This window comes from Ursus americanus, chromosome 9 (genome assembly GCF_024610735.1).
Source record: "Ursus americanus isolate L20-20 chromosome 9, mUrsAme1.1.p, whole genome shotgun sequence".
NCBI lineage: Eukaryota > Metazoa > Chordata > Mammalia > Carnivora > Ursidae > Ursus > Ursus americanus.
In genome coordinates this window covers 11,291,358-11,579,715 of record NC_142135.1, presented here as the reverse complement: position 1 = coordinate 11,579,715, position 288,358 = coordinate 11,291,358, and the positions used below count along the sequence as shown (strand labels likewise).

General features: G+C 44.9%; 2 protein-coding genes, 1 non-coding gene and 3 pseudogenes across 14 annotated transcripts; 3 read left to right on the top strand and 3 right to left on the bottom strand.

Moving 5' to 3' along the window:
• Nucleotides 1–82,173: 82,173 nt before the first annotated feature.
• LOC148109413 (small ribosomal subunit protein uS10 pseudogene) lies at nucleotides 82,174–84,347 on the bottom strand (annotated as a pseudogene).
• An 11,098-nt stretch (nucleotides 84,348–95,445) lies between these two features.
• On the top strand, nucleotides 95,446–114,783 carry GSDMC (gasdermin C). Its single transcript, XM_045812236.2, has 11 exons — nucleotides 95,446–95,877; nucleotides 96,948–97,131; nucleotides 99,098–99,266; nucleotides 108,346–108,457; nucleotides 109,710–109,775; nucleotides 110,408–110,449; nucleotides 110,996–111,022; nucleotides 112,075–112,214; nucleotides 112,559–112,688; nucleotides 113,166–113,239; nucleotides 113,931–114,783. The coding sequence occupies exons 1-11, from the start codon at nucleotides 95,664–95,666 to the stop codon at nucleotides 114,264–114,266; spliced, it is 1,494 nt and encodes a 497-aa protein (XP_045668192.2). The 5' UTR covers nucleotides 95,446–95,663; the 3' UTR covers nucleotides 114,267–114,783.
• Nucleotides 114,428–115,969, top strand: LOC123801919 (zinc finger and BTB domain-containing protein 1 pseudogene; annotated as a pseudogene).
• Nucleotides 115,970–119,246: 3,277 nt separating this feature from the next.
• Nucleotides 119,247–128,757, top strand: LOC148109412 (gasdermin-D-like; annotated as a pseudogene).
• A 6,087-nt stretch (nucleotides 128,758–134,844) lies between these two features.
• Nucleotides 134,845–277,464, bottom strand: CYRIB (CYFIP related Rac1 interactor B). Of its 12 annotated transcripts, none has more exons than XR_015725683.1 (14): nucleotides 270,123–270,270; nucleotides 237,780–237,832; nucleotides 190,040–190,078; nucleotides 189,804–189,822; nucleotides 161,622–161,743; nucleotides 156,824–156,929; nucleotides 151,227–151,363; nucleotides 149,792–149,869; nucleotides 147,527–147,643; nucleotides 146,517–146,596; nucleotides 145,116–145,242; nucleotides 143,325–143,395; nucleotides 137,214–137,370; nucleotides 134,845–136,378 (listed from the first exon to the last, which is right to left on the bottom strand). XR_015725683.1 is itself a non-coding variant. In XM_045812219.2 (14 exons), exons 5-14 carry the CDS (start codon nucleotides 168,396–168,398, stop codon nucleotides 137,307–137,309), a joined length of 975 nt encoding a protein of 324 aa, XP_045668175.1. In that variant the 5' UTR covers nucleotides 168,399–168,408; nucleotides 189,804–189,822; nucleotides 190,040–190,078; nucleotides 237,780–237,832; nucleotides 277,176–277,373; the 3' UTR covers nucleotides 136,626–137,306. The 12 variants fall into 12 exon arrangements, 11 of the variants coding, with proteins under 11 accessions (XP_045668175.1, XP_045668180.1, XP_087720747.1 ...); XM_045812219.2 differs by lacking the exons at nucleotides 134,845–136,378; nucleotides 270,123–270,270 and adding exons at nucleotides 168,326–168,408; nucleotides 277,176–277,373 and having other exon boundaries at nucleotides 136,626–137,370; XM_045812224.2 differs by lacking the exons at nucleotides 134,845–136,378; nucleotides 189,804–189,822; nucleotides 270,123–270,270 and adding exons at nucleotides 168,326–168,408; nucleotides 169,320–169,402; nucleotides 277,176–277,373 and having other exon boundaries at nucleotides 136,626–137,370.
• LOC123801930 (small nucleolar RNA SNORA73 family) lies at nucleotides 209,031–209,218 on the bottom strand. The gene has a single exon (XR_006782370.2). It is a non-coding gene; the product is annotated as a small nucleolar RNA SNORA73 family (small nucleolar RNA).
• Nucleotides 277,465–288,358: the final 10,894 nt, after the last annotated feature.

Sequence of the window (288,358 nt, the reverse complement as noted above, 5' to 3'; positions counted from 1 at the left end):
TCTACGGCTCACAGAGATTAAGACCCAAGGTAGCAGAGCCAGTGAATGGCATATCGGCGGGCCAAAGTTAGGCTGGCCTGACGCCAAATCTCTCTCCCTGCTCACCACATGGCTGTTCCTATGGGACTTTAAGGCCCTTAAAGCATGTGGGAAACATTTTTCACGAAGAGAAAAGAAGCAAAGAGATTACTTTCAAAAAATCTAAATTCAATTAAAGAAAAATATAGGTCTCCCTTTCCTAGCAACCGTAGAATCAAAAACTCCTCATGTAAGAAGTCTATGCCCAAGTGAAACTGAGCAACTATCTAGAAAGCCCCAATGTTCTTCTGGTCATCGACCACGTATTTGCTCAGGCAACCGCAGGTGTATTTGACACCATCTGGTTTTGCTGCTGTTTGTGGAGTCCTAGGAGTGGAGGATAGGATGACCTCAACAAGTAAAAGAAATATAGCAGTCACAAACAGGGTGAGGACTTGTGACTCGTTGAGGACATTTAGACCAGGAAAGTAGGTAGGAAATAGAAATTGACTAGCAACACACACACACACACACACACACACACACACACACACAACACAATGGTTTGGAGTTGAAGGAAGTAGCTGTTTTTAAATACTTATTTCTAATTTTACCAAAAAAAATCCTTTATGACTATTAATTATTTATGTGCCCGTCTCTCACCTTGTTTTGAACTCCTTGCGTTTAGTATGCTGTTTATCCTTGGACCTTAGGATCTTGCACAGTGACTGGTACATGGCAGATATTTAATATATATTTTCCAATGGGATGGATGGATGGATCGACAAAAGAGTGAAGAGTAAAAAGATATTAGAATAAATAAAGGAATGAATATGAACTGTTGCACTTACAAATACATTTGCATTAACAGTATTTCTCCGAATAGTAGGTGCTTTAAAGTCAAGATTGTTATCAAAACCATGCCCTGTTGGAAAGAATTGGGCCTAGATTTGGGGACAGCAGCCACGCAGTGATAGTGATTGGGTTTCACAGGGTCAGGCATTTGGTGGAGGGGACTCCTCAAATACAAAGGAAGGCAATTGGTCAAAGTATTATTTTAATACATTGCTGACACTCGAATATCAAGGAGAGCAAGAATAAATCTCACAATGGACACTGCTTGGCTATCTCTTTGCCATCCACCACCCTCTTTGCTAATGGCCTGACTTCCACCTACTCTCCTGGTGCAGAGCTCATATGTTAGGCCATGCCACTCAGCCCGGTCCACCCCCTAGCCAGAAAGTTGATTTGGGGCAGTTCTATAACCTTAGCCAATTCAAAATGAATCTCCAGACTTACGCTGAGAAATCTCAGGGAAAGAAGTTTTCACATCTGCTGGATGAGGCAAGAAGACATGTTACTCCAGGAGCTGTTGGTATGCATCTTGGGAATAAAGAAAGAACCAGACTTAGTGTGAAGTCAGGAGGAAAGGTGGGAAGAAAAATCAAGTCTTTAATGAGAGCATTCTCTGACCCTGAAGCTTTGTCTCTGAACTTTTCAGCCAGTTGTTTTCCTAATGTTTATAATGTAATGCTTCCTAACTGACACCATCATCGCTTATCAAACAAAATCACATCTGGAGCAATAAGTGGGAGACTGGTCCTGAGGGATCACCTCAACTTCAGCCAGTGATCACACTTGCCTTTGGGGGTCAGTAGACATACAACACACAACAGTAGTCAACAACATAAACGATCCTGAAGGTCAAATGGAAGTAAAGCAACTGTAGGGACTCTGCTCACTTGTTTGTTCTTGTGCCTCTTTGAAGAGTCTGGCTGGACCAAACACAGGCACCCCTACAACTAGATTTTAGGGTTACCGGAGACACTAATTCCTCTCATTGAGAGGCATCTCTAGAGGACTCCCTTACTCCCCAGCTCTTTCCTAATCATGACCCTGTTGCTAAGACAGGCAATGCAACTGGGTATCCCTCTCCCTAATCGCAGTGGCACCAAAAACAACTATGACAGAATGGACTGATAATGTGGAATTTAGGAATTGGGGAAATGAGAAAAGCTCTTAAGTGGCTATCATTTAAAAAAGAAAGGAAAAGAAAAAAGAAAAGGAAAGAAGAAAAGAAAAAAGAAAATCCCAGAGGGTATCAGGGGATGGGGATAGGAGAAGACTGAGGAACAGCTGTCAGCTGGAAATTAGATACAGGGCAACGTAATCATGGATGGATTTGCAAAAAGCTCAGCTGGTTTACAACAAGGGATGGAACTTTCCAAGCCCACATCACCCAAGTTCAGGACTATGTCGCCTTCTGGATGGGAACTGAGGTTGCCAGCCACAACCACTTCATTCACTGAGCTGGAACATGTATCTGATTATTCAGGGAGTTTCACTGGCAGCCCACCCCCTGAAGTAGAGGCTAAGCCCCTTGCTAGGAAAGTACAGGGTGATGCAATGAATTCCAACAGGATGGGGCAGGAATAAGAAAGAAAAACACACAAAAACCCCCAAATCTTTTCTAAGTCAGCACAGCAACTGCAGGATTTAAAATGAAATTCCAATCCATGGGATGATGGCCAAGCCAGGAGACACCATAATTACAGGAGATAAGACTTGAAACAGGATAAATTAGAAACATTTCCCCAAAGTTACAGATTTGAGAGGAAATAAAGATGACACACACAGTGAAATTTCTGTGATCAGGAGAATACATTGGGATTAAAGAATGTATATATTTGTAAGGAGCTATATTCACATAAATTTAAATTTATATAACTACAGAAGTATGAATGCGTATTCTCAGTAGTTCTCTTTAATTCAACAAACCAACTAACCATGGCACTGAGTTAGGCCCTAGAAATAGAACAGGGTTTCTCGACCTCGGCACCACTGACATTTGGGACTGGGTAATTCCTTCTTGCAGGGAGAGGAGTTGGTGTGGAGGCCATCCTGTGTGTTGTAGGATTTTTAGCAGCATATTTGACCTCTACCCGCTAAATGCAGTAGCAATCCCTCCACTCCGGTTGAGACAACCAAAACTGTCTACAGAAATTGCTAAATGTCTCCCCTAAGTGAGGTACACAGAATCCTCCCTGGCTGAAAACCACGGAATAGAGCAATAATTAAGACAGAATCATCCCACAGTTCAAGGCATGTGCTCCAGGGTTAAACTCTCTGTATTTGAATCCTGACTCTGCAACTTACTGGCTGTGTAACACTGGGAAAGTGATTTAATATATTTCTAACTTCAGGATCCTCACCCAGATAATGAAAATAACTCTGTGGAATTGTTATGAGGATTAATCAGAAGTTCTATGTAAAATATTTGACACAGTACCTGGCCCAGATTAGGAATGCAAATCTTTTTCCAAAGACCTCACAATGTAATGCAAAGCAATAAGTATACTATTAATTTTCATAGATTTCCCTTGAGTCATATTCAGTAGTTCTCTCCTATCACCAAAATCTCATTCCATCTCTGATTCACTTACATGACTTCCACCACCACCATGAATTAAGACTAGAGACTTCGCACCAAGCCCCATCTTCCATCCTTCTCCAAGCATCCTCCATCTTGCTGCCAAAGTTTATTTCCTGAAGATCAACTCTAAAAATCATTTTCCTTACGTCATTGACTCCACATGGCTCTGTCTGGCATTCAAAGTCTTCCATGATTTGGATTCACCATGGGTTTCCCAGCCCACCTGTTCCTCAAGAATTAGTGCAACTCCAACCTCCTTCAGAACGTTTTTCCAGATCCTCCCACATAGAAGTTCTGTCTTCCTCTGCCACATACTCCTTGTGCTTTCAGGCACCTATAAATGAACTCCTAACAATCTGCCTCGTTTAAGAGTTCTTCATGCCGATCTATTTCCTGTGTTAGCGTGACGGCTACTGAGAACTGAGACTGATCTTTCCATCATGTCCGTATCCTCAATGCCCTCAATTCTGTATCTGCCACTGTGGAGTTATTATATACTACACGTAAAAGTAAATAAACGACATAAGGGAAAACAGAATCCAAACAAAACTGGCCAGAATCGACACTATTTGGTCAGCCAGTGGTTCTTGGCCCAGTTGATCAGACCCTCTAGAACAGGACCTCAAACATCAATATTTTTTTTTAATTCTTCAGGTGATTTCAATTGCTGAAAACTAGGATTAGATGATGAAATGGAATATATGAGAAGAGTTCCCTCTCCCCAGGATAGGCAAGTTTCATTTTGGGGGCCAAATCCAATTAATCAACTGTGGCTGCCTGGAGCAATGCCTTGAGAGGGGTTTTGAGGCTACCCAGATACTCAGAAGAAGAGAGAATGGTGATTGAATAGCAATGTCTGCAAGAGCAAGTAATCAGGGAGCTGAAACAATCCCATACCTTTCTGTGATTGATGCATTAGGAGGAGGAAGGGGATGGACCTAATGATGTAAGCGTCATTTAAATATGTGTGTATTTATATATATGTGTATATATGTGTGTGTATATATGTGTGTATATATACACATATGTATATATGTAAACATGTGCATATATGTGTGTATATATGTGTATATATACACAAATGTATATATGTAAACATACACATAGACACAGATATAGCTGTTACATAGAGTAATAACTACCATTTTTAGCTACAGGTTAAAAACGGAATTAAACACTGACACCACACTGATGTGGGCTCTGGCCTCATAGTGTGGACAATCTAGGGGAAGGCAGGTACTTACAAAATAATCCCACAAGTAGATAATTTAAAAGTGAGAAAGAAAACTAAGGGATGCTCTACAGATCTCCCAAAGGGGACACTGAATTCATTTGGAGGGTCAGAGAAGCCACCCCAAGAGAGTGGGATTTGATCTGAGATATGAAAAGAATTTAGTGAGGAGGAGAGAAGAGTTTTTCAGGCTACACGCCAACCATGAGACGAGCCCCGGAATGTGCTGGTGGCAGTTACTTCAACCCCATTCAGATCCCCTGTAGGTGGGGGACTAGCGAATCACCGTGCACAGGACCGTAGCACCAGCTCCTACGTGTTACACATGCCGTGCCACGTGTGGAGCCACAAAGCAGGGAGGAACTGTTCTCCTATAAAAAGTGTGAACACTGTGGAGCCAGAGAGATTGGGATCAGGTTTTGGCTCTGGCATTTACTAGCTGTGTGGCTTGGTCAAATAATTTCACTGCTGAGCCTCAGTTTCCACATCTGTCAACTTAAGATAGTAATTAATTGGATGGAGAAGACCACAGTGGTGAAGAAGAGCCTGCACTCTGGAGTCAGATTGCCCACAGCCAAATGCTGGCTCCAGGACTTTCTAGCCGTGTGGATTGAGCAAAGTAACCTCCCTGTGCCTCAGTTTCTTCCTTTTCTTCGTCTGTAAAATGAGGATAATAATTGGGTGATTTGTGAATATTAAATGAGACAAGGTAAGTAAAAGTTTAAACACAGAGCCTCTCACACAGAATACACTTGGCAGAACTGACTCTCTTGGTAAATTCTGACTTAGTGGAATTTTCTCTGCATTACGATTCAATTGGAACATTATCTACTCATAGGGAGTTAATTCTGCTTATTGCCAAATGAAAGCTAAAAAGGCCTTGGGTTTTCAGTACTTTCAAGCCAAGAGACCCACAGCAGAGCTTGTCTGGTGCTGACACGGATGATGCTGTGGGTTAACGTGGCAAGTTGCTCCTTGGTCCCAGATGCACCCCTGAAAGCTTTGAGTTTCACACTCCACAAAGCCAGGTACCCGCCCAGCACCGAAACACTCTAGGCATGAAGCTAGCCTGCCTTCCCAGTGGCCAGCATGAAGGCAGAGAAGTCCTGGAATCGCGTCATCATTTATGAAAACAGAATGGGAAAAAAGCTATAGGACGTGTGACTTGAGTTTTCCCAAGTCTGTAAGGCCTCAGCACAGCTCCGAGCAGAAAGAAAAGGAAGACGCTCAGAGTATTCCCATCCAGCAGGAGTTGTGCACTTTCGCACTCAATAAGCATGTAATTACTGAATTTCTGAATAAATGAAGAGGATGAAGGAACAGAAATGGGACGATACTGTGTTGGCCCTTTCCATAGATTCTCTTACTGGATCCTCAAAGCAATATCCTAGATAGTGACTATTAGCCTCACCTAGCAGACGGGAACACTAAGTTTCACAAATTACGTGGCAGAACCATCTGACCTCAACTTTGCTTTGAAAAACAAGACCCGTATTTCTCCCCACAAGCTTCATGGATATTAATAGATGTTAGTCAATAAAGGGATAAAGAGTCAAATCTCAATGCTGTAAATGACCACTAAACAACCTTAGACAAATGTCTCTCCTGCACTACTTCTCAGGATCTTTAATATCAAAGTGAACACTGTGAACCTGCAAATAGGGGTGTGATACACTGTACGACCTCAGAGGCCATTCTTCACAGAGGTCTGTGGGACTAGGATTCAGTAGCACACATATTGGGCAATTCCATACCATGTTATACTACCTTTCTGACTGAAAATGAGAGTATGAATGAACGAGGAGCGCCTGTGTGGCTTAGCTGGTGAAGCATCTGCCTTTGGCTTAGGTCATGATCCCAGGGTCCTGGGACTGAGCCCCACATCAGGCTCCCTGCTTAGTGGGGAGCCTGCTTGTCCCTCCCCCGCCCCCTGTACTCTCTCTCTCACTATGTTGTTGTCAAATAAATAAATAAATAAAATCTTTACAAAACACAATAAAAAAGTATGAATGAAGGAATGAACTGAATGATGTCTAACAGCAAACCCAGGGATCAGATCCGGAATATGAGGCATGACCAATACATGAGTTTGCTGGGGCTACCAGAACAAAATGCCAGACTCAGGGGCTTAAACAGCAGAAGTTAATTGTCTCACAGTTCTGGAAACTGGAAGACCAATATCAAGGTGTCAGTAGGGTTGACTTCTTCCAGGCCTCTCTCTTTGGCTTGCAAATGGCCATCTTCTTGCTGTGTCCTCACGCAGCCTTTCCTCTCTGTGCGTGCATCTGTGGTGTCACTTTCTTATGAGGACATCAATTATACCGGATTAGGGCCCCCACGCTTATGACTGCACTAACCTTAGTTACCTCTGCAAAGGCCCTATCTGCATATACAGTCACCCTGGGGGGTCAGGGCTTCACTATATGAGCATGAATTAGACTGAATCCATGAGCCCACAAGTCCATGACTGAACCTATTCAGTCAGAAGGGGTAGATGGGGAGATACCTGGCATCAGTCCCCAGACGCTGGGCAGCGAGAGCAGCCTTAGCACAGAGGTGAACAGTGGAGGCTCCATCAGGAAGGAGAGGACGTGCGTCAGAGGGTAGGCCACTCTGTCCGTGTAACCAGCAATAGTGAGAAGGCAGTAAGATACACGGAGGGGGGGAGAAGGTACTGCATTATAACAGGATGTTTTTTCCTTGAAAAAACAGTAGGTAGAAATAACAGGGGCAGTGATGTTTTCTGCCCAAGGTCCATTCTCCAAAGTAGCACTTTTTTTCTTTTTTTGAGAGAGCGTGCGGGGGTAGGGGCAGAGAGAGAGAGAATCTTTCAAGCCGACTCCACACTGCGTGTGGAGCCCAACATGGGGCTCAATCCCACAACCCATGAGATCATGACTGAGCTGAAACCAAGAGTCAGATGCTTAACCGAACAGAACCACCAAGGCACCCCCAAAAGTAGCACTTTTTAAAATTAAAAGACATTCAAGCAAGTGTTGTGGGTAAACAGACTATGAGACACAAGAGAAAGTAGTAGAAGGGCAGCATTTTTTGGTGACCAGCCCAACTCCCAGCTCCTCTCCCTGGGATGTTGAATGGGGTTAAGCTTCTGAGAAGAGGGAGTCTCAGGAAATGGGGAGTTCAGAGGGTTGAAAGCAAAATCCTAGGAAGGGATTGGGGAACTAGACAGATTACTGAGATGTCGTATTTTATAGGTGACAATGCTTTTGGCTGCAAGTTATGGGGGAAAAAAATCCAAGTGGCTTGAACACTAAGGGAATGCTTGAAAGAGGGATGTTAACAGGGTTGGTTGATTCCGTGGGGCCTTCATGAAGGATTCAGCTTACTCTGACCTTCCATGCTGCCATGCTCAGTGTGTTCTCAGGCTCAGACTGTTTGTGGTCCCTAAAACAGTGGCTGCAGTTCCAGCCATCATAGGTAGGCACACCAACATCCAGAAGCAGCAACACAGTACCCGAAGTTCCCTTCTGAATATGAGGAAAACCTTTTCCATGAGGCCCTGAGCCAGCATTTGCTCAGGTCTCATTAGCCAAAATGAGTTACAAGCCCATGCCTAACCCAGTCACTGTGAAGTGGATTGGTCCCATGATAACTGGCTTAGACCAAGGAGGAGTCAGCTACTCTGAGTCTGGAGCCATCCCTCCTTGATGGCCATAGATGGTGGACACCGGAGGAAAATCAGAGTTCTGTTAGCAAGGAAGAAAGCGTAACAGCCTTTGGGTAATGTCGGCCAACAATGACTGGAGCAAAGCTGAACCTCGATGATAGGAACGGGACACAGCAAGAACCAAAACCCCAGGAATTCGGAGCAAAGAAAAATTTCCATGATGGTAGCTAAATTAGGGGGATATCAGGTTCACAAAGGGATACAGGAGGGGAATGTGTAGGTCACAATGTGTAGACATACCTGCCCTGTGTTGAATGAGAGAGGAGTGGCAGAACGGGGGCCAGGCTGCTTGCACAAGAGAACAATCAGTCAGCTGCCACCTGAGTTATCACCTAGAAGCACAGGGTGAACTCTACTCTCCTAACCCCCAAAGCAGCAAGCAGCGGGTGGACCGACTCCATGCTCGAGCGTTCTTGAGGTGAATTCAGAGACTGCTTCACATCTCAGACTTATGTCCAGTGTCCACCATAGTACTTCCTGGGCTAATGACACCTGGCAAGTCACCTTTGAGTCGTTATTTCTTCATCTGAAAAATACAACTGATAAAAATACCTCTCTCTTCAAATCTTCACAAGATTTACAGATCATGCAAGGGCTAGGCATTGTCAATTTTATTAATGGCTATATTAATATATATTACTTAATAGTCATATCAATAGTCATCTAAACTCTAGAAAAGTCTCTCATGACCTCCAACTGAGCAAAGTTTCTGACTCATCATACAAAATGGAAGACACCCCCCCAAAATCCAACCAGTCAAGAATTCAATTAAAGAAAACCTATCAGATTCATTTCTTTTTTTTTTTTAAGATTTTATTTATTTATTTGACAGAGAGAGAGGCAGTGAGAGAGGGAACACAAGCAGGGGGAGTAGGAGAGGGAGAAGCAGGCTTCCTGCTGAGCCGGGAGCCCAATGCGGGGCTCAATCCCAGAACGCTGGGATCATGACCCGAGCCGAAGGCAGATGCTTAACGACTGAGCCACCCAGGCACCCCTATCAGATTCATTTGTAATCAAAATGGAGATCCTTGACTTTGGTGGCCTCGGACTCCAAGAACAGAGAGCTCCTTTCTAGCTCTCATTCAAGCCTTCTTCCCATTCCAATTAATTCTTTCCAGAAACAGAGCTTGTCTCTATACCACTCCATGCTGAAGCAGTAATAACCACCCAGCATATCAGCTCTTGGGTTAGAAATTATGGTTTTTCATTTCTGCTCCACAGAAAACACCAGAAATATGATCACAATATTCCAAATGGAACATGCAGTCATTTTTTTCATCTCTCAGGCACGTGTGATAGATAACCATCTCCCAGTTTGTGCACACCACAAACCCGGCTGTTATAATAAAGATGGACTTTGCTTACAGAGCTCCTCTGATGGTGCTCTGATCGAGTGGCCAGAGCAAAGGGTTTTAATTTGAGCCCTGTTCTAAACTTGCTGTGCAACCTTACCCGAGTTACTTCCCTTCTCTGTGACTCGCTTTCTTCACCCAAGAAAATGAGGGCTACCTGATTACGTAGCCACCATTTGGTAAGAACCTACACTTTGCCAGCAATGTTTAGCTCCCATTCTCACTACAAACTGAGACCCGAGTCTCTGCTGGATGCAGTCTGGATTCAAACCCCAGTCTGTGTGACAGTATATTGCCCCCTAAAACGTTACTCTACTATCTGGAAACAACTGTTCTTTTCTAGCTTATCATTTTTTGAAATTTTTTTTAATAAGTCACTTATTTCTGATTCCTGCTAGACCTGGATTGTGACATTCGGGCCAGGTTATAGGCTTGGGAATCTAGGTGTCGGTTCCCATGGCTCCTACAAAGGACCAGGGTGGGGGCCTGGGGGTGCCCCAAAGGGGAGGGGAGTACGGGCAAAAACTGAAACATCTGGAATCCTGCAGCCTCTCCTGGCACCCCATTTTTGTGGCAGACAGCAGCTTTCCAGCTAGGTGTGTCCTCTCCCCACCCACTCATTAGAAGCAACCCAAGCCCCTCTGAGAACCGTGAGTAAGAGGGGCAAGTCCCCTCCCATGCCCACCTCCTTTCAACGGCTTCACAAAGACTCTCCAACACAGGCCATTACAGAGGATTAGGCCTCAGAGTTCAGGAGACCCCAAGGCTGGGTCACCTCCTGCCAAGCCTTCCTTTTTGGCCTTTCCCAAGCTTGGTGGGCCAGTGCCTTCTCCCCTCCTGGCCTGATCACCTACAACAAAGAGTTTGATGAGGGGGAGAGGGATGGGGGGATGATATTTAAAGAGGGGGAAATGCCCAGTCTCCATGCAGACAAAAGATGAGATTAAATGGTCCAGAGGAGGGGCCCTCCGAGTTGCTGGGGGAAAGGGGATGGGGGCTCTGTGAAATTAATATATTTCCCCAGGCCTGCTGAGAAAGCTGCTTCCCTCCTAAGTCCATATGCAGGAGAATGTCAGCCCAGGAACCTGGTTTAAGATATGCTTAATGTCAGAAAGAGAAAGGGCTGCAGGCAAGAACTGATCTAAAACCTTTGTCTTTCTCAAGTCACCCGTGGGGCTTCGCAGGGGGTGCAGGTACTCCTCAAAGACACCAATTTCACCATTCTTAACAACCTGGGGAATGAGGGCAAAGCTCTGGGAATCTGGATTCTAACTTTGTGAGTTGCCATGCGAACAGAGACTCTACTCCTTGGTGGCTGTGTGGCCTTCAACATGTTACTGGACCTCAGAGCTTCCTACCCCTACAACGTAGGAAGGAATAAGTATGAGATAAGGTATGGAAAGTGACTCATTGGTAATGAGGGTGCTTGCTTCCTCCCTGCCTGCCTGCCTTCCCTTCGCTTCCTCCCTATCTTACTTTCTTCTTTCCTCCCTCCCTTCCTTTCTTCTTGTTTTCAATAGAATACACACTCCAGGACCTGCTGTGAGCACGTACATTTGCCAAAAGCTTAGGTTGCCAAGGAAAGTATTATTCCCTTCTGCTCTCTTGTCCAATGAAGAGGCAGTTCAGTTGTGTGAGAAAACCTGGGCACACGATGAAATTATGCACAGAACAGGGATCCATAAATATTAAGTGCCTTTACCCTAAGTGTTTTAGATGATGCCTCTGGGGCTCTCCTAAGCAGTCCGAGTCTATAATTCACTGTTCTTACTGAGATGACCCCAAGCCACCAGGGCAGAGCTGGGACCAGACTCATGTCTGGCAACTCCGGGTCTAGGCTCTTGCAATACGCGCCTGATGACAGAGAATTAGGTCATGAGCCACGATTTAAGAAGATGTTATTTAATTCATGTTCAAACAGGAACTATCCTCCTTTTTGTTTTTATTTTTCTGTCTCAAAAGAAAAACAAAAGAGATAACGATTATTTTTAAAGTAAGATCATTTTGGTGATAACATGAGTCTACAGAGCCACAAAATTCAGCTTTCAAAAATAGCTACCTGGAAACGTAGACCCAAAAAAAAAGGTCACTGGGGGAGGGGGGGTTCACCTTTACCCATCCTTTCTGAAACCACACCACACAGCACCCTGAGTGGGCTGCTCAAATTGCAGCTGAAACTGTAGGCTGAGACAAATGCTTAAAAACAAAAAACAAAACAAAACAAAACAAAAAAAAAACTCAAGCCCAGCTGACCTTTGTAGTGGTGTTGATTATGTCTAGAGGGGCAGTACGGAAAGATTGGAGGACATGACGTCAAGAAGGGGTCTCTGCCACGGCTAGCCAGGACACCTTCATCTTGCCAAAAGGTACGTTTCCTCACACATACAATGCTGTGAAGATCCCACAAGCCAGCATGAAAGAAAGGGTTTCAAAAACTGACAGCTGTGTTGTCCAATATGGTAGCCACTAGCTACATGAGCCTACCAAACCTTAAATTAATTAAAATTTAATAAAATTTAAAATTCAGTTATTTAGTCACGCCGGCCACATTTCAACTGCTCAGTATTAAAGTGTACTTAATTCCTACTGTGTTCAACAGTGCTGAAACAGAACGCGTCATCATTGCAGAAAGTTCCATTGGAGAGCACCAACCCAGGAGAGTACATACCCCCTCCCCCCTGGTTAGTAACAGATACCCTTGGGGTATCTGTTCCATATTGTTCGCTAATTTTGCCATGAGTCTGTATCTTATTTATAACTTTAAAAATAAAGAACAACAAGGAAGTGATTACCACTAAACACAGGATAATGGTTACTTGGGGTGGGGGGAAAGAGAGGATCTGGAAGGGACTCAGGGAAGACTAGGACAATAATGGAATGTTTGGGCACAGATCCTCAGCAAAAGAAACTGATTTTCCCATTCCCAACAACCGTAAGCATGGACGGAGATATATGTATGTCCACTTATAATAGTTCAATTTGTTCTATACACTTTTTTCAAATGTTTGTTTTACCTTGCAATATTATACGTATTTTAATAAAATGTTTTTAAATAGCAAAATAAATTGTGTGGCTGTCCTCATTAAGGAGGTGCCATCCTTAGCATTAATAAATGATTTCGAGCTTGGTAAATGAGGAACAGAATTCAGCCCTCATCTTCACCTCTTCTCTTTCAAGCTGCCCCTGAATAATGGCAACCCTGTCCACATTTGCTCATCACATTCTCCCTGCCTAGCTCCCACCAGGGATGCCTGTGAGAAACCAGCAGAAACCAGGCAGAGGTAATTGTCAGGAGGCAATCTACACCTGCAAATTTTTAAACATGCATATGCTTTGATACATCTATTTTATTCAAATTTTTACCTTGAAATAAATAAACGTACAAAGATTTAGCTAGGAGGGTCTTAATCATAATGATTTTCATAATATCCAGGAAAAATAACTGGAAACAATTTAAATGTCCAAACTAATAAATGGGTTAAATTCTGATATATCCAGACAGCTAAATACTGAATAGCTATAAAAAATCACATTATAAAAGAATATTTGATGTGGAAATCCATTCATGCTATATCATTGAGAGGAAAACAGAAGATAACAGAAAAGCATGTGCACTATAATTCTTTTTTGGTCAAAAAAATTTATATTAGGGGCGCCTGGATGGCACAGTCGTTAAGCGTCTGCCTTCGGCTCAGGGCGTGATCCCAGCGTTCTGGGATCGAGCCCCACAACAGGCTCCTCCGCTAGGAGCCTGCTTCTTCCTCTCCCACTCCCCCTGCTTCTGTTCCCTCTCTCGGTGGCTGTCTCTCTCTGTCAAATAAATAAATAAAATCTTTAAAAAAATTTATATTAAAAACTACCTTTGTTAATATACATAGTCACACACCCCCCCAGGAGAAGGAGCTTAACTGCCCTCTCCTTGAGTGTGAGCTGGGCTTCGTGGTTCACTTCCAAAGAACAGCATATGGAAAGACAGATATTTTTCATTTATTTGAGAGAAAGAGAGCATGAGCAGGGTGAGGGGCAGGGTGAGGGGCAGAAGGAGAAGTAGGCTCCCCACGGAGCAGAGAGCCTGATGCAGGGCTCAATTCCGGATCCTGGGATCACAACCTGAGCCGAAGGCAGACGCTTCACCGACTGAGTCACCCAGGCGCCCCTAGAAAGAGAGATTTAGTTTCCAGGGGAGAACTTTTCAATCGAGAATAAATCATGTGGATTGCATGTACCCCTGAAATACTGCGATGAGAAGGGCATTTCGGCTTTGTGGTATTCTTTCCCAAAACCTGTAACCCCAATCTCCTCATGAGAAAAACATCAGACAAATCCAAACTGAGGGACATTCATCAAAAGACCTTACTCTCACTCCTCACATCTGTCATGGTCATGAAAAACAAGGAAAGATGGAGAAGCTGTCACACATCAAGGGAGATGAAGGAGACATGACGACTGTATGTAATGTATCCCGAGCTAAACCCCGAGACAGAGAAAGGACATCAGTGGGAAAACTGTTGAAATCTAAATAAAGTCTTGAGTTAGTTAAGAGTAGGGTACTATTTTAATTTCTTAGTTTGACAAATGCACCATGATTATGCAAGATGTTAACCTTAGAGGAAGTTGGGTGAAATGTATATGGAAATGTTCCATATTATCTTCGCAACTTTTCTGTAAATCTAAAATTATTCCAAAATTAAAAGTTTTTTTTTAACTTTGCAGCTGTTTCTGGACGGTGTGCTTCTTTGTGCTTTTAAAACTTTTTTCTCTAAATTTTCTAGAGTCAATATGCATTGTTTTTTAAATCAGAGAAGCGGTTCATTACATAATCAGAAGTTAATTGGGAGCCTCCTCTTTCCCACATTTCAGGGTCCTGTGTGAGTGCCAGCAGGAGTCTATAAGATAACTGTAAAAGCAAGTCAATTCAGCCATCTGATGAACTGGACGGCTGGCTGCAGATGACCTAAGCTGTGACAATCAGAGCCTTTTCCTGGTATCCGATGACCAGAGAGACTTAAGAGACAAAGCCTCAAGTGCTCTCCAGTGATGGGAAGTGGGATTCCAACGCTGTGTTCCTTTACCAGGTGGAAGAGCCAGACTAGGGAGGAGAGGATGAGGCCAGAATGCAGAGAGGAGAGAGAACACAGAAGGAGAGAAAATCCTGGTGACATTCCACTTATCCTTGGCCTGCATACATGCTGCCCTCCCCTCAGTTACATAAGTCTTGCCTAAAACTCCCCTTTTGGCCTAAAATTGTTGGGAGTTGGGCTTCTGTCTCTTGTAATCCAAGAAGGAGACTCCCCTACCTGATTCAAGTCCCTGGGAAGGCCCCGGACGCACATTCACCTGGCCTCTAACTGGACCACTCTCTGAGTGGATCAGGTTAGGTTAGTGATCAATAGTGAGTTGAACCAAACTGAAATCAGTTGAACTGGATCGAACTGAATTAAAAAATTACCTATGAGTTCGACACAGGAGGTATTAAATGAACATCTTTTTTCTTACCCACCAACATAAACTAGACTTCTCTGTCACCTTCAGAGCAGGAGACATAACACATCTCATTACTACATGATCCTCAGTGCCTTCCGCAGGCCTCCTGCACACAGGTGCAAACTGGTGAACGAATACATTTTCTCTCCTCTGTCCATAGCTTGCTAGAAATATATTGTACTCAATTGCATAGGATATAAAAAACCAGCGTGTCTTCCTGTGACTTTAATAAACTATGACTGAAGCTAACATACTTTACGGTTACTCTCTGTTGCATACAAAGCGAATACAGTATGCTTCCTGCAACCCCTCCCCATCTAAAGAATATTAATGCTTCAAATGACTCTGTTAACGGAAATTGAATGACACAGTGACCGCTCAACATTTGAAATAGCTGCTGCCATCTCAGTGTCGTAGATGTGTGCCATGAGGCAAAATCAGGAATCTGCTGGACTCGTTAGACTCCCTGAGAAATCCAGGCAGAGAGAGAAATAAAGAAACAAAGCACAAGGACAATGAGGGAACGGATGTTACAAAGAATCGATCCAAGACAGAAGAGGCAAGCATCATTCTCAAAGGAACAGCTCAAGGGAAGTTTTTAGGAAAGATCCTTTCTGAAAAAGGGCGAACCCGCCTTTGTGCACCCCATCCGCTACATTCTATTCCTTGAGCTCCATATGACTCCTGCCATGATCAGTACCGAGTACCAAGCACGGTTTTCTCATGCAAACCACTTAAACAAGACTATGAGTTAGAATTATTACTATCTCCACGTTACAGATGAAGAAACAGATGTAGTGAAAGATTAAATAACTGGTCAATGGTCAGACTGTCAGGGGTGAACCCAGGAACTACCATATACTGACGTTCAATCATAAAACCTCAGTCAGAGAACTTCAAAAACTACAGCGATGGACTATTCCCCAATTAATGTCCCTCAAAATGCTAAGTTCCCAGAGGGCAGGGACCCTGTTTGATTGTTTCTCCAACACCTTGTGTCTCACGCAAAGTTTGTGCTCAATGAGTGGGTGAGAGATAAGAACTGCTCAGCTTTCTTGGTTTTCTTCATTTTTCATTTACAAGGAAGGTAGACAGCATGTAATGAGCTTAGAACTGAAAGAGTTTTAAAATACTGACTGTTCATCTCTGTATCTTCAGGTCCTGGCACTATGCCTACAAGCTATTTGACATGTTCTCAAAAGAAAGGCACTGAATAAAGAGTTTTCTTGAGAAGTGTCCACGTCCAAGATCATACCAGTACTTCAGTTAATACATAAAACCCAAAGTGAAAGACACAGACAGAGATGTGCCTGCCTAACTGAGCCACGTGTAACTAACCCAGCTAACACCGAAAGCCAACTCCACAGATTTCTTCCTGTATAAGAAAAACAGTTGGTGTGCTACCCGTAATCACATTTGCCTATCTTGCCCTCAAGCTACAATAAGATTAGGCTTTTGTATTATTACTCTTTAATGTACTCTATATGGCTCACCTATTTAGGAATAAAACAAGATTAGAGATATCAGAATAACTGAGAAATAAATAGAAGCCCTTTCAAAATAAAATGAGAGGGGATTGGAGATACTATTTAAAATAAACAAACAAAAAAGGCTTACAAGACTGTAGGTCTTTCTATTCGAACCTAAAAATAAACTTGATGTGGTCCTATCTCCTTCGTTCGATCTTTGGTGCCTGCATGTCTCTTGTGGTTCTTAACAACCTTCCATTGCTAAGGTGTAGCAGGTGAGCTGCTCTGATCTCTTCTGTAACCTCGGAAGGCCTGCATGGGTGGGACCATGTCTTGTTTGTCTCTGCATGCCCCAGCATGTCGCACTCAACTCTGTGCACAGGAGGGACCCCGGAATTGGAGAGCTGGTAAGCTCTCTCCTTGGATAGCTTCCACACTCCTGGAACGTACCATAGTGCCTGGAGGGCAGTAGGCACTCACTGAATGTCTCACTGGGTCAGCTCACTGAACTGAACCGCATCGCCAGAATGGCGGGGTCTGTGCTTGGGGCTCCGCACCACCGCATTTCTTGCAACGATGGCAAGAAAGCTAAGCACGGTCTGCTAAGCACTCCACAGCCTTCACAGAACCAGGAAAAGTAGGTATCACTTTCCCTTTTTATATGAAGAGACTGAAGCATAAGAGGTTGAGGGTTTTTTCCAGGGTCATACAGATACCCAGTGACAGGACCGGATCTGGAATGCCGCTCTGAGGGGACGCAAAAGCTGCATGATGTCCTTTTTGCCTCACTGTCTTCTCCCTCCCAGACAGAGCAATACGCCTGTGCGCATAAACACAGATGTGGCCCGTACTAGTTCTCTTTTATCTGCGAGGGCTCAAAAGATAGACACACTCAGAGTCAAAAACGCACAATGTCCTATGTTCCCACACTCATTACATTCACGGAGCACCGTCACATGCAGAGAACCACCGGGAAATCGGCAGTGAACGAGACAGCAGGTAGTGGAGAAAGTGAGAGCAGGGGTCTGCAAACATTTTCTGTGAAGGGCCAGAAAGTACGTATTTTAGGCTTTGCAGGCCAAACTGTCTCTGTCACAACTAGTCAGCTGCGCACTTACAGAGCCAAAGTGGCCACTGGGAATACGTAAACAAATGGGCATGGCTGCGTTCCAATCAAAGTTTATCTACAAGAATAGGCAGGCTTGATTTGACCCATGGTCGTTTGCCGACCCCTGAGACAAACGATAAACATGGACAGAAGTGGAGTAGACAAAAGGCAGAAAGGTGAGGTCACTGAAGAAAATAAAGCAGTGTGATGAGAGAGAGAATGAGAGGCACCTTTAGATTGGCTGGAGGGAGGAGATGACAGTGGCTGGTGCACCAGCCACGTGAGGATCCTGAGAAAGAGCGTTCCAAGTAGTAGGAAGAGCTAGAACAAAGAGCCTCAGACAGAGTGTGCCTGCGGAACAGAAAGAAGGCCAGCATGTCTGAACACGAGCAGGAGATAGGGGTGGCTCAGTCGGTGAAGCATCTGCCTTCGGCTCAGGTTATGATCCCAGGGTCCTGGGATCGAGTCCCGCATCGGGCTCCCTGCTCAGCAGGAAGCCTGCTTCTCCCTCTGCCTGCTGCTCCCCCTGCTTGTGCTCTTTCTCTCTCTCTCTCTCTCCCTCTCTCTCTCTCTCTCTCGGACAAATAAACAAATAAATCTTAAAAAAAAAAAAAAAAAGGAACAGTAGGAGAGAAATTCAAAGACTGGACAGAACCGGATCACGCGGCATCTTCTAAGTGCAACAGGAAAGCATTTGGAGGGTTTTGGCAGCAATGTGGCATGCTTTAATTTACAAGTTTGAAAATATTAATTCCGGCTGCTGCACTAGAGATGGCAAAGTGAAAGGATGGAAAAGCAGGGACGGGGCTTCCATGTGGGGGTAGAAGGAGAAAAGAGATTTTAGAGGAGGTCAAGCCAGCAGAAGGTGCTGGAGGATTGCCTGCAGGGGTAGAGACAATGGAGAATTCCAGCATGTATTTACTTGGCTGGATGTGCGGACGCAGAACAGTTGCCGGGCATTGAGCCGAATGTGTGTAGGTCACAAGCGAGAGGCACAAACAGAAAGCACCCGTGGTTTGGGTGCTCTGAAGACTGATCCTCACTGACCCGCAAGGCGGCTCAACTCAGGACAGTCCGCGAAGAGGCCACCACAGAGCCTGCCAGGTAAGTAATGCCTATTGTCTCACACCGCGTTTTGAAACATGCAAAACAGACAAGTGGGAACTATTCAAGACTGTTCTAAGTTCTTATCACCACAACACTAAACGGTGAGGAAGCAAAAATACGTGGTCCCGCTCCAGGAGGGCCCATTTGACCTAATGACAAAAACTCCAATAATCCAGCACATTCTCCACCAGAAATCCCTCGTTGGGCTCGAAGGACCACGGAGTTGGAAGATATTAAAAGTGTTTGTGAGGAATGTGAATATAAGACCCTTCCTGGGGGGCAGGGTGTGCAGAGACACAGGACATAGGACGGGAGAGACAGCCCGAGCCCGCTGAGGAAATCGGTCACCGCTCTAACGCTCTAAACGGCTGAAGACCAGGCCAATTCCCCTGCAAGAAGTCTGAAGTCTTTCACTTGGAGAGTGGCATGCTTTCTGTTCTCCCATTATCAGAAACGCTGTCAGGCACACAGTGAGAGTTATGTAATAGGAAGCAATACTTTCCGGCCATTTCTCCATCCCCCTGTTATATAATAATCATGCCAAGATGAAGTGGCCAACGTCTGAGCCGCAGAGATGCAACCCTGTCAAGTAAATTTATAGTTTACACTTCCTTTTCTTTTTTTTAGCAAGTACTCCTTACCCCCGCCACTCCCCCTCCCTCGTGCCTTGCCAAAGTGCCAGTTTCCAAGCCGACTTTTTTTTTCTCATTAGGTGGACCTGTTCCATTCATGAAAAAAGGGGGAAAGGTTACTTTCACTCATTCACTCATTTACTCCTTCAGCCAATCAGTTGACAAATAATTATTTAATAGCCTATCACTTAAAAGATTCTGCAACAGGTGGAAAGAGAAGGCACTCCAAATCACAGATTTGTGCCTACCAGCGAGGTGGCCTGAGACAGAGGATTTCAACTCTCTGACCCTCATCTCTAAAATGGGCTAAGAAGGCCAACTTAGGTTCTAGGGGAGAAAGAAAAGTCATAGGGGCAAAACACCTGTTCCTAGCTAGTCTTCTTTTTTTCAACTTATCGTGTATGTGGCACCAGGATTATCAAAATAAAAGGACAAAGTCTCAGCTCTTGGAAAGTTCAAATCTAGTTGGGGGAGACACTAAGGTAAAACAAGGAAAGTAACAGTTGTCATTTGGTGTAAAACATACATTGCTAAAAGCAAGAACAGGGTGCTGCGGGGAAAATGAGGAGTACCTTACTCCAGCTGGTCTCTTTCATACTAGTGGTAGCATTTCATGTCATGTGTGCAATTGCAGGTTCCAAAAAATAAACAACCCTATAGCTGAATTAAAAACATGCTGGGACCTCAGCTTGGTAAGCATTTAACACAGGATATACAAACTGCAATCCTAGGAATTTACAACCCCTTTAAAATTCAAAATTAATCAATTCAACTCATCATGTCAACAGAAAAAAGGACAACAGACATATGACCAAATCAGTAGGTGCAGGAAAGACATGTGACAAAAGCTGAAACATACCCATGATAAAAAAAACTCTCGACAAAACAGGAATAGAAGTAAATTCTCAAGGAGACAAGAGCGCATCCGTGAAAAACCTATTCCAACATCATACGTAAAAATGAAAGACTGAATGTTTACCTCTACATTTGGGAACAAGGCAAAGATGTTTGCTCTCACCATTTTTAATCAACATTTTATGGAAGGTCACAGGCATTGTGATAAGTTAAGGAAAGAAAGAAAAGACAAGCATATTAAGAAGGGAGAAGTAAATTTGTCATTCTTTGCGGATGACCTGATCATACGTGAAGAAAATCTTAAGGAATCTACAAAAATAACTAATTATTGGAACCCATGAAGGAGTTTAGAAAGGTTACAAGGTAGGAGGTCAGCATTATAAAAAATAAGAGTAATAAACTGCACTCTACACACCAACAGTCAACGACTGCAGGTGGAGTTGTACAAATACCATGTATGTTAGTATCACAAACACAAAATATGTAGGGATAAACTTAAACTATATGCAAGACCCGTACACTGAAAACTCTAATTTGAAGAAGACCCTAATAAATGGAAAGCTGTACTAATGTTCACAGACTGAAAGGTTCAACATTGGTAAGACTATTCCTCCCAAAATTGATCAACAGATTCACACAATTCCAATCATACTCCTAGCAGACTTTTTTGTTTGTAAAAACTGGCAGACTGATTCTAAAACTTGTATGAAAAGTAAAAGCACCTGGAAGAGTCGGCACAATCTTGAGAGAAAGAACACAGTTGGAGATTGGCAGTACTTGAGTCTGAGAAATTTAAAGTTACAGTGAAGACAACAGTGTGGTACTAGCTTGCGGAGAGATACAGAAGTCAAAGGAAAAGAATAGGGAGTCAAAAAAAGAATCCTTGGGGCACCTGGGTGGCTGGGTTGGTTGGGCATCTGCCTTCAGCTCATGTCACGATCCCGGTGTGATCTAGCCCCGCGTCGGGCTCCCTGCTCAGTGGGGAGTCTGCTTCTCCCTCTCCCTCTGCCCTTTCCCCCTGCTCATGCACTCTCTCTCACTCTGCTCTCTCTCTCTCAAATGAATAAAATTTTTATTTAAAAAAAAAAATTCCTTAAACTGGCTTATAGTGTTTGACCAAGAAGTCATGGCATTTCAATGGTAAAAGAATATTCTTTTCAACAAATGGTGCTAGAACAATTGAATATTCACATAGGAAAAATTACCCTCAACATTTCCCAAACACCATTCACAAAAATTAATTTAAAATGGATTATAGACCTAAATTTAACCACTAAAACTATAAAAACTTCTGGAACAACACGTAAGAGAAAATCTTTGCAGCACCGGGTTAGGCAAAGATCTTTTAGGAAAAAAGAATCACGAAGCATAAAGAAAAAAAATGATCAATTAGACTCCATCAAAATTTAAAACTTCTGCTTTTCAAAGATACCACTGAAAAAATGTAAAGTCAAGCCTGGAAAAAATATTTACAACACAGGTATCTGATGATAGATTTGCATTCAGAAATATATAAGGAACTTTGCAACTCAATAATAAGCAAAATAGAGAAATTGAAAAATACAGGAAGGAGGGGGCAAAACGTTTGAGCAGACAAACTTCACAAAAGAAAATATACAAATGGTCAATAAGTACATAAAAAAATGCTCAAAAGTATTAGTTCTCATGGAAATGCAAATTAAGATCACAATGAGACACTACTACACATCCATCAGAATGTCTAAAATTAACAAGTCAGACAATGCCAAGTGCTGACAAGGGAGTAATGGGTACTCTCACACACTGCTGGCAACAGTGCAGAATGATAAGAATCAGTCTGAAGAACTATCTGGCACTTTCCTATAAAGTTAAATATGCACTTACCATACAACTCTAACAGTTACATTCTTAGATATTTACCCAAGAGAAATGAAAACATGTTCAGGCAAAAACCTACACACGAGTTCATAACAGCTTTACTTACAAGAGACAAAAACCAGAAAGAACCCAAATGGCCACCAATGGGTAGATGAAACAACACATAGCAATAACAAAGAAAACCAGGACTGATACATGCCACAGAACGGAATAATCTCCAAAATGTTATCCTAAGTAAGGGAAGCCAAACACAAAAGACAAAGTGCTGTACGATTTTTATTAATACGAATCACTAGCAAAGAATATCTTATCTATGGTGAGAGATGGCAGATCAGCAGTTGCCTAGGGCCAGGACTGAGTAGAAAGGGGCACAGAGAAATCTCGCAGTGATGGCAATGCTCATATCTTGAACGTCATGATGGTTATACGGGCATATACATTTTTCAAAACTCATCAAACTGTCCACTTTTTTTGTTTAGTATTTTTTTAATTTTAGTAAAATACACATAATATAAAATTCGCTGTCTTAACCATTTTTTAATTTTTTTTATAATTTTTATTTTGTTATATTAGTCACCATGCAGTACATCCCCAGTTTTTGATGCAATGCTCCATGATTCATTATTTGCATATAACACCCAGTGCACAATGCAATACGTGCCCTCCTTAATACCCATCCCTGGGCTAGCCCATTCCCCCAACCCCCCCCCCCCCGAAGCCCTCAGTTTGAGACTGTGGACTCTGGGAAACAAACTGTCCATTTAAAATAGATGCATTTTCTTGCATGGACATTATACCTCAATAAAGTTTTTTTTTAAATAATGTTTAAGAAGAGAAGGATACTTGTTTGGTAGGGCTTTTAGAATAGACTATACACATTTCCAATAAAATGGACATAGGGAGAACTGGAAGATGAGTACAGAAGCCCCAACCTGGTTGAAACTGGTTGAAAGTTCAACCACAAAAGAAGCCTTTTTAATAGTTCCTATGAATTTGAACTGAGATATTAGACAAGGTCCTATAACATCTGCATGGATTAGAGTCCATATCACAAGACAGAAGACATACTCATAAGAGAAATGGAAGACCGTTTCATGAAGGGACTGTTTTCAAAGGTGTGAGCAGAGTTAGAACCAGAAAAAAATGGTGGAAGGCTCAGAGTCTAACAATAGTGGGGAGCTACTGGCACACTGAGGCTTGACGAGGATGGGTTTCCAAAATCCAGTGAGAGTTAAATCATGGGACGGGGCCGCCCAACAAGAGCTGCAGACTTCCGTGGTGGAACAGAGCTCCTGACAAACCATGGCAAGATACCCTAGCTTCTCTCCTTCTCTTGCCCTCTGGCCTCCTGCTAGTTCCTTCCCTTGGCAAAACCCAACCAGAAGGTGGAAAGCAAGGGAGCCCAGGAGATACAGTTCCTTGAATTCAGTATCCTGGAACAGAGCAAATGAAGGACGGAAAGTGGTTGTAGATGGCAGACCAAGATTATCCAACATAAGATCCAAGTAGCATTTCAGAACTCGGTGAGTCAAGTTTGTTTATCACACTATTTTATGCCCGGCTCAGGACTTGGCATTGCAAAAGATATTTTTTACAGGGGGGAAAGGGGGGGGAAGAGAACTTTGTTTTATGAAGCACTTTTCCATCCCTTGTTTATTTGATCCTCACAAAAGTCATATGAGAAAGGAAGGGCAAGAATTATGGTACCCATATTAGATATCAAAAAAGGATGGTTCAGGAAGAGAAATGTCTTATCCAAGGTAACAGGACCCACAATGGATGGAGCTCCATGTCATGATGCCTACATGGGTATCCAAACTCACCCAAGTACTGATCAGACCACAAGTGAAGAAATGGGTATCTCTCAAGTCACTCTATCCAGGAACAAAGGAGCCATTCTGGAGAATGGACAGAATGGTCAAATGTCTAGTACACTCAGGCCACACTCCCTCCTGTGATGGTCAACATGATTATTCTTAAATATATATCTGTCTACTCGACTCCCCTTGCTAACACCCTGCACTGTGTCCCCTTGCCATATGGAGCCCGCCATGACTTGACCTCTGGTGTTATCTCCAAACTATTGTCCCTCTGTGATCCCTAGAAAACTCTATGAGCCATAATTCACCCTTTTCTCATGCCCCATAGACTCCCTACACACAGACGACTTCTCCTTTGCCTCTCAACAGTAGCTGCCTTTTTTTTTTTTTTAAGATTTATTTATTTATTTATTTAAGACAGAGACTGAGAGAGTGAGTGAGAGAGAACAGGAGCAGGGTGAGGGGCAGAGGATTCTGACCCGAGCCAAAGGCAGACACTTACCCGACTGAGCCACCCAGGCGCCAAACAGTAGGCACCCAACTAGTATTTCGTTAACCTAGTTTTACTAAGAAAGAGGAATTTCAAATAAATGCTTTTTCCAAGTTTAAAAAAAAAAAAAAACTTTGTAAGTATAAATTAAATATCTTAGCTATTTGAAAAGAAAGGTGTCTCACCTCTCTGGGCTGTGTAAACTAAGGACACTAAATATAATTTTAGTCCTGTTCAGTGACCAAGGGTCATCACGCATTGCACCTTACAGCCACGGGGAATCAGTGACCTATAGCTCGTTGTAGTCCTTGCATGAAATGCCAGAGAATGGCCCCTTGCTGAGTTTTCTCTGCTTTTTCCCAGTAGTTCTCTGCCAGGGCCTCTGGATTTGATGCAGCTTGCCTGAGCTGAACCCTGCACCCCCTTCCTCTTCCCACTTTTGATTTTCTGTATCTAATCTGCTATGTCTTGGGAAACCAGATTGCCAAGTTAGAACTGTTTCTTAAGTAAGAAAAAATAAGTTCTGCACCAAAGCCAGGAAGCATTTTTGCTTTAGTCCACAGGCTTTTCGACATTAGCTTTGACATCTCTGAGTCTTTTTGCGCCCATTTCCTGGTTCTCAGATGTTTGTCACATAGCCATGTGGCCAGAGAAGTGACCTCTGAATGAGGAAGGTCTTATCAATGTCCTTGTAAATTACTGGGTGTGATCCCCTAGCACAGGCTCATTAAACCGTTCAGACTCATGTTCACATCTGCTCCCACATCTCAGGGGCACTCTCCAGAAAGTTATTCTCTTCCTTTCTGCCTTCTTAGCAAAACTGAATTATTACAGGACAAAAATATGTTGGGCAAGGAGCAATCCTGTCATCCTGCAAGAAGGAGCCATCCATAATTAGTGTCATCCCAGCCTCTGAGCTTTGCCCGGTTACTCTCATTGACCAACCCAAAAAAAAAAAAAAAAAAAAAAAAAGGCAGCTATTGGTCTGCATTTCCCCTCGGGCCAGGGTGTTAAAATGAGGACAAATATATGAAAGTGTCCTCCCTGGAAACAGCATAATCGGGCCTTCAGGAAAAACGCTGAGGGGAGTTGGTTCTCGGTAGTGCCGAAAGAGGCAAGAAAATCACCTTTCTTCAGCAATCTCTGTTCACCTTTCCGCTTTCCAGTCTCCCCTCCAGCTTCACTCCGCCTTTCCCGAACCTCCTCTTCTCTCACCTGCAATGAACTGTGCCTCCCACCTGCCCTTGCCGTCATCTGTCAACCCAACAAAACAGTCATGATACTTTATTAAACACATGCGCTTACCCCTCGGACACCCCCGCTCGTCTCTTAGCCTCTTTAAGGTAACAGTTGGGTCTTGCTCATCATTCCATTCCCAAAGCCAGCACACTGCCAACACACAGAAGGTGCTTACTTAATGTTTAAAAGTCAGAATGGAACATGCTTTCATAAAACTTGAGCTGCTGTTCCCTTGTTTCATTATTTCTCCTTGGTCCACATCAGTCTGGATGGGTTGCTCCCATACCTGCCTCACATCAGAGTTTGGGACCACACCGAGCCTGTGGCTTTCAGGACTCAAGTAACTTCGGTTCAAAGACAGGGACACTGGGGCGCCTGGGTTGCGCAGTCCATTAAGTGTCCGACTCTTGGTTTCCACTCAGGTCCTGATCTCACGATTGTGAGATGGAGCCCCCTGTCAGGCTCCGCGCTTAGCACAGAGTCTGCTGAAGATTCTCTCCCTCTGCACCTTCCCCCCTCCTCCGGGGTTGCTCACTCTCTCTCTAAAATAAATAAATCTTTAAAATAAATAAATACATTTTTTAAATAAATAAAACAAAAAAGATAGGGATGCCATGCAACAGTTGTGCTTAAATCTTACTTTTTCATTTCTTTTATAAAAGACTGAATACGTTTCTTAAAGTCGCTGGTGTGCAAAAGAAGGTTTGAGTGTCCTCCGGCAGCCACCAAGGGGTCTCTAACTACCATTCATCTCTCTCTGTCCCCTCGAAGGTGGCGCTGGGGCAGACCAAGGCTGTGGGGACTGGGGAAGGCCATCTCAGGCAACGTGTCCTGGACACACAGCCTACACAGGTGTTTGTCTTTGAGTGGGTGATGCACTTGTGGGATTTATCAAAGGATGCAATCGGATATACGCGCACAGATGTTCATCACTGAATTACACACATATACTGGCAAAAAACAGCAAACAGTTCCAAGGGCCAACAGTAATCGAAGAATGTGTGGCTCATTCATAGAGTGGGAAACCAGGCAGCCATTAAGATTTATGTTTTCAAGGAATATTTACTGTCATGAGAAAATGCTCACAATATAATATTATGTGGTCTACTATACATTACAGAATATATGAATATATATATACACTTATGTATACTTGAGAAAATAATACACACGTATTTGGGAAAATACAGTATATGCACACACACGCAGATACACACACAGTATTCTTTCATTCAAGATGGTAGTAATTTAAGACTCACTAGCCAAATTAACATCACATTTGGGTGTTGATACACACTATAATATTAATAATAATAATGTAATATTGGTTGTAAAGTATGTCCCAGTTTAAGAACCATTAAAATGTAGGGGAAAATCCATCTTTGTTAGAAAAGAGAAAATAAAACCACATGACTTCAGATCTAGAAAAATAATGTATTTAAGTATATGTTAGACAATAATATAATGAAAAATTTCAGGTGCCTGGGTGGCTCAGCTGGTTAAGCATCTGCCTTCGGCTCAGGTCATGATCCCAGAGTCCCGGGATAGGGATAGAGCCCCTCATCAGGTCCCCCGCTCAGGGGGGGAATCTGCTTCTCCCTCTCCTTTTACCCCTCCCCCCGCTCCTGCACTCACTCTCTCGCTCACTCGCTCTCTCTCGCTCACTCGCTCACTCTCTCTCGAATAAATAAAATCTTTAAAAAATAATAATATACTGAAAAATTTCAAAATGTTAATGATGCTTGTCCCTGGATTGCTTCTAGGTTCTGAATGGATACTATCTCTTCCATCAAGATACTCAGAGCGAGGAAGACAGATGTATGAGCCAGTGTTAGGAAGGACTACAGTGTGACAATGTCTGCAGAGTTCAGAGTTCACACGGGTCAATTCTGTGAGAAGTGGTGAGGTATCAAGGAAGGTTTCACCCACGGTGATGCTCGAGTTGAATCTTCAAAGGGGAGTAGAGGTAGATGGGCAGCCAGTTGAGGGGAGGACATTACACATGAAGGGAACAGCATGAACAAAGGCATGGCTTTTTCTAGGAACCACAGACCCCCTAGGATGTGGTCACTAGCCACAAGGAATACCCACATGGGGTGATGAACTTTTGCAGGACTTGAAAGGTCTTATTCCCTACCATACAAAGCTATTTCAAGCTTTAGGTGCCATGGGACATAAAATACCTACAGCAGTTCACAGCACAAAGCGGGTGCTCAAAAAACCCTGTAAAATCAATGAATGAAGAAATTTAACAGGATTCACCTTTTTCAGTCAACCATAGTCTTTATGCCCTTCCTTCATCTTCTGTTTTTAAGAAAGTCTTTCCTTGGTAGGGTTGTCACTGGTTACTCAACTTCAATGTCAATGAGTTAGATTTGAATGCCTAAGAGACTCTTAAAAGTTATGAACTAAGAAACGAAGAGCTGAATTTTTATTTCATCTCTATTTACTAGCCTTATGACCTCAGACAAATGGCTTGAATTCTCCAAATCGTGGGGATTTTCTCATCTGTAAAACAGTGATAATTATATCCCCCCAGACGTTACAGAATTGAGAATCTCATATTAGTTAATAAGTATTAGAGCTATTTTGTGACATCTACAATTCTATACAGCTACAAGAGATTATCACTTTATAAATCATGGGAAAACGAAAAAGAATCAATAATTTGCCCAAGGGTGCAGGAAATGGCAAAATGAGACTCTGGATCTAATTTCTCGTCTCTGCCTATATTAACACATCCTCACCTGGAGCCCTCTGTTGGGGTGGAAAGTCAGGGAAAGAGCAGAAAGGTTGCACAGGGGAGGGGTTCCAAATCTCACTGTTTTGCTTGATCTCGTAACTTTGCCCTCATTGGTCCTCCTCTCCTGTTGACTTCTTAGGGAGCCATGCAACCAAGGGGGCACAAATCTATACATAAGGGCTATTTCTTCTGCTGGCTAACAGTTGCCAGGCCCCTGTATGGGGAGAACAGCCAGGCCAGGCTTGGGAGACCAAAACCAACACAGATTTGTAGAGCCCATCCACCCCCTCGCTATGATTCCCACTTCCTTCACAGGCCAGGATGTGAGCATTCATCTTTTTGGGTTCTTCAACAGTTAGTGCCGGGGACTCTTCTCAAGCCATATATCATGGCACTGGAGGCAGGAGGTGCAGACAAAAGTCATCACTTGTGTTGATGTGGTGTGAAGAGGATGATTAATGAAAGTCACACACGGCCGCCCAGCTTCTGACTTACCTAAGCTCACTAAAGTTGCTGACTTAGCTGTTTCTCATGGGCCATCTTTCCCACCCCTTTCCCCACCACTGCTTTCAATAATGGCTTCAGCTCTGGGAGTCTTATTTTGAAAGGAAGGGAGGGAAAACATTCATTGTCGTCACAGAAATCACACCAGGGTCTCTGACAAGTCTATATGCTCGACAGTTGATTCTCTGATCACTGCTGCTTTTCACGAATTTGAAAGTCTTTTGCTCTAGGTGCTTGGGATACTTCGATAAGTAAAACAGACAAAACAGCTCTAGCCCTCGTGAAGTTGACATTCTTGTAACAGAAGCTAGGTATTGATAAGTAAACTGTAAAGTATTTTGGAGGTGGTAAGTGCTATGGGCAGGGGGCAGAGAATGGGAGAAAAGTACTGAGGTAATTTTAGTTTTAATTAGAGCAGTCGAAGTAAGCCTCATGGATAAGATGATGTTTGAGCAAAACTTGAAGGAAATAAGGGTGTTAGCCATTCAGATATCTGAGAAAAGAGTGCATGAAGGAGTAAGAACACCCACTGCGAAAGCCCAAAGGTGGAAATGTGTCTGAATTTCTTGCAGCAGAGCAATGAAGCTAGCGGGGCTGGGGCAGCATGCATGAGGGGTAAAGAGAGTGGGGATGAGATCAGAAAGGAAAGAAGGGCTCGGTCACATAGAGTCTTTAGGACATTATGGGAACATCAGCTTTTTCTTAGTATGAGACAGAAGTCACTGGAAGATTTTCATCTAATTTATGCTGTAAATGAGTCACCCTAGCTTTCGTTTGAGAATAGACAATGGATTGTGCAAGTAGAGGAAGGGAGCCCAATCCAAGTGGGAAATGACAGTGACTTTGACCTGACTATTGTGAAGAGCTCAACAATGACCAAAAATCGATATACCATATCTCGTTGAGCTTAAGATGCCGTTTGTGGGACGCATTCCTAATATGGAGATATTAAAAGGTGATATAATCTGTTCTTGGTATCCAGGAAACACAGAATTTTTACGTTGAACTGGAAGGTTTCTTGCACATTTGAAGTGGGAATGAGGGAGAAAGAGGAGTCAAGGATGTCTCCAAGGTGTGTGGCCTGGACAGCTGGAAGGCTGCCCTCGGCTGAGATGATGATGAAGATGCGCACAGGAGGGGCCGTTGGGAGGGCCGGCTCGGTGCAGATCGGAAGAGTTTGGGACATGTGGAGTTTAGATCTCTACTAAAAATACAAGTGAGAATGCCATGTAGGCAACTGATTACATGACTTCAAAAGAGGTTTAGACCAGAGATACAAATGTGAGAGTCAGAAGATATAAATAATAATTGAAGGGGCACCCAGGTGGCTCAGCCGGTGAACCACCCGACTCTTGATTTTGGCTCAGGTCATGATCTCAGGGTCCTGAGATGGGGCTCCATGCCGGGCTCTGGGGTCAGCAGGGAGACTGCTTGAGATTCTCTCTCCCTCTGCTCCTCCCCCTGCTCACATGTGTGTGCACTCTCTCTCTAAATAATAAACAAATAAAATATTTAAAAATAAGAACAACTGAAGTACGGGGCCCAGAGCCTTCCAATGTAAGAGGTTTCGGTGGAAAAAAGAAACCAGCAGAGAACACTGAGGTGAAGTAAACAAGTGAGAAAAGAAGAAATAACAGAAGTAATTGACAATGGCCACAAGTTCTGGTGTGAAGAGGAGGGAAAACTAATCTCTGTAAGTGCTTCTAAAATAGATACAACAAAAATGGCTCATTCCTGTGCTCAGTTGATGAGAGACAAGTGGCCAGCACGGGAAGGGCCAAAGCCAAGAGAAGCTAATGTGTGAAAAGAAGAGGGGACCACATTGATTTTTACACTTTTCATTCAATGCATTTCTTCTGAAGCCACCTTGTTCTAGCAAAGATTTAGGGTGGTTTGTCAGAAAGTGGCTTGTGTGCATTCAGTATTTTTAGCCCTGTGAAGCATTTGCCTCCCGTCCTAGTGTTCTCCCCGTCACTTACTCTGCACATGCTGTCCCCCATTCGTTCATTGATCCCTTCATGCCACAGTACTTATTGACAGCACTGTGAGCCCACGTTCCGAGCACTGGGTCTAACAGCTGACTTGAAGACACCCGATTCCAACCTCCTTTTCCAGCTTGAACCCAGTCCAGACACAAGACTAAGCACGCCACAAGCTAATTTCTTGGACACTCACAAAACCCTGTATTTCAATTCACAAAATGCAGAGAAGAATCAGAGGACACAGAAGCTGTGGGTAGCCCAACCAGCGAGCACCAACAGCTCCCATGCTAAGTCAGGTCCACACAGTCGTTGAGCTCATTTATCCTTCCCGAGGTAGGCAGGGAAAGGAGGAAGTCACCAACAGTAATGACAGCCAACATGCGCAGTGCCTTTCATGTTTAAAATCAACTTTCCTATCTTGTGTGTAAGTGAAACTCTACGGCAGTGTTGAGAGGGGAGTACAGTTGGCATCTTGCCTTGGAGGAGGAAACAAAGGCTCCAGGAGGTGGTTTCCCCAAGGGGCATAGCTAGGAGGGGGCTCAGCTGGAACTCAAGCCCCCATCTTCGTATGATTTGTAGTCAGCAGTGGGTTGGGCGCGTGGGGGAAGCTACAAACAGATAAACGGTAAAAGGCCTGCCTCAAAACAAGAACAAGTAGGCAAGTGAGGGAGCCAGGAAACAGCTGGGAGGAGACAAGGCTCTGAGTAGGCAAGGGAGCAGGCACTCAGGGACAGATAGGGAGGGGCATGGCATGTCCCTACGTAGGTTTTGAAGGGAAGCCTAAACCACGTACTGCTGTCAAGAAAGCAACCAAAGAAACCTCAGCACCTAGATGGCAGGCCCAGCAGAGGGAAGCCAACGGTCCTGAGTATTAGACCCACCAACTGTCCCAGCCTGCCCAGGACTGAGGTGATTTCTGGGGTGTGGGATCTCAGTCTCGAAACCAGGAAAATCCCGGGCAAACCAGGACAAGCTGGGTACTCTGGTTAGCATTCCAGCTCTCTGAACCTGGGGCACACTCCTTCCCCCCCTTCTGATCTTCCTCTCCACTAAAGTGGGTGTAAGAATGGGGCCCTGGCAGGTTTATTGGGAGATTTTCGTGAAATAAGCGAAAAATCCCTAACATACCATCTGGCACTTGGAAGGCATTCCACGAATGGCCGCTGTTATTATTCCTGTGAAGTTATGAAAATGAGACTTCCGACTGTAGCTTTCTCGCCATTCCTGAAGCTGAAGCCGTCTTCAGAGTCCTCCCAGAAACAGCTCTCCTAGGAGCTGGGTTCCGAGCCAGCTGGTAGGGATCTTCATAAGCACCGGAAACGTTGAGGCCCTGACGCTGCACTGGAGCGGAGCAAGTGAAACCCAGCTGTGGGCTCCTTGGTCCTCCCGCTGCTCCGTGAAAGTTTCGGCAACTCCCAAGATAAGGCATATCCTAGACCAGCTTCACCGCTTGGAAAAGTTTAGCACACCAGGTTGACCCCGGGGATCACAGGGAAGCCAACTGAGTTTCCTGGTGACAGCGTACATACCAGGAGCTCAGGGCTCTTAACCTACCTCTGTTCACCCCAGATTGCGCCCCATCCTCCTGCCCGCCCAGCACATCCCCACAAGGACTAAAAGGGGTCTTTAGCTAATCTGATACCATCACAGTCACTAACCCCTGGCAGACAAGGGCTAAGGGTCCCCTCTACGAATTGCATTTTAATTTCCAGGAGTACTGACCCACAGCTCTGTCACAAACAGAAAACTCAGGCCCCCTACAGAAAACCATTCTCTCTCCCTCTCTAGGTAGAAGTCCTTGCTTCGAAGCTCTGTATTACGTTGTAGGCCATGGGGTCTTTGGGTCATGTTGATTGCATTGTAATGTAATCATCTATCTAAGTGCCAGCACAGCTCTTGGAAGACAGGAGATAACGGAGGCTTCATCCATGGAGAGGGAATACAGCATCTAGCAGTTGAGAACACCACTGCCCAGCTGCTAATGGAAACAGGGCTTCCTATTAGGGTGATGAAAAATGGTCTAAAATGGACTGTGGTGATGTTTTCTCATCTCCGCCAAATATACTAAAAACCACTCAACTGTCCACCTTAAATGGGCGAATTGTAGAGTATGTGAATTATATCTCGATGAGAGTGTTTTTGAAAAGACAGACAGCAAGAACACTACTGACCGCCTCTGCATCCCAGCCTCTCTGCTTACCCTGTGATTTGGAGTAAATTTTATGATTTCCCTGTGTCTCAGTTTCTTCATCTCTAAATTGGGGTAAGGCAATACGTACCTCAAAGGGTTGTTAAATTGACAATTATTGTTATTTCTTATTTTGGGTGATTATTTTTAAAGTAATTAGAATGGCTCCTAGAATGTATAAAGTGATAGGTACGGGTAAGGGTAGTTATCTTTAATTTCTGTATTGCCATAACACAGTTCAGTGCCTAACACACAGTAAGGGAACAATGAAGACTTACCAAATGTATATCCCCCAAGTTCCTACAGGAATACAAATGTGAGACACGTTAGCCCACATGCGTCCATCAACAGAAAGCAGACTGGGCTAAGGAGTCAAATGACTTGAGTTCGAGTTTCTGATCACCTCCTTAGAGCAAGATGCCTTTGAACAAATCCCTTTCCCATTTACCCTGAGATTCAGCTCCCTCACCTGACAAATGAAGCTGAAAATTGTTTCTACCAACTTCAAAGGGTTGCTTCGAAGATGAAATGAGTTCAAATATATGAATGTCCTTTAAAACTATACGGTAGTGTACAAATTTAAGTCCCTCCCAGAAACTGGTTTTGCCTTAAAAATGGCCCAGGTTTCTCTTTTAGCACAAAAGTCCAATTGTGCTCTCCCACACTCCCTTACTCATGCATCACTTTAGCAACAGGGACCCAACATCAGCCCCAGGGGAGGTCTGACGTGACTGGGCTCTGAGCACCAGCTTGGTCCTATTGTGCCGTGCTCTGGCTGGGCTGGGAACGCCAAAGAAATACTATTCCTTTAAATTTTGCCCCTTTGTGGCTCACAAACGGGTACATTCAGACAGCAGCTGTTGAGCTCAGCAGCAGAGAACTGTTCTGGGGCAGCATTCCCAGCATTGCCAGAGTAGGAGGCCTAAATCAGGCGGGCCAGGAGCTCTAAAATCCCAATTCAAAAGTCTCTACTGCCATCTACTGGCCCTTAGGGGATTCCATTGGCAAAAAGCCAAGAAAGGACTTTGGGGTAAGAGGAAGGAAGCCTTAGATGACCCCATACACAATCGAAGGGACCTTACAGACCAATTAGCGCCCCCCACACATCTTCCAAATGGGGAAAGTGTGGCACCAAGAGGTGCGGGGGCTCGTCTATGTCTAGCCCTTATCTCCTAGATCCAGAGCTTAGCTCTGCCCCATGCCACACCACTTCTATCCGAAAATATGATCAGGGAAGCTAGCTTGGGTTAAAGAGTTTCTACAAGGCACCCCCTTCCTCTCCATCTTCTGTTCCAGCTTCTTCCTTTTGCACCAACAGCCCAGACGAGACCTGCGCCAACATTTTCTTCTCCACCTAGAACCCGGATGACTCATCCTGCCCAGCAACCCCTTTCAGGGACAAGATGTTAAACCATTCATTGAAGGTGCTTGCTTGTATTTTTAAGAACACAAAGGCCAGGGCAGATCCTGTATAGCAGACACTCAACACACCCATACTACAGACAAGGAGACTAAGTCTCGGGGACATCGAAGATGTGCTGTGGCAGTCGGTCCCAAGGAGCTTGACATTAGGACCACCTGGGGATCGCTGACAACCTCCAAAGCCCAGGACATACCCCAGACCTATGAAACCAGAATCTCCAGGGGTGTGAGACAGGCGGCAGTAGTTTTGAAGACCTCCCCACCCCTCCCCACCCCCACCTTCTAGGTGATTCCAATATACAGACAGGTTTGAGAGCTGCTGAGTTACATTCACTCAGTTGGTAGGTGAGACAACAGTACCCCAGACCTTTCCATGCCAGGCCCTGAATAATAGTACTGACCACATTTCAATTGTTTGCAATTCACTTTAAAGACTTGCCAATTCCACGCTCAAACTATATTATTAATAACATCATAGTGACCCCTTTTTTATTTAAATCAATATGCTTTTAAGGGAACACTGTTACTTTTGGAGACAGAAAAGCACTATCCACCTGCCACAAAACAAAACTCAACCATAAAATTAAATACACTTAAATACAAAAAATTAAAATAAAAATGTATGATCATGTATGAAATAAAGCTCCTCCGTTTTTCAGTTTGGGAGCTATTCCTTATTGAGAGCAAAGAAAGTACTCCTCTCTGTTCCCGACAAGACGGAGAGAACTGCAGCAAAAATACACCTTCGAGCAGTGACTTGTGTGTCCAACTGGCGCCGCTGTGTGTCTGCCGTTTTTGCCCTCTGGCTTGGGGGGGGAACACTCCGCCAGGATCCTCCGTGTTGTAAGTGCCGGGCCAGGGGACTGTGGGTTCGCAGCCAGACTGCAACAGCATCCTGCCCAGGGTCTTATCCAACAGCTGGGTCACCCTCACGCATTACTAAGAGCAACAGACATTCTTTTTGCATTGCTCTAGCCTGTTCTCCATTGGCTGGCCCACCTGTTGGAGTGGAACTGTCAGCTCTTTGTCCCCCAGCCTGCAGACCAACGCCACGACCCACATTTCCTGCAGGTGAGTGTCATCATGCTGCTTGCTCGGAACACAGCTGTTTGGCAAAGGCGAGCAGCAGATGTGAAGCCCGGGCCCCAACTGCGCTTGGCAGCAGCAGCCTCAATCCCACTGACCCGCGGCAGCTGATAGCGGCTGTCTTAATTGAACAAAAAGAGGGTTAATTAGCAATTACTGTGGATGACACAATTTGTGTCTGTTTTGAAAATATTTGGGAATCAGTCTTATTCAAGAACCACCTGGAAGTACCCTGGTTGTCCAATTTTTCCCCAATCAAATAAAATCATCACCTGTACACCTTTAAAGGCAGAAACTCTTTAAAACTAATTACCACCTTAACATATGGTCAATGTATACACTTAAGGAAAAGCACGAAAGCAAAAAGAATAAGCGCTGGTCATCCCACCATCTATACAAAAACCATTATTAATCCACATGATAATCCTTCTCTCTTCATTGTATGCTTTATTTCACATTTTTATACAAAAATAAGTACACACAAAACACTCCACTTTGTATCAGTTGTTTCCCATAGCAACATATCATAACCACTCTGTCATTCAATGTTCCTATGTGACATAACTGTAATGAACCCCAAAACTTCATTACAAATGAGTAAGATAACATGGAGAGAGCAAGAGAACTAATGTACTAAGTATCCTAAATATTAGATATTGCATCACCCATTTTAAAGATGTAAAAACAAAGGTAAATGAGTGTCCAGTTAATGGTGGAGCAGAGATGCCCACCAACCTCATTTCCAACCGAAACTCCCACATACCCGTTGACTTTGAATGCCTGATTATAAGACTCGCCCTGAAAACCTGAATTGTTTACATTAGCACATCTGATCATAAACTGAACCCCAAAAGAGAACCCAAGAACAGCCACCTGGGGTAGCTGATGACCATTATCCAGGAGAACAAGTTGAGCAGGATTTTGCCTCTGATGGAGACAGCTGGGGTCAGATACGGTTTCTTGCGCTGTCAACAATCGTACGTGTCAAGATGGGAAAGGAATTCTGGACTAGATATCAGGAGATCTGAGTTTTGTTCTCGCCTCCTCCGTTCACCCCCCAAAAAGTCATGGTCAAGCCAAGACACTCAATTTATCTGGACTTCAGTTTCCGCAGCTATGTGCTAGGGTAACACAAGCTGCTCTGCCAAGCTCAGAAGGTTCTAAACAGCAAAGGAAACAATGGAGCACTAACAAACATAAGAGATCCTTACAAACTCCTTTAGGAATCTACCAACAGAGAATTTAACTAACACTAGAAAATACATTAAAGAATTTTAAACAAGGAAGGAAACTCTGAAGCCAACTAATTTTAGAAATAAGGAAACTGACTTCCTGAGAAGTTAGGAGGTCGGCTCAGAGTTTCACAGTGAGTTAGGAGCCCAGCTAGTGCCAGAAGCCAGTGTTGGGATTCCCAGGGCCATCTTCCTTTTATAAGGCCCCCTTGGAGGCGATGAACGTCCCCAACATGCTCACAAAAATGGGTGGAAGGCAATTCAGTTCATTTCCATTTACTTTGGTTCAGTAAAAAATGAACGTTTGCCACATATGGTGATCTCCTCAGTCATCGACGTCCAGCCCTGATTTGTTCTACCTAAACTTAACTTCTTTCAATGTTGAAGGTTGTAGGTTTCTCACTTAAGAAGAGCTGCCTGAAAAGAACGGGGGAAAAAACAAAGAAACTTGGGGAACGGGGAAAAAAACAAAGAAACTCCATCCTTCTGATCACAGTTGTGTTTTGCATGTCCTGGGAGCTCTTGGACCAGAAGCCAGACACAGGCTTCTCCTGAATGGGACCTGAAGTTGTTTGGTCAACTGATCACATCCCAGGCATCTGGAGAGCCGCCAGTGCTGGGAGAATTGGTTACAGAGTCACAGAGCGGTGAGGCCCCATCACATGAAAGTCACTTCCAGCTTGGAACGGATTGCAAATTCCTGCCTTCTGACTGGTGTTTCAGATGACTGGGAGCTGGCCTGTCTGTGGGCAGTCACCAAAGCAGCAGAAGGATGTCAGGGGGAGCAGAGGCATCCAACACCCTGCCCGAGACCCACAATCACAGAAAACGGGACTTGTGGCGCTCCACTAAGCCTTGCCTTAAGGTTTTTGATCAAAAAAATACCAAATTTCAATTTGCCTTCGTTTTGAAACATGGAAAGCATTTGTCATCTAAAATCACAGAGGCTCTTCTGCCCCAACCTGGAGAATTTCCAAACTGTCCGCACGGCACAGATGAGGATGACAGGGTTTCACACGTATATGTCAGAGTCTCTAAATGCTTACTGTGTGCCAAGCAGGGTGCTAAGTGTTTCACATGCCCTGACTCATCTAATCCTCACACTTAAGCTCAGGAGGGAGGCACCAGTATCACTATTACAGCCAAGCAACCTGGGACGGTTAAGTAACTTGTACAAGGTCAACAACGGGTAACTGACAATGGAGGAACTTAACCCTGTCTGCCTGACTGCAGAGCCCAAGCTCTAAACCAGCTGCATAGATAAGAGGCCTCGCAGCCCTCTGCCAGGCGGAGAGACCTCCAAATCAAGAGATGAGCATTAAGGACGTGGCCTCTGTTTTACTGAGTCCAGGACCATCTCAATTCCCAACTATTCCCAAACTACAAGGTTTCACGGCCTGAACTTCTGGCAAGTTTTCCTTATGTCACAATGTTTTGTCACCCTTCATCCCTGCCTCTGCACACCACAGTCCTCCCAGTTCCCAAACTGCCCCCTGAGAAGCCGGCCTCAGGCCCTGTTCCCATGAAACAGATCCCCTGCCATCACAAAGGAATTTCTGTCTGACCTCCATCCTTCTGATCACAGTTTAAGCAGAATGCTTCTTGCTCTCATCAATGTAAAAGAGCACAATTGTCCTCAATTTCATGTTGCCCCCACAGTTACAATATGTGCTTACATCTGGTGGTGTAAAACATGATTAAATTTTTTCCCAAAACCCCAGGGCTGGAAGGGGCTTGGAAATTTTATCTTGTACTTCCTCCTGCCTTCAAAGGACGCTCCCCCCATCCTGACACATACCCCACAAAATCAACATAACAGAAACACCCAGTGAGATCTGCAGGAAGACCTTACATACTTGGAAAGCAAGGCAGAGTGACCGACCTGAAGTCCCTCACGTAGACGGTGGATAAGACAGGCACTGGACCTCCCAGAGCGAGCTCTGGTCCCATACAGCCTTTCCCACAGCGCCTAGGCACTCCCACCCACTACACACTATAGACACGATGAAGGTACGCGGACATGTGAGCGGAGTATCTTCTCACAGGCATTCAGTTTCATTTAGCAAACATTTTCGGCACTGTGCTAGGGATACAGAGACAGACACATCAGACTGCCACCCCCCAGAAGCTCAGGCAGAGGCCTCAGTCAATAACCACCTCCATAACAGACTGACCTTGAGCGCCCTCTGTGGGCAAAGCAGGGCCTTCCGATCTGGGTTGTTAGGGACTGTCCTACATCTATCTGCCTGGTCCCTCCTGACGTTCCACAATGCTCTGTAGTACGGGGAGCATGAAGCACTCCTCAGGCGGTGTCCTGGCCCAGCTCTGCCACCCACCAGTTGAGCATCTATGGACAAATGACCTGCACGGATTGAAGCCCGGTTTTCTCATGTGTAAGAGCAGGTTAATAATATTTTGTGGTGGGTTGAATGCTGGCCACCCCAAAAATATGCCCACATCGTAACCTCCAGAACCTATCAATGTGACCTTACTTGAGAAAGGAGCTTTTGCGGATGTAACGAAGTTAAGGATCTTGAGATCGCCCTGGATTACCCAGGTGGGCCCTAAATCCAGCAACAAGGATCTTCATGAGAGATACCAGGAAGGAAGAAGACACAAGGAAAAGGGAATCAGTCTGTCTGAAGACAAAGACAGAGGTGGGATTATACAGTCACAAGCCAAGAAATGTCTAGAGCCACCAGAACCTGCAGGAGGCAAAGAAGGATTCTCCCCCCAGAGCCTTTGGAGACAGTGTGGCCCTGCTGGGACCTTAATTTCAGATTCCGGCCTCCAGAACTGTGAGAAAAGAAAGTTCCAGAGTTTTTTTCAAACCACTAAATTTGTGATGATTTGTTAAGGCAGCCCTAAGAAACACACCTATTTCATGCGCTGCTAGGCATGGAAACTAACTTATCCCAAAGACAGCCCTTCATTAAATTACTGGTGTTATTCTTGCCCTGACTGTGCTCAGAGCCAACTCAAGTCCCAGACCATTCTGCCCATTCCTCCTGGAGACTGTCACCCTACCAAAGATCCAGAATAAAGGCTTTCATGTTTTTATTTAGGGTTGTTTATTTGTTGCTATTAACCCATTTCCTATGCACACTGTTCCAAATAATAGCCCCAAATTGTTATTCAAATGAATCTGCATGGGACCCAAAGAACGTATTTTAAAATACATTATACAACATAGTACTACTAATAGAACACAACGATATGAATACAATCTTATCCCAAATGTTTTTAAGACAAAAAGTGACTAATATTCAACCAGTATGCTGACCAGCATCATCTCTGCTCCGTTGTGACTGGGTCATAACGGTTAACTACTCCTACCTTCACCCCTGCCCACAGGCACTGCTCTTCTGTCTCCACAGAAGGGGGAGCATCACTGCAGCGACGGGATAGCCTAGACAGACAGCGGACAGTAGATAGTCCAGGGGGTTCTAACTGTGTTTGTGGAGGCCAAGTTTGCACGGAGGAGCTTCGGGGAATACATGTGGGCACAGAAAACGACAGGAAAGAGCCAGGCAGGACCCTGGGAGTCCTACCTCCTTCACATGGAGCTGCTCTTTTTATGTTTTATGAACTTGGAATATGCATATGATTCTTTTTTGGAGAAAAATGTAAAGCACTTTGATGCTTTTTAAAAAACACATGTTTAGGGGCACCTGGGTGGCACAGCGGTTAAGCGTCTGCCTTCGGCTCAGGGCGTGATCCCGGTGTTATGGGATCGAGCCCCACATCAGGCTCCTCTGCTATGAGCCTGCTTCTTCCTCTCCCATTCCCCCTGCTTGTGTTCCCTCTCTCGCTGGCTGTCTCTATCTCTGTCGAATAAATAAATAAAATCTTTAAAAAAAAAAAAAAAAAACATGTTTAAACTACTGGAAAGACACGCTTCCTTTGCAGGCAGAAAACCGAGGTCAACAGCGCTTGAGTGGTATGCTCAGGATCACTCAGGGAGGGACCGAAAGCCAGGACCAGAAGGCTGGACTCAACTTTATCCAGGGACCGTCTGCTCCAGCCACAGCCACAGCCACCCGTCCCCACCGTGAGGCCTTGAGCACGGCCACTGCAGGCCCCACTGTTCCCCTCCAGGGGCAAGAGCCCCTGCGCCTCTCAGGAGGTCTGCGCCTGGGACAGGAGGGGACGCCCGGGCAGTCCAGTCTCCAGGCTGCTGTTGCCCGAGGTGGTGTCCGTGCCTGCGAAATCTTCCTCCCCACTCTACCTTTCTCCTTTCTTAGTGCTGACACCCAGGCCTTATCTCAGGTAAGGAAACGTCCATCATGCAGGACTGTTGAAATGTTTCTTGGAACACAATTGCAAGGCTCGTATTTTCATGGAGAAGAAAACAAAGAGGAGAAGCCACCCACCAATTACCGAGCTGCTTCTGAGAATGAGCCCTTATCTGCTGAGCCCCAAGTCTGGACCCAGGGGCTGATGTCGGCCTCCCACCTGGCCAATGGGACAGCCAGGAAAAGTCCAAGTCAGGGAGAAAGAGCCTAGCACACAAAAATAAAGATGCAAAAAAATAAATAAATAAACATTATCAAGAGAGCTGTGGCCTCAAAGCCCTGGGCCACCCCCCGGCTGCTGTACCAAAGTGAAAAGACCGTGAAGCACCAGCAGACGAAAGCCCCGCACGAGGCTTCTGGCATGGAGGGGATTCGCGATAAACTGCAGTCAAGTTAGAAACGCTTGTGCAGCATCTTACCTCAAGGGACACCCAGTGCAGTGAGCAGGGTACTAGGCATCTTTGCAAGCTGAATGGCAAAAAGAGTCCAATAATAGTTCCAAGCAGAAAAAGAAAAAAAAATGTAAAAGGTGACACAAGGTACTACATGGCCAGTGAGTGACCAGTCAACAGATGAACCAGTAATTACAAAGGAGTTCAGAGGGGATGTCCAGGCAGGCAGTATTCATAAGATTTGGCTTAATAACATCTCGCCTTTCTTAAGTACCTACTACCTGCCAGAGTCTGAGGATTTCACTTGGGACAACTCCACAAGGTCTGCATGAACATCTCCACTACAAGGAGGGAAAGCCGGAAGCCAGAGCGACCTGGTGTCCCGCACCGTAACTCAGTCGTGGACCTGGAGTGGGACTGAGGGCCTGCCTGGGCCGGGCCACTTCCTGAGTGTGCTCAGTCAGGGACCAGAAGGAGAATGTGGGTACAAGCAAAAGGGAGGAGACATCATTCCAGGCAGGTGAAAAGAGCATCTGAAATCAGAGGCAGGAAAGCCAAAAGCACACTCAAAACCATTAACAGAGAGAGTGTGCTAGGATGGAGGTTTCTGGAATGGGTAATATCGAATGAAGACTCACAACACTAGGTGAAATTCTAAGAACTTTGTATGTATCATCTCATTTAACCTCCACAAAAACGCTGTGAGGTATGGCATATAATCATTCCCATGTAGAGATGAGAATATAGAGACACAGAGAAGTTAAGTAACTTGCCCAAGATCACACAGCTGGCAAGTGGCAGAGGTAGGCTTTTTTTTTTTTAAGACTTTATTTATTTGACAGAGAGAGAGAGAGTGCTCAGAAGAACACAAGCAGGGGGAGTGGCAGAGGGAGAGGGAGAAGCAGGCTCCTTGCTGAGCAGGGAGCCAGATGCAGAGCTCGATCCCAGGACTCTGGGATCATGACCTGAGCTGAAGGCAGCCACTTAACCAACTGAGCCACCCAGGTGCCCCCAGAGGTAGGATCTGAACACATTCTGGATTGAAAGTCCATGTTCTTAATCACATGTTATACTTGAAAGTGATCGCTGTGGACAAGCAGAAAAGGCTGGATTCAGGGCAGGCACAGCCTTGAACAGAAGGTGCACTCAATCCTTCTGCAGAAAAAAAAAAATGAAATTACAATGAAATAATTGTCAGTATAAAAACAAAGGGAGAGCAGAGAAGATCTCCTCAAGAATAAAGTCCAGGCAGGATGTGGCAGCAGCCTCCCTGCCCCTGGGAGTCCTCTGCATCTTTCGCCTGCATTGCACTCATGGGACGGAAGCAGAAAAGATCCTCTCGCTGTGGGGAAGAAGGTGGCCGGGAGGGGGAACCAGTGGGAGACCAGAGCCCCAAGCACAGGGGGAACGGGTAAAGGCACAAATTGAGCGGGTGGTCCAGGGAGATGGGACAGTGGAGGTAGACATGACAACAATGGAGAAGGAAAAATAAAACAGAATTAGGGAACGAGGTGAGAACAGTACGTGTTGCCGGTTGTGACGACTTTAACCTGCGACAGACCCACTTCCCAAGCCATGAAACAGCCTCACGGGTCCTCGTGAGAGGAAGGAGGCAGAGTGTCTGCCGCCGCACCAGAGAGGCAAGGACAGTCTGTCGCGGTGTCTGCGCCTGTCACCCTCTGCGTGTGTCTGGGAAGGAGTCACTAAGGCAGGGTGAGGTCTGTGCCGCAACTTACTACAAGGAGAAAGACCAGACATGAGGAGAGGCCCAGGGCCTGGCCTCAAGAGCCTCCAGACTTCCCGTGAGAAACCCCCGTGCAGTTCCCCTGGCGTCCATGAGGGGCCTTTCCTCTTACGTGATGTCATATATATTACTTGCCTCCACTCTGCCAGAGAGATGGGGTGCGGGGCAAAGAAGGAGCATTCGTTCGGGGTCTGTTCTCTGGGCGCACCCCAAGCGGTCCCAGACAGTCCTCGCTCTCCCTGGGCCGTGGGTTTTCTTCCTCCGACGTCACCGATGAAGAAAGGAGCTCCCATGTGATTCAACGAATTCTCAAGGTCGCATGACTAGGAGGGAAGAGGCTCACGACTGGCCAGGATAGGAGGGTGTGCCCAGTCTCGCCACCTCTCAGCTGAGGGAGTCCAGGCCCGGAAACACCGCGGCTAAACGGCAGAGCGCGGCCAGAGTCCCCCACTCCCAAGCCCCGGGTCAATGTTAGTTTTGCCTCCCATTGTTTTGAGTACACTTGTTTTTCCCCCTCGTTAGATGGCAAGTTCCTCACGGAGAAGGGGAGACCTTCCAATCCTAACATCCCCATAGCGCCCAACGCCACGGATGGCGCCTAAAGACGCAAAGCACGGCTCGCTGGCTTGTTGGATGAACTGACTGTTCGACCATCTCTTTAGCACCCACAGGTCGCTTCGTCAATCCACCCTTCCTGCTGCCTCCGGAGTTACAGTGCCAAAGCGTTCGTCTCCTTCAGCAAACGCGATCCTCTTCCTGCTGAAGGCACAGCTAGCCGAAAGGCCATCTTCCCATGGAGGCTTCCCATCCTCACCATGGTAACCTCCCGCTTCACCCCCTCCATGCTGCTCTGCTCTGCACGTGTGCGTGTCTGCTCCATGACGTTACCCATTCCTTTAGGGGCTGTCGTGGCCATCTTCGTATTCTTAATAAATGTTCATGAGCAAACACGTAAAGGACTGCATGGACAGAGGGACAGACAGATGGATGGATGGATGGATGGATGGATGGATGGATGGATGGATGGATGGACTCATCAATGAACAAATAAATGTATAGAAGGATAAGAGGAGGGAAACACAAAGTACTGGGACACAGGGGTTAGGAAGCTGTATAGTAGGAAAAACAGTGGGTTCCTTGGCAGAGGCTCCAAATTCTACAGAGCTTTACCCCTCGCTTGCTGTGTGATCTAGGAAAAGTCACTTATTCTCTCCTGGGCTCTTTGTACTTGAGTTTAAAAAGAAGGGTTTAAAAAGACCAAAATTAAAAAAAAAAAAAAAAAGACCAGAATCGCTACAAGTCTCCATTCTCCGGTTCTGTGAATGGAAAGTTCATCCTTGGACAAACCCATTAACGGATGTTTTGCAACTCCACCCTCGCAAACAGCCATTCTCTCCAACCAGCATCTTATCTGAAGTCACCCTTCTCTGCCTCATCCCCACCAGGAGCTGCTATCTTGTAGGGGACCTCCTGGGGTGTTTGTGAACAAAAGCAGTAGTCTTATCTGGTCGGTCTCTCCGGGGCCATCCTGCCCTTGGAAAACAGGAACGGATTTGCAGAATACCTGGCCTCTGATAGTCTTCCCGTCCCAGGAATTGCTAGCAAGGCAGCCTCGGCTTCTCAGAAAGATGGTGCAATTTCATGCTGCTATCGGGACTGACATGGAGGCAACTCCTAGCCCTGGACCCTTCAGCTAAGTTCAACTTCAGGTCAAGTCAGGGGCCCTCAGCAGCTCAGAGGCACAGGATCCTCAAGGAAGGAATTTCAGAATGTTGCCAGAAGCTAACAACAGTCCCCAGCTGTTCCTGGCCGCCTCCTGCCAGTAAAGTAGTTTGGAGTGGGGGTCTTCACACACACACACACACACACACACACACACACACACACACATACGCACAGCGGAAGGAGGGGTCAAATGAACGGCTGTGCCTCTGGGCCAGGGTGGAGGGCAGGCCGCGGGAAACGGGAGTCTCTATGACTGGAAGGTCCTGCTCACGGCCCCAAGACCCTTGGCAGAGAGCTCCCATCGCAGGAGCCCTGGGGGACCCTGACATCAGTTGTATAGATGCACTACGACGTGAACACCTCTGCTCCCAGCCTGCCTGTGGCCAGGACCTTCACTCTGCAATTCCTTTTGGAACACCGTGAAACTCTCTTAGTAAATGGCTGGTCCAGAACTGATCTCCCTGGAATGAGACTGAAAACACCCACCTTAGAATGAGTTTGCTTCACTCTAAGCAACCCCACTCCCCACCAGCCCCACTCTTTGTCTGCCCTGCTCCCCCTCATCCTCAGGTCTCATCTGTGATGAGACGGGCCCACGCTCCATAGACCAGCTCATGTCCCTCCTCCCAACATACTCATCCATTTCCCCTGGGTATGTTCCTTCTCAGAACTCGACGTGCACTTGTGTGTGTGTGTGTGTGTCCATGTGTGTGTCCTCGGAATGACCATGTCCCTCACCAGTACTTCGATCCCACAGTGATGGAGGCCGCTGCTCGTTTTTGTCATCACTGTCTGTCAAGAACCCACACGCTGCCGGGTACGTGGGAGGAGATCGACAAATAGTTGTTGAATAAAGTGAACAGAATCATGAACGAATTCATTACCAAATACAGAAGAGTATTACTGTCAGAATCGTAAAAGAGCAAACTTTGTACTAAGAGCTATGACACACTTAACACATGGTCTCCTAATTTGTCCTTTTTTTAAAAAGATTTTTCTTTATTTATTTGAAAGAGCACAAGCAGGGGAGGGGTGGGGGGAGGAGGGAGGGAATCTAAGCAGACTCCCCACCGAGTGCAGAGCCCAACACACGGCTCGATCTCAGGACCCCGAGATCATGACCTGAGCTGAAATCAAGAGTCGGAGGCTTAGTGGACTGAGCCACCCAGGTGCCCTATTAACTCTTATTTTTTTTTTTTTTCATGGAAAAGAAAGAGAGAGATGAAGATGACAGTCCTATGCACTCAGGAGTTCACGGGCTGCTGGAGAAGCAGATGTGGCACCTACAAACGACAAATAGCGCATTCTCATTGAATCTTCCTACGTGGGGTAAGCGCTGTGATCCACACTTGACCAAGAGGGCCTCTGAGGCTCAGAGACGTTAAGTTCTTTGCTCAAACCACAGAGCTACTGAGTGTCGGAGCTAGAATCCAGGTCTCCTGAATCCTAGCACAGAAGGTTTTCTACTCTCTGTCCTCCTGCCCTTCTCGACTTGGCCTGGTTTTTTCTTGCACTTGAAAATAGATGAGCCCAGAGCTCTAGCAACCCACACCATCACACCATTTGCTGGGAGTGACTCAGAAGGACCAGAAGGTGGTCTTGCTTCTGAAGCCTGCTGCCCTGCTCCCTATTCCTGGCTGGGTATGGGAACAGTCTGAGAAGGAAGCGTGGACGCCCACTGCACGTGATCACCCTCGCCCTCCCCCCCCCACCCAGAGCCAGCGTTCACACCTTTCCTGGCCCAAGGCATTCTAGAAGGCTTGCGCTGAAGAGGCTTCTTTGGAAGGGCAGCCAGCACGGAGGAGGCACATTGTCAGCAAATGGCCCCTCATCTGACCTGCAGGGTTTTCAGGGTTCTGTGGATGCCCTGAAGGGAAAATGCGTCAGACTCAGAAACGGCTCCCTCCGGAGCAGCATCGGGGAGCCCCCTGCCAGCAAAGCTCCTTCCCTGGAAAGCACGAGGTTTTGGACTCACGCAAAACTGTCTCTGACGACAACTGTATCATTTGGGACAAGTCACCCAAATGCTTTGAACTTCGCCTTCCTAATCTGAAAACTAGATGCTTCTGCTTGTTGGGAAGATAGATCAGACGGACCACACAGCACCACTGGCACATAAGCAGCGTGAGTTCTGTGACAACTCTCCCTGTCCCCACGCCCACCCACGTCTTTAAACCTTTGTTTTACCCCCATTTCCTAGCTGGAGCCTCCTTTGGTCTATATTACCCTGTTATCTTCTGACTGTTTCTCCTATTATCAAGGTCCTTCGGATTCTGATCTCCCCTGGGGTGTAATTCCCACCTCCCAGTGGTCAGCGTGCAGGAGAATGCAAAAGAGCAACTCCACCTTCCCGAGAGCGCTGAGAACAGCTGCGCAGAAGAGGAAATTCTGAACTAAACTGACCACAGAGGGGAAGGCTCCCCAGTGGAAGAACGGGCAGGGGCCCTTGGAACGTCCCAGCTGGTGCCCCGGAGCCGAAGCTCAGAGGTGGGCCGGGGCAGCAGGGGAAGATGGGGCTGCGGAAGCGTCATGGGGCCATTGTGAAAGTCCTGGGTGTCACCAGGAGGCCTCTGGATGCCATCCTGTGGCTCTGGAAGGGTGTGAAATGATATTGCCCGTGTTTTAGCGGCAGTCCAGGCTGGCAACAGAAAGGACGGACAGGAGAGAAGAGAAACCGGAGACTAAGAGACCACTTAGGTTTTCGAGATGACCCAGGCAAGACAGGACAAGGAGGATGGAGAGGAGGCAGTGGGTCAAGGGGTGCACCAAAAACACGACACACAGGGGTTTGCCTGTTGATTTATGAGGGAGGTGGTGGAAACAGCGTGAAAATGCCTCGGGGCGGGGGGGCTAGCTTGGGAGGCCAGGTTTCCAGTGTCACCATTAATGGAGATTTTGGATGCGAGAGACACACCCACAGCAGGAAGAGAAAATGAGCTTGATTTGTGACACGTGGTGTTGTCCAAAAGGGATGCGATCAAATGGGTCTAGAGTGGAGATACAGCCCAGGAGACAGTATGAAGGTGCCTAACAGAATCCGTGAGAGTGGGTAAGATCACCCCTGGGATAGAATTCCTGTTGGAAAAAAAAAAAAAAGGCTTATACACCAGCATTTCAGAGGCAACTGGAGAAGGAGAAGGCTCCTGGGGGGAACAGGAAGGAGCAGGCAGAAAGATAGGAGAACCAGGACAGGCGGGAAGGGCCTGGGGAAGGAAAGGACCAGAGAAAGCAGCCACACATGGTGGTTACACAAATTTATACCAATGCTAAAATTCACAGACCTGTACACCAAAACGAGTCAATTCTGTTATACACTGAGTTTAAAAATAAAATCAATGAAATGCAAAAAAAAAAAAAAAAAAAGTCATCCTAAGATCCTACCTACCAAAAGTGGAAACCACTCCTAACATTTTGGCTTATGTCTTTCTAGTCCTCTTTTATTTTTTTAGGCATTTTTTCAAATAGAATCATATCTGCATTTAACAAGCACGAATGTGATTTTTCCTAATTTATGTTACATTGTTTTAAAATTCTATGCTGTTTAATAAATAAAGTGGTGCCAACACAGGAAGAGAAGAAGGGAGGAAAGAAAGGAGGGAAAGAGAGAGGGAGGCAGGGAGGGCGGTAAGAGGGGAGAGACTGTAGATATTGGTGAACCCAGCAGAGAGAGAAAGACAGTATAGGCCTGAGGAGAGGATATGATTTCTTTCAAATTCGTTTTAAATCCTACCTAAAGCTTAGAAGTATACATCCTTTTAGAAAGTTCTCTCCCCATTTTTCAAAGAAGAAGAGAAAACAAAAAACAAAAACCACACCAGTTTGCTTATTTTCTTCTGGGAAGGGAGGTGGTGGCGGTCCACGCACCCGCCCAAACCCCTCCTGCATGTAGTAACATCGCCATCTGCTGGGCATGATGATATCACCAGGGAGTGCAGGCTTTTAAAGGCGTCCAGACCATTGCAATAGCCTAACCCAGGCGAGCCTTCACCCCCCTCGACCCCTCCCCCTTTAAACACTCCACCACCCCACGGCCACAAAGAATTAAGAATCAAACGCAATGCCAGGGGATACTGGGGTCTGAATGCAAGTGGAACAGGATGCAACTTAAGCCTTTTTGTGGCAAAAAAAAAAAAAAAAAAAGCAAGTTGGTATGTGAGGAGCACCAGTACAGACTCCCAGGTCCCAGGGCAGCGCTGCCACCAGCGCAGCGAGACTCAGGTCCGCCCAACAAGATCATGGGCTTTGCCACCAAGCAGATGAGCATCTGGGGCTGACATCACAGCAGTGTTCTTAACAGTAATTAAGTTTATTCGTTTTGCCTCCAACTGCCTGTCCTCTCTCCAATTCTTTGTAAGTTCTGGACAGAGAGTGGGAAAAAAAGGGTGTGATTAATTAGCATCCTCAAACTTTGTATCTTCCCAGAGAGTATCTGCAGGAGATATGTGTGTGTGTGTGTGTGTGTGTATACATATACGTATATACATATATACATATATATATACATATATACATAAACACACACACACACATATATATGCATGGCAGCCTAGCCAGGCAAAACCTATCACAGAAGAAAGGGACCCCCCCCACCAGGCCCCCTTGGTAGAAGTTGTATGGAGGCGAGAGATTCTTCTGTACCCCTTCTGTGACCCCCACAAACTAGACTCCCCACCTGTTCACACAAAGATCAGGCCCTGCAGCACTGCCACATTTGAGTCTCTGATTATAGTTCCAAGATGGGATGGGTTTGTTCTCTCTCTTCTCCTAGCTCACCTGCTGAGAGCCCCAGAGTATATGAGGCTGAGTGTTCCCAGAGAGAGAGCTCAGGGCCCCAAACTCCCAGGGTTGGTTTCATATTAGCACTGAAACTAATCTGATTCTTAGGCCCGGACTGCAGCCAAGTAAACAGATGTGGGCCTAACAGCTGCTGCCAGCAAGGGAGGAGGGCAGGACAGAAGTGGCATCGCCAAGCAAGCGGTTGGCAAAGGCAAGGGTAAGAGAGAGAAAGATCGGGGACCCTCCCTCCCCATCTGAAGGGCGAGGTCTCCAGTCCGTAGTGCGCACCCATGAGTCATGACCACGACCTCAGCCTCAGGGGGGCTCCATATCAGATCATCTGTGAAGCGCAACGCTCAGATAATAGAAGTTCTGGCATAAAAGAAAAGGTTTGATTTGGTGAGGCAGGCAAAAATGCCAAAAATACCTAATTCTTCTTCTCTCTGCTCTCACTTAATGATTCCATTCACAGAAACTACCAAATCATCGATGCTTGGGGTTTTATGTTTTCATTAATACAGTGTGTTTATTCAGTGCCTACTGTGGTGAGGCACCATACGGACCCCCATGGGGAAGACAACAGCCAGCGAACCGGGCTCAGGCTCGTCCTCCAGGAGCTCACAGCCATGGGAGGCAGCTTCACGGAGCGGGGCGCGGGCTCCGGGACCAGACAGTGGGGTTCCCGTCTGCCACCTCCTAGCTGAGTGACCTGGAGCAGACTGCTTAACCTCTCCATGTCATTATTTTCCTCACCTGAAAAGTGCAGGTAATACTAGTACTGACCTCATAAAGCTGGTATTAAGGGAGCTTAAAACTGTGCCAGATTCATGATAAACATTTAATAACTGTGAGCAGTTACTACTATGTGGCAAGTCCTAAGGGTCTTCATCCTAGCACAGTAACTGTTCTGAACAGCACAGATTATAGGTGTTAGGAGGGGAGGAGATTACCCTGAGAGGGCACTGACTTAAAGGCTTACTTGCATATTGTGGCAGGCGGAATAATGGCCCCAAAGATGCCCATGTCCTCAACCCCGGCACCTGGAACATTATATGGCAAAAGAGACTGTGAAGATGTGACTAAGTTAAGGATTCGGGGGGGGGGCAGGGAGGAGACAATCTGGGATTACCAAGCAGACCCCGTACAATCACACAGTCCATATAAAGGGAGACAGAAGGGTCAGAGTCACAGACAGAAGGTGATATGATGATGGAGGGATGGAGGGAGGGAGGTGATGTGATGTGACCCCTTCGCCCTGAGTCAAGGAATGTGGACAGCTCCAGAAGCTGGAAAAGGCAAGGAAGCTTCCAGAAGCAATGGAAGCCTGGATTTTAGCCAATTAAGACTCATTTTGGACTTCTGCCTCCAGAACTGTGAGAGGATAAATTTATGCTTTTATTGACCACTAAGTTTATGGCAACTTTTCACAGCAACAGTAGAAAACTAATACAGATTTGAATAAAAATAAAAGTATATTTCCTTACAATGAGTCTCTATTGAAAGACAGCATAATAAAGCTGAAAGAGCACCCAGCCTGGGGTTTGAATCCTGCCTTTATACACTACTGTGTGTCTTTGGATACGTTATTTAACCTCTCTGAGCCTCATTGTTCCATCTCTCAAATAAAGATAATGATTTCAAGTGTTGGCTACAAAACTGCTCAACAATCCGATCACTCTTTCCGTGAAAAATACGGTGCCCTTCCCCCCACCTCCAAACAGCTGACAATTTAAAGGCTCTAGCTTTTCCATGCTTTGATTAAAGGTGTTCACTTGTACACAGGCCACCATCCATTTCTAAGTACTTGACTTCTCTGCTGTCAGAGGTTGGGACTGACCTAGCTACCGTGTGCTTGTCAGAGATAATATTTAGGTTTCTGTTGCCATGGCCTGCTGATAACCTGAGCTTCACCCAGCCATGTTCCCCACCCTTGCTCGTGCATCAGAGACCTCCTGGCTGAGAGTCTGTCCTCTGCTCTAGGTTATGTTGTCATCAGCCCACTGATTCACCATCACCTCACCCTTTTCTAGAATGCTAGAGAAAGGTCAGAACGTTCACATGCCCATTGAAAATACCACTGCTACTATCATTTCCACCAATTACAACGATGGCTAGCAGACGCTGACTGCTCACACCGCACTAGAGACGGTAGAAGACTGGGGGGGGGTGGTCTTTCAGCCTCTCTAGTCTTTTCCTGGGAGGGTGTCTCAGTCAAAAGAAAAATGCAGACTCTGTTAAAAAACGACATACCAGAATTCTGCAGAAAAAGGTGGTCAGTGGTCTATATTAGCAAAAGAGAAGGTTTGCCTTGGAGATGCTTCACTCTACAAGAGTGAAGACAAGAGAAAAGCCCCCCACTCCCCACCCCGCTCCATCTCTGCCCCCCACCTCTAGCAACCAAAGGGATTTACGTGAGCTAAAGCATTCATTCCACCCTAAACACGATCAAAGGAGTGCAAGATGGAACTCACGAAACCAGAGTGTGGGTGAGCAGTGAGACAGACAGAGAGGGGTGCACCATAGGGGCGCTGGGAGAAAGAATGAAGGGGGGTATCTGGGACGCAGGGCTCACAGATGTCCATGGCAGGCTGAGAGGCAAGCTCCCTGCAGCCCTTCCTCCAGACTCTGCACACACGGTCACCGAACAGCGTGCCTGTATCGCAGTAATGAACCGCACATTCCCATGGTTCCCAAGGCTGCAGACAGAGCGAAGACACTGCGTGCACACACGTGCTTTCACTTCGTCCTCACAAGAACCAGTTGAGATAGTTCCGTCATTCCCATGATGCAGATGAGGCGCTGATGCCCAAGTGTCAACATGTCCAAGGCAACCGCTAGTCAGACCAGGATCTAAACCCCAGTCCAAGGCCCGTGCTCTTTCCAGGCACTGCCCTACTCCTGCTGCTGGCCCTTGCTTCCCCTCCCCACGACTACGTCCAGAGCCAAAAACATTTCCAGGGCCTCTTCCAACAGGCCTGAAGCCCTGGGTGGTCTAGAAACCTTGAAGCAAGCATCGAGTTTTATCCCAGAACAAATGAAGGGTCCTTCCCAAGCTAAAACAGCTGGGGCCAGCTGAGAGGCAGGCTAAGATCACCCCTTCGTGCAGCACTGTCCTTCAAGAGGAGGCCTATCTACCACGGGGTCTTGGAAGCAGGCCAGGGCTGTCTGCACAGAGCGGGCACTGGCGGTCTGCACAAGCGTGGGGCAGGGGTGGCAACGGACGCCGGACAGCTGCTGAGGGAAGGTGGCCCTGGGCTGGAGGACTGGAGAAATGCCCGGGGCGCTCTGCGCTGCCTGCTTTCCCAGGAGCTACGTGAGACAGTCAGAGAGCCCCTCCGAGTCCAGACTCTCCACCACCAGCCAGCTGCGGGCCCCAAACCTCCTCCACTTACGTCTCCACTTGAGTTCAAGTTCAGTCCTGCCCTGGGCCTTTCTCTCACGGTCCCGAAGAGACCTCTTTGGGGCTGCTCTTCCAAGTTCACTTGGTTCTAAACCTTCAGCATACATAAAGATCACGGATCTCACAGGTCCAGACAGAAGGATGCTCGCATGTTTCACAAGAATCTGCAGGTGATTTTCTAGGAGGATCGTCCCCAGACTACGCTTTGAAAGGCCACTCCTTTTCTAGGCTGCTGCCTCAACGCTTCCATTTTCAGACCAGCCACTAGCATGAGAGCTGGCACCCTGCTCTCAGATCTCCAGGCTTCTGCCCTGACATCCGGGCCAGGCCAACGGTTCAGCCAGCAGGTACTGGTTCACGTTGTGAACCTCACGAGACACCCGATAAAACCTGCCTGTAGGAGGACCTTTCTCTGAAATTGGTCTTGCCTGATGGGTTCTACTTTTTTTGTGTTCTGGACCTCCCTCTGCTTCCAGCTCCCCCTTTTCCCTCACTTGACTCAAGTCTCTCTTCTCTAGGCTGGGTCTTTTCCCAACCTCACCCCAACCCCTCCTTATCCAGCCTTGACCGCAAAGAACTTCATCTGAGTGCACTCCTTCCCCTTCAAGGCTCCATGGTGGAGGAGAGGGCCCCGAAGCCCTCCAGAAGTTCTCAGGCATCACGAAAATACGTGGTCTGGTGGGACGGAGAAACAGAGCAACAAGTGAAGTGAGTGCTTTTCGGAGTTTGCGAAGGAAGCCGGCCGAACGGCAGGAGAACGTGGACAGGTCATCGAGGAATTCTGCCCTGGGAGCCCAAATAAGCCTCCTGGAGGCAGGACATTCCTCTGAAGTGTCCGGTTGCCCTCAAAGTCGTGTATGAATCGTGCACTCTGCTCCACTGGAGACCTGTGTCGGTTCGAACACATCATTCCTGTTTTAAGTCCATTGTGCCCAAGGCAGACGGGCGGGTAGGGGATGAAGAAATCCCTCTCATAACTAATCTGTGTCTGTGTCTACTGGATAACTCGATTACAGAAGTTAGGTTTTAACACTCCAGCATGATGCGGGAGGTCCGATCCATTTCTCAGAAAGGCACAGAAGAATGGGGTGAGATGAATTTGGTTGTCGGGAGGAGGGAGGCAAGGAACCAGAGCAGGACATGAGCCAGTGTCTCCACAGCTCCAGAACAAACTTGGAAGGCAAAGACATAGGAGGTTAAAGGAAGCAAGGAAGGTCTCATGGACAGTGTGACTCGCCATCACCGGTCCCTGGAAGAGACGCGGACAGGTGCGGTGGGACATAAGGGCATTGCTTTCACCACGGATGAGCACAGAAAAAGGGAAGCCCAGGAAACTGGCCACCCCCCACCCCCACCACAGAAAATCATCTTGCTCAGCCCCATTTTACAGGTAGGGAAACAGGGTTCAGAGAGAAGTGATCTGCCCTGAGATGTCGGCCCATGGTCTAAAGCCAAGATGACATCAACCTCGCTCTGGGCCCCAGGCCTGTGCTCTGTCCACAGCGCCACGCCATTCCCACAGGCGTGAGGGCCTCCCCTTTCGCTACCTGGTTTCCAATTCATCATGAGGCTTCAAGGGCTTCTGTGATAGGCACGAAAGTGCCGTGCTCTGACCTGCAATAAATCACCGCAGCTAATGGTCTCTTTGCTCCCCATGACCAACTGCACACAGCCCTGTTCTCACTCACGCATGCAGTAAAACAGCTGAGGCCACTGCCTGCCTTGAGGGAAGTGTGGGAACCAGGAGAAAGGGGAGAGTCACCAGGGATGCTGGGCTGGCATTCCTTTCCCTCTTCCCTTGCCTCCCTTCTTCCCACCTTCCCTCCCTCCCTCCCTTCCTGCCTGCCTTCCTTCCTTCCTCCCTCCCTCCCTCCTTCCCTACCTCCCTTCCTTCCTCTCACCTCCCTTGCCTCTGTCCCTCTTTCCTTCTTTCTTTGCTCCTTCCTTCTGGCATCACACAAACAAGGCACTATAAACAAACAACTTCCATGGTAAGCCACAATTCAGCCACCTCCCTACTTGGGAATGTCCCCCTACTAGGGTCACGTTAAGGTTCTGAAGGTCTTATGCGGTGCGGAGCACTCACACTCATTAGCTTCTGTCCACTCAGGGGATGGCAAAGATGCCCCGTCCCTGTCCCCAGGTGCTCCAGGTTGGACAGCTCTCTGCTGCTTCTGGGCCAGGCTTCCGCCTTGGGAATCCCTTGCCAACTGCCTCGGGTCGCAGCTCGCATGACAACCAGCCGGCTCTCCCTGCCATGGGTCTTGCTGCCTCCCTGGTGTGCCTCTGAATCTTCTCTGCTCTGGAGCCTGCAGACTCCCTCCCCACTGCCCAGCCGGGGAGGATCCCATCCTGGCCTGGCAGCTAAGCCAAGTCCTTTTATTGCTTCTCCCAGACACTTTGCCCATTCTTGAGATGCCTCTTCTCCTAATGACACAGGCCTAAGCTTTTTACCTCTCTGCACTCGGTTTCCTCTCCTGTAACAGTATCTACTCATAGGGTTACTGAAGATGTAATGTATTTAGAACACTGGCTGCCACACAGAACAATCATATGAGCCATGACCGTTATCATCAGTGGTACCCTACCGCTGCCTCCCCACTAAAAGTACGTTTTAACAAGAAGAACATGATCTCAGAATAAGAAAACCCTTTAAATTCACAAACTTCACTTTCTGGGACCCGTCTACCCTTCATCCCAAGATAAAACCTCACCTGGACAGACACAGAAGCAGGACACCCATAAAAAGCCCTAAAAAATGCATGGAGGAAAAAATCAATCAAAACCATGAGGACAGAGAATAGTCTGCACTGGCCTGCTCTGACAGACCTTTGGAAAGCTGCATTCTCTCTAGCACCCACACTGACCTCCCCCATTAATAATAACCCCCCCCCACTGCCATAGTATTCAGATGCTTTTGTGATCGTGTGTTCATTCATCAAGAATTTATGGAGTATCCACTATGTACCAGGCGATGTACTGGGTTCTGGGAAACATAGCAGCAAAGACAAAGTAGGGTGCCTGCTCTGTGCTCCCCTCGCTAAACTGTAAATTCCTAGAAGAGCAGGGACTTGCAGCCCCCACTGATCTATTTTTTTTTAAGATTTTATTTATTTGACAGAAAGACACAGCGAGAGAGGGAACAAAAGCAAGGGGAGTGGGAGAGGGAGAAGCAGGCTTCCCGCCAAGCAGGGAGCCCGATGTGGGGCTCAATCCCAGGACCCTGTGGGGCCTGATCCCAGGACCCTGAGATCGTGACCTGAGCCAAAGGCAGACGCTTAACGGCTGAGCCACCCAGGCACCCCACCCCCATTGATCTGTTTGTCTCTGGATGCCCAGTACCTGGAATGATTTCGCAATCAGAGAATGGTTAAGAGCCGAGGCAAGCTCTGCCGGCTTCTCAGCCCAGGTAAGTCGTGTGGCTGTTCAGGTGACACACTGCAAAAATATTTGATCAAATAAGCCCTGAGTGCAGGGATAGCTACATAACCTGCAGGACCCTGTGCAAAACAGAAATACAGGGCCCCTTCTTCAAAAAAGAGGGAAAAAGTGTCCTTACAGCAACTAAAGTATAAAGCTTTTTCCTCTTTCCTGGCCTCTCTTTCAATTAGTCGTGGTGTTTTCTCATTTGCTATTTAATATCATTCTAAGGGGGAAATTTTGAAACCTTGATTAGCATGAACTGTTCATCTCCATATCATGCAATGCCAATTTTTTTTTTTTAATTTATTTATGTGACAGAGAGACAGCCAGGGAGAGAGGGAACACAGCAGGAGAGTGAGAGAGGAAGAAGCAGGCTCCCAGCGGAGGAGCCCGATGTGGGACTCGATCCCGGAACGCCGGGATCACGCCCTGAGCCGAAGGCAGACGCTTTAACGACTGCGCTACCCAGGCGCCCCTAATTTTAAATGCAAATATAAACACACTGAACTCATGAAGAATCACTGAAATTACACGATTCAAATTTGGTAGCCGGTGTCCCATTCTTGCCAGGATGGTGGGAACAGCACAAAAATAAGTCGACAATTTTTATTTGACTTCTTGATACACACATATTCTACCAACGCTCTGCCTCTGGCTCATGGATGACAAGGAGGGACACAGAGGAAGGGAACTATGGGATGACCTATCTTCACCTTTTGTTCTATGCCATCACTTTCGGCCTAAGTGGCTGATGAACACCAGGAAGTAACACAGCAGTGGCTATGAGGGGGTTGGATTGGATTCGTCTGTGGCTCATGCTTCTAGAACGTCATTGCCTTCTTTGTGTGTTCAACGCAAGTTCTAGCTCAAATAGGAAGCATGGCCTCTTGAGGCCACTGGCAGCTCCACTCCCGTCGGTGTAGATACAACATGCCCACCTTCCTCACTCTGAGTCACGCTGACCTCCCACATGTCACGTCCGCCAGACTTCAGTGCCCACAGGCACCACAAACACTATGTGTGAACATGAGAGCACCAAGGACATCACACTGTGCGTGCTTCATTGTCCCATTAGATCCACTGTCAAAGTACAAGTTCAAGGATAAAACTAGTAAGAATTTTGAGACTGTGACAACACCGCATTAAACGCAGCACAGGGCCTTTCTAAGCATGGATTTTGTGCACCTGCACAGGTCCCATGCCCATAAAGCCAGCCCTGCCTAGATAGGACCAAGGGTTCACAGCCAAGGGAACAGTCCCTAAGGTCTGAGTGGGGCCCCAGCTGGAGCATCAGCGGCTCCTGGAGAGGCCGGGGCACCACAGACCCAGGCGAGGTTAGCCAGTTCAGCCTGAATAAAGAGGGGATAATGGTTCCTTCTAGGAGTCTCCTTAGCAAGGAGAGAAACTCCAGGTCCTACAGAGAGAATGGCAGGGGAGCCTCTGTCTCCCCAGGGAGCTCAGAGATGAGTTTAGGGTGAGAAGCAAGAGAAAGCAATGCAATCCTGCCAAGCCAGCCTCAGAGTAACCGCCTTGGACCTAGAAAGGGAAACATGACCAAGACAGCATTCCCACAGTCACCAGGCCTCAGAGCCCCAGGCAATTCCAGTCCTAGCCAGAGCAGGTGCCGTACACTCAAGCTGGTGACAGAGGCCAGAGGGGCAGCCGTGGGAGGGCCCTGGATGGGAGCAGCCATTTGGCACTGGCCACACAGACAGGTGGGCTGCCGCCATCACATGGCCCACTCCTGGTCCTTATTCAAGCATTGCCAGTCAGAAACGTGGAATGCCATCCTTCACCGACGGCAGACAAAACCGGCCAAAATTCCTCTTCTAACACAAACTCCTCTCCAGCTGTAGAACTCTTGGCTGTCTCTCTGGTAAGCCTCCTAGATGTGAAAGCCCTTCCCACTCCAGGCAAGTGTCTGTGCCACCAACTAGCAGAGTGTCCTTGGCTAATTACTTTTATGGCCTCAGTTTCCCCATCTGAAAATAGAGATAATCATCCCTGCTCTGTAGGGGTGTTAGCGGAGGACAAATGAGGAAACAACGCACAGAGAAGAGAGATGGAGGAAGGATTTTCCTCAAGCTTCACTCTGCTTCTTCTGTCCTCCCTGCCCAGGACATACTCTCCGTTCTCCGAATCAAATCCAAGAAGACCTCACACAAGTCTTACACCATCCATGGGGCTTCTGTCTCCAACTGTCACCCAACTCCCTCTCCAGACGTTCAAGAAGCATGATTTTCTATCCCACGCTCTGGAGCACCTGGTCACATTCGGCTTGCTGATGCTCCCGGAAAGGGAAAAATACCACTGGAAGGGTTTCTAAGCTCACTGTATTTGTTTTAATAGAAGCATCCCAGGCACAAAGCCTGATATGCCAGAGACACACAGTAGATTGAACTAGGATGATGCCCAGCTTCAAACTCTTCAACAGTTCCTCTTTGATCCCGGAAGGAAGGAAGGAAGGAAGGAAGGAAGGAAGGAAGGAAGGAAGGGGACGCAGGCAGGAAGGGAGGAAGGAGGGAAGGAGGAAGGGGGAGGGGGGAGAGAGAAAGAGGGGAGAAAAGCAGGGGAGGGAGGAAGGGGAGGAAGGAAGGGGAGGAGGGGGAGGAAGGAAAGGGAGGAAGGGGAGAAAGGAAGGAAGGAAGGGAGGTAGAGAGGGAAGGCAGGGGAGGAAGGCAGGGAAGGCAGGGGAGGCAGGGAGGGAAAGAAGGGAGGGAGGGAGGGAGGGAGGGAGGGAGGGAGGGAGGGAGGGAGGGAGGGAGGTCCAAACTCCTACACTATCTGGTCCCTTCCTAGCTCTCCAATCTCATCCCCCTTCAACTGTGACTCTCCGATGCTACCCTGTTTTCTAAATGTCTCCTCGAAAATGCCCACCTCTTTTCCACAATAGGGCTTTGCATATGCCATTCCCTGTGTCTGGAAGGCCCTTTCCCCATGCTTGGTACAGCAATCTCTTCCTCGTGTCTGAGACCTCAGCCTACTGGTGGTGTTCCTTCATCAGCTAGTCTAAGGCAGTCTTCCGCATTGCCCTGGTGGTAGAAACACTACCTTTGTTGCTCATCTCTGGGTACCAGAATCTAGCACATTGCGTGACCCACAGCTGGTAATTAATAAGGACGTGTTCGTGCATTAATGTATGAATGATAAATGAAATAAATATTTTTTCTTCTCCCCTGTGCACACAATTCTTTTCTGGGTGTTTTGCAAATGCAAATCGTGTCTCCCATTAGAATGCAGGCGGGTGAGCGTTATAGATTGCTTTTGTCTCCAGCCCAGTGTGCAGCACAGTGCAGCGCTTGTATACAACACTTAAAAAATGTCTGATGGATGAATGAATAAATCACTGAATAAATGAGCAATCGGGCGCTTACCCAAAACTTGCTGGGCTGAACTGAATGAAGGAGACCTGCACGTGTAAAGGAAGTGCCACATCCTCGCGACAGCGAACATGTGTTCTGCATTTGTCAGCGGGGCTTTCTTGCTCTCCGCTCCCTCCCAGGTCCGTCACCCATCAGCCTGCTAATGGGATCATAAAGGAAAGGGAATCTGGGTCCTGGGCTTTCTCAGCGTCATCAGCTCAAAGCCCTTTTAATGTGAGTTTCTGACTCAATTGGGTGTGGAGAGAAGAGAAAAGGTGATGAATGGCCCCAAGACAAGGAAACTCAGATACCTGACTTTGTTCTTATCTCGGCAAGAATGCACAGCCCCAAAGAGTCAGCAGCGGGCACACTGAGTCAGGATGAACTAAGAAACTCAAGAATGTCCCTTGATAAATGTTTGCTGGATAAATGAATGAATGCTTCTGTTGCTTATTACCTTTTAAGTGAATAGGGTCAAAGGTTAGTATTAACCCAAGGCTCATGGGGTAAAATATTCTTTGTGACCTGGCAGGAATTATTACCAAGGGCAGTCTGGGCCAGCCGGTTCACAGGGCTAATGAAGCCAGGGTCACAGGTTTGAGGCTCCCTGGAGACTAGTTATCTGTAGGCAGAGGAAAAATCTGCTTCACAGCCATACTCTGTGCACTAACGTTAACGCTGGGCAACAATCTTGCAAATTCAAGCATCTGTCCGGGACGGGAGGGTAATCGTAGGGATGGCATAGGCGAAACCCTTCAGCAGAGGAAAGCAACTGAGGTCTTGCTTACAGGAGGCCGTAAGCACTGTGATGATAACGGCTAATATCGACCGGGTAGTCACTCTGGGCCAGGCGATGTGCAGAGCCCTCTGCAGGGCACGTATGACCATCCCACTTCCCAGACGAGACAAGTGGAGTGTAAAGAGGTTTACGAGGTGCTTTCACACCTGCTCTGATTCAGGTCATCGAAACAAATCGGATGCAGCCTTGTGAGGTAAATGTCATTCTCTTTCTTCTATGGAGAAGAAAAATGATGGGGAGAGAGATTTGCTGACTTGCCCAAGATCACCCAGCTGGGAAATGGCAGAGACCGATCCCAGATGCAAGTAGTTGCCAAAGCCAATCCCATTCTCTTAACCAAGATCCCAGAGACACTGTTTCTTTCTTGACAAGCAGATTAATAACATGGTCTTTACAGACGAAAAGTGACTAGTTCAAAATCAATGAGAGCAAGGCATCTGACTGTTGCAAAGAGTCGCCACCTAAGGCATCGCCCAGGTAATCCCCCGGATTCCAAGGCTGAGGAATGGGGCAGTGAGAGGCTGAGAAAGAGCCAACCCTTAGGCCAGGGGGCCTTTTTGCAAGTCCCAGCTTTACTACTCACCATGTACTGCTGGACAAGTGACTTGGCATCTCTAGCCTGGTTAGGCATGGTTCTAAATGCTTTAGATGCATAACCACTGTTTAAAGTGGGCAGGACTAGTCCTTCCCCACGGATGAGAAAATTGAGCCATAAAATGGCTAAGCAGCTTATCCCAGGGACTCAACTGGAAAACAGCAGAGTTGGGATTCCAAGCTAGGTGCTCCAGCTAAAGGGCCCCTGCTCCGAATCCAGCAATACTACTACTAATAATACCACCTACCTCACGGGCTTTGGGGATCTGATGCATGTCACATGCACAGCAAAGTGGCCTGTAGTATTTATTCAATACAGGGCACATTTTATCGTTAACTAAATTTCCCACCTCAGGAGATTCATTCTCATTGTTTAGTAGGTGCTTAGGAATACCCTGATTAGCTGCAGCTGGGTGATACAGATGGTCCAGGGGTCCAGGACTTGAAGTCAAACATTTTGTGCATGGGCTGAGCTGCAAGTCCTGGGGAGGCATCCAGTCCCACAGGCTGACTCTGGGGCAGCTTCCCTCATGATGGCTGCTAGCTCAGCGTGACCACCGGCCATTGAAGACAGAACACAGCGACAAGAGACCAGAAGCAGTCTAGGCTCTGAAGCTCTAGGAGCACTGTCTTCAGCCAGCAAGACCTGAATCTTGGGCTGGGGCTCAGAGACGAGGCGACAGGCCCCAGGAAGAAGATCTCACTAGGGCAAGGAAGGGCTCAGAAGTATCTACATCAGGAAAACAAGGACTTGGAACAGAGAATAAAAGAGGGGTAGGAGCCCGGGGTCAGGACAGTTTTGTCCCAGTGACTGGGCAAAAATGGGAGATAAGAGGAGCCCAAGTGGGACCTGAAGTTCAGTTTCATGCACCAGATCATCTAGAGTTTCTTTTTTTTTTTTTAAAGATTTTATTTATTTATTTGACAGAGATAGAGACAGCCAGCGAGAGAGGGAACACAAGCAGGGGGAGTGGGAGAGGAAGAAGCAGGCTCCTAGTGGAAGAGCCCAATGTGGGGCTCGATCCCATAACGCCAGGATCACGCCCTGAGCCGAAGGCAGACGCTTAACCGCTATGCCACCCAGGCGCCCCTCATCTAGAGTTTCTTAAAGCTCTCCTGCCTTGGATGGCAGGAGTCCTGAGAGCTTGGCATAGGGGGTGGGCATGGAGGAGGCTGGGAGGTTCCAGCTGGCAGAAGATGCCCACCAAGGCTGGCGATCAGTTAGGGCCCAACACGCTCAGACTGCAGCTGGATGGGCACTCGTCAGGGATGTCAGGGTTGGGGGCAGGGGGTTCCTGCATTTGGTAAAGTGTTGCACCTTCCACTCTGCCATCCCACGATTCCGATAGGCTCACTCCCTCGTACTCCCCCCATTCCCCCATCATCAACATGAGGCATCTTTGGGCTCAACCAAGACAAACGAGGACTGCGTACACGATTCCACTTCAGGTCCAAATATGGAGACAGCACAATTCTCCAAAATCCGAACCTGGCAGAGATGTCTCCGAGAACAATCTCCCTACAAAGTCAATGCTCATCCCGAGATCTAAGATTCCACAGTGGCACATCTGTTCCTGTAGGTGAAGTGGGGAGGCAGGAGCCCCAAGAGTGGCGCCAAGTCTCTCGAGGAGCAGGGATGGGATGGTCCGAGCCGTCAATGGAGCTTTGTGGCCTCAGTGGAAAGCGAGAAACGCCCTGTCTCAGGAATGCAACCTCAGAGAGCTGAAGACAGCCACTCTTTGCCATTATGAAACCCCAAACACTCTGGGTGTGGTGGGGTTTGTAAAAGCGTATTCTGCTACCACTGAGAAGCCTTGGAAATGTGGACAGCGCACCACCCAAGCCATTAAATGCCCAGACAGCTCGGGACAGAGGCAAGAACAAGGAGCCAATGAGTTTAGGGCAGAGTGTCTCAAAGAAATAAACATGCGGTGAAGGTATTTCCATAGCCCGTAAATACTGTCTTTCAGGGGGCTCAGAAGGAGACCAAACAGCCTGCCCCCACTATCCCCCAATAAAAGAGTGACACTGTGTATCTAAGGAGCGAGCAGCCAGGCCCAGAAGCCAGATTTGCCAGCCACCCTTTAATTTATAGGCCGTAAATGATGGAGCCCATGATCTATTGCCCCTGACTCAGGGGGGATTTATTCTGGCTAAGAGTACACACAGAGGCCACTGATACAAGTGACGGCCTTGGGTGGAAAAAGGTCAGGCTCTCACTAAATGCTAAGTAAAGATGTTTGGAACAGACAGTTGTATTACTAAGAGATGGTTCCAAACACATCACAGGAAGCAGCTGACACAACCCATCCCAGCCGAGGTCAAGCTGGAGCGGAAGACAACCCGGGACGCTGCCATGGGGAAGCAGTCCCCAGCAGCTGGGGGCCGCCTTGATCTCTAACAGTGTCCCCACTCTACATCCTTTCAAGCTGTCCTCCTACCCAGCTCCGGCCCCGTCCAAACCCGCTCTGGGGTCAAGGTTGGCTCCACTCCTTCACATGAGCTGCTAGTATCAGAGCACCACGAGGGCCTAGACCTCGTCTGTTCCGCCATCACTGTGATATGAGACGATTCAGTGCCGTCGTGGACCAGACGCTCCGTAACTCCTGATTCAACGAACAGACAGAAACAGTCTGTTTCTTTCCATCCATCCATCCGTCCATCTCTCACCCATCTATTCATCCAATCAGCCTTTCCCAAAGGGCATGACCAGTACATATTTTGTGCCTGGCCAGAAAGAGAGCATTTAATAACGTTTTATGTCACGCATATATATTTTATCATTGCCATCTGTATACGGTAAGTGACACTGATTTGCTATTTGTGGTAGTGATACAAATATTTTGTGTTCAGATTTCTTCATATAAAAGTAGAGCGTCAACTGAAATAAAAACATTGAATTAAATCATAGCACAGGTTTTATAAGGATATGGCAAAAATCTTAAAGGTGGCTCAGGAATGACTAAACCTTGAGGAGTTCCGCATTCAACAAATATTTATTGATTAGAGACAGTTCTGGAGTTAGTACAGTCCAAGGCGAAAAGCACCCATAAGGAAGTTACATCTTTTCAAAGTTCCTCTTTGTACACAAACTGAAATTTTCTGTCCTTTTCACTCATGTTGTTTGTCACTGGTACAACCCTATTATTTGTTAATTTTCGAAAATCAGTCACTGTAGGGCACTGATGAAGCCCTAACCCCCAGTACCTCAGAACAGAACTAATTTGAAGTTCGGGACTTTAAAGAAGTTAAAATGAGTGTGTAAGTGCGGCCCAAAGCCAATCCGACTGGTGTCCTTATAAGAAGAGATTCGGGAGAGCGCCGGGGTGGCTCAGTTGGTGAAGCATTTGCCTTCGGCTCAGGTCATGATCTCAGGGGAGCCCACTTCTCTCTCTCGTCCCCGCTCGTGCTCAATCTCTCTCTCCCACTATCTCTGTCTCTCTCTCTCTCAAATAAATAAATAAAAATCTTAAAAAAAAAAAAAAGAACCATGAGAAAACCGATTTCTGTTGAAGCCACCCGGTCTGTGGACTTTGCTACGGCAGCCCCAGCAGACTGAGACGGTCACTGTACTCGGCATGTTTTCACGTTGCTCTCGATGCACCGTGTGAACGGGTTTAGATGTGAGTGCGGAGCCGGCGGGCACCTCTCCCGGTGGATGTGGGGCCCGCGTGTGAGCAGAGAGGACCTGAACTGTCCTTGATCAGCATCCCCCGTGAGCAGGCTGGTCTAAAAGTCAGTGCCTGGGGCACATTCACAGGAGTGGAGGTTCTGAAAACACACATCTTCCCATAAAGTCATATTATTTCATAATCTAGTCAGTAGTAGTCATTTGCTAGTCTTAAGTAAAATATCTGACAGTTCTGTTTCCATGGATTCTATGAACGAAACCTCAAATGTTCTCCCTAAAAGTGGCCAAAAATTCATGCATTTTGTGCTGTTTCATCCATACAAACTGCACTTGTGTCCACATGGGGCAATCAAGTGCCCACCTTCTGGTTAGAAAAGGAGTTCCTGATAGCAGGTGAAGGTCTTTGTCCACACCCTTAAACAGAGTTGCCCAGCTCACCGTGTGAAAAGAACACCGCCACATGACCTACAGCCTCTGCCTCCTGAACTTTTTATCTAGCAGAAGAAACAGACAAGTGGCCAGGCACGGTGGAGTAAGCAGAACGCAGCCTATCTCTCCCACAACTTGCAACTAAAAACTCTGCAAAGTCAAAGCTGATTGAACCAAAAAGAGAATTAGAAAAGTCAGCAATTACATTCTAAGATTCTAATACCCATCCCTCAGTAGTTGATAGAACAGGAAGGATACTGGAGATGTGAAAAACGCTATTGACCAACTGGACCCAGCTGACGTTTACAGAACACACGACCCAGTACCAAGATAGCTAAAAAAAAACAAAAACAAACAAACAAAAAAAAACAAAGACAGCAAAGCTAGTAAGTTGGCAGGAGCCAACAGTCAAATCCTGTGCTTCTACCAACACAGAAATCAGACACCCTCATGGGGCTGCGGTGAGAACGAACAGGATCATGCTCATGACCCTGTTTTAAGAGGCTAAAAACCACCAACTCAACGTAACGATTAATCACTATTAGTAATATCAACATCCAAGATTATGAATGTGAGTACTTACAATGTTCCGATACCAGGACATACCACATACGTTTCTTTTTTGGCCTAAATTCTTGTTTAACAGAGAACATTTTAAAAGGCAGTCACTTCATTGTTTCCTGAGTACTGAGATAAACACACACACATTCACACTCCCGTACACATATGGTGCGTATCATACATATATCGTGCATGAAGACACTTAGCATAACTCCTAACGCATAAAACACTAAAGCTACTATATATTTACATATAAATATACACATAATTTATCACATATTAATGAACACATGCACAAACGTTATATACATTTGCAATCATGCCACCTTAACCACACACACACAGCCGATTACAGGCTCATAACAGTAACGTCAGCTTATATTACGTATTAACTTATAATTTACATGGCAATTTCATATTCACCATTTCATTTTAGGTTCTCAATTGTCTCACACTGTAGTAGGGCTAGAAATCATCACAGCAAAGCAGAATGGGACAAGCATAGGTTCTAGAGACAGGAAGATCTGGTTTGAAATCCTAGCTATGTCTGTTGCAGAAGCAAACTCACAGACATAATGATAATACAATGTGGGAGCATGGTGGGAAGCTGAAATAGGTATTAAGAAGCCCAACTTCAGGTGCCTGTGAGGGACAAGCAGTGAAGACTGCCTGGAAGAGGTACCATCTGGGCTGTCTTAAAGAAGTGACTGACGTAAAAGTCATGGATCCCAGGAAATCAGAACCACACACAAAAGCATGGTGACAAGACAGCACCTTTATTCATTCTTCCCCCTGCTCTTGAGTCCCCAACCTGGGACCTCTTCTTGGGTCTGTACATGCTATGGACTGAACTGTGTCCCCCCCCCCCAAAATTCCTACATTGAAGCCCTAACACCCAATATGACTATATTTGGAGATAGGGCTTTTAGGAAGCAATACAGTTAAATGAGGTCATAAGGATGGATTCCTAGTCTGATAGGACAGCACCCTCATAAGAAAAGAAAGATACGTCCCTTCCCTTCTCCCTCCCTCTCTCCCTCTCCCATGCACAGGCACCTAGGGAAAGCAAGAAAACAACTGTCTGCAAACCAGAAACCTCACAGTGCAAACACCCTGCTCTTGAACTTCCAGCTTTCAGAACTGTAAGAAAATAAAGTTCTATTAAGCCACTTCCTCTATGGCATTTTGTTATGTCAGCCCGAGCAGACTTAGACTCCCACCCCCAGGCCCTCCCTTGGTTATTTCACCACTACTTATTTTAATTATTGCCTCCCATTTTAGAAATGGTCTCTCTCTTCCACTTTAGTCCTAAATGTCCAGCTGCCAGATTGGATGGCCAGCCGGCACTCGCAACTCAACACAATCTACGATGGGTTTCCCACCTTTGTCTCACTCCAGATCATCGTCCTGACTTCTTTAGTTAAGAACACCACCATCCTTCTAATCATCGAGAGGCTAAACCTTATTGGCTCTTCCCTCTCTCCATCATCCACCATATTCTTCTATAGTTCTTCTTGCTGTAGCTCTTCTATAGTTCTTTTATATATAGTTCTTATACATAAAAACCTCCCTAATTCCAACGACTTCATTAAAACCTTATTATTGTTCATTGTTCACCTGTATTAAGCATTCTGCTGCATTACCAAGAGCTCTTTTTGCAAAAATGGCAGAAATTCCAGGTTAAGCTACTTTTACCAAAGAAGACAGTTTGTTGACTAACAAAACTGAAATGAAGGCTTCAGGCAAGGCTGAGTCCAGGGCCTCACTGTTACCAAATACCACTCTCCATAGCTCTGCTTTAATTTGCTGAGTTGACCTCACTTTCAGTCAGGCTCCCCTCATGTAAGGGCAAACACAGCTTTGGGCTCACATCCTACCACTTGGCAACACTGATAACAAGGTGCCTTGTCCACTGTTCCAGCAAACGTCCTGCAAGTGATGATTGTGGTTTGAGAATAATGTGCTGTGTGTACCCTCAATAGTCAGACCCAGTCCACTGACCACAGCCACAGGGTGGGGGAGTCCCATCCAAATCATAATGACTATGAGTGGGAGGGATGGTTCCCCAAAGCAACACTGAGGAGCTGATACCCTAAGGTAAGGAGCGTTAACTAGATAGATAGATAGACAGACAGACAGAAAGATAGACAGATAGAAAGATAGATAGACAGAAAGATAGACAGACAGATAGAAAGATAGACAGATAGACAGACAGATGGAATAAAACATCTGTCCTGTATGCCTCTTAATTGTATTTCTTAATTCCAACATCATTCCACTTCAATTCATCTTAAAACTATCTCTGACCATGTCTTTCCTCTGTTTCCAAGCCTCTCATGACTCCCCACTGAAGGCCCTGCAGGGTCCAGCGATGGCAATTCACAAGCACAATGAGAAATTTCAGAGCCCTCCTTGAATAAGAGGAAGAAACTCGGAAAGAGATGAACCTTTCATGACAGCATCGCTGGGAGGGAGAGTGGGAAGGAGGGCATTACGGTTTTGTTTCACTTCCTGTGGTCCCATTGGACACCTTGGGCTGGTAGGGCTCGTAAACAGGTCTGTGACATAAAAATCCACACATCCAAGATGGCAATCCCAGCAAAGCATCCAGAAACTCGGATTCTGGCAGCCCTGGGTTCCCTGTGCACCTGTCAGAACCCTCACCCACCTCCTGGAGTCCTTTTTCCCTCCTCCTTCCTCAGGAGAGCTACACTTTTTCTTTCCTCCTCATTATGTCATGAGCCCCACTAGAATGTAATACTATGAGGACAGGGAATAGATCAATTTTATTTATGTCTCTATTTCCAGAGCCTAGCCGAGTACCTGGCAAGTTGTACCCTTAATAAATATTTATTGATTGAATGAATGAATCAGAGGGTCCAAACATGATTATTCTTTTGCACTTTGACAGCACTTCATCCAGACTCTCGTGTATGGCACGTGCTCAATAGATGTTTACCGGATCTAATTTATTTCAAAATATATAAAAAAGGATCCTAATCAGATTTTCTTGTTTGGGGCCAGTGCAAATTTGGGGAAGCAGCTGGATTTGAGTTATCTCTGTGCCAGCATCCCTAAAATTTACAGCCTCTAATCATAAAACTGTAGAACGTTCACAGATGCGAGGAACTCACTCGCAAACAAGCCATGTTCTATTTTCTGTGTCGTTCCTGCTTCATTGCAAGGGCTGCTGAAGCAAGTGTCAAGGACATCTGAAAACAAATGTTATCCTTTCTTCGATATAAATCATGTCATTTTTCGCCATCTATACAGAGGAATAACAGCCACGTATGCACATCCCTCCCTTCCCCCTGCCCCTCAGGCAAACTCAGCTCCTTCCAGGGTTTTCCCACCTCGATGCCCACCCTCGGCCCTGCCAGGTGGCCATCTGGGTTCAGCATCCAGCAGTTTCTCTTCTGCTTGGGAAACCCAGTGAATTTTAATGCTATTGAGCAGCTCAGCTCAAACACTCCTGGTGTGAACTGAGTAAAGCTCTGGTTGCTAGGCAACCGTTACAAAAGAAGAAGAATTTCCAAAATAAAAAGTGACCCAGAATACATTTGAATCAAGTACAATTGCACACTTAATTTGCAACTGGTTGGAGTGCACCCTCACCTTAGTTAGATGGTCTATTTCTTGGTTAGTCTAGGAAATAGCCTTTTAAATTTTTAATGAAGCTGAAAGTATTTTTGACTCCTCCCAGAGACCCAATAAAGAAACAAAGAAAAATGTTTCAGTGCTGGGATTCCTGGCAAGTAGCGGGTGCTCAATAAATATTTGTTGAATGAATGAATGAACAAATGAATGAATGGATACGTGGCCATAAGGGCCTGCTTTTGCATCCGGAGGAGTCATCACCTCGGAAGATGTATACACACAAAGTTATATATTTATGTGATGGTTTTAAAATAAGTCCACAAATTCTTTGGTCTTCCTCCCCTCAGGAGATGAAGCAGGAGTGGAAGTCGGGTTTAATGACTAATTTCTAACAAATACAATGTGACAGAATTCACAGCATGTGACTCCATCATAGAAAAAACTGAAACTCTCTCCTCTCTCACTCTCCCTCTGTCTCATCACTCACTCTGGGGAAGCTACCTGCCATGTTCTGAGGACACTCAAGCCATCTATGAAGAGGCCCACGTAGCAAGGAGCTGAGGCCTCCTGTCAAGAGCAACGTGAGAGAATCATCTTCAAAACAGATTCTCTGGCCTCAAGCAAGCCTTCAGATGACTGTGGCTTCTGCTAACCTCCCAGCGCAATCACACGAGAGACCCCCCAGCCGGAACCACCCGGGGAGGCCACTCCCGAACTCCTGACCCACGGGAACAGGGAGATATAAATTAAATGTGTCCTATTTTAAGCCACTATGTTTTGGGGTGACTTGTTATGCGGCAATAGATAATCCTCTTTCTCCTTTGTGGACACGACAGCAGATTAAAATAGAAACTCCTTGAGGGCATCTTGTTCACTCTTGTGTCCCCAACACTGGGCAACTTGTGTGCATTCAGTAAACAATGGGGAGCAATTCATTCAATGCACGCTTGTCCCTAATCCTTTACGGAAACCTATACATACAGAGTCACACACCAAAACAGGAGCATGCTTCACCAATAAAAGAGACTTTTAAACAAAGAGCCATTAGAGAGCTTAATTACTTAAAAAGGAACTATTAACTTGAATTTTATAGAAAAAGAAAGACTATTAAAAATTTTTAGTGAAAAGGAACTATTAGAAACTATGGAAACAGTGCTGTTAGAATTTGCATAGTCCTCCTCCCTTACTAGGGTGGCAAGGAGCTGAATCTACAGGGAATATAAGGCATATAAGGAATGTAACGTATCCACGGTAAGAACAATAGCACGGCACGGGACAGAGGGGGAACGGTGGGTCTCAGATCCCACTTGGGGATTTTCTTATCGTTCTCCTGAAGCAATGTCATCAAAGGAGTTCAAGGATACAAAGGCCAGTTGAATAGGATAACCCTCCAGTACTTTTCTGTCTTGACCTGCTATGATGGGAAGTCCTCCTGCCTGTGCTCCAGGCACTCCTAGGAGACAGGTGGGGAGCACACCTGCCCTCTGCTGGCCCCAAGAGAACTAAGGAGGAACACCAACAGGGCCCACATTCAGCCTCACACACTCCCCATTTCCATTATCATAGGACATTATCAGTTTTAGGGCAGGCCATACACCTCTGCAGAAATAAGAGAGGGTGACTAACGGTAGCAAATCACGGCCATATTTCCTCTGTGACAATTAGGGCCATGCAGATTAAAAGCAAGATTTGCCCTAGATGCCAACCTCAGACACTTGAGGACTAACTATTCAAATGCAAAGACCCACTGGTGTTTGCGTTTCTTTTTAACAACTGATACTGTGCACTTCGCCACATGCTGTGAAGCAGGCAAGGAAAGAAGTATCTAGCCTGGAGTTCGAGTAACTTATCACTCCACTCCCACAGGAGGGGACATTTTTAAATAGGGCCAATTGCCCGAGAACACCTAAAAATTAAAATAGTAATTTAAATGTCCCAGACCAGAGAATCCCACTCTTTTTGTCATGCACTGCTTTTGAGTCTTCCCAGGGCCACAATATCAAGTACAAGGCAGGCCTCCCAAACTCAATGTGTTACTGTTGCCCTTAGTTATTTCAAGGAAAGCTTACTGAGTATCGGCTACATGCTAGGCACTGTGGAAGGTTCTTGACATACATCATTTAATTTGGTCCAATCACACTTCAATAAATGAGAAATATGAAGCTCAGAGAAACTGAATTCTCTACCAGAGGTCACAAAGCTAGAGAGGCATCAACCACAAACTCAGATTCTTGCAGCTGTCCCCACTAACCAATCAAAACGCTCTACTAAGTGTCTGAAGACAAGCTTCATCTCCATCATGATAGTGAACCCCACACTGTCGCCCCCTCTCCTTTCACATGTGTTGACCAAGCTTCCAACATTTTCAGAGTTTAATTGCTTGGCTGAATTTATTTAGAAATAATAATATCCCTGCTTATTAAGAGACATTCAACACTCTTAATTTGGGCTTTTGCTCAGCATGAAACAATCAGATTTATCACAGAATCCATAATGATCCCGGCACAAGCTGCTGACATTTTGTATAGCTTTTCTGAAACATTGAACATAGCTCTAAATTCCCCGTAATTCAGATCTTACCTCCCAGAGATCTTTAAGGGAGACATTTATAATACAATCAATACAGTGTTTAAGAGGGAGATTCTATTCTGAGTATATAAAAAGAACCCAGTGTTAACCCCCTCTGACATTGCCCCATTTCTCCCAGCCTATTCCATGTTAACCCAGCAGGGAGGAAGCTGGAAGGGGAAGGAAGGGAGAAGTGGGGGAGGGGAGGCAGCCGACCAGAGCTGGAAGAGAGGAGACTACCTTTCATTCCATAGGTTCCAAAGCAAAGAAAGGCAAGAGTGCCTGGCATCACCAACCCAGCTTCCTGCTGCTTGACAATGCTGCCACCTTCTGGCACAAAGTGAAAATTCATGAGAAAATACTACCATTTACTACCTACCGTTCCATAGATGGACCAACAAAAACGTGATCCCTATAGACCAATAAAGTAAGAAGAAGAAAAAAAATTACCCCCAATGCATTCCTGGGATCTATTTAAACTAGAATTAAGTATCTTCACTTTTCAGGCTCCTATCTTTTCAAATATACCATCTAGTGCCCAATCAGAGAAACTTAATATTCTCCCAACTCCCATTCATGCCCCCCTTCCAATCCATTGCCCCATCCAGCAGTCACAGCCTCCAGTGACTTTTCATTTTACTTGGGGACACACTTGTTGCTCTGGCCCATGAGGGATCCCAAGCTGGCCGCCTGCAAGCCCAATTTCAGCAGCTCCGTGTGTGTGTGTGTGTGTGTGTGTGTGTGTGTGTGTGTGTGTAAACAACAACATTTTCAAGTGCTTTAAGTGGGGCACTCCCTACCTCCTCAGACAGCTGCCAACCTCGATGGATATGCACACATCTTCACACCCTTGAAGTCAGGAAAGCACACTCAGAAATCCACGTCCACCCAGAACCTCAAAATGTGCCCTTATTTAGAAATTGATATACTTGCAGATATTCTCAGTGAAGAAGGGGTTGCACTGGATTAGACTGACCCTAAATCCAATGTGACTGGTGCCCTTATCAGAACAGACATAGTGACGAAGACGCACAAGGGAGAAGTCATGCGAAGACAGAGGCAGAGATTGGAGTGATGCATCTTCAAGCCAACGAATTCAAAAATTGCCAGCAACCATCAGAAGCTAGAAGGGGCAAGGAAGGATCCTCCCCCAAAAGAGCCACAGGAGAGCGCATGGCCCTACGGACACACTTCTAGCCTCTAAAACTATGAGAGAAAAAAACTACTGTTGTCTTAAGCCACCCAGTTTATGGTACTGTTACAGCAGCCTTAGGAAACTCATACAGTATTTGTTTTCTGTATCTTCTACTAAAATAAAGACGCCTGAAATAAACCCTCACAAACGTGGTCAAATTATTTTTGACAAGGGTGCCAAGAGCATTCGGTGGGGGAAAAAATCATCTCTTACACAAAATCAATACACAAAAACCTGTTGTGTTTCTATACACTAATAACAAGCTATCAGAAAGAGAATTAAGAAAATGATCTCATCTATAATTCCATCAAAAAGAATAAAATACCTATGAATAAATTTAATGAAGGAAGTGAAATATCTGTACACTGAAAACTATAAGACATTAATGAAAGAAATTGAAGAAGACACAAAAAATTGGAAAGATATTCCACACTCATGATTGGAAAAATTAATATTGCTAAAATGTCCATGCTATCCAAAGAAATATACTGATTCAATGCAGTCCCTATCAAAATTTCAACAGCATTTTTCATAGAAATAGGACTGACAATCCTAAAATTTCTGTGGAACCACAAAACACCCCAAATAGTCAAAGCCATCTTAAAAAGAACAAAGCTAGTGGCATCATGCTTCCTTAATTTAAACTATATTACAAATCTATAGTAATCAAAATAGTAGGTATTGTCAACAAAACAAAGCAAAACAAAATAAAAATACAGACACATACATCAATGAAACAGACTAGAGAGCCCAGAAATAAAACCAAGCATATATGGTGACTAATTTACAACAAAGGAGCCAAGAATACACATTGGGGAAAAGGCAGTCTACAAAAAGGCTGGGAAGCACATGCAGAGGAATGGAACTGGGCCACATCTTACACCACACACAAAAATTAACTCAAAATGGATTACAGACTTGACTGTAAGACCTGAAACCATAAAAATTGTAGAAGAAAACAAGGCGGGAAGCTCCTTTCCATGAGTCCTGGTGATGACTTTTTAGACTTGACACCAGAAACAAAGGCAACAAAAGTAAAAACAAGTGGAACTACAGCAAACCAAAAATCTTCTGCACAGCCAACGAAACCATCAACAAAATGAAAAGGCAACCTACCAAATGGGAGAAAATATCTGCAAATCATATTTCTGATAAAATGTTACAATCCGGGGCGCCTGGGTGGCGCAGTTGTTAAGTGGCTGCCATCGGCTCAGGGCGTGATCCCGGCGTTCTGGGATTGAGCCCCACATCAGGCTCCTCCGCTAGGAGCCTGCTTCTTCCTCTCCCACTCCCCCTGCTTGTGTTCCCTCTCTTGCTGGCTGTCTCTATCTCTGTCAATAAAAAAATAAAATCTTTAAAAAATAAAAAATAAAAATAAATTTAAAAAAATAAAAAAAGGTTACTATCCAAAATATATGAAGAACTCCTACAACTCAATAGCAAAAAAACAAACCACCCAATGAGAAAATGGGCCGGTGATCTGAAAAGACATTTCTCCAAAGAAGACATCCAGATGGCCAACAGGGAGGTGCGTTAAAAGATGTTCAACATCACTCATCATCAGGGAAATGCAAATCAAAACCACAACGAGATACCACCTCACTCCTGTCAGAACAGCTATTGTCACAAAAAAGACAAAAAAACGAGTACTGGTGGGTTTATGCACTGTTGGGATGGCAAACTGGTATGGCCAGGATGGAGGCTTCTCCAAAAACTAACAGTGGAACTATCATATGATCTAGGAATAGATCTGAGAATTCACCTAAAGGAAACAGAAACACTGTGTCGAAGAGCTATCTGCACCCCTTTGTTCATTGCAGCATTATTTACAATAGTCAAGCCATGGAAACATGAGTGTCCACTGACAGATACATGGGTAAAGAAGTTCAAGAAGTTGTGGGACACACACACGTGTGCACACGTGTGTGTGCACACACACATGCGAATATTACAAAGCCATAAAAAAGAATGAAATCCTGCCATTTGCAACAATATGGATGGACCCGGAGAGCATTATGCTAAGTGAAGTAAGTCAGACAGAGAAAGACAAATGCTGGATGATCTCATTTATATGTGGAATAAAAAAAAAAACTTCACATAAAAAGAGATCATATTTGTGTCAACCAGGGATGGGGTGGGGGGACAGGTAGAATTGGATGAACCAGGTTTCAACTATAGGATAAACAAGTGCTAGAGATGTAATGTACAACGTGACAGCTAGGGTTAACACCGCAGGATGGTATTTTTTAAAGATTTTATTAAGTAATCTCTATGCCTAAAATGGGGCTTGAACCCACAACCCCAAGATGAAGAGTCGCATGTGCCACTACTGAGCCAGCCGGGAGCCCCTGTATATGGTATATTTGAAAGTTGCAAAAAGAGTAAGTTTTAAGGTTTCTCAACACAAGGGGGAAAAATGTGTTTTTCTCTTTTCTTTTGTATCTGTAGGAGATGATGGATGTTAACTAAACTCAGTGTGGTCATCATTTCATAACAGATGTAAGTCACGTCATTATGCTGTATACCTTAAACATATACAGTACTGTATGTCAATTAGATCCCAATAAAACTGTGTGAAAAGAACTGTCAAAATTTAAAATAAGAAAAAAAATTTAATGGACAAAAGATTTAAATAAGTACTTCACCAAAGAAAATCCACAGATGGGGGGGCGGGGAGGCGAGCACAGGAGATGATGTTCGACACCACTAGTCATTAGGGAAAAGCAAACCGTAGCCACAATGAGATACCACGATGCAGCTATGAGAACTGCGAAAATCAAAACACATGACAGGCCAAGTGCTGTCAAGGGTGCAGAGAAAACTAGAACTCTGTTGGGAACGCAAAATACTGCAGCTGCTTTCGAAAAACAATTTGGCAATTTTTCGTGAAGTTAAGAGGACGCGCCATACAACCCAGCGGTCCGACTCTTCAGTGTTTACAAGTGAAATGAGAACCTACGTTCGCAGAAAAACGTGCCCAAATGAGTCTTTATGAGAAGTGCCAGAAACAGGAAACAAGCGAAATGTCCCACATGGGTGAGCAGGTAAGTGCATCCTCAGCAGCAGAGAGGAAGACACGCAAGTGATACACGGAGCAGCACATCACAAGGTGAGACGATGAGACGGGAGACCTGAACGCACGATGCTAAGAAGCCAACCGCCGAGGGGGGCGCATACAGTAGGATCACATTTACCAGCCGAGGCAGAAAACCAAGCAGCGGTTATGAGGCGCCGAGGGTCCGGAGACCAGGTGATTACAAAAAGCCACAAGGATCCTTGGGGAGGGTGATGACACAACTGTATGCATTTGCTGAACCTCATAAAAAGCACAGAAAGGGTGTATTTTAGATTATGTAAATTATATCTCTATGCAATCCAATTCCTGATCATCCCCGCTCTACTACTCAGAGCGCTTCAGTGAGTCGCTACTGTCCTATTAGCAGGGTTTTCAAAGACATGGCCGCAGACAGGTCAGGCCCCTGCCTCTCTTTCCAGCCTCATCCATCATCGGGCCTCTCCGCCTCCACCCACACGGCCTTCCAGTTTGCTGAACACACATTTCCCTTATCTTTGCATTTATCCCCTCGCCCAGATCACCTAACACCTCATCCCTTGATTTTAGCCCCCTTCCCACAGCCCAAGGAAACCTCCTCCCACCTCCAGGTCAGCTCCGCACTGCACTGCGCATGCTCGCGCACCCTCCAGCTTTCTGCTCTTCAGGGCGAGCCACGCGCTTGGTGGTGACAGGTGTCTGATTATTGGAATGCTAATTTTAGAAAACAAGTGATTGTAAGAACTTTCTCGTCTCTTTGAAATACATGATGTGAAAACAGCGTTAGGACTCAGGAATGCTTTCTCAGGACCTGAGAACCATTCCTTGAATGGTAAAAGTGAAGAGGTGTCACCCCTCCCCATTTCTGCGGAAGGGCAGGAGCCCACATTCAGTGGGTACCCTGCTCCAAGTTGCAAATCTACTTCCTCTCGTAAAAATAGGAGAAGCGTGTTTTTCTTCTAGGTAAAGCTAATTAGCTAACACAGGTGGTCACCCCAATTACCAGGTAAAGTCAGGATAAATAATTCTGTGTGATAGATGGTGCTGTCAAGCCTGCTTCTTGGAGGACTAGTTATCATTTATCTTGCCAGTATGTAAGAAATTGGCTCTATCTGTGTGGCTATACTGAAAAGTGAGATTTCTTTGTTTTTGCAGTCTCCGGATGGGTTGTGTGATGTGTACCACACTCCGGTTTAATACTGACTCAGTAATGACGCTCTCTTGACTACCTTAGTGGGCAGGTTTCTTCGCTTGGGAGAAGAATTTCTTTTTCATCACCTTTCCAACAGCTGAATCTCAATAAAGGCATTCTAATTTCCTCCAAAGTCACACAGCAGGAGCTATAGCAACTTATCGAGCTGTTCCGCACATTATTTTCCTTTTTGATCTGCTATGAGGATTAAGTCAGCTCCAGTAAATCCAGTGTTCATTGCACTGGGCCATTGTAAAGGTTCACTCTCTTCACCCTTAGGCCTCAAGCGTGTCCACACGCCCCACTCGCCTCCCAGTGGCCAAGAAGTGACCTGCAAGCACAGCTGTGAGGTTGACCTTTTGTCTCATTTCATTTAGTTCACACCTTCCAACATTTATGAAATGTGATATTCTGGAAAATGGTGCTCCATTTTTCTCCTTCCTAAATTAAAAGCACTTCATTATTCCCACACACACACACCCGTTAACAGCACTACCTGCTCCTTTTGCCCTCAGCAGAGTCTCTGACCTCTGTCTAAAGTGTGAATCCCATCCTCCTCCCTACCCCTCAGTAGAGAGCTGCTTTGGGTAAGACTGGTCTTTCTTCAGAAGCAAAGTCCACTGACAATGTGTGGTTGGAGAGGTTAGCCCCTTCTATCTACTGCCACTGACAGGAGGTAAGTGACACCAGGATGCTCCCCTGACAAAATGTTGCCATAATGATACTATAGGGAGTAGTGCGTGTGTGTGTGTGTGTGTGTGTGTGTGCGCACGCAAGAGAGAGAGTGTGTGTGAGAGAGAGAGAGTGTGTGTGTGTGTGTGAGAGAGTGTGTGTGAGAGAGTGTGTGTGTGTGTGAGAGTGGGGGGGGGGGGGCGAGGGCATCCCTGATCCCTGGGGAGCTGGACCCCAGCTGTATCAGGCTCACCTCTAACTGGGACTTCAATTTGGGAAGGGACAGGCCAGGGACTCCGAGCTGGTTGTGCCCCAGCACTCACCATTCCACCCAGGGATGCAGCTCCTGCTTGCTATACATGGTTCCCTCCGGTGGAGTCAGAGCCCAGAGTGTAAGTGTGCTGGGGGCCCGAGGATAGTGAGGGAGGGCGAGGTGTAGATAAAACCCTGCGTTTTGCTCCTAGGGCATTATGACTGCAGTTTTGTTTGGGATCATGCTGGTATCTCCTGGGCTTTGACTCCAGGTTATGGGTAACCTGGGGGAGCGCCCTGTGGCTTCCCCAAGTGAGCTGCTGAGAGTGGCTTGAGTGAGTCCTTGAATGAATAGAGATGGTGGGATTGGGGGCTGTACTTTGCCCAGTGCTAAGGACACCTCTGTGCTGGGTCCCCCTTCGTCCCTCTCCACGTGGGAGACTGTCTCTGTATCTCCCCCTAGCAGGGTTTCAGGCCGTGGGTGCTGGGATGTGTGTGCCCCCACAGCTGGGAATGTCCTCAGCCGTCTCCATGAATGGGCAGAGCAGGGAGTGGGTGCATGCCAATGCTCCTTCCCCCCTCAAAAGCTGCTCTCTCCTGAGGCATACAAAGGCAGGGCTCATACTTCTGAGGTCAGAGACTCCTGCTGAGGACACCAGGAGACGCTAGTGCTATAAAGCTCATGGTAAATGAAAACGTGCTATATATTTAGGGAAGGGGGAAAAAACAACACTTAATATTTTGTAAATGTTGACAAGTGTGAACTGAAACAAGTTAAAGGCTCTCACACAAGTGCCTGCAAGTCACACCAGGTCCACTAGGGGGCGAGTGGGACTTGCTGTTTACACATTCCAGGCTCACAGGGAAGAGAGGAACCTTTAGCATGGCCCAGGGCAGCAGACCTTGGACTTAAAATGAACTACTGTAATCATCATGACAAATCAGACAGGAATGTAAATGTAGAACAGTTCAATAACTTGTCACAGCACTGGCTGTGCAATTTCAAAGAAAATCAGACCGTCAGCCATCTTGTCTGTAAAATGGAAATAAGCCCTTCTCTCCAGACTGGCTGAGGAGTAGCAATGAGTCTGGTGATGTGACTGACAAAAGTCATCCTCGCCCTCCCCACTTCACCTGGATTCTTCCCTGTGACCTGACAACCAGATCAGGTCCCTGTCATCTCACAAAACCTTTCACCCAAGTGTCCCCTCCAGTTACCCCCTCTTCCCAACCACTGTCCCCTCACAGACCACTTCCTTAAAGAACCGTCTACATGCTGAGCGCTCACTCCTCCCTGGTATTCACACCTCAACCCACCAAAGTCTGTCCCCCAGTGACTTTACTCCACGGATGTCACCAAGAGCACACACTTGACTACTCCGTCCTTGGAGCTCTATACTAGGACACCCTGGTCCTTGGGGTCTCTTTTATGGGATCATTTCTATTCTGCCTCCTTCACAGGCTCTGGTCCCTGGCCCAACACTTAAATCCTACTGTTAGGCAAATCCCAGGTCTCAGCATTTCTCACATGCAGTGTGGAATCACCCAGGAAGAGAGCAGGACTGGGAGCAGAAACAGGTGAGGGAGGACACCTCAGGAGAGTAAGACAAAGGGCACCAGACAGACAATCCTACTCAAAGAAGGAGGGACAAACTGTTTCTATACCTTACAGAGACAGTTCTCCCAATGTCAGAGAGCACAGTGAACCACCAAGGTGCTTGGGCAAAAGACAGGCTCCAGGGTCCTCTTCAGAGTCAGGTCAGGGGTTCTGAGCTTTAGCCAGCATCAGGGGGGACGATGATGGGAGGGGTCCCCAGGCCACACTGAGAAGAGCTGCCACGGCTGGCCTGGAGGAGGAAGTCTGGGGCTGCAGGTGCAGGGATATGAAAGAGTCCAGCAGGAGTAACCTCAGCTGTCCTGGCCTGACTTCTTCCCATCCAGATATTCTCATCACAGATTACAAGGAGAAAACCTTTCCAGAAGGTGAGCTCCAAAGCTGGGCAGGTTCTCTGCCTAGACGCAGGCCCCACTGAGCCCTGACCTTCATTTGGGTTCAAATGGAGAGCCTGTGTGTCTCCCCAGCCCCAACCCAAGGGCACTCTAAAGGCCCACAGAGTGCTCTATACCATCGGCGACAGAAGGGCCTGAAAGAAAGTTCGGTACATGTGAAAAATTCATGTGGTGGGAGAAGTGGTGGCAGCGTTTGCAATTAGCAAGTGAAGGCCTCACTGAGACGTGACATTTGAACAAAGGCTAGAACAGGGTGGGGAGCAGTGAACTACGTGGCTCTCTGGGGAAAGGATTACAGGCAGAGGAATGAGCAAGCACAGAGATCCTACAGGAAGAAATACCTGGCATGAGCCCAGGTACAGGGCCTGAGAGAATTCATCAGAAAGGGGGGCAGGTGGGGGCGGGCCCTTGCTGGTCATTGCGAGGACTTGGTTTTTACTCGAAGGGGGACTGGCAGCTGTTGGAGGGGCTGAGCTCAAGAATGATGGATGGGATGCATCTTTTGAAAAGATGCCTGTGTTTGCTGTGTTGACCACAGACACAGTTGGGCAGGAAGAGCAGAAGTAGGGAATCTAGTTAGGAGGGACTGCAGTGACCCAAGTAAGAGCTGATGGGGGATGGGGCCAGGGTGCTGGCACAGGAAGCCATGAGAAGTGATTGGGTCCTGGTCTGTGTGGAAGGTAGAGCCAACAGCTACAAAAAGAGTGGGGTGGCAAGGTGGCCCCCAGGGCTACTCAGAGCCCTGACACTCAGAGTGAGTCAGGAAAGCGCCATTGTACATCAGCAGAATCATTCTGAATGGGTTGTGTGTGAGAGAGGGAGATGAACAAGGGAGCAAGGCAAGATGGAGGAAACGGGAGTCCTGGCAAATGAAGGGGAGCCGGCTTGGGGATCCAGAGAATCGATTCTGTCTACATGTGTCACTCATTGTGACCTCAGAGAACTTGTAAGGGCAAGGTTATTTTCCATGTCTCTTTATTTTTTGATGTTTAAAATGTGCATTGCCTGTCTCTCCACAACTAAAGGTAGTCTCTGTGCTGGGGACTCTGTCTTACTACCCTCCCTATTCCCAGCACTAACATTGAGACAATGTGCAGCAAACATATACCGGGGACCTAGAAACTGCAGCTGGTACTCAGTAACTGTTTGGGGACTGACTGCCTCAGTGAGAGAGAGCTTTGGGCAGCTTTAATTATTCCTCAGACAGTGGGGAGAGACTGTGGAAGACAGCAGAGAGGAGGAAGAGAAAAGTGGGAGACAGAGAAGCAGAAGTGAGTCAGAGAAGTGGAAGGAGGGGGTAGGAGGGGGAAAGAAGGGTAGAAGGGGGAAGGGGGAGGAGAAGGGAAGGGAGAGGGGGAGAAATGGGAAGGGGGAGGAGAAGTGGGGAAGGAAGAGAAAAGGAAGGGAGGGGGATGCAGGGGGAGGAGGAGGAGAGGAGGGGAGAGGAGGGGAGAGGAGGGGGAGAGAAGAGATTTCGTGTAAACCTGTGAAAAAGGCTAACCTGGAAAGGTAACTAGTGGAAAATTTTGAAGATGGTAACATGTGCTGTGCAGGGGCCACCACCTCAGTCTCCATGTGTCATCTTAAGTAGATCGGCATCACTACTCTTGGCCACTAATGCCTGGGATAAAAGCTTCCTGATGATAACGGGCAAAAATCCAAGAATGCTGTTCTGAGGTGTGGCAGGAGTAAAGCGCAGCCGCTAAAGGGGAGAAAACAAGGGAGTGCTATCTACACACTTAGGATTCCTTTAAGAAGGAATTTGGAGCTTTTTCTCAAGCTTTTTCTCATGCTTTTCCAGACTGCTGTCTCCCCAGCCCCGTGGATCCAGGAGCCTTACCTGCTGCTAGCTGCTCAACTTTCCCTTTCTGCCCTGCCTGGAGAGTGCCGTAGGCTGCTCTGGGAGAAAGAACAGGGAGGCCGGTGAGTAAAGCTATCAGTCACTTAACCACAATGATCTTGGTTCTAGATCACGTCAGTTCGCAGCCTAATCAAAAAACAGAAACAGAAAAACTCAGGGTTCACTGTGATGTGGTTTTGGAATGTAGGTGAGGTGTGGTAGGGTGAGGTCCGGAGCTGAGGACCAAGAAGAATTCTTGAGAAGTCTTTGGTGCAGAAAGGTGGTTTTATTAAAGCACGGGAAAAGGACCCACGGGCAGAAAGAGCTGCCCTGGGGTTGTGAGGCGCGACTGATCATATACTATGGGGTTGAGGGAGGTAAGGAAAAACGAAGGTTTTCAAAAGACTTTTCCTATGCTGAAGAGGACCTACAAGATACCGGAGGCCTCGCCACTGTCAAGTTAAGGTTGTTTTTCCCTCTAATAAGGCATTAACATTAAGAGAGTTGGGAGCTTCCAGGATGAATGTCATACAGATCCCACCCGGGGCGGGGGGGACGGTTTGCAGGGTGTCAGCTTGGGCTTTGTCCTCAGCCAGCCTTCTGCTCCCTCATCAGTAGCACTTCTTCCTAAAGTCCCCTTAAAAAGGCGAATTCCTGATAAGAATATGCCAGTGTGCAGGGCTAAGGGGTCTATCTTTGATACACATTTATCCAGGTCCACTCTCAGAAAATCTTCTTTTGTTCCCATTACTTTCTGTCATCCACTGATCTCTTCCATGACCCACACCAAATGGAAATGAAAGCCCTATCAAGCATTTTATAGGAACTGTTGAAAATTCTGTTTCTATTCAACCAATACATATTTAATAGATATGCAATAAATACTCAAAAGCTGAATTCTATATAGCGGGGAAAGCCTACTCCTATTTCCTATCTGTGGTCTGCAAAATGCACTGAGCATTTTCTCCTATCCAGCTATTAAATATTCATTCATGTCTTCATCTCCAGTACACTGGTTTCAATTTCCACCTCAACACACGTAACACATTACATCTCCAGGGCAGGTCTCAGCTCCAAGCTCCAATCTATGTAACTGTTTGGGGGGGTGGAGGATTCTGTGGGGTTTTTTTTATGAGTCTCTTTTATCCCTTTTTCCGGCTTTACTGAGGTGTAACTGACAAATAACTGTATATGTTTAAGGCGCACAACCTGATATCTTGATATACGTTGTGAAATGATGGCCACAACCAAGCTAATAAGCATATCCATCACGTCACATAATTACCTTTGTGTGTGTGTGGTGAGAACACTTAAGATCTATCCCCTTAGCAAATGTCAAGTATATAATATTGTTAACTATAGTCACCATGCTGTACATTAGATCGCCAGGATTTTTTCATCTTGTATAACCAAAACTTAGACCGACATTACCCCATTTTCTCTTTCCTCTAGCCCCTGGCCACCACTATCCTCCTCTCTGCTTCTATAAATGTGGCTATTTTATTAACAACTGATAATCCCTTTATTAAAAAGATGATTGAAGCATCTGCAGTGGTGACTTCAACCTCAACTCCTGGCTCAATACTGATGGAAATAATCTGCTTAATGATCTCGGACGGACTGTGCAAATCAATGAGTCTCTCGTGGAGCCTCATCTGATAAGGATCCCAAGTCTTAGAACTTTCACCACAAGGGGTTTTTCTTGTATTCATTCTGAGTCTTGGTAAGCATCTGAACTGGTCCTTTCACTCTGAGATTCTCGTCCTTTGCGCCCCTCTGATCAAGTCAGTACATACCTTTTCCAAAGATTTTACGTTGTGGCTGGTGAGAGTAATTCTAATTCGGTAAATCTCCACATCTGGTTCCATAGGTGTTTTCCCTGTGTCTTTAAAAGCCATGGCTGCAGGGAGGCTTCCTGACCAACTTGTTCCTCAGAGACAGCCAACAATGCTGAGTCAGGGGCAGGAGGCTCCATGGTAGCTGAGACTGCGTCTTCCTCAAAGAGCAGTGTGGCTGTTTTAGATTTCACATATGAGTGAGATCTTGCAGTATTTGTCTTTCTGGGTCTGGTTTTTTACTTAACATAATGTCCTCCAGATCATCCATGTTGTTGCAAATAACAGAATTTCATTTTTTTAAGGCTTAAAAAATACTTCAGTTTGTGTGTGTGTGTGTGTGTGTGTGTGCATGTGTGTGTGTGTGTAAATTCTACATCTTCTTCATTCATTCAACCGTCAATGGACATTTAGGTCATTTCCTTATCTTGGCTATTGTGAATAATGCCGCAATGAACTTGGGAATGCAGATAGCTCTTTGAGATACTGTTTCGTTTCCTTTGAATATATGCCCAAAAGTGGGAATGCTGGGTTTTAAGGTAGTTCTATTTTTAATTTTTTGAAGAACTTCTATACTGTCCTCCATAATGGCTATACTAGTTTACATTCCACCAACAGTACGCAAGAATTCCAAGTTCTCCATATCCTCACCAACACTTGTTAATTTTTTGTCTTTCTTTTTTTTTAGAGAGCAAGAGAGAGCACTCAAGCAAGGGGGGGGGGGAGACAGAGGAAGAGGGAGAGAGAAAATCCCAAGAAGTCTCCCTGCACAGAGAGGAGCCAAAAGCGGGGGCTTGATCTCACAACCCTGAGATCATGACCTGAGCTGAAATCAAGAGTCAGACGCTCAACTGACTGAGCCACCCAGGCGCCCCTTAATTTTTGTCTTCTTTTAAAAGATTTTATTTATTTATTTGACAGAGAGAGAAAGAGCACAAACAGGGGGAACAGCAGGCAGAGGTAGAGGGAGAAGCAGGCTCCCCGCTGAGCAGAGACACCCCAATGTGGGGTTTGATTCCAGACCCTGGGATCGTGAACTGAGGCCAAAGGCAGACACTCAACTGATAGGGCCACCCATGCACCCCTTGTTTTTTTGATAATAGCTGTTCAACCAGATGTGAGGTGGCATCTCATTGTGATTTTGATTTGTATATTCCTGCTGATTAGTGATGTTGAGCACTTTTTCATATACTTGTTGGACATCTGTATGTCTTCCTTGAAGAAATGTCTATTCACATCCTTTGCCCATTTTTTAATGGACTTATTTGGTTTTTGCTATTGAGAGTTGTGTGAATTCCTTATATATTTTGGATATTGACCCTTTATCAGATAGGTGATTTGCAAATATTTTCTCATACTCCATAGGTTTCCTTTTCACTCTGTTGATTTGTTTCCTGTGCTAGGCAAAAGCTTTTTATAGTTCAGTGCAATCCCACTTCTCTGTTTTGCTTTTGGTGTCATATCTGTGAAACCAATGCCAAGGCCAATGTCCTGAAGCTTTCCCCCTAGCTTTTCTTCTAGTAACTTTGGAGTTACAGATCTTATGTTTAAGTCTTTAATCCAGTTTGAGTTGACTTTTGTGAATAGTGTAAGATAAGGGTCCAATTTCATTCTCTTGCATAGACAAATCTAGTCTTCCTAGCACCATTTGTTGAACAGACCAGTGATGAAGAGATTATCCCTTCCCCATTGGGTATTCTTGGCACTCTGTTGACAATCAGTTGACCATAAATTTATTATAAAGTGTGGATCTATTCTGTTCCTATTGTCTATATGCCTGTTTTTATTCCACAACCATACTGTCTTGGTTACTGCAACTTTGTAATATATTTGAAATCAGAAGTGTGATACCTCCAGCTTTGTTCTCTCTCGAAATTGCTTTGGCAATTGGTGGGGGGGCGGTGGTTCCATACAAATTTTATAAATTTTTTTAAAATTATGTAAAGACTATCATTGGGATTTTGATAGGGTTTACACTGAATCTGTAGGTCACTTTGGGTTGTATAGACATTTTAACAATATTAAGTCTTCTGATCCATGAACATGGATGTCTTTCCATTCGTTTCTCCTATTTAATTTCTTTAATCGGTATTCTGTAGTTTTCAGTACATAAGTCTTTTACCCCTTAGTTAAGTTTATTCCCAAGTATCTTATTCTTTCTGGTGCAATTGTAAAGGGGATCATTTTCTGACTTTCCATTTTAGATAGTTTGTTGTTGGTGTATAGATATGCAACTAATATCTGTATGTTGATTTTGTATCCTGCAACTTTACTGGATTTGATTATTAGTTCTAACAGATTTTTTTATGGGGTCTTTAGAGTTTTCTGTTTATAAAATCATACCGTCTACAAACAGGGACAATTTTCTCATTTCTGATTTGGGTACTATTCATTTTTTTCTTGCCTAATTGTTCTGGCTAGGACTTCCAGGACTATGATGAATAAAGCAGACACCCTTGTCTCATTCCTGATCTTAGAAGAATAGCTTTCAATTTTTTTACCACTGAATATGATGTTAGGTGTGGACTTGTCAAATATTACCTTTATTATATTGAGGTACATTTCCTTTATAGTTTGTTGAAAGTTTTTATCATGAACAGGTATTGCATTTTGTCAAATACTTCTGCATCTACTGAGATGACTGTGTGATTTTCATTCTTTATTGTTAATATGGTGTTTCACATTAATTGGTTTTTGTATTATTTTGTCAAATTTTGTTGAATCATCCTTGCACCCCAGAGATAAATCCTGCTTGGTCATGATGTTTGATCCTTTTAATATGCTGCTTTATTCAGTTAGCTAGTATTTTGTTGAGGACTTTAAAATCTATACTCATCAGGGATACTGACCTGTTCTTTGCTTTTCTTGTAGTTTCTTTTTCTGGCTTTGGTATCAGGATAATGCAGGCCTTATAAAATTAGTCTGCCAGTGTTCCCTCCTCTTCAAGTTTTTAGAAAAGTTTGAGAAGGACTGGCATTAATTCTTCTTTATTTTTTTAATAATAATATTTTTATTATGTTAGTCACCATACAGTACATCCCTAGTTTTTTATATAAAGTTCCATGATTCATTACTTGTGTATAACACCCAGTGCACCATGCAATACGTGCCCTCCTTAATACCCATCACCAGCCTATCCCATTCCCCCACCCCCCTCCCCTCTGAAGCCTTCAGTTTGTTTCCCAGATTCCACAGTCTCTCATGATTCACTCCCCCTTCTGTTTACCCCCCCCTTCCTTCTTCCCTTCCTTCTCCTACCAATCTACCTACTTCTTATGTTCCATAAATGAGTGAAACCATATGATAATTGTCTTTCTCTGCTTGACTTATTTCGCTTAGCATAATCTCCTCCAGTCCCGTCCATGTTGCTGCAAATGTTGAGAAATAGTTATTTTTGATGGCTGAGTAATATTCCATTGTATATATGAACCACATCTTCTTAATCCAGTCACCTGTTGAAAGGCATCTCGGCTCCTTCCACGATTTAGCTATTGTGGACAATGCTGCTATGAACACTGGGGTGCATGTGGCCCTTCTCTTCACTACATCTGTATCTTTGGGGTAAATACCCAGTAGTGCAATTGCTGGATCATAGGGTAGCTCAATTTTTAACTTTTTAAGGGACCTCCACACTGTTTTCCAGAGTGGCTGTACCAACTTGCATTCCCACCAACAACGTAGGAGGGATCCCCTTTCTCCACATCCTCTCCAACATTTGTTGTTTCTTGCCTTGTCAATTTTTGCCATTCTAACTGGCATAAGGTGGTATCTCAATGTGGTTTTGATTTGAATTTCCCTGATGACTAATGATTTTGAACATTTTTTCATGTGTCTGTTAGCCCTTTGTATGTCTTCATGGAAAAGTGTCTGTTATATCTTCTGCCCATTTTTTGATTTGTTTATTTGTTTCTTGTGTATTGAGTTTGAGAAGTTCTTTGTAGATCTTGGATACCAGTCTTTTATCTGTAGTGTCATTTGCAAATATATTCTCCCATTCCATGGGGATGGACAGGTTTTTTTTGACTGTTAGTTTTTTTTGACTGTTTCCTTGGCTGTGCAGAAGCTTTTTATCTTGATGAAGTCCCACAAGTTCATTTTTTCTTTTGTTTCTCTTGCCTTTGGAGATCTATCATGAAAAAAGTTGCTGTGGTCGATGTCAAAGAGGTTGCTGCCTATGTTCTCCTCTAGGATTTTGATGGATTCCTGTCTCACATCGAGGTCTTTCATCCATTTGGAGTTTATCTTTGTGTATGGTGTGAGAGAGTGGTCAAGTTTCATTCTTTTGCATGTAGCTGTCCAATTTTCCCAGCACCATTTATTGAAGAGACTGTCTTTTTTCCACTGGATTTTTTTCCTGCTTTGTCAAAGATTAGTTGCCCAAAGAGCTGAGGGTCCATTTCTGGGTTTTCTATTTTGTTCCATTGGTCTATGAGTCTGTTTTTGTGCCAGTACCATGCTGTCTTTAATTCTTCTTTAAATGTGTGGTAGACTTTACCAGTGAAGGCTGGGACTTTCTTTGTTGGGAAGGTTTTGATTACTATTTCAATCTTCATACTAGCTATAGGCCTATCCACAAATTTTTATTTATAACATTCCTATATAATTTATTCTTTTACCTGTTAGTTATTCTTTAGTTCCAATAAATTGGGGGTTAATTATATTTTTATTATTTATTTAAATTTAATGGCATTGTACATCACAGAACCATATCTATCTTACTGCTGACAACCTTGTCCTGAACCTACAGGATTAAAGTTTTGCCCTGGACAGTGACAGCCTTATCGCGGGGAAGAAATAAGCCTGGTGCACAGGAACTCCACCCCCAGAGAATTGGATCTGTTTCTCCTCTGGTTTTTGAGGAGCCAGCGTGGGGTCCAGCACACCGCCATCCCACCCACAATATCATGTGATGGTCTCTTCTGTATCTGTCCTCCCAACCCTTCTTGGATGAACAAAACCTGACCAACTTTCAGGGGAATGATTTTACTCCTCCCTGTCTTGGCCAGAGATGTTGGGACAGTGTGATTTCTGAGTGATTGATTTCCTACAGTGTTGGTTCTTCCCTCCAGGATGGGAGGCAATAACCACCTCCCAGGAATTCCCAATAAATTTGTATTAAGTGGAAAAATAAATAAATAAATTTAATGGCATTGGGATAAAAATGTAATATGAATAATCTTGATTCTTCACATTTGGTGGAGACTTGCTTAATGACGTATGTGTGAAAAGAATAAGTAGTCTCTTTGTAAGGAGTATACAGAGTTTTATATATACCCATTCAATCAAGTTTGATAACTGCACTGTTCATATCTTCTATGAATATCTCCTATGATATATTTTTTTAAGATTTTATTTATTTATTTGGCAGAGAGAGAGATAGCCAGCGAGAGAGGGAACACAAGCAGGGGGAGTGGGAGAGGAAGAAGCAGGCTCCTAGCGGAGAAGCCTGATGTGGGGCTCGATCCCAGAACGCCGGGATCACGCCCTGAGCCGAAGGCAGATGCTTAACGACTGAGCCACCCAGGCGCCCCTCCTATGATATTTTTATACCTGATCTACCAATTACTGACCTCTTTGTCTAACAATATTTGTTTATATGTTTTCACACTTTATGATGTTCACTCATGTTTTGAGTTACTACATGTTTTTTTTTTAAGATTTTATTTATTTATTTGTCAGAGAGACAGAGAGAGCCTGCGAGCAAGCACAAGCAAGGGGAGTGGCAGGCAGGGGGAGAAGCAGGCCCCCTGCTGAGCAGCGAACCAAATGCAGGGCTTGATCCCAGGACCCTAGGATCATGACCTGAGACAAAGGCAGATGGTTAACCGACTAAGCCACCCAGGGGTCCCCTACATGTTCTTGTTATTATAAAATGATCCTGTTCTACCTCAATAATGTTTATTAAATTGAATCTATTTTGTCTAAAATGAACATGTACATACAGGTTTTATTTTGGTACTTACCTGATTTGTATTCTTCCATTCTTTTAGTTTTCATTTACTAATACTGTTCTAAATGTGTCTTTTGTATAAAGAGTGTACTTCTAACATTTTGGGTTTTTTTAATCTAATCCAGCAACCTCTGATTCTTAAGTGAGTTAGAGTTAATACATTTATATTTAATCCATTTATTGTATATTTTTATTTTTTTTAAGATTTTACTTAACTACTTGACAGAGAGAGAGAGCACAAGCAGGGGCAGCAGCAGGTAGAGGGAGAGGGAGAAGCAGGCTCCCCGCGGAGCAGGGAGCCCAATGCAGGACTCAATCCCAGGACCCTGGGATCATGACCAGAGCTGAAGGCAGTCGCCCAACCAACTGAGCCACCCAGGGGGCCCCATTTTGATTTATTTGTATCATTTTATTTGAACTTTTTTTTTAAGATTTTATTTGAGAGAGAGAGAATGAATGAGAAGGAGAGGGAAAGAGAATCTGAAGCAGACTCCACACTGAGCACAGCCCAAGGAGGGGCTCAATCCCACAACCATGACATCATGACTTGAGCAAAAACCAAGAGTTGGACGCTTAACCAACTGAGCCACTCAGGCACCCCTTTTCCTGTTTTCTCTGCCTTTTCTTCCTCTTCTTTTTCTTTTATTGGATTAGTTACGTTTTCTTTACTCTCTTCCCCCCGCCCCCCGGTCTAGAAGTTAAATATTCAATTTTTACTTATTTACTGATTTTCCTTAAATTTTGAAATGCATACTGACTGGATTTAACAAAATGTAAAACCGACTTCCTTGTCAAAAAATACAAAAAGATATTTAATATTTTAATCCTGACTTCCTTTCCCATGACTTCTGTGTTATCATAATCTAGAATTTTCGTTTCACCTTGTTTGCTGCTGCCGCCAAGTCAGTATAAACATAATTCTAACGTAATACTTGCTGCGATACTTGTTTAGATTTATGCATGTGTTTACCAATTGCTTGCTCACACTGCCTTCTTGGATTTCACTCCGTTTTATAATTTCAATGTCATTCCACCTTAACAACATCACTGTTGTCAGAGAGAGTCAATTATTGATAGCTCCTTTCACTTTTTTTGTCTGAAAAATGTATTTATTTTGCATTAATTTTGGCCCCGTAGTTTAGCTGAACTAACAATTTTTGGTGGAGAGTTATTTTCTCTTAGCACTTTTAAAATATTATTCTATTTTCTTTTAGCATCTATTGTTGCAATTGAAAATTCTCTTCTCTATATAATAGGCATTCCTTCATAGATGATTCACCTATTATTTGTAGAGATTTTTAAGATCTTCTTGTCTTTACTATTTCACAGTAATGATTAGCTGTGGGTTTGACAAGTCTTGCCTATTGTATCTGGACTATTGCCTTACTCCCATTCTTTCTATTCTCTCATATATATGCACATCTTCTGTGTATGTGTATACATGCATATATACACATACATGTATATACACATACATGTGTGTTTTACTTTATCATTATGTTCTCCATGTATCTTAATATCTCTGTACTATTTTCTATCTCTTTATAGTTCTATGCTGGATTATGGTTAAGTTCCTAAAATCTACCTTTAACTTAACTAATTCTCACTTAAGCTAGGTCTAGTCAACTGCTTGTCTAATTCACTGAGCTAGTATCTACGACTACTTTTCATCATAAAAGTTTCTTTTGAGGGGCGCCAAGGTGGCTCAGTTGGTTAAGTGTCTGCCTTTGGCTCAGGGCATGATCTCAGGGTCATGGGATCTAACCCCACATCAGGCTGTCCACTCAGGGGCGAATCTGCTTCTCCCTCTCCATCTCCCTCTGTGATCTCTCTTGCTCTCGCTCTCTCTCCCTCCCTCAAATAAATAAAATCTTTTTTAAAAAAAGTTCCTTTTGAATCTTTTTTCCAATTTGCCTGGTCACTTTTTTTTAAAAGATTTGTTTATTTATTTATTTATTTATTTATTTGAGAGAGAGAGAGAGAGTGAGTGGGGGGAGGGGCTGAGGGAGAGGGAGAAGGAGAGAAGCAGACTCTGTTGAGTATGGCGCCCAACCTCAAGATCCTGAGATCATGACCTGAGCCCAAATCAAGAGTCAGAGGCTTAACCGACTGACCCACCCCAGGCACCCCTGCCTGGTCACTTTTTTATGTTACCTTGTTCTTTTCTCATGTTTTGTTTCTTTATTTATCCTTTTAATATTCTATATATACTTCTCCTTATAGTCTCTACCAGATTATTCAATTTTATGCCATTCTGTAGGTCTAATCCTGATGTACATTGTGTCTGATGAGCTCCAATATGGGTGATTTGCTTCCACATGTGTTTTCTATTTTTGGACTGTGAGATGATCTTACACACTTATCTGTGTCTTCTGTGGGGCTGTGTTGAGTCTGTTTCACTCCAAAGAGACTTTACTATTGATCTGCCAGAGTTACATCCAACCAGAGGCCCATTTTTACATTAATCACTCCTCTGCTTACAATTCTGTATTTGTTGAATTTTGTTTTTCTCTTAGAAAAATGATCAAATACCAAAATAACCTCCAAAGAACAGCACAGACTGGCTGCCACCTACTTCCTGAGCCTCCTCTCCCACCCTTTCCACCACTCATCCCACTCCAGACATACCAGCCTCTGTCCATTTCTGGAATGGACCAAACTGTCTCCCAACACAAAGCCTCTATACATGGTGTTTATTCTACTGAGGGTCCTCTTTTCTCCCCCTCTTATTTTAGCTAACTTCTACTCATCTAGTATCTTAAATAATCACTCCCTTAAGAAAGACTTCCCTGACGTCCCAACTGCCCTGAACAAAGAGCAAAAAAATGTATCATAGTTCTGGGGGCATCAGATGCCTCTCCTTTATGGGACTAATCATGATTTATACATGTGCATGTATTTATTAGTGAAATCATTTGGTAAATACCTTTCTTATTAGGCTGCAAATCTCAGTGGACCACAGACCATTCCTATTTTTTGTTTACCACGGTATTGCCAATTCCCAGGACAGGGCCTTGCATATAATAGGTACTCATTAAAAATTTGCTGAGTGAATGAGTAAATAAATTAATGAACAAGTCAATTTACAGAGAATCAATTGCCCTAGGAATCATCTCTCTCCTCTTAAGCACTGGCCTTTGTTTCTTATACTATGACTGGTGGGAATCCTGAGTTGCTGACACTGAAAACGTTTAGGAAGCATGACAGCACCATCCAGGATGATGACTACCTATTCAAACTCCTGACACCTAGCAGACGGATTGCCTTTATTATGTTTCTAATGATTCATGGCCCGCCCAGCACAATTCAGGCTTCTGGGTTTATTATTTTACCATTTCAGCCCATCTTCATGCAAGTGATTCTCTTGTCCTATTTCAGTCACAGCCAGATTGTACAAAATCTTCAAAGGCGTGAGTTTTGCAGCCCTAAGCTTAGGCCATTCACAAACATATATAAAGCACTTCCCTAGCTAGTATACACAAATTGTACAACTTAGCTGGCTTCATCTCATCTACAGAGGCATAAGAACATGCATAAGTTTGTCCTTTGGAGGGGAAATTCTTCTCTTTGCCACTTCTAACACCTGAACCAGGTGCTCATTGATCCTCCTGATTCTGTCAAGGTTGCATGGCCTAGATCTTATCTCTGTCCTCTAAAGATCACCTGCCTGGGTGCCTGGGTGGTTCAGTTGGTTAAGCAACTACCTTCAGCTCAGGTCATGATTCTGGAGTCCCAGCATCAACTCCTGCATCGGGCTCCCTGCTCATCAGGGAGTCTACTTTCCCCTCTGACCCTTCCCCCTCTCATGCTCTCTCTCTCTCTCCCATTCTCTCTCTCTCAAATAAATCAATAAAATCTTTTAAAAAATAAAATAATGATCACCGGCTATATACCTACCTAAGTTAGCGTTAAGGCCCATTCCAGCTACAAGTAAGGGCCCCTTTGTGTATGTCTACTACCTCACTGTGCATAGAGACAAAGGCCTGATTCTCTGTGAAGTATTCAAATCATGGTCAACTGTCTCTGAATGACTATTAAGACCCACCGAATCTCTTCTGTAAGAGCGGAAGGATCCCAGGGCTCCTGGGTGGCTCAGTTGGTGAAGCATCTGCCTTCAGCTCAGGTTATGATCCCAGGGTCCTGGGATCAAGCCCCGGGTCAGGCTCCCTGCTCAGAGGGGAATCTGCTTCTCCCTCTACCCCTCCCCGCTCATGATCTCTTACTCTCTCTCAAATAAATGAAATCTTTGAATAAATAAATAAGCAGAAGAAGCCCATAAAAAGCATCCAGTTTGTCCTTACAAGTTCTCTGAGGTCACAATGAGTGACACATGTAGACAGAATCGATTCTCTGGATCCCCAAGCCGGCTCCCCTTCATTTGCCAGGACTCCCGTTTCCTCCATCTTGCCTTGCTCCCTTGTTCATCTTCCTCTCTCACACACAACCCATTCAGAATGATTCTGCTGATGTACAATGGTGCTTTCCTGACTCACTCTGAGTGTCAGGGCTCTGAGTAGCCCTGGGGGCCACCTTGCCACCCCACTCTTTTTGTAGCTGTTGGCTGTACCTTCCACACAGACCAGGACCCAATCACTTCTCATGGCTTCCTGTGCCAGCACCCTGGCCCCATCCCCCATCAGCTCTTACTTGGGTCACTACAGTCCCTCCTAACTAGATTCCCTACTTCTGCTCTTCCTGCCCAACTGTGTCTGTGGTCAACACAGCAAACACAGGCATCTTTTCAAAAGATGCATCCCATCCATCACTCTTGAGCTCAGCCCCCTCCAACAGCTGCCAGTCCCCCTTCGAGTAAAAACCAAGTCCTCGCAATGACCAGCAAGGGCCCGCCCCCACCTGCCCCCCTTTCTGATGAATTCTCTCAGGCCCTGTACCTGGGCTCATGCCAGGTATTTCTTCCTGTAGGATCTCTGTGCTTCCTCATTCCTCTGCCTGTAATCCTTTCCCCAGAGAGCCACGTAGTTCACTGCTCCCCACCCTGTTCCAGTTCCAGCCTTTGTTCAAATGTCACGTCTCAGTGAGGCCTTCACTTGCTAATTGCAAACGCTGCCACCACTTCTACCACCACATGAATTTTTCACATGTACCGAACTTTCTTTCAGGCCCTTCTGTCGCTGATGGTATAGAGCACTCTGTGGGCCTTTAGAGTGCCCTTGGGTTGGGGCTGGGGAGACACACAGGCTTTTCTATTCTAGCCATAGAGAGCAGTGAATTTCACAGTAGTGCTTCCCTCCAAAGCCCAGGCTGTGTCTAGAATACCCAAGTTGAGGAAGTTATGACCTTGTCATATTCTAAGACCTAAGTTAGTCTCATGTATTTGTCCTTTCTTTAGGAAAAATAGCAAGCTCTGTGACAGCTTCCCCCTCTCAACTGAACTTTGGACTGCCCTTCTTCTATCTGTTCCCAGCAACATGTCCTCCCTGTTTGAGTGTATTACCGAGAGCTTGGTCAGAGAGCTTGGAGACAAAGACCTGAGGCCCGTGAGATACCTGCTGAGCACCAACAAATTCCGTCTGCTGTCAGTATTACAGAAGAGGAAGAGCTGCTCACGGTTCTGGGAATCACCCGACGTTCCAGCTGAATACACCCTCATGGACCTCCTGGAGCCAGGTGCTTCAGTCCCAGGTACTGTCAACAAGGGCAAGGGGGCACGGAGTGGAGACCACAGGTGCTCATAGGCAGTGCGGCATGCAGGGATCCCTGAGGCACCCACATAGGTCAGTGTTAGGGTTGGTTTTGCCACAAGGCACTGGGCAAAGCTATGGTTACTGGAGAATCTGGACACAGGCATTTATTAGTTCATCTAATTCTTATAGCAGCCTCTGAAGTCAGGGACATCATCCTCCCTTACAGAAGAGTGAATTGAAACTTATAAAATAATCTGTTCCAGGTTACGTACCTGGGAACGAGTAAAACTAGAATCCAGACTCAGATCCACCTGGCTCCATATGCTTAATGTTTTCTGCCACCAGGGTGCTGCCTCCTGGGGCTGGATGCTGAGCCTCCTGCAGAAGAAAGGTGATGTCGTGGGTCCCCTCTACCGGTGCACACAGGATGTCACCACATCTTAGGGTGTGGGGTGCTATCCCTGTTATCCAACCCCTGGGCTGATTCAGACATTTGTCCTCAGCAGTAATTTACACTTGAAACATTAATTGAGGGGCACCTGGATGGCTCAGTTTGTTGAGTGTCCGGGTCTTGATTTTGGCTCAGGTCATAATCTCAGGGTCATGAGATCAAACCCCCACATCAGGCTCCACATGCAGCAAGGAGTCTGCTTGAGGATTCTCTCCCTCTGCCTCTCCCTCACTCTCTCTAATAAATAAATCTTTTTCTTTTTAAGATTTTATTTATTTATTGGACAGAGAGAGACAGTAAGAGAGGGAACACAAGCAGGGGGGAGCTGGAGAGGGAGAAGCAGGCTCCCCACTGAGCAGGGATCCTGACGCAGGGCTCCATCCCAGGACACTAGGATCATGACCTGAGCTGAAGGCAGGTGCTTAATGACTGAGCCACCTACGTGCCCCTAAATAAATCTTAAAAAAAAAAAAATTAACCATTGATGTGTTAGCTTCTCAACTGAGAGATGTAAATGAATAGGAGATTGGGGCAACACTGGACTCAGCCAATTCGATCTCCCAACCATTCCAGAGTCAATTCTTAGTTAAACCTAAAGCTGCCTTTTCTGTCCCCAGAAACTGCTATCACAGGACCATTTCACTTCAGTAACGCTGTGGTCCAGCAGCAAAAGGCTTCTGCCGACGTGACCGCTGGGCTAGAAATGAATGTGTCAGGGGAAGCTACTGAGTGCCATGGATCCTCTCTCCAGTTTCAGGTCGTTACTATCCTGCCCCATAACTGGAAAGACCTTCAAAAGAGGTGAGGCCATGGGAGAGGAAGGAAGTGGTCAACAGGGCCACTAGGGCCCTCCTTGTGCGCAAAGAGGCCACTAGCAGGCTTTGCTGCTAGGTCAGTGCAGAACATGACATCCCAGACCATGCTGTTCTTCTTGGGTATTTATTCATTCATTCATTCTATTCATTCAACAAACAGTTATTAGTTATCTAATATATATTTATTAAAACAGTAATTACCCATTACTGTGCTGGCATGTGCTGGGGATAGAAAAATGATAAGACTAATAGAAATCTCTACCCTACAGCCACTTACATTCAGTGTGGACAGCCAAAGGGCAGGGAGTGAGAAAGCAGGCAATAAAAAAAGTATTAATTTAGGTGAGATGAAGAATCTGAGACTCTTCTTAATAAATAAAGTATACAGCACTGTCCTGGGATTCCATTCACCTCCATGTATTCGGGCAAAGGCAGGTATCAAATGTTCCTCTAAGAGCTCAATGGAGCACTTCCTAAGTCAACTTAAATAGTATCTTTACAAAGGCAACGAGTTGTTAGGTAAACGAGTTAAAAATCACAGACCTTTTAGAGACTGAAAGTTACTTTCATGGGCTTTGGGCAACTTCTATATTCCTGGGTTCTTACAAGGCCCTTATTAAAAATAACATTTGCAAAGACTATTTATGGTGCAAAAGAGTATCTCAGATTCTTTAGCTGCTCAGAAAGAAACAAAATAATTCTCAGTATTTCAGTAGTAAAAGAGGCAATTTCTAGGGTACATTTTAATTAGCTAGCTCCAAGTGAAATAAGCCTGAAGTCAAACCTTTAATATGAGTGCGGGGGGGGGGGCAGTTGGCTATTTCTAATAAATGGGATGTGGGCGTGTCATGTATTCAGCTGCAAAGGCACTTGCAGATCATGATGGGAGCTCCAGAGATAAGAAATAGGACAAGGGAAAAGAAACACTGCAGGTGGCTGGCATAGGTTTCTCTGGGTGCTAACAGTTGAGCTCAGACTTAAAGAATGACAGAAGCAAGCAAGAGCAGGAGGAAAGGGGTTCAAATTAGGGTTTAGAGGTCCTGGGGCATGGCAAAGCTGGGTGTTTCCAGGACTGGGGGAGGCCGGGGAGGCCAAAGCTTAGTCAACAGGGATAAAAGTGATAGAAAATGAAGCTTAGGAGGTCAGATGACACACCCCTTGGACACATGGTAAGAAGCTGGCCTTTATCTCCAAGGGCAATGGGAAAGCCCACACTGGATGCTCAGTGATCGCCTGCACTGAAAGGTGAATTTAAGGATCTCACAGTATTCCCCATGGAATACCAGGGCGCCAAGCACAGTGGGGCCTGGAGTAGAACCAGAGTTGAGTCTCAGAACTAAAAGGGGATGGACTTTGTCTTCAGCACTGCAGACCTTCCCCATCTCCCCCAGCCTAGATCTTCAAGTCAAGCTCTACCAACACACCTCCTAGGGATAGTCAGCCCATAAAAGCCCACCTGTGGTAGTCATGAAAAATCACCCAGCATCTGCCTGCTTCATCAGCTTTATCCACCTGCACCACATGGGCACATGTGGTGTGTGTAAATGCCTTTGACTACAGGGCTTCCTCTGCACTGTTCTCAAACACCTGAACTCGTCTATGTCCAGACTCCTTCTGCTGAGAGGCCCTAGTACTGGAAATCAACAAACTACCCCAACAGGACCAAAATAATTTTGGAAAATGCAGATGCCTCTCATCATATGGTGTGTATACTGTCACACCCATATCCCGGTCAGAGAATGGGGGCCCCTCCACCGTGCATAGCAGAGAAGATGTTCTGTTGCCCTAAGGCACCCAACCAATAGGCCAGTATCTTCCTGCCTATTGAGAGCTCACCTGTCACGTTCCAAACACTCTGTAGTCCATCGAGATTCTTAGAAGAGTAACCCACTAGAATAACGCAAGAAGGCATCCCTTTCCCACTGTGACCTTTCTCTCCCCACCTACCCCAGGAAAGTGTTGGATCCAGAGCTGTTATTTCTGGTGAAGTGCCGGGACAGAGGGCACAATCTCTATGTGGTGACAGAGACCGTGGAGCTGACCCACAGTACTGTGCTGCATGACATCGGAAGTGTGACTGCTAGGGGAAACTGCTTAATCCCTTGGACTCCTCTGGTCAAGGTACACGGTTGTCCGTGTTGTGGGTTGTGGGTTAGGGACACCAAGAGCACAACCAGCCCAGCCTCACTTCCCAGGGGCTCTGCATCCTATTAGGACCTGTCTTTGGGGGTGGAATGAATGGGGTCATTATTTCCCACTTCTCATGTGCCACGGAATCCTGACTCCTGAACTGAGAGTATATTGTAACATGCTCATTTTAATATTTTTAATATATGACATTATTCAACATTGATAAAATAGAAAATAGACTTAATTATTGGCCATTATATTTTGTTTGGGTAAATGATGGATTCTGGATCCTCTAAAAGTATGGCTGCTCTACCACGTGTATGTGAGGCTCTATGGCTGGAAGAAACAAGGGACCACAGCACAAAACCTCAGCAGTTTAAAATATCCTAAGTACTGGGATACCCTGAGTAGAAAGTACTCTGGATTGAGATTAAATATCTCCAAGCACATGTGATATACATAACTTACAATAACTACAATTTTAAAAATGGTTTAAGCACCTCAATTTACCAAATATTAAGTCAGCATGAACCGTGACTCAGGGACATATACAGTGTGTGTGTGTGTGTGTGTGTGTGTGTGTGTGTGTGTGTGTGTGTGTTACAATGGACATTTACACATAATATATTTTATATGTAATTGGTCCTCATTTAAGAGATGTAGGAACTAAAAAAACAAAACAAAAACTGAGATGTGGGCTAACTTTCCCAAGATCTGTGAATGAACTCAGAAGGCAAGGTGCCACCCAATGGACAAAGAAGTTTGAAGCAAAACTCACTCCAGTTGGGAGGATATTTCCACGTTCAGCTGTTTTCCCACCTGTTCACATGGGTGGACTGGGTTTTGTGAGGACAGAACACCCTGTGGCATTTTGCAGAGGGTGACTGCTCAGCCCTGTGTCCGGCCGCCATCCCAGCTGTTTGCAGCTGGTGCCGTCTGGGCTCCGGGGCTATGATGTGGTTAAACAGTTTGTGTATCACGCCTGGTTCGTGGCTGCCTCAGAGTTTCCATGCTGTTGATTTGCACTTGACTCTCAGGTAATATTTGATTCACTAGGACATTCAAAGAGTAGGGCTGAATTCTGGAGAAGCCGTTTACTCACTAGGCTGCCTGAGGACAGTATTCTTGTTTCTGAGATAGGGCTCCCTCATTCATAAAATTAAGATATAACACCTACGTAAAAGTCTACTAGAATACGTATTAACAGTCAGTCAGGTCTCTAGAATATAGTAATTACTAATTACTACTCAACGTGATGGTTAATTTCATGTTGCGAATGTGACTAGTCCATGAGGTGCCCAGATATTTGGTTCAACGTTACTCCAGGTGTGTCTGTGAAGGGGTTTCTGGATGAGATTTGAGGGGGTAGACTGGTAAAGCAGATTATTTTCCCCAGTGTAAGTGGGCCACATCCAATCCACTGAAGGTGTAAATAAAACAAACGGTGGAGAAAGACTGAGTTTACTCTCTGCCTGAGAATCTTTCAGCTGGGACACTGTTCTTCTGCCATCAGACTCAGATTTGCACTGTGAGCTATACCACTGGCTCTCCTGGTTCTGAGGCCTTTAGATTCGGGTTAGAACCATACCATTAATTCTCTTGGGCCTGCACATCTTGGGACTTTTCAACCTTTATAACTGCATGAGCAGATCCCTTACAATAAAGCCCTTTAGACAGATAAATATATAGGCAGACAGACAGCCTATTGGTGCTGTTTTCTGGAAAACCCAGACTGATATCTCAGTAAAGTTTGTTCAGCTTTTCACTTGATTTGAGGACAGAGTGACAATTTCTAAGCTCTTTACAAGCCAGACCAGAAATCGGAAGTCTAAAGAAAATTTTTTTAAAAAGAAAAGCCAAAAAATAAAATCAAAGAAATTTCCCCCCAAAAAAAGTAAGCAAAAAGACAGGAAAATATTAATTTTAAAATTTAGAGGATTAGTCCAGGAGATCCAACAACTGAATAACAGGAGGTCCAGAAAGAGAGAACAGAGATACAATAAGACAGGCGAAATCATCCAGGAAATAATACAAGAAAGGTGAGACCTGGGGATGTGCTTCCAGATGAAAGGACCAACAGGAGACCAGTTTCATGGGTCCACATACACCACAAAACCTAAGTGTGAATTATCAGGACACTTGCCTCAAAAAAAAAAAAAATCATGAATATTTCTAAAAAGGAAAACAAGATATAGAGAAGAAGCTGCATCTTGTAGGTTAGGAAGGTCAGAAAGGTGGAGGGAGACTACCCCCAGGAGGGCACATGTGGAGAGGGCAGAGAAATGGGCCTTCCCATCAGGAAGCTCACACGGGTAATACTAAACCCTATAACATTTGGCTTTAAAAACCAAAGGGGTTGAAATCCATGACTTTGTAAAAATAGTTGGGACTTGGAGCCTGGCGCTTTAAAAATCTGCTGACTCAGGAGGAAAAAATGGCAGAGGAGTAGGGGACCCCTTTTTCAGCTGGTCCCAAGTCAAGCTGGATATCTACCAGACTATCCTGAACACCCACGGAATCAGCCTGAGATGCAGGAAGATACATCTGGATCTCTACAACCGAACATCTCCAGCGCTGAGTATTGAGGTACAAAGCGGGGAGCCGTCAATCCGTGCACAGATATCAGGAAGATAAACGGAAGGGGGAGGGAGCCGCCGCGAACGGGAACCAGGAAGCGGCAGCCACCTGCACTGGGGAGCGGCACCCGAGAGACAGCAGACTGAGACCGTGAGCCAGGGAACGCGCGCGACGACCGGTCTGAAAACCAGAGCTCCAGAGCGCTCACTGGAACCGGACTAAAACCGGGAGCTCGGGAGCGTGCACGGGAACCGGGGGCGGCGGTGTTAGAAGCACAAAGGACAGAGACGGGCTGGCCCTGGAAGTGAGGGCTGGGAGAGCGGCTGTGGGGCGCACAACCCGGGACGCTGCAGGGGTTTTAGCAGCACTGACAGAAACAGAGTTAAAGAGGCCAAGAATTGCTCAGTGGAGAGCGGACTGCGATCTCTCTGTTCTGAGACAGAGGCTAGGCTACGGCCACTGCTGCTCTGACTCTCAGAAGAGCCACAGAAAACCACCAGGGAAAGCCGCCAGAGAACAAAAGCCCGGAAATACCAGCTCACAGTGTGCCCATCTCCATCCCCCCTCGCAGGGAACAGGGAGACTGTACCCAAACAGGGTTGCCTGAGTATCGGCGCAGCAGGCCCCTCCCCCAGAAAACAGGCTGAAAAATCAAGAAGCCCATATCCCTAAGGTCCCTATAAAACAAGTGCACACTGCCTGGGTCCTGGTCAATAATTTGGGCTCCGGGCAACCCCACAACCTCTCCTCATCAGAATGATGAGGAGGAGAAATCCCCCCAGCAAAGAAAGGAGACAGAGACTGTGGCCTCTGCCACAGAAATGATGGATATGGATATAACCAAATTGTCAGAAATGGAGTTCAGAGTAACAATGGTCAAGATGATGTGTATGTAGGCTCGAAAAAAATATTAACAGGAATATAGAATTTCTAAGGGCAGAAATAAGAGCGAATCTCACCAAAATTAAAAATGCTATGAATCAACTGCAGTCTAAACTAGACGTTCTGACGGCCAGGATAAAGGAGGCAGAAGATCGAATTAGTGAATTGGAGGATGGGATGGTAGAAGAGAAAATTAAAACAGAAACTTGCCTCAAAAAAATCCAATCTAGAGAAAATTAAAACAGAAACTTGCCTCAAAAAAATCCAATCTCAAGAATGTAGATTACAGGAGATTACTGACTCAATGAAACGTTCCAATGTCAGAATCATCAGCATCCCCGAGGGAGTGGAGAAAGAGAGAGGTCTAGAAGAGATATTTGAACAAACTGTAGCTGAGAACTTCCCTAATCTGACAAAGGAAACAAGCATTCGTGTCCAAGAGGCAGAGAGGACCCCTCCCAAGGTCAATGACCACAGACCTACACCACGTCACATCATAGTGCAATTCGCAAATATTAGATACAAGGATACGGTATTGAAAGCAGCCAGGGGGAAGAAAATCCTTACGTACAGAGGTAAAAATATCAGAATAACGTCAGACCTGTCTACAGAGACATGGCAGGCTAGGAAGGGTTGGCAGAGTATTTTCAAAGCTCTATCTGAGAAGAACACGCAGCCAAGAATCCTTTATCCAGCAAGGCAGTCATTCAGAATTGATGGAGAGATAAGGACCTTTCAGGATCAGCAGAAACTGACCGAATTCGTAACCACCAAACCAGCCCTACAGGAGATATTAAGGGGGGTTCTACAAAAGTAAAAAGGCCCCAAGAGTGATACAAAACAGAAATTTACAATCTATAGAAACAAAGACTTCACAGGCAACATGACATCATTAAAATCATATCTCTCAATAATCACTCTCAACGTGAATGGCCTAAATGCTCCCATAAAATGCCACAGGGTTGGCAGATTGAATAAAAAGACATAACCCATCCATTTGCTGTCTACAATAGACTCATCTTGAACCTAAAGATACATCCAGACTGAAAGTAAAGGGACAGAAAACCATTTTTCATGCCAATGGACCTCAAAAGAAAGCTGAGGTCACAATTCTCATATCAGACAGATTAGATTTTAAACTAAAGACTGTAGTTAGAGATACAGAAGACACTATATTATTCTTAAAGGATGTATCCAACAAGTGGATATGACAATTTTAAATATCTATGCCCCCAACAGCGAGCAGCTAGATACACAAGCCAACTCTTAACCAGAATAAAGAAACATATAGATAATAATACATTAATAGTAGGGGACCTCAACACTCCACTATCAGCAATAGACAGATCACCTACACAGAAAATCAACAAAGAAACAAGAGCTTTGAATGACATATTGGACCAGATGGACCTCATAGGTATATACAGAACACTACACCCCAGAACAACAGAATACACATTCTTTTCGAATGCACATGGAACTTTCTCCAGAATAGACCATATACTGGGTCACAAAACAGGTCTCATCTGATACCAAAAGACTGAGATTATTCCCTGCATATTCTCAGACCACATGCTTTGAAATTGGAACTCAATCACAAGGAAAAATTTGGAAGAAACTCAAACACTTGGAAACTAAGAACCATGCTGCTCAAGAACATTTGGGTAAACCAGGAAATTAAAAATCAATTTAAATAATTTATGGAGACCAAAGACAATGAAAACACAACAGTCCAAAACCTATGGGACACTGAAAAGGCAGTCCTAAGGGGAAAATACATAGCCATCCAAGCCTCACTTAAAAGAATAGAAAAATCTAAAATGCAGTTTTTATATTCTCACCTCAAGAAGCTGGAGCTGGAACAGAAGAACAGGCCTAAGCCACGCATGAGAAGGCAGTTGATCAAGATTAGAGCAGGGATCAATGAATTAGAAACCAGGAGCACAGTAGAGCAGATCAACAGAACTATAAGCTGGTTCTTTGAAAGAATAAATAAGATCAATAAGCCACTCGCCAGACTTATTCAAAAGAACAGAAAAGGACCCAAATTAATAAAATTATGAATGAAAGGGGAGAGATCACAACCAACACCAATGAAATAGGAAGGATCATTAGAAACTTTTATCAACAGCATTATGCCGATAAATTAAACAACCTGGAAAAAATGGATGCCTTCCTGGAAACCTATAAACTACCAAGACTGAAACAGGAAGAAACTGATTATTTAAACAGACCGATTAATTATGAAGAGATTGAAGCAGTGATCAAAAACCTCCCCAAAAACAAGAGTCCGGGGCCTGACGGATTCCCCAGGGAATTCTACCAAACATTCAAAGAAGAAATAATACCTATTCTCCTGAAGCTGTTTCAAAAAATAGAAATAGAAGGAAAACTACCAAACTCAGTCTATAAGGCCAGTATTACCTTGATCCCCAAACCAGGCAAAGACCCCGTCAAAAAGGAGAATTACAGACCGATATCCCTGATGAATATGGACGTCAAAATCTCAACAAGATCCTAGCTAATAGGATCCAACAGTACATTAAAAGGATTATCCATCATGACCAGGTGGGATTCATCCCTGGGATGCAGGGGTGGTTCAACATTCGTAAATCAATCAGTGTGATAGATCATATCAACAAGAAAAGAGTCAAGAAACATAAAATCCTCTCAATTGATGCAGAAAAAAGCATTTGACAAAATACAGCATCCTTTCCTAATTAAAACCCTTCAGAGTATAGGGATAGAGGACACATTCCTCAATTTCATAAAAACCATCTATGAAAAGCCTACAACAAATATCATTCTCAACAGGGAAAAGCTGGAAGCCTTTCCCTTAAGATCAGGAACACGACAAGAATGCCCACTCTCGCCATTATTATTCAACATAGTACTAAAAGTCCTTGCAACAGCAATCAGACAACAAAAAGGGATAAAAGGTATCCAAATTGGCAAAGAAGAAGTCAAACTGTCTCTCTTCGCAGATGACATGATACTCTATATGGAAAACCCAAAAGACTCCACCCCCAAACTACTAGAACTTATAGAGCAATTCAGTAATGCGGCAGGATACAAAATCAATGCCTAGAAATCAGTTGCATTTCTATACACGAACAATGAGACTGAAGAAAGAGAAATTAGGGAATCCATTCCATTTACAATAGCACCAAAAATCATACGTTATCTCAGAATTAACTTAACCAGAGACGTAAAGGATCTATATTCTAGAAACTACAAATCACTCTTGAAAGACATTGAAGAAGACACAAAAAGATGGAAAAATATTCCATGCTCATGGATCGGAAGAATAAACATAGTTAAAATGTCTATGCTACCCAGAGCAATTAAAATGTCAATGCTATCCCGATCAAAATACCAATGACATTTTTCAAAGAACTGGAACAAACAGCCCTTAAATTTGTGTGGCACCAGAAAAGGCCCCGAATCACCAAGGAATTGTTGAAAAGGAAAAACAAAGCTGGGGGCATTACGTTGCCGGATTTCAAGCTATACTACAAAGCTGTGATCACAAAGACAGCATGGTACTGGCACAAAAACAGACACATAGACCAATGGAACAGAACAGAGAACCCAGAAATGGACCATCGGCACTTTGGGCAACTAATCTTTGACAAAGCAGGAAAAAACATTCAGTGGAAAAAAGACAAGTCTCTTCAATAAATGGTGCTGGGAAAATTGGACAGCTACATGCAAAAGAATGAAACTTGACCACTCTCTCACACCATACACAAAAATAAACTCCAAATGGATGAAAGACCTCGATGTGAGACAGGAATCCATCAAAATCCTAGAGGAGAACATAGGCAGCAACCTCTTTGACATCGGCCAAAGCAACCTTTTTCATGACACATCTCCAAAGGCAAGAGAAACAAAAGAAAAAATGAACTTGTGGGACTTCATCAAGATAAAAAGCTTCTGCACAGCCAAGGAAACAGTCAAAAAAACTAAGAGGCAGCCCACGGAATGGGAAAAGATATTTGCAAATGACACTACAGATAAAAGATTAGTATCCAAGATCTACAAAGAACTTCTCAAACTCAATACATGGGAATCAAATAATCAAATCAAAAAATGGGCAGAATATATGAACAGACACTTTTCCAATGAAGACATACAAAGGGCTAACAGATACATGAAAAACTGTTCAAAATCATTAGTCATCAGGGAAATTCAAATCAAAACCACATTGAGATACCACCTTACGCCAGTTAGAATGGCAAAAATTGACAAGGCAGGAAACAACAAAGGTTGGAGAGGATGTGGAGAAAGGGGATCCCTCCTACGTTGTTGGTGGGAATGCAAGTTGGTACAGCCACTCTGGAAAACAGTGTGGAGGTCCCTTAAAAAGTTAAAAATTGAGCTACCCTATGATCCAGCAATTGCACTACTGGGTATTTACCCCAAAGATACAGACGTAGTGAAGAGAAGGGCCATATGCACCCCAATGTTCATAGCAGCATTGTCCACAATAGCTAAATTGTGGAAGGAGCCGAGATGCCCTTCAACAGATGACTGGATTAAGAAGATGTGGTCCATATATACAATGGAATATTACTCATCCATCAGAAAGAACGATTACCCAACATTTGCTGCAACGTGTACAGCACTGGAGGAGTTAATGCTAAGCGAAATAAGTCAAGCAGAGAAAGACAATTATCATACGGTTTCACTCATTTATGGAAGATAAGAAATAGGAAGATCGGCAGGAGAAGGAAGGGAAGAATGAAGGCGGGAGTAAACAGAAGGGGGAATGAACCATGAGAGATTGTGGACTGTGGGAAACAAACTGAGGGGTTCGGGGGGGGGGGGTTGAGGGATTGGGATAGGCGGGTGATGGGTAGTAAGGAGGGCATGTATTGCATGGTGCACTGGGTGTTATACGCAAATAATGAATCATGGAACTTTACATCAAAAACTAAGGATATACTATATGGTGACTAACATAACATAATAAAAAATTATTATAAAAATTAAAAATAAAAATAAAAAAGGAAAACAAACGTCATTTTCCAAAGAATTACAGCTTAGAATTCTATGTCCAGTCAAAATAACACTCAAGTGTGAGAGTAAAGGAAGGAAGTCTTCCGATATGCATGATCTCAAAAAATGCATCCCCAAATTCCCTGGAAAGATGAGTAAGAGGCAGAGAGGGCACATGACTAGCACAGTAATAAACTGCTAAGGAAAGATCTAGAGTGAGAAGCAGCAGTCTCCCCAACAGTGAACAATGAATATTAACTTAAATATTGGGATGTGAACATTTTAGGAGGATGGGGGAAGGAGGGGTAGGGGTGGGGAAGGTGGAAGAGTAGGAAGACGAAATCCTCACCATCCAAAGGAGAAAATAACTGGATATACTTAAATCTGAAAAAAAAAAAAAAAAGTAAAGAGCTGCAATATAAACATGAAACTAAGAAATATGAAGGTAAATACTGGACCAAGAAGGAAAAATGAGCAGTACCTGAAAATCAGAATCAAGGGAGGGTGCGAGGGGGGGGCTGCTGGGTTCTTTGATCATGAGCTTCCTAGATCTATCTGAGTTTTAAGATCACATGCATATGGGACCATATTGCCAGCTTTCTCTCCCCAGGGTCAAGGCCAGGGAGAGGGTCACAGAGTGAGACAGAAGATGTTGACTCTGCCACAGGGCACGGTGATGGCCTACAAGAGGAAACAGCTGGTTTTTAAGGAGAATGGCTGGGGTAAGCAGAGGTTGAAAGAGGCAGATGGGGAGAGGGGACTGCTTCTCCTGAGAAAAGAAATGAGAGGGGAAGGAGCATCGGCACGCACCCACTCCCTGCTCTGCCCATTCATGGAGACGGCTGAGGACATTCCCAGCTGTGGGGGCACACATATCCCAGCACCCACGGCCTGAAACCCTGCTAGGGGGAGATACAGAGACAGTCTCCCACGTGGAGAGGGACGAAGGGGGACCCAGCGCAGAGGTGTCCTTAGCACTGGGCAAAGTACAGCCCCCAATCCCACCATCTCTATTCATTCAAGGACTCACTCAAGCCACTCTCAGCAGCTCACTTGGGGGAGCCACAGGGCGCTCCCCCAGGTTACCCATAACCTGGAGTCAAAGCCCAGGAGATACCAGCATGATCCCAAACAAAACTGCAGTCATAATGCCCTAGGAGCAAAACGCAGGGTTTTATCTACACCTCGCCCTCCCTCACTATCCTCGGGCCCCCAGCACACTTACACTCTGGGCTCTGACTCCACCGGAGGGAACCATGTACAGCAAGCAGGAGCTGCATCCCTGGGTGGAATGGTGAGTGCTGGGGCACAACCAGCTCGGAGTCCCTGGCCTGTCCCTTCCCAAATTGAAGTCCCAGTTAGAGGTGAGCCTGATACAGCTGGGGTCCAGCTCCCCAGGGATCAGGGATGCCCTCGCCACACACACACACACACACACACACACACACACACACTCTCTCTCTCTCTCTCTCTCTGTCTCAGGCACTCACACATGCACACACACACACTCACTCACACACTGCTCTCTGTAGTATCCTCACTGCAACATCTTGTTTCAGCACATTTCCCACATATAGTGTGGAATCACCCAGGAAGAGAGCAGGACTGGGCGCAGAAACAAGTGAGGGAGGACACCTCAGGAGAGTAAGACAAAGGGCACCAGACAGACAATCCTACTCAAAGAAGGAGGGACAAACTGTCTCAGAGACAGTTCTTCCAATGTCAGAGAGCACAGTGAACCACCAAGGTGCTTGGGCAAAAGACAGGCTCCAGGGTCCTCTTCAGAGTCAGGTCAGGGGTTCTGAGCTTTAGCCAGCATCTCGGGGGACTATGATGGGAGGGGTCCCCAGGACACACTAAGAAGAGCTGCCACAGCCGGCCTGGAGGAGGAAGTCTGGGGCTGCAGGTGCAGAGATATGATAGAGTCCAGCAGGAATAACCTCAGCTGTCCTGGCCTGACTTCTTCCCATCCAGATATTCTCATCACAGATGATGACAAGGAGAAAACCTTTCCAAGAGATGCCTGGGTGGATAGCCCAAGTAAGTGTCTGCCTTTGGCTCGGGTCATGATCTCGGGGTCCTGGGATCCAGCCCCACATCGGGCTCCCTGCTCAGTGGGGAGTCTCCTCCTCCTTCTCCCTCTGCCCCTCACCCGTTTTTGCTCTCTCAAAGAAATAAAATCTTAAAAAACAACAAAAAACAAACAAACAAACCAAAAAAAAAAAAAACCTTTCCAAAAGGTGAGCTCCAGAGCTGGGCAGATTCTCTGCCTAGACTCAGCCTCTGTTGAGCCCTGACCTCCTTTGGATACTAGCTAGAGCCATGCTTAGGGCTCAAGCCCCCACAGATCCACAGGGAAACCTTTCCAGCCGGACTCCTCCAACGCTTCCTACTCTCCCCTACCTTTGACCCTGGCGCAGGCCCCTGGCCAAAGAGAAAGCCACCTTTCTCCTTCGAACACTGAGATAGGGTTGTGGGGGGGCTGCCTGGGTCTCCATGTGCCTAGGCACCAAGTCAACTGAAGTAGTGGGAAGAGGTAAGAAACCCGGGGCGGGGCGGGGGGGGTGAAGAGAAGAGGAGAAAGCTGGGAAGAGGAGGAAGAGCAGTGGGGAGGAGGAAAGGGAAGAGGAGAATAAGGCTTTGTGAATGAGTACTTCTGTTTCTCTTTCCAGGGGAAAAGGTCCTGAATTTTCTACCATCATCACCACTATTAGGTGAGTGGGTGATTTTCAAGGCAGGAAAGTGGGACTGGATCCCTCCATGAGGCCACTTTGCACAACTCCCGTGATTGCCTCTGCTGTCCTTACCTGAGGCGGGAGGATCTGGCCCCTGGGCAAAGGGCAGGAGTAGATGGAAAGGAGGGGGTCAGGGAAGGCAGGGGCAGAAGGTCAGAGAAACTGAATGTCTTCAGAAGCTCTTGGGTGGGGGATGTACTTTCTCTTTTAGATACCCTCATAAGTGGTCCCATCCCCCCAATAGGTATATGTTTGCTGGAGGTGAGGATGAGGATCCCATCGTGCACACATCTGGTGAGCAGGGCAGACTGCCCTGGCCTTTGCCACCATGGCCCTAGGGCCTGGCGCTAGTTGTTGTGGAATAGGAAAGGTTCAGAAAAGCCATGGGGATGGAGGGATGGACCCAGATTGGGGCAGGAAGAGGTTTGGCAACAGGAAGTGGTAAGAGGACAGAACCCTCCAAAGTGTCTCAAAAGCAAATCTGAGCATGAGAAAAGAGATGATCACTTGTGATTCTCTTTCCAGGAGGAGTATGGAGAGTCCTCCCGAAAGGTGAGTGTCTATTAAGAGGGAATTAAGGGGCCTCCAGGGTAGGAAGCTGCAAAGCGGAGAACCCAAATTGGAGTTTCCATGCACCTCAGAAAACTGAGCTCTGCTTCCAAATATATGCTTTGGTCACCTCCACTTATTCATTCTTTATTCATTTGTGCATGCCTGCGACAAACATTTAAGAACTTAGTGGTCAACAGGCATTGTTCTGAGCCCTGAGGATACAGCAGTGAACCAAACAGAAATGCCTATGCCACTGCAGCTTCCCTTCCAGTGGCCTCACACTCAGCAGATCATCTCGAGGTCACCGGAAGTCGGCTAAGAGAAGCAGAGAGCCCCCGAATCCATTCCTCGGTTAATTCTTTTTTTTTTTTTTAAGATTTAAGATTTTATTTATTTATTCGAGAGACACAGAGAGAGAGAGAGACAGAGAGCATGAACAGGGGGAGGGGCAGAGGGAGAGGAAGAAGCAGGAAGCCAGACCTGGACTCTATCCCCATGACCTGAGCCGAAGGCAGAAGTCCAACAGACTGAGCCACCCAGGTGCCCCAATTCCTTGGTTAATTCTCTGTGGATATAGACAATATAGGTAGAATTACACAATAAGAAGGATAACTCATGTGCACTGGTACTACCCCAAGCATTTTCCATACATAAATTCAATTTAATCCTTTTAACATCCCCACTTAACAGATACAGAAACTGAGCCCAGGGCACTTAAGATCCTCATCTCTAGGAGCCCAACGTTAGAATCCACGTTATGTCAGACATGTCCCAGAAATGAGCACCTGTTCATTTTCTTCCACTCCCCATGGCCCCTTTCCAGAATCTCCATCACTGCTCCCTGCGTTCTACCGCCCTCGTTTCATAGTGCTAGGATTGTCCGTTTGCTACTCTGTTATATCTAGCCTATTCCCAGAGAGCAGACATGCCATCCAGAGACACTTTTGGTTGACAAAACGGCTTCTATTGATGGGGAAGGCCTGGTCATCCCAGGAATGTTCTAATCAAAGCATTGTACCCATTTTCTCGCTGTTGCTGATTCCTGAGGGCAGATTTCGAGCACCTACATGAGGAGATTTTCCAGGAAGTGGAAGCCCTGGCCCAGCTCTCAAAGGACGCTCAGGATGCCATATTCCATAATATCCTGAACATGCTTGGGAACCGAGAGGCTTTGCAGGACCTCGTGGACGAGGTGAGGGGTTCCTACAGCTAGCTACCTAGGGCTGATCAAAAGTGGTAATGGGGGCAGGTTTAGGAGAAAATACTACCAAGGCACACGGGGGAGGAGGAACGGGGCAATGCCAGGAGAAAGAGGAGGATGTGAGAGATGCAGGACACTGGCCCCAGGCACAACAGGGCCAGGGAGTGCAGTCCCAAATACTGACGCTGCTAGGAGTCCCCTGGCACAGGTAAAGCGCCCTGACCTCCCACCTTCGTTAATCACTTACCGACTTAAAAGACACAAGCAAAATTACTTAACAATGCTAGCTGTAGTAGTAGCAGTATCGTATTACCAATAATACCAGTCTCCTACAGCTGGATGGGAACCCCTGGGATTCTCTGGATGGCTTTGGTGGCAAAATCCTAAATGAGATGCAAGAGGACATAAGAGACGTATGGATCCAGGAAAGATTCCACATGATTTATCTCCTTGAAGCCATAATGGGTAAGAGTGATGTGGGGAAATGTAGGAAAGTCTCAAGTTTGGCCTGCAGACCTCATGAAAGCCATGGGTTAGATGCCACCTCTCCAAAACCCTTCAAATATCATGATCTTCATCCTCATACACCAGCTCTCTCCAAAGTCTGGAGGGCTTAGTGAGATAAATTTGCCGTGTGAACAGAGAACCAGCCTGAGGACTAGAAAGTGACCCGCCCAAGTTCATCCAACAGATCATTGTGGGTGGATGACTCCAGATTCCAGCCTCAGGATCCCAACCTCTGAACCATGTCATGTAGCATCCTGAGGACCATCCCAAGAACAGGTGGAAGACTTCCCAGTACAGGGAATTTGACCTTCAAATCCAATGGATTATTCCTCTGCCTCAGAGTTCTCCTCTCATGGGGTCTCCTAGTTCACAGTGGGGAGAGGAAAAGTATGACTCTTCATCACTCTCTTTCCCCAAATGTCTCCCTGTTCCCAGTGCTGAGTAACGCCCAACACGATCTGCTGACGCAGTCCATGAAGAAGAGGACCCTGCTCCAGCAGCGGGAGCTGGTAAGAAATCCCCAGGGGCCAATGTCCAGGGAAGAGGGTGAGAGAACCAGAGTTAAGAATGAGTCTGAGGAAAAAGAGATGATGGAGGTTTCTGCCAGGAAGGGAGACAGGATCCTGCGTTGGCAACTGGGAAATCCCTGGCTGCATCTGCCTCTAGGGAACAGGCCCAGTAGGTATGAGGTTACCTTAGGAGGGTCTCCGTTTCCATGGCAACCCCTGCAGAAGCCCTCCCCCCCCCCCAGTTCTAAAGTAGCCATATAAGAACCCAGGTTTGGGAACTCGGGGCCTCGGAGTCCTATCCCTGCTTTATTAACACAGTTACCACTTGGTGATTGCTCTTTCTCTCTCCTCATACATATATATAAGTATGTATGTGTGTGCGGACATGCATATACATGTACACACATTGCACATGTGTATGTACATGTACACACATCTGACACCCGATGCCACTATTCTACAAGGGAAACGTTAGCATAACCATTTAGCAGCTGAGAAACCAATGATCAGCGTTTTCAGATAATGTGTCCACAATCCCACTGATCACAGGACATGACAAGTACATGACTCCTGGTCCCCTTGACTCCAAAGCTCTTGTCCTTTTCAGCTACCCTGCATGACCCTCTTAGGGACAGATTTTCTCTTTCCAACCTCAGATGCTGACCTGAAACTAGGATACTGTTTATTCTAGGTAAAGAGCATCCTGGAGCCCAATTTCAAATGCTCCGGGAACATCCCCTTCACCCTCAAACCTGAGCTCCTTGCCCCACTCCAGGATGAGGATTTGGCCATCACCTATGGCCTGCTGCAGGAGTGTGGCCTGAATATGGAGCTGAATAGCCCCAGGTCAACCTGGGATCTGGAAGCCAAGCAGCCCCTGTCCGCCCTGTATGGGACCCTCTCTGTGCTGCAGCAGCTGGCAGTCAGTCCAGAGAGTCCTGGCCCCGCCCCAGTCTATGCTGGGAGCGTCCCAGGTGAGCTCAGGGGACCTAAGGTAGCATGGAACCAGGGGACGGACTTAGGGTAGCATGGAGCCAGGGATCAGCACACTTGAGGGAATGTTCTGAAGTGATCAAGGCTCATGCAATTGTCAAAACTCATCAAATAGTATCTAAAAATATGAGCATTTTGCTGTATATTAATGCTACTCCAAAACAATGTAAACAAATACTGAACTCTAGTAACAATATGAATTGTTTGGGGTGAAGTGTACTGATATTTGTAACTTACTGTGAAATCCATCAAAAAAAATAAGGTGATTAATGAAGGGACAGAGAGACAGATACGTAACCAAGAAGAGGTGGTAAAATGTTAAAAACAAGAGGGTCTGGAATTGCTGCAAAAAAAAATTAAGTCCCCCCCCCCAATTATACCTGCATATTGATCATTATGTGTGAGTTTTCCAAACTATGCTTTTTGAACTATTTTAAAAGGAACATTAAGAAAACAAAAAAGGAGGTCTTAGAAATTAAAACTGCAGCTCGTGGGCCCCCTCGCCTCCACCCACCTTTCCCGTGGCCAATTTGCCTTAAACTCCCTAAAGCCTCTGCAGCCCCGGTTCCTGCGGCAGCCGGTCTCTAACAGATGATGGCAAAGCCCAGCTACACAGCTACGTCCTTCAGCTAAACAACCAAAGGGAGTGGGGTTTTCTCTGTGACTGTTGTACTGCAATTGAGGACGTTTACTTTTCAAGCACATAAAGCCGTCCTGGCTGCCTGTAGCTCCTCTTTTAGAATGTTTTTCTTGAACCGTCAGCACAGCACTGCACAACTGAATCTCCGCAACACGGACATTCGTGCTGAGTGTTCTGATCTCATTTTGCAATTTATGTATTTGGGAAAAATTATGACTGCTCCCTCCAGCTTTGAGCAGTGGGAAGTGACAATGAACTACCTGCAGCTGTACAGTGTTCCCGACTGCTTAGAAGACATACAGGACGCAGACTGTTCTAGTTCAAAATGTTCATCTTCTGCTTCTAGCAAACAGAACAGCAAAATGATATTTGGGGTAAGACACAGTGGCTAGAAATAGCAGTGAAGCCAACAGGTGGTGGGCAGAGCCAAGTTCAACAGTAACTACACCACACGATCGAGAGCCTGATGAAGAGTCTTTACAATTTGGCAATTAACCCAAACCACTATTTGATGTATGTAAAAAAAGTTCAGTGTCCAAATGATCTACTCACAAAGAACACATGTTATGCATGCTTTGGATGGAGTTTTACCTGGGATAGATGTGGATCTGGCTTTAGCTGTGAAAAATTACTACATGAGCATTCTCTAACCTGGACGAACGGACATTCATACCAACAAGATCCTATCACAAAATAGTAGATACCAGAGATGGAAAAGACGGTAATATCAAAGCCGGATGTGGTGAAAAGGACTCTTCCAACGCATTTTATACACAGACAGATGAATACAGAGGAGACTCCAGCCAGGCTGCCGCTGATTCGACCTCAACCACTGGAAGCAGAAAGGGTAGCACCGTGGAGTCTGAACTGGCCCGCGAAGAAAAAAGCAGAGCTGCTGAAAAGGAAAGAATCAAGATGCAGCCAGAAGATACTCCTGCAGATGAACTGAAAGGCTATAAACTATTAAAGTTACTGATAAAGACTGTAATGAATCCACTGATAACGATGAATTAGATGAACCTGAAGAGCCATTTCACAGATACCTTGTCGAAGAAGTTAATGGTATTAAGAACAGTGGTAGGGAGGCGCCTGGGTAGCGCAGTCGTTAAGCGTCTGCCTTCGGCTCAGGGCGTGATCCCGGCATTCTGGGATCGAGCCCCGCATCAGGCTTCTCCGCTAGGAGCCTGCTTCTTCCTCTCCCACTCCCCCTGCTTGTGTTCCCTCTCTCGCTGGCTGTCTCTCTCTCTGTCGAATAAATAAATAAAATCTTTAAAAAAAAAAAAAAAGATTCTCTCTTTCCGGGGCGCCTGGGTGGCTCAGTCATTAAGCGCCTGCCTTCGGCTCAGGGCATGATCCCAGAGTCCTGGGATCGAGCCCCACATCGGGCTCCCTGCTGTTGGGAGCCTGCTTCTTCCTCTCCCACTCCCCCTGCTTGTGTTGCCTCTCTCACTGTCTCTCTGTCAAATAAATAAATAAATAAAATCTTTAAAAAAAAAAAAAGACTTTCCCTCTCAGAAAGAAAGAAAGAAAGAAAATAAAGGAAAGAAAGAAAGAGAAAAGAATAACTTTAAATTACAACCACAGAGCAAACTAGAGGCAATGGAACAATGACTTCTTACATTTTGATGGAAAATTATTTCTAACTAGAAGTCTACATCGTTTGAAGGTAGAATAAGGGCATTTTCAGACAAACATTTTAAAAAATTACTATGTTCCATTTTCCAGAAAGCTATGAGAGGATGTGATACAGCAAAATGAGAGAGACCCAGGAGGAAGATACTGGCTACAGGGAAAAGATTTAGTGTAGAATAGAAATGGGAATTCCTAGGATGACAGTGGTGGGGGCGTGGCGAAGAACAAGTAGTCCCCATATGAGCAGACAGGAAGGCTTAGGGCAGATTCTCCAGGAAGAGGAAAGTGATAGAATACCTTGAATCTGAGATATTAAATACAAGAGTTAAGGAACTGGCAGTTTGGATTTAATTAGATACAAACACAGAAAATAGAAGGAAAAATAAACAAAAAATAATGAGAAAACAAAAATCCTACAGGAAAGGAAAAATATTTATGGTTTATTACTAGCTGAGTCGTGTTTACATGGCATAACTGTGATAGGACCTGTGGTGCGGTGTAGTGCCAAGGGTACCCTAAATCCTCATCTTCCCTAGTTTAAATACATGGACAACGCCTACAACTGAGCAAGCTTATTATTAAGAAATGACAGACACAAAAGGCCGCACATTATATTCTCCCGTCCATGTGAAATATGTAGAATAGGCAAATCCAGAGAGACCAGAAAGTACATCGTTAGGGTGGGGAGTAATGAAAATGTTCTAAAACACTGTGGTCTTGGCTGCACAATCCTGTAAATATACTAAAGCCACTGATTTGTACACTTTCAAGGGGTGAACTTATGGCTTGTGAGTTATATCTCAAGAACGCCCTTTAAACAAGAAATAAGGGAGGTAATTACCAAAACAAGCCACGAGCACATTTAAAGTGATCATCTCTGGGGAGAAGCTATGGAAGAAAGGAGGGGCAGGAAAGAGGGGCTGGGATTGGATGGGCTTTGATTAAAGAACACAAAGCGTCAATATTAATGTAAGTCCACACGCCCTTACTGAAAGCCGGAGGATCACCCCACGGGTCAGGGGCAGGAAACCCTGTAGTGCTGGACGCATGTTCTAGACTTCCAATCTAGACTTCCAACGCTGGGCACGGCCTACAGTCCGGAACGGTCACCCGGCCACCACCCTACGGGGCAGCCACCCAGGGCCTCACGTGAGTGTGAAGGGCAGGGGACAACGGGTCCTGGAGGGGTGGCCGGACTGGGGGTAGGCAGGGGGCCCCAGGCAGGAGGGCAGGCCCGCAGCTCCCCCCCCCAACCCCCCCACCCCACACACACACCGGCCGCTCCCGGCCCGTCCTTCTCAGGCGGCCCGTCCTTCTCAGGCGCCCCCTCCTTTAGAGAGCGTCCTACTTCCCCTCCCGGACTCCGAGCTGGCGCTGCCCCCAGGCGGTCCCCGCGGGGGTCCTCTTGGTCACTAGGTCACTATCTGACCCAGCACCATTTCCCATACACCTCGCCGCCGCCCCTCTCCGCGGTCGAGCGGACGCGCCTCTGGCGCCCCCTGCAGGCCTGAGCAGGCCCGCGCTTCCCCAGGCCGCTGTCGCTTTCCGGGGCCCCTTCCTCCATAGAAATAGCAAATACTGTCATTTAAAGTTGTGTTGGCCCCCATTCCCAACAACACGGAAGCCTCTCTTTGGCTTTAAGTTGGACAGAAAAGGAAAAAAAGACTACTGGCATAAAGACGAATATATTAACACTATATATTAAGACACTCTCTCAGACCTAAAAGCTATTTCTTTCTTCTGATTTTAAAGTAAACAAAAACATTTTCATGGACCCTAAAAGTAGTGTGGGCCCTGGGCACCGTGCCTAGTGGAGAAGCTGACCCCTCACCTCCCTCCTTTCCCTGGGGCTGCAGAAAAGGTTGGCCCCCACATCATGCTGGAGCCCTGGGTCACATTCCCCTGGACTGTAGTCATAAGCTCCTGGAATCTCCCCTTTCAAGTGGACTGTCAGTACTCACCCTAAAACACATGCACTGGCTTGCAGTGTCACTGCCCTGCTCACAAGCCTTCGGTGACTGCCAGGGCCCACCTCAGGAGGTGCTCACAGAAACAGCAAACTCCATCAAAGACCCAGGAACAAAATGCTACTGGGGCCCACTGGAGGGGGAAAGAGGCTTACCCCAGATGCCTCTACCCAGAAAACTCCATTATGGGTGCTAAGAGGAGGGAGAAAAGAGAGGAATCCCTGTTCCCTTCTCATGCCACCCCCATCTCCTTTCTCCTCCCACCCACCTGGGCACCCACTACCTCAGAAACGCAAGCAAGGCCAGAACACAAAGGGTAACAGCTTATCAACGTACACCAACATCAACTTGTTATTCCTCCTAACAGCCCAATAGAGGGTGTACTGTTACAGACAGTAATTGTCTATATTTTACATAAATATGAATAAATTTCTACTTTACAGCTGAGGAAACCAAGGAGCAGAGGGATTTAGTAATGTTCCCAAGGGAACACCTGTTCTAAAACAGAGAAGGGAGTTCTTGGCTTTGGAGCTTCTCCAGGTCCCATGCTGGCAGGAGGGGAGTGATCTAAAGGGTATTTCCAGGGTGGTTTTGACCACCTGTCATTTCCACCTACCTGCTGACTTTAGAACCCAGCCTGAGTCAGAAGCACTAGGGAGAAATCTGCTCAGGGCTCCCCACTCCTCACACTTTTGGAAATTCGATTCAGCTGAGAGACCTCACCAAGGTCCCCAAAGCCTTGTAGGACACCTGCCCTCTTTACCCCTCCAGGAACATGTCATCCCTGTTTGCAAGGGATGCCAGGAGTGTGGTCAGAGAACTGAGCAGGAGAGGTGAGCTGGTGCCTGCTGACAGTCTGAACAGCACCCCACACCTGCGCCCCTTCTGCCTGGTGAGGAAGAAGCACAGACACCACCCCTGGCCTTAGGACACCCCCTTCATCCCTACAGACTTCTCTCTCATGGACGCGCTGGAGCCCAGTTCCCCCATCCCAGGCACTTTCAGGTGGGGCCTGTGGGTAGCACAGTGTTGCAAAAAAAGGTAGATTCATGTGGCTGAGAAAGCAAACAGCCTCTGCCCAGACACACAAAACCCCGGTCTGTCTGGCCTGGACCATGCCACTGACACCCCATGGACACCCATCTTCCGTGTAGGGGAAGGATGAACCCATTTTTTTCTTCCTCCTATCCCCAGCTGTGTGATAAGTAATGATAATTTTAAACAACAATAATGGTTGAACATGGGTCAAGTGGTTGCTATGTGCCAGAGATCATGCTGGCAGTTCCTCAGTTAATCCTCACAACCATCCTTGGGGGGAAGACCCTGTCATTCTTCCCTCCCCTTTTTTAGACGGGGCAACTGAGGCTCCAAGAGTTAAGTGGCTTGCTCAGGGTCACACCCAGCCAGTAAATGGTGGAGGCCAAACTGGACCCCAGGGCTGAGGCCTTAGCCACACTCAAACCTGCCTCCTTCGCCGCCTGGCTCCAGCCTGGACCTCTCTTCCCACAGAGTTGAACAGGGGCCAATCCATTCCGATCCAGGAGATGGTGGCAGGAGCTGTGACAGGGGCCATGAGTGTGAGCACCGGGCTGCCAGTGCAGGTGACAGGGAACAGTGGCGTGATCCACAGTTCCACACTGACTGTACACACACTTATGGTTTCCCCTAACACCTGGGAAACTCTGATGAAGAGGTGAGAGTCAGGTGGGCCGACCAGGCCACCTGGGCTCTCCTGGCTGAGGTCTGTCTGTGGACACAGGTCTTCCAGGCTGGAGTAGGGATCAGGCGGCAGGAGAGAAAAGCCCAAGGCTCCGGCCAGCCCCTCTGAAGAGTGGGTAGGGATGGGAGAGTCCACCATTAGCAGAGAGCCCGGGAGCCCAGGGACAAGGGAGTGGGTGGTGAGAAGGGCTTCTTTGAAGTCAGAGATTTCAAACCAGATGAAAAAAGAGAAAGAAAGAAAGAAACATGGTAGCTGCTCAGTGCGAGGCAATAGGGAATGTTGAAGACTATGGCAAACTGTGGACACAAGCCTACCTAGAGCTGAGCAGCAGCTGCTGGGACTGCTGCCAGGCAGGACTATGAGCTCAGTGGCACCATTTCTTCAGAGAAGCTAGAAATTGGGATTTTTATGTGAAACCTACCAATTTTAATATTATCTAAAAAATTGTGAACACCTCGTGGGCCAAATAAACATAAGCCTTCTGTCCAATTCAGCTTGTAGAAAGCCACATGGTGGCCTCTGGTCTGGACATTTTACACCTTGTAGAAGACAGATGTCACACTCCCCTCAGTTTCTCTCCTTTTCCAGCCACCCCCAAGTGACCTTAAACAAGCAGTCCCTAAGTCCAGGTCAGTCACACCATGAGAGGCCTGGTCCCAGGAGGCCTGGTCCCAGGAAACCTGGCAGAGGCCCTCCCCAGCTCTGCCCTACAGGAAACTGAGGACCCCAAAGCCCTTGTTCCTCAGGGAACTGCAACGCCAGAAGGAGAAGGAGAGCCTGTATGTGGTGACAGAGGCCGTGGAGACCATACACGACACCATGCTTCAGAGCCTCAGCAACACAGAGGGAGCAGGACGGCTGGCCTTCCTTGGGCCGGGCCATTTAAAGGTGCAGGGTGTGCCCTAGGGGTGCAAATTCGGGTGTGCTGTAGATGCTTGCAGCCACCAAAGAGCTCCCCCTCCACCCTAACTCCTGCCAAAGGACTGCCCCACTAAAAATCGCCCCATCTAAACAAGAATGGGATTCCTGGGTGCTTGTGTCGTGGTTCTTAACTCCGATGACACGTTAAGAGTCACCTGGAAAGCTGTTTTGTTTTTTATTTGAAAATCCCCAACACTGCCCTGCCCAATTCTGTTTTTGTTGGCCCAAATACCCATTGGCTGGTATTTTTCTAACTCCCTCAGGTAATTCTGTGCGCTGCCAGGGCTGGTATCACTGCGGAGGGGGTTCACATCAGCTTTGGAACCAGGTGCGCCTGGGTACGCTAGTTGTGTGGCCTCAGGCAAGTCACTTGACCCTCTGAGTTTGCCCGTTCTCGCCCCGGAGGTTGGGCTGCAGAACCAGGGGAGATCAGGCAGCAGTGTGGGGAAGGTGCTGAAGACACTGGTGCAGGGACACTCCTCTTCCTTCCACACACCCTTAAGACCCGGATCTGCTCCTCACCAGCTCAGTCCTTAGGTCATTTAGCACGTGTGGGCCTCAGATCCCTGTGGTGATGCAGGAAGTGTGAGCCCCACACTAGTACCCTGGGGCTCTGGGATTCTTGTCTCCCACAAATTAAGTGTGACTCAGCCTCACAGCTGGCCTCACCTCTCACTGGCCACAGGAATGCAGGTGAGTATGGGTCACCTATCAGTCCAATCCCCAGCTGCCATTGCTGACTACTGTTTAGAAGACAGAACACAGGACAAAATGTTCTCTATCAATTTTTCTCATCCATCCCTCCTGACGATTCTATAAGGTGGGCACTATATGTCAGGTTTTCTGGGTGCCGAACCTGGAGCTCAAAGAGGTTAAGGGGCGCTGGGGTGGCTCAGTGGGTTAAGCATCCGACTCCTGATTTTGGCTCAGGTCATGATCTCAGGGTCATGAGATTGAGCCCTGCCTCTGTCTCCGTGCTGAGGGTGGAGCCTGCTCAAGAGTCTCCCTCTCAAAAAAAAAGAAAAAGAGGTCAAGCTCCTTGCTTAGGAGCACGCAGCAGGCACGTGCTGGGGTCAAAACCCAGACTGGGCCTACCTGGTCCTAACACCCATGTGTTTAATCAAACCAGTTACACTACAATGCCACCTCTGAACACAGCAGATGGCTGGCCTTCTAATCCATGGGTGAGATGTTACTGAGATGTTCAAATATGCAGCCTCGCTCCACTTGCCAGTTGTGGGAAAGACAGGACAATACAAGGGGAGGGTGGGAGTAGCTGGGGAGCAGGGAGCCATCTCGGGATTACATATTTGCTGTTGATTTCTTACTATGTGGGACACCGGGTGTGTTATGGGACGAGGGTCAGTGTAGGGTAACCGACCTTCCCAGCCTGCCTGAGCGAGGGCTTTCCCGGGACAGAGGACTTTCAGTGGGAAAAGCAGAACAGTTAGTCACCCTAGTGGTGAGTGACGGAAAACCCTGAAATGACAGTGGCTCTTAACCAGTAAAGCACTTCTCTCTTAGGTAAAAGTCCAGAGGGGAGCCTGAGGTAGTGGCTCTGCAGGGCGGAGCGTAAGGATCAGAGACCTAGCTCTTTCTGTTTTGTCACTCTGCCGCCCTTTGGTCCGAGACGGCTGCTCTAGCTGCATTTATCATGTCCACACTGAAGCCGGCAGAAGCCACCTCCGCCCATTTGCATCCCACTGGCCAGGATCTGGCCACGGGGCCACGTGTAGCTGCAGGGGAGCTGGATTCTCAGTCTTTATTCAGCCAGCCAAGTGCCGGGGAAAGGAGGTGTTCTCTTACTGTTGCTTTTTTTTTTTTTTTGGAGATTTTATTAATTTGAGAGAGAGAGTGTGTGTGCATGCTTGCATGTGCATGGGGGGGGAGGGGCAGAGGGACAAGGAGACTCCCCGCTGAGCACAGAGCCCAACACAGGGCTTGATCCCAGGACCCTGAGATCATGACCTGAGCCAAAGTCAAAACCGACTGAGCCACCCAGGCGCCCACTCTTACTGTTGGTTTTAAACTGCACTTTCCCCATGGGAGGAGGGCGATCGCAGTGACACCACTGGCGCCGCGTCACAAGTCCCAGCTTCCGGTGGGCCCCATGCCACCCAGGGCTTGTGCACCGCGGGCTCCGCCTCCGAATGAGAGGGGATGACTCAGAGACCACTTGGAGGTGATCCAGCTGCAGTGCCTCAGGACTCCAGCTCAGCATTTCCCAAAGCCAGTACCCCAAACTCTGGACAGTGCTTAACAACACTAAGTGAAAACCGTTTCTTTACTGTGGGACTTTTTAGAGCTTTTACCATGCCAATGTGTATTGCTCTGACCCCAGAATGCCTTGGGGTTTTTTTCTGGAAATATCTTGTGTGCAACTATTTTGCTATTCTTGCTGCCTAGGTGTCCCCCCGTCCACTGCTTTTGGATCTTCCCCTCCCCTCCAACCTGTAAAGTCCCTACACTGATCATCAAGAGACACCCATGCAGTCCCTCCTCCTGTGTCTCCCCGCTCCCTGCTCCTGTCTGCCCTGGAGACACCTTCCTGCAGGTCCTTCAATCCTGTGTGGACTTGAGGTCCTGTTCTCCCTGCCTTCTTCCTAGCTCCAGGTTCAGAGCCACATGGCCAAAGAGAAGACAGTGACTATCCCCCGGGGCACTGTCCTGGCCTACAGGGTGCTGCAGCTGGTGATCAAAGAGGATTGCTGGGGTAAGTGGAGGCTGGAGGCGCAGGAGCAGCAGAGACAGGACTCTCCCTCTGGAGGGCTGGCAGAGGGGCAGGGGCTACTTGCAAATGTGGAGCAGGAAGAGGGAGAGGGAGGCTATTTCCCAGCGGCCTGAGCCCTCAGCCAGACAGCTCCACCTTCTGGCAGCTGCTAAAAGGATCTGAGGTGCAGAGAGGGCCCCGAGGTCAGCTGTCCAGGAGAACTTACAACCCAGTCTGCACCCCACTTGGCCCAGGAGCAGGAGGGGGGCCAGGGAGAAGCAGCATTTGATGGGAGGAAGGGCTGTGTCATCTAATTAGCCCAGAGAATCATGCAGACTGGGTGGTCCTGCCCATCCTTAGCCAAGGGGTGACCAGTGGGAGGCAGGGGGTTCGCTCTCCCAACAATGCTGCAGCCTAGAGATGGGCTGGGGACTGAGCCCAGGGTGGGACCACTCTGATGCTCAGATCTGGCCCACTGAGTCTGTAGGGGTGGCCTTCGGTGGGGGAAGGAGGAGAAGGAGGATCCAGCCACCCCTGCCCTTATGCAAAGAGCATGAGCCTGAGTCCAGGGCACTGAGGTTTGAATGGTGGCTTTGCCGTTTGCCCTCTGTGTGGCCCTGGAGATGTCACCAAATGTCTCAAGCTTCAGCATCCTCGTCTGTAAACGGGCTCATGCTGCCTGCCCCCAGAGTGCTGTGCGGCCACAGGAGATCAAGCTGTGAGGCCCGGCTCTCTGGCCAGCGCACCGTAGGAGCGCCGTAACTGCTGACTGTCTGCCTTCCTCTCAGGCACTCTTCTCTTTTGCCCTACCTGTGCTCCCACACAGCTATTCTGTACCTGCCTGAAGGAAAGCTCAGTCGAGACTTGAGTGGAGGTAAGGCGTCCTGCCCAGGGCCTGGACCCCAACCAGAAATCATCCCTTCCCACAGAGAATGCCCTGACACTGTTCTCGGGGTCCCTTCCCTCCCCATGTGGTCACCCCATGTCCAGGGGCAGGGAGGGCCATCTTCCAGCTGAAGCATGGGCCCTGAGCAGGAGGGGGAGAAGGAAGAAGGAGTGTGAGTGCAGGAAATAGGGAAAGGCAAGGATAAGACCCATGACTGCTACCTGGTATTTGGTGGGTACTCAATAAACCCTATGGAAAGAAGGAAGGGAAGGAGGGAGGGAGGAAAGAAGGAAGGAAGAAATGAAAAGTAGGCACACACAAGAGGGCTCTGCATGAGGTGGGAGCTTCAATAGGCCAGGACTGTGACACCAGGACCTCCTGGGTAGGCAGAGGATCCGGGCAGACTGGCCCTGGGCAAAGGGCCTGGGCCCAGGAGCTGGGGGTGCCAATCCTCTCTCCACAGGCTCAGCCTACAGCTGAGCCGTTGGTGAGGAGCCCAACTTCCAGGGCCTGCAGAGGCAGGTGGGTGCCCAGTTGCAGGACCTGGCCACGCTGCCCACACCTGCTGCTAAGTGCCCTCCAAGAGCTGCTCCAAGACCCTCGGGCCCTGCAGAAACTCGAGGACGCAGTAAGGGGCCCATAGGCCAGACCGGGGACTGGGGACTGGGATCCAGGGAAGGGGGAGGAACAGGGAAATGAGAAGCAGGAATGGGATGTGCTCTGAGTCTCGGTAGTTCCCAACCTTGGATGGCACGGTGAGGCCAGCCCCCTGGTGACCAGGCACAAGCCTGTGCCAGCTTGTGTGTCAGCCACTCAGCATTTGCTCACAAAAGCCCAAAGGAGGGACCTGGCTCAGCACTGCTGGCATCAGAACCCAGGCTCATTCCATCATCACTGGCATCAGAGGGAACACAGTGCCAGGGGATGGGGTACAGAAGCTTGGGTGGTTGGGTACAGGGTCAGAGGCCAGAGGAGGAGACCCACAGCCTGTCCTTGCTCCCCTTTGCCCTGCCCTGCAGATGGAACAGGCCCTGGACACTGGGGTGCTGGGACAGCTGGTTGGCCCTGGGGGCTCCATCCTAAGCACCGTCCGGAACCCCTCAGGCAGCCTGTTGACCTTGAAAGGCAGGGCCATCCTCTGCATTCTTAGAGCTCTCGTGGGTAAGACAGTTGCACAAGGGGCTAGGGTGGGGAGGAAGAGAGTCCAGAGGGAAGTCCTCCCAAGGGCCCTGCCCAGCAGCCCTGTGTTCCCTGCCCACCCTCTCTGAGTGAGCCTTCTCCCGTTTGTTCTGTGCTCTGGATGGTCTCAGGCCATTCCCACTCACATGTGATGCTCTGTCCAAGCTCTGTCCAAAGTCAGCATGGAAAAGCACAGCCCCCATTCTCTCATTTTGCTTATGGTTAAGTGAGGGTAAGTGGCACTCACCTTGCAGGACGCTCCAGCCCTTCCTTCAGTGATGATTTACTGAGCACCAACTGTGTGTCCACAAGGCACCAGGAAAAATGGAGACAGCCACTCTCCTCTTTCAGTCTGTAGTGGGGACAAATGTCAAACCAATATAGAGAATTACCAACAGCATGAGAGTGTCTAACAGAGGCCCTGCTCCAACCCAGAATGGAGACGAGGCTCACAGAGGGAGCTAGGAAGGATCCCCACACTGGTGGCCCGTGGCATGGACAGAAGCACTGGGGCAGGCAGGAGGACAGAGGCTTTGAAGACTGGGCCAGTCTGTTCTGCTGTCACTTCAGGACATTGGATCATTTCCCAGAACCCCCTTCCCTGGGTTCTGGGTGAGAACCCCCCAAAAGAGGAATCAATGTGAGATGGGGGCCAGAAGTGAAGCAGCAGCCATTCATCTCTGAAGGCTCCATGATGGCCAGGTTCCCAGTGCCCAGATTCCCAGTGCTTCCTCCCAACTGCAAGTGCTGCTGACAGCAAGGCCTGGGCCCTGTCACCACACACAGAGAGGCCATAGCTCCCCATTGGCCTTTACCAGTAGCACCTTGACAGTCCCCTCCCCACTAGCCTTCACAACTTTCCACCTTGCTTCCTGCACTCCAGCCATGGCACTCCCTGTGCTGTCGTTGCTTGAACTAGTCAGACTTGCTTCTGCCTCGGGAGCTTTGCACTGGATGTTCCCTCTGCCTGGTATACTCTTCCCCCCAGATATTTCCAAGGCTGACGGTGTTTATTGTTTCTCATCAGTCTCCCCCTGCCAGAAGTGTAAATGCCATGAAAGCAAGCATTATGGTTTGTATTACTCACATGCTCCATCTACTGAACACGTCTGTATATCATAGGTGCCCAACATCAGTTAGGTCCCTCCCCACGCATGAAAAGGAGATTGAGGGGCAGAGATGCCCACATGGGGCTAAAGGCATGCTGTTCCCCAAGACTGGAGCTTCATGTTTGGAATCAGGCCAGCCTGGGTTCTCATCGCAGTTTTGCCCCCGACAGGATGAGGAATCACCATTATCCTGGCTAATAACCACCTCGCAAAGCCACTGGGGAGCAGATGAGCTAATATGAAAGCCCTTTATAAAACGAAGCCCACCATCTACCTTTCATGGATTGTGTTTTAGGGAAACTGGGGGGTTGGAAGGGGTGGCAACTTATTCAGCACTTCCAGGGCAGGCGCAGTTCTCACCTTCTTGAACCTTTCTCAGGAAGGATGGCCCAAGAGGTACCCAGTGGAGGTTGTCTCCACTTTAGGGCTCCAGTATCCCAGCCATTCCTGGGTTACTAGGGCCCACAAGGACACACACAGGATGTTTCAGATGCTCAGTGGCCCTCAACCCGTATCTCTCAACAGCGCTCAGTGACACCCAACATTGCTTGCTGACCCAGTCCTTGGAGAGGGGGATCATGCCCCAGCAACTGGAGCTGGTGAGAGCCTCCAGGATGGGGCATGGAGGGATGACATCTAGGGAAATATCCCAGGTGGTTTGTCAGGGCTCTGGTCCCCAGTCCCTTGAGAGCCCTTTATCAGCCCTCACTCACAGAGGGGTACTTCCTGGCTCTGACTTCTGAGCACCCAGGCCTGTGCAGCCTCTGCTGGGTGTGCCACATTCACTCATGTGTGGGTTGATTGATTATGCTGAATCCATACCTTGTACCACCAGGCCCTCTGCTAGGCCTGAGAATACAAAGGTGATGGGGTACCTAGGTGGCGCAGTCATTAAGCGTCTGCCTTTGGCTCAGGGCGTGATCCCGGCATTATGGGATTGAGCCCCGCATCGGGCTCTTCTGCTGGGAGCCTGCTTCTTCCTCTCCCACTCCCCCTGCTAGTGTTCCCTCTCTCTGGCTCTCTCTCTCTCTGTCAAATAAATAAAAATAAAATCTTAAAAAAAAAAAACAACAAAGGTGAAAGACGTTCAACCCCTCACAGTCTGGTTAAGGGACTATGTAAACCAGTGACAAAAGACATTTCCTGCTTTAGCTCAAACAGGAGGCTATGAGGACACCAACTACAGGGCTCAGGGGCATTTCCCAGGGGGGTTGACTCCTCCATGCAGTTCATGAACTCATGGATGAAAAGATGGGGGGGGAGACAGAATTCAGGCAGAACAGTGCAGACAGAGGCTGGGAGCTATCAGGGAGTGTTGGAAACCAATGACTCCAGCCAGTGTGGGAAGGGCGGTGTTGGGAGTACACTATTTTGCCAAGCCTCAACTGTAGTGGGAGATGGGGGAGCACTGGCCCCAGGTCCCACCCTCAGAGTGGATTCCACTAATGCAGGGCCTGGGAGACCTGTTTGTTCATTCTGGGTGGTTCCTTGCAGGTGGTGAGCATCTTGGAGCCAAACTTTAATCAGATGGAGGAAACCACCTTCTCTCTCCCACTGGAAGTCCTCTCATCCGTGCAGAGTGAGGATGCAGTCCTCTCCCTGAGCCTAGTGGAGAGCTGTGGACTGCAGCTGCAGGCGCCCAGCCAGCAACTCATGTGGGACCCTGACGTGGTGCCACAGCTGTCTGCACTCTGTGGGTCCCTCGCAGGGCTGCAGATGCTGGCTGCCCCCAGCCCTGTAGCCCTCTAAGCCAATGCCTGAGAAGGGTGCCACATCCTCCCCTAGGGTTCCAGTTCTGCCTCCAGGGAGCTGCTGGCCTAGGCAGCTGTAGGTGATTATGAGCTCCACCAGGACTGGCCCATCTCCTCCAACCCTTTCAGGACTGGTCTCCAGACATTAGTCACCCATCCAGATGCGAGGGGGCAGGGGCACCCATTAAAGTAGGGTCTCACCTTGGATTAGAATTCTTCCTTGAGAGGCAGTAGAAGCTGGTTCCAGAACAGCTTGGACTCCATCCACTGCCCCACCACGGACAGCTGTGTAGCTCTGGGCAAGTTACTCCCCTCTCTGTGCCTCCTTCTCCTGCAACATTAAGGGCTAAGAATCCCTAGCTCACCGGACCGTAGTGAAGACTTCAAAGTTGTACATAAAGTGCTCAGAACAGTGCTTGGCTGTCAGCTATTATTGCGTGACGTGGCTATTACTGATCGTCTGGCTACTCTGGAAGAAGCTGCGGGACCCTTCCCCAGCTGCACAGAGGACCTGCACAGAGGAGCTGCGTGCCGCTCACCCCGGCCTGCTTTCCCCGCGCAGGATGGAGATGGGGGAAAGTTCCACTCGGCCTGCGCGGGCCTGCGGCCTGGGACTCCTGGGCCGGGCCCTCCCCAGAGCCTTGTCTGGCGGTGGGAACTTGCGGGGTCATGGCCAGCAACGCCGCAGAGCGGCAACCGGACTCATTTCATAGTACGAAGTATCTTTGCTAAGACTTGCAGGAGCCAACACGGCTGAGACGTGTAGGAGCTGTGAAGTTGTGCGCCTGCGTGCGCGTACGTCCGTGCGCGTGCGTGCTCTGCGTGCGCAGGGTGTGGGAAGGGAAGAGCCTGAGGACCCGTGGCGTTGCGGGTCATGGAGCCTCAGCTTAGTTCTGTTGACTTGGCGGAGCCCCTCCACAGCCGGAACAAAGCCCGGGACACATCCCCTTGGTTTTGGCCAGGCCCGGCAGTCACAGTATATGTTCGTTTCCCCTGATAAAACTTACTTAACAGTCAAAACAATGGCCCTTGTAAAAAAAAAAATGAAAGTCTCAGAAATACACGAAGAACATTTGAATCTCCGTAACTCCACTCCCCAGATATAAGCAGTATCGATATTTTGGTAACATTTGCCCTTCAGTATTATTCCCATGCATTCACACAAATCATCTTGCAGGTAGCTGTGTGAACTTAGGCAAGTTTCTTAACCTCTCTGAATTTGTTTCCTCTCCTGTAAAGCAGGGGTAGAAGTATCTCCGTGCTAGAGAATAGCATCAAAAGGACGTGACTGTCAAGTGACTTGTGAGCTGGACCCCGCCACTCCCAGGCTCCTCACCCCCTCCCCTGTCCTTGGAACGAGGGTTCCACTTGCCTTTCCTGCTCTCAGAGGCTGCTCCAAGGACATAGCCTTGAGATGGTGATGTGATGTTGAAAACACCTGCATTGTGTATAAATGAGCACAGTTAGAGCCTCTTTATAAACTTTTAAGATTTGGACGGTACCTGCAGGGGTCCATTCGTCCTGTAGCAGCTCAAGACCAGACCCGTATGTAAGTTCCCTCCACTGGCATTAAAAGTACCCACCTGGAGTGGCCTGCTGCTTTCTTAGGTCTCTCTCCCAGCCCTCTGATGACAGGGGCCAGTTTCAGATCATACCCAGGAAGCCGAAGCTCCCAAGAGCGTTGTGAACCAGCACTCCATGTGTTTGTACCCCTTCAATAACATGCTCACATGCAGTGGCCCCTCAAAATAATCCTCCTCCCTTCGTAGGACCCCCCTGGAGAGTCCCCCCTAACAGGACTCACAGGAAAGCTCTTGTCTAAAACCCCCTTTCAGCAGCTAAGTCGGAGTCTCCAGGAGCTGTGAGCTTGTGGCCAGCAGAGAAGGCAGGATAGATGAGCTGCCTTGCAGCCATGAGGGTCTAAAAGAAGAAGCATCTCTCTGCCTTTGACCACCCCTGTGCAGCTCTCCCCTTTCTTTGGACCTCCCAAAAGCACATAGGGCATAGCCTGCAGGCCAATGTTGCCTGAGCAGCTTTTCCAGGTCTGAGGTGGGATCTTAGAAGTAGGGAGAATGGGTCATAAAGCCACTGACAGGCAGAAGGGGGACCAGAACCCATACAGTGGACTTTCCCCTACCCAGACCGTTTTGGTGTCCACCTTCCACCCCCCTCCCATCTCCCAGCCTCTCACTGCCTTATGCTCTTGGGAGAAATACTCCCCCACCGGGGCTGGAATCTCAGGGCAAAAGCCCTCAACTAGTGAAAGATGCTAGTGCTTACTGAGCCAGAGATAATCTCCCTGCTCCTGCAAAATATGCTCCACTCGCCTCCTTCCCACTTCTTTCCCACCCCATCCCTCCTTCCAGGCATTCAAGCCCCACACTTGGATCCTTCTTGACACCAACCTGCTGGGGATGCTTGTGGCGCTCCCTCAAAATATACAGAATCTGGTTCCTTCTCACTGCAATAATCTGCCATTATTTCTTGCCTCGATTGATTGATTGATTGATTGCCTCTTGCAATTCCTTAACTGGTCTCCTTGCTTCTGTCTTGCCTCATCTCAGTCTGTTCTTGGCAAGGCAATTAGAGAGTTAGAGTTAAACCTTATCAAATATATCAGTTTATATCATTCCTCGCTTAGAGCCCTCTGATGACTCAGAGCAAAAGCCAAAGTCTTCTGGTGGTTGCTATGGCTTTAAGTGATATGATCCCATTACCCCTCTGACCGCGCTTCCCTCCCTGACTCCCTCTGCTCCTCAGGCACTCTCTTGCTTTGAGGTGTCTGCACGTGCTCTCAGCTTTGTCTGTCAGGGACACCTTTCCCGATACCCTCACTGATAACTGCCTTCCCTCCTTCAGTTTTGGCTCACATATTACCTTCCTAATGAGACCTACCTTTGTCCACCCTATTAAATTGCTAACTGATCCACTGCCCAGTACTCCCAATCTACTTAAATTTTCCCATAGCCCTTAGTATCTTCAACTGTACTGTATAGCGACTGAAATCAATCTAGTAATTGACTCCATCTAGACACTGGGAATACAGCAGTGCAGGGAACAGACCTGGTCCTGCTCTCATGGAACCGACCATCTGGGGTATGACACAGACACTAAACAAAAATTCCACGATCATTTTGTTAATTCCTGCCATGGTGAGTGATATGCAGGAGACTACCGACACTGGTTAGGGGAATCCAGGGCCTCCTCAGAGCTGAACGTGACCTAGGATTCCACTTTGGTCAAGCACATTGATCAACAGCATGACTTTCCCAGGTGTCACTGACAAATGTGCTACTTTGGGAGATATGTCTGAGGGCAGAAGAAGAATAAAGAATGGGGTGGCAAGAACAGCAGGGGCCAGGCCTCATATTGTTGTAACCTTTGACGAACTACAGATGGGCTGGTGGATAAATACTCCCCTTGAATGCCTCCAGAAGGACAGATCCAAGGGGCTTTCTACAAAGCTCCCCAGAAGGGCCAGGGACACAGAATCCCAACTTGAGAACCCAGCCTTGTATTGACTTTCCCTGTTTCACTCTGCCCAGCCCCTGGTTCTGCTCCCTGGGACCTCCTCCCAAAATCACCCACAGCACACAGCCCCTACTCGTGCTCTGCTTCCCGTGGACACCCCGGGCTACAACAGCAGGTTCAGGGATAAGTGCAGTGGAGACAAAAACAGAGTAAGAGTAGTGCGAAGTGCCTGGGAGGCTGTCATTTTCAACAGCAGGGATCAAGGTAGGCCTCCCTGGAAGGGAACATCTGCACAAAGACAGAGGGAATGACCCATCCACAATCTCAGTAGGGGGACCTGCCACTGCAAAGGACTTGGGACAGTGGAGTGACCACCCTGTGCTCAAGGAACAGCAAGCTTAGCATGCCCAGGGCTGATGAATGCAGAGTGAAGGAGACACACGATACCTGCACACATGCGTGATGTGTGTACGAGGCTTGTCTTCACACCATTGTTTACAATAGTCTGGAAACAACCAGAGTCCATCAATTAGGGGAATGGTTAAGTAAGTAATGGTACATCCATACAATGGACTACTACACAGCATTCAAAAAGAATGAAAACACTCTTTATATAAAAATATGGAACAATTTCCAATTTGTATTAAGTGAATAAAGCAAAATGTGGAATTATGCATATAAGAAGTTGCATTTGGGTAAGGATGGAAGAATAAATATGAATGACATAGAATTTTAAGTCTATTGCACTTACAAAAGCCATACTATTTCTCCTATAACCACACATTATTGAGGAATTTCTCAAAAAAAATATATTGAAAGAGACTGGTGTTTTGTGTCAACATATTCAGACCACACAGTGGAGAACATACACCCAACATTAGCTTCTACCATGGCTTCTTCTATCTGAACGCCCTCTCCAAACACCCAGAACATGCTGCCCTCCTCCATTCAGGCCCCACCCAGCACCCATCATTACAGAGCTAGGAACAGTCTAAGTGGGCTCTGGAGAGGTACTTACTAAATGTTGACTGACATAAAGATGTGCCTGTGAACACAATAACTGAAGCAATGTATCAGTATACTGGAGCTTGATGTTTAAAATCATTGTGTTGCTAATTTTCATTTCAAATAGGCAGTGAACCGCCTGTCCCCTTAGAAAACTGGAACTATCATGCAGTGTTTATTAGTTATAGGATCTTTAAAGGGTTCAATAAAATTGAGCAGCTTTGCCTAGCACCCTCACTGACTGAGGGAAGTAGAACTGGTACTGTTGACTTCTCTAGAATAAATGGAAAACAATACAAGTTAATGGACAGGACACTTGGAATAGACTGGGCTGTTTTTAGTACAGTTAAATGCCATGATGGACCTAGTAAGACTGACAGCGAGCACTTCTGACATGTACAGGGCATTACGGGCATTATCTAGAATAATCCTCAGGGCCGCTGTAGAGGGGTAGGTATCTCGAGTTTTATGCATTTTGTAAATGAGGACGTGGACTCACTCAAAGTCACACTGAGTTAAACTCCAGTGCACCAACTCCAAAGTCTGTTTTAACTGTTCACATTCCTATTGCCTTTTGCAGATAGTATATACAAGACATGTAGTATATGACGTGGCATTAAACGTGAGAGATTTTGTTTCAATTCTCTCGTTTTACTGATGACGCAGAATTCCAAAGTGATGCGGCTTGAGTTTCCTGATTCTTAATGCACAAATCCTTCTATGCCATCTTCTGTGATCACAGTGTGCTCTACTTTTGAAATATGCTCTGTAAGGGATTATACGAATTTATGGAATGGAGTTAACTGCAATCTCAAATGGAACCAGAATGGCATTTTTAACTCCAAAGACCTAGATTTGAGCACAAATGCTAACTATCTTTATAAGTCTAAAATATTTGGGGCAATCTTAAAATAGTCGAGTGCTTTTTAATCCCAATCTGTAAGGGGGAAAATAGAGGACTGAAACGTCCTGCTCATCCACATGAGGGCTGTAGAAATGGGGCAGTGGTGAAGAGTCATGATGCAATGGGTACTTTGTATGGTGAGGGAAGACGGAAGAGTGCACATGCACTGGCCTGAGAGCAGCAGAGAGATACCGAGCAGGGCTGTGTTTTAGAGGTGAAGAGCGAGTGAAAGGAGGCTGGCTCTGAGTGACCTAATATGCACCAACGCAGAGTAGGGTCCCACCTCCCTTCAGTACGCAGGGAAGACCCCACCAACTCACCCTGGCCCTCTTTCTTGATGAGCCCATGGCCAGTCCCATAATCCTTCACTCTAGGATGGACGTAATGAGTAAGAGATCAGACTTGGTAGGTGGGAAGTTGCCCGTTTGTTCTCTTTGGCCATCTGAACGGCAGCTATTAGACCTGAAATTAAATCCGTGGCAGCAGGGATGGCTCCTTTCATCACACTGCAGCACAGCACTTCCAGCACACCTGGTTCTCGAATAAACCTGCTCTTGTGACTAGCGGAGGGGTCGGCAAACTCTTTCTGTAAAGGGCCAGACAGTAAATATTTTAGCCTCTGAGGGCCATATGGCTTCTGTCACAAGAATTCCATTCTGCTGTTGTAGTGCAAAAATAGCCAAAAATAATACATAAACAAGTGAGTGAGGCTGTGTTCCAATAAAATTTTATTTGTGGACACTGGAATTTGAATTTCGTATACTTTACACATGCCATGAAATAGTCTTTTGATTTTTCTCAACCTTTTAAAAATGTAGAAGGTATTCTTAGTTCACAGGCTGTATAAACATAGGTGGTGGGCGGATCGGCCCGCAGACCAGTTTGCTAGCCCTCAGTCTGGAGTTAGAGATTTTTCTACTTCTTTTCCAATATGCGCAGCATGAGCTGTGCTGACCGCAAAGGCCATAGCAGTATTGCTTTCTCTCTTCCAGCTGCCTCATTATTTTGTACTTGTATTCATTCACTCCATTCGAGCGTTCGCTTGGCCCCTACTCCAGTCTGGGCACTGTGCAAGATCCTTGGTGCACAGAGGGAAAATCAGACACAGCTCTTTTCCGAGTTCTCACAAAGTCAGAAAAGGTACCCACAAGTGCAGTCAAATATCAGAGGTGTTGGCCGAGACACCTGTGTTAGATTCTGAGGGCTGCCATGACAAATTACCACAATTGTGGTAGAAATGTGTCCTCTCATGGTCCTCGAGACCAGAAGTCTGAAGTCAAAGTGGTGGCAGCGTTGGTTCCTTCAGGAGACTCCCTTCTTCTGGAGGGAGCACCTGTCCCATGACTCTCTTCCAGCTTCAGGTGATTGCCAGCCATTCTTAGTTCCATGGCCTCTCGGTGCGCTGCTCCGATCTGCCTCCATCTTCACATGGCCTTTTGCTGTGGTTTTCCCCTTCTTTTCTAATGATTTGTCATTGGATTTAGGGCCTGTTCTAATTCAGGATGATCTCATCTCCAGATCCTTAATTTTATCTGCAAATACCCTTGTTCCAAATAAGGTTGTATTTTCATGTGCCAGGTAGACCTATCTTTAGGCCACTATTTAACCCATTACAATATTCTTAGAAGACTGGGGTTAATGTTATCCTGAAGGCTTCATGAAGGTCTCAAAAAAATGAGAGCTCCTGTTCGTCAGATGGATGTGAGGGAGGAAGGGGAGGGCACGTTCGGGGACCAGCCAGAGTTAGCGAGGTATGACGCCGCATGCAACTTGTAAACTGCAGGCAGCTGAGCCTGGCTGGAGAAGAGCAGGGTATGCGCTGGGAGAGCGTGAGATGAAGGCCAAGGAGGTCAGCAAGCAGTCCACGGTGACGCTGTGGGCATCATGATCCAGCACCATTAAGCCAGAAGGATTTGGTGGGAGCCTCTGGGACTCCTTCCACTTCAAATGCAGCAGAGCTCAGACACTCCAGACACTCATCACACCACCAGCACAGCGGGACTAGACAACTTTTAAGCTGCTTCTCCCAATCAGGACATTTCAATCTCTTGATTAAGGTTTTATGATCTTCAAACAACACACATGCTGGTTTTCTACCATTTGTGTCAAGGTTTGTGGCTTCCAGCCCGTCTTACACGCACACGCCTCCCAGTGTTGAGGGCTGCTCTTCCTGCCACCCTCTTCGCCTCCTGTGACTACCCTCTTACTCCAGGGAACTGTGAGTCAGGCAAGTGCAGTTTTCCTCCAACAACTACAACCATACAAGAGTAAATCAAGAGTAAAATGCAAGTTAACGACAAGATCACTGGTCTTAACTGCATTTAGCAAGATTTTAAAAGCAATTAAAACTACCTACATAGTAATGAAGAAAAATGCTATTACAAAGAAACAGCTCTCCTTTACAAAAAGGGGAAATGATTTGTGTATGCATTCCACTAAAATAACACGGGGAAGGCTTTACAAGCCTAAAAACAAAATACCAGTAAACCAAGCCACACTTAGAAAAATGAAAGCTGATTTTTATTTTATCATCAACAGCCATTCTTTAAACATGAACATGCATACGTAATATTCTACGCACACATCACAGTTTTTAACGTTAGTTAATAAAGGTTAAACACACAACATACATCCTTACAAAAAAAGTCAAATGCAAACTTAAAACTTTAAACAAAAGTCTTACTAATTTAAAAAAAGTTTGTGTTGGGTACCATTTGTACAACACAGTTAATTTAAACATTTTCATTTTGGCTGCACATGAAAAAAGCGGCAGTAGAAAATAAAGTCATTGAGGGTTTTTAAATAGCAGAATAGGCAGTTTTGCCATGCAGGAGAAGCAATATTAAATATTAGTTTTCAAAAAAAAATCCACATTTAAAAATATTTAGTTCAAGTCACAGAATTTTTCTCAGTAGAGATCCCAATGCAATGCATAATTAGCTGCCTTAGCTGGCCCGTCTGAAAGGACAACTTCCCTTCAGAGTATGACTTTACTGATTTTGGCACAGAAAAGAAGTCTTAAGAACGAGAACATGATTAAAAAAGAGGGAAGAGGAACAGAGGCAAGAAATAAAAAGCAAGAGTACATGAGATAGTAATTGCAATCACTAAAAACTGTGCATTCCCAGTCACTGCAGAATACTGTCTTCCGTCCACAGCAGGTGCGCACTCCTCGACTGTTACTGCAGCATGGACTTGATTTGCTTGGAGGTAGTCTCATCATTCAAATGTTTTGTTGTGTACCTAAAGGTAAAAAACAAAACAAAACACAGCAATTTTAGGGAATTTTTAAAAAAACCATTACCTGCACCGGGTTCTAGAATTATTACAAGATGAGCAAATAGGCAAATCTTCTCTCACAGAATTGTGCCTTTGATTTCCAGCTTCAACTGGGTTCAGGTTCTGCCTCGCTTAGCCTCCCTACCAGCTTTTAAACAGAAGATCCACGAGCTGTGTTACTGAGTCCCAACGACCTTGTTGAAATGATCTGGTTAAATTCTAAAGGACCACTCAGCTGCACCTCTCACTCAGAGGAAAAGAGTCCTTGCTCCATCTCAGGGACTGACAAATTACACCCGGTGGCCCAATCTAACCCTCTACCTATTTTTGTATGGGCTGTGAGTGAATTAGATTTTTATAATTTTAAATGAATGGGGAAAGAAATTGAAAGAATAATATTTCATGTTAACATCAAGGTTATATGAAATGTAAATTTCAGTGTTTTACAAAAGTTTTAATGGAAGACAGCTATACTGATTCACTTCAGGATAACCTACGGTTAACTTCTTGCTACAGTGGCAGAGTAGCTGTGACAGAAACCATGTGGCCCCAAACCCTAAAATGTCTGTTGACCCTCTAGCCCTTTACAGAGAAATATGCCGAGTCCCATTCTAGTCCCAAACCATCACATCCCAAAATGTCCCAATACTCTACGTGCCTTGTTTCCAGCTAGACAGGTTTCGCTATAGGCATGAAAACACAAGAATCATAGAGTGACCACTGCTTTATGAGATGATTCACTATGGGAGCCCTTTAATAGCCCAAAGTCAGTGAGTAAGCCTGTTGTGTGTCCAGTACTGTTCCAGGAGCTTAGAGCCTGGCAGGGCAGACAGACGGTAATACACTCATACCAGGGGCAAAGGAGGAAAATACTAGACGAGGCCTTACAAGCCAGAAAAGCCCAGCGCACAAGGATACCGCAGGCCACAGTGAGGAGTTGGGAGGTTATTCTAAGTGCAGTGAGAGCCAGTGGAAGATATTAGGTAGGGCAGTGATGTGGGATTTCATTTAGGTTCTGGAAGGACTGCTCTGGCTGTTGAGGAAGAACCGTAGGGAGCAGAGCAGCAGCACAGGGACCAACTGGGGGCCGCTCCAGGGGCCTCAGTGAGAGACGACCAAGGCCTGGAGCAGATGAGCAGCAGGGAAACAGGTGCTCAATGCTTGAATGTGGGACAATTCAGACAGAACTTAACGCTGGACCAGTTAATTTGGCTTATAAGAATTTCATATATAATCTTTAAGGAATAGATCATTTTAAGCAAGTACACACAGATGGTCTCTGTGTCTTCAAGAAATTTAAACCCAGTTCTTGTTAGTTTCATTTCAAATCAATTTGAAAATTGAACAAAGTACCTGAAGTCAAATCCTTGGAGAGGTAAGGACACAAACATGTACTTATTAAGTACCTGATATATTCTCAACAATTTTACTTAGAAGTCACTTCCAAATTGTTCACATGTTACTGAAGAGACACCAGAGCACCTGGCATGTGATAGCTGCTCCATTAGTACTTGCGGAAGGAAGACAAGAACGCAAGCAGCCAGGCTGGAAAAATAATCCATAAAGGAATATTTGCATTAAGTGGCAGGTGATGTAGCCGAGACTAAAGCCTTCTGTTTTCTTTTCCAAGTGCAGATAAAGTGTATATATAGCTGCACACAAGCCTCCTGATGTCAGGAAATAAAATGTTTAACATCCTTCTCTTCACTTCCGCTTTTTCCCCTTTCCTTTATGGGCCTGAATAGGGGAGAGGGCCAGGCAAGTGGCACACCAACATTTCTACTTCGAGTGGTTGTCAGCACTGCTAGTCAGCAATGTTCTGTGACATTCCAGGAGTTGTGAGTGCTTTCCTCTCTACCAGACACAAGTTCTTGCTGCTTCTGCGGAACGTGACCATGCATTTCCGGCAGTTCTCAGATCCTTCCCCCAAGCGGGACTGATTAGAGGGAGGCCTGTCACATCACCACATTCTTCTCAAGAAATGGCCAGGAACTGGGGCACCTGGGTGGCTCAATGCGCCAAGCTGTTCGACTCTTGACTTCAGCTCAGGTCATGATCTTGGGGTTGTGAGGTGGAGCCCCACGTCAGGCTTTGCACTGGGCCTGGAGCCTGCATGGGATTCTCCCTCACCCTCTGCCCCTTCCTCTCTAAACAAACAAAAAAACCAAACCAAACCAAAAAACCAAACCGAGAAGAGAAAGGAAGAGAAGGGAAGGGGAGGGGAGAGGGGAGTAAAGAAGGAAAGAACGAATGAAAAGGGCAGGAATACCTAACACATGTGAAAATAACGTACAGACACATGTGGCCTTATCTCACTTTGTGCCTAACAACAAAGTTCCTCTCTGAGTACATATGTCTTTTCTAGCAAAGAAAATCAACTATTATCTACCTTTCCTCTAAAATGTAATAAAGAGTGCAGTTATTTAGCACGGAATCTTAACTCCCAGCTCTAGCTTGCTCTCTCATGATCAAGGCACTTGGTTCCATTTTTTCACCTGTAGAATGTAGGCATGCCTTGCTGCTTTTCTGTAACTACATTCTGTAAGTTGGAGGCACTACATAGAGAAGCATTCAAAATAAACAGCATATACATGTGTACACATTAAAATTTAAAGTTTTTTAGGGGCGCCTGGGTGGCACAGTGGTTGCGCGTCTGCCTTCGGCTCAGGGTGTGATCCCGGCGTTATGGGATCGAGCCCCACATCAGGCTCCTCCGCTATGAGCCTGCTTCTTCCTCTCCCACTCCCCCTGCTTGTGTTCCCTCTCTCGCTGGCTGTCTCTATCCTGTTGAATAAATGAATGAAATCTTTAAAAAAAATAAATAAATAAAAAATAAAGTTTTTTAAGTTTTTGGGGCGCCTGGGTGGCTCAGTCGGTTAAGCATCTGCCTTTGGCTCAGGTCATAACCCCAGGGTCCTGAGATCGAGCCCCACGTCAGGCACTCTGCTCAGCAGGAAGCCTGCTGCTTCTCCCTCTCCCTCTGCCTGCTGCTCCCCCCTGCCTGTGTGCTCTCTGTCAAATAAACAAATAAAATCTTTAAAAATTAATCAGTCAAATTTTTTAGTTATTAACTGCTGACTGAGGAACACGATGGAGTGAGTATCTCTAGTAAAGCAGCTACTCAGAAAGTAATTCCACAAAAGTATCTCCCATTTTGTAGAGGTGTCAATAACAATTAACAATTGCACAGCACTTCTGGGATTGCCAAATGCTTTTTAAATAGTATCTCCTTTGCTCTGAGTGAAGCACGTTAAGGGCTGTGGTGATTTAGTTTGAGCAGTGTTTCTCAAAGTGCCAGCGTTATATAAGCTAGGGCGTTTACTTATAAAATGAGGTGCCTGAGCCCCATCCCAGACCTAAGGAGAGAGACTCTCTGGGGGATGGTGACCTGGGGATCTGCATTTTCACCTCCTTCCCAGTTACTTCAAAGCACTCCAGGGTTCAGTCACAAGGAAACCTAAGGCTCAATGATACAGCATCAAGCATATGGGATTTTCAGAATGAAATCCTAAATGTGAAAACAGATTCCAACATTTATTAGCTATACAATCTCTGAGTCTCTCAAGAACTCAAGGTAACTGTTTGTACAATGGAGACAGCCCCAGCACCTCATATCCATCACCTACCTCACAGAGCTGTGGTGTGGATTAAGTAAAGTCATACATGTGAATCTGTATACGAATGTACATTGATATAAAAATGCTACTAACTGTAACCACTACCACACAGCATCAAGGGCACCCATGAACCTTACAAAACTTCCCAGGTGAAAAAGAAAGAACCAGACATGTAACACATTCACTATGTATAAAAACAGTTGGACAGTTATCTCTAACAAAACCTTCATCTGCTACTTTCCACTAGTTATGTGAAATGAAAACTGAGAACTGACAGGTGGCTCTTGCCTCAATGGTGCTTTTCTTCCCCTTTCCCTCAAACACAGACTGCTGTGTGTGAGGCTTCAATTCCACCTCTCACTTAGCCCCGCTGTGGGGTGCTGCCTTAATTCTAGAAAAGGCCCAACTACCTTTAAATTCTGAAAAACAAAAGCAAACTCTGAGTTTTTAATGTGTGGAACACCGTCCCTTCAAGGTAAAGAAATATAACACCAGACCCGGGGAGCCTGGGTGGCTCAGTCAGTTAGGCGTCTGCCTTTGGCTCAGGTCATGATCCCAGGGTCCTGGGATTGAGCCCCGCATCAGGCTCTCTGCTCAGTGGGTAGCCTGCTTCTATCTCTCCCTCTGCTGCTCTCCCTGCTTCTGTTCTTTCTCTCTCTAGTAAGTATAAAAATCTTAAAATAACATAACATAACATAACACCAGGCACTCCTAGACTTTAAGTCCCTCTTCCTTTTCAAAGCAGGTTTCCTGTCGTTGGCTGGCTTCACAGAGTCTCACCAGCAGGAATGAAGGGTCTTGGGAGAAAAAACAGGCTGACTGGGACCCAGGGAGTCTTCAGAAAGGGATCATGTAGTAAGATTCACCATACCATGACATGGATAAAACCAATGAGGTTTATGTTGTAAAAACCTCCAGAGTAAAAAATTCCCACAAGTTGTGGTTTCTGCAGGCTTATGGTTGAAATAGTTTGACATTATGAGGCTTTTTATTGTTATATTATGGTCCTGAATCATTCTGGTATTTGTTTAGAATTGACCTCCTTCACTCAGGTCGTCACTGCTTGCAGAATACTTTTCATAATCCTAATAAAAGCATTTAATGGCTCCATTCAGCTGAAATGACACATACAGCACAGAATTCTGCTTTACGGTGCACCAAGTGTGACTAAGCATTCAAGAGGAATAATGACCTGTTTTTTGCTCATTAAACGTGAGAAACTTAATACTGAACTGGAAATTATTTTTGCGTATCACATGAACTACAGTGCACTACACTGAAAAGCAAAGATGGCCCGTGACCTCAAAAGTCTCTATATAAATACTACTGTGCTCGTGTAATTTTGTGTTTAAACACAAAATAATGGAGCAATAACCAAATTATCTTTTATGTTAGGAAAATTATACTATAAAATAAATCTCTGTAGTCAAGACGTTACAATATGCTGAGATTTGCATTTAAAAATATTCCAGCCTTCAAGACTCTGGCTGGCTCAGTCAGTAGAACATGCAACTCTTGATCTCAGGGTCATGAGTTCAAGCACCATGCTGGGCCTAGAGCTTACTTAAAAAAAAAATAAAAGAAAAAGAATCTTGTCTTAAAAAGAAAGAAAAAATTCCAGCATTCTTTGGAGCTACAGTAAGACATCAAGTAGATTTAAGCTGAGAAAAGATAGCAAATAACTCCTTATTTTCATTATAAGAAATATTATAAGAAATATACAAAAGTAATAAAGGTATCTGTGAAACTAGAAATGTAATTACACTATATTAAGGAAAAAGAGCTCGTTTTTGTAGAAGAGTTGTTATGGTACTGTATTTGTAAAAAGGTAAGTATCACAGAGCTGCGACTATCTGTACGTGTAAAGAAAAAGCTCTACAAGACTATATACCAAAATGTTAATAGCAGTTTATTTCAAAAATAGTGAGATTATGTGATTTCCTTATTTTGCTTTAAATTTTCCTGTGTTTGTGAAATTTTATTTACAATTAGCATGTTGTACATTCATGAAAAAAATTAAAAAATAAACATCCCAAGACAATCAAAAAATGAAAGCCAAAAATCTTTGGCAAAGAAATAAAGCTGCTATTTTCATGTGAGTGCCCCCCCCCCACGCACACTCTCTTTATTGTGAAAATACTGTAACCAATATTTGAAAGCAAGATTGCCAATAAGCAAAATGAGATCTTCCCATTTCTAACACGAACATGTATATTCATATTTTTCGTACTAGTACTATTCACATTTTGAAGCATTTTCTTAGGTATTTTTTCTATAATATGCACATGTACATATACACACCTGAGAGCATTTAGAAGACCTTCTACACTATTGGGAGGTTGGTCCTTTAGAACTTTGATACAACCTTTCATCTAAGGAGAAAAGAAAACAGAAAAGGTAAAAATGTTTGTTTTCTCATATAACATTATCTCAAAACAGTAATACTTAAATTAGCACAACTATGGAACTCATGAGAAATTACATTCTAGAAATGTCAAAATCATTTTTCTTAAAAGAGGGGAAAAAAATCTACCAATTGTTATTTTCGGTTTCTCTGTCAAACAAAACTTTTTAAGAACCGAATCGGTCAAACAGAAGCACCATGCACACGAATGAGAAAACAAAGGATGGGCCAAGGGAGGACTTCCTGGAAAAGGTGTGGAGCAGCCTTTGAGAGGACAGAACAGACACGCTGCCAAGGAACAGATGAGCCTTTCTAGGTAGACAAACATCTTGGCAAAAATAATAAAACTTATCACACACTGAGAACAGAATTTTGCAAGGCTGAAATGACTAGCATAGGGGAGTGTACAGAGGGCCTCACAAGCCAAGGAAGACTCAAGTGTAACTAACGGGGTAGGGACTTGTTACAGGGATAAAAAGGGAGCAACTAAGCAAAGACGGTATGTAAGGAAGACGAGTCTGATGACTGAAAACGCAGAGCATAGTGGAGACAGCACAGGCTTGGAGCGCCAGGGTGGCTCAGTCAGTTGAGCGTCTGTCCTCTTGATTTCGGCTCAGGTCATGGTCTCGGGATCCCAGGATCAAGCCCTGCCTCGGGCTCTGCACTCAGTGTGGAGTCTGGTTGGGATTCTCTCCCTCTACCCCTCCCCCAGCTAGAGTGGGCACTCTAAAATGAATGAATGAATGAAACACAAAGAAAGAAAAGAAAAGAAGAAAAAAAAGAAAAGGTGAGCACAGGCTTTGGAAGCCATGGAGATGGGGGTAAAAATCCCACTCCACGATTCACTAGAGATTATACTATGTAATTTCCCTAAATCTTAGAATCTCTATTAATACAAAGGAGATAACATCTACATCCTAGGAGTATTTCCAGACGTACGTGGCATAAAATTCCTGAGACACAGTAATCACTCAATAAATGTTAACTCATTTCTCTTCACAGAGGATGAACATGAATAAAGTAAGGTAGGGAGGCTGGTTAGCACTCAGTAATCTGGATACGAAACGCCGAGAGCCAGAGCTAGCTATGAAGGGGAACCTGGAAGACAATTCTCAGCAAATACTGGTTATAATTTGATGAACTAGATGTGACAGGGTCAGGAGAGAAATTATAAAACAGAGAACCCAGGAACCTGCTTTATTCCTAATATGAACTTCTGCAGAAACAAGCAAAGTAGGAACCCAGACCAGAGCCACAAATTATTATGATTAGGAGGGAGGAGAAAATCTGTATTACATAGTCTTTTTTCACTGGAGCATCTCTACTGACTTTCTATATATATCTGGAAATAAATCTTTTGTTTGAAATGGACTTTGGTCAAAGAACAAAAGGAAATTTCTTATGTCTGATTATTTATTTATACTGCCAAATATGCAGAAGGACCGCTAAGGAGTAAGAGGGACAAGGAGGCATGCTGAAAGACTGCGGCTGTCCTTTGGTTATTCTACTCCACCATATATGGTGGTAAAAAAAAACAACACAAGACGAGAGGCAACAGACACCCACCATTATCAGAAACTATAAAACTGAGGTTTGTGACCGAGTGCAACCTGCAGCTCTTTTAAATAAACGCCTATGAGTTCTACTTACAGAAATGGTTTGGAATTAAATAAAGCAATATAACTTACATCAATCTTTGAAGTTTTGGCAAATGCTCCCACTGGATGTACATGGTCATAGAGTATTATGACACCCACCATTACCCTCAAGCAGAATGACACCGTCTCTTCATTTGTAAATCTGCTTCTGTATTCCCTGGAGGGTAGAAAAGATATGGATGGATGAGACACATCACTACTTAATGAGCTGGTTCAACATTCAGCTGATGCTGAAGGATGTATCCTGTTGCTTTCTAAAAGGAATGCGAACATTATGCCCCCCTTTCTCCACGGTGATATTCCCAGAGAACTGAGGCGGGTGGAGCAGTTATCACGCACGTATTCCGATCTCGATATGCACCCTCCTTGGTGTAGCACCCCTTCTGCTTGGCAGAGATGAGGCAAATTTAGAGAAATCAAAAGTAGCCCCAAACTAATGGTTTCAGGATAGGTGCTTTGTAAGGTGTTCCCACCAATATGATGGAAAAAGCCACTAGCTTAACAGAGCAATGTGCTTGCTATTTAGAAGCTAACGTAATCTAAGCATTTATATTACTGTATTACTGGATTCTAACTTTACTAGAATTCACTCATATTCTTCTCTCATTTGGGAAAATGGAAACGAGAACTTTCATCTATATATAAGGCAGCATGGCATAGCAGAAAGCGTCCAGAACCAGGATGGGGCCATCCAGGCACAGGTGTGGCCGACCAGACCCTTCACTTCCCAGGGCCTCACTCCCCTAAATGACAATGATAATGATAAATAGTTGCCCTCTTACTCCATAAGGTTTTCCAGTAAGATGATGTGTATAATACTGCTCTGGACAATGAAAAGCTCCAGAAAAACAAAAGTTATTCTAATAAAACCATATGTTATTTAGGAATCCAGGAGGGATTCTTTCTGCCTGCTGATAAGAAAATCCAGCCAGACAACACTGTGGTATATATGATAAATGGCTTGAAAGTAAAGGGAAACCCAGCAGAGAATTCAGATTAGTGTTGGAAAAAATAAATAAATAAATAAATAAAGATTGTGAACTAATTCTGAGAGAAAGGGATAAGCAGAAGAGTAACTCTAGCCCTCTAGCAAAAAGGCAAGGTTCTTACTGAAAAGGAGAGAGAATGCTGATGAGAAGCATAACCAAAACAGCAAAGCTCCTCCCGTATTTCTGAAAAGAGCACCACAAAATTCCCCATTCCGAAGAGTCTAATGAGTGAATCTGACTGGCCTCACGCACCTGAAAACCCACTGTACTTTCTACTTAACCAGAAGTTACATTAAGCTGCAAATTATTTTAATATTGTTCATATATTAACTTTGGATACTTCAGATACACTTATTTTCCGCCTTCCAAATAAGACCTGCTCATATCTAGACAACCGTTTCAAGAGGATTGTTAAAGTGAAAAAGAATCAGCTAATACTCACGGTGTTTCGAGCATGACTCTGCATACACTAGCCATGGTGCTTAGACAATCTGTGGTATTTTCTATTGGTAAATTTTTATTCTGTAAAAGTGTATGGAGGAAAAAAAGTGAAAGTGATAGTTATTACTTAAGTAAAATTTAAAATTTAGCACAATGTGAAAAACTGACAACTTTAAATGTTGGTTCCTACTCCTAATTTTGTAAAAAAAAAAAAAAAAGAAAAGAAAAGAAATGCAATAGATTCTAGATACTTTTCTAAGCTCTAGGGATACGGCTATGGGCAAGAGAACCAAGACCTGCTCTCCTGAGAGTCACTTACATTGTACCTGAGTGGAAACAACCATCACATGCAGACAGGGGCTCACAGGCCATGAGGTATGGGGAGTTTATCCTAAGGACACTTGGGGAGTCACTGGAAACATTTTAAGCAGAGGAAGAAGGGCATGTGGTTTTTAAAAAGAAGATTACTTGGCTGCTCTTTGGAGAAAGGACTATCGTGGGGCAAGAGCAGAAGTAAGACCAGTAGGAACACAAATGCAGTCATCCAGGTATGAGGTGAGAGAGTGGTGGGCCAATCTGGAGAGGCAGAGCAAGAGAGGGGCTAAGTTTTCAGAATCAGAGTCTATTTTGGAGGGAGAGTCAATAACACTGTCTCACAGAGGAGATATAAGAGGTGAGATAAAGAAAGGAATTCAGGATGATAACCTCTAAGTTACCTGCCTTTACAGTGGTATTATTAATGCAGACAGAAAAGACTGGAGAAAGGGCAGGGTTGGGAGAAAACACCCAAGACTTTGGTTTGGCCACGACAGCACTGACGTGTTGACTATGCAACCAGAGGGAAGCTGCCCATGGCAGGTAGATGTGCACATGTGGGCCTCGGGGAAGGGACAGGACTCAGCGCATACGGGCACAGAGATGGCAACATCACAGGGCCTGCAGAGGTCACCATGGCTGCAGACAGGAAGAAGAACAACACAAAGAGTAACTAACTGTCCAGGCAACACTTACCTCTGATACAAACTTTGTCGTGGCATCACTTAAGGTTTTCAGCATTGGGGTTGCCTCAGCATAAAACAAAGACATTCGATTTGCCAATTCATTATTTACTTCATTTTCTCCTTCTGCCTGTGTGGAAAATAAGAGCATGTGATATCAGCTCATAAATTATTAAATATAACATTTACAAAAGAAGAGCCTAGGCAGAGTTCCTGTTCTGCTAATGCTTGTTCAAATACTCTATTAAATACTCCTAAATTATATTTTAGACCCTCATGTGCACTTAATACTTAATATTCTTTAAAAACAGGTTAAAAATGATATTAAGCAATTTTTCAGAAAGAGTAACCTCTTTTAAAATATTGTAAATGATATTAAGTAAATGAGTAAAACCTGGATGGGCTGCCTACTGTAACAAGGGATTGCTCTAAATGCTATGAAGACAGGGAGATGACGAGGATGCTGCCCTGGCCTCTGTTTCGGGAACACACAGGTACCCACAACAACACGCTAAGAGGAGATGACCAAAAAAGGAGGTGAAAGGAAGACTACGTTAGACAGGAAGAAACTAAAACGGACTCTGAAGATCTAGCCTTTGCAGGTGATGATGGGCAGGTACGCACAGCATTCCAACCAGTCAGGGGAAAGAAGCATGTTTTCAAGTGGCTTAGAGTGTAATACGGTATGTTCAGTGTAATAAGGGGCAACAGCCAGCGGACAATAAGGTTGGGAAGGAACGCTGGGGTCAGACTGCAGAGTGTCTTAGCTGCTAGCTTAAGTTCGTATTTTTCTTCTGCATGTAACAGCGGGCCCCTGAACATGTTAGAAGAAAGGAACAACAATTAAGTCAATTTTCTAAAGCAAACTGACTAATGGTGGTGGGCAGAGTGTGCCAAAAAGGAAAGAGACCATGGGTCAAAAAATGAGTTCTCCTGCAGCAGAATGCCTGCCAGAGAGAGTGAGAATGAGGCTCTCAACTGGAACAGAAGAACTGAGATGAAAAGGGGGGTGAGGAAGAGATGTGAAAAAGATTTCACTTGACAACAGTTGAGTGTACCTGTAATTACTGAGGGTGAAAGACAGGACAAAGGTGATTTTACGGTCTTTGGCCTTGAGTTGTAACAGGATGGTTATACCAGCGGACTGAATGGGTGTTATGTGTTTTGATTTGATTTGATATGATTTTACATGGTGGGTATGAAAAGACAAATGATAAGGTCAACCTCACAGCAGGAACTGATCTATGCAAAACCAAACTGATATAAAATAACAGATGCTTCATGGAGGAGAAATCCTTTTCCTACCAAGGCCTGTCTTACAGCAGCCACTTCAGGAAATACTGATTCAATGAAAAAAGAAAAAAAACGGTCACTCCTTTGGCACCTTCTTTAACCTCTTACGCCACTTACCACTCCTTACACACTTATGTAATCTTTCTTTATTAAACTATCTAGTTGAGGCTATAAGGCTAATCCTAAAAATTTCCCCATTTTTCACACCAATTAGCACAATGTAGGTCCTCAAAATCCCTAGAGAAAAAGAGATTTTCTTTCTATTTAAGGTTTTACTTACGGTATTTGACTCCCTGGAGGTAGAAAAGGGTAAAGACAAGGAGAACTCAAGGGAAATCAAGCCTAAGTAAACCAGAAGATCGCCTATGTAGCCAAGGAACAGGCATAGAAGTGCTCACGGCCCATGACCCTGCGCTCCCCCTTTACAACTTCAGTATCCTCCTATTCCAGGTCAACTTCTCTCCAGGATTCTTCTGTGCTAAGACTATGGGGTCAAAAAACTCACAACCACAAATTCACAGTTTTTGTGCAATTTAAATGAGAATACACATAGGGCATCTGACTGGCTTGGTCAGGAGAGAGTGCGACTCTTAATCTCGGTTGTGAGTTCAAGCTCCATGTGAGGTGTACAGATTACTTAAAAATAAAATCTTTTAAAAAAATTAAAAATAAATAAATTTAAAAATAAATGTAAAAATAAATAAGATGAGAATACACAGATAAATTTTTTAAGTATCAACGTTGTATGGACCGATAGCAATTTTACTGAAGGAAGGAGTCATGGGGACTGAAGGGACTCAATGGAAGGGCAGGCCAGCATTGCGTGTGGTCTGCGACATCTGCCCTTTCTTCTCACAGCTACAGACCGTAGTGGGTTACCAACTTTATCACCAGCTTTAACTTCATTTGAATGCACAAGCACATGAACAAGCAACTAAACTAACGGCTATCATTACTATACCCCTGATTCAAAGCATTAACTTACTGGGACGTTATTAATCCTCATACGACTCAATGTTCTTCTATAATAGCTGAAATCGTTCTGTATGGCAGGATTTGTCATCTAAAGAAGACATTTATGAAAGAAAAATGTATTATGCACGCTAAGTGATAGTGTAAAAATGAAGTGAAAAATCTCCTAATTACAGTTTTAACTAGTTAAGTGACACTCCCTAATCTGTTAGTATCATTTTAAGAACTAAAACTGGCATCACCCAAGATAGCTTTTTGTACCTAAATCACATAACATTGTACTTTGTCCTTCTGAACATATATAAACCACGTAGACTGTTTTACAATCATGATCTGTATACTTCCCTTCTTCTTTTCAATAATTTTAGGTAATATACTAAAAGGTTGTTTCCCCAAAACTAGTATTACCAAAAACCAGTATTACCAAGTAAACAAAAACAAGAAGAAATACGTAGGCACTTGTTTTGAATTATTACAATAAAAGTATGTGTATATGGTCAACAGGGCAATCCTCAGACTAAACTTTTATATTCAAATCCTTTGTGCTCAAAGTATTAATAAAAGATAATAGTTTATTAATATATTTATTAATTATATTAATAATATTAATAAAAGAGAATAGTTTCCTATTATCATATTATCATAAAAGGCTGTAATTAGGAATCCACCTCTTCCTTTTATCAGATAAGGTCCCCGAGGTCTTGGAAAGTCGAAGGCCCTGCCTCACACCTGGTTACTGTGACATAGCCTCAAGTGGATCAGGTCTCCTCACATGAAAGTTACTTCTGGTTTCTTTACACTCAGTCCTTCTAACAAAGGGGGGGTGGGTGTGTGTGTGCAGGGAAATAGGAAGATAGACAGATAAGGAAGAAAGGGAGGAGGGGTGGGAGGGAGGGAGGAAAGAAGGAACTATCCTAACATCTTTATATAAAGGGATGTTGAAAATTAGGGATGAGGGGCGCCTGGGTAGCACAGTGGTTAAGCGTCTGCCTTCGGCTCAGGGCGTGATCCCTGCGTTGTGGGATCGAGCCCCACATCAGGCTCCTCTGCTATGAGCCTGCTTCTTCCTCTCCCACTCCCCCTGCTTGTGTTCCCTCTCTCACTGGCTGTCTCTATCTCTGTCGAATAAATAAATAAAATCTTTAAAAAAAAAAAGAAAAAAAAGAAAATTAGCAGAAAAGAAAAAATAATATTAGAAAAGGTCAATATTATTCCAGAGACACTTTAAAATGAAGCTAAATGAAGACTGAGTATTGGGTAATTTGCTATTTGCTACACATGTAATACATCAAAAGACCTGCCATAACTTTTAAATCCAGTTTTCCACGTTTTGCTAAGGACTAACAGACACCATGTAAACACACTGTGACAGGTCTCCAGGCATTTCCTGCCGTGCTCACTGAAAGGCTCACAACATCCATGCACTCAGGGCCAGCATGAACTCCTACCTTGAGCTCGTCGAACCGGAGTGTGAAATGAAGAATCTCTGCAAACTGTTTGGCAAGAGCCTGCTCTCGCTCTAGATGCTGCGTGGGAGAGTATGGGGTACTTGTCAAGGCTCCCAGAAGACCTCTTAGTGCTGCTTCTAAAGAAAGGAAGATTAAAATGTTAAGCCATACCTCCCTGATTTTTATTTAAAAATGAAAAATTTATAAATGCTATGATTTTAATTCCCATAAAAATAAGGTCTCTTCAAAAGCCAGATTATCTAAATATAATCACTGAAACTGAATAGTGTTTAACAGAATAAAAACCTTAAAGGGACCAAATTCAGTTCCATAAACCCAAATTCAAAATAACATAGAATGTGAATCTGAATTAAACACCAGAATCAAACAGCAAATTTTATATTATTTTCACCATTCTACAGTGTTGATTTTTATGAACTGGTAAGGGTTACGTACAGCTGAGTAACTTTTCCAGTGGCATCGTGTCCACACAGTCAAATCTCTACATGGCTGAGAACGAATTACCAACTTCTCACACTTCGAATGTGTTGCTTATTTATAAACACAAATTGCTTTCTTTCAGATATTGTAAAGGAAACAAAGTATTTGGTTTAATAATTAGCTTCCTGAGTGTCTTTAGAGCTTGGCATCTTAGAATCACAATATAAATATTCTAATTCATTACATAAGTAAAACGGTCCCTTCAAAATAAGTGCTCTTTTTGGAATGCTAGACTAATATATAGTGTTTAAAAATGGTAATATAGATATTTCACTTCAAAAAAAACCAAAGCAGTCAAACTAATTCATTCAGATTTCAGAATCAGAAAAAAACGCCCGATTCTATTCAGAGAAAATAAGAGTTTATGGTAGTAGGTAGTGATTTGACATTAATGAAAAAATGTCAGATTAAGTAAATATTTATTAATAATAAATTTATGTCAGATCATCAACCCTTAACTTAAAAAAACACCAGCTCTACGATTTATGAAGACCCCTACCATGAACTAACATCCCTACTATGCATTGTGACTTAGTCTCATATTTAATTTTCACCATCAACTAGGACATGAGCATTACAGATGGGTGCATTGAGTTTCAAAGATTTTAGACCCCCCAAGGGTATAGCTAGTAAATGCCAGATGTTTCTGACCCTAGAGCCCTTTTCTTTCCACAATAATACATAATAAATTGTCTCAAATAAAGCAACATTCTACCTAGCCTTCTGTAACCTTATAAAACATGAATCTATGGATTACTACATGATAGATATGTGCTAGTATGTCTAGTATGTGCTGGTACTGATACTAGCATGTCTAGTATGTGCTGGTACTGAGCTAGACACTACATAGTCATTATTTGTCACCTACACAATAACTCCAAATGATAGTTATTTTTTTATAGCAAGTCAGAAAATGTGCTGATTGTCTACCACGTGCCAGGCACTGGGAGAACAGAGATGAAAGCAGACATGCCCCCTATGCCCACATGGAGCGTGACTACACAGAGAAGAAAGATAAATTATTACAGTTGTGATGTGTGTTAAGGAGTACATGATACAATGAAAAAACATAAAAACAGAACTTCACCTAGTTGAAGGCTCAGGAAAAGATCTCTCTGAGTAAGTGACACTTGGGCTGAGACTGAAGTGTGTACTAAGGATGAGCAAGAGTTTGCAAGCACGGCAGTAAGCCAGATCCTGAGCTGAGAAGAGCATGACATAGCAGAAGAACTGCAAGAAGACCAATACAGGTAGAAAATAGAGTACAAGGAGAAGAGTAACCCCAAACTAGAACAATAAGCATGTGATTTATGTGCCATATCAACTATTCTGGTCTTGTCATCCTACTGTTCCTGGAAAAACTACTTGAGCAGGGTAGTGATATCATCAGATCAACATGTATAAAAACTCCACATCATCTGCTATGTGCAGAATGGATTGCAGGATAGTATGGATGGCTTATAGACGTGCAAGAGTGGATGTGAAGGTCAATTAAGAGGAAAAAACCATTTTAGCTATTTTGAAAAATGGTCTACTCATCTCCCAAGATTTATTCCATCTGTCAGTATTAATATAAGTGGAAAGCAAAGTTTGAGAGAGATGAGAACAGTAAAAACTCTTAAAACACACACACACCCAATACTGTTACAGGCTGTTAAAGAAAAAAAGAAATTTGCATTTTTTAGATTTTATCAAGTCTCAGGGTAAATTTAACATTCAAGGTGATCTACCACTTTGGGGGACGGCAGACACCCTCCCTCAAGGAGTGCAGGCCAGTCACTTGACTGAGTTGGGATGGACAGTATCCATGTTGGATGACTTCTGTCCCTGAATGGCTGAAGTCCTCAAGGGCAAATCTGTGAAAAAAAGGGCATCTCAAGACAATGGCACTGCTTATCTGCCTTTGGGGCACCCAGACCAGCCTCTCATCTTGGGGGCCTCTGTGGATACAAAACAGTCCTACTAGTCTACAATGCCATGTGTCTAGAAAGGAATCAGAGACAGAAGATCCCAGAAGGTGGCTCATGTCTCTGGCTGAGTTGGAAAGAAAGGGAGGTCAAGGAAGAGATGATGTAGGAACTGGTCCTCCTGATGGAGCTCCTAAAACAAAACTCTGTGATTAGGATTCTTAGGAAAGGTGACAAGAGGAAATTAACAGGCTACTAAGCCCTAAATTCTAGAAGAAATTAGCTGGTAGATCAGTGTACAAGGTTACAAGGAAGAGACCAAATGGGAGAAATAATAAAGACAGATTAGTCCACAAAGTAGAACAGTAAGGAAATAACTGGATGCCTAGGAAGAGGAAGCCCCTGTGGAAAGTTGCCCTTTAGAGACAAGAATTTATTCTCACCACTACCATCCACACCTCAACCAAAGACTTATATCGGAACTTAAATCCTCAGAAGAGAACACCAAAGACGTGGACTGTGGGTGACTTAACATAGCCAAGAAACATGACCACACTCATGTGGGCAATCTAGCCGAGTAAAAACGAGCCAACATGTTGGACAGACCTACCCATTATGACCCCAGCGGATGGTCCCTTTTAATAAGCCCCTAGAACAGGAAGAAGACTGAGGAAAGACAAAGGAGTCTGTTGACTGTCTGATCATACAACCTTCACTGAGGTTCCTCAACCAGGAAGGCGTCAGCCTGAAACAAGCAAGTACAGGGTATTTCCCAGGCCAGCAATGTTAATCTTGTCAACAAAGGTCAGTATATCTTCCAAATTAGTCGAGTGATCCCTTCCCTGTCTCTCTGTAAGTATGCAACCTGGCAAGGGATCAGGGCCCCTCTTCTGGAGTACACACCACGGTATATTCGTGGTGTTGAGGCCAAGCACCCTCCCCTTGGAATTTCAAGATTCTGAAGGAACACTTGTATCTTAACAGTTAGGTGGTGCTTTGTAGGCCATTTGTAATGTGTACCCTCACCTGTGGCTCAAGTCGGAACGGAAGAGACAAAAGGTTCAGTGAATATAAACCAAATGGCTCACCAGACTTGAGGTCCAGATAGAGTACTGAAACTCAGAGAATTTAAGTCATGTGGTCAAGACTACACAACTAATACATGGCAAACACCAGATTTCAAATAGGAAGCTATGCCTCCAAAGCCTAAAATCCATTATTATTGCTTCTCCTAAATACCCAACACATATCCAATACATCAGATGTGTATTCTTTTTTTTTTTTTAGAAATTATTTATTTATTTGACACAGAGAGAGAGAGAGAGAGAGAGAGAGAGAGAGAGAGATCACAAGCAGGGGGAGAAGCAGAGTCCCCGGTGAGCAGGGAGCCTGACATGGTACTTGATCCCAGGACCCTAAGATCATGACCTGAGCTGAAGGCAGACAGACGCTTAACCGACTGAGCCATCCAGGCACTCCTATATGTGTGTATTCATTAATTCATCCCTCACTCACTCAAGAAACAGTGAGTTACTATAATATGTAAACAAGGATATGTTTCTGTCAACAAGGAAACTGGAAACATTACTAACCAGGTTACTGGCAAAGAGATGAGGGTTAACTTGTCCTATCTTAAATTTGTACTTTGTTCATAACTTTACAGAAGTCCCTAGAGTAATCAAAGTTCCAGGCTCTCACATGACGGCATGAAACACCACAGCTTTTCGCTATTACCTATGTTCTAATACCACTCGGCTGAAATGGAACACACACCACTAACCTGATTTAACTCCAATAGTTAAAACATAAGAAAACATGTAAGCCTGACTGGTTGGGCCTATTTTACAATGATCCTTTTTTAAGTGGCAAATGCTAAGAGGCCAAGATGAGTCTGAACAGGCGTGAGCACCACCTAAAGCAATGTAACTTCAAATGCAGCTAGGAACTAGCAACTCAAGAAATACTCTCAATACGAAGGAGTCAAGATAACCACAATTAAAAGATTTTAGTTCAATGAGGTTACAAAACCACAGACTAGAGATACTTGATTCAAAGGTCGGCAGCGTGAAAGAACTGACTGTCCTGTTGAGAAAATAAGCTACAATTCCTATTTCTAGTAAGAAAAGGATAATTTATATCAACATTTCTATTTCAACAATCTGTACATTTAACAGTCTACTTCATCTAAGGAAAAACAGCAGTTGTCTTTGTTTTTAAAAAACCTAGGCATTTTTAAAAAAAATGAACTTCAGCTTTCAAGTAGGTTGCAGACCCAAGTGGCCTAGTAGCTAATATGAAAGTATGGAGAGCCGGACAGAAAAACCTAGGAAGTGACAGGGACCTATGAGAAACTGGAAGGCATACACCAATGGACACAGAGATGCTGTGCCACAGAGATCGCTCCAGCCAACTGAGACGTAGACTAACCAACCACTGCCTAAGCCACTGATTTTTCCCAAGGCATCTGGAGACTTAAACAAACAACACAGAACCCAAATAATTACCAATTTTTAAAACCTGGCAACTTGTGTCTTTCAAATTACTCCAACAGCTAACTGCCTAAATCTTACCTGCTCTGTCTCCTTCTTCTTCAAAAGAAAAGGAATTTCAATTTTGCTTACTCATGGTATGGAAGGTACAATTCTGATCTCTGAGTAATTTTTCCCATGCCAGGGAAAAAGCAAATGGTTTCGAATGCTTCTTGTTTGAGTAACTCCCTACATAACTTTGGGCACATAATCAACTTGCTATTTCTCATCTTGTACCATTTTAGATACATGAACTGACCATAATCAGCAATGATTTTTAAGAACACAAAAATCTAAATAACCCAAGGGCCTGAGAATTAGTTCCCACATATGGGACAGGATTCGCTATAGAGCTGGAGAGAAATTCTACCAAGTGGTTTCTCATTCTAGGACTCTTCAGGCTACAAAAAAAAAAAAAAAAAAAAATCAGACATTTCCTTGTGGAAGTTATAATTTGTTGGGGGAAATGGTCTAAATAAATGAAAGACCTGGACTGATAGGGATGGTAAGATTATGCTGTAATCTTACAGTCTTAACAAGATTACTGTACCTATGTACCACACAAATTTAGCCAGGTGAACATAAAATACTCTACATTAATTCCTTAGCAATAAATGTCTTTTTCACTAGGGAAGTCATAATTACAAAACTTTCAACTTACCTAACCTCTGAGAAAATTCATAAAATGTCTTTAATTTGCCTACTAGTGGGACAACTGCACCCCAAGCCTTCTCTTGCAACTTCTCATCTGCTGGATGCTGGATTGCCTTCAAAATCCAAAGAATAAAAATAGTTAGAGTTTTAAAAATCAAAACAGTGTTATTTTTACATTAAAATATAGGTTTCGGCAAACATAGGAAACCCTGGTATACTTGATAAAATATCACCAGTCTCTCAAACCATTAGGCAATCTTTTGTGAATATGGAGGGCACTTCCAAAGAAAGGTATTTTCTTGCTTTCATCTTTCTTTTGCTTTTTTTAATCTTTTATGGAACTTAACACTTTTTTCAACTATCTGGCTTGTTTTCTCTAACATCTTCAAACAAGCTAAACACGCTATCTGAAAGTTGAAACTCATAACCAAGATGGGGGAGTTTATGGGGGTCCTTCTTATAAACATTATCAGGAGGTATCGACATGTTTAGATTTTCCAAAGGCACTAGGTACTCTGACTCCATCCACACTAAACTGAAAAACAAGAAAGCAAAATAAAATTGAAACCAGAAAGATTTAGGGAATGCTCTGAATAAATCAGCTACTAACTAAACAAATGGGCTAGATATTATTTACACAATGTGCCTTATAAGCTGCCACTACATCCAAATTTTCTTGTTTTTTTATATAAAACTTTTTTAAAAAGATTATATTCACTTATTTGACAGAGAGACAGGTAGAGCATGAGCAGGGGGAGGGGCAGAGGGAGAGGGACAAGCAGTCTCCCCACACAGAAGGAAGCCCAACTGTGGGGCTCGATCCCAGGACCCCGAGATCACAACCTGAGCCTAAGTCAGAAGCTCAACCAACTGAGCCACCCAGCCGCCCCTATATAAAACTTTTTAAAATGATATTTAAACACAGCAGGATTCTGAAGTGAATCCCATTTATGTGACTACCTAGAATTTTAATGTTAAAGAAAATGTGTCACTACATATAACAATCCTTCCTCCACATTGATACAAATATTTCAAAGGGACTGTGATACTATCCTGACATATATGAAAAAGTTCTTTTAGCCTCAAGCCCCATCTCAGCAATGTTTCACATCAAGTGGTAAAAATCTGTTTTTTAGGAAATAAGAAACAGATAAAAATTAAAATTTTCTTTTCTTGAGAAGCATATCCAACTTTTCTTGCAAGGATCTAAAAATACTTTCTCTTAATATCAAAAGGGTCTGGCAAACATTATCCACGTTCGCAACTGAGTGAGTTAACAACTGAGTGAGTTAACTACTTCCCTGACCCTGCCTGCCCTGCCTCGATGGAGAACTGGGACACTGGCTGCTCTTTTACAACAACATATTATGGTTCGTCACTATAATTCTGATTCCTTCTCCTTTTGCCTCAGTTTCACTGTGTTAGGTGACATTTTTGGTACAGCACCCAGACAGCCCAACATGCAAATGACATTTAGTACACGTCAGCAGTGAGACTGTCGTGGAGCAGACATGGTAACCCTCAGTTTCAAAAATGTTAAACTGGTATAGATGTATCAAAACAGTACTGGAGAGTTCTTATTTCCCTCACCCGTGGTTTATCCTAGAGAATAAGCTTTGTTTATTTAATAGATCCTGTATTAAATCAAACTTTATTCTATTTCAGTCATGTTTAATAAAATGCTATTTAAACAAAAATGTAAGTAATTCCACATCCTCAGCATGGGTTTTTACATTTACCTTGCTCTTGAATGATACTGTTTCAGGGAATATTGTCTAAAATGTAATCTGGTTCAGAAGTACAAACAATTTTGGGGTGCCTGGGCGGCTCAGTCTGCCTTCACCTTGGGTCATGATCTCAGGGTCCTGGGATCGAGCCCCGTATTGGGCTCCCTGCTCGGCGGGAAATCTACTTCTCCCTCTCTCTCTGCCTGCCACTCCCTCTGATTGTGTTCTCTCTCTCTCTCAAATAAATAAAATCTTAAAAAAAAAAAAAAGTACAAACAATTTTATAGATCTCATTTTAACTGGCCAAACTGACCTCCAGAAAAGGCAACCATTTTATAATAGCACTTGTATTAAACTACCTGTTCTTTCATAAACCAACCAATACTGAGCTTTTAACAATTTATTATCATATACAGTAAAACTGCTTGACAGTGCTATGCATTTATTGGTAAATCTGAACATTTTTTTCTATCGTCTGTGCTTTTTCACAGGTAGAATGGTTGTTCTACCAAGTTTATTTAAGTCTTCCTATTGACAGTTGCTGTAGTTCTATCTGTTCTTTGTATATTTGTATATAACCAGCTGTTATTTATACTTTCTTTTCTTAACCTCAATTGTTTTCCTACTATTCAGAAATATTTTCTGCTTATAGAGTTAAACCCAAACATCAATATGCATTCCTCAGTGAAAATTTCTTCAAATGCTTGAATAGTTACACACTACTTACCTTAATCTACACAAGATTTAAATGCTGTTTTAAGTCTTCTAGCTTACATTTTTTTTTAATCTATTTTATTTACCTATTTCTCTGTTCTTAATTCCTTCAACAAAGAATTAATGAAGGTACCTTTATAATAAGTCTCAAAGCCTGGTAAGGTGAATCTCTTACTATCTCCTGTGATTCTCCCCTTTCCTTTTAGTGTTATTTTTCTATGTAAACTTTAACTTTGTAACATTTATTTACTTTCCCGTGTGACCGACCATGGAATGCCACGAGCGCTCTGAATATGGGTGACCGCAGGGTCCTACGGAGAACTCCAACCTTTGGTCACTGCGTCTAAAGTTCCTGGTTTCACAGCTCCCTCTTTGAAATGGCTCCTAAGTAAGGTTTCTATCATTTTACCGTCTTTTAGAAGAAGACAACTGCATTCAATTAAGTCAATATATGAATTTCATTAAGTCAATATAAAGACTATAGTAGCCTTCCCACACAGAAGCAGAGTAACCCTTCACTTGGTTAAGGTTTTAAAAAAAATCCCAAGGGCTCTAACCTTACATACAGGTAAGTCTATTTCTCTATATTTTTTCTTTATTGTTTATGGGAGACAACTGTAACCAGCTGATCAGAATTCAACTGTAAAACAAACTTTAAAAATTTAATGATATAATACTGAACATTTAAAAATAATTTGTAGCACTGATAATCAACACGAAGACACTAAAACACTTATAGAACAAATTGTGAATTGTTGTGACCTACAGGAAAAGAATTTGTCAATTAGTTAATTAAGATCCTGTTTGTTTAAATTTTCCATTTCCACAAATGTTTGATTTTTCAAAATACGTTTAAATGTTTAGGACTTGAATTTCACAGAAATGGTTACATGCCTTCATTTACTGAAATCTTAAGGTTTCACTTAAGCTAACGATATTGGCAAGATTCGCCGAAGCTCTTCTATTTATTTCTTCAACAGTTATTAAGTGCCTCCTAAGCGCTGTTCTGGTGCTGATGACACACAAATTAGTAAGAAACCAGGTTTACCCTCCTGCTCGAGCTGGAGGTGGTGGTGGAGTTATCAACATTAAATTTCAATATTGTTTTTAAAAAGTGATAGTTACCATAAAAGAAATGTGTGCAAAGCACTGGGGCAACAGAGTAAGGGGGAAGTAATTACTGGGATGTGAAGGAAGGAAAAGTGTGCATGTGCAAGACATTCAAGGAACAAACAGTCCAAGCCAGGAGAGGTAAAAAAACGGGAATTCACGTTATCTATAATTTCCCTCAGCTAATGATATCACCAATGGCTAATCTAAACCAGAAACCCTGGAATCATTTAACTCCCCTTCTCCCTTATATTAAATATCCAGTCAATCACCAAAACCTGTGATCCCTTAGTCCAAAACTAAATTGTCTTGAATCATTTTCTGGTGCCTACACTTAATTCTGCCTTCACTAATACTCCAAATGTCATTAGAGGAATGGAGCTGGATATGGACTATAAACCCAACAGACTGCTCCTTGACAACCTCTGCACTGTTAGTTATACACAAGAATAAATGAAGCAGAAGGGTGGGGAAAAAATGAAGAAACAGGGCAAGGCCCTTAAGAAATGCAGTAATGAGAAAGAGATAGGTCCAGAGGCTAGGGTGTTTCTTTGGGTGGTAGAGGACACCTGAGTATGTGTATACTCTGAGAGGAAGAAGTCAGCAGAAGAAAAACACAGAAGATGTAATTAAGAGAAGGAATAATTAAAAGAATAAAGTTCCAGAGGAGGATGCAGAACAAAGGTAGAGACATTAGTCTTGGTAACAAATAGAGATACAGCTTCTGAAAAACAGAAGAAGTGGAATAAGTGGAATAAGAGATCAAAAGAAACCTGGACGAGTTCAGAGGCTCAGAAGAAGAAAAATCGAGGCGACCACACCAAATATTTGTTCCATGGTGTAAAGTCATCAGACAGAGTTGGGGGAGTCCAGACCGCAAGGATGATAGCAACCTTCTCCCGGGAAGCGCAGGAGGAGTGGAAAAAATAAGGCTAGCAGGACCAAAGGCCACAGAAAGTTTCGTTCTGTCCTCCTCTCCAAAGTATAAATAGTCCCCCCATGCATACTGTAAATTTCTGGTGTGACAGAAACCAAAACATATTTTCTTTAACATACATAAATTACATATTCACAGAACACCGTTTTCCTTTTACCCTTGTATCACTACAACCACTTTTGAAATAATGCAAGTGATCATTCTTAAGTATATATTTAACATGCAAAAGAGAATTCGAAAGTCCGTACAAAAGAGATTAAGAGGAGAAGGGACATAGTAAATTTTAGTCTATCAGAAAATGTTTAAACGTGCTTTACCTCTCGTATTTCATGGCCAGCTCCTCTATATGATTGCAAATCCTCCAAGATACCTTCTGCATCTTTTAATACTACATTCACCTGATTATAAATTTCCTTCTCAGACTCTGTAGGCTGGGCATCTAAATAGCAGGAAAGCACAAAAAAATTTACAGTCACATGATTTTTTTTTTAGTACATTATAACTCTAAACAATGAACAATCTCAATTTCTAAAGATGGCTCATACTTTATTCAATGTTAACTTTGCACTTCTTATAAAAGATTGATAATTTTTCCATACTTCTGTATTTGAATAACTAGCCTCAACTTTGTAAATATCACAAAGGAGCAAGGGACCATCAAACATTACTATTTACCTTAAGTTAGAAATCATGACTTGGTATATTAAATGAACTTGAGAACTGTAATTCAAAATTTAAACTGTGATAGTGTTAATAATCACTTTTTACTACTGTAGTAATCATTATCAGTAATGACTGTAAATGCATGAATAATGATTTATTTTAATGCAACAGAAATGGAAAGCCTACTAATATATCTTATTCCTCTATGGTTTAAGACAAACTGTTTTCCTATAAAGTTCATTTTAATGACTTGAGTTTCAATATAAAATAAATTAAAAACTACTTTAAAAGAATAGTTGTTAGATGTTCCCCTTTTCTAGGGACCACTTTCAATTCTGTGCCAATGAACTTCTCTGCTGATGAGCACAAGGTCAAAACTCCTGTGCAGAGGGGTGCAAATTATGACACTGCTTCAGAATGGCTAGGCTGCTGAAAACCAGTACTTGCAGCTATAATGCGGTCACTGAAATTTTGAAATACTAAAGCAAAAACGGGCGTGAGAGAAAAATGAAGGGAGAATTATAGTCATAAAAAGCATAATCAGGAACACAAACATATGGGCATTTCCACCACCTGTGGTGTTGCCACAGAGCATATGCTAATAGATGACTAAATCTGGATTTCTCGCTCCTAAATTCGAGGCAACAGAAACTCTGTTTTTAATAACTTGGTCATTTGTTTCTCTAAAGATAAATCTTTTTTATTTAATACGATCCTTTTTTTCTCTTGGAGAAAAATGGGCAATCTGTGTGAAATGGAGTTTTTCATAAATCTTTCCAATCAGACCACATTAGATGCTACAGATAAGGCATAAAGCATTAAAAAGGAGAAAAGTTATGATTATCATAATGTCTTAGAGAGGCACCGTGTTGGCTGAATTCCTCCACACAAAAATTTTTCTTACAGGGACAGGGGAAGCAGACCATATTGATAATATGAATTGAGAACATTTCTGATAAATCCCTTTGTCTACCAATCATGTAAAACTAGTACTTAGACTTTTCCGCACCCACTTGACCTTCCCACAAATATACAATATATTTATTTCTTTCCTTAGAAAATTCAAAGAAACTTAGTTCACACATGAAACTACGAGTCCAGATGTCTAAGAACTGTAACTTTATTTTGCACATGGGGCAAGCCATAATTCAATTCCACCTATTAAAGCTGCAAACTAGTCAAAAATATACCGGTTTTTAAAAAATCAACAGAGCACCAAATTTTAACTTCAACATACTTAAACAGTACTACGGTAACAGTTAACAGCTAACATTCATGTGCAAAGCCAACTTAAGAATTTGTGTTCTTGTATCTGTTTCTTTATTTTCCAAATCTCCTTTCAGAAATCATGTTTTTTAATAAAAATACTGTGACAAAATTACACAAGAGGAGCCAAATTAAAAATACTCTGTGTCCAAAGTCGTAAAGGTATTACTAGAAGCAAATATTGATATTGGAGCTAAATGATTTTTTAAAAATCAGGGTTTGTCATTTAGCAGTAATAATTTCTCACATTTAGCCAGACCATATTCTCCAAGCTAATAGACACACACTAAAAAAAAGTACACCTCATAACTTTTATACTTACACCAGATGCAATAGAGAAAAATACTTTTTTTTTTTTAAACATGCAGTTTTATACTTTTTCATATGGAACTGTGAAACTACAGACATAACATCAATAGTAAACACACATCATAGTTTTAGTTCATGAAGTGGGAATTCATGACAAAGGACAATATTATGACTGTTAAATATCAAAAGATACTTGTGAAGTTTGAAAATACTAAACTGTATTTTTGGTGTGGTGACTAGCTGTTAACAGAAAAATGTGACACTGAGACTTACATACAAAAGAAACATTATCAAGTAGATTTACGTAGACCTTGGAAGTGGTTAATAATTAAAAGTTTAGTAAGTACCAAGAAATTTAAAAATAAAGGAGAAGATTCCAGTTCCCCCTCAGGGTGGAAAAAATACCCAGCACCACACTGATTAAACATTTTTTAGACTGTCACAGGAAAGTCACATTTATAATTTTGAAAGCTGCTGAAGACTGCTGTAGAAATGAAGACAAACAGAAAGTAGCAGACAGGTAATAAGCACTACTTTACCGAGAGCAAGTCATGCAAAAGGGTGAAATACTAGGGAAGGAGAAAGACTATAAAATAAAGCATTTTTTCAAAAAATGGTATCATATAATGCAACCAAGACTTGTCACTTTGATTTTTCATGGCAAAGAATGAAAAATTTTATTACTTGAAGAAAAAACTATCACTTAACCAGCTGACAAAAGGACATTCATTTGATTGCAAAATAAAGTATCTACTACTGAGAGTAGGAGTAGTGATTACTCATCAAGCTTACTTTCAGCTGTTCAAGGGAAATTAAAGCACGTTTCAGTTGCTGTTATTATTTGAAGGTAAAATTAAATACTGTAGTAATTTCATACTGGTCTATTAAAGAGTCACTGAAAATAATTGCTAAAATTGAATCTGTTCTGGTACAAAAGGGGACAAAGATCAGCTACAAAAAAAATAACAAAAAGCAAGTCACATAAAAACTCTAATTGTGATAAGGGGTCATTGTGCTTTAGTGTTGCACTCACTCATTTGGTAAATATTTACAATCTATCTCTATAAGTTTCATGAAGGCAGGGACGTCAGTGTATAGCACATACACTGTACAGGATGTCAACTCAGTCCCAAGTAGATTTTCTATAACAAATATTTGGTGAATGAATGAGAAGGTAGAGATACAAATGCGCCTCCAGCATGAGTTAAAGCAAACTATTATGCATTTTTATCTCCATATGAATACAATCCTCCATCATTTTAGAAAAATAAATATAAGAAAATGCCACCAGAATAAAGATATTTCAAAGTACAGGGCAAAAGCAACTGAAAATATGCAAGAAGTAAAATAGGAAAATAAAGTTAGACTAAAAGAGTGGATTTCAATAGTTTTACAAGATTGCAGGGGACAAGTCACACAAAAGACACAAGAATTAGAGGAAATGTATGACTAAATGGAAAGGCACTTTAACAAAGAATCAGAGAAAGTAAGATTCCATTCCTCATTTACAAACCACCACTTTTATTTACTCTCCTATTTTGGTCTACCTGGAGATAAGTAAGTCAAGTTAACTAACAGATACTGAACTTCTATCATTTACAAAGCACTATGTGAAGGTTGGAAAGGGACATAAAAATAAACAGAAGTCCCTCTCCCCTAAGAACCCCAATTTAATGGACTAATAGATACAGTAGTTACTCAGGCTAAAGATGTGTCATTAGAATGAGCTATAAATGTCATTATCAAATAAGAAATTCCAAAAACTGGAAGAGGCTATACTGCCCCCAATTCAGTGCTTTTTATATACTGCCATCAGTATAAATGCTGCCAAATTTTCTGGGGCAACTCTAGGCTTATATCTTAGTTGAACCATTATTCTTAAAATAAAATCTTATCATAACTTAAGAAAAAGGCCCTCTTTCTAGTACACCTCAAGAGTAGATAATATATTTCACTGAAAACAGAATGTCATTTCATGCCTTAAGGCCTTTGTAGATGTTGTTCCTTCTTTCTAAACAATGTCCTTCACTAACCTACCCTGAAACACTCTAACTCACCCTCCACAACCCAACTCAAAGTTTACCATCTGAAAGTCTTCCATGATAACCCATCTACTCACTGCTAGGTATAGTTAATCCCCTGTGATCTACACCTTGAATGGTGAAGGATATAAAGGAAATGATTAGTTTGCGTTTCTACCTTACTAGACTGAGAACTCCTGAAAGGGAGGGGTTGTATCTTCATTATCTCTGAATCCCCAGCTTCTACTGGTTGGCATACAGAAGGCAAGCCGGAAATGTTCGTTGAACTGAACTGAAAACCCATGTATGTGCATGCATATAAACTAAAGGAGTCAAGACTCAAAGACAGGTTCATTCTGTAAACCACAGGATTCCACTGGATCATGTTTTATATGCATAAAAATACTGGATTTTTATACAACTTGATGTAAAATGCCAGTATATCTATCTGTATGAAATTATTTCTCTAGCTGCCCAATCATGGAGATACAGTGAGCTAGATTTAACCACTAAGAATGATGGAATAGTAAAGCTAAATTACTCTGGTAACCTGAATATTAGTGTTCAACCAGAAACAATGTAGTATTAAATATGCTACTTAATAAAATAATGTGGCTTTATTCTCAGTAATCACAAGGAACTGGCAAATCAACTATATTGACAAATCCGAGTCCGCTATATAGCTGTTGAAGACAGGACCCACGCGTTGGGCTGAAGTCACTGAAGGAGTCTAATGATAAGATAAACCTTTACAAACGCATAGTTCCAAAAAGGAGCAAATATGCAAGAGATGAAAGATAAAACTTAAGAGAGAACTTTAATGTTGGAATCAAAAGAAAACATTTAAAAACCTACATAAGTAACAACGGGCAAACTCTGGCCAAGTATACAGTATATCAAGCGTCAAACTAAAAGTTCTACTTTGGGTGATAAGGGCAACAAATATCACTTTTACTTTACATCTGCCTTTAACAAGTTAACATTTCATATACAGTTCTTCATTATTATTATTATTATTATTACTGGTGGTGGTGGTAGTAATTTTAACCTATTCCTGCCACTAAATTACCTATTTGAATTTTAAGGATAATGGTTCAAACCCCGAAAGACTGTAAAACCAAGACCAAATAATATTTAAAATACTATAGTAAATTCATGCTCCTCACTTGACAACATGATGCTAGGTTAACAAAAAGATCAAGTGCCAAGTCTTGAACAAGATCTTGACTGTATCAAAGCCAAGATTCTGCAAATGTAAGGAATTTGAGACAGAATAAAAAGAAGACAGAATAGCAGAAAAATATACAAGACCAGTTTGAAACAGATGCAAATAAACTAAAATACAGCTCTAATGTAAGTTGCCTCATCTGAAAGAAGAATCTTCAAGTCAGCAATCTGCTTAACATCCCCAAGCTGATTAAAATTCATGCTGAACATGCACTGAAAATGGCACTGTTAAATTGTTGAGAAGGGTCAAGAAAACTAATATTCATTTAATAACATCTTCCCCTAAAAACCCAACAATTTAATATGGTCCTGATATTCACATTACTATTCTTTGCTAGCCTGCACACAGGACAAACTGTAACAGAAGATTTCTAGGAATGTAATAAAAAAAAAAAAAATCAGAGACCACAAATTATTCCATAAAATGGTGATAAGCTACAAACTCATTCATATGAACTGTCCTGGTTTAAAGAAAAAATATATAAATTATTCATAAAATAGAATGAATTGTATAGTATCACATAAACTGAAGTTGATGGAAAATGCAATGACTCTCTGGGGATAGATTTTAGGACTTATTTTGTTTTCAAAACCAGAAAAGGCCTTAAATTTTAAGAATTTAAAAATCTGTTCAAATGTTTTAATCTCAGATAAAAATGCACGGGATCACACAACTTATAAACTTCTCTCTCTTCACCCTTTCCTAACAATTTTTTAATAATGATCAGTTAAAACAGCAACATTCACAGTGAAACAACCAATTTAATATCATTGTTCTCAATTTGACAACCAGATAAGCTAAAGCAATACAGACAGCCAAAAAGCAAAAGCTTCCCAACATGCACAGGGGTCAATGACACTTACCTGCCACTCTTAGACCATATTACAATAGGTCATGCAACATAAAACAAACAGAAGGCAAATTACTTAAAGGTCTGTGAACCCATTATTTTTCTTTTTATTTAGAGTTAGAAAAAAAAAAAAAAAAGGATTCCCAAAATACATACATAAGGAGTTTAACTTTTCAAATTATCTGTGAAGATTAAATAATTAAGGTTCACACTTACCTTTTAATATTATGCCCAAATTACTGAGCTTTGAATGGCCTTCATGAACAGATTTGTTTTTAAAATACTTCGATACATAGAGTAATTAAAGTCTAGTCAATTTTTCTCAACTGCAGTAAAATTTTCCCCAAATATTGCTTCTATTAACAAATCTCAAAGTAGCACTTGTCCTTTCCACCAAAATTTTTTCATAAAATTATTTTCATTAGAGTATCTCCAATTATAAAATAATGTCCAACTAGGAGATAAGACTCTGTTATAAAAATTCAAGTAAAAACATTTTATCACAATTTAATCTATAAAATATGACTTCCAGTTCTAGAAGGCACCAGAAATTTTACTCAAACAATTCATAGCTCAGTCATGCAAAGCAGTTAAAAAGATGGCAAAGTGGAAACATTCATTTAGTGCAAGACAAACGCAGTCTACTGCAGGCAAAGAGAAATAGATATAAAATCATCTTCTCACTTTCAAAATCAAGGAAAAAATTTGGCCCCTGCTCAAGGTCTGTGCATGTCAAAACTTTAAGAAGATTCCCCATGTTAAGGTACCTGTCAAGACAAGAATGAGAAAAGAGAAAATATCCCTTTATAAAAAAGAACATCTGAAATTAATTTTTTTAAAAAATAGTAACAGGGAAAATGTTCATTAGGCCATGAATTCGTCCTTCAGGTTACCCAGACTGTGCTCTGGCAGACAGCAAACCGGGTTCTCAAGGTGTTGATATGTAGGACCTAGAGGTGAAATGTGGTTTTCCTGTACACAATGGCACAACTGTTGCTCTAATTCTTCTCAAAATTCTCCCAAGACAAGTTTCATTAATGGCCTTATAATGAAAAATTCTTTAAGTATTCCAATAGTGCTAGTATTCTGGAAAAAAAATTTCTGATCAAGAATTATTCACATGTAATCTTGTTTAATATTGCACTGGAACAAAAATTTATTCCAAAGCCAAATATTAAAGAGTTTTGGCCACAGCTCACCTTTGCATTTCATCTTAACACAGCAGAATATTCAACTTACTTCCTATATGCCATTCAATAAAGCATATATTTCTAACCAAATTTGGATGCAAATAATTTGTGGTAGTTGTCTAAAGTATTGATTATGGATATGCAGCACCATACTGATTTCCTGTAAGATTATCATAGGATTCTGAGCAAACACATTGCTGGGCGTAGTCACCAAGGCATACTATTAGAATGTTCATCATAAGGCTGCTTGCTTCATGGACTAATGAAAGGACAGCACTGGCTACAGACTCAACATGATTTTAGCAAATGAAAAACTAAAGAATTATACATATGATGGTGATGTTTGCCTACGATTAAGAAAAAAATCATGCAAACTTTGTTTGATCCCCATATTTTATTAACAAATATTTGGGCCAGCCTTCACTGTGGTGTGACCATCTTTCACCTTTACCATTATGCACCAGCTGTGAAGGGCTAAAGAGACTTACTTTCAAAGTCCAAGAAAAAATGTGCTGCATTGTGGTCTATGTCCCTGGTTAGCACCTTAATGAGATTACCCATGCCAGCAAACCTAAAAATAAAAATGGCAACATCATTTAGTTCCAGTAAAAAAATTTTATGCAGAGGCCTGGGATTCGGCAAAGGCTGGCTTGCTCATAATTACCAACAGGTGCAGGTTTATATACTTCTGGCATTGAAAATTTGGAACAACAAAAGCACATTTGGCTCTGAGTTTAGAGCCCTTTCCCTCTTTTCCACATATCAAAAAAGTTACATAAAACAAGACTGGAAAAAAGATTATATTTTTACATATAACTTGCAATATTTACATTTGATTAATTTCTATGCTAGTGTTACTCCTTTAAAATGTGTGAGGCATATATATTCTCAATTTAAATTAACATAAAAAATAGCCCTCTCAAATAAGTAAAAACTGAAACTATTATTTTTAAGCCATAGGGACATTTTCCTCCTTGCAGAATCAAACCCCACTGGGAATACTAGGAAGACAGTATTCAAACCACATTTAACCATTAAAAACTGAAGGGAGTTATCAACTGATGACCCATTTAAAAAGTTTTACCACACATAAACCAGTATTTCTTACATCTTCTATACTCCTAAAATTAATCAGATTTTTCATTATTTAACTCATAGACTGATAATTGAACAATATCAACTATATACAAAGTATATAACTTGGAAGTTAACACAGCAAACAAGCAAAAGGGAGCCAGAAATCATCACAATTTAGTAAGTTTACAGAGGAAAAATAGTAAAAATTAAGGCACTGGCATAAATCTTGCCCCAAAATTTGCCATGAGTCAGTGAGGACGAAGGTGGAAGGAGGTGTCAGGAACATCCAGGAAACCAGGCTCAAACTGTGAAGCTGCAGTAACTATAGGGAAGGCAGACTATGATAGCACAGGCACCTCACACCCTCTCCTCTCCCAGTTTCAATTGTTTTTTTCCTCCAAATATGGAACTGCTAGCAAATATAAATGAAACAAAACATAAAAGTAATATTTTTTATCAGCGAAAGAAGACATCTTATTATAACTCACCCTCATTACAGACAATCTGAAAAGAGTTAGGATTTCTGGCCATCTGTGCTGTCCACTCCCCTCCCTTCCTCCACCGACTCCCTGGACAGTGGCATACGTATCTAACTTTGAGCCTCCCAAAGAGGAAGTAATAGTATATGCAAAACAGTTATTTGCCTTATAGGTCAAAGTGTGGTGGACTGACACACACACTTCTTAGAAAATGTTAAAATTTATTGACAAGTGTTAAATTTATTCACAAATGATAAATACTTTAAAGTTCTCTCTCTTTTAAAACAATATTATTCCTCCAATGGGAGAGGTCAGAATCTATCTTATTTTTGACATTAAAATCCTTATTACACAGAATTTCACTGGAAAGACTTTGTACAATGTCTGACACAGATGGATAAACTGAGAGTAAAACCAAGAGGGAAATATTTCATCTTGATTACCTTACACACTGTAAAAAGTTTAATTCTAGGCTTTTTTATACAGGAAAAATATAAGCATTTTTCCAAAATCATCACATCCAAATAAGACCTCAAATTGGTTACCAAATGTATCCAAGAGTTGTTTTTCCCCTTTGGAACCACTTGGAAATAGAGTATTTCACAGCTTTAATTTTTAAAACCTTTCATGTATATATAGAATATCTGTTTCCAAACATATATAAACTGCACTAACAGGAACTGAGACCAAATATACAAAGAATTACCTAATGGTATCAAAATTTCAACCGCAGATGGAAAATAAGCACAAGAAAGGACTGGAACTGTCTTTATGAGGAAAAAGGCAGCACATCATTTGGTGTTAAGAGTATACGTCTATGGAATCAAACCAGAATTCCACCTCCAGCTGACAAGCTATCAGACCTTGAGGATGCTAGTTAACCTTTCTGGGACTCATTTTCTTCATCAGTAAAATATACATATCATAGAAACTATTCTTAAGGGTTATTAGGAGAGTTCGATGAGATTAAGCACTAACTTAGCACAGTGTCTGGCACACAGAAAGCATGCGATAAATGTTGGCTATTTTAACTACGACCCTAAAATTACAAAGTCACTTTTAAAAAATAGTAATAGCTCTACTTCTTTAATACAAACCAGTCTTCAATTTATTAATGAATTTCAATATCATAAATCAGAGTAAATGACAAAGCCAATGTTTCGCCCACTTTTGTCAAGAATATTGCTGAAATGCTATCCTAAAATTAGTCCTATGATATCATCATCAGGTACAGGAGGAAGGGAGATTAAGTTTCCTTACCTTTTTACTTGTATGCATACAGCCGATGCTCAAGGAAAATATTCAAAATTGGCCAAGTCTGTCTGCTCCATTTTCCTACACTCCCCTCTGTAAACTTCTTCCACTATTTGGTCCTCCTTTCAAGGCATCATAGCCTAATGTGACCTTAACCCCCTCAACATGCATCATATTTGGTCTGGACCTATTTATTCCCCACAGGTACTCAAAAATTTAGAATTTCTTACCTCTTCACCCCAAACCCAGACACTTAGTGTGAAAATGGCCCAGCTTGTCTAGTACAGGTTTCTCAACCTCAGTACTATTAACATCTGGGGCTGGATAATTCTTTTGTGGAGAGGTCTGTCTCACACAGTAGGACCTTTAGCAACATCCTGGGCCTATATGTACCAGAGGCCACCAGTAATCCAACACACAAGTTGTGACAACCAAAAATGACTCAAGATACTATCAAATGTCCCCAGGAGGAATCATCCCTGGTTGAAAAACCACTGAATGTAGTATAACTGCAGTCCACTGCAGAAAGTTTCTTTACCATAGAGCACTCACGAAAGATCTATGTAGGCAAACCATACCATGCGTGTCTCTTTGAACAAAAACTCATGGAAGTCGGGGTGCTAGGGTGGCTCAATCGGAGGAGCATGCGACTCTTGACCTCAGGGTTGTGAGTTCAAGCCCCACACTGGGTGTAGAGATTACTTAAGTAAGTAACTCACAGAATTTTTCAAAGATCTGAAAACAGTTTGTTATAATATCAAGTTGTTTCATCTTTTTAATATGGGTAAACAAATAAATCAAAACCACATTCTTGTCTCGTGTAGTTTAACTCTTCAGCCAAAACCACTACAAACAAAACCTCCCCATCCCCTGATTTCAACGAATACAATATGGTAGCTAACTGTCAGGTCTGGTAGGTACCAGACCGCCTGGTTCAAACCCCAGCGCTGTCACTTACTTCTAAGCCCTGCAACTATAGTCAAGTTTCTTAATTTCCCCATGCCTCATCTGTGAATTGTTCATAATATTAATATCCACTGCAGAGGATTCATAAAGTCATTAAACAAGTTAATAGAAGCAAAACATTTAGTAACCATGCTTGGCAACCTATTTGCTGCTATTGCTATGGCTATGCTAGAGGATCTGTTCCCAGTAGCAGAAGCCAAGGAACATGAGGCTTCAGAGTGTATGGCAACCATATTTCCTGCCATAGAGGAAGCCAGTCTGTTACAAAAGGATAAAGCCAGCATGCCTGAGACAAAGTGTCCTAAGGTCACTAATTTCTAATTCCATTTGTTCCTGAATTCTAGTTGCCATTTCCCTCAGTTTAGTTGCTAGATTTTCATCTGACATTAAGATATCCTAGTTGATTTCAACCAATTTCCTTTTTACCTGTTTAGTTGAGTGGGTTTCTGTCATTTACATCTAAAAAAGTTCTGGCTAATAAGATTTCTAAGTTTCAGATTAATAAATGTGATACAAAAGACAATAAGAGATATCAGAGAGTTTTCAGATTATATAAAACTGGGGCCAAAATGTTTCTTATATTTTAGAGGCACTATTTCAAAGTGAGTAATAAATATTATAATTTAGAACAATAAGCTGTCTTACAATCTGAATTTAGAAGGAAAAATCTAAAGACACTCTTTCAAATTATTTTATTGTAACCTTTGGATTAAACTAAATACTATAAATATTTACTAAATAAGCTAAGAAGAAATGTGACACACAGAAACCAGATATAAGTCACTTCTAGTGTTCACAGTATTTCTGGTAAAACTTTGTGACTGTGAGCTCTTATGTTACATGTTTGTTTCAAAGTTGGTGAGTTATCTGGAAAGGAACTTGCTCTTCCTGGCCTGGAGTCTGTGGAATGTATTTTTGAGCTCACAAAAGGCACTTAATAAATACATTGGATGATTTTCCCATAAAAATTTGAAAAGAAGCTTCTTTAATTAGAATAATAGAAGCCAACAGAAACACAACTATACGTTACAGTTAATATACTATTTCTTCCTTTTTTAGAAAATTCCTAAGAGACGCTATTATTTCATTTACCCTTTTGAGCTCAGGGGCTTTATAATGCTGTCTCCTCTGCCTAGAATGCTAGTCCCCAAGATTTTCCCACGGCTGGCCTTTTTTCATTCTTCAGGCTCCACCTCAATGCCCCCTCTTCAGATAGGCTCTGTCTGCCAACCTTATCCATAGTAGTCGCCCCTACCTCATTATCTTCAATCACATCACCCAACTTCCTCCTTCAGCATACTTAACATAATATGAATTACTCTATAAACTTAGTATTTCTGAGTGGGGGATGAAAAAAAAGAAAAACACACACACCAATTAGCTTCCCTATAAACGAGGGTTTCTTAAACTTGGCATTATTAACATTTGAACCATATAATTCTTTGTTGTGGGAGCTGTCCTGGAACTGTAAGATGTTGAGCGGCATTCCAGGCCTCTACCCACTAGATACCTGACTGATATCACCCCAGCACCCAGCTGTAACAACCAACAACACCTCCAGATGTTGTCAAATATCTCCTAGGGCGCAAAACAGCCCCAGTTAAGAACCACTACTTTAAACATATGGCCACTAACATGAAGTGCATCCGCAGTTCTGCCCCACAATCCTACTATGCATCTCCAACCAATCTACTCTCCCACTTCACCAGGTGACCATTCCACAAAGCTTTATCTATTTTTAGTCTCTTCATACCTCTAACAATCTATTCTCCATTCTCACTTGCAAGAAGTGACCTCACTACATTGCTTACAAGAAAGGAAGGAAGGAAGGAAGGAAGGAAGGAAGGAAGGAAGGAAGGAAGGAAAGAAAGAAAGAAAGAAAGAAAGAAAGAAAGAAAGAAAGAAAGAAAGAAAGAAAGAAAGAAAGAGAAAGAAAGAAAAAAGAAAAGAAAGGAAGGGGGGAAGGAGGGAAGGAAGGAAGGAAGGAAGGGAGGAAGGAGGGAGGGAAGAAGGGAGAGGGAAGGGGAGGGGAAGGGGGGAGGGAGGAAGGAAGGATGGATCATCTATTGTTCTTTCTACCCTTTATTCATCAGTGTCCATTCAGTCTGCCCTCTGCACCTGTTCCTGAAACCTGGTTCTCCTACTCAAGGCTTCATGTCTCCCATACACCATCTTGCCTATCCTCTTTACAGCAAGAACTGGTCATATAATAAGTTGCCTGTAGTTATTTCTTTCTATTTTACCTCCCATTCTTTCAATTCGTTTCAATCTGGCTTTTATTCCCACCAATACAATGAAGCTGGTCCCTGTCAAGGTCACCAAAACCTGCATCTGGCTAACTCTAAAGGCCAATTCTCACACTTCATAGCCTCTGACCCAGTTTATCACTCACTCCTTCCTGAAATACTTTCTTCATCTGATATTTACGACAATCCATTCTCCTGAGTTTCTATTCTACTTTATGGCTGTTCTTTTTCCGTACCTTTCTCTTTCACATCCATAGTTACTTCTTCCATCTTAAACAAAATAAAAACTCTCTTTGATTGTATTTCCCTCCCAGTTCCCATCCTATTCCCTGCTTCTCTTTGCAGCAAAATTCCTTATGAAGAGTTGCTTACACTCAATTGTCTTTTACTCCTCTCCAACCAGGCTTTTGTCCAACCACATACCACCAAAACTGTTCTGGCAAGGTCATCAAATAACCTCCATGTTTCTAACTCCAATGGTAAATTCTCAAGTCCTCACCTTACTTCCCCTTTCGGGAGCATCTGACATAACTGACATTTTCTGCTCCTCAATACACTTTTCTCATTAGCTTAAAGGAAACCCCATCTCACCTCCTTCACTGCTATACCAGCCCTGTTCTTGCCACCATCACTTCTTGTCGGGATTAACTGGAAAGCCTCCTAACTGCTTCTCCTTTTGCTTCCTATTACAGTGTCCTTTTATCATAAGAAACAAAGCAAACTCTTAAAAATATAAATCAAGCACATCCTTTCTCTACTCAAAAATATGCAATGGCTTACAGATACATTCAGAATAAAATCCAAACTTCTTACCAGGTCCTATAAAACCCTACATGATCTGTCCCTGACTCACTTTGGCTTCATCTCCCACACTCTCCACAACAGCCCGCTGCAGTTTCTCTAACAAAGCAAGGTTTCTCTCTCCTTGGAGCCTCTGTACCTACTTTTTCCCTAGCCTGGAAAACTGTGTCCGCGGACCTTCAAATGACAAGCTACTGTACTTCACTGAGGTCACAGCTTCAATCAAACCACCTCAGAGAGGGCTTCCTTGACTAATCCATCTGTAATATCTCCTCCTCTTTTCCTTTTCCCAAATTAATGGTTATCACCACCTAACACATATTTGTACCTTTATCTATTTGTGTCTGCTACTGCAAGGTAAACTTTTAAGAAGGCAGGGGCTTTATTTTGTACAGCACTCTATCCCCAGCACCTGAAACAATGCTTTGGGATGTACTAGGTAGTCCTAAGTATTTACTGAATAAACAAATGATTGAAAATACAGAAAACAAAAATTTGTAAAGTTTTAGAAGTGTTCCAAAGAAGGGGCGGGAGGAAAAACCAAAATAAATATTGACAATTGAAAACTGAATAAAAAACATTTAAAAAAAAGAAAAGGCCTGAGAATTTAGAGAGCATGCACATTTTCCCGGTCAGATCAATGAAGAGTCTATCTCTCACTCTCTCAGTAAAAGCCAGTAGTCTTATGAGCAACTAGTTAAGAATTTTTGAAATATCAAATAATTAGAGAAATAAAGTGACAGATAATATGAGTATCAAGAAAGTCTACAGTATGCCCACCTAACTAAGCAAGAACATAATATTCTTCTACAGTCATAAATATGGCTCCAAAGTAAGGATGGAGACTAGCCTACATCATAATTCTGATCTTTGTAAAACTGAACAGCATTCATAACAACAAAAAAGAAAAGCTTGGAAATGTGGGTTTAAGTTTTATTTAGTTTCCTTTAGACCATAAGTCTTCCTCCAAAAGCCCTGTTTGGGAATTCTCCAAATCTGAGAAAGAATTAAAAACACAGTGTTGATCCTGTTCTATCAAAATTTTATATGGAGAACAAACTCCAATACCAAGCCAACATTATCATCTTCAACCAGGATAACCAAAGAACTCAAAGAAATATGAGGAAGTGTTAGAGAAAAGGAGATACTGAAAACCATACTTTGTTCTCTTTAAAAAAAAAAACTTCAGAACAACAGATTTTATAAGAATCCTTTAATACAAAGCCATACCTTTCAATTTACAGTGACTAAAAATGTGTGAGTGTGAAAAAAACTTATCGAAATGGTCACTAAAAACTGCCAACCACTTTTAGTGTTGAAGACAAAGAACTTCTTGTTATTTATCCAAGCTCTGAATCCTAGGCAAAAAAGTCTTCTAGAAAACATATAACCATAAAATGTTGCTAAATTATATTCTGTTGTGCATAAAACAGTATTTTATGTTAAATATGATATTTCTCTGTATTATCAGACATTTAGACCTGTAGAAGCAACAGGAAGCCTTTAAAATGGACAAGATGGTGGGTTAATGTGGGATTCAACCACACTTCTGCTTTACTTGTCTGACAAGAAATTTCTGGTTCTCATATAACATGTATCATGAATCTGAAGAAATATTAACAGAATGGAAAATCAGTAATGAAAAATATGATTCAGTTTTCACTGACAATGGAACACACATGATGAAGGCCAAGAATAGCTGAGGAATCACAAGCTTAAGCTTTGTTCACACTCTTCAGCTGTGTGTTCAGAAACTAATTATGACACAATGTAATATAACAAAACATATGTTGCATAAGCAAAGATGTAGTGAATCACTTTCATAACTCTCCAAAAACAAACCACCAGATATATGAGAGATTCTGGAATTGCTTTCTCACCTACTCAGTCAAGCGGCTAAGTACACGTTAAAAAATCTACTTTAATATAAAAAAAAAATTAATATTGCACTCTCAATAACAATGCCAACAGAAACAAAATTACCAATAAGCAATGGTTTGTTCAGAGAAAGTACTTCACCTACCGGAACCTGTTGAAAAAATAACTAAATTGGCAGGCTCTTAGAGAGTAATTACAAAAATACTGTAAGACATACACTAGAATGATCCTTCTAATCAATCCACTATATAAAAAATGCTGCAATTAGGTGAATGCAAAGTTGAAAGGCAGGTAGAAATTCAGTTTTGCTATTCTGCAAGCCAGTTACAAAACTCTAATGCCATACTTCTAGATCTAAGGTTTATTAAAGATAAACATTTCTCAAGTGATTCCATAAAGCAGCAGGTACAAGCTATAATAGTAGAAACTTCAAAAAAAATTCAAGTAGTATCAACAATCTCACTTAGCACATCTGCTTCTAAAAATATTCAGACACCATCCTCTTCAAACACTGCACAAAGTCTTGTTTATAGAACTACTTCTGTGAAACTACATCATCACCATTTGAAAGCAAATGTTGATTTAATATTGCAAATGAACAGTAGAGTAGACTCCAGGAGTCATTAAGCAGCTGACAACAGTACAAGAACAAAATATTTTCAGTATGTCAAACTTTTAAAATCTGACTGTTCAAACTAATAATATCGTAATAATTACATTTCAATAAATTTCCCAGAAGTGTATTCTATGATTTTTGGCTTTGGCCTTAGCTGAATATTGACTTTATTGGCCAAATATGTATTTGATGCATGTCTGATACAAGCACACAAAGTAAATCTTCAATGTGGTACAGAGTAAATATCCAATAAATACCTACTGAATTCATTTAAGACCTGTAAATAGGTGAGATCCAGTGACATTTCTTTTATTTGAAGAATCAGTCAGGTACACAATAATTTAAAGGAGAGGTATAATCACCATTCCTTCTTAGCTTCTAACATGGCTACAACTTACTTTAGGAACATGGCGGTTGATTATAATGAACGTCCTAACTTTGTGCACGAAGTGGGAAACCTCCAATAGTTAGCTGGGTGCCATTATAATGGAGAGAAATAACCAACTCAAGCTAGCCTACCAATAAAGCATCTACAATAATTATCCTGACACTACCCTATCTGCTCCACTGATTGCACTACAAATGCACATCACACCCTAACCTTCTTGTACCTTTGTCTTCAATTCTTTCTTCCCTCTTTCTTCACACAAGAGAAGCTGCTAAACAGGATCTTTGTTCTAGCACAATGACGACTCTGCAACAAATAGTCGTTCAATAAATGGCTTAACCAAGATTTCCCTTTTCCTCTTGCCCCTTCTGTTTTCTGATCTTTATGTGGTAAACATATTTCAGCAGAATCTAAGCTCCCAGGACTTCAACTCTCTCCCCACTCCTGGTTCCACAGCATTTGGTAAAATAAGTAAGCTGAGCATCCCCTCTGGGATTCTATATTCATAGGGCTTTTTCCCTCTCACCTGTACTCCTAAGACCATCCGAGCATGCGCTATCCAAGTGCTAAAATTCTAAAAGGAAGCATGAAAATGGTGGCACTGTACTTAAAACATAAAAGATAAATGAATACTGTGGGGTCAAAAAGGTAGACGGTGACAGTTATTTACCTGCTAATGCTCACCACCAAGCCCACAGTTCTGTTATCTCCTTTTAATGTTGGGACTAAGAAGCTGAAGAGTATTTCTCCTAGACTACTTTGTCAGCTGGCTTCTCAGGGGACCCCATCAACTACAAGGAAATTGGAAGGTGGGAAGAAAGAAGGTCCCTCTTTGGGGGCTTCTGGCTGACTCAGCTGGGAGAGCATGTGACTCTTGATCTCAGGGTAATGAGTTCAAGCCCCACAATGAGTACAGAGATTACTTAAATAAATAAAACTAGGGGGAAAAAGGTCTTTGTTTTTCGAGTCCTATCAGCATTTCCTGTCATCAACAGCTAGCTATCTGGGGCTGCCTGGGGTTGCTCAGTCGATTGAGCATCAGACTTTAATTTCTGCTCAGGTCATGATCTCGGGGTCGTGGGATTGGGCCCTGCGTCGGACTCTGCGTTCGGTGCAGAAGTTTGCTGGTCTCTCTCCCTCCCTCTGCTTCTCCCCACCCCCACCCCCCCATTCGCACATGCTCTATCTCAGGAAAAAAAATTTTTTTTAATTTATTTGAGAGAGAGAAAGAGCACAAGCAGGGGAGGGGCAGAGGGAGAGGAAGAAGCAGACTCCCCGCTAAGCAGTGAGCCAGATGTGGGGCTCAATCCCAGAATCCTGGGATCATGACCTGAGCCGAAGGCAGACACTTAACCAATTGAGCTACCCAGGCGCCCCTAAAATCTGAAAAAACAAACAAAAGCTCTATGGCTCTAGGCTCCAGCTTCCTGGGGAATGCCTAGCAGCACTGCAGTGCCTGGCCCCTCCAGAGGTCTGAGCTTCCAGTCTCACAGAGTTCCTCCTTCAAGCTCCTAAATTCTGCCTAACCTATCTTTTCCCTTCTTTCCCCCCAGTTCAAGAAGTGACAGTTGCTTCCTGTGGTTACCATTAATATCTTAGTTACCTCATGTGATAGAACAGCGTATGTATTTGGTCTTTATCCCGCCCCCTCCATGCCTAACCCAGAGCTCCTAAATCCCTTGGAATTTCCTGGGTGACAGGAGCATCTTTTATTTTAACGAGTCCCCTAGAGAGCTTCAAGATGAGGGCTGGTTGCCAGAAAGACCAAGGCACACTTAGATTTCAGCCCTACCTCCTGAACTCTGGCGAGGGGAGAGGGACTGGAGATTGATCACCAATGGCCAATGATTTATCATCAGTCACGTCTCTATAATGGGACTTCCATAAAAGCCCCTAAATGATGGAGCCTGAGGAAATTCCAGACTGGTAAATGCATCCACATGCTGGGAAGGGAACACACCCCAACTCCATGGGGACAGAAGCTCCTATGCTCAGGTCATTTCCAGACCTCACCCTATGTACCTCTTCATCTGGCTGTTCATTTGTACCCTTTATAAAATCCTTTATAATAAACTGGTACTAGTGTAAGTAGAGTATTTCTCTGAGTTCTGTGAGCCATTATAGCAGATTATCAAACCTGAGGACGGAGTCATGGGAACAAACCCCCTCCCCCCACCCCTTCACAGCTGGATGGTCAGAAGTACAGCAGGCCTGGGACTTGCGAATGGCATCTGGAGAGGAGGGGAGTCTTGTGGGACTAAGCCCTTAACCTGTGAGGTCTGCACACCAACTCCACATAGTTAGAGTCAGCATCAAAATGAACTGTAGGACACCCAGTTGGTGTCTGGAGAGTTAGAGAATTGATTGGTGTGGGGAAAAAAGCCCCACATATTTGGTATCAGAAGAAGTGTTGGAAAACAGTTCAGAATTAATGTCAGCAGTGTTGTGAGTAAAAGCATGCACACCTCAGCATCCTTTTTTTGCTCAAGCTTCCAACATTTGTGTAAATAAATCCACATGCTAAATCCCTTTTTAAAAATACCAAGCAAGGTTTCCGCTATCTTGGTTGAAATCTGACTGATACAGAGGAAGTTTTAGAGAGTAGCTTAATCCTTAACCTTACCCACAATATCTAATCTATCATCATCAGATACTAGTGTAGCTATTAATAAAGTGATCCTTTGATTCTCCTTCCTTTGCAAAATGTAGAGGAGAAGCAGCAGGGTTCAGGTATTACTGGGTGTCCAGCCATACTACCACCACAGAAGTACTAAAATCTCACCATAAATCTCCAGCAGATGTCAAGAGCAATAAATTAGCCTAGTAATTACATGGAGATCAGTTACTGCTCTTAAAGAAATGTGACATAAATGAACAACAGAATAGAAATTGGGAGACTTGATTTCTAGTGTTGACTCTCTCACAAAATATGTGAATTTACCCAAGTCAGTACTTGTTAGACTGAATCTCTCACATTGCTTCTGGCTATGACTCTACACGTTACACTGCATCTCTCCTAATGCTGACATCTAGTGGATACACTCAGATTTAGTATGTTAAAATGAAAAACCTTATTTACACTATTTAAATAAAAGACTCACTAGGATGCCTGGCCATGTGCAATAAATACAATAAATTAGGAGACCAATACTATTCCTTAAATGGAAGTGAACCATAATAAATTAGTATCACATCAGATCGTCATGGCATCTTTGATTCAGAGATTGCTAGTAACAGTACTTCCGCACCTCCAGCTATTAAAAATTAAACCACCAAGGCAAATTACTGCTTGAGTTGCAAATTTAAAACAAGAAAGCAAAGACAGGCTTCCTGCTACGATGCCCTGTATCAGGTACAGACACAGGGTATTAGAAGGGCTAATATAAAGTTCTGAGGCAAGTAGTTTAAGAACGTACAGAAAGGTGATGGGAATATGAAAAAAACCAAAAACACTGAACCCCCAAATTACCTATTTAACAAGGATTAAGAAGGTTTTTCTTGAAAAAAATATGATCATTAAACAAGAAATAGTACTGTGAACTCACTTTCTTAAAACGTACCACTATTTTAGGGGCACCTGTATGGCTCAGTCAGTTAAGCGTCCGCCTTCAGCTCAGGTCATGATCCCGGGGTCCTGGGATCAGGCCCCACATCAGGCTCCCTGCTCACCGGAGAGTCTGCTTCTTCCTCTCCCACTGCCTTCCCCCTCCCAGCTCGGGCTCGCTCTCTCTCACTCGCTTTCTCTCAAATAAATAAATAAAATCTTAAAAACAACAACAAAAAAGTACAATTTTGAAATCCATAAAAAATTATATCCACATATATAAAAATGTAAAAGAATGATAAACACAAAGTTTAAGATACTGGTTATCTCTGGACAGAGACAGGCCATAGGACCAGGCAACTTCAAAGGTCTGGGTAACAATATGGTTCCTCAGTTATTGGTGGATTCAGGGAGTCTTTTAGGCTTTCAACGTTTACAAATAAAGGTATTCTTCTGTATGTATCCATAATTTTTTTAAAAATTTAAACGTAGAGGGGTGCTTGCATGGCTCAGTTAAGCATCCTACTCTTGATTTCCACTCAGGTCATGACCTCAGGGTCCTTGAGATGGAGCCCCATAAGATGGAGCCCCAAGTCTGGCTCCACACTCAGCAGGGAGTCTGCTCGAGATTATCCTTCCCTCTCCCTCTTTCCTGTCCCTCACTCTTTCGATCTTAAAAACAAAATTTAAATGTAAAGTGACTGATATTCAAAGAACACATATGACTCATTCAAAGATGCCCAACAAAAATAACTGGATTGGAATTCAGGTGTCTGAACACTTTGCAATACACATGCAAAAATACATGGATGAGCCATTAAATAGAACCCCTTGCATAATGTAAAACCTTGAGTACTTCTACAGCTTGAGTGTTTACAGTGCCTGGTGATAGTTGCTGCTGTTTTCAATCAAACCACCTTTCCTTAGCTCCTGTCTGCCGATTACTGTGACGGATACTGAATATTTGGTACCAAGGAAATCACAGACGAGCGGAGGAGACCAGACAAGATGGTGTGGCATGCTTCATACAGAAGCATGCAAACAATACAATGAACATACAGAATAAGGAACACCTAACCAAAGGCTTCCCAGAGGGGCTGATGATTAAGTCCTTCTTGCTTTCTATTTCTTTAAATTAGAAAAGAATTTAACCGTAAAAAAAATATATTCACTGGGGCGCCTGGGTGGCACAGCGGTTAAGCGTCTGCCTTCGGCTCAGGGCGTGATCCTGGCGTTATAGGATCGAGCCGAACATCAGGCTCCTCCGCTATGAGCCTGCTTCTTCCTCTCCCACTCCCCCTGCTTGTGTTCCCTCTCTCACTGGCTGTCTCTATCTCTGTCGAATAAATAAATAAAATCTTTAAAAATATATATATATATATTCACATCCTCTACCACCAGATTAAAGCAATGACATTTTGCCATATGTTGCTTCAGATGCCTCCCTAAATGTTTTTGTGCAGTTAACCTCCCAACCTTCCCCAACTAACTTTCCTCTCCTCCATCTCCTAAAGTAACCTTAAAAGTATGCTTCCTTTCCAAACATATTTTAGAATTTTTACTGTGAAGGTCTGTCTTCATAAACAACACAGCACTGTTCTGCCTTTCAACTTGCATGATTTATTGTCCATACTTCTTTAGAACTCACTTTTCTCACTCAGTGATGTTTTGAGAATTATCCATGTTAACTCAGTACACAGTACTTCATGATTCAAAGAAACTGGTTTATTTACTTATTCACCTACAGAGGGACAATGCCTTTTCAATTTTTCTCTATTAACAAAGTGTGCTTTACACATATCCTTTCACGCACTACATATACTTGTATTCACGTACAAGTTTCTACTGGATGGCAATCTAGAAATTAAAGGGCAACTGTAACTTTACTACATTGTGCCAAACTGCTCTCCACAGTACTTCAATCAATTCACTGTTCCACTAGTAAAAGATCTCCTCTCTCCCATCCTCCAAAACCACAAGAAGCTTCAATGTTTAGATTGTGAAATATCTCGTTGATGCTTTAATTTACATTTTCTTGATTACCAGTAAAAATGTGCCTCTCCATGTTTATAGGCCATCTGTAAAATGTATACTCATATCCTTTGTAACTTGTGCCATTCATTTTTCTACGGTCTCTCCCACACCTAGCTTTCTATACACTGTACTCTGCACTGTGGGGCCCGAATCTGTAAAGGACACCCTTGCCAGCTGTCAGGTTATGGCAGTAAGAGGCACTGGAAGGTGAGAAGGCAGGAAAGAGAGAGAAGCTTTCCGTCTCTGGCCAGGACAGACCAGCAGTTGCTCTAAGAGTAGTCAGATAAGGTGAGGTCAGTACGCACTTCCCTGTCAGAGGCAGAGAAGCAAGTGCAGCCTGTGAGTTGCAGTCTAGTGGTGGGAGCAGCTTATCTCTGGTAGCAGAGCCATCATCCCACCTTTTTTTTGCCACTCTCTGTCTCCTCTTCCCCTTTGCTCATCTATAGTCTAATACCTTCATAACCAATCCTCTATATTAAGTTCCCTGTTTGAAATACCCAGGGTGGTATGCTTTCTTAATTCAACTCCAGCTGATATGCCACTCTCCTATCCCCCATAGTTGGGCTTTAGGAATTCTAGACGGGACTTCTGGGTACCAATCTTTTGATGCTTATACACATAGCAAATATTTTCTCCTCGTCTGTAATATTACAGTAACCTAGTCTTAACGTTGTCTATGGTGCCATCTGTGCCACTTTTCTTTGTGGTCTATGCTTACCATTTAAGTAATGATTCATCTGCAAAAGTGCCTTAGCTATTCTTGGTCCTTTGTTCACCCATGTAACTGTCAAGTTCTACAAAAATCTTAATGGGATTTTCACTTGATTTTGCATTAAATACACACACACAAATACACATACCACTCTAAGGCAGAACTCCCATCTTTAGAATATCAACCATTTTTTCATTTAATCTTTGAATACGAGCTTATAAGAATAGATGATATGACTACACTTTCTACTGCTAACCATCCTTGTATTTAAAAATATGTATTTCTAGATTTGATCTAATATTTCACTTTGGATTATTTCATAAGTAAGACTGACATATAATTTTTTTTCTCTGTTCTTGTCTGGTTTTGCTATCAAGCCTATTTTATGTAACAGCTCTTTCTATTCTACATAAAAGTATAAAAGATAGAACATGAACGTCTGTCTCCCCTCAAAATTCACATGTGAAATCCTAAAACCCAATGTGATTAAACCCTTTGAGAGGTGGTCAGGTCATCAGTGTGGAGCCCTCATGAATGGAATTAATGCCCTTATAGAAGAGACCCCTGAAAGCTCCGTTGCTCTTTCTACCATGTGAGGACACAGCAAGAAGACAGCTGTGTTATGAACTGGGAAGTGGGCCTCACCAGAACTCAACTATGCTGGCACCTTGATCTTGGGACTTCCAGCCTCCAGAAGTGTGAGAAATAAATTTCTGCTATTTATAAGCTACCTAGTTTACTTATTTTGTTATAGCAGCCCAGACTAAATACAATATATGCTGAAATGGAAGACTCACACTTGACCCTCTAGCCTTAGTATGTATCTGTTCTACAACATCCATGCCAAGCAGCCAACTAGCTCCTGCTTAAATATTTCATTCTGTATGACTATGCCCAGGGGGTAACTCATTCTACTCTCAAACGACTTAAATTTTAGACTTCAGGGGAGCATAGGTGGCTCACTCGGTTGAGCGTCTGCCCTCGGCTTGGGTCATAATCTCAGGGTCCTGGGATCGAGCCCTGCATTGGGCTACCTGATCACTGGGGAGTCTGCTTCTCCTTCTCCCTCCGTCCCCACCCCCTGGTCGTGCTCTCTCACCAATAAATAAATAAAATCTTCAAAAAAAAATTTTAGAATTCAGTCAATTTTTAGAAACTTTTTAAGGAACTTCAGCCAATGATTAAATGAAGCACAATTAATCCAACATGAATCTTGCAAAGAATCATACAGGCCTTTATTAAGCTGGTATTTGCCCATTTGTTGATTTCTCCTTGCTGGCCCCAATTCTCACTGGCCTCTGATAACTAAATTAAATAGTCTCTATGCCACCTGTCAACCCATTAAATATCTGACATATCTTAAAACATATTAAACTGAGGTCAAAAGAAAGTTACCCATGAGACTATATATATATATGTATATATATATATATATATACATATATATATATACACACACACTCACAAAAGCAAAAAATTATAAACAAGCTATCTCCTGTCTAGTAAATTATGAGAATTTAGCTTCTGAAACAGAACGAAGTTTAGAAGGGGTTATTTAGGAATATTTATCATAAGGACCTTCTTAAACATTACAGACTGAAGGAACTAAGGGCAACAGAACCATCTTGCCCTGAGTGTGACTATAACTTAACTTTCGTATCCCAAGAACCTTGCAGAGGTCCCTGAACACTGTGAAGACTAAATGAAAGTAAAAACCAGTGACTGAGATCTTTCTGTGTGCCACACACGATGCTAAGTAATATATACACAGTATTATCTTATAAAACCCTCCATCATTTTGGAGGTTGTCTAGCACTACAATCCTCATTTTACTTCTGAGCAACCCGGAGGTCTGAAGGATTAAGTAACTTTCTCGAGGTCAACAAATTAGTAAACGAGGCCGGAATTCTCACTCAGGCAAATCTGGCTCCTAACAGGTCTCTTAACCATTTTGCCATTTGCTTCTTAGTCATAAATGAAAATGCACATAATTCAGCCAAAAAGAGTAAAGAAAACTAAAACTTTCAAGTCTTCCTGAAAGAAATTAATTCAATACTAGCACTAAAATTTCTAAATTTGGGATAAAATTATCACAGAAAAAAAAATTTAAGAAAAAACACATTGACTAGAAAAAGATGACAGATGCTAACTAAGAAATGTCCTTAAATATTTCCCTACCATTTGTCAGGTCTTTCTGTTTGAGCCCAGCATGCTGAAGGAATTCAATACTGTGAAATTATAGTTTCTGAACTTCAACTAAAACCATTCTCTTAAATACAACTCCTCCAGACTCACCATAATCAAACAGAATACAAAAACAAAACATAACTTTCCTCTTCCTGGTAATCACATAATCTTAAAAATATGTACTTGAATAATCTTCCTACAATTAAAAATCAATATCGCTTATAATAAGGCTAAAAAGACTCCAGCAGACCAAAATGCAGAATGTGTATATAATACAAACGTTCTGAACGAAGTACACTAATTTAATAATTACAGCTTTTAAAGTTTTGTATAGCATTTACTAGGGCAATATTTATATAAACCGAAGTTCAAATCACTTAACAACTCTGAGTATTTTTACCACATTTCAAACGTTGCTAGTAGGGAGAAAGAGAAAGGAAGTGAAGGGTCTCAGAAAAGGTAGAAAATCAGACCAGAATACAGCGTTCATGAGAAATGACCTGAAATCATGTAGCTCAGTTCTCTAATTTTATGGGAAGAAACTGAGGATTAGAGAAACTTAGGGACTTGGCAAAAGCAGCAAATTAGTTTTTAAAAAGTGGGGCTTAACCTAACAGACCCTGACAGTGAAGCCTTTGAGAACATCTTTAAAATATGGCATCAGGGCAGATCACATTGACAGGACAAATCAAGTGCCACAACCAAAAAATACCTCAAAATCAGATGCCCTAATGTGTCCCTTCAAAAAAATAGTGTTGTTTTTGCTATCAGCCAAGCTTCAACAGATCTGCCAGTCCCTTTACTCGTAGTCAGCTACAAGGTGCTGAACGACCATTTAATTGTCAAATTTAGTGACACCATTCTAGGCTCTTCCTAGCTTAGGCTGGCACATGATCATTACACAGTTCATACGATTGAAGTAACTGTAAAACATCTGATGACTTTTTGCAAGTCTTGACCTTTTTTTGTAATTCCATAACACAAGCATCAGACCTTATATTTGCAATCTTCCTGAGGAAATTATGACAATTCTCTCATTAAACTTTCAACATCTCAAGGTGGTATTTTATTTTTTACATGTTAATGTTATGTTCCTTGAAACAGAATGTGAATTCTCTGAAGGTGGGCACTCTCCAAGTCTTACCACTTATCTCCAACTCCCTTTTCCACAGAATATGTATGCTGCTGTTTCTGTGATTTTTTTTTTAAAGATTTTATTTATTTATTTGACAGAGAGAGGGGCAGCAAGAGAGGGAACACAAGCAGGGGGAGTGGGAAAGGGAGAAGCAGGCTTCCCGTCGAGCAGAGAGCCCGATGTGAGCAAAGAGCCCAATGCGATGCAGGGCTCGATCCCGGAACGCTGGGATCATGACCTGAGCCGAAAGCAGATGCTTAATGGCTGAGTCGCCCAGGCGCCTGTTCCGTGATTACTGACCAGCAAACCGAAGTTTCTTCAAAGCTATTTCAAGAACTTCTAGCCTACACCATTGGGATGTCTCTTAAGAAATGACGGTCTAGGGGCGCCTGGGTGGCGCAGTCATTAAGCGTCTGCCTTCGGCTCAGGGCGTGATCCCAACGTTCTGGGATCGAGCCCCACATCAGGCTCCTCTGCTGGGAGCCTGCTTCTTCCTCTCCCACTCCCCTTGCTTGTGTTCCCTCTCTCGCTGGCTGTCTCTGTCAAATAAATAAATAAATAAAATCTTTAAAAAAAAGAAAAAGAAATGACTGTGTAACTCTACTTTTTAAAGATTAGTTACACAGAACATAAAAAACTGCACTTATTCAAATATGATGGAGTAAGAAAGGTCTAGCTGACTTTTCATTAACAGGAGTTCTTAATCTGGGGTCCAGAGAAAGAATTCAGTGACCTGTGAACTTGGATGAGAACCTTTTCACTAACTTCTATTTGAAGTTTTGCAATTCCTTCAATCAAGATTATAGGCAACAAAGCATAGTAGTATCAGAAATACCTGTGAATTTATCATCAATAGAAATCACTGGTATTTTCATATTATACTACAGTTACTGCAAACTTATCACTATTTAAAATTACAGTATTTAGCAAAAGTGTTGCTAAAGCTTATTCTCTAATGTGAGAGGCATATATATTACTCTATCAAAAATTTATATTTTTAATATTTGTTAGCTATCTTTCAATATAACTAATTTCCTTTTTAATCTTGTGTGTTTTACTTCATAAAATCATGAATCATTTTTAGAATCATTATTCTGAGAAGGGATTCACAGGCTTCACCAGATTACCAGAGGTCCATGGAACAAAAAAAGTTTGAGAACTCCTGCACTGTAACATACACAGAGTAGGTGAGGTAATTATAACTCCAAAGACCATCATGATAAGTGTCTTATCAGTTCTCATAAAATGACAGGCAAGTTTTGAAATGTAAATATCTGTTTATGACTAGGAAAAGCACAGAAAGAGAATTTAAGCTGATCATTTTCACTTTAAGAACATAAAATATATCCACAGAAAAATTACATTTTCAAATACCTATTAACTTGTTATAATTAAAACAATTACAGGATTATAAATGTTTAAGTACTCAGGACCCCTCTATCAGTAATTTTTGTGGTGGCTATTGTGTTCTTCTAAGACTTTTTCTAGAGGACCAAAATCAGTAACAGCTAGAATTCTTACTGAAGAAATCATGTAAAATTATCTTCCTTTCTAGCATATATAAACCACTAGAAGTAAGGGTTAGACCTTTCCTGATTAACTATACTGGTGATAACTAAAATGACTTAAAAAGGAATACAAAGAAAAACACATACCTCTCCTACTGAAAGAAAGCTGTAAAAAAAAAAGGTCTAATTAATTTACATTTTCCCCACTACCTCCTATTTTAAGAAACTAAACAGTATAGGGTATTTCCTAAAGATATTTTTACCAGTTCAGTATTATATACAGAATATCTTCCTTAAATTATACTGAGCCAATGTAGTTTTTTATTTAAATCATAACTTTTCATTTGTATCTGAATTATCATTTCCCCCAAAGACATATTTACCTTCAGCCAGTGCTGGTGATTCTGTTCTTGTCCTTCTATCTGTTTAAAGAAAGGAAAAAAGGAAGAAAGTCTAAAACATTATTATACTTTAAAACATGTTTCATTTTATTAAAACTAACTTTAATAAGGTTTATGAATGCCATCATATATCACATACATATGCTATACACGTTTATGTGTGTGTATGTATACAAACGGACATACACCTACTCGAATTAAATCAACAACTATTTATAGAGAACCTACTAAGAGTAAGCCATTGTGTTAAGCCCTGGGAAATACCAATAGGCTTAGATAAGACACCCTAATTGCCACCCTCAAGACATGCCAAGACTACAATCTTTATCAAGATAAGTACATAATTCTCATCATATCATGAAGCAGGAGACAGCAAAGGAAGAAAATTTGTAATTCACCTTTATTCTTATAACAGGGGCCTAAGATTACCAAAAGATATATTTCTATACTATTATCATAGTTTACGTTGATTTCCTTTCAATGTATTAAAAATACCAGTTTTGCTAAAGGTACTAAGATCCTTATATTCCATGACAATGACCTATTACTTGCCAGAGGCACATCTAGCAAAACTCAAGTGAACCACGAAGTCCTCTGTAGGACTGGTTTACTAATACTACTATGGTATTTGCAAATCCTAAAACACTTCAGGTAAGATTAAATCTTCAAAATGATTTTATTCTAACTTTACAACTAAGAGCAACTACAGCTGCTACAGCAAACTAGCTGAGTTCACATACAGTGGGGGGACACATTTGGCCAATGTAACTACTCATCTTTACGTAAAAATTTCTTTCCCTAATTGTTTATTCTACAACCACAGTCTTTTTTTTTTTTTTTTTTTTAAGATTTTATTTATTTGACAGAGAGAGACAGCCAGCGAGAGAGGGAACACAGGCAGGGGGAGTGGGAGAGGAAGAAGCAGGCTTCCAGCGGAGGAGCCTGATGCAGGGCTTGATCCTAGAACGCCGGGATCAAGCCCTGAGCAGTAAGACAGACGCTTAAGTACTCCGCCACCCAGGCGCCCCTACGACCAGAGTCTTGGACTTAGCAAACACAGAATTTTTATGTGCTTAGTAACATTTAGAGGGGATGGGGCACTGCCTTCCAAGATGGTAAGTGATCTGATACTTACATTGTCTTCTAAAGGCTGAAATGTGGTGCTGTGTCTCTAACAGAAAAGGACGGGAGGGAGGGAGGAAGAAAAAGGTCCTGGAACCAACAGATGGAAATAGGATTGACAACCTTCAAGTTCACTGGATTAGACATTCTGATAGTGGGGGAGGAGAACAGTGGTTTCTGCCAGAAAACACAGGAAGTATTCTGAAGCAACTATCGCCTGGTTATCTTGGACTCCTTACTGGACCAGCACGCTAAGGAAAGAATTACCATATTGGGGAGTCCTGTAAAGTGACCCTAACAACAACTTATGGCTGCTGCCACACAATGGGGACAGGAGGAAACCTATCCAGAACCTAGAGGATTCGACTGGGGCTGCCATGTTCAGTAATAACTATAAATGAGCAGCTGCAACAATTATGATCCAACAAGGATAAATCAACTACAGGCATTGATCCCTTGGAGAAGAAGGTCTGTGTCACTGAACCAGGACAATGCCTTGACCTGTTCAAGTGCTGGCTGAAGGTTACACAAATCTAGAATGAGTGGTAGACGACTGCAAAAATGAACATTATTCCACTAACCCTCTTATTATAAGTCTAATGTAGAGACTGTGGCCAGCCACCATCTTGAAAACTTTGCAGTAGAATGGACTAAATTGCAGGTGCTTAATGGAGGATACGAGGCTGTATGGGATACCTCTCGCGCGCTGCCTCACAATTTCTACTCCAGCTGAGGCACCTCCCCTTAGATGCCCTATTGGGGCTCACTTTCTGCTCACAGGCTTTGCTCTAAGAGATGCTTACAGGAACTCTTCAGCCATCCTAGGATATATGAACCCCGACCTGGAAGTGTGAAGATGTTAACATCAGCACCCTATGAGCAAACACTGACCACTGGAGAACGGGATCTGGTATATAAATACACCCTCCTTTCCACCCAGAGGCATATTCTTCATATCTTCTCAGAGGACTTCCTCAGGATCAAGCCCCAGGTACTCACAGATGTGACCAGGTCAATAACAGACCCTTGCATTGACTTTCCTTCCTCCCTATTTCATGTGCCCCAGTTCTCCAATTCTGTTTCTTTTTTTTCCTTAAGATTTATTTATTGAGAGAGAGAGTGAGATTGAGAGAGGGAAAGCAGGTTCCCTGCTGAGCAGGGAGCCCAATGCTGGGCTTAATCCCAGGACTCTGGGATCATGACCTGAGCCGAAGGCAGACAATTAACCGGCTGAGCCACCCAGGCCCCCACCAACTTGTTTCTTGTTAACAGGTCCCCAAATAAATTATCTGCCTAAAAAGTCCCTGTCTCAAACTCTGCTTTTGGGATGAAACCAGGTCAGGACGCTTGTCCTTTGAGACACCCTACTTCCTTCCTTTTCGTTCTAACTCACTTGATGCTCTTTCTTAATCTCTGTTGCTGAACTTCTCTCAAATCCCCAAAAGCTGATGTGCCCAGAACTCAGTCCTGGGTCCTCCACTCCCTTTGCGATTTCATTCCATCTCATGGCTTTATGTATCAACTACATATCTCAAATTTACTTATCCAGTCTAGACATTTGTCTCCAACTCCATACTCTCATAGCCACTGCCTACTCAATATCTCCTCTTGGATGTTTTAATAGATACCTCAAGCTTAACATGTCAAAACTAAACTATTCATCTTCCCTCCCCAAACCTGATCTACCTAGTCCCCTTTAACTCAGCTGATGGCATCCCTATCCTTCCAGTTGCTCAGGTAAAAACCTTGGATTCCTCTGCAACTACTTTCTCTCATATCCCAAATTCCACTACAGCTATCTCTACCTAAAATTTTCACACCTACTATTCTAGCTTCTATTAACTCAAAGTGGAGGGTTCAGCTGCATTAACAGTCTTAGGTCTACTATTACTTCTTAATCCAACAGCCTCCAGGGGCTGCAAAGTTAAATGCATCTGGGTTAGGTGGAGCCACATTAGAAGTGCTAACTAGGGCAAGCAAATGTCTATGCTTAATCAAAAGGGTGCCATCGCTATTAACATGCCATGCTAAAAATGCAGGTGATCTAGGGCTGGATATTCAGGTAAAACAATTTTTAGATGTTATCAACTAATTAAGCTTTAGAAATAATCAGTAGGCCAAAAAAAAAAAACAAAAACAGTCTGAGGGTAATATTTGTTTGATGAAACATCAGTTTGCAACTCCTGCTCTAGGATTTGTCTATAATTTATATATTATTAATCCTAATCTTTCCTTTTCTTCTATCAGGTAGGAGAGGAATGGGAGCTATTTATGTTCAAAGCCTAATTATTCTGGTTTTCCTCAAAAGCTCCTCTTGGATCAATGTTACTACAAATGGAATGAATAAACACATTTTTGCTTTTTCTGCCAAAAACAAACTTCCTTCCCTAAGGCAGACCGAAACCACCCAGAAATAAACAAAACAAGTGGCTTGGCTGGCCACTATCATTAACCAGAGGAGCAAAACCAGTGCCACTTGCATAAAACCACGGGGGAAAATTCTATTCATTTTGTCTAATTCTTAATAAATCAAGAAATAAGAAAACACTTGTAATTGTTTTTACCCTTAGAAATCAAATGTCAGGTCATAAATAGTAAATATTAGATAGTATGTAAATTAGATAATCCAGGCATCTAAAATCCGCAAACCTAGAGGTTCTTCAAGTAAGTGTTAAAATTCCTTTGCCTCCAGCAAAACATAAAAGCTATGACTTCAGAGCATTCTGTCAACCACATTTACAGCTTTGCAGCATTTCAAATGATGACACATAAATCTAACTGGTTATGTAACCTACACTGCATTCCTCCTTCATTTGGGTATATGATAAAATCAAATTCAATTCCATTAGTTTAAGCTCCCCTTGACATACACAAAGCAATCTTAAAGCCATCGTAGTTAACAGAAAAAGAGCACTTGAATTAAAGGGCCTATTGACCACGTTCCCAGATCAGACAATATTATGAAAGTGCATTATTATATAATCTCAGCAACTATCTAAGTTGTTTTTTTTTTTTTAAAGATTTTATTTGACAGTGAGAGCGAGAGCAAGCGCGCTGGGGGGGAGGGGTAAAGGGAGAGGGAGAAGCAGGCTTCCCACTGAGCAGGGAGCTGGGATGAGATGTGGGGCTGGATCCCAGAACCCTGGGATCACAACCCGAGCCAAAGGCAGCCACTTAACTGACTGAGCCACCCAGGCGCCCCCTTAGTAAGCTTTAAGAACTTGAAAAGGTTACTTCATATTCATTTGAGAAAAAAAGAAACAGACAAGTCTATAAAAAAGTTTTTAAAAACAGAAGAAAAGAACCAGTCCTACACATTAATAATTAAAACTGAGTGGAACTCATATAGATATATAGGCAGATGAAGAGACAAGAGAAATCACAATAGTCCAATAAACGGAAAAAAAAAAAACAAAACAAAACACCTCACACCAAATATTTACTGGAAAGTCTATTATGTATAATAGTCCCAAAATAAATACCTGAGGAGATGCTAGGATGAAAAAGATTGACTGCACTCTCTAGAAGCAACTACTCTTCCTGTAGCAATTAAAACATTCAAGGTAAAAATGAGGTATCATGAGAAATACCTACATATACAGCTGTGGCAATTAAAAGAAGATAATGCAGCGAGGGTAGAGCATGGAAATAGGGTATTGGAAAGATTTTATGAAGCCCTGGGAGCTGAGATAGATTTGAAGAATGAATAGGATTTGGGCAAGCAGGAAAAGGAGGTAGAAGGCTCAAAGACAATATTCCTGATGAGGAATTTATAAAGTCATCACTATATAGGGCAATGAAGAAAACTTTATTTAATAAGTAGTATTGAAATACTCCCATGAAAAACTGAGACACAAACTTCTCAGCCTATATATTCTTTTTTTTTTTTTAAAGATTTTTTAAATTTATTTATTTGACAGAGATAGAGACAGCCAGCGAGAGAGGGAACACAAGCAGGGGGAGTGGGAGAGAAAGAAGCAGGCTCCTAGCAGAGGAGCCTGATGTGGGGCTCGATCCCATAACGCCGGGATCACGCCCTGAGCCGAAGGCAGACGCTTAACCGCTGTGCCACCCAGGCGCCCCTCAGCCTATATATTCTAAGTGGATTAGAGTGTAGTTTCTTAAAACGAAATCTCAAAAAAAAAAAAAAAAAAATCTCAAAAATAATAACTTACTTATTTTTAGAGGAGTAATTTGAAGCACAGTAAGAAATTTAAAATGGAAAGATGGAGTCAAAGCATATAAAAATTAAAAATGAAGGAAATCCAAAATATTATAATGTTTAATTTTCACATAATGTATTAATTAAATATATTTAAAATCACGTCAAGAGGAAACATGATAATTCGTAAGAGCAAGAAAACAGTAAACATATAAAAACCTTTATATTCCCTACTAATAAAAAGGAAAGAAATATAAGCAAAGTGGTTTAGAGCACTGATTCTGAAATAAGATAAACCTGGGTTGAGTTTCCACTTATTTAATTATTAGGTTCTTTGAGCAGTTTTATTTCTAATTTCAGATTTCCATTTATTTAAGTTATCTAAGCATCAGTTCTCCTTATTTGTAAAAGAGCAAAAATAATCTCAAAGATTGTGTGAAGATTAACAGAAATGCCAGTTTTATTGAACATGGTCACTACTTCTCTTATTAACATTAAAATTATTTTGACATTCTATCTCAAGCACAGTACACGTAAAAATATCCATGTCTGAGACACACTAGAACTCAAACACGTGAATACAAATCTCAGTCTTTTATGTCTTCTTACACCATGATTACCACTGTCTGGGTAGCACTTAAAACAGTCCCTGACACACAATGAACACTCTGTAAATGCAATGCTGTTACAATGATCATCATCATTACTAAATAAACCATACCCATATACTTTCTCTAAAATGTCTAGTCTCGTTAAAATGTAATTAAAGATGAAAATACTGTAAATACAGAATGCTTTATAGTTTTATCACTTTCTCCCATCTTTTACATTCATTATTAATGACCAACCACATCATTTCTTTCAAGTCTATTAGTGATTGTTCACTGAACATCTGTTACTCAGGTCATGCACAGACTGCAATGTGTGTCACTGTGTTACCCCCTTGTCTCCTGGTGACAAACCTGCATGACATTTTAGAAAAATGGATAACCAAACGAGGGAATCTGCCAACAAAGATAAAAGAGCAGCAAAAAACCAGAAGTGGTAACCCTGCAAGTCAAACCCTAAGAGAACATAAATGAAGTTGCACAGAAGGAAGGGCTGACAGCAAGAATATGACAATGCTGCCATCAGAGAAACTAAACATGCCAGTCAGAGGAACTCTGTGAGGTTGAACTTCACCACCATAAATGAAGAAAGTGGTTATGATGAAAAGAATGAAAGGATGAAGATGTCCCAGAGGAAGTAACACAAGCAAAAAAAAAAAAGAAAGAAGAAAATTAAAGGAATTCTGGGGGGTGGCATCTGACTGAGTCAGTGGAACATGTGACTCTTGATTTTGGGGTTGTGAGTTAGAGCCCCACGCTGGGCACAGAGATTACTTTAAGGAAAACAGGAACTCTTGGATATATTTCAAGACATTGAAAATACAACGGATAAAACGTTGGAAGCAAATCCAAACTTAGAAGTATGACAATGTGGCCAAGGCATAAAAATAATGTTCACTCCAAATTATAAGCTATACAACAAAGAAAAAGAAAGCAGGTGATTGCTCACTTTTAATTACATGCAACCTACGTAAAAATATATACAAATATCAATATATCTAATCCACACAAACAAAAGGAAAACAGTCTCTTTTGAAAGCAAAGAATACAATGTCCATCCACTAATGTCCTTTTCTACAATCGTGACACTTTGCAGAATACCTCTGAATTACACCTGATAGTAATAGAACCACAGACAAGTTCAAGGTTGAGAAATACGAAGTCCCAAAGCTAAGTTTTTACATTTTAATTTGCCACAGCCTTTTTTTTTCTATTGGGGAAATACGTAACATAAGTGTTTAGTAGCAATAACTAAAGTACTAAAACAGAGATAATGATCTCACAACATGTTGTAAGTACAACATATTCTCATTTTTTTTTTAAAGAGAAAGAATGCATATACAGCAGGGAGTGTGGGAGACGCAGAGAGAAAATCTTAAGCAGACTCCCTGCTGAGTATGGAGACTTGCTGGGCTCAGACTCAGAGGGATCTCATGACCCTGAACTGAATCAGGAGTTGATGCTTAACCAACTGAGCCATCCAGGTGCCCGAACATTTTCTCGTTCTGTGTCTGAATTGCACACCACAAATTTCAAAATACAGATAGCTGTATCTTGAGTCATCTATACAATTTTTTTAAAGCCTATTCTATATGCTAGAATGAAAAACCAACATATACACAAGAAAACTAGGAACCACAAATAAAAGCAAATACTCGCATCCCACTCTTAAATTTCTTAATTCTTAATGTATCATTAAAAATTAGAGAAGTAATTTGCAAATCTGGCTGGTTTAAAGGCAATCTGTGGGGGTGCCTGGGTGGCACAGTGGTATAAGCGTCTGCCTTCGGCTCAGGGCGTGATCCCAGCATTATGGGATCAAGTCCCACATCAGGCTCCTCCGCTGGGAGCCTGCTTCTTCCTCTCCCACTCCCCCTGCTTGTGTTCCCTCTCTCACTGGCTGTCTCTATCTCTGTCAAATAAATAAATAAATAAATAAAATATCTAAAAATAAATAAATAAATAAATAAATAAATAAAGGCAATCTGTGTTCACAAATAACATAGGCCAGTGCAGCATTTAGTTCAGGATACCACAGCATGATGTCAAGCAGGAGCAGCATTACAGACCTGATCCACATTCGGCCTGTGAGTTTCAGAGAGAAGCTCTGTGCCTGGGTTGTCATGACCAAACAAATATTTAATCACCTTCCTAGCAAAAATATGCATCCACATATAATGTGTTTTGATAGAGAGTCCATCGGTGTGTAAACTCTGAGCAAGAACCTTAAGTTTCTCAAAGCTTCAATTTCTTCATCTGTAGAAAGGAAGATAATTCCTATCCCCCTAAGATTGAGAGACTCAGAGTGAGAGGCACCTATTACACTGTCTGGCTCTTTTCCCAGTTCTTACCCATCACATCAGGCCAAACTTACTCCCTCTCACAGGTGCTGTTCCTATCTTCCCTATAGTTCTAAGGGCCCAACATCAGAATATTACAAAGTTTGTTTGTCAATTCCACAAGTATTATTAAAACTGTTTATATCTCCAGCAGTGCTTATGATACAAAGAAATAAGACAATCTTCACCCTGAAAGAGGTTAATGACTTTCTATGGAAATAATACTTGCACGTATAAAAAGTAAAAAAGTCCATAATAATTCTGTCCACACTACACTATCATTAAGGACTACAATTATAATAGAAATTTAGAGAACAGGACAGTGTGAAAGAAGAGTGTATTCCAAGTTTGGGTTAAGTATCTTCAAATGGGCCCCATGACACATCATTTCACTCATCAAAATGTCTGGCTCTTTCCTAGGACTGAAAGCAGTTATCACAGCCTGTTCATTGTTATTATAGCCCCTGAACTATAAGCACAATGCTTGAAACATTGTAGCCTCCAGTGTGCATATGCTGAATGAGTGGATGAGTGATTTAGTGATGTAAGCAGCCTGGCATAAATACAACTAGTTCAGAGTTATGGTCCCATAAGACTGGCCATCCTGCAAAAAGGATTTGTTTGGGAAAAATGAGCAATAAGGAATGATCGATATACAGGTAGCAAATAACTGACAAAATTTTAGAAAAATGTACAATTCCTCCTATTAAAAATTAAAGTGATAAAGAGACTTTAAATAAAATACACTAATGTGTCCACCACGGTTTTATAGATGATTTTTCCAGGCTGACAAAATAACAGTAACAAATACAGATAACTGATCTCTGGAGATCTAGTATCTTTGGGGCAATACTGTACATCTGATATGTGATATTACTGCACAGGTATCTGTCTTGGTAGCAATCAAATATTTTAAAAGACTATTAAAAATGCTCCGCCACAATCTTAAATGTGAACTGCTTCCTAATGGCAGTTCTATAAAGATTAGAAGACCTCCAACAGGCCAGAGATGTTATGCAATGCAGAGTACAAAATGCCGAGTAAAACAAGACCTGCCCTCCAGAAGCTAAGAGTCTGTAAGAACACATGTTAAAAATTATTACAGTGGGGCACCTGGGTGCCTCAGTCAGTTAAGCCTCCACCTCTTGATTTTGGCTCAGGTCATGATCTCAAGCATTGTGAGACTAAGCCCCACTTAAGATTCTCTCTCCCTCTGCCCGCCCCTCCCCGTGTCCATGCACGAGTTCTCTCTCAATAAACAAACAAATATATAAATACTACGATGCAGTAGGTAAAATACTAAAGAACTGACGTTCTTTGGATAAACTGCAATGGGAAAACAGGGGAGTAATTGAACTGTACCTAGAGGACAGTCTCAGAGAAAGCAACGATATTTGAGTCAGCCTGGTATATTTAAAAAAAAACTACCACCACTAACAACTTTCAAAAACATTTTTTAAATTCAGTAAGCTTTAAATTAAGTAAACTTTTTGGGGGGATAAAATGAGCATATCCACTAACCTGGAAAAGGGGAATATTCTTTCCTCCTAAGAGACATTTTAAGTGCTGACTGTTAACAAGGGGTTCATAATTAACACTGAAGTCCTAAGAAAAAGGCCTTGCTAAACCGAGACTGAGGCAACATCAAGAACTTCACAAACAATGGGTAAGATTTTTCAGTGTGACTAAACACAAAACACACACACACGCGATAATTTTTTAACAACTACTATTCTATCTTCCATGCATGTCTGAACCTTAATCTGTCTGCTCTTCTTTTATTTCTACTTACTCAAGTTTAGATAATTCCAGATTTTGACTACTCAAGTCTGAATTTATAAACCAGATGACAGGAAGACATTTTCAAAAAAGGACATGTACTAGTCTAACTCTTTAATGATCCAAGACTACCTATGTATGTGTTAAAGCTCTATCTTTAAAACAAATAGCTCAACACGCTACAGTTCCTGGAATGAAGGCAGAGGTAGGGGGGTGGAAGGGAGGCTCTCTTCTCTTTTTAAAAACGACCTTACATGTCTTACAGGCTTTCCTCCTAAGAATGAAATGTCCACTGATAGCCACAGGTTACCTAATGGGTTTAACAAATAAAACAATACACACAACTACAAAAGCATCACACCATATAGGTTAACTTTATTTCTCAAAAGAGCTGGTAATCCTTTGTTTTAAAGAAAAATATTTTATTTATTTATTACACACACACACACACACACACACACACACACACGAGAGCACAAGCAGGGGGAGTGGAAGAGTGAAAGGGAAAAGCAGCCCAATGTGGGGCTTGACCCCAGGACCCTGGGATCATGACCTGAGCCGAAGGCAGAAACTTCACTGATTGAGCCACCCAGGCACCCCAAGAGCTGGTAATCCTTTAGTGGAACTGTTTCTCTTAAATTTTAGAGGTTGTACAGAGATAATCAAGTGGAAAACATTCAGTATTTGCAGATTTTGGCATATGTGTATATGTATATTGCTTCATGTTGCCTTCTGGTAATAAGAAGGGACTGTCATTTCCTGAAATCAATGTCAACACGCATACATACAATTTTGTGCTACATGCTCTAAACAGTGTATTTGAATGTTTTATTCTCCAAACAGTATAAACACAAGAATAGAAAGCAAATCAACAAATTAAAACTTCCAAACTAGGAATTGTTTTGGTCATGTTAAATTTGCCAGGCCAAGGCTTCCAAATGAAGATATGAAGGGTCAATGGAGCAAAAGTGTGGAGGTCAGGGAAGGTCAGCCCACAAATACTGCCGCTCTACTCCCACGACTTCCTATCTTGAGAGAATGGCCCAAAGACCTAGGATACTTGAGAAATCATTCACAGGACCAGTGAGTGCCACAGTGTCCTAATGGGACCGTTACTGTAACATAATCTGCTTCTCGCCCTCCTGTGGTTACTGCTCACTTTTTGAACCTGAATTCCTAATCTTTCCACCACCAATTCTGGGAGCTACCTGCCATCATGCCAATAAATTCCCTTTCCATTCAAATTATCTAGTAAATTTCTGCAACTTTTAACCAAAGACCCTTGAATGAATTATAAAGAATATTCTGGACTCATATAGAAAGCTAACTATAACTCCCTTCCTAATTTAAAGTCATTCCTACAAATAAGTAAAACTGTGTTAAGTTCAGAGTATGAACAGTAAAGATACTCTGAAATTAAAGATTAAATAAGTCAGTTTTTTGAGACTTTTAAGAGGTACCTATATTACTAAAATTTTAAGTTTCAAAGTATAAATAAGAACATTAAAAAAAGTGTAAGAGAACATTCAGAAAGAAGACAAAATACTAATAAGATCACTTTAAAATATATCAGTCTAATAAAGAATTTAAAAACTTCCCAGAAAAAGAAAAATGAAACACAATTTGAGGAAAAAAGGACACAAAAATGATACTGATTTTTACAAACTGTTCTCTCTATAAAAAGATGTCTTCCTTTTTGTTTTATATATTCTAAACTGTTCCAAGAACAGTAATGAAAAGATTCTCCACCTGGGCCTACCTTTTCTTTAGACCCCTCACTCATATGTTTCCTCACTAAAAAACAACACATAAGTGAAATTACTTTTCATTCTTTCTGAAAATATTTCACATTTCAAATCAAAAGCAGAATTTTTAGCTATACTAAAAACCAGCATTTTTTATATCCCAGGTAGTATGCTATAGTCATACTCAATCCCCTAATCCATCTGGTTTTTTTAAGGAATATATTTAGAAGAAGCAAATCATATATTAAGGAGAGTAATAACATTTAAAACTTTAGAAAGCATTTGCTATAAGGAAGGAAGAGGGTTATTAATATTTGTGAATACCTACTGTGTACGACACATTTTGCTATAGACCATAATTTTTTCATAAAACACTGCAAAACAGATGATGTTACCCTTTCCGTAAAAAGTAAATGAGGAAAATGAACCTCATAAATTGGTTTACTTACCTCATGTCAGTGTTAATAAGGGCTGATCTGACTGAAGCACAGATCTCACTGGTCCCAAAGATGATGACTATATTTTATCTATAACAAAATGCCTCCATGGGCACCTCCTTGTAAAAATTCTTTTCATTGACAGTTTTCTTATTAGAAAAACAATTGTAACCATGACCCTGAACAAGCAAAATCTGTGGGATGTAACCATAAAGCAATGTTTTATCTACCACTGTCCTTTAAAGTTATTCTGTGGTGACAGTTCAACGTCCCTGAACTTTTATTTAGGCAAGCCTATGACTTTGGTCATTTTCAAGTTATAAAAACTCAGAATTTAGGAACCAGTTTAGTATAATTGTCAAAATTTGTCATCCATCACTACGCTTCTTCCCGCGTCCCAGTTCTGCCTGCAACCCGCTAGCTGTAGCACAGTGCTGTACCGACTCCCCAGCTTACTAACCCTGGGTGTAGCAGTTAAGTGTCATCAGAAGAGGGCATGGGCACTCTCAGCTCAAGAAGTATTTAAAATTGATCTGTCAGGGAATGCTTTCTGGAGTTCCTTGGAAGCTCTCACCCACTCCGGCACTGGGGATCTCTCTCCACAATTTCTTGATGCAAGATAATGCATCTCCTGTGGGAATCCAGCCATTTCTTCCTCCCCCTCTGCCTCATACTACCCTGATCCTATGAGCTTCCTCTCACTAGTGGCCCTCATCCTGTCTATGGGAAACATGTACCCCCTGAGAACTTAGGGAGGATGGGCAGTCCACCCACACAGGCTTTGCTGTGCTGCCAGAGCAGACAGCTTCTCTTACACTCAGGCACACTGAGATAGACACCAATCCACTGTCCCCCTAAACTACACAAGTTACATATTCAGCTCTCCACATCACCACCAGAAAGCTCCTGTACTTGAGGGGGAGCACACCAAGAAGAGAGGGGGGAGGTTAGGAGACGCTCCGAGCACACTAACAACTTGGTTTAAAAACACTTTTCCAATTTCCAACAACTCAGTTCAAAAACTATTCTAATTTCCAGCTCCCTGATTCTTTATACCAACAGATGGGGTAGGTATTTAGAGGTCACAAATTCATTTTCTGGCTCTTTATTTTGCAAGACCTGCATGGTATGCTTATAATTCTCTTTAGAAATGTGCACCTCTCAACTTAGGGCCAAACCCAGAATGAAAGAGTTCCATTTTAACATCTTATTACATGATATATTTAGCACTTCACTAAATTTTCCACAAAAAGTAGCTAGAAACATCCATAATCCCACCACATAGTTAGCCACAGTTAACAATTTAGCATGCTGCTTTCCTTTCTGTAAAGAGTGCATTTGTCATCCGATAATTTCTTAAGTTTTCTTTTTAAAATCTTGTACAAAAACACCTCATTTATATAATTTCATCGAGCAATCCAGTTTCCCACAGAATTTCAGCATGCCTTTTTCAAACACCGAACTTCCACTAACCCAATGTAAAGGTGGCTTTCTGAAACTTGTTGCATTGTCACGCCCCAAACTCAAAACCTTTAATGGCTTCCCACTGCCAGAGATTAAACTTCAATCTTTTAAAATTAAGCAAAATCTATACAGTCTCCTGTACATGTTACATCTCTAAATATAACTTTAAGCCCTGTATTCATCACATAAAAATCATACTGCAAGAAGCATGTTAACTGTCAGGGGAGTTTCTGACCATGGGATCTGACCTACACTCAAGATGAGAAAGTGTTTCAGGGTTTGGTCACAGTTCCACAATGATTACTGAAAGTATCACAGGATGGAACTTTGTCAGGATTACAGACAGGCTGAATCCACAAAATGCAAAAGAGCATATTAATGTGGCAAAAACAAACTTGCGGCAAGGATCAGTCCTCATGTGACTGCAAATAAAACGCTATCACCACGCATTAATATTTACTGTAATCACAACTGCCAAAAAGTTAATCTAATGCTCAAGAGCAGATTTGTGGAAACTTTAAATGTTTAAAACTGGATTTGGGGATTAATTTTGTTAATGTTCCACACATAATCTGCCATCCACTCACAGAGCACACATTAAAAAAATTTGTTTTAAAGTCATCTTTCAGCAAATGAAGTGAGAAATAAATTCCAATTAACATGCTACAAGAAAAAAAGCACTCTGTTCTTAGCCCAAAGAATCTTTGCTCTTCTCAGAAGTATGTGTCAGTAAAAACTCAAAGAATTATAGAAGTGCCTGAAGAAAGGAAAATAATCAGTTCTCTCTTAAAGTTGACAATAAATGTATTCACTCAAAAAGTACACAAGAACAATGAGCGTGGGGTAAATACTGATGTGTCTTTATGTATAAACTCTGGAGGATATGTGTGCATTCACACAACATGCACGTATGTGCGGAGACATCTGGAGAGATGGTCACCAGAACACTGACTACTTCGACGGTGATTTTTGCTTTCTTCTTTTACTTTTTCATTTTGTTTCATTTTTTTAAATAAATGAGCATATACTTTTACAAAAAAAGAATGCTATTTGTGCTATTAAAATACGGCATGACAAGCTATAGTCATTAAGACATGTGGTACTGGCAAAAGGACAGACATGTAGACCAATAAGAGAAAAGAGAGTCCAGAAATAAAACCATATACCTAGGGTCAACTGATTATCAACAAAGATACCACGGCAATTCAGTGGGGGAAAAGAACAGTCTTTTCAACAGATGGCACTGAGACAACTGGTATCTACATAACAAAAAGATGAACTTAAAAAATTCACCTCACGCTATATTTAAAGTTAATTAGGGGTGCCTAGGCGGCTCAGTCAGTTGAGTGTCTGACTCTTCGATTCAGCTAGGGTCACAGGGTCATGAGATCGAGCCCGTGGCAGGCTCTGCGCTTGGCAGAGTCTGCTTAGGATTCTTTCCCCCTCTCCCTCTGCCCCTCCCTCCACTCACATGCTCTCTCTCAATAAATAAATAAAATCTTTTTTTAAAAAAGTTAATTAAAAATGAATCATAGACCCAAACATAAGAACTAAAACGATAAAATATAAAATATTTAGAAAACGCAGGCATAAATCTCATGGCCCTGGGTTGGACTAAGACTTCATGGACACAGCACCAAAAGCATGACTCTTAAAAGAAAAGAAAAAGATAAACTAGACTCTATCAAAGTTCAAAACCCTTGCACCTCAAAAGATACCATTAAGAAAATAACAAGACAAGGCAAAGACTGGGAGAAAATATTTGCAAATCATGTGACTTATAACTGCCTGGGATAAACTGTCTCACAGCACCTGTTTAGCCCTACTTTATGACTTGAAGACAGTTCCCTGTAACACTGTAAGCCAGTTATACTTAAAAAAAAAAAAAAAAAAAAAAAGCTCACTCATCTCTTATTTGTGAGACCCAAACAAGACCCTAGAAAGGATCGGAGAGGGAAAGGATTTCACTAAAGTTTTGCCTGTACACCTCAACTAGGAAAATTTGAAATGTTTAAATATTTTTTAATTATTTAAAATCATAGGCTATCTACCTACCCAAACTAGGTAAACTGAGAATGGCTTAAAAAATTAAATTTGATTTTAATAAAATATACGTGATTTTTAAACGTTGCTGATAAGAACACTGAAAATCAGCTAAAACGAAGTTCTTCAATGAACTTTTAATATGCTAACAGACTACTAAGAAGGGGTCAGTGACACATACCAAAGACAGAACACTGGCCAGTTGTCACCATGACACACACTCTAATGGAACTCTGGCACACCCATTCCAAAGGGTTGCCAACCCCAGGCTACATATTTTGACTATTGCTTCAACATAGTGTTCTATAAATAAAGAGGAAAAGCTTTGGTTTAACTATATTCACATTTTAATATAGGAAGTCCCAATTATCAAAGAGTATTTCCAAAATGCTTTAGCCCTTGATTCTCAGACATCAAGCTTTTATCCACTGGTGACTTAGAAGTGGCGCCACCATAGCTAGAAGATTTCTTTACATTTCTAGCTCTGTACATTCACGTACATTTTAACCCAAATGAACAGAATAAATGAAGCTGACTTTTCTGTACTTTAGAAAACAACTTGGTAAATTTATGTAATACCAGAACATATTAAATATTTAAGTCAAAACAAGTTTAAATGTAACAATTTTCAGCAAATAAAGTTAAATTTTGAAATAATATTTCTTACGTTTGTTTACAGAAAATAACTGGACAGGAGTTAGAAAACGCTGATTGAGAAAATGAAGCCCAACCCCCTTTAAAAAAATGAAAAATTCCAAGTTTAACCTTCCTCCAACTATGCTAGCCCCTCTTTTGTTTTTTTAAAGATTTTATTTATTTGTCAGAGAGAGAGAGAGAGTGCATGTGCACAAGCAGGGGGAGCAGCAGGCAAAGGGAGAGGCAGGATCCCTGCTGAGCAAGGAGAATGATGTGGGACTCGATTCCAGGACGTTGGGATCATGACCTGAACTGAAAGGATGCTTAACTGACTGAGCCACCTAGGCATCCCTATGCTAGCCCCTAAATCTATACTGTCCCAAGATCTAAAGGAAAAGAAACCTCATTAAAAAGGTGCTTATATTGTTTTGTTAGAATTTTCCAGAATTTTAAATAGAGAATCGTTGTATGACATAAACAAAAGCAAAGTAATCTCATACCTTGCAACCCAAGGTGGTTTTCCCATACCTCACTTTAATATAATGTCCCTGAAATTCTTAAAAAACCATGTATGATTTTTTCAAATCAAAAGATGTCTGGACATGTCAGTCATTACTTTTTGAGTAACTGTTATCAGATACCAACTTACCTTGGAGAAAATACATCTCAAATGCTGATGCTCTGGCTACTGCTATTAGTGAGAGTAATACTGTCCTTCATCTCTTACACAGGAGTCTCATGTTTTCTACAAGCATCCATGATAAGGTGGCATGGTAACTTACAAGCTTGCAAGTAGGGTAAGATCTCAGACCATTGTGGTTCTGGACAGTTTTGGCAGTAAGGATGGGATGCTGACAGAGCCATCCATGACTTTCTGGAAGACAGAGGATAAAGGTCCCAAGAGCAGAGGTCTAGGAAATGGGCAGACACCCTAGGATCTGAGAGTGGTCCTGACGGTAGGTGGGGAGGTGGTGAGAATATGGATCCCTACCGCCCTACCTGTTAATGAACAGGAGTTGGATTAATGTTTAGAAACTGAGCAGTGAGGGGGCGCCTGGGTGGCACAGTGGTTAAGCGTCTGCCTTCGGCTCAGGGCGTGATCCCGGCGTTGTGGGATCGAGCCCCACATCAGGCTCCTCTGCTATGAGCCTGCTTCTTCCTCTCCCACTCCCCCTGCTTGTGTTCCCTCTCTCACTGGCTGTCTCTATCTCTGTCGAATAAATAAATAAAATCTTTAAAAAAAAAAAAAAAAGAAACTGAGCAGTGAAGAAATGGAATTGAAATCAGCCACCCAAATGCTGACTTTGTGGTTGTTCATTCTCCTCTGGGCTGGCAGGGGAAGGTATATGCCAAGACAACGGGGCAACAGCCCTGTGTCTCTAGGTGAAAGGCAATGTGGCTGTGACTGCTAAGCCTCGGAATCCCCAAAACTAAAATCGATTATTTAAGTAATGATGGCCTTGCTGCCAAAATGAAGTTTATTTGGACCAAAATTATTAGAAGTTCCTTTGACTGAACTATGAGGAAATGACCAAAAGGGAATACAAAGTTTTGACTGCTAGTACAGGTGCTCTCTCCCTCGGTGCTCCCATCACCACTCTGCTCTACTCCTACCCCCAAAACTCTTCTGCTTTACAGGAAAAAATGATAAAGGATGGGGTTGAGGTCTCTCTGATTCCTAAGAAGGACAAAGGCCATAGGGCCAATAGGCTGCCTAGGGAACTTTAGAGAGGGGCTCAAAGCTTTAAGGTTCTTTTAGATATAGGCACCCATGTCATCACCACCCTACCCAGTCCCATGAAAGGAGGGAACACCCAGATTCAATTAATAGGGTTTGGGCAGGATTTACAGAGGGGAAGAAAAATGAATGCGACTAAAGGACAGTACTCTGGGCCAGTTCGATGTTCTGTTGTTGCCTCTATATCCCAATGTATAGTAGGAGTTGGTATGTTACATGGTTGTACTTCCCCACCCTGTAAGTGCCAGAGGGGAGTCTTCCAATCAGGAAGGGATGCATGTAGAAAAATACTAGTACCTCTGGGGCCCCAAAACCCTAATGACCGTTTTTTGGTTACAAGTCTCTGTGATTTATGATTTTATTGATTAGAGCTTCTGACAGAGGGAAGCAGGCAGTCTCCACCTGCAGGTGCCCCTGAGGGTTCGGAACTCTTTGCCTCCCCGACACAACCAGCAGGCATGCTCCTTATCTAAAGTGATTGTTAGCATGCTACTGGGCTCTGTGGAAACTGAATGCCTGACTCATGGAGGCCTCCTGAGTCCCCAGGCTGATATTCCTATTTTGGTTTTCTAACCTGCTGTCCCCCCTTGATTTACTCTAAAGGGCAGTTTTTAAAAGGGGGTCAAATGTGCCCCAGCTTCCAAACCTCCAGGCTTATCTTACAAAAACAACATTTCCCATTTACTTTACCAATTCTGTCTGCCAAATAAAGGACCCATAAAGTGTCAACTGCCAATGTTAGGCAAGGCTCTTCTCTCCCTAAATCAAATTATTTGGAATCCTGAGCAATCGCTGCAAAAGAAGGCAGGTAAGAGCTTAATCCAGCAGAACAGCAGCTGATAAAAGCAGATTTTTCTTTCATTTCCAATCAACCTAGATCCAGACAGGGGGTGCTTAGAGACCTGTTTCCCGCATGGTTTGTCTCCTCTGTCATTGTCCACAGGACTCCGAGAATCTGTAGGAATACGCAGGCACAGACTCAAGGCGTGATGGAAATGGACTGTACATCAAGCGGCAGAACCCTACACTCCCCTACGCCACCTGGACAGAGCCCAGGGAGAGTGACCTCCCAGGAGTGTCCACGTTTGGTCTGATAGGCCTACTTTAGGATGGGTCAGTCAACTCCATAATTAACAATGAAGAGAGTCAACTGAAAATACATATTTGAGAACACATCTGGCTTTGTCTTAGCCCCAGCAGCGTCTCAACTTTACATGAAAAAGTAGTAACAGGACCTCTGGGGAAAATTTATCCCCTACTCTACCACCAGAAGCAAAATTATAGGCTCTACAGAGCCTGAATCCAGTAAATCATCAAATCTTATGGATTTAATACTATTCCTCCATTGTCAGTATTCAAATACTGATCGCTCTCAATTCTTTCCTGGACTTTAGCAACAATAGCCTCTTAACTTGCCTACTTGTATTGAATCTTACTTCTCCTTCAGTCCATTCTCCAAAAGCTGTCAGAACAAGCTAGTATTTCACTCTCTCCTCCCTTAAAATCCTATAATGGTTTCCCCATAGCCTTCTGTCCAAACTGACCTGAACTTGTTAACAAGACTCATGCAGCCAGGCTTCTGGTTTACTTATTGTGTATCTCTTTCCCACATCTCCTTTACAGAACGAATATTGTTTCTAAAATGTACCTGACCTCTCTGATCTCAAAGCTTTTGCCTCCCCCTCATCTTATGCCCCTGCATTCTCCCTTTTGCCTGATTGACTACTTGTCCACTCCTCAGGTTTTAGTTTAAACGGCATTACAACATGGCCTTTTACCCTGACTCCTAAGATTAGGTACCTATGGAATAGGTAGCACTGAATTCACACTATTTTTCTCTCTCTTCTACTCTAAGAAGGAACCACTAATATTTTATTCACTGTTATTATAAGCCTGCTCATTTGTTCATTAACTATTGGGGGGAATAATAACAATCATATACCAAGTATATGCTAGTTGTCAAAAAATATATTAGCAAAAACAAGTTTTTTATTTTTTTTTTAAAGATTTATTTGAGAGAGACAGCAAGTGGGGGGAAGAAGGAGAGAGAATCTCAAGTTGGTGGGGAGTCTGCTTGAGATTCTCTCTCCCTCTTCCTGTGTCCCCCCTCCCAAAAAAAGAATTGCATTAATTTAAAAAAAATGATATTTTGCCTTCCCTACCACACTGCATTGAAATTAATATAAAAATTTCATAAAAATTGTGAGGCACATAGCAGAGACATTATTTTTTGCATTTCATAGGTAATCTGAGATCTTCACACTATCAGACAAAAGCAAATCAGGGCTTAAGTGCAATGTTCTTGTCCATACATACTAAAATTTTACAATGAATAGAATCTCTCAATAAGAGTACAACAGCAAACTGTAAACGTCCATTTCAAGACCTAGTAAATCACGCATTATTTAAATTAGTGCCTTCAACTCTCTATTACTCTCAAAAAGAACAGAGAAACGGCATAAATAATCCCCAAATAATAATACCTGGGAATATGTCATAACTTTTTTCATAGCAAGTATGTCCTAACATTGTTTGACCTGCATTAGTATTCAGTGTAACTTGAATAATCTGAGAACATGCCAATTTATGATTGGAAGAAATATTCTAAGCACAGTGAAGAGTGTCTGTATCAGTTTAGATTTATAATACAGTACCTGACATATTGCACCAATTAGAATATATCAAGTAGAAATTACTCCCATGGCAGAATATAACTGTACAGGATTGAAAACTTCACAGTGTTGCATACAATAGTACCACTGAACGTCATCTTTTTAAAATAAATAGCTACAAAAATATATCTTTGCATTAGGTCTTCTACCTAAACAAAAATCACCCAACATCTTTGAAAAAAAGCCATTCTCACCAATGGTACCACTATCAGGACACAGGATGTGTCACAAGAAATGTGTGTTTTTAAAGAATCATCATTCTAAGAATGATTTCCTTGTTAAAAAGTTTTACAAATGTCACTCATTTGCATTCCAATATACTTACATGAGTGGGAAAAGGGTGAAGCTACAGCTAGTAAGCAGGAAATTATAATCCTGTATATGCTCACAAGAGAGTAGAGAAGAAGCGAACATTTTCCATCCTGTGTGTCAGCTGAAAAAGTTTTTAGATTGGCTGTTTTAAGTATGCCTTCTAAATATATAATATAAAATACAGGACCTCAAATTAGTACTTTGAAATAGAATTTTAGTAAAGACTACAAATCACAGAAATCTGGGTTTATGCCAACCTTCCTCACCCTACTTAGGAGCATACTTGGACAAGCAACCCAAGCTCTCTGAGCCTGACATTCCTCAAGTTAATTACGAGTTAAACTAGGAATTAACCTATCCCATGCAGAGTTGTCATAAAACTATCTAAATGTATATAAAGAACTTGGCGTACAGGTGTTCACTACCACAGCATAATAATTAAAGAGCCAAGACCAAGTTCTATCACTTAGTAGCTGTGTCACTTCAGTTATTACTTAACTTCAATTTCCTAGTTTGTGACATGGGAATACCGACACCTACCTCTAACAAGGTTGTTGTAAAGACTGAATTTCTTAGAACTCAACCTGGCAAGTAGTAAAACACTAAGTGCTACTTATTATTAACATTATCATTACACCACCACTGAAATATTACATCCACTGAGGTGCCTGGGTGGCTCAGTCAGTGAAGCATATGCCTCAGGTCATGATCCCAGGACCCTGGGATGGAGTCCAGCGTCAGGCTCCCTGCTCTGCAAGAAGTCTGCTTCTCCCTCTGCCCCTCCTCACTCCTTCTCTCAATCTCTCTCTAAAATAAATAAGATCTTTAAAAAATATATTACATAACCACTGTCACATTACTGAGGATACCTTCCATTTCTGACACCTGAAAAAATATCTCTTGAAAAATTAACCGCATTTTAGTGAACTGATCATAATATAGGATAAGCTTACGCTGCTAAGAATTTTTATGGTGACTTTGAGTGCACCTGAATTGACTGTTGCTCATCGATACTGAGAAGACATCAAATATCCATTCTAAGTGAACAAATCCACTCAATGGACTAAATAAAACATAACACAAAATAACAGGTCTATTGTACTTTCTCCCCCCAAATTTCAAAGCAGTTTAAATAATCAAATATAGCAATCCTCAAAATATACTAACTTGAAAAAACTGCTTAGAGCAATCAACATTTTCCCCAAACTTTTGCCACATAATTACAAAATGATGCTATAGTCAAAAACTCTTTGACCTTACTATTCTTTCAATTACTCAAAACATCTGAGTATCCACTGTGCACCAGACTAAATTCTGGTGCTGTAAAAGAAAAGGTGAGACCAAAAATAATGTCAGTAACAATATAATTAAATATTTCCAAATATTATAATTTTGTTTTCCTTCAACAGTGAAAGAGCAAATTATAGGCCCAGTTAAGTGCATCAATACTTAATGATTTAAGTAACCTCATATAAGCGACAGTCCAGAATTTTCCCCAAGGAAACCAGGAGTAAAATGAGATAAGCATCCCTCTATATCCACAATCAATTACTTACTATGGTAAATGACCATTCCAAATATGAGTTCAATAATCTGAAGAGCGACACTATGTAACGCATTTTTAAACCCATTTTTGGGGAAAATTCAGAGAAACGGAAAATTTTAAGTCCGATTATGTAAAATATCACCTGTAATCTATCAGAAATAAACTACATCCACTTAATCTTAGAATCTGAAATTACATTTTTGCTGGGGCAACTAAAATCAATTTACTAATCATGTCTCCCTTTGATGAACCAGTTTCATAGGAGGGAAAAATCTAGCCTCTATTCAATTATCAAATGATCTAGAGTTTATACTATGGATCTAAGAGCTTCCTCTGGAGCAACTATGTAACTGTTAAAAGTTTTAAGGAATTGAAAAATATGTTATCTAACAAAACTGCTCTGCCAAAGAAAGGCAATCCTATCTATGAGTTAAGAAATCTTACTGCTAGAGTGGTTATCCAAAACCTAAAAGAGAAGAAATGGCCAAGTGCCTTTTTAATACCTAGCTCCCCAGAAACGCTATTAGAAAATATTGATATTAACGTTGATAGCAACTACATCATACTGATATCCAAGTAGGTATACTGCAGGACTAAAAACCTTCCTTTGACTTCATTATTACAGACTATGACCCTCACGAGAAAAAAGGGGGGGGCCTATCATTTCATTTTATGAATGCTGAACAGGCAGTTTTAGCCAATTACAACACTTTACAAAGGGGTTATTAAATAAGCCCCAATTATCAAAGTGCTCTAGACACAAAGCTTCTGTTTCTATTCTTAAATACAATTAAAGAATTAAAAGGATCAGGGTGTTTTTCTTGAGGTACATTTGTCTAAAATGATTTGCAATAAGTCCCCCAAAGACCCAAGTGACTGAAATTCCTTCAGCTATATAAAACACTCCTCTGGAATGTCAGTCTGCCAAACTGAAAGACTGTTAAGAACACAAAATTGACTGATACACATTTTCCACATAAAGATTACGGAGTAAAATGATGGCAAACTCAGTAAATTTGCAGGAGGGGGAAAAAAGTGTCAACAAATTCCAAAAATCTTTGTCTTATCCAGAAGGGCACTTTGTGGTACTGCAAGAATTCAGGCATTTCATCAGTATTCCGCACACCAGCGGACACTCGATAACTGTTGTTGACAAATTAGAGGAGAAAAAGTCTCACCAACAAACGGTAGTAACAGGTATGTTGCAAATCAGTCAGGGAACCAAGCGAGGAAGAAGGTGGAGGAGTAGAAAGAGTAACAATCTTCTGCCAAATTTTACATTCTGAGAAAATTAATCCATCATAGATACCCCTCCAGGAAAAAAAAAAAAAGATATTTGGTACAGCCTAGAACAGCCATGAGTTACACACACACACACACACACACACACTGCCACTTCCACAACAGTTTGACAGTCACAGATTTGGGTAATTATAGTAGAAATTGTGTGTTTTGGAAACACCCTAAGACCACACCCTAGGGCTGAGAATCTGGACTTTAAATGCTGGCAATTTAAGAGGTCAACGCGGTGTATAAGTTGGACATCTGGCCGCGCAGGTGGAAGGGCGGAGAGGAGCAATAAAGACGCCAACTTCCATGCGGGTGACCAAGAGGGCTGGCTGCCGCGGCGAGGCGTGGCGGAGTCCGAGGGAAAAGGGGGTGTGGATCTGTGGGTGAGTCCGGGGAGAAAGGGAGGGAGAGAGGAAAGGCGGCCGCGAGGAGGAAAGGGAGGTGGGCGCCAGGGGTGGGGGGCGAGCGCCGACGCGGGAGGGGAAGAGCCGGGGAGCCCGAGATCACGCGCGGCGGCTGGCTCTGGGGGTGGGAGGGCGCGGCGAGCACGCGCGTGGAGATGCGGGTGGGAGGAAGGAGAGGAAGAAAAGAGGTCCGAATGAATGAGCGCCGGCGGGGCCGGAGCCGCGGAGGAAGGGGCCGGGGCGCCGCCGCCCGGCGGGCGGGGGGCGCCCGCAGTGGTGCAGCCGCAGCGCCGGGGCGGGCCCACGCCGCCGGGGGCCGAGGAAGCCCCGCGCCGGCGCGGCCCCCACCGCGCCAGCCTCTCCGCCAAAATGGGGTCGAGGGGGAGGAAAGCAAGGGGCGTGAGGGAAGGGGGAAAATGGTAAAAATAAATCACTCACCCTCCGCTCGAGCCTCCGGGCTCTCTCAGCCCCGCTCCTCCGCCCTCCTCGAGCCGCGGCGGCGGCTCCTCAGCGGCGCTAGAGGGAGCCCCGGGCCCGGAGCGGGGCAGCGGCGGCGGCCGGACCGGGAGCCCCTCCGCACCTGCCCCTGTGGCGGAGCCGCGACGAGCCAGGCGGCGGCAGCAGCAGCGGCGGCGGCTCCGAGCGGGGAGGGCAAGTGACCCGGATGTACAGGGTAACGGCGAGGAGGGGGAGGGGGGAATGCCAGGAAGTGAGGGCGCCGCGGACCTGTCCGGCCGTGCGCATGCGTCGCGCGCCCGCCCCGCAAGGTAAATCCTCGGCCTTCCTTCCCCGCCCCTCTTCCCCCGCCCCTCCTGAAGGGGGCGGGGCGAGGCCGGAGACAGGTGGTCAGGCGCTGGAGGGAGGAGAGGAAGGGGGCGCGGCCACCGCCTCCGCGCCCCCGCCCCCCTTAAAGGGGCAGCACCTCCGCGTGGAGATGGCATCTGGGTGGGTCCGAGTCTTGCAGCCTTCTCATTTTACAGAAGGAAAACTGAGGTTCAGAGGTGGGGGAGAGCTGCCTCAGGTCTGCAAGATCGGAAATAGCAGGAACTGGAACTTGGAACTCGCAGATCAGGACTCTTTGTGCTGAACTCAGCGAAGCTGCCACCTCCCACCACTCTCCACGCCTGGAATGGCTGGGCTGGTGTGCAAGCCTTTCCCTCTCCGCCAGGTACTGAACCTCACTCACGCTCCCCAACAAGGCAGAAGCGCTGACAGGCTCCCCAGAGCTTAGAGGTGCACCGTTATCACCTGTGATGGTATCGTGGAGACGCCCTGGGGAGGTGTTAAATGATCAGTCTGAGAACAGAAATCAGGAGCCACTTGAGACTTGTACCTTGCCACGCATGGCTCTTTCAGATAGATGAGATTTTGTTCTAGGGTTCCTTCCTGGGCAAAAATGTCGGGGGGTGGGGGGAGAACTTGGATGTCGCCCAGGGCACAGCATTTTATTTCCCTAATCCTACTTCACCCTTGAACATAAATGCTCTCCCTTTACATACAAAACCAGAACATCCCATCTAGCTGGTTCATCCAAATCCTGCTATGAAACTCTCAGATTTTTTCATTAACACTAAAGTGTAAATGATTACAATGTTATCTTTCTCTGGAATATTTTCGGTTTGAGCAGATCATTACCATGGAGGTAAATGGTTCTGAATATTTTGAGGTCAAGACCCCTACTGAAAATCTCACAAAAGTGGGGTTTTTTCTCCCCCAGAAAAATGCACACACATTTGCATACACTATCAGGGGATTTACGGTTCCAGGAAGCTTACCTATGAAACCCTGATTATGAACTCCTGTTCTGGTCAAATAGGTTAAGTCCCAGAAACTATCCAGGCCTTACCAGATGAGGCCAAGAAATCACTCCCTGCCCCAATACAGAAGAGCAACCCTTCCTTACCTTATTTAGCCTTTTGTCTTCCTCCTGAGTTACATGGAGACGACATGGTATGAGCCATACTATATAGAAATGTGTTAGAAGAGTCAGAGAGATTAGATGGCTTTTTCAAGGCTCACACTAAAGGCAAGAGTCCTAGGCCTCAGACTTTTGCCCTAATTATCATACTTTAGGATGATTTCGGGGTTCTATACTGTATCTATTATAATCTTCATCAATTTCAATTAAACTGAGGGAGCCAATTTTTTGCCAACATTAATGCTGGCAGGACGGTCTTTACAATCCAAGAACTTGGGTCCATGTTTCTGACACACTAATACCCATCCTTAAATAACCCTGGTCCACAGAAACCCACTATCCTCAATTTGTACCAAAGGCACGGAGTTCATACACCTTCCCCGTCCCTTAAATATGTGCTCTGAGTAACCACACACCTCTACCTCAATATTTGAAAAGCAGAAATCTCTTCCATAGTATTCTCAACCCCATCCACTTTAGCTCAAATATCTCCCATCATGAGGAACTCATTACTGCACTGGTTGGCCTCTTCTCGTTGCGAGGAACCTCTTCTTTTACACTGAGCAAAAATCTGATACCCAACAATTTTCATCCACTGGTCCTAATTTTATCTCTAGAAAGCAACATAAACATGATGCCAGCCTGAGGGAGCTTACAGTCCAGCCAAGAAAAGTCCACTGATGAATCGTAAAATAAGATCAGCCCCTTTTGGAGACACCTTTCTCCTTGTCAGCCCTAGACCCATTCCTGGCCTGTGTCACAACTCACACGTAAGCTCAACCACTACCCCATGTGGGATATCCTGAAAACCGGAATAGAAAACAAGACCTTAAGAGAAGTGCTGAATTTATTCTTCTCCGATCCTTTCTTTGTCATCCTGCACGAATCTAATCCCATTTCAGCTGAGGTCAAAGCTTTCAGAGTTTTATATTGAAAAAACAAGCAGGAGGATGCAAAAAAGAGGTTTACATAACAGCACGAGGCTCTCAATTTAATCACTGTGGCTTGTTAGCATTTTTCTTTGTGAGTCCTTCCTATGTGCCAGGCACTGTACTAAACACTTTACTGGCTTTTCCTCTGCTGCTTTTTACAACCACCCTATATTGTGCTATTATGATGTCCACCTTATAAATGAGGCAACCAAGGCTCAGTATGAGATCCAGGATTCAAACCCAATCTGTCAGCTCCACAGTTTGTCCATTTACAGAACTTGACTCTGCTTATGTAAATTTCAGAAGTTCCTGATGCATTCTTTAAATGCTGTTTCCTTTAAAAATTGCATTACTAAATCAACTTTAAAACGTTACAAAGAATAAATTGTGTCACTTAATCATTGATGCATTCAATCAACACACAATTCTGCTCCTCTACTATGTCCTTGGCACCATGCCAAGGGTTTAAAGTGGAGGTCAGTAGAAACGGCAGGTGCCTAGGTCCTGGAGGGGCTCAGGATTTAGTGAAAGAGCTGTGACCTCACAATTATAGCACAGCATGATTCGTTGTAATCTAGGAGAGTGGAAGAACCAACAATCCCTGGGACAGCTGTGAAGGCTTCAGAGAGGATGGGTTTGGTCTTGAAGAGATCAGGAAAGGGATGAGAAGAGAAGGAGCAAGGAAGGAGAGTTTGTGACATGCTGGAGGGAAGACTGGGTGAGATGGTGAAGGATCTTCTCAACCACCATGCTGTGGAGTTTGAACTTGCCCCCTGAGGGCAATAACAAGTAAATAGAAGCTTCTCAGCAAGGGAGAGACATAAGCAGATGTGTTTTATATCAAGATCACTCTGATGACAGTGTCCAATATGGACTACAGTGGGAACGAGAATGGGAGCCCGCAGACCACTGAATTTGCTGTGCAGTCCAGGCGAGAGGTAATGAGAGCCTGCTTTAGGAAACTGGCAGTGGAGAGCAAGAATGGGCACCAGAATTAAGATACTGATGTCCAGGGGCACCTGGGGGGCTCAGTTGGTTAAACAACTGCCTTTGGCTCAGGTCAGGATCCCAGGGTCCTGGAATCGAGCCCCACGCTGGGTTCCTTGCCTGGCAGGGAGCCTGCTTCTCCCTCTCCCTGTGCTTGCTATTCGGCCTGCTTGTGCTCTCCGTGTCAAATAAATACAATCTTAAAAAAAAAAAAAAAGATACTGATGTTGAGTCTACAGGAGTTCATAACTTTAGTTGAATCTGGGGGAAGAAGCAGCAGGAGCTATGGGACATGACCCTGATATTCCTAGCTTAGCGGACCCACCGGAGGGTGATACCACTCAATCCCAATACCTTCACACAGTTTTCATTCCTGTCCTCTTCCCACTTTTACCCACGTGAATGCACATTGCTTCAACTATTGTCGGATACGTGCAACTATTTCCCAATACCGTTTCATATTTCTACAGTCACATTTATCATTTTAATGGCTGCAGAATATTGCATCATGTTGAAATAACCCCATTTCCTTCAGTTACTAAAGGTTCACACCCTGCGTGCCTGGTTTACCCTAGACTCATTTGGTTCTGAGCATTTTGCAAGGGATGGGTTGAGCGAGGGAAGACAGCCTTTAGGTGAAGGGTGTTGGAAAAGTGTGGCCACAAGGGCCAGCAAAGCTGCAACTCTCATGTGGGAGACAATTGGGCAAATGCACTGCACGGAGAACTGCAGAGCTGTGGAAAAGAACACGTCAGCCTACTATTTATTCACTCATCGGCAATGCGTTCTCATGAAGCCGAGGACAATACAGCAGAGCCCAAAGCCCCTCAAAGCTCTGGATTCAGCCAAGCCAGGGTCTGAGTCCTGTTCTACACCTTATACAAGTTACTCAACCTCTCAGAGCCTGTTTCCCCACAAATCTGTTGTAAAGATGAACCTGGCGAAAATTTACAAAATGCCTGGGATGGAACGAAGCATGCATTAAGTTCAATAATGATTTTCGGTTTTGGTCCCTTCCCTGTGCTTTCTTGACTTCCATCATTTTCTTGAGTTTCTGAGCAAACCCATCAGGCAACAATGCATGTACTAGAGGTCAGAGCCTGAATCTGCCAGAGTGAACCAGGGCCACTCACGTGACCTCACTAACCTTTCATCTCCCGTCTGGGAAACTGGCCTAAGAACCTCATTCACAGGAATGTTGCAAAGTTCTCATAAGTACTATACAGGAAAATATGTTCAAAGCCCCAAAGCACAATGTCATTAATGACTATTACTGCTGTTACAGATATTGCTGTATTCTTGGTTTCTCCCCATTAAAAAAATAAATAAAATAAATATATATATATATATTTGTAAATATATAAAATATTTTATAAATATAAACATATATATCATATATTATATATAAATATATATATATATCCTCCACATAAGTTCCTTGGACTGAAGTTTCTGGGTTAAAGGATCTAAACACTATTAGGGTTCTTGATCTGCATTGCTCAGATTGCTCTTAGAGAGGACTCTGGATGGTGCTACCATAGTTAACTCAAAATCACTGTATAAGTCCTCAACCTAACATTCAGGGACTTCTATCAACTGCTTCCCTCCTCCTCTTGGTGGAAGGAATGAATACCAAATCCTTGAGGAAAGAGGCACCCTCCCAAACATTTCCAGGACGGCCAGGGGTCCGAAGGCTAAGGACTAAGACTCCAATGTCCTGCCTGATGCCTGAGCATCCAGTGGGCGAGTTTCACAAATCCAGAAGAAGGCAGGGGAAGGAGGCCTGGGCATCCCCAGGGCAGCACTCGAGGCCTGTCCAGCATGAAAGATGGCATCAGAGCTCCTACCCAAAAGCAACAAAGTACAAGGCCAACAGTGCAAACCCTAACACAGTCCTGACACTCCTGTGATCTAGCAACACATTATCCAATCTCCCAGGAGTCATAAAGTTGTCCTTAGGGCCATATTTCCCCAGAGGCTCTGTCTATGAGCGTCTGTCACGTTCCCAAATGTACCATTTCTCACAAGTGGGCAGTTCCACAACATCCACTTGCCAGCCCTCTGGGTGACCTGCAGGAAGGTGGCAGGCTCTCACAGCTGGTCCTGTGCCTCCAAACTGCCTTCCAGCCTCTTCAAGTGGCTGTTTCTTGGCCTTCCGGTTCAAGGGTCACTCCTCAAAGTGGTCCTCCCCATCACCCCACCCCCACCCCTTGTCAATCATTCCTGTAGGTCACTGGCTTTTTTTTCCTTCACAGTACTTATTACGACCTGTAAATATTTTTATTTTCTTTCTTTAAAATGTTTTTATTCTTTTTTTAAAAGATTTTATTTATCTGAGAGAAAGAGTGAGAGAGTGAGAGGGAAGGAAGGGCAGAGGCAGAGGGAAAAGCAGACTCCCCACAGATCAGGGAGCTCGATGCAGGGGCTCGATCCCAGGACCCCGGGATCATGATCTGAGCTGAAGGCAGACGCTTAACTGACTGAGCCACCCAGGTGCCCCTTTATTTTTTAAAAGCCTTCCGCAAAAACACCAGCTCTGTGAAGGCAGAGGGAAGGGCTATTTTGCCCACTCCAACACCTGTCCCTGTGCCCACCCAGCTCCTCAGAGACCCTCAATAAGTATGCAGAATGATTGGGTAAAAAAGGGAGGTTCCCAGCCCCCCACGCACACCTTCCTTTCACCCCAACTATGTGAATAACACATGTTGACTGCAGAAAAAATCTGAAAACACAGATGAGCAAAAGGAAGAAAATATAAACACTTATGATCCAACCTCCCACCATGTGGATACCCTTCCAAATGTTTTTTCTATATCTATATAAAGATAATGCATATATTTTTACAAAAATGGTTCATATTCTAAACTAATCTGCTATGTTTCATTTCACGGTATATCTTAATCACCTTTCCTTAATCAAAGTACTTGAGCGGCCCTGCTGTGCAAGGTTCTGTAACACTCAGCCCTGTCGCTATACCATAAAGGATGTAACACATCTCCTAGTGTGGAGCGGAAGGGGAGGTTTCTTCAAAGTCATTAAAGGTAACATGTTTTAATACAGCACTTCCCTCTTGACAAGCTTCCCATTTTTTCCTCTGTGTTTGTATTGCTTTGGAGCTCGTATTTCTACAGAACCCTACTCCCCACCGCCCATTCACCACCTGGAGTTATTAGAGTCCCCGTCAACTGCAGAAGCAAAATTGTTCGCAGCCGGAAAAGCTGACGTCTGATGAAGCCAGGACGATGCCTCGGAGTTCAGTTCGAGAATCTGCTGCTGATACAGGGGACAGAAATAAAGAGAGTGTTTTCTTGCCAAGATTTTAATGTAAAAAGAGGAAGAGACTTTCTGCAAGCCTTGGCTTCGCCTCCCCAGCCCTGCCCTGAGGTAGTTGTTCCCTAGAGGGACAGGCTGGTGGTTCACAGGGTTTACTGATGTCCTAAGCAGTCTGCAGCCCAAAGCGCACTGCCCCATTTGGACACAAAGAGCTGGCTGCAGAAAAACCCAAAAAGGCATGCTCAGGAGGCACGGCCTTTTCCCGCCAGCAGCTCTTTCAGCCCCTGGTGGGGTTCAGGAACCACTTGGCATTTTCAGCTCTGACAGTCACTCCCCTCCAGCAGGAAAGGCCTCCCCAGTGCCACCTGGGGAAGCAGACCAGAGGAGCAGGCCCCACTCCAGCGGGATGGCTCAGAGCCCAAGGGCACTCACTGCCTTGCCCACCTGCCCGCCCCCCACTGTGGCTGGGCCACCTTATCAACACGCACAGGCCCAGGAGGGGGTCACCTGAAGGAGGGGGCCAAGATGTTGTCAAATCAGAAATGGCACCAGACAACGGGAGGGAGAGGAACAGCTGGGTGGGCCTTCTGTTCTTGGACCTCCCCCCACGGTGACCCAGACACCCAAACCGAGCTTCATCTCTGTTGCTCCACCCATCTTATATGGCACCCCATCCGAGTGAGAGGACAACTTTATCTGTAAAGGAAGAGACTCCCCAATGGTGTCAAGGGTCATTAAGTTATCCATGCCGTTTTGAAAAGCTTCTTTCTGTGTTTTACAGAAACACTGTGGTTGGAGAAAAGAGATGGGTTTGCTTTGAAATATCATGGCAGAAGGAATTACCCCCACCGCCCCTGCTCGGATTAATTGCTTTGGTTCTGCCAGTTTTGAGCAAAATGACTTCCACCCATTTTATAAATTCAACCTTTGTAATGACAGTTTTTGCATGAGAAATGAGTACAAGGAATTTAAGAATTTCTCGAGAGGTCACAAAGCCACCAAGACATGGAACCAGGATTTGAGCCAGGTATTAGCAGCTGGTTACTTGGCCTCAGTCACGCTGCTCTCCTTGCCTCCCGTCCCCCCTTTCTCCGATCTCTCTGCAAACATTCATTAAACTACTCAGTGTCCAAGCTCCATCTAAAATACTAGGCGACTCATGCATAAAATAGGCACGATACCACCTAATTCACCGTTATTGTGAGGATTAACTGAAATAACAGACGGAACATTAGAAACTGCTAACATTCACCCACGTTTTATCCTAAAAACAGCAATTACATACAGCTAAGCCTAATATGTCAACATTCTTGGAAAACTCTTAAGTGTTTAAATAGATGTGCATTACTGATTATCTTGCTTTTTGAAATTTGCAGCTTTTGTATCCAAACTTGGAAGGCTGTATATCATGGTGACTAAGTATTCGGACCTGAGTCTGAATCCCTTCGTTTTCTCATCTGTAAAAAACAGGAAAGTAACGGTACTCGCTGTCAGAATTAAGTTATTTCATGGAAAGCACTTAGCACAGTGCCTGGCAAATGTAAGTGCTCCATAAATATTAGCCTCTTCTATTATTTATTATTATTACTGTTATTATTAACTTGCTTTCATGAAGATGGTATCGGTATAAAGCTGCTCATTGTAGCATTATATATAATAAAAACCAGAAACAAATTCAATTTCCCACAATAGGAAGATAACAAAGCAGGGTTCTGAAAGAACTGTCTTCAGAATCAACGAAAATCAATTTAATTGAAATTTAAAAGCCCCCACTTTGCTAGTTAGGGGCTATATGATTTTGACCAAGTCATTTCTTTTCTCTGGACCTGTTTTTCGTCACCTCAAAAATGAAGGATTTGCTCTCAATGATTCATAAGTCCTCTAAGATTTAAAGTTTATAGTCCTAAGGCTCTAAACGCTGTAAATAAAATACAATCCATCCACATCAAGGATAATATACAACCCCTAAGTACACAGGAAGATGGTAGTAACATGAGAAAATATTTTATAAATACTCCTGACCTTCTTTAACCCTCCTGTTTCTTTTTGCAACAGTGGTCGCGTCTTAAGAGAATTTGTATTATGCGTGTTGTCTCTCTCCATGAATCAGGTGGAAGCTTCAAGGAGAGCCGGGATTTATGTCTGGTTTGTTCACTGATGCGTCTACCCTAGCCATTGTAACAATGCCCAGCACACAGTAGGAGCTCAATTAACATTTGCTGGTTGAAAATTTGTGACTATTCTAGAAGAGCAAAGTACAAAACTGTATATAGAATAGAATGCCATTAGTATACAATATGCATCCCCATGGGGAAATGGCAGATAGGCTCAGAGAGGTTAAAAGGAGAGAGCAGGGATGAAGTATTTTTTTTAAACTTTCCTTCAATGTTTTGAACAATTTTATTTATAAAGATGGCCTTCAAAAAGGGAAGTGTGTAGCCAGAAGAAAGATAAAAGAGAAATAGAAGAAGTGGCCAAGGGGGCGGGGAGTGACTCTGAAGGAGGGCATAAGGAAGGGCGGGTGGTGCCGAGGCAAAGAGAACCCTCTCTTAATGGAAATAGAATCACAGGGGCAGAAAGAAAACTAGGTAATAAGATGCAGAAAAGAAAAGCCGATTTATCTTGGACTTTTAATTACAAGCTAGTATCTCTATTCCCAAGTCAATAGGTTTCCCCCACTAATTGCCTCAATCGATGGAAGCTTTAGTGAATTTGAGCACAAAGGGACACTTGGGGCTGTTACCTGTTACTGTTCCCACAGGTCCTGGGCCTTCCTTTGTTCCGCTGCTGTGGATGTAAGAAGGACGAGTCCCACATACTAAGGTTAACTGATGAGCTACAGGTCTTTTCATTAATCACCTGATCAACAATTCCATCCAGGGTTACACACTTTGGGGTGGGAGAGAGACACACCGAGTATAGGAAACAGCCTTCCCTTCCCGGGGATGAAAGACACCCTACCTTACTACAATACAGAACAACACACAACTGCCAAAGAAATGATACAGACATATGCCCTGGAGATTTTAAGAAAATCTTACAGATTTTACAGATTAAAAGAACACTTCCTTTGCCCAAGGAAAGCCTGGTGTACTGAACTTCATCAACTCACAGGGACCCTGGTGCTGGTTGCAGGCTTAATCTTGAACCTTTCCCCTGTTCCCATCTTGCACTTGATCGTACGTGACTCTCAATGCCTCCAGCTTCCCCAACTGTTTTCCTGAGCTCTTCATCATGTCCATGCATTTGAACTTGGAGCAAACTCGGTTAGATGCCCCACTGTGAGAGTGCTCAGGACCCTGTACTTCTTGTATGTAGCACAGACATAATTGTAATCACACGGTGATGTATGTGCTTTCCTTAAACACTGGGAGCCCCATAAGGGCAGAGCCCATGCTGTGTTTTCTTTTTAAGCTTTTATTTATTTATTTGAGAGACTGCGAGCGAGAGCATGAGTGTGGGGAGGGGCAGAGGGAGAGGGAGAGGCAGGCTCCCTGAACTGAGCAAGGAGCCCCATGTGGGGCTCGATCCCAGGACCCTGAGATCATGACCTGAGCCGAAGGCAGACGCTTAACCGAATGAGCTACCCAGGCTCCCCAGAGCCCATGCTGTTTTGTCACCACTGTATCCCCAGTGCTAGCACAAGAGCTGGACGTAGTGCTGGCATAAGGCATGCACTCAAACAGGTGCAGCCGGTCAAGCCTGGTCAAGCTGGTCAAGCACTGGTCCAGCCTGAGTTATCCCAGTCCTAGGGCCATAACCCTTCTCCACACTCCCAACATGGACACAGCCCTAAAACCAGGGAATCAGATGAGCAACGTGAGGAGGTGAGATATAAACCCTCCCCACCAAAGTCACCAAAACGATTAGGCATATAACCAACTAGCTGAAATACAGAACAATGGGGGCGTCAAACACGAGCTTACAGCACGAAAAAGTTTTAAGTTGTGAGACTACAAAAGAAGACATTGCATAAGATTTAAAAAAAAACCAAAAAACAAAAAAACCCCACCACCTTTCTAAGAGAGAACCAATATGGTCCAAGCTAAGAAGCAGCTTACTCTCTAAAATCCTGGTGCTGATTTCATGTTAGACCACGGGTTTAATGAGAAAGCATCCCTCCTTCCATTTTAATGGACAGACTAAGGTAGAGAGGAGAATGCTACCTTGCCCAAGCTCACAGCTTTGGAGAAACCCACAGCTTTGGAGAAAATGTCTACAGTATCCATTTCAGTATTTACCTAGCATTTTTATTTATTTAATAAAAAAATAAAAATTATTTATTTAATAAATAAATAAAAATTATTTATTTTTATTTTTGGAGAACATAAACCCACAGCTTTGGAGAAAATGTCTACAGTATCCATTTCAGTATTTACTTAGCATTTTTATTTATTTAATAAAAAAATAAAAATTATTTATTTAATAAATAAATAAAAATTATTTATTTTTATTTTTTATTTAATGCAAGTGTCCTGTTAAATAACAGTGAATATCTGATGAATTACCTAATTTTAGACACATAAGGGACCTTGGAATTCATCTTCAATCTAACATTTTACACTGAAGAGAACTGAAGGCCCAAGAGGGGCTCAGAGGGGTCTCACGGGAACACAGTCACCAAGGCCTGGACTCGGAGTGAGAGTCAGACAAGTGCTAAGTTCATTTCCAATGGCTAGATGGACCCAAAGGTTGAGGCATCAACAGAGTCCTGTAAAAAAAAAAAAAATCTCTACTAATAAGCATGTGTACAACATTGGGTGCAGTGTCTGGTGTGATCTTTTAGGATAAACGAAATCAATTAAAACATTATGCTTATTTGGCCCTTCATTACACATAAATCTCTCCCAAAGTGGGGGAAAAAAATGTTAGGAGACATGGACCAAATGATAAAGAAACAAGTGGAAATGCAGACTGTATGGGACTTCTCAATCACCCGTAAGAGTGGGGAATGATGTCTTTCTTGGTGCTAATACTGAACTGATTATAGAGTTCCTATAAATACTACTTCCTGTTGTGCTATTCTCTGTGCTATGAACCCCTTCCCAACACTACCACACCTCCCGGCCAAAATCCTAACTACCCGCCAAGACTCGAGTCAGGCATAGCGTTTCATTATCACTTAGCTCTTGTTATTACCCATGGTAACACATGTCCCTTCTGATGCCCGATGGTCCTTCTAGGATGTGTCAAGAAGACAAGCAATGGTATGACATTCCTATAGCACCATGTATCCCATTGAGAAAAGCACTACAAACATACAAGGTAATGTTTTATTAATTTATTTAACCTGATTCCTTGAAACACTGAGTGATTTTGATGGATGAATCAACCAACCCAAGATTAATAGCTTGGTTTACTACACTCATTTCTCTTTCCAAGCCACAAGCCAAAATAAACTCACTCTCAATTTAAAACTTTGCAAAATGTGCTTTTGCATATCGACTCCTGAATCCACTGTGGTTATTAAAAGGATGGTTGCATCCATCAGGATGGGCCAGGTTATGCTATGGTAACAAACAACCCTCGAGTCTCAGCCCCAATGATGACCACAGTGGTCATTCTGGGGTCAACAAGAGCAGCCCAACAACTCCATCTTTCTGGACTATACCTGACAATCTGGACTTAGCAGCTCTGTGGCTGCCATCAGTTTTAAAGATATGACCCCCCTCTTTTCCTTCTCCAACCACCTACAGAGCTGTCTGGCAGGGCTGCAGTATGGATTAGATGTGACAATGTTTAGATGTGACAAGTATCTGCCAGGATACTGCCTGGCAGATAGGCAACAGTCAGTAAATGATAATGATGGCTAGTACCATTGTCATTACCACTATCCCTACTCCTCTTCAGATAATAACAGGGATGTTATTATTATAATTCTCATAGACCAGTGGTTCTTGAACTTGTCTGCAAACTTGAATCACCCAGAGAGCTTAAAATCTATTAGTGCTTGTGGCCCACCCCCAGAGTTGGTGAATTAATTCATCTACACTATGTCCTGGGCTTTGGAATTTTTTAAAAGATCCCCAGGTGATTCTAATGTGCAGACGAGTTTGAGAACCACTGTCATACAGGCATCATATTCATATCTATACTTATATATATTTGCACATGCACACATTCATACAGGTGCATACACAAGCTGGCCAGATCCCAGGAATCCTGCCCCCTCTATGATAGTGGTGATCACATCAGTCAGGATGAGTTAGGTTATGCTATGGTAACAAAAAAACAAAACAAAACAACAACAACAACAAAAAAAAAAAAAACCCTAAATACTAGTCCCAATGACAACCACAGTATTCACCCTCTAGGGTCAACAAGATGAGCCCAATAATCCCTCTTGACACCTAAGCCTACGCATGCACCCTCAGGTCTTTCCTGTTTCCTCTTTTGTACTTCACCCTTTTTCTAAGGTCCAGTTTAATGAGTTTGCCAGGCAAACTCAAATCAAAACCAGAAAAATATCTGGTATGGACAGACTGGGAGGAGATCTGTCCAGAGGAGAACCACTGAAGACTATGGAGGCTATGCTTTGTTCGGCTCTCTATCCCCAGGACCCAAAACATGGTAGACAACTTAATAGAAATTTGGAAAGGTAAATTCATTAGTATCAGTAATAACCTGAAAAAAATGGAAGGCAGACACAAGAACTCCAAAAGCACAGCATCTAACTTGAAAGTCTTACGTGTCAACTTGTCACCGGCCACCATTTTGATTTCCCATTTTTGTTAATTTCTCCCAGGACGCAACCATGTCCAGCGGGGTGGAAGTAAGGGAGGTCAGGATATCTATGAATAAACCAGTGCTCTTTCAACGGGCAGCAAGGCTCAAGACATGCACAATGGGTGCGGGGGCAGTAAGAACACAGACATTTTGCCACCAGCACACTCATGAGTTTTGGTAAATCATCTCCCGCTCTGTTGGATGTTCTATCTTTGTAGAGTCTGGAGAAAACCAGAAAATCCGGCTTGCACGCCCTCGTTTTGGCAGTTTAATTTAGGAATCACACTGGCTTTACATAAACTCTTCACTAAAAAATATATTCTGTATTTTGAACACATGAGTTAACTTGAGGCCAGGGAAAAGAAGCATTGTATATGATTACATAATAGTTACTCTATTACTTTAAAACCAAATGGAAGCCTCAGGCAGCAAAGTCAAAAGGAGCGAGAAATCATTTTTGTAAAATTATGTGAATGCAACCCTCTCTTCTGATGCATTGTGAGTTGACAATGGTTCTGCTTTTCTCAGAAGCTCATTCAATTATAGGTTGCTTATTTGGACCTGGGAGAGGGGTTTGCCTCCCCACTACAGTTAGTTTAAAGAAAAAAAGCAGGCAGAATTCCACTAATAAAAGCCTGAAATGAAAAGCAGTAACTACTCCCAAGGCCCTGCTTGTTGTAGAGGCATCATTAGATGAAACTTTGTAGCGTCTCTGGTAACCATCTATTTTCTCTACAACTATCACAGAAAGGAGAGGAAGGAATGTGGGTTGCACAGCCTCAAAACACCTTGATCTCTTAGGCGTGTGGCTGCTGGCAAGCAACTAAACCTCTCTGAACTTGTTTCCTCATCTGTGAAATGGAAATACCTACTTGACAGGGACATTATAAGAACTAACTAAGGAAACATGTGAAGTGCCTAGTGTTCAATGAATGTAGTAAATGCCCTTCCTCTGATCACTGCCAAAGTCTCAGGAAGCTCATTAGAATGTGAGCTGTTTAAGAGAAAGGCCTTTTTTTTTTTTTAAGTTCAGAGAAGGGACCTTGCTCATCTTCCTACACCCACATCCTACACACTGCCCCCTTAAGGACTATAGCTGCCTCTTCAACATCTATTCTATTCTTCCCACCAAGCAACATCCTTCAGTCATTCGGTCCCCATTGCCAGTTCCAGGGATGATGAGTCCTGACTGGTCTAAGCCAATCAGTATTACCTCATTTCTTCTGCCGCCATGATGGATTGAGATGGAGGCTTCCTGAGATGATCCCATCAAAGGGAAGCTTAGGAATTTTGCTGAGTGGCCCTGGGGAGAGATGATAGCTCTTCAACAAGCATGATCCAACAAGTATGTGGTCTGCGAGGTACCGGCAGCCAGGTCACCACATTGGACAGCTCTCCTCTACACTTCCTGGAGCACAGTGCAGAAGCCCTGCTAGCAGCCCTCTCACTACTATAGAGGAAGTCAACCTGAGAACAAAGCCAACAGACACAAGTGGGTTGCCCAGAGAATCACCAAGAAATGAAGCCGCAGCCCTGATCAAAGTGTGCCTGAAACCTATCCCCTATGTGAATCACACAACTGCTCCTATCAATTATCCAGTTTGAACTAGGTTTTCTGTCCCTTACAACACAAAGCCTCCTAACTGATACGTCCTCCTGCATGGCTCAATGAATCACCAAGCAAGGGAGTATGCAGAAATATCATCGCTCTTCCAATGATTTAACTCAGACTTCAAGTTCCCTGGGAGTAAGAGCGCTCATTGGTCTTGGCCAGCCAGTATCCCAGGCTTAACAGAGTTTCTGAACACAGGCCCTCGATAAATACTTTCTTAATTAGGCGAATGGAATGAAACTAACAGAATCACCTAGAATTTCATAGCCTTTTAAAGTCCTACTCCCCAATGTATCTGGATCAGAGGAACATGAAGAGGGAGCTCACGGGACTGGGAGCCATCAGACAGGCCCGAGCTCAAATCACAGATCCCACTGAGCCTCAGCGTCCTCCCCAGCAAAATGAGGATGTTAATACCTACTTTCCCAGGCAAGGAGAGTCATGCAAAAGTACCTAAGGTTGCATTCAAGAAATATGTATTTCCCTCTCTCTGTTTGGCTAACCCCGCTTCCTATCCTGAGTTGTAGTCTGAGGTCTGGAAAATAGGGTCATCATAGGTACACGATATGGGCCAAACCCCAGATTACCCAGAAGAGCCAGGCCTGGGAGGCCGAGGACAGGTAATGCATACCCTGAGCCTCCCATCCCTCAACATCCACCCATTTCCTTCAGGAGAGGGATCCTGGGGAGAAGGCACATATCAACTAGGCCTCTGGCTGCGGTGCTTCCTCTTTGCTTTGCTGGTTGCTTCCCGACAAAGCCATCAGCAGGCCTAGGGGCTGCTGATCTAACCCATTTACAAGTGAGGTGGAGCTCAGCTAGACAGCTCCAGGAGGGCAGGAGCCTGGCCTCATCCACCACTACACCCCCAGCACCCAGTGAAAGATTTCCTGAGTACATGAATGAAGGAGTGAGGGAATGAACTGGGAGTGATGAAATCAGGATTCTCAGAACAGAACGGTAGTAAAACCCTGTTAGTGCACACACTGCTGGTTATGTAGCAGGCAAACCTAAGCCCAGAAATGAGAGAGGACTTCTGAGGCTGGCTTACGGGGACTGAATTCTGGCCTGAGGATTCCAGTGCCTCGGTCTGAGCCACAGGTTCTTTCTCTGACAAGCACCATTATCAAGACTAAATAATATCTTTTTTTAATGTAACTGCAAACAAGGAGAAAAGGCTGACAGAATATATACTCAGGTATTAATAACAATTAGCCCTCGATGGTAAGATTATGGGAGGGCATTTATTTTTCTCTTTTGTGTGCATTTTTGGATTTTCTATAATGAGCGTAAATGGACGGCATAATAAAAATAAAATGAAAATACAAGCAGGGAGAGGCTGATCCAAGTGCCTAGCCCAGCACCTAAGACATTAAGTTGGAACCCAGCAAAAGCTCCATTTCTACGAATGCCCTTCAGACATTTGGAAACGGCTATCATATGTCTCCTATTTCTTGTTAAATATTTCCGCTAATTTAATGTCATCCTCACAGGACTTGATTTCAAGGCTCTCTTTTATCCTTCCTCTGTGCAAAGGCTCCATCTGTTAAAACCCCACTCTAGGTATTGTATAACCAGCTCACAGAATCAGCAGCACGCTCCCGTTTGCTCATTCATCTGTTAATTCATTCATTGAGTAAACAGTGGTTAAAAACCTACCCTATTGGACATCCTTGGTTTTGCTTACCCACCCCTCCCCCCACGCACAAAGGGTTCCCAGACTTTCCTGGGGAACATCCACCTCCCCTTACCTCAGTCCGTGAGTTCTGGGAGGTGCAGACCCTACCCTAGCTCCTTCAGGGGGCGGGCATTTGATCCAGGATGGCCAATCAGATCATTGCATCTGCCTAGGGCAGGGATTGGTCCAGGGATGGACATGTGACTCAGACAAGCCCAATCAGAAACACGGAGACTCAATTCGGGGACTTTTCTTGAACTGTCGGAAAAGTGGTCTTTCTTTCCTTCTGCGACAAGTGCTGTTGGCCATCTTGCCACCACAGCCCAAAAGGAAATGGTAGGTGATGCTGACGGATGGAGAAAAACTGGGTAAGCCTTCGCAACACCGCGTAAAGCACGCCTGAATTTCCATCCCTGGACTTTTCAGTGGCATAAATCCCCTTTCTGCGGAAGGCTGTTCAAGTTGGGGTTCTGCTTGGAGGTCAAACGAGTCCTGGCTAATGAACTCTGAAGGGCTGTGACACATGCTGCATGCTGGCTATGCACCGAGGAAGCGAGATGATCCAGGCCATCCTTCCTGGCACTCAGCCTGATGTGGAGACGGCTACAAACGACTACAATTATTTAAAGCCACTAAGATAACTGCTTTAATTAAATACTACACGGAACAAGAGGAAAACAGCGTGGGGGGAGCCAGGAAAGGCCTCATACAAGAAACAGCGTTGAAACGTACTCTGCATCGCACTCAGGCAGGGGAGATAGAATTACTATTCGGGGAGTTGGGAGAACACTGCTGATGCACATTCAGCTCCCAGCAAACTAAAACCACTACATCCCACATCACACAAGGGACAGTGATACTTTAAAGTACTTAAGGGCACTCTCTGAATGAGCCCACAACACAGCATCTCGAGAGACAGCCAAGTGCCCATATCAAACAGCCCTCACTGGCAAGAACTTCATCTGAATGTTACAGACGATGTCACACTCTTAAATAATACTCAGGTCAGTTTTTGTGATTTCGATGCTATAAACTTTTCACTCCAGTCCTTTTGCCCATTTGGATTACAGCTGATAAATCATAATATCGTAACAGCAGCCCTCTCAAGATGAATAACCTGTTTACTGCATTTGTTACCAAATGATAAGAGAGAAGAGAGCAAGCGTCTAGTTCCATAAAACGCTCGGTGATGGGTTAGAAATGTGGATCACACGTTCACTGGGCAACTGCTGGGGTCCAGGCTGAGCCTACCAACGGAGAAACTCACAGTATACAGGTGAGAGGACTGAGCCAGAAATGATGGGAAAGTGCCTAGCACTCAGCATATGCTCAATAAACAGTGATCAGCACCACACGGAGATCTGCCAATCTCCTCTAAAAAGGAGAGGGGCTTTCATGTTGAAAACTCCCAAAGTGAAGTTTTTTGTTAACTAGTTTATTTTTAACAGAAAGGATACTATATACTTATGCTTTAAAATTCAAAAAAATATGGAAGATATACAACAAGACATCTTCCATCCACTCTAGACCCCAAGACATCTTCCATCCACTCTAGACCCCAAGACATCTTCCATCCACTCTAGACCCCAATCCCTTAAGCATTTTCCCCAAGAGGTAAACTGTATTCCCCACAATCACCTTCTTTCTTGGTGTCTGCCAGCAACAGTCTATGCATAATTAAGCATGTAATGTGTGTAGGTGGGTATGTAGACATACTTTAACCTCCCACTTTTTCCCCACACATGGGAACGTACCACATACACTTTTCTGCATGCTGTCTTTTTTTTTTTTTAATTTAAGAATGTATCCTTGAGATCACCCCTTCTTAGTATACATGACCTACTATTTTAAACAGTGGCCCAGCATTCCACTGAAAGAATATACCATAATTGATCCAATCAATCCCCTACCAACGATACATTTCAGCTGCTTCCAGGGTCTTACATTACAAACAATGCTGAAATGAATATACATTACATACATCTTCACATAAACCATGTGTGACTATAAGAAAGACAGGATTTATAAGATAAAATCTTTGAAGTAGAATTCAGGGTCATGCAGTTAGAAATAGCAGATAGTACCAAACTGTACTTGGCAGATAGTACAAACTGCCCTTCAAAGATGCTGGACTCAGAGGCGCCTGGGTGGCTCAGTGGCTGGATGTCCAACTCTTGATTTCAGCTCCGGTCATGACCTCAGGATCATGGCACTGAGCCCTGCATGGGGCTCCATGCTCAGCAGGGAGTCTCCTTGGGGATTCTCTCCCTCTCCCCCTGCCCCTACCCCTGCTCGCACATGCTCGCTCTCTAAAATAAATCTTAAAAAAAACCACAAAGATGCTGTACTCATTTTCACAGTCCCCCATAGTGTGATATATATGCCGCTTCCCCACCCACATTCCCAAAATGTTGTTTCGTTTCTTTATTTTTTATTTTTTAAAAGATTTTATTTATTTGAGAGAGAGAGAGAGAGAGAATGAGCAGGGAGAGGGACAGAGGCAGAGGGAGAAGTAGGCTCCCCGCTGAGCAGGGAGCCTGAGGAGGGGCTGATCCCAGGACCCTGGGATCACGACCTGAGTCGAAGGCAGACATTTAACCAACTGAACCACCCAGATGCCCTGTTTCATTTGTCTGTTTGTTTGTTTTTAAATACAAGGGAAGAAAGGGGGCCAGAGCTCCATTCTTGTCCCATTGTCTCTCCCTGCCCCTGTGATATCACACATGACAGTACTACTTCCTGTAAGTTCTACCCCGGATGCACAACCCAGAAATTACAGTTTAAAAACAGAATGCATTGGACTCCTGGGTGGCTCAGTCAGTTAAAGCGCCTGCCTTCAGCTCAGGTCATGGTCCCAGCACCCTGGGATCGAGTCCCACATCAGGCTCCTTGCTCAGTGGGGAGCCTGCTTCTCCCTCTGCCTGCCGCTCCCCCTGTTTGTGCTCTCTCTCTCTGACAAATAAATAAATAAAATATTTAAAAAAAAAAAACAAACAGACCGCACATCAGAGCCATTGGTGTGCTGAAGCCGGCTCACACCAACTCAAGAGAGCTGAGTCAGCACATCTCTTCCCAATTCTGGGTTCAGGGACGTCAGGTGGGTAGCTTGAAACTGGTCATGGGAAGTATTTATACCACAGCAATCAGCAAGCTACAAAGCAAGGCTTCTTTCCCCCCAGAGAGAACTTTGTCAAACATACCAGCACATCAATGCAAACTAAGTGGAAACTGAGCCTCTGCCATACTTCTTTGAATATTTCTGCCCTCAACAGGGCCACAGCTTCTTGTGACTTGGTCACAGATTCTTGGAACTTAAGGACTGGAGGAGATCTGAAAGGACATCAAATCATTGTGACATCTTTTTTTTTTTTAAATTGTGTCTTTGAATACTGCCTCTCCCTGGGCCCGTCTGTTTAGACATAAGCAATCTCCTCTCATTCTCTCTTCTATATCTCTTTACCATTCTTGTGTATTCCCATTTCTTTATTGTTTAGTGCTTATTTTTGAGGACAGTCTACAGTATAATAATTACACACGCAGACTCCAGACTACACGAGGCAGCCTGGGGTCAAATCCCAGCTCCATCCTTACCAGCTGACCTTGGGGAAGCGGCATAAACTACCATGCCTGAGTTTCCTCACCCATAAAATACATGTGATATTGATCATGCCTTCCTTATAACTTCGTTCTGAGGATTAAATGAGTTCATATACTTACACGGCATAGCACCTGGCGCATACTAAGGACTTAACAAATGTAAGCTATTACCACTGTCACTAATTGTTTCTTTGGCTGGGTCTAATGTGTGAGTTAACCCTTTCGTTGGATTTGAATTTGGAGGACTATTTTTCATTTGAATTTGGCCACCTTTCAAATCAACCTATTCTTTTTCATCTTTCTTTACGTTTTTCTTAATATCATCTTTAGTCCTTAATTATTTTAAATATGCTATTGTATAGTCTCTTTTAGATGATTCTATTACTTCCAACTGGAAGGAGTTCATTTCCTGGAGAGCTCGTACTATTTAACTGTGAACTCATCCTCAGAAGGAGTTCTTTATGTGGGAGTCCTGTTAGGTCTGGGTTGTCAAATATCCTTACAGGGTGATTCTTGTTTGCACTGGGAATTTCCATGGCACTAGACAAGCTTTTATGCTCATTTTTCAGCTGGAGGGGACTCATAATCTCATACACAATAAAAATGTCGATTCCACAACTACATATGTTTTTAAATTTCTTGCTGGTGACTTTTTCCACTCAAGGCAAGCTTCCTCTCTATTTTGCCCATGGAGTTTTTCTAACCTCTCTCCATGAAGAAGTGTGATGTTTATGGCTCCCAGTGCTCGATTCCACCTTGGGCCCGAACCTCATTTTAGACCTGCTGTGGCATTAAAATCAGAACACCCAGACTCTGTGGCCTTTTCCTGGGTACAAAAGTCCCACTAGTGGTCATGGCTTCAGCCCACATAACCATGTGGCTTAATTTTCTCTCTTCACTTCTGACACTCATGAACTTCCCTTTCTGCTGAGCTCCCCTAGATGCAAATCTTCTATTTCAGCCCACTCCGTGTTCCTATCAGGAAAGACGCACAAATCAGGGTAGTCCGCCATGTTTGCAGAGCATTCTAGGTCTCCATGTCTAACATAACAACCTACCCATGCCTGGGTTTCTGTCCACATTACAGCGGCAGCTCACTCAAGGTTCAGCTTCCAAAGTGAGCACGAATATGAAAACTGAAAGGAGTCAAAATTCTCCTTCACAATATAATAAGATCTCACCATGGAGACTGACGGGTCCAACACAGGCAGTGTCCCTCTAGCACTGGATATGGTTTCTTAGGCTGAGCACAGAAGAAAGAGCTGGCTTGGATTTCAGAGCTGTGTTGTAGGATAATTAAAATCTATAAATGTAAGAAACACCCTTGATGGCACAAGATGCTCACACTCTAAAAAGCCATCGGAACAAAGAGTGACAGAAGGAACAGCAGAGCTGTCTCTCATTCACACTCACTCCAAGAGAGACGCGGCTGGGTGGAATGACAGGATCACCCACGCTATTTAAAGTGTTATTTTTATCTGTACTTTGTTTTTGTTGACTAAGTATATTCGGATCTAGATAGGTCTGAAGCAGGAATCTATGACAGGATGGATATAGGACTTCTGTAGGTCAGAACAGTGGTTAGCCCTGGGGCAGGACTAACTATGAAGGGGCATGAGAGAATGTTCTGGAAGGATGGAAATACTGAATACCCTGTCTGGGTGGCGACAAGGTGGGGTGGCATATTAAGAATTCATCAAGGGGCACCTGGCTGGCTCAGTTGGTAGAGCATGCGACTCTTGGTCTTGGGTTTGTAAGTCTGAGCCCCATGGTGGGCGTAGAGATTACTTAAAAATAAAATCTTGGAAAAAAAAAAAAAGATCTGTACATTTTACAGTATGTACGTTACACGTCCATAACATAAAAGTTAGAAGCATACACGAGAGACGGATGCACTGGTCCTACCCCTGCTATGCACTGTTTGTGTCCCCGCCAAATTCCTACGTTGGAACCTGAGTTCCAATGGGATCGTGTCAGGAGGTGGGGCTTTCAGGAGTGATTAGGTCCTGAGGGTGCAGCCTCACGAATGGGATTTGCATCCCTGATGAAAGAGACCCCAAAGAGCTCCCTCACCCCTTCAGCCATGTGAGGTGATAGCGAAAAAAATGGCCATCTGTGAATGAGGAAGCAGGCCCCACCAGACACCAAATCTGCCGGCAGCTTGATCTTGGACTTGCCAGCCTCCAGAACTGTGAGAATCAAGTTTCTCTTGTTTAGAGCCCCCAGTCTGTGGTATTCTGCTAATAACAGCCCAGAGGGACTAAGACAACCCCTTACACTTGGAGAGAACTTGGGCAAGTGACTTCTCTTCTTTGAACCTCAACTTTCCCTTGAAATTTAAACAAGATATACAGACAAGCTCTTGACACAGGGTCAGCTCTTCACTAGTGCTCAGTAACTGTCAACTATTATGACTATTACTGATCACAGGAGGCGGACAGTGTCTCCTGCCCTCCAAAGTTCTCATTTAAAGTAATAATTTGACCTGATAACCTGGTAGATTCTCTAAATACTCGTGGAGTGAATGAAAGAAAGCACATGGATTCTAATTTCAACAGAAGCAGAAGGTTCTTATTTCTACTGAACTGAAACCCATGTCCTGGCCTGATGTTACCCATCCACTTTAATTTTTCTTCACAGTGAAGTGGTGAAGAACACAGGCTCTGAAGCAGATGGCCATGGTCAAATCCACCATTACTTACCAACTCAGTAACCTTGAACGAATAACTCAAACTCCAGGCCTCAGTTTCTTCTCCTGTAAAACAGAGGTACGGCAAGGGTTAAGCAAGGGACAACAGACCTGAGCACACGGTAAGCCCCCAGTAAATGCTAGCCACTATTAGTCTTCCCATACCAGAGAGACAGTCTGGGGATGAAACTCCAAATTCTATTCCTTCAGATCATTAAAGTTTACAGAGCATGTTTTGTAAACATCTTTCTCATTTAATGTTCAAAGTAGTTTTATGTATTACAAATAAAGAAATGGAGATTTTAAAAAAATAAAGGAGATTCAGAGAAGTTAAGTAACTTGCTGATGGTTGCACAGCCGCGTGAAGAGCAAAGACCCAAACCGAAATCCTATGACTAAGGGACAGTGTGGCTGGACTGTGTGGTCCTGGGGACAGAGGGTGGGGCCAGGCTGTCCTTCCAAATTCAGAATGCTAAAATAAAGAATGCTGGAACTCTGAGTTACAACAGCATATCTTGGTCCCAGCAAAACGCTCAGCCCAACTTGAGTTTGATCTGGTCTGAATCATTCTATCCCTGAATCACTTCCTGTTTTAGGTTTCTTCTTGGCTGACGAAAGAAAACAAACATGTACAGCACCCTGTCCTTGTCACCCTCAACATCTCTTGCAGCAGCAGAAACTTATGAATCAAAAGGAGTTTTCATAAAACCATAGTTAACCAACGTCCCAGGGAGCAAAGTCACCAGCATGAGCGTGAAGATGGAAGCAACGTCCACGGCGTCTAGACATTCTTGTTATCGTGTGAAAGAGAAACAGAATGCCTTTTTAACGCCTTTATTTTGATTACATCTCAGCTGCCTTAGTGTGTTCTCTGTGCTTTTCATCGGGTGCTGAACCACAGGAAGCCAATCCACCAGCCCCACTTTATTCACAAAAGGTTAGGGGGCTGAGCCTGACTGTGGTGGGAGGACACTGCGGGCTGATCATGTCAACCCTTGTGCCCCTCCTCCCATCTCCCCTTGGGTTTCCAGGCACAGGTTTTCTTGTTGTTCTCATTCCATCATTCCATGAGTATGGTTTAAAATTCCCTTTATTTAAAAAAATTTTTTTTTTTAATTTTTAAGTAATCTCTATATCCAATGTGGGGTTCAAACTCACAACCCTGAGATCAAGAGTCGCACGCTCTACCGACTGAGCCAGCCAGACGCCCCTAAAGTTCCCTTTTAAATCATGATCACAGAACTGCTTGGTGTCCAAAGAGGGGATTTAACTTATGAACCATCTAAGCATTCTTACAAGCTCTGTCCTCGAGCGTGTGCAACACGTGTCCCATGCCCTTGTGTGCACACCACACACACACGCACACACACATACACTCACACACCACTACAGTTCTCTGAACTCCTCTCACTATGTCTTCCAATTACATAAAGGATTTTTTTTTCTTTCTTTCAAATTTGACCGGATTTACAAAATAGAGAATGGAAGAAAGTTGTTCTCTTGGGGCAATGTTAGGGCCTTGGAAAAAGGACCTAGAAATCAGAAAAAGAAACCCCCCCCCTTTTTTTTTTGGTTTGAAGAATACAAAGGATAAGCTGGCCACAGCATCACCTAGAGATAAACCCAGGAGACAGCAAGTAGCTCCCCTAGAAGGAAAGTGGCAAGGGTGACTTGTTTTCACTTCCATGATAGGGACTGTGGCTCTAGAAACCAGATCTGATCTTGTCTACTCTTTAGACGCACACCATGCCTGCTCAGTCTCTCAGAGCTGTGTGACTTTGGGCAAGGCACTGAACCTCTCTGAGCTCCTACAGCCTTTGCTATAAAGTGAGGACTCTCATTCTTCCAAGAACTATCTACGGAGCACCTATGATGCGCCAAGCACATGGCCATGGAGATAATTCCAGGAATGAAACCATCCCAGCCAGCCAGGAGCTCTTGTGGATTAGTGGCCCAATGACAGGCAGACAAGCAATTACAACGGAGTATGAAAAAGTGTCCAACAGTGGTGAGTGCTGAGCAATCACAAAAACAGATATTTAATTAACTAGGCAAGGGATGGCAAGTGGGGGATATAAGAAAGGCTTCCCCGGAAGAGGTGATATGTAAGCTGAAAACGAAAAGACAGGTTAGAATTTGCCCAGCCCAGGCAGGAGAGGATCCAAGCAGAATTGACAGCACATGCAAAGGCCCGCAGGCTAATTTGCCAGTTCACATGGTCAAGCACAAGCAGCCGGAAGAGAGGTGTAGGATACTAGACCTGGATACGTAAGCAGGTAGGCTTACCAGGGTAACTTGCCTGGACTAGGTGACCCCCGAAGTCCCTCCAACCCTAAGGGCTGGTTATGTGGTCTTCTGAAAGCCCGAGTCCTCCTCCTGCCCTGATAGCCCTTTAACCAGCATGCAGAAGCCCCTGGGTCCATTCCAGGGCACCAGGGAAGTCCCAACCATCACACGTGGGCCCTCCTCCTTCCTCTTTCTTTTCCCCTCAGGAGTGGCTGGGCAGAATGACTCAAAGAGGGAGCTGTCTTCTCCTTGTTGTTTGTTTCTAAAAAAAGCCACCCAGAGCTCACACAGACAGTCTGCGTTCCCACTGACCCCCTTCTCCCACCCAGCCCCTGGCCTAGCTGAAAATGCTGGGATTCCCTGTGTCCCTCTCCGTCTCCTCCTGGACATCAGAACCTATCTGAGGGCTAACACTGAGTTTGGCCATCCTGCTGTTCCCAGCACCTGGGATTCTGCCTGATACATAACAGGTCCTTAAAAATGCCTACAGAACTAAATGGATTTCCTCTCTCTGCAAGTGAACACACATCCAGATGCCCCCACTCTCTACCACCCCCAGCAGCTCTGAGCCCAGGGCGGGAGAGCCAAAGACCCGGAGTGGCCACCCTGATGCTTCTCCCCCATTGCTCTACAGACGACGCCAGGGCCCCAGGACAGCCCCACCTGGACAATGACGATCCCCTTGTGACCCCAGTGAAGAACCCCAGGCCCCAAGGAATGACTGAGTTGCCCCAGTTCTCTTAGCAAATGTACCACGATGCTTTTAAAAGGACACAACATTCTTAAGTAGAAGGCTCTACCAGAAAACTGGTTTATTTTCAGGGAAAATGCTTAACAGTGACAGAACTACTGAAAATTTTGTTGTTTCTGTCCACCAGTTACACCACACGGCTCCTGGGGTTTCTAGGCAGGATGAAAAGTTCGCACTGAAGCAAATCGATCTGTGAAGATGACCGTGAATTTTTTTTAGGGACTGGATATATATACATTTTTAAGATTTTATTTATTTATTTGACAGAGAAAGAGACAGCCAGTGAGAGAGGGGACACAAGCAGGGGGAGTGGGAGAGGGAGAATCAGGCTCCCAGCGGAGCAGGGAGCCCGATGCGGGGCTCGATCCCAGGACCCTGGGATCATGCCCTGAGCCAAAGGCAGACGCTTAACGTCTGAGCCACCCAGGCGCCCCTGGATATATGTTTTTGATTATGGAATATTTTTTAGGTTAACTCTCTGTGATGTGATCTCAGGCTAGCACCATTTTTAAAGAAAAGTTGAGCTTCCCAAACCACTTAATTCCTTAATTTTTTTTAATGTTTTGATGTTAAACACTTTACTGTGCCATCAAAGACGATGTTTAAAGAAGCCATTTCGACGTATAATCCCTCCACCAGAAGAATTCTGCATAATTCTCTGTGTCCTCTTAAACTCTTTTTATTCACAGATCCATAGTCCATACATATGTATGTATTTCATTAAAAGGAATTACCTCTACCGTGAAGTTCCCTAGTCTTTTTTTTTTTTTTTCAAACCAAAAACAAAACAAAACCTTAGGCAAGTCACTGGCATGATAAACGCTACAGAGTACGGCTCAGCGATTAAGCACCACTGGACATTCTGGGTCTGAGACATTTAGGGCAACATTTTTCTGGCCTGTGTCATTCAGCCATTATTCTGACACTTCCCACAACCCAGCTCATAGGAAACAGTCCAAGGAAAGCAGGTGTACTTCTTATTCTACCTGGCATAGCCAACGACTCCCAAAGTTTGTGATGAGTGCTGATTGCCGAGGAGTTTAAGTCACTATTTCTCCGCCGGTGAGAAAACATCTCCAAGAGTCCAACACCGAGGTCCTCATCCCTACGACCAACTTAAGCAGAGCCCGTGGGAGAGGAAGGAGAGTTGTTTTTAAAAATCCTGCCGCCAGGTCCCAGCCCTGTCCAATCAAACACTCTCTAAGGACAACACCCCAGCACCACCATGGTTCTCCGCCTCCCCGGGGGACTCACTGTACCAGCAGGACCGGCCAGAATAACTCATTAGTTGAAGGAAGCCCATGGGAAATCTTACGTGGAAGTGAAGAACTCCTCGTAATTAAATAAAATAGCAAATGTAAAAGTACCTAACAGTGCCTGTGACCCAGAGGACACTTAATAAATGTTAATTAAGCACACAAAAATAACTGAAATAATTACTCTTTCTCCTCAGTGAATTCGTCTTGTAATTTGATTGGCTTGTTTATCATTTGCTGTTTTTTTCTTGGCCATGATGCATTCTAGCCCTCTTAATAAAATCATAAACTTATACCCATAATCCTGTTCAATTATAAGAGCTCTGTAATATTTCTAACAACGCTTAATCACTTATTTAATAAAACTTTCCCTCAGAACAGTGGCTAATCTATACCAAGTGCTCTGTGAATATTAGCTATTTGTAAGAATTATTATGATGCGGAATTCATGATAAATCATCTAAAGCAGGCCGAAGCCTTTTACGGTCTTCGGAGGACTTAATGATAATGTAAAAAAAATATTAGGGCAATATTTTACAAACGTATGAAAACAGACTCTTGAGCAAATCAATGCTTTTTATAATTTTGTCAAGGAAAAAACTGTGATCATTGCACAGGTAGCTGGGTTGATCAACCCAGAGAAAGTAGCCCAGAGAAAGCCACACATTAATGCTCAGCCGTTTCCATAGTTACTCGGAAATGCTAACACCGCAAAGAGTTACAAAAGGTCTCTCAATCCAACTTGCCTCCTGAGTGAGGAAGGTAAGATTCTTCCACATGTTCATATTACCCCCCAGTTCTGAGAAACCACAAGTCTCTTTTAAAAAAGAAATGTAGGAGAGGGAGAAGCAGGCTCCCCGCCCAGCAGAGAGCCCGATGCGGGGCCCAACCCTGCTTGTGCTCTCTTGCTCTGTCAAGTAAACGGGTAAAATCTTAAAAAAAAAAAAAAAAATTAATAAAAATTTAAAAAATAATAAAAAAGAGATGTAATTGCTTAATCCAAACAAGGAGCTTTTATGATGAAAACTTCCAAACCTCTGGCTTGCCCGGCTCCGCTGGGATACCAGTCCTCGTCTTCCTCACATTGTGCCCAGCACAGGAGACATGGCTGCTGTACCCAGTCCAGGATTCACATGGGCCAGGATTCCCTCCTACTGCTTGTACCTGACCTTGTGCACTTGGCCCTCCCTGTGCCTTCCACCTCCAAACGTCTGCTATGTCCAGTTTTAAACCAGCTGGACTTAAAACACGTATCCCAAAAGAATCAGGACGGGCACTGCTTTGTATGCACATTATATGTCAGTAACAAGTACTAGGTCTGAATGGGGGTGTTCCCCCCAAATTCACACACTGGAATCCTAACACCCCATGTGACAGCATTAGGAGGTGGGGCCTTGGGGCGCCGGGGTGGCTCAGTCAGTTAGGCGTCTGCCTTCGGCTCAGGTCATGATCCCGGGGTGCTGGGATCGAGCCCCCACGTCAGGCTCCCTGCTCAGCGGGGAGTCTGCTTCTCTCTCTCCCTCTGCTGCTCCCCCTGCTTGTGGGTGCACGCTTTCTCTCTCTCTCTCTCTCAAATAAATAAATAAAACCTTTTTTAAAAAACAAGCCTTTGGGAAGTGCTTAGGTCATGAAGGGGGAACCCTCATGGATGGGGCGACGGGCCTTATGAGAGAGGCCCCGGAGACCTCCCTCACTCCTTCTACCACATGACGATACAGCGAGAAGTCTGTGACCCAGAAGAGGGCCCTCACCCGACTGTGGCGATGCCCTCATCTCAAGCTTCCAGCCTCCAGGCAGTGCGGAATAAACCTGCTGTTTATAAGCCCCCCAGTCTGTGGTATCGCGTTACAGCAGCCCCGGGTAAGACAAGGTCACAGGGATAACACACGGGCCTTTGGCTGGTAACAGCCTGGGTCTCAGAATGGAGCAATGACCTTCACAGGCCAGGCAGCCTCAAAGGGGCAAGACAGCGCCTTCCTCGAAGACCTCACTCTCGGGGGAGCGCGCACCTTGCCTCCTGCAACACCGCGTGACAAGGACTCTGACAGAGGCAGCCGCAGGGTGACAGAGAGACACAAGGACGGGGTCACAGAGGCAGCCCCAGACACCTGGGCTGAACAAGAACCAGAGACAAGAAGGGAACAGTTGGGGACAACAGTGTTAAGGAAGTGCTGCCGTTCACATCACTCATTCTCTCGACTCCACCACCTGCACTTGAGACCCCTTCCTACGCCATTTGCATGACCTCCCAACATTTGGCTCTTTCGGTGAGATCATGAGCACTTTGAGGCTGGTGGCACCTTGTGTTGGTAGAAGCAGCACTAATGTTGGCTTCTCTGCTAGTCAGCGTATAGTGTACTTCAGAGAGTTAGACATTCATATTACCTGAACATTAAAACTTTCGTAACTCACGTTTTCAGTTCCTCCTCTGGTTGGCCGAGCCCTGAATGACTAGCATGAGTTGGTGGCAGGAAGGCCTCATGCCAAGTGATGCCAATTCATCTTGGCTGATTTGTTTTTGTTGTTGGAAAAACTGCAATGTCTGGAACCCCCACTGTCACAGAGGATTCCTAGAGAACACACCCCCAGACTCATGCAACGGTGGGCGCCACCTCCCACGGGACCGTTCCAGGACCGCAAGATATCCAAGATGCAGCCTGGAAATAAAAGCCTCTGGAGGAGCCCTCCGCCATGCTGGAGTTTCTGAAGTGTTCCTTGATCCGTTCAGAATACATCCTTTCCTATTAACCAGGTTCTCCGTGGCTCTGCCAACCGTATCGTTATCATCACTTACCAAGGAGGCAGTCCAGAAAGGCAGCTAACGTACTGGGGAGAAATGTCCCTTGAAACACAGTCCCAGGTGTTTAATTTCCTAATTATAACTAGTGCTAATTGGCTATGGAAATCTTACATGACAGCAGGACCCACTATCTTCAGCAGCATTGCTTTTATTTGCAAAAACAGACCGATGCCTCATCCCCAAGAACGTACTTCAAATGTTAAGGATTATACATGAAGGTTCTGCATGCACGCACACACACGTGCACAAACTTAAATACACACCAACCTTCTACGATCCCAATACGACGGAACATACAAAATACTCCTGACTTCCAACGCATGTTCCCTACTCAGATGCGAACCCCACACATATTTTGGGATTCTTTTGAAAGAGCGTAACGGATTCTAGGGTCCACTACAAGTTTATAAAAATTCTCTGTCTTGGGGAGGGGGTTGCCTGGGTGGCTCAGTTGGTTAAGCTTCCAACTCTTGATCTCAGCTCAGGTCTTGATCTCAGGGTCGTGAGTTCAAGCCCCTTGCTGGGCTCCACGCTGGGTGTAGAGCCTACTTTAAAAAAAAAAAAAACTCTCTGGCTTGGGTCCCCCTCCCCAAAAATAGTAGCTTCATTTCATATATTTAGCCTTACTAGCGTTTGGGGGGAATAAAAGCTCCTAGAGTTTCTTTCACACACTGTCCCCCTGAGGTTGTCACCTTCTTAAGAATGTTGAAGGACCGTGAGAGGCCAGGGGAGCACACTATCCTCCCAGCCCCAGGCCTGGGATCTGTTACACCAGGCAGTTCTCTGTCAAAGATAACAGTCAGCGACAGGACCTACTAATTACCATTTCCCTTTGCATCCCTTCTCCTACAGCTCGGCACTATTTTCAGGATCACATTCTGCAAACAGGAGAGAGGCCAAACATGGTTTCTACACTTTCCCTCCTCACTCTCCCAGATGCATCCATGTCTTACATTTCCCCGTAGTGCCATGATCTACCACTCACATATTTAACAATGTTCTTAATGAAGCTGTAGTACTTGCAACTCTATGTCCAAGGGATGAATCTGGACAAATCCTTAACCTTAAGAAATCTCCAATATTTTAGGGGAAGGGGAGAGACTACACAGGGTGCTCAACACGTTAGTAAATATTCAAAATAAATATATTGGAGGCTTAACCAATCACCTCCTCAATAACCTTAATTATTACTGTATATTGTAACATGAGTGGTCATTCAAGAAATGCCATTCAGCCTGGCATTAATTTAAGAAACAGCATGAAGGCGAGGAGGAGGAGCATAAGGAAGGGAAAGAACGTACCAGATGGCCACAGCGTGCCAGACTTACTAGCATCTCCGTTAAACCTGAACCCCGCAGGCTAGCTCTGGCCCTCCCCTTACCAAAGTAGAGAAAAGGGGAGCTGTTCGCCAACAGAAGAGCAAAATAAAGGTCCTGTGCTTGAAATACAGATTATCAAACACATTCTCTGTGTAAGGACGGGTCACCTTTAAAGACGTATCACTGTTTATTTGAAAAAGTGACACTGGTTAGAGGCATGGAATATTACTCCTGCATATTTGGTCTAACTGCCGGATTCTAGAGGTGCGGGACTGTGACGGCTGGAGGGAAAGGAACGGCCTGGGCTCAGACAGGAAGATCAGAGCAGAGCCACACCGGCCACCAACTTTCCCACTGCTCACCACCCAGGGACGGTCACTTAGCTTCCTCCCACTGCCCAACTCCTTCACCTGCTCAACTGCTTCCCAGGTGTCCGCTCTGGGTTCAGGTGCACCCATTCAGAGAGCCTTCAATCCAGACTGGGGGCCCCTGCTGGGTACACCTTACCCCTGGTTCCCGTTTTTCAGAGCACTCCTCTCACGATCCCTGAATGATGCCATCACTTAGCTAGCTCACTCCTGAGCTTTCAGCGACTCTCTGCTAAACTCTGCGTGTCCTGGATCTGGGCACAGCAGTGACATCCACACGGAAACAGCGTCGTGAACAGAGTGACCAACCCATCCCAGTTTATCAGGGAATTTCCCAGCTTTAGCAAGGAAAGTCCCAGGTCCTGGGAAACCCCTCTGCTCCAAGCAAAGCAGGACGGCTGGTCCCTCTGGTAGTAGACACCAACACGGTCAGAAAGCCTGCTCCCCATTTCCTCCTCCTAACCATCCTCAGCTGTACAGGCTGGGCCCGGACCCCCTTCTGTGCCATGAGGCCGCTCACTACTGTCCAACAGAACTTTCTGCAGTGATGCAGATGCCTGTTTCTGCAATGTCCAGTACCGCGGCTCCTGAGCACCTGTACTCTGGCCAGTGCCCCCGACGAACTGAGTTTTTCAATGTTAATTAATTAGTTTAAACTTAAAGAACCTCATGTGGCTAGTGGCTACTGTATCCAGCTCAGCTCCAGTCTTACGTATGGGGAACTAGGGTCCACTGCCGTGCAAAGGAATGAGCTTCGATGTCAGACAGACCTTGGTCCCAATCCTCACTCCCTCATTTACAGACGGGCCACAAGTTCTTGGGAGAATATGTTTCTTCATCTGTAATCCTTACAACTTTACTAGGGGATAATGTTCAGGGTGCCTGGCCCACTGAACTTCAAGAAATAGGATTTCTTTAGAAGCAGCTAAACCAAATCTAGGTCAAAATGCTAAAAAGAATTTGACTTTGTACCCCAAAAGTGAACAAAAGGGGAATAATTTCAACCAGATTTTCAAAATACCTGTCAGGTTTAAATTCGGATTCTAACCTGCCACAGCTGTCCCACTGGGCTCTCTCTGACTTGATTTCCGTTCCAGGCCTGTCGACGGCTGTCACTGGGTCCCATCAGAAGGTGCCGTAGGGCAGCGGGCACCGGGTTAACTGGGGGACACTGTGCCAGGTCACCAGAGTGTGGCCCTACACAGTGCCCGGTACAGGGATCCAGCCTGGTCACAGAGCAGGGAGGAGGTGGCGCAGACGAAGCGGGCTCTCCCGTGGCCCTACACAGTGCCCGGCTGGGACAGAGAGGCGGGACATGGAGCAGAGCATGCAGGGGACCACCCTGGAGCTCGTCCTTCCCAGCACAGAGTCCCCCACGCACCTGTCCCTGCTCCCTCCCACGGGGATCCGCTCCCTGCCTCCTGACGGAGCCCACTGTGGCAGATCCTCTCTGGAACCTCTCCAGGGCAGGAATGGGTGGAGGGTCCCCAGAGGGGCAAGCTGCAAATCAGCACCACCCCGGGGGCTTTTCAGAAACAGTGTTCCCCAGGACTGGGAACCGGTGTTGCCAAAAGCTCTCAGGTGACTGCTGCACAGCTGGGGACTCTATTTTTCATCTGAATGCTCAGGAAGGGGAGTCTCAGGAGCAGCCAAAATGAGAGGGATTACAGCAGAGAGAAGCACTATCTATGGCTGCTAGAAGTCTCCTTCCTAAGGGTTTCTTCCCTCCGCTGCAGGGCCAGCAGTGAGAAGGCTGTAGGGCTCTGAAGCCAGAGTTGGGGCACAAGCCTCCCCCCTCCCTCCCACCTTCTGGTTCCCCAGGACCAACCCGTCCAAGGACAAACCTGTCTAATGTCTCATGTGCAGCATTAGTGGGGGCATGGTGGGGTGGGGGGTGTCCTCCTTGCCCACTAGCCCCTGAACCCCCCAGGGCAGAAGCGGAGGTCCTTGTACCTCTGTGGTCCTGGTGTCCCAGAGCTGGTGCTGGCACTAAGGAAGCCCGCAATAAATGCTATTATTGTGGTTCTTACCCTCATTTCACTGAAAAGGAAACCAGCTCCTAGAGATGGTATGACTCACCCAAGGCCCCATGACGCTGGGGGCAGGGCCGGGACAGGAACTCTGGGCTCCTGGGTTCTTTCTCTTCCTGATACCCCAGGTTGCTGCCCGTTGCACCCCCGCCCTCACTGCACACACACCATTTTTTCTCCCTCTTTTGGCCAATATGCAGGCTCTGCCCGTCGAGATATATTCTCATTTAGTATTCTAGGGCTTTAAGTTATAGGACCCCACCTAGCTTCAAAACAGTCTGGGGGTTCTTTTAAGAACACCCTTTGGGCACGATACACGGGGCCAGGCTGGGCACAGCTTTGGACTCTGACTCATCTGGGGTCCCACTGAGTTGCTGGGTGATCTTGGACAGGTTTCTTAACCTCTCTGGGCTCAGCTTCCTTAACTATAAACCAGGAATGATAGTATTTACCACTAAAGATTGTGGTGAGGATAGTTCCCTGAGATCAAAGGGACCAGATGGGCACCACAGCCAGCCAACAGGAAGCACTAACAGGAGGCAGGGACTGACCAGATGGCAGGTGTATACCCCTCTCATCACCTGCTCTGGGCTCCAGATTCTGGCCCAGAAGAGCTTCCCAGGGGTGCACCCTCCTGCCTTACTTACCCCCTTCCCTTCCCACAGGCCACCGTGGGCCAGCGGACCCCCCCCCCCCGACGGTCCCTCTCCTGACCCCTCCTCTTGGGTGCCTGGACCACCCTGGGGGCGCAGACAACGGCTGAGGTGGCCGAAGGCACCACAGTCATCCCCACCCCGCCCTGCCAGAGCCCCCAGAAATAAGCGAGAAGTAGCTTTTCTCTATTCCTCATTCCAGACTTCCTTAATTAAAATCCAATATTTGCACACTCTCCAAGGCCTATAAACCTGAACTGCTCACAGGAAAAAAAAAAAAAAAAGGTACAAAGACAGTAGCGTGGGCAGAGGTGGCCCAGTAGACCCTCGGAGGACAGGGCAGGCAATTTGGAACAACCGCACAAGGCCAGCCAAGAGCACGGGGTGAGCAGGGGAAGCCGCCGTCTCCAGAGCAATCACCCCTGCTTGTTTCAATCGACCGCCTCAAGAATCAATGGCGCATTCCCTTTGGGAAAGGCCCCGCAGAAAGTCATCTGAGGGTGGAGTGTGCGCAGGGGCTGGGGAGGGATGGAGGTGAGGAACAGCCTACTCTGGCCCCACCCCGAAGCTCTCGCACTAGCAGGAAGCATGCAGCTGCTTCACCCCAGCCTGGCCGTATCGGTTGTGAAAATAGGAAATACTTGGAAGGGGGTGCGAAAGGGTTGCTGCGCAGAGCCCTTACCCTCAGGGCCCCTCTGTCCCCAGCGCCCCCAGACCTCCTCCAGGACCCAGCCAGGAAAGGATGAACATCAGGCACTGCAGAGGCTTCCAGAAGTTACTCTGGCAGGTCAGGCAGTCTGACACAGGGGAAGGGCATGAAGCATGCACACAAAATGTGGGGGTGACTGAAGACGGACAAGGCTGTAATAAGAGTTTGCTGGAGGCAGAGACAGGGAGGGGAGGAGACTGGTTCGCGTGGCAGTGGCACTAAGGACAGGCCATGGACCCACCGTAACTCCCTCTCTCTACTCACATCCAAGTTCAGGTCATCGCTTCAACAGAAGCCTCCCTAAGCAGGCAAAAGCGAAGTCAATACTGAGCTCCCTGCAATGCGCAGCTGACGTCTTTGCCCAGCCTCTGTGCCCCTTCTGGTAATGGGACCCCATTTTCCAATGAGGCATCCCCAGTCCTCCCCTCCACATGCTCCAGGGGCCAGTATGTTACCTAGGGGAGCGTACTCAAAGCACAGAATCTTCTAGAACCCATGGTTGGCTGCAGAACAGGCATGTGACCCTAAATGGCCGTAAGAATCCTCTTGAGGTTCAAGAATGGGCATGGGACCCTGAGGGGCTAGTAAGAGCCTTTTCTAGCAGTGGGGCTGCAGATACTGCAAAAGGATGCCTTGATTCCCCCATGGGGTGGTGAACATGAGAAGACATGAGCCTGAGTCCATGCTGCTGATAGGCTCTTGCCATCTGGAAAGGAGAGACAGCCTAGCAGGAGGAAGGAAAGCAGGGCCAAGAGACAGAGACAAAATCCGGCCCCTGGATTAGCCAGGCCTGTTTAGCTACTTGACACAAGAAATTATCTTTTTTAAACATAAGCTAGCTTGAGTTTGGTTTCTGTCACTTGCAACCCAGAGCGCTGACGGACACAATCCTCAGTGGTTTGTAAGAAGCTGCTGGTTGCTGCCAGGCCCCGCTTCCTGCCCTGGTTGCCATTTCGGGCCTGACCCAGTGGCTTGCTGATGGCAGGGGGGAGGCTGGCTCCAGGCCCAAGGCCCTTTGCATGGCCACCAAGCATCCTTCTCTCTCACTGTGGACCCCAGACGCTCACCCTCACCCCTGCACCTCCCAGGATGCCTTTCCAAAGGAACCTGCAAATCCTTCACAGGCTACGAATTATGATGCAGATTCCTTTCACAGCCCTTATCCCTTCCACCACCTGGCCGGAGGGTCTGTGTTCTCCTCGACAGGAACCCCCTGTTCATCTGGGGACATTCGCACACTCTGCCTGATAGCAAGTCTTCCAAACAGTAGGTATTGCTACAATCCCAGCTGACACCATAAGCTCTTTGAGGACAAGGTTGACCCCTCCTGTTCTGTAACCTACAGCCCCTCTACTGAGGTCAAAGCCCCCCACTCCCCATAGGGGGGTAGGAAGTGTTTAAAGAACCTCTTAAACACAGCCTCTACCCTTACCCAAAGCTTTCTAACACCCACCTAAGACTCAGATGCTCTGGGATCAATAAGCCTTTGTCATGTAAATTAAAGGGGTTTGTTTGTTTCCACTGAAACCACGGGCCAGCTGTGTAAATTTCATCCAAAGCCACAGGGAAAGTCTCTGGCTAAAACTGTCTCTTGATGCTAAACACCAACTGACAGTGTTTCTAAGACCCAATGAGCAGAGTTAATGTCAAAATAGATTTTAGAGATATTCTGGTGCCACCTTCCCATTTTACAGAAGTGGAAACTGGAAATCCGAGAAGTGACATGACACCCCAGGGTCACACAGTCAGGAGGCAGAGGAGTCAGGGCAAACACCGGGCTCTCAGCTCCACATCATCCCACCCCCACCCCGCCCATCAACCAACATAATCGATCACTTTACCTCCATTTGATTTTCCTACGACACTAATGAGTACACGCTGACTTAAAATTATCTAAGCCACGTGTGTTTTCCGCTCTGCATCGTATCTCATCTGGAAAATGGGGTCTCTGTGTTCACTGGCCCAGCGACTGGAGCCTTCCAGCCTTACTTAGACGTAGCCGGTTTCTCACCCTCTCCACCACCCCTAACACTGTCAACACAGACAGTAACAGCGGCGGTGGCTCTTTGTGAAAATGTCTACCCTCTCCTGGACCCAGCAAGTTGTCAATGTGGACATTTATTCACCGCTCGGGGTTGTGTCCTATACACCCCATTAATCTCTAAAGAAAAAACATCCCACAAGGTCACAATGATTTCAGAAACAGGCTGGAAGGTGAATTTCTGACTGTTCCTTTCACTCACTGTGGACAAGTCACTTGGCCTCTCTGAGTCTCAGTGTCTTATTTTCAAAAATGGCACTAATACCCCCGCTAAATGGGGTTTGAGTCCCTTGAGCTGCTCTAGGGCTCGGCCAGTCTGCTGACCCAGGTCATGATCTTAGATTTTCTGAGTCTTTCCCCTCCTGCGATCCATCAACCCCTCAGCTGCTCAGGCCAGCCGACACTATCCCATCCACACCCCACCCCTTCGGTGCAGGGTCAGAGCCCAGGTGGCTGGCTTCCTGCCTGGGGGCCGACCGACCCTTTGGCCCGGTCAGCTCCGGGTTTCAGCTCTACAGCCGGTCATCCAGGTATGGGTCTAGAAGCCCATGGCAGAGTTTCTCCTCAAACTGAAAACCTCTAATGGTCACCATAAAATTACTCACTGTTTTCCTCATGGGATCCAGTGGAATTTAAAGCCAGGCACCAAAGTCTACATGACCCTTTTCCACATGTAGCAATAAAGAGACTATGGAATACCTGCAAGTCCTTTAGTGATCTCTGTCCAAAACTAAGCTTGTGCTCTGTTTCCTGCAGCCACTGAGGAACAAAGAGGGGCCTCCCTACCCACTGAGCCCAGACGGAATAATCACACTTGATGTCTGGATCTCACCCCACATCACGCCCCCCACGGCAAGGCCAGAGCCCATCACCACCACACCCCTGCTAAGCAGTCATCTATCTATAGGCTGAACCTCTGGGTCGGCTCCCCAAGCCACAACCCCACCCAGCGGAGTCTAGACTTGCTCAGACGAAGGGGAAAGCAGAACTTAGAAGCAGAAGCTGGAACTGGGGGGTGGTGTGCTGATGCCATAGCAGACCAGCTTGGGGTGAAGAAGAGAAGCATGGTGACTTAAGCCATCCACACTCAGGGCGGGAACTTTCTGTCTCTCTGCTTACAGTAAAGGAACCAATATCAGCCCCAGATTTGGGCAAATGCTCAAGACAAACCCAGTGATAAGAGAATGTAGGAAGGATCAAAGATCACAGATCGAGAACCCCAACAGACTATTTATTTATTGAGCTGTAGGGCTTATACTGAGGGCAGGGTGGAAAAGGGATACAGAGAAGCTGCTGGAACTTATTTCTTCAAAGCCCAGAAAAGAGAGCGGCTTTTCTTCTCTTCTTTACCTCCTACAGCCAATTTCAAGTAGCGGAAACAGTCCCTTGAAAACGTTCTGCGGGTGTGGGGCTATGAACATAGGTGTGCCCGTCCGTGCACGTGCACGCACACACGAGTGTGTGTGCTCAGCCCTTTCTGCAACCCACCATCCTTTGAGAATTAAAAGCCAGGTAGAGGGGGCCCTCCTAGATTGCTGGTGGGAATTAAAAATGGTGTAGCCCCTTTAGAAAACAGTGTGGCAGGTCCTCCAAATGTTCAACATAAAGCTCCACACGACCCAGCAAATTCCACCCCTCTATATTTGCTCAGGAGAAAGGAAAACCTATGTTAAGCTACAGATCTGCACACGAATGCTTACAGCAGCATTATCCGTGAGTCCCAAACCAAAACCAACCCAAATGTCTACCCACCTGAATCCCCGTGGAGAGAGAGACCACGCGGTATGTCCACACAATGGATTATTGTCCCACAATAAAAAGGCACAAAGTACTCACGCACTCGACAATGCGGACGAACCTCAAGAACGTTACAGTCAGTACAAAAGCCAGACACAGAAACCACATTTACAGTATTTCACTTCTATGAAATGCCCCAACGGCAAGTTCATAGATGGATTTAGAGAGACAGAAAGTAGATTCGTGGTTACCTGGGGCTGAGGACAGGGAGTAATGTAAATGGACATGAAGCATCTTATCGGGTGATGAAAATATCCTAAAACTGTATTACGGTTACGGTTGCACCAGCGGGTAAAGTGACTAAAAACCACAGAACTGTACACGTGAAATGGGTAGATTTTATGATACATAAAATACACCTTGAATGAGTTTTCTGTTGCTGCTGTTACAGTTACCACAAATGTAGCAGCTTAAAGCAACACAACGTTATTATCTTAGAATCCTGGAGGTCGGAAATCCAGACAGGGCTTCACTGGGTTGAAATCAAGGTGTCAGCAGGCCCCCACTCCCTCCAGAGACTCTGGGGGGAGAATATGTTCTCTGTCTCTGGTGGCTGCCGTGTCCCTTGGCCTGTGCCCCGCCCCCATCTCCAAAGCCAGCAGCGAGGCATCCTCGGATCTCAGATGCGGACCCCGTTTCCATCATTGACCTCCCTCTGACTCTGACCCTCCCCCTTATGAGGCCCACCAGATAATCAAGGGTGATTTTCCCGTCTCAAGATCTTTAACGTAGTCACGTCTGCAGGGCCCTGCTGGCAGGTAAGGGGAGGTACTCACAGGCCTTGGGGATTAGGGCATGGACATCACTGGGAGGCCATTATTCTGTCTACCATATGCCTCAGTAAAACTGTTAGGAAAACAAAAAAAATGCCGGTGTAGGACGTGGCGACATGTAGGGCTCATGCAGGTGCCCTGCCTCAAACCCCCGCCACTGAAGAAGCCCCCGGGAGCCCTGTCCCAGGGCACCACGTGCAGCATAAAGGACCTGAAAAGGACCTCGCTTTGTCTTGAAAACACAGGAGGGAATAGGGCAAGAGAATGATACACCCTGACACGGAGACCCGGACAAATGGTCAAGCTCTAGATGAGGGTATGAAGGGACAGGGGAGAAATGCCTTTAGTTTTCACTGACGTGACTCTCCGTCCCCGCCGCACCCGCCCCCCGCTCCACGGTCAAGTCTAAGAAAAAAAGAGATGTCTGCACAAATCGAAGTCTCTGCATGTTCTAAAATATCCATTTCATTGATTATTTTAAAAGAACCCAAATTAAGTCAGTCCCCAGATGATCTCTGATTTTGGAAGGCACCTGCGTCAATACGGAAGGAGCCCCCTCACCGAACGGTCCCCCCCAGCAGGCGCCACGCCAGACCGTCCTCATCATGGGAACAGGAAAGTGCAAGCAGGACCCGACTCTGCTCCATCACAGGCAGCATTTCGAGCCCCAGCACCCACAGGCCTCATGCCCCTCCCCATCACACCCTACAGTAACCCTGCCCAGGGTCACCTCTCTGCCTTGTCCCCATCAGGTCTAGAGAGTTCCTGGCAGAAGGAAATGGTGCCTTCCTCCCCACCTCCTCTACGGTGCCTAGCGTGGTGCAGGCATAGAGTGGGTCTCGGGAAACACCCGGGTCCATATAAATGTATAGACTGTACGCGTATGTTTTATGTATACAAACAGGTTGTTATTTGTACACAATGGGTATTCAAAAAATGCTCGTTTTCATATACATGTATGCACATATATGTGCATGTTTTATATATACAGACACATTTATATGTATAAAAGCATATTTTATACATAGAACACGGGTGTTCAATAAACGATGGCTTCACAAACACCTATATGCCTACGTATGTACGTGTGTGTGCAATACATGGACGTGAATGAAACAGGTAAAGGACAGACATGGTTTAGAGGCTGAACAGGCTGAGGAGCTAAATGAAAACTCTATGAAGACAGATATTATGTCTCTTCTGTTCTCCACTGTATCCCTAAGTCTTATTTAGCCAGCCTGGCACTTAGTATGTGCTCAATAAATATTGGTTGAATGGATGAATGGTCAGCCTCGTTTCATTCAACAAGCATTTACTGAGCAAGTACTTGCCAAGTGCCAGGGGTGGGGCAAGACTCTGGGCAGCCAGGGTGAACAAACAGAAAGAAGCAGTCTCTACCTTTTGGAGTGGTGGTGGGGAGACCTAATTAACAGGCACACAAGGTACACACACCACATACAAATCGAGAAGAGAGCTTTGAAGGGAAGGAACAGGGTCTTGAGATGAAAGGGAAGCTCTACAAGAAAGTCTGAAACCGAGAAAGGAGGCACCTGTTCTGCAAAGACCCAGGGGCACATTATCAGGCAGAGGGAATAGTATGAGCCAAGGGTGGAAGAAGCCCAGTTCTCCAGGGAACGTAAAGAAGCTGGTGGGTTACAGAGGTGAGGAAGAGCGGAGAGCCAACGGGGAACTCAGGAAGGCAGGGGCTGGGGCCTCAGGACCGTGGGCTCTGTTTAGTGTTTCAGTGACAACAGAAAGCCACTGAGGGTTTTCAGCAGGGACAGTATGGTCTGATTTACGTTCTCAATAGGAGCAATGGGGAGAATGAATTGGGGGGGGGATGTACCCCCAGCATCATGCCAAGTTGTCAAAGAATGAGAAACAACACTATTGGCCACCCCCAAACAACACTCAGAATGCTAACACGTGACTCTGCCATGATTAATTCACTTCCATTTTTCCATTTTTCCAGACATTTAGTAAGCGCCTAGGATATACCAGGCACTGTGATAAATGCTGGCAATCCTGAAGTAAAGGAGACATGGGCCCCTTCCTTCAGGACCCTAAAATCTCTACTGTCCAAGATCAGCCAGCTTGCCACAGATGAAACGAAGTTAACTCAGACCAATATTTATGAAAGGAGGTGGAAATGCAGTCTCCAGATCAACAGTGTCCTGATTTCCTCCTTTCTTTATCACTTATTTGTTTATACCCTGCCTCCTTCCAAAAGAGATTTGGGATAACCTGCAACACAGAAAGGATAGATGAAGAGAATAAACAGAAAGAGGAAATGACAGTGGGAATAAAGCAAATAGACTGAATTAAGGGCCCGTTATGGCTGCTGGTTATTAAGCACAAATTTGGCTCTGAGCACCCTGGCAGCCAAGGCAAAAAGGGATAGAGGGTAAGGGAAGAAGAACAACCTTTCCTCTGTGGTAGCACAGCTTGTCCTGGCTGTCCCTAAATTCTACAAATAAAAGATGGGGTCTACTGTGGGTGGGCATGGAAGTGAAGCCAGGAGAAGTGACCCTGGGTAAAGTTACACCTGCTAGTTCATCTTGTTCACCACGTAACTCCACATCTTCTCTTATACCTGGGCTCCCCATCTAGTTCTCCTGGTTACCAAGCTAGAGACTGGTGTTTCTTAATAACTTTGTCCTTCTCATTTCCTCTCTTCCCATTGCTAACTTCACACGTTAGACACAAGTTCTGTCAATCTCATCCCCAGTATTCAAATCCATTCTCTTCCTTTACTGTCCAGCATCATTGCCCTGCTACTGGCTTCCAGGCTCAGAAACAACCTCCTAACAGTGTCCCTGACTCTAGCCTGGCTCCTTTCCACAATTTCACCAGAGATTTTTCTAGAAATTGTGTCTGGTTGCATTACTCTTCTGCTTATAGTACCTTCATGAGTGGACCCAATCCACCATTGCCCACTGGGCAGCAGCCATGTGGCTTGGGCAGGGCTGACCATGTCCCCCTTACGGGGGGCCTTTGGTTGGACCCTTAGCCTATCAGCACACAGCATTCTCCTAGCCACAGGGATTGGCTCCAGGCTGCACACATAACCTAAGAATTGGAGAAGAAAAGTAGATGTGAAGGCTGGAACTGCTGAAGCTATGTTAGCACCATGAGGGAGGCAGCCTGAGAAAGAAGTTCATACGGGAGGGCAGAGCTGAGAGAACAGAGGAATGAGCCAGGGCCCAGATCCAATATCACCTACAGCCTGCATACCTGGATGTTTCAGTTACATGTCACGTGCTCATCACCTTCCTTTCCTCGCTGAGCCACCATGACTTGAGTTTACTGTTATCAGCAACCAGAAATACCTCTATTCTCCATAATCTCAACAGAAAGTACAAACTCCTTAGCATGGTATGGAACAGAGGTCAGCAAACTACAGCTCATGGGCCAAGTCAGGCAAACCATCTGTTTTTGTCAATAAAGTTTTATTGGAATACAGCCATACCCAGTCATTTATGGATTATCTTTGACGGCTCAGCTGCTACCGTGACAGAGTAAATCAGCTGTGACCATACAGCCCACAAAGCCCAAAAATTTACCATCTGGTTCTTTACAGTAAATGTCTGCTGGCCCCTGGCACACAGGTCACCCGTATTCAGGCTTCTGCCTTCCCTTCCAGGTGGACCAGCCACCATCGTCTTCTGCCCCCCTCCCCCCCACCCACCGCAATACCTGTCACCTCCCTGGTTTGGTTGTGCTGAGCCTTTTTGCGAAATTCCTCCCATCGATCTGTGTGGTCTCGCTAACTGCCTGCATTCTTCCAACCTCAGCTCAGGCACCACCTCTTCTTTGCAGGTCCCCTGGGAGGGTCAGGAGTGCCCTTGTGCAAACAGGACACCTTTGCCTGCATCTATCGTCCCACCTGGCTGAGCAGAATTATCCCACGGTGTACCTGTGTCCACCGCCGGACAACTAGCCCCTTACTGCCCACGATCACAGATGCTTTACCTCTGTGTCCCTGTGCTTGTTCGCCCAGCAGCACAGGACACCCAGCAGGAGGCCCAATGTTTACTGACCCGAACTGCAAGACACTGAGTCTTCAAGGACTGTGAGTGGGCTGGCCGGTGTCTCCACCACAAAAAGGGAGGCGGCCGGAGACAGGAGAGCATCGCCCATCCCACCGTTTCCAAGGTCTGCTGGACGGAAGAGGGCCTCGCTGTGGCCGCAGCTGCGCAGCTCGGTCAGGGTTATGGACTACAGACAACACAAGTCGGTGACAATTATTTTCTGGAGAATGGGAATCTGATGAGAAAATAATGGAAAAGGCCCAGAATCAGCAGGCAGGCTGGAGAGCTCGGCTGGGATAAAAGAGCGAGGGAGACTGGGCAGAGGGGAAATGGGACTGAGGCCACGCCACAGGACGTCGGCTTAGGACACCCGCCATTCTCAACTGGACTCCCGATTCCGAAAGACAGCTCGCTGCCCCTGCTTCAACGTGGCCCTCGGCCGGGACCGATGCCACGTGGCCGAGCAGAGGCAGGAAGAAAGAATGTCTGGTCTGCCTCAGCTTCTGTACAGAGAGGCTAACCTCTGCCCCCTTCCAAGACCTACACACTGGAGGTTCCCCCAGAAAGGAAGGCAGGCAGGATGCTGGGCACCCCAAATTCTAGCAAGTGTCCATGAGACACCCCAATTCAGCAAGCTGTAGAAATTAAGTAACGGTAGATCCATGAGCCCTTTGTCTCTGTAACTGGTCCTGCGGAGTGGACTCAGGAGCTCCCAGGCTGGCAGGAGGGAGGCAGAGGCCCCTGCCCGTATCTACAGAGCGCAGAGCCAAGTGTGAACAAAGGAAGTGTTTCTTCATCTCTCACCACAGAGAGCAAGTGTCAAGCAGAATTTCAAGTATCTGCTATTGCAAAACATCTAAGGCAGTAGCAAAAGGTCGTTTCCAGAAACATCCCTCTCCCTCTACCCCATAAAGACAAGAGGCTGCAGCTACAGTCTGGACAACTTCATTGCCATTATCTGAAATTCATTCATTCACGTGTTCCTCCATGCACGCATCCATTCACCCTGCAACTGGCCCAAGACCCAGATGTGTCAAGTCCTACGCTGGGTATGTGGGTTACAAAGAAGAATAGGCTGCCCTCCTTGACTTCCAGAAGTCCAGTCAACTAAAGGAGAAGACAGAAACAAAGTGACTTTTGCTTTGGGGATGGCAGCCGCAGTGGAGGGTTAGAGGTGATCTGAATATAAGCCGTAGACCTTTCTTAGCATGAACTGGGCATCAGTCCATGTTTACACACACACACACACACACACACACACACACACACACAGTGAGCTACCCCCTTAGTCAGCCACCTAGGATCCTAGGACCCTAGGGCCACGGTCCAGAGGACCAGGGCAGCATGTCCAATCTGGATACTACTGAGCTGGTTAAAAACTGCAAGCCTTGGGGGCGCCTGGGTAGCGCAGTCGTTAAGCATCTGCCTTCGGCTCAGGGCGTGATCCCGGCGTTCCGGGATCGAGTCCCACATCAGGCTCCTCCGCTAGGAGCCTGCTTCTTCCTCTCCCACTCCCCCTCCTGTGTTCCCTCTCTCGCTGGCTATCTGTCACATAAATAAATTTTTAAAATCTTAAAAAAAGAAATTAAAAAAAATTTGCAAGCCTTGTGCAGTCTGCTTCCCTGAATGGGGGGACAAAAGGCAGAGGCGGACACCCGAGGTGTCCTAGGGCACACCCTAGTTCTTGCCAACAGTCAGTCCTCAGAAAACGGGTAAAGTTAGTCTCAGGTGCCCCTGCTCTACCCTCCACAAATCAGGATACCAACACCTGCCGTTTGCATCATTTTCCGGTTCATTAAACCCTTTCACACATTCCCTCATTCATCATTCACTGAACACCTGTTTATATGTGAAGCACTTTCCTTAGAGCTAGGAATGTGAAAAGTAATAAAACACAGCCCCTACCCTTTTGGATACCTCTTCCTCTGGGAAGCCCTCCTTGGTCTCTCAGGCTGAGGTCAATGTCTCCCACCCCATCACGGGTTCACAGTTCCCTGTATCATCAGTGTCTTTCAATCAAAACTCCCTGGCTTAGTGGAAAAAGGGATTCTTGTACCTCATGCATCCCCAGGGCCTACTCCACGGCGGCACACAGTGGGGGTACAATGAACCCCTGGGGGTGGGAGGTAAGAATCTAGCATCATCCTCCCCCCTTTATTTCTAGATCAGGACGTTCATCTCCGAGAGCAGGGATGCTGGGCCTCTAATCCCACTCTCTTGATAGCAAATTCCACACTGACTTGACACCCTGGCCAGCTTCTGGCTCTCCCTCTCCCCCGGAACCATAGAATCCCATCTGCCCTCCTGTGATCAATTTATTGTTGGGGATTCTACACCCTCCCTCTGGGCATATTTTAAGATACAAGGAGACAGAGCCTGTGATTAAAAGAAAAAAAACCAGATGCCTAATGATGGAATGTCGGGCACTCATTTATTCATTAAGCAAATATTTACTGAACACCCACGCTAGGCTCTATCCTAGGGGCAGAGAAGCAGAGTGAACGCAGGCCAAAATCACTGGCTGCCCTCAAAGGTCTGACTGTGAAATGGTGTGGTGCTAAGTGGTGTCCCTCCGGTGAATGAATGAGTGAACAGACTGCAGGTGACATCAAGTGATCACAGCAGATGATGTCAGGAAGTAACCTGAGCTGAATCGGGGCACGTGATCTATTGTAGGGGGGAGACCACAAAGTTCTTCACCCCCAGGTCCCTCTATAACCATCAGGGTACCCCTGCCTCCCTCTGTTCTCCCGTCCACATCCACAGCGCAAGACACATGGATAGAATGAGCCCCTTCTGGCCACTGCTGGCTTCCTAATCAAAGTTGAGGATTTGCGTTTACTCAGGGTCGATAAACACACACCCAAAAAAAGTGTTTAAGAGAAAGCAGATGAAATGTGGAGAAAGACAAGCTAATAAAATCAGGGGAAGATGCTGTGAGTTTTCAACCATGGCCATAATTAAACAAGCCTGGCAGGGAGGAAGCTTGGAGGGCCAAGGCCCACGGATGTGCGCAGTGCCTGCGTTTCCAGGGAACATGTAAACCATCACTTCCTGCAGAATTAATTGGTCCCCGGTGGGAGATCCGTGCTAGGTTCCCCTGGACCATGCAGCGAATGTGGCTTTCCCGCCCCACTCCTGCCACCAGGCTGTCACACAGCTTGTCAAGACCGCTTTAAAAAAATCTGCGGACTGGCAGGTCAGTTGAGGACAACCTTTGGCGGAGGAATCTGTGTTCCTAAGGAAGTGTCAGAAGTTGAGGCTGCCCTCTTCCAGAACATTCACTGTCACCTCACCTCCCAAGGCATCTATCTCATGGGGTCACTGCACCAGATACCTAAGCGACACCTGCCTGCACACCATGTTCTTCCTCGGTCCAGGCAGGAACCTGGCGTGTGGGGAAGCACCTCTCTTCTCAAGTATGGGCGAGAGTCTGGCCTGAATTTGAAAGCAAGGGGCCAAGATGGAGAGCAGCCCAGGAGCCCCAAGGATCCCCCAGGAAGTGGATAACTTCCCAGAGATCAAAGGGGGCAAATGAGGGGGGATGCACAGGGCCAGCCTTAAGGAAACCCTAAAGAACAAATTTCCACAATTAAAGACAATAGCAGGGAGGGGATGAGTGAGGCCCGGAAAACAGTCGATGTCTTTGATTAAGCACTGATGAAACTCCCCATCACCGCTTTAATCTGGCTCCCCCGAGGGTTCTGCCGGCTTCACAATGTTTTCAGAGAAAACGATCTTGAATATACATCATTCCCCAAGCCACCACACAGAGACACAGCCCTGCTGCCTACCCCCCCTCTTCGGAACAGTTTCCCAGATGAGTCTTTAATGTCACATAATGGCAGCCTTGGCTCTTCTCTGTCGAAGATGATCTTTCTCACCAGCTTTTGCACTCTGCAGGGCCAATTCCTTTCGCAGAGTCTCCGTCGACCTGCGGCTTCCCGCACTTGAAGCTGAAGTCAATCTCCTTGACCTGACACCAGCTCCCACCAAGCCGAGGCCCTGATAACACTGAAGCACTCTCAGAAAACTGACTGGGCTCTAATACCAGAGTGAAGTCTATCCTGAGTTGATTCCAAGCATACCTGGATTCTGAGCCATTCTGAGTATGAATGATCACACGGCCGGACTGCTCCAAAGCTGAGCTGATCCACCGTTCACTGACTGCTGGCCTGCCTGCTTTTGCACACACTGTTCCCTTTGTCTGAAATGCTATTCCCAGCACTGGACTTCAAAATTCAGTTCAAACTGTCGCCTTCTCTGTAAAGCTTTCCCCAGCCCCTCCAGCAGAGTTTACTTTAACGCATCTTGAGTGTGTGAGCGTGGCCAGGCACAGGGCTTGGCCAGATGTACAGAGAGGAGAAACTTCTAAATGTGGCCAGAGACCCTCCCAGGCCAGCATCTCCAAATAACCTCTGGCTTGCAATTCTATTATTAAAAGTTTTACTGTGCAATATTTAGGCTGGACAAAAAAATATATAAAGAATAATCAAACCATCTCTTGTACCCATCGCCCAGCTTAAGGAATAAAATATAATGAATACAAAGTCCCCTGGATACCCTGCCCCAATCATATTCATCTCCCCAGTTCCCAGAGGTAAGCACTATCCTGAATTGGGCATTTATTACTGCTGTGCATTTCTTTATACTCTTGCCACATATGATTACAGCCCCCTAAACAACGTGTATCAGCGTTTTCCAAGTTTTAAAGTTTTTATACCCTTAACCTTTTGCATATTAATACAATGATTTGTTTTTATGTCCACCCCTTCCACCGTCCAGGACTCTGTGAGCAGTGCCTGCATCCTGCTAATCTCTGTCTCGGGGCGCCCGCCCCAAATCCTGGCCCACAGTCATGCTGAATGCATGCTTATTGCAAGTGGGAGGGGAAGAAGAGGAAGAAGGAGGAAAAGAAAACAGTGAGGATTGAGTTTTCACTCACTGGACCCAAAAAGGCTTCCCCATGGAGTCTATCTGTGGCACAGCCTTCCGAAAGCCTCCTGCAGTCTGCAGACTCCAAAGGCACAGGGACCCAAGGAAGACAGGGCCCGAGCTGGCTGAGGGGACAGGGCAGCATTTGCTGTGAGGAACAGAGCCCACAGTACTGTACCCAGCACACAGTAGGGGCTCTGGATGCATTTGGTGAATGAAAGACCATTGCTACAGGTAAGACGATGGAAAGCCTGGAACAAGGCAGCATGGCTGGTCTGGAGGAGACCCAACTTGGGGACCACCTCATAGAGAGGATGGTCCTCACTCATGGAGAACCAGTGTTTTCCTTCACTCAGCTCCACAGCAGAAGGCCCAGGGTGACACACTAAGTTGTCGCTCACCGCACAACACAACCCCAGGTGGCTTCCAGGAACTTTGGAGAAATCCGGAGAGGGTCATACAAATGAGAAGATGCTTAAACACGTGGGGGGGGGGGGGGGGACAGAGAGGGGAAGACAGGTTATGTGGCCACCACGAGAACAGGCTAATTCTGAGAGTACAAGAAATTCTAGCCTCCAGAATAAAGGAGGGATGAGGCCTCAGTAAGGCTCCTCCCCTTCGTTACGCTGTGTCTCTGACTTTCCGGTTTCCCTGTCGGCCTGAGGTGCATCTGAGAGGAGACCACCAAGTGGCGTTTAAGAGCAGCCAGGGCTAAGAAATTAAGTCCCAACTCTGGTCCTGACCAGCTGCGCAGCCTGGGACAGATCACCCAACCTCTCTGGGCTTCAATTTTCTGAAAAAAGTATGCAAGCATTCTGCAAACACTCTTGGAGCAAGGCCTGCTGTGAGCCTGACCTGAGGACCTGAACCAGAGAAAGGCCCAGCCTTAGGGCCTTGCGATGGTTAATGGAAAAGGCCACAGCATAAACACAAAGCACTGTACGGATGCGAAGTGTTGTGATTAGACCTTATTTGCTGTCACATAAACCACTTTCTGACTTTTTCCTCTTCCTTTTTTTTTTTTTTTTTTTAAGATTCAAGACATAGTGTTTGGTCAATGCTAAGTAGAACAGAGAGCCAGGAAGCTCATCTTTAATTCAGTGCTGACAATACTCAGCTCAGCTCAAACTTGGCAAAAATGCTTTCTTCCAGCACATCTATTCATAGACGTCTGTTCCTAGAGTTAGCTCTCAATTATTCAGTCTAACAGAGGAATTGTCCCATGCTCTGAGAAAGGCGTGCAGGACGACAGGAGGGAGGGGGAGGAGGGAGAGGGAAGGAAGGGCGAGAGGAGAGCAGGGCAGACCTAAAAAAGACCGCTCTCCCCCCCAGAAAGCAGACACAGCCCCCTGAAGGGTGCAAGGTGATGGTGCCCTCAGGGTAGGGTCATTAGGACAGGGACGTGGGGAGGTGACAGACATATTACCCAACTCACTCCTGAGTAAGGAGTGCTTCGTGATGGTCTCTCCATAGGTGAAGAGGGGGAGGCTCGGGGGAGCAAAGTGGCAGCTAGAGGCAGTGGCACAGCTGGCCTGTGCGCCCAGTAGAGCCCCCTCAGGAGCCCCCGAAACGGAGACCCCAGGGAAGTGCAACCGTGGAGGGCCAGAGGCTTCACCCTTTCCCAAGGGCTCCACCTTGCACTGAACCTCCTACTTGCTGAGCGGAAAGCCATCTCTCCACCAGGTGCTGATGGGGATTTGGGGGTGGGGGTGCCGGGCACCCTGCTGTCGCCAGCTTTTCACACTGTGCTCTGGTCCTTCCCTTTCTTCCTCTGACCCTGGACACTGCAGCACGAGGAACAGGTGTGACTCAGCTGGGGACGCCCAGGGCCAGCCCAGCAAGTGGCGAGAGCTTCAGCTCCTCCTTCGCTCACCCACAGCCCCGCACCTGCCTGATCTCCTCCACACCCCTTCCCCCCCGCAGGTGCTAGGGACGCAGCCAGTGCCCGGCAGGACAGAGGGCCACAGGAATGGGGAAAACAAGGGATGTTCGGGACCCTCATAAATGTCTGTGTGAGATGCTAAACCGTGTCCCCATTTGTATCTAAACACACCCACATAAAGATTATGAACCTCGGGGTTTTAAATGAACGCTTAAAAAAACACCCCAATTTCAATTTGCCACCCAAAGCAGAAAATGAATTCATACCCTTATCCATCAAACATCCACTGGGCACCTGCGCACCAGGTACCTTTTGATGCTCGGTGCCTTCGTGAAAAAAATGGCTAAGGAGTTTTTAACTAGAACCTCTCCAAAACGCAGGCAGAGATGACAAGTGGGCTGCATGACAGACATAGAACTTGAGAGAAAACAGCATTTTAAATACCATGGAGACTGTCTGGAAATTTGCAATCCCGGCAACGACAGTGCAGCCCCCCGCTGAGGTGCCTGGGGCTGCTCCCTCCGGGTTTCTCAGAAGGCTGCCCGTCCTTTCCGTGCCTCCTGCATCCCGCCACAGCGCCCGGGCAGCAGGTTCTCCTCCCCAGAGGTCCAGCGCAGCCCCCTCTCTCTGCATGAGCAGGAGGAGGGGGACCCACGTGCTCGTGCACAGAAGCTGGTCTATCTCCCACTGAGGACGCGCTGGACTGTGGCTCCCTCCACCGGAACCAGAAGCTCACTTTGGCCCTTAAAGACACCGCGTCACCCCAACCGTCACCCCAACCGAAAACACTTTGCTATTCTTCATGGCAGCTGTCATTCACCCCACCTTTCCCCGAAAGTAACTTCCATCGGACTCGATGAGAGTCGCTGCCATTGTGGTGTCCCCAGATGCCCTTCACCCCATCAGCTGCTAACCAGGAGGGCGGGGGGGGGGGGGTGGTGAGTCTTGAAAAGTCACAGGACCTCTGACCCCGGGTTACCTCCTTTATCAAAGGGCAGCAGTGGCTCCTTCCCCCCGGGTCTAGGACGCTCTGCACATTCAAGGACTACTGGCTGTGTCTTTCTCCAACTGTCTTCCAGTCTACCATCAGGCCTGTCAGTATCTCAATCTCGGGCGTGCCTGGGCCTCGGTTTTAGTGATTGTTCCATTCTGTTGTTTACTATTTATAAAGTGATCTAAATATTGGTTTTTCTTTCTTTCCCTGCAAACAGTAGAGCTCTAGGTTTCTTCGAAGAGATAAGAAAGGCACACAGAAGAGGGGAGGGAAGAAGGTTTCCTTCCAGTTAAAGTAATATCATAACCACACTGCAGAAAATGCATAAAAGAGAGAAAGGAAATTTATCCACATTCACATCCCCCAGCACGGCCTCAGACACCATCTTGGTGTGTACCTCCTTCCAATCTTTTTTCCTACAAATAAGTGCTTTTCTCAGTGTCCTCCCAGACTCTTGAGCCCTCATTTCAGTGGCTATAAGATATCTGATTGGAGTACTTAGTACATTTCAGACACTTAGGTTACTTCCAATTTACTATGTTATTGTGAAAGGGGCTGAACAGACCATCTCTTTTTTTAAAGATTTATTTATTTATTTTAGAGAGAGAAGGCACGAGCAGGGGCAGGGGCAGAGGGAGAGGAAGAGAGAGAGAGAATCACGAGCAGACTCCCTGCTGAGCACAGAGCCCAACACAGGGCTCAATTCCAGGACCCTGAGATCGTGACCTGAGCTGAAACCAAGAGTCAGTCGCTCAACCAACTGAGCCACCCAGGTGCCCCCTGAACTGATGATCTTTATGCCACATTCTGTCCATATCTTTAATTGCTCGTTTAGGAAAGCTTCCAAGAAATAGGTTCACTGGGTCAAAAGCTACAAATATCTTCATGGCTCTTGACATGAATTGTCATGGTTTCCCAGATGGGTCTTTAGAGGACCTGGTTGGCCACCAGCAAAAAGATACAGGTGCCTTCATGGGGCAGTGACACTGTCCACAGGCATCATGGGGTGGGGACAGGGGTATCTGCTGGGTTTTCTCTGCAGAGAGCTCTTATGGAACATTCTGGTCTCTGCACATCAGCACATGCACTCTCAGGGGTTTTTCAACTCCCCCTTGTTGAGTGGGAGCTCCACAGTACACACAAGAATAAGCTCCAAAGTGGAATCAGATACTCCCTCCCTCCTGTCCCAACAGCTACTTAATATGACGGGCGACGGAAGATCAGGTTCCTTTTCTTTCGGTTTTAAGTGTCCAAGGTCTTGAGACAAAGATCAATTTACCCGAGAGAGGCATTTTCCAGCCACATTCCTGGTCACGAAGGGAGTTGCTGGCGGAAGGGGGGTGGGGATACTCAAAGGTCATACCTTGTTTATCCCTCATTTACTTCTGCAAGGGGGAGGTCTAGGGTAAAGTCACAAGTATGCAAATGCCGTTTTTCTACACTTCCCCTGCATTTCATCACCGCAACTTTGAGAAACTGCTGCTTGGGAAAGAGAAGGTCCCACTGGGAGGCAGTGCCTCGGGGAGTCGGGTCATCTCCCAAGGTTCCGGGGTCCCTCTGGGGCTCAGGAGCCTTCTCAGATCAACTCCAGATTGGGGCATTCAACCACATCCTTGAGCTGTGCAGTATCAATGGCACTCACAAAGGTCCCACTCCAGGGGCTGCTGTGACCAGACACTTGGCTTTTATTAAAAAAAAAAAAAAAAAAATAGAGTCAGGCCTCACTAGCCTGAAAGAGGCCACCTCTGTCTGTCTACTGAGTCTGACACATGACACAGGACAGCTGGTCCCCCCAGCATTCTCTCCAAAGTCAATCACACTCAAGCCAGAGAGACCCCTGGAATAGTCACGCATACCTACGTGATACACGTAGCCCCACTGGGTCGGACGGCTGCATGTTCTGAAGAAGTCCCCGACGCACCACAACGAAAATGGGATCATATCCCAAGCTACTGTAACTCAGCCACATTCAGCTCTACTCAAATGGCCAAACGGGATTTTTTTAATTTTTAGAAGTTAGTAAGGGGCGCCTGGGTGGTGCGGTTGGTTAAGCATCCGACTCTTGGTTTCAGCTCAGGTCGTGATCTCAGGGTCCTCGAATCGAGCCCCACGTCAGGCTCCATGCTCAGCGGGGAGTCTGCTTGAGCTTCTCTCTCTCCCTCTGTCCCTCCCCCGTTCACACTTTCTCTTTCTCTCTCTCAAATGCATGAATAAATCTTAAAAAGAAATAACAGAAGTTTAAATAATGAAAAAGTGTATTTTGCCTGTGGTACTTAACGTGTATTGGTTTTATTTTTTGGATATTCTACTCAGTTGTACGTCATACACTGCTGTCTGTGCTATACATCTACTCCGACCTGTTACTGCACGGCATCGCGGACATGAAATCACACGTAGGCAAACTATCCCTCAGGGACAAGCTGGGAGACTATCTGGGATCATTTTCACCATGTAGTGCTGACTTCTGAAAGTCATGATTAAGACGTGACTCCATGTAAGGTTTCCTCTCCCTCGGTGCTTTTAGGTCTGTAAGGTAGTGGCGGACAATCAGTCTCAGATCACAACAGGAAACCAGGCCTCCCAGGCCGGCCAGTGCCGCTGAGGAGTGGGGGGTGGGGAGAAGGCCCCTGGCTTTATAACCTGCCTACCAAGGACAGGTGGGCTGGGCATGAAAACTTGCCCTGGCACTGCGCCCGAGCTGGCTGTCCAAACAGGTCCCACGTTAGAGAAGAAATCAGCGCTGTCCGAGTGCAATTTCCAGACATCGCACCCCTGACCTCCTCAGCACCTTGGGCAGTGGCCCTGGGACCGTCACCTCCGGCTAGGAGATGCGTCCTCTTTTACTGCCCATCTCCCGACCTATGCCTTACAGATTCCCTTTCCTACGTGAGCCATGGCCTGAAAAAGCCTGGGAAGGAGGGGACTAGGTGATCTTCAATATCCTTTCCTTCTGAGCACCAGCCACCCCACCCCCAGCACACCCAGAGTTACAAACAGATGGTACAGGGGCAAGAGAGGACAGTACCTGGGGGGTTCTCCAACTGGGTCTCTAACAGAGACCTCTGCACCAGTATCACCTGAGAGAGCTTGTCAACAATGCGGCTTCTTGGCCCTTCCACCCAGGAAGCATAAGCACACCACGTCATGTCAGATGAAACGAGTACTGGGGAAGAGGGAACGAACACATGCACAGAATGTTCTGGCAAGTTCACAGATTGAAATCGGATGGGAGGAACCAGAAGTATTAATACTATGTCCACTTATTTTCTCAAGACTACAACAACCAGTATCCAAACACGGAGATTCTCCTTTCAAATTCAACCCGCCGCCAAAGCATGAGCCCACAGCACCTATCTCCCCCCACATCTTTCTCTTGTGGGGGTGCCCGCAGACCATGCGATGTGCTTAAGTTCCCAACACCAAATGCATCGAGAGCTGTATTAATAGCACGAGTCAGTTTCACACTGAATTTACCAAAACACCTCAGCACTCAGATTAGCCCAAGTCATCCATCTACTTGCAGTGCTCCGTAATGCTGACTTTCCTTGGCCATAGTAGGTGGCTTTGGTGACGGTGGTGGCCGAGATGCCTACATGAAAACCACCCCGTTCCAAAGCAGCATCGAGCAGCAACAGCGGCTACTCTTTGCAGACAGCTCCCTTTGGAGATTTTTGGAGTTACAGCCGAGGTTCGCTTGAAAGAGGAAGTCAAAATAGGGGGTGGGCACTCACGGTGGCGGGGTACGTTTTCCTTCCGGCTCCGAGTTTTCTCAGCGTCCTCGCCTGTGAGATGGGGACAACATGACCCACCTCGCACAGACCCTGTGACCGTCAGAAATAAAATATGCAGATATACGTTGTCCATGCTCAACAGGGAAAGCTGTTACCATTTCAGGGGAGACCAAAACCCACCACGTGATGCTCATGGGAGCCCTATGATCCGGGAGGCTTTTGCCTGAGCCCTAACCTCTCTCCTGCCCCACTTCCATCAGCCCGCTGCTCTGTCCTGTCTGGTGTCAAGGGACTCCCCACTGCTATCCTGTCCCCAAAGCCAGCCAGAGAGCTTCTCTGGTTCCTGGGTGACAAGAATGGACCTGGGGGGGCAGGGGGCTGGGCCTGGGTTAGCCCAAAGAAACAAAGCCTTCCTCTTCTCAAGTTGCACAGCTCCTTAGAGACTTGTGTGGGTGGCAGTGGGACACACACCCTGTACCCCCCACACAGACCCATCACAGGGCCTAGCACACAGTAGGTGTTCGCCTAATTCTAGTCACCGTATAGCAGGATGCATCTGGTAATGCATCTGCATTACCAACTGAACACTGACACCGAAGGCCTGCTCAGCAAGGACTGGAAAACGTCACTCGGCTTTCATTCACAAGCCCGTGTGATCTTAGACACACAGCCTGGCCGCTGGGGCCTCCGGGGTTCAGAGCAATACACGAAACCGGAGTTCAGGAGAGCAGAGCAGACATTTTAGGATGTTACTGACCGAGTTTCACTTCCACATCGTCTTCTGCATTCAACTTCCACTCTGGTTTTGAGCAAAGCTGGGGCCGCGCAGAGACAGTCAGGAAAAGCCTCCGATAGCGGCAGGCTCCTCTCCCTGAGGCCGGGTGGGGAGCGGCCTTAAACTCTAGAGCACCTCTCAGCCGTCAGGCCCTGAGCCAGGCGCAGTCAGACGCCTTCTGACGCAAGAGCACAACAGGCTGCAAAGCAGGCACTGAGATGCCAGAGGAGGGTGTGCGACCTCCGAGCCGCACTGCAAGGGAACCAGGCGAGCCGACACGCAGTTGGCCCTGGCTGCCCAGCTCTGCACCCTGCCAGCCTCCCCGAGCAAAGGAGACCCCCCAGTGGGGCCAGCCACAGTGTCTGGTTTTACGTAAAGCCACCGCAACAGGGTGATGTTATCTTCCAGAAACATCTGCCTCCCGTCAAGTTCAGACCTTGTATCTCTGCCAAGCGGACGGCCCTGGCCCAACACTTGCACTGGACACACCAGTCCTCGCTCACCTGTGATGAGGGCCTGCAAGAGGGGGACCTTTGGGGAGTGTTCCCGCCAGGGACTAGCTAGCAGCTTACATGCACATGGCCTCACTGAGTCCTTCAAAGTACCCGGAGAGGCGGGCGTGGTCAGCCCCACTTCCGCTGTGACAGTCCCGGCTCAGCAAGGTGAGGGACTGGCCCGAGGTCACACCACGGCTGAGTGGCAGGGCTGGGGCTCCGGGAGCTCCTCGGGGTGGCAGTGTCTGCTGAGTGGGCATTGGGTTTAAATTCCAAAGAGCTCCAAGTGGCCAGACAGAGCCAGTCCCAGGGGCTCCCTGAAGCAGATGAGCAAAGACGCGTGCTGCCCAAGCCTCCTCCCGTCCTTGAGTCCTGCGCATAAATGCACCCCACTGTACTCCCCACATCTCACGATGCGGGGGAGGGGGGGCAAGCGGGCCATCAGCCTCTGAGGGCATGTGAACTCGATGCTGTTGCTTTCCCTGCCTTGGGCCTTCTTTTTCACTGTGGATTTAAGTGCTTAGTCCTTTGCTGAAGGAAGGCCACAGCACTGATACCACTGAGCTGGGACAGGGCACCCAGCCGGCACCAGTCCCTGGGCTGGGGCTGCCTTGCACCGAAGACCGCCCCAAGACACTCACAGGCAGACACCGTGGAGCCATGTGGAAAGGCCCGGCTAAGACCCAGGTTCCAGGCCTGATTGGGCCTCTTGGGCAAGATGCTTCCCCTTCTGGGTCCCAGTTCCCTCATCTGTTAAGTTGAGAGTCCTGGACGCCTAACCCCTGACACTCTGAGCATGAGCTTCCTGCTCGATCCTTCCAGCCCAAACCACGTGTGAAGACCTGTTGCACTCACACTGCCTCCCTTCCCGCCTCAACTGCTCCGAGGGTACAGGCCTTGTGGTAGATAATGGGGGCTCTCTTCTTGCCACCCCTTTGTGTTCTCACTGGACTCTGCTCTAGGCCTCCATCTTTTTAATCGTGTGTCATGGGCAAGGCTGCCTCTTCCACTAACTGAACTATCAGCTGCCTTCAGACCCTCGGGTGTCGTATTCAGATTCACATCCATGTCAGTCCAGGTCCTGAACGAATGACGGGAGTGGGGGCCTCCATGCTCTCCCTACTTAAAGTGTGGTCCACGGACCAGAGCTTCCTATGGGAAAGCGTAAAGAATGCAGAATCTCAGCACACCCCCAGCCTCTGACTCAGAATCTGCAAAGGAACCCCAACTGATCTGGGGGCACACTCCAGTCTGGGGAGCACTGTTCCAAGGTGCTCCCCGGCTCTGACTTGCCCCCACCCCACATCCCTTGCTCTGACCACCTAGAAGCCTTCCAACTTATGGACCTTAGCAGGACTCACTAAAAAGCAGCCCGTCATTAACCAAAAGAGATTTGTCTTAGGAACCTTCTAGAAGAAACAGGATCTGAAATGTACAGGCCCTAGGGTGATTCCTGCCCTGTGTTACCCGCTGGCTCCCCATCCCCACCCCCCAAGTCTCAAGGAAGCTCAAGCAGCTCTCGAAAATGTTGAGGTCCCTTACCCTTGGTTCTGTGGATTTGGCTACCGTCACCCTCTCCACCCGCCAGCCCCTATAAATGGATGATTGCCCAGCTGCCAATGTCCTCCAACAGAGACAAGCAGACCGGCGGGCCACCTGCCCCTCAGGAGCCCTGTGTCCATGCTCAGAAAATCCTCCTCCCTCATTCTCTACTCTTGACATTTATTCAACTTGCAAAGAAAAGAAACTTTTCCAAAACACATTTCTGGTTTTTTAATAAACCCTGCAATTCCTCTAATGGTTTCAGATCATCTTAAATATTTATTAAAATCATTCTCAGCCACACTTCTTTAAACAAATCTCGTTGACTTCGATTATTTATATATTTACGAACATGATGTCTCCTTTCCTTGGAGCAGATGGCAGCTAGTAAGTCTTTGGAAAGGAGAAAAAAAAAATCAATGGGACGGAACGTAAACTCAGTGACTCCCCGATTTACTCTTCTTGACAAGCTCTGGTACAATTATCTTCCCATTCAGTGGAAGCGCCATATGACGGCCAGTCAAACCAAACCAACGACTGGTTTGGGAAAGCATGGCGCCCTGAACTGGAATCTAGCCTGGAACTGCCAGCCCAGGGCTCAATTCCCAGGGGGAACTGGAGCCCTGTTCATAGAGGGACAGGACAATGGGGCAGGGGTGGGGATGGAAAGAGCCGTGGGGACGGGGAGACAGGAACCCACACTGGCACAGCACCTCCTCTGCGCCATGCACGGTGCTGGGAGGTGCTGCACGTGACATCAGAGCTGATCTTCACAACACCTCTCACGTTCGAGCTGAAGAAGGCCCAGAGAGAGAGGACAAAGCTTGTCCAAGGTCACAGAGCTAGTAAGCAGCAGGACCAGGAGGCGAACCCAGGCAGGCCGGGCCCTAAGGCCATAGCCACACTGCCGCTACAAGTGGACCAGGACAACAGGAAAGATGTAATTGCCCTTAACCTCATGTGTTCTGGGCTACAAAGTTACTATCTTTCTTTCAACCTGGAGAGGCCCGTCACCCCTCTCCAGACCATCAGAAACTTCATTCCCAAGCACCAGGAACTCTGCCTATCTGAGAATCTGAGGGACTCAGGTGTTGGCGTTAAAGCTGGAGGGGTCCATGCAAAGGTGATGAGAACACAGGAAGTGAGTGCCGTGAGCACACCAAGAGTTAACTTTAGGAGACAGTGAAGAAAAGAAGACCTTTGCCCTCAGCAATGGATGAAAAAACGCCATCTGAACACGGGCCTTTATCCAGCGGGGCCAGACAGGGAAGGTGAAAGAGAATGCCATCAGCCAGTCCCCTCTCACCTCAGTGTACTTCTCTGGAGAAACTCCAAGCCCAGTGAAAACAGAGACATGGGTCTAGACTTCGAGAAGCTCCAGCTGAGGAAGCAGATGGTGATCGCCATTTAGCAGGGGTCTCGGCTACGGGCGTCACACTGCCGCGTGAGCAGAACAACCCCATGCTGCACGGTCCCATTTTACAGATGAGAACACTGAGGCTCTGACGCTTGCTGAGCGGCCGATGGGCAGTAAGGGGCAAAAGTGAGCATGTGGACCTGGGTCTTGCCCTCTTACTCAGGAACCTGTGACACGGACCGGCTGGAGCGGAGATGATTTTGCCTGTTGGCGGATGAGGAAAAGGGGGTCCCAGGCGTGCAGCGACCTCCCGAAGGCTGCCTGACCAGCGGTGAGCTAACGCGGACCCATCTGAAATCTGATTTGTCACTGACACGACACTGCCTCCACAGCGCTCCCTGCAAGACGGTTTCCCTGAAGACGGCCAAGTCCCAGGCTGCCGGAGCCACGGGACCGGGGTCTCCTCAAACAAGGAGGTGACAGCAATGCTCAAATTGAGGCCGTGTGACACTGGCGTCCCTCATGAGTCCTTCCTGTCACGGTGTCTGGATCCTGAAGTAAGAGCTGTCAGAGGCTGGGATTCCAGAATGAGGGATCAAAATGCACTTGGGAGGAACTGTCAAAGAACAATTTCAAGGTCACCTATGGGCCAGTGCCCTGACCTTGAGGTGGAGACCGAATGTACCTTCGTAAAGAGCAAAGGGGGGGGACCATCTCTCTTTTGTTCGGCTGTCACAGAATGTGTACCGTGTATCCAAGCACATGCCAGCCTGCCAGGTGCCAGGGGAAACACAAAGGCCATTCAGAAGGGAGCAGAGCTCACAGAAAAAAGGGAGAGCGTGCTGTGGATGGAAGATGGGCAAGGATCCTGAATCAGCCGCTTCCTGGCTGAGGGTATGGGGCCAAGTCCTGCACCCTCGCTAAGTCCTGCAAAATAAGAATAAAACCTCTCCTTGATGGTAACCGTGACCACTCCACATCTTAAAACTGAATCTGCACGTATCAAACGTCAGCAGGCTGCCTCTTAGAATAGTAGCAGCACCCGGGCTCACCTCCTGCCCTCCGGATGTGAAGAATGTCACAGCTAAGATCCAAAGAGAGGTGCACAGAAACCTTTGGGAGCTGAGAAAGAAGGGCCGGCTGTCAGAGAAGCAAAATTACCTGAAAATCTCCCAAAGTGAAGTGCAGAAACCCATACCAGGCCTTTATCTGAAGGCCATTTCCAAGTCGCCCTGTGCCTTAACCCACCCTGGTCTCCTTCAGCACACACACTGCTCCTCCCCATGCCAAAAGTCTGGCAAGATCTGGAAAATGCAAATTCCAACACGCCTCCCCAGGAAGAAAACTCAGGCCAGCTGACCACTCCCGCATGCCCTACCAAGGAAGAAAACCACCTCTCCCCGGTTCCCTCCATGTTTACCAGGAACCCCCAAGTCTGGGAAAACAGCCCAGCTGTTAGCCCTGGCAACCCTCTGCGGACAGTCATCTGGCGGTGGCAATCAACATGATGCTTCCTTTTCATTTCCACAGAATGCAATCTTTCAAGAATAGGAGAGGCTCAAAGTCAGAGTTTAAGCTCCTTTTCACAAGGAATCAATATTTTCACAAGATAATCCTTCTCTGGGGAGGGGATGGATTACACAGATCCCAGGTGGCAAAATGTGGCTCTCCCCGGATTGTGGGATGGATGGTCCTGGGCAAGGAAGCCAAAATGTAGACCCACCCCCACTCACTTCTCAAGATTCACGATCCAGCTCTTCATTTCACAGATATCTACCCACAGCCTCCCAGGTGCCCAGGGACCCCTTCTAGGCGGCGAGGATACAGAAATTAAAGGGGAGGCGATTGACAATGACACTTCCCATTACTGCGCCCCCTCCAGGCCAGGAAGTCCACACTCACTTTCTCTAGGCCCTACTCAAAGCACCCATTTTACAGACAGCCGTCTAAGACTCAGAGAGGGTAAGCGATTCGTCCAAGGTCACACAGCTAGTAAGGTGGCAGGGCCAGGAATTAAGCATAGGTGCAAAGTCCACGTGATACTCCCCAGCGGGGCCTCCTTCCCGCTCAACTCCTCCCCCATCGGTTCCATTTCTTGCAGCAGGGTGGGGATCAAAGCCGCCACCCCCCACCCCCCCCCCCCCCCGCACCAGGCTCCAACCAGGGAAGTCCCCGGTTCCTCTTTCCTCCCACTCTTAGGACGGGACACACAGGTTCGCTACCCACTGTGTGTGAACACAGCCCCAGGAAAGCCCTGCAGGCTGCAAGGGCATCCACCCGATTGCACTGAACTTCCATTAAAAAAAAAAAAAAAAAAGATGATGAAAAGATAAAGGGCAAAGAGGAAGTGCTCTTTAAACATAGGCGGGTGGTTACCCCAGGAGGAAGTCTTAAGGCCAATGGAGATTTCGTTCACCCCCTCTAGTTCCTCTATTCGAAGCGGCTGGCCTTCCAGCCCCCAATGCAAGTTGGCCGGGGGCTGCACTGCGCGGGGGCTAGACCCTGCGCCCTCACCTGGCGCGCAGGAGGGGTCGGGGTGGGGGGCGGCCACCCCGAGCGCTCCCTCCCTCCCGGCGTGGGGCCCCGCCGCCCGCTCCCCGCAGCTGGGTGGACCCGGGCGGCGGCCCCGCGGCATGTGCGCCCCCCCCCCCGCCCCGCCGCCGCCCCCCGCCCGCGCCGCGTCCTCCGGTGCCCACCGTGCCGCCCCCACCCCTGCGGCGCCCCCTCTCCCACCGCCGCTCGCCCGGCCCGCACCCCCCGTCCCCGCACCCGTCGCGCGCGCCCCGCACCCGCACCCGCACCCGCGCCGGGCGCAGGCGGCTCCGGGGGCGCGCGTGCGAGCTGGGCGGCCCGGGCGGCGGCGCGGCGGGGCCCCAGGCACGTACCTGGCGGCCGGGCAAGCGGCGAGGGGAGCGCGGCCGCGGGCGCTGGAGCGCAGGAGCCTCGGAGCCTCGGGTGCCGCCGCCGCCGCCGTTTCCGGGTTGGCCGGTCTCACGTCACCGCCACAGGTTCGCGAGCGGCCCCCGCCGCGGCGGCAGCAGCAGCAGCGGCGGCCCCGGCGAGTGCCAGGCGAGAAATAACTATAAAAGGAAGAGACGCCTCGAGGAGGAAGAGGAAACGCTGTTTACCTTCGAGAAGGCGAACCGCCGGCGCTCGCACAAAAGGAGGACGCTCGCCGACGCCGCCTCCCCCCGCGCCCCGTCCCCGCCGCATCGCGGGGCCCGGCGTCAGCGCGCGCGGCGCCCCGGGACCGCCCCGCGCCGGCCCCCACCCCAAAACCCGCGGCGGGGGCCTGGGGCCTGGGGGGCCGCGGCGGGGTGACCTTGGGCGAGTCACGGCGGGCGAGTGAGCCGCTGCATGGGCGCAGTGTCGGGGCGGGGGGGGGGGGGGGGGCTCGACGTCCCCCTGGGCCAGACCAGGAAACCCCCGCCCCAGGAGGTGCAGGGCTGGCCCAAGGTCACAGGCTGTCGGACCTGTGTACAGCTTCACGCGTCCTGCCCTGGGTCCGCTTCCCCCTCCCCTGTGCTCCGGAATGATGCCAAGCCCGCCCGGCCCCCCTCGCCACGGGGTCGGTGACAGCGACAGCGACAGCGCGGACATTCAGAACATTCGGGCCGTCAACAGATACTTATTGATGGCCTACTAAGTGCCAGGACTATTCTAGGCCCTGGGGACACAGCTGGGAACCCAAACAAAATTCTAGCCTGGGAGGCAGGGGGACAGTCAGTAAGCAAGTATCTGCTGTGTCTGGCGGTGCTAAGTGCTGTGAGGAAAAATAAATCAGGGCCAGGGGAGAGAGAGTGAGGGTACGGGTGCCATCATGAGTGGCTCTCCAAGGACTCTGAGTACAGAAAGCTCCTCTCTGTAATAACAGCGTCGGGCATTATGGAGACCTCATCTTTCCCCTTGTCTATAATGACAAAGAATACATTTTTCTCCCTGTAACAACACAACATGCCTGGGGAACTGATCTGACGTTCTTCCCTCTGCCTTGATCTCCCGCCCACCCCAAGCCCATCCTATCGCTGTCTTGAAATTCAGCCACATTTCTCAGGAATCTAGACAATGTTCTTTAAAGTGTCTTTCCACTGACCTCTAGCAGGACGTCAAGAGTTACATCAAAAACCTTCAGTGTCTTTCCACCCTCCACCTCTAGCTATCCTGGAGGAGTTGGGGGCTGGGATGTGTCCAAATCATATCAAGGGCTGGGTTATCTGATTATAACCCGCCAGTTTCTTTTACAAAGATGTCTAAACCCTTTCTCTTACCCAGGCCCAAGGCTAGGAGCTGGGGGCCCCGGGAAGATCCAATTCCAACAGGACTTGCAAGGGGCTCCAGGCCCTGTATCTGCAGGAAAGCGGCCCAGGTGGCAGCTCACAGAGGAGACAGAGGGGGAAGGGTGTCTATTCAACTTGGAAGGGAAGGAGCCCCAGAGAGGGCAGAAGATCATAAAACTCTTCCTAGAAGTTCTGAGAGGCATTTAGCTAAAGTGAAAAAGAAGCATCTGGAAGCTTGCCTGAGCGTCAGTGCCCTCATCTCTCAAGAGAGGAAGTGAGGCCTACCTCACCTAGGTGGAGAGGAGGTGACCCAGCTGGGTCTTGAACTAGGAACTTGAGTAGCAAAGGGGTTGGAATCAGAGCTGAACTGAGTCCGTTTCTTTCTTGGCCACTTACAACGTGGGCATTAATAATTCCAAACAGTTCTGAAGTTCTAACCGGTTGCTGAACGCTGTGCCCATCTAATTTCATTCTCAGAAGAGCCCCAGGAGGCAGGTTCTTCATGCTCAGTGTTATGCAAGATACCAGAGCCCAGACAGAGAGAGATGGAATTTGCCCAAGGTCAGACTAATTAGCTAGCTAGCGGTGGAGCTGGGCGTGAACCCAGGTTGTCTGGCTCCAAAGCCCAGCTCTTCACGCCGGGCCTCAGTTTGCTCACTTATTAAATGGGATTGACAATAACTGCTTCATTAGGTTGTGTTGGGCGTGGGAAATGAAACAACACGTGTAGAACCTAGCCCATTAGTCAGACCCAGGAGAGTGCTCCCAGCATTGTAATTATCATCACAATAATTGTAAAAGGCATAAGGGTAAAGACCTTTCTGGAATGCTTGGGAACTGCAAACGGTTTGGAGTGAATGTAACATAGAGTGTAAATGTAGGGGGTTGGCAAGCAGGGAAGAATCAGTGAAGGTGTGTGTGCAGGGGCTGGATCACACTTACCCTGCACTCCACTGAACTCAGAGATGTCTGAGATGAAGAGTCCAACCCGTGTGTATGAATCTCCACTCACTGGGTACAGGGAGGCTAAGAGAATGATTCGGGCCTCTGATCTTGCTCATCCAACCGGGTCCTGATAGATGTGACAAATTCAAGCAAATGGAACCTGGGGATAGTGCCTGGGAACACCTATGGCAGTTCACCCCTGCAGTGGCCTGCTCTGTCCACCTGGGGTATCAACCCAGGCAGTGACAGATAGGGCTGTGTGGGCTGCTGCATCAGAACACCAGAGCCTGGGGGGCTTACACAACAAACATTTATTTCTGATGGTTCTGGAGGCTGAGACATCCAAGATCAAGGCCCCTGCAGAGTTGGTGCCTGGTAACGGAGGGCCCCCTCTCGGGTTCATAGTCCTCATCCAGTGTGTCCTCACCTGATGGAAGAAGGGAGAGAGCCCTCTGGGGTCTCTGTCGAAAGGGCGCTCATCCCATTTACGAAGGCTTCACCCTCAGGACCTAATCACTCCCGAAGGCCCCACCTCCCAGCACCATCCCATTGGGGATTGGGTTTCAACACAAGTATCTGGGGGGTGGGAGGCAGGAAACACAAACATTCGGTCCATCATATTTGGTGTCCCGAAAAGAGCATTGATTTGGGGGTCAGGAAGTCTTGCCTGGAATTTCCAGCTGTACAGTCGTTTAACTTCTGACTCCTTTAATTTCTTCATCTGTAAAATGGGAATAATACCGTTATCTTCTGTTGTTGAGAAGAGTCTATGAGAGGATGAATGTTTAATGCTTTCTAGGCTGTAAAACAGCCTGCACATTTTAGTTGCAGTCTCAGAATCCTATTCTCCCATAGCACATGCCGTCCACACATCTTTCAAGGGAAGTAGCCAGCTCTTTCCCTCGTATCTGCAAAAGCCCTTCAAAAATATGTCTTTCCCCGTGAGCATTGGCTTTTTCGCTGGAGTGAACGCTATTACGTGTGGAAGGCAACAGAAGGCGCAGGTTAGGGGACACGGGCACTCTGTGTCCTGCTGGTTAGTGTTTTGTCATTAAGTAGGTGCCGCATGCCATGGGGGGAAAGCAAACCCAGTGATGTTTTAGTTCCCTGCTGTCAGGGTCCCGGCAGCTCTGGCCATTCAGAACACAACGGACTTAAGGGAGACCCACCACCTGAACGCACTAGGGGCTTCTGTCCTGGAAATGTGAAAGGGCCCCGTGGAAGGGGGCTGGCAGGTGGCTCGGGCAGCCCCTTTATCTTGGGGGATTCCGCTCAGGAAGGCAGACAGGGCGCTGGCCCCCGGGCTGGAGCAGGGATCTTCACCCACACAGCCCCGGAGCCCAAGCTTCAAAAGCTGATGACTGATGGTTTCCAGGGCCTGGGACAACGGGTGGTAATTGCTTAATGGACACCAAGTTTCCTTTTGGGGTGATGAAAATTCTGGAACTAGATCGAGGTGGTGGTTGAACAACATAGTGAATGTATTAAATGCCACTAAATGCTCACTTTAAAATGGTTAGCTATAGGTTATGAGATTTTCACCTGAATTTTTAAAAAGGCAGGCAGGCAGGCAGGCAGGTAGGCAGGCAGGCAGGGAGGGAGGGAGGGAGGAAAGAAGGAAGGAAGGAAGGAAGGAAGGAAGGAAGGAAGGAAGGAAGGAAGGAAGGAAGGAAGGAGGAAAACTTGGTGGGGTTTTGGGGGGGGGCTGGTGAGCAAGACCTTTAGCATATTTTCAACATTTCACAGCATCAACGATCGGGCTGCACCAACGAACTGAATGTTGGAATCACAGAAACTGGGTGCTGGAATTCCTTCTGAGCAGCTGGTTTATATAAGCGATTCTTTAACAACTGAAAATTATTAGGAACTAGTATTGAATGATGCAGTTTTGATATTATGTTTATTATTATTATTATTATAGCTTAATTTCTGTTTCCGCAAAAACGAGCATGGAGAGTGGACTAGCTCCGGGGCGAGTCTGAGAGGCCTGAGCAGCTGCAGGGCCCCAGGGAAAATATTTAGCCTCTCTGTGCCTTGCGTTTCCTGCTTCCATAAAATGTGGTGACAGTGACATCTCCACCATAGACTGCAGAGAGCATCTCTGTGTGGACCGAGTGGGATGATGTCGGGAGACTTTCACCTGGCACATGCAGGACAGGTGGCAAGTTCTTGTCACTACCTGGTACACAAAATCTTCCAAAACAGGGGTGGGGGGGGACAAGCCAAAGAAGTTCTTGGGGGAGCTCTAGAAACCACTACCTAGACTCTGGTGACTTGGGGGAGCTCTAGAAACCACCTAGACTCTGGTGACTTGGAACTACACACATGAATTTCACACATGCCTGGTATGCAGTGTATGGTGGGCAGCAGGGAGGGGACTGCGGCAGGAAGAGCCAGCCCCCCTCCCTCTCCACTCCTCTGCATGGCAGCCTGTCTCTGTACCTTAGAAAATGCCAGTTATCACTAAGAGCAAGAGCGCAGAGTCAAAACACAACAAATTCCCTGGCATCATTCAGGGCAGGAGGCAAGCAGCCTTCCCCACTGTCCCAGAGCCAAAGTCCTCACGAAAAGCTGGGAAATGTGATCCGTCACGGAAGCATCACCCAGAAGCAGTTACCTTTGGAGGAATTGCCATGTAAATGGGTCAACTTCTGTCGTCCAGAAAAAGTTAGTTATGTGGAGGGGTGATCTTGTATCAGCGGGATGGTTGGTGAGGAATCAGATGTCCCCGGTCTGATCACACTGAACTAAAACCATTCACTCAATTTAATGAGTCACGTCTCTAAGCATAAACGTCTCTCCACCCTGGACCACAAGCCCAGATGTGGTGACACTCACTCACACACTCACACACACACACACACACACACATACATGCCCACGTGCAGACACACACAGGGAGGGGAGGGTGTTTATATGAGTTATTCTTTCTAATTATGAAAGTAATGATGCTAATTCTAGAAACATCGCAAGAGAAAAGTGTAAGAAAGCAAGCAAAACCCAACCATAACGGTCCTTCCGAGTCAATTGTTCTTGCTTCACAACTTCATGTATTACCTCTCTTTTCATTGTTTTTGAAGATTTTATGTATTTATTTGAGAGAGCGAGCACGAGCAGGGGTGGGAGGGGCAGAGGGCGAGGGAGAAGCAGGCTCCCCGCTGAGTACAGAGCCTGACTCAGTGGCATGACCTGAGCCAAAGGCAGACGCTTCGCCCACTAAGCCACCCAGGTGCCCCTACCTCTTTTTAAAATGCACTTTAATACAGTTGCAATCACACTATATCCACCCTGTTGAATCTCGCTTTTTTTATTCACTTATGTGTGAGGATGTCAATCCCACAGAGGTTTAAACAATAGACCTGGCACCCTGACAGCCTGAAACCCACACGGAGAGAAGGGAAGGAGACGGAAACTACTGTTTCTCCCAGGCCGGATCCTATGTCTCATGCAGCACTGCGGGCCCTTAGCACGGTCCCCAAAACGTACCCCGTGCCGAACAAAGATGTGCGGAATGACGAATGCATGGACAAGTGGGGAAAAGAGAGTGATGTCATTGAGAAAGGGACCACTGACCTTGCCTGACAGGTCCACCACTGAGTGGGGCTTCTCTGTAGAGCTCACCCTCAGGCAGAGAAAGCCACCCAAGCAAGCGACAGGGAGAAAGGAGACTGGGGATGGGGGACAGCATGGGCCCCTGTCCTCAGGCAGTCGGGGTCCAATCTTCCGCAAAGCCTCTGCTCATGCGACAACAGGGGCCTGTCTGCAGGCTGCAAGCGTGCCCCACCCAGAGCACCGATCTCCAGGTATCATCTACCAGTCCGCGTCATCAGCAGCACCCGGGAACACACTAGAACAGTAAAGTCTCAGCTCTGCCCCAGACCGACTGACTCAGACTCAGAGGTGGGGCCCAGAGCCCTGGGTTTAACAAACCCTCCAGGGGATTCTGCCGAAGCTGGCTGGACAGCCCCTGACTTTTTCAGCCCTGGTACATCATAGAAGCACCTGTTTGTCCTCTGATCCGGGAGCCTCAGCCCAAGATTCTGAGTTAATTGATTTTGGGTGGGGCTCGGACTTCAGAACGCTCTCAGTGCCCTCGACGGCAGAGAGGCTGTCCGTGGCCATTTTATTTCCCCTGGACTCTTAGGCCTTCCCAGCCAGCGCGCCTCATCGTGACTAAGTACAGCATTGTAATCAATCACACTGACTTCTTTATTACGAAATAGTTTATGCATACAAAGCAGTGTAGAGCCACTGTACTCACGTAGCCACCATCAGCTCTGTCATATCTTGTTATACGGCCATTATTTATGGGCTGAATTTTGTCCACACCCCCCCCCCACAGTCATATATTGAAGTCTTAATCCCTCGTACCTGAGAATGCGGTTGTATTCGGAGACAGGGTCTTTAAAGAGGTGATGGCGTTAAAGTGAGGTCATAGGGATGAGCTCCAATTACCGAGAAGGGTGTCCTTACAAGAGGAGGTGAGGACGCAGACACGGACGGAGAGCAGGCTAGGTGTAGACAGCTTCATCGATGAGTCAGGGAGGGAGGCTGAGGAGGAACCCACCCTACCGCCACCCTGATCTTGGACGTCCAGCCTCCGCAATTGAGAGAAAATAAATTTCTGTTGTGTAAGCCACCAAGTCTTCGGTCCTTCGTTATGGCGGCCCCAGCGAACTGAGACAGTCATATTCAGATTCTTAAAAAAAAAAAAAAAAAAAAAAAGCCCAGAACATCACAGAGTTGGAGCTGTCTGTATCCCCTTCTGTTCCTCTTCCATCCCTCCTCCTCCGGGGGAAGCGCTGTCCTGATGTTAGCCTCTGTCCCTGTCACAGAGAGACAGCAAGGCAGTTAATACCATGGATTCTGGAGCCGCAGTAACTGGATGGAAATCTGCTTCTGCCACTGACCAGCTGTGTGACTTTGACCAATTCATCACCCTCTCTGGGGCCTCAGGGTCCTCACCTGCAGACTGGGAACACGAATAGTGTTGCATCTTGTCATGTTTTCAGGGTTAAATGAACTGGTTTTAAAACACCTAGAATAGGGTCCATGGGAGGCTCAATCAGTGAAGCGTCAGACTCTTGGTTTCAGCTCAGGTCATGATCTCAGGGTCCTGGGATCGAGCCCCACGTCGGACTCTGTGCTGAGCGTGGAGCCTGCTTAGGCTTCTCCCCGTCTCCCTCTGCCCCTCCCCCACTACTCGCTCATGCTCACTCTCTATCTAGGAAAAAAGCACCTAGAATAGCGTCTGGTGCATTAAAAGCACATACAAGTGCTTGCTAAACACATCTACACTTTTACCACATCTACATACATATGCTCTTATAAAATTGACGTGAAATATTGTTTCACATGTTTTTAACTTTACATAAACGGTATCCTTATACATAGCCTCCTGTAATGTGGGATATTTTGTTTGTTTTAGTTCCAATGGCATTTTTCCAGATGTCTCCATGTGTATAGTAGGATTCTCAGCGCCCCCACTTTACTGCTGTGGTCCGCACACGTCTTCGCTCCTCTGGTGTCTCCATTTTCCACGTGGTGTGGAAGTCTTCTGCCTCACCCAGAAAGCTCCCTCCCTCACGCTGGCCTCTTTGGACCTAGAATATTCCCCGCCTCCCCAAGAATGCCCCCCTGGCCTGCGCCAGGTCAAGCGCCCTCACCTCCTGTTCTCCCTGTAAGCCCTGGCTGCGTCTGGGACGCCATTCACGTCTGCCCGCTTGCTGGCCGGCTCTGCTTCCGTTTTCCATGGAACTGTATTCCAGAAGCTCCGCACTTCCTACACTGCAAAGGATTTCCATAGCCACGGTCTCCTGTGATGTCACTTAACAATCCTGGGATGAAGGTACGGCACGTGCCCTTCGCACATCAGAGAGGTTGAGTGACTTGCAGAAGATCACACAGCAGGTTAGAGACCATGATATCCTTCAATAAAAACCTCGTCTGATAAACCGGAAAAAAAGCAAAATGTGTGTAAAATCCCTCCATAAGCTCTGAAGCCCCACAGAATCGTAAGGTCTTTGCACCAGCCATTCGAACAGGCCTCCACCACTTCGGCCGTCCCAGGTGACGTGCCCACCTCGGAGCCGGCAGCCGCGGGGACCTCGCCCGCCAAGCGCTGGGAGCTGCCGGCCGCAGTGAATGCCGGGGGCGGGGGGCGGGGCATGTGGGAGAGACCTGTGTTTCTCAAACTGAGCCTGTCTCGGAACCACTCAGCAAAGGTCATCCACGTGCCGGGGCCAGGGCCCATCCCGCCCTATCAGACCCCCTCTGTGGGGGTGAGGCCCGGAAATCTGTGTTTTCAGCGACTCTTACGGAAGATCCTGACGCAAGGGACTCTGGGACCATGCTTTAAAGAAAACTTAATTTGTCATCTCTAGAACGGGATTCATGATATAACTCCAGTGTCATGAGCATTACATGAAATTAATTTTATAATAAAAATTTTAAAGAAGAACATAGGACTGAGAGTCTGGAGAGCTGGGCTTTCATCCTCTGTCTCTAGTGCTTCTTTCCACGCCTTTTATCCTTAAAAGGAAAAAAAATGCCTTTGAAAAGAAAGAGGGAGGGACGCCTGGGTGGCTGGGTCGGTTAAGTGTCTGCTTTCAGCTCAGGTCATGATCCCAGGGTCCTGGGATCGAGTCCTGCATAGGGCTCCTTGCTCTGCAGGGATCCTGCTTCTCCCTCCACCTGCCGCTCCCCTGCTGCCCCTGCTTGTGCTCTCTTGCTCTCTCTCTGACAAATAAATAAATAAAATCTTTAAAAATTTTTTAAAAAATAGAGTGTGATAAATTCCTATAATCATCAGAGTTCCCCTTGATGCTTTTGTTTCACAGTTTAAAAAAGTAAATCTTTGGGTGCACCCCCTGAATTGGGGAGCTGGTTCCTTCCCTCAGGAGTTTTACTAACTGTGACCAGAGCAGTCAAAGAACAGGCACCATCGCTGGGGAAGACAGCTCGCAAAAGTCACATGGCTGGCACAGGGAAGGTATTTTGGAGGGGCAGAGAGTAAAGCGATTCTTCTCCTCCCCCATCCCCTCCCCCTTCCCTTTCTTCTTCCCCTTCTCCTTCTCCTTCTCCTTCTCCTTCTCCTTCTCCTTCTTCTTCTTCTCCTCCTCTTTTTTCTTTTTCTTCTTCTTCTTCATGTTCAGTTAGCCGGCATGTAGCACATGGTGTTTTTGATGTCGTGTTCAACAATTCTTGCCAACAACTACCAGCTGGGAAAATGACACTGTTTTACCCTGAATTCTCTCTTTTTTTGGTGAAAGAGAATCATAAGCCTCAAACAGATTTTTATTTTTTGGATAGACAAAAGTTCACTTTAAACCTCATTGCAGGAAAGGAAAGAAGTCTCTGAAGGGCCGTGGGATTACCAAGTGACACTAGTCACGATCAGACGATTTTGTTAGATGCTCTACATGGCTCTTATCGGAGACCTACTTTACTAATGTATTTTCTGTTTCTTCCCACCGAATGTAAACTTCCAGAAACCGGGGATCTTGTTTTATTCCCGAGCACGCAGAACAGGGCCCGGCACCCAGCAGGTGCACCGTTAGTTACTATTTCTCAGAACCACTCATACAGCTGAAGACCTTCCTCAGCCTGGGCTGTGAGGCTGGGCAGCTGGGCTTTTCAGGAGAACCCCGTGTACTTTCTGAGCAACCTCTGACTGAAATTTCACAAAAAAGGAGGGCAAGCGAGGGAGAAAACCAAGCAAAGTGGCCAAATATAGTTGAGCACGGTGTGGAGCAGGACGGGGAGAGGCCACCCTGACCACCACTTACGTCCAGGAAAGAAAAACAGTTTGGGTGTTCATTTCTTTACAATGGTGAAAGAGCTTCGGCGTGATGAGAGAAAGATCGCCTGTCTGTTCGGCAGCTCCTCCCTCCAGAAATGCCCTTCTCTCTTCTTGCCACCAAATGGGGGCATGTCACGCCCTTCCTTCCACGGCCAACCTTCCCACGTGCTCTGTCATATCTCCATATTTTGTCGTGTTTCCATCGGATCTCTCTCTTCCTTGCTCCCTTCTCTCCTTCCATTTTTTGGTTTTCCTTTTCTTTGGGAGGAGGAGCTGGGACAAGGAAACCCTGTGTCACCTGCTGAGCCATGGCTCCCTCCCTTCTGAGAGATAACCGTTACCCTGAGTTTGCCCTTACTCATTGTATAACTATGGACAATACATAGACTTTTGTAGATTTTTCAAATGACATATAAATGGTTTCATGTTGTATGAATCCTTCTCCACCTTTCTTTTTTGCTCAACTCTATTCGTGTGGCTACATGTAGCCCTGGTGTGTTCATGGAGTGATTCACAGCGGTTCATTACCACCACGTGAAAACCCGGGAGTCTCTCTGTCTCTCCACCCCTCCGTTCCCCTCCCTCCTCCATTGCCCTGCAATGGGTGTTTTCTAGGCATGAGAAGAGCACCTAGAAAATCTGGTTAATTCGTTCCCAGCATTTATCAACGCTTTGTAAGCAAGTGTTCCACTGTGTGAAGTGACCACAGTTATTTTGTCTATTCTTTTGCAGATGACATCTGCATTATTCCAATATTTTGCTCTTTTAGACAGGGCTTTTGCAGGGATATTCTTTTCCCTGTCTCCTGTGCTCATGTAGGAAAGAATCTCATTTGTACCCAGGAGGGAAGTGGCTGGGTCATAGGCAGATATGCGTAGCTTCAAATTTACTAAAACTACTACATGCTTTGCAAAGTGGTTATGCCAAGACTCGTCACCACCAGCTTACTATATATTTTATATGTAATATATAGAATATAGATTTTTTAAATTTTTTTAAGTTTATTTTTGTGCGTGTGTTTAAGTAATCCTTACACCCAATGTGG

Excerpts from the sequence above, each read along its gene's own strand:
- CYRIB (XM_087864620.1), bottom strand. The coding sequence starts at position 270,255 with ATGGACAACGTATATCTGCATATTTTATTTCTGACGGTCACAGGGTCT. Across the intron at positions 147,644-149,791 it reads TGAGGATTAATAACGTCCCA|GCAGAAGGAGAAAATGAAGT; the intron begins GTAAGTTAATGC and ends TTTTCCACACAG. Across the intron at positions 146,597-147,526 it reads CGACAAAGTTTGTATCAGAG|AATAAAAATTTACCAATAGA; the intron begins GTAAGTGTTGCC and ends ACACTTTTACAG.
- GSDMC (XM_045812236.2), top strand. The coding sequence starts at position 95,664 with ATGTCCTCCCTGTTTGAGTGTATTACCGAGAGCTTGGTCAGAGAGCTT. Across the intron at positions 97,132-99,097 it reads TGGAAAGACCTTCAAAAGAG|GAAAGTGTTGGATCCAGAGC; the intron begins GTGAGGCCATGG and ends CACCTACCCCAG. Across the intron at positions 109,776-110,407 it reads TGCCTGGGTGGATAGCCCAA|GGGAAAAGGTCCTGAATTTT; the intron begins GTAAGTGTCTGC and ends TTCTCTTTCCAG.